At 36.5% G+C, this 288,358-nt stretch overlaps 2 long non-coding RNA genes across 2 annotated transcripts; both read left to right on the top strand.

Moving 5' to 3' along the window:
- The first annotated feature begins 62,813 nt into the window (after nucleotides 1–62,813).
- On the top strand, nucleotides 62,814–287,490 carry LOC128084291 (uncharacterized). Its single transcript, XR_008208440.1, has 6 exons — nucleotides 62,814–62,956; nucleotides 68,337–68,419; nucleotides 84,565–84,689; nucleotides 282,434–282,498; nucleotides 283,375–283,433; nucleotides 287,264–287,490. It is a non-coding gene; the product is annotated as an uncharacterized LOC128084291 (long non-coding RNA).
- On the top strand, nucleotides 123,013–225,606 carry LOC128084289 (uncharacterized). Its single transcript, XR_008208438.1, has 3 exons — nucleotides 123,013–123,100; nucleotides 224,400–224,564; nucleotides 225,428–225,606. It is a non-coding gene; the product is annotated as an uncharacterized LOC128084289 (long non-coding RNA).
- Nucleotides 287,491–288,358: the final 868 nt, after the last annotated feature.

Raw genomic sequence — 288,358 nt, 5'->3', positions numbered from 1 at the left:
TTTCAGCATGACATTCTGTACTAGACATTTGCACTCTGAAATTAGAAATAATTGATATCATACTTTCTGTTGGTATTGTAATGTTTATAACTTAGGTAGTTTTAGAATGCTGATCTAGTGCTTTCCCTGACTTGCAAATCCTATTTAAGTTCACAAAAGGCCAGCTTCTGCTTCTGAAAAACATCTCATTAGGCGTGTGGAAATTAAGTGCTTAAGGAGCAAGCAACCTTGGCCACTGCTTGGAAGCTCCTCGAAGATGCTGTGTGGTGTAGAATAAAGTCTAACACTAGAACTTTGTCTTAGAGTGAAATGCCACAGTAGAAGTTATGTTTCTTTGTTTGCTGCTGCCTCAAAACTATTTAGAAAAGATTGTCCTACTCTGCTATTAAACACCTGCAATCATTATTCTTAATGACTCTAGAAGAATGATAAAGAAGGAGCATGAAGGGAAATGTAGGCATTTGAGGAAAACAACTTTGGGTGTATGAATGGTCTTTAAGTTGCATTAGTCCCTGGTGTTCTGCATTGAGATTTGCTATCTCCTTGGTGTTGTTCTGAAAAGCATCCAAAGGTCTGGCAGCATTTTGTGACAGAGTTCAGGAGATTTTCAAGGAGTGAAGCCCTCCTCTGGAGGAGTTGGTTTGCTTCCCGATTGCACAGTGAGCAGAACAGGAGCCTGCTGTTCTCTTACTCTGATTTTGGGGGCAGATGAAGTCCAAGTACGGCCCTGTGATTCAATTTTGCATTTTAAGTATTTTACTTTTTCAATCAATTTGAAGTTTAATATCGACTCTGGTTAAGCAACAGTAAGTATCACCTAATTAAGCCCAGCTAAGAAGTAAGCAGAAAGTAAGATCAGACTCAAGTTTCCCTTAAATTTTCTTTTAAATTTCTTTTTTTAACTAGTTTAGATATAGATATACAACAGTTCTGGCTAACTTCCATTTTTCCTCTCCTAAAAGGCAGAATGTGTGTAACATTGACACTGTATTTCTGATGAACAGGCCACTATAACTGCTAGAGACTTAAAAAACAATGACTGAAAAATTGTGGGTTGGTGACTGATTTTTAACATGAGTAATTGTGTGAAGTATATTTATAGATTGTATGTGTAAAATCATAAATTCAGCCTTTTCTGTACAATGGATGCTATCAAAACATTATTTGGAATACTTTGTAAATTAAAGCAGCAGTAGTTACTTTTCAGGTCTTGCTGAAAAGCAGGAAGCAGCTGAGAAAAAAAATTAAAGAAACTAATGATTACTTCATTTAATAGAATCTTAGGACAACTTGAAAGTCACTGTGGGAAAACAATAAGGTGATCTGAGCTTATTATAGTTAGTAATATGGAACCATGAATTGGAAAAGAATAATTAAGAGTGAAACTACTAATATGTCAGCATTTTCCATCATCCTAAACTTTAAATAGTGCTTGTTGTTTTGCTGGAAGGAAACCAATAACAATCCCTGTGATAAATATTGCTAAAAAGAGAATTTGAATTAAGATGCATTTGTATTTTATATTTTTTTCTGATGTACAAGTATTATATAGAAGAAAAGAATATTGGCTGTTAAAGCATCCTGACAATTATGAAATGATCCTTGTAGAATGAGCTTTAGGTTACAGTAATTACTTTGTTGTAAAAGAACTACTTTATTTTAAGAGAAATGCTAAAACCAAATAAAACCACAGCTAAATCTGGAGTGCATATTGGCAAGGAAGTACTAGGTGAATTAAAACATCAGATTTTTTTTTATTTTTATTTTTTTTTTAAATCCAAAATGCTCGCAAATTCCTTCCTATTCCACATTTTTGGGAGGAAGAGAAATATTTCATAACTGCCCAATTCAAGTTTGGTAGTTCTGTGGTGTAGTTCTTCTGGAAGAGAGAGCTTAGTCCTACAAGATAATCCTCCTGCTTTATGGAAACTAAGGAGGTTTTTTTTTTTTTTTTACAAAGGAGAAGGTCTCAATAAGTTTAAAGTTAATTGATGAAAACCAGCAGCAAAACTGGGTAAGAGCACTGAAACTTTGGGTGTGGATCTCTGCTGAATTTTCTGCATCAGTTAGGTGTTGTTCTTCTCTCTTTTCCATAGAACATCTCTTCCCAGCAGATTACTGAGATGAGTAATCTGAGTAATCAGCTGTTGTCTTTCTGTCCTGGGAACTGGAAACTTCCAGCAGTAATAATCAGTTCTACCTCAAACATCCCGATTTTCCTGAGGTGCTTAAATCATTTGGAACTGTTTTCTACAGTCTTTTTTTATCTTAAGTATCTGCAAAAAAAAAGCAAATTCTTAATTTAGGTACTTACAGCAAGAAATACGCTACACTGTGACAAGGATACATGGTAGTATTTCTACCCGTTTGCTCTGTTTTTCTAGTTAAAAGGATCAGTAGGTTATGTGCTTGGGGAAACCTTGGCTATCCTGTCTGCTTTTTCTGCTCTTCTTCATCCCACAGTGTGACTTGTGGTTCTCCAAAGATTGCTTTGGCTCCCTCCAAACAATCATAGAGGATAGGAATTGCCAAGTCAGACATGGTTGAAAAGAGGCAGCTGTAGGAATGGATAGCAGGAACACAGGAAAGGAGAGAAGTACGCTGTTAAAAACAAGGCCAGCTTCAGTTTAGACATGTATAATGCCATGCCTTTCTTTCACTCTAGGTTTTTTAATGATAATCACTATCAAAGTCTAAAATCTATGCTTGCTGTGGTAGTGCCGGAGTAATTTTAACAACTTGTAATGCCTTGACCTGTTATGTGTGGATACAACCATTCCCTCATGTAATAAAATTAAGAAATAGGACCTAATTTCTTACTGTGACTTAGCTGTTGCAAAGAGAAACATAGTACTATTTCCAAAGTTTCTAGATAAATTCTTTTATTTTGAATTTCAGTAGAATCTGCTGCTTTCTTGGCTTTAACTTATGACTCCGTGTCCTAGTTTAAATTCGGGTTTCTGCTTGTAGCGTTTGCTCATATGTTTATGGGTATGTACAGGTTGAGTCTGTAATTGCCTTAGATAGCTGTTGTTGGCTGTTTGGAAATACTTAAAAGCAGACAGAGTCATGCTTTGTTCAAAATTACACTGGGAGAAAGTGGCATCTTTCTGTTAATTTTATGCTGACTTCAGGCTCTGGATTCGGGCCTAAATTTGCATGCAAAATGTAAGTGCACAAATCGTATCTCTGTTTAAAAATTAAACCTTGGATATATAATAAAAAATTTAGATGTTTAGTAGCTAGATCACCAGTAATTAGAAATGTCAGTTACGATAATTTCAGATTTATTCATAGGGATTTTACATCCATAGACAACTCTGAAGGGACACGCTTCCAATAAGAAGACCCTTGCAGGCCAGCTTCCCATTGTGTTTCATTAATACACACTTATTCTTTACATAACTTGACACATACTGGCCTGATTATGCTTTTGCCCTAGCTTGATAAAAACTTGTTCTGACTTGATGGGATAAAATGAGAAGAAATTCTGATTTGCCTTCAAAGTTCTAAATGAAATGTGCTGCATATTCCCCAGCAAATTAGGTATTTTCTTGCATCTGTTGAGTTCTGGCAGTCTTACGTTGTGGATGAATTCTCTTCTTTCCTTTGTGATCATAGCTTTTAATATTTGAGATTAGCAAACTCATTGAGTAGCAGTGGAATAGGCCAGTTGCCGCCTTCATTGACCAAAGACTTAGGCTAAGTGGGAGCAGGAGTGAACATCAGCAACTGCATTCATTAAGCCAAGTTCAATAGGGTCAGAAAAACTAGGGAAAGCTGTTTCAGAACCTCTTCCAGATCTATGGAACTTTTTTGAGAGCTGTGATGCTAGTTGATGTGCCTAGCAGGAGTCACATTAGATCCCCTAGTCTTTATGGGCTTAGCCTTCATACAGGCTAAGTGAGCGTGTCTTGCTTTCCAGATCATTTTCCTGTAATCTTTACTCCTACTCATATACCTGAGGGAGAAATGATAATGAAAGAACAGGAAAATTGTTCTATTCCCTCCTTTAAATAAAAAAAAAAACAAGGGAGGAAGGGCTTTTTTTTCCTTTTTCTTTTCTTTTTCCTTTTTTCCTGTCAATAATGAGATGAAGCATCTTTAAAGGGATATTAAGCTGAATGAAGGTAAGTAACAGGCTCTGTTTTTCGAAACCTCATGAATTTGCAGCTGGAAGGAATTTTTTCCCTGTATGTTCTTTTATTTAATCTTTTTTCCTACCTACACATTTTAAAGTACAAGACATAGTTCTGCACGTGGGCATGTGACGAAAAGATTGAGACTTTCAGCATGTCATCCATCCTTTCAATTCACAGACAAACATACTCTGCAAGGTAAATGACAATTACTGCTTGCAGGCAATGTAAAAAAATAGTCATATTTTCACATGCAACACATGTATCTATGCAACTTCCGTGTGTGTGTAATCTGAGCAAAGAAAACGATAAATAAACTTCGGGAGAGAGAACAAATGCTTTACTAATAATCACAGGCCACTTTCCATCCAAAAGGGGTGAAAAAAGCCAATTAGTTGCCTCTGTCTTATAAGACATAATTTGGGCCATTGAGCTCTGTAAAATGCTGATCTTTGAGCATGACAATATGTTTCCAGAAGATAAACTAGTTTCCAGATCTGCCGCAGTTAACTGTTTTAAGGTGCCTTGCACTAAATGCAAGGGAAGAAAGATTCAAGTAACTTGAAAACGAAGTAACTTTCCTTCCTATTCTGATAAATACACAAGAACAGTGTTAAATGGAATTTTACTCTTGAGCTGGAAGTGTCACCAGAAGTAAATCGTATGTTTTGTAATCTTTGCATGAAGAATGCGTATTTTAATAGATGTTGTGCTTAAAACTCAAACAGAAATTATAGGCATACTGCAGAAGTTGGTGTTAGAGTGTTTTGCAGCCTCTGTCGCTGCTGAATGAATTAGAAACTGGTCAGAGGTTGCCTGATCTCCAGGCAGACTGAGGTGATTTGACCATCCTAATTTATACTCTCGCTTCCAGGTTTTCTAATGTGGGGTCAGTGCAATGTTGGTTTATTATCAAAATAAATTTGTGCTTATTTCAGGCTTTTGAATACAGCCAAAATTATATTCTTTGGACTTGAGTTTTTTTGGTTTCTTAATCCATGGAACTTAACAACTTTTGATTTTTCTGTGTGCAATACACGAGATGAAGCAAGATAATTTGTATAAGCTTATTGTGACTCCCTAATTGTTTTCCTAAATTGAGTAATCCAATGCATTTAAGAATTCCTGCTTATCTGAGTGCTCAGAGAAGTCAGATGTGCCCGTTTCCAGGAACCAGGTGATTTTTAGCTCATGGACTGCAAGCTTGTATGTGCCTCAGGTTAAACAAAAAATGCATACGTATATACATCTCATGGGGGACTCTGCTCTGTAGATTGTTTCTATTTGCTGAATGCTCTAGAAAGAATATTGTTGTTAAGTATAAAGCAAAAAAAGATCGTGTTTACTGATTACCTTTGCATCTACTTCTTGAAAATATTTGTTTTAAGCACTAAAAAAAAAAAATCTTTAATGTGTGAGTGAGCCTCAGGGAGTTGTTTTCAGCTAATGGCATAGCTGGAAAAGAGCTGAAACAGCAGAATTCTGTTTCTAAAGTTCAGATTGATTGTCACTATATAAGGCTGGTTTATAGCCTCTCTGGATCAAAGAAAATATTGCCTTTTAATATATGGTGAAAATTAATATTCCAAGCTGGGAATAAAGAATACAAATTTAACATTCCTCCCTATTTCCAAAACTGACTTTATGAAATAGAGGAATTTTTAAATTTAAATTCCATTTCAGCTGCCTTTTGTGTCCAAAGCCTAACTTGTGGGTTAAGATTCAGTTGAGAGCAATAAATTGTCATTTACTTTTGGCTTATAACAATCAAACTATGATGAAAAAGAGGAAATAAATAAGTAAAATGTTGGACCTCTCTCATTGTAAGCTGGACTATTCCATCAGAAATATAAGGCCTTGAAAAAGTCTTATTCTCAATTTGTATAGTTGGCATAGGTGAGAAATAAGTAGCAGCCACAATTTAAGTAAGAATTGAGCTTGTTCAGATTGATCCAGCTAAGAACCCTTGCAGTTTGGATCCTATCTCTTTGGATAAGAGCAAAGAAATGCTCTTGTGGCATTATCTTAGGGAAGACCTAAGTCTGCTGTTGTACTTGGAAATCAGACTCTGCTTGGGTGTAGCTGGAAGGTCCACGTACAAGGCAGGTCAGGTCAGTGCCGTAGCCACACTGCAGGCCACTGGATGCATCCTTGGATTGGCTGCAGGACGTCCCACTAATCCTACGGATGGTGGTAGAATTTGATGGGAAGCACATCACAGTCCAGTCTGTTCCTTCAGAGCAATTTAAAAATGGCCACAGTGCCTTCAGTATAGTGGTAAATATGTGAACAACTCCTAGTAATATTCTTTCAGCTTGCTACTTCAGTGAAATGCTGAAATTAAACATTAATTTAATCTGTAATGGCTTTTGCTTCAAACTGGGGTAATTTTAACTTCTGCTTACAAAACAAAATATTTTATGCCAAAGCTTATGCACATGAGTACCCTTAAAATGAAAGCCTTTTCACACTTAGGACTTGAAAAGTCACAATTTCAAGTCTTAAATTATAGTTAACAGTCAAGAAATATTCATTTTCCACTGTGCAGTGAGCTGGAATGCATGAGAAATGCACCCTACAGAGCATGTTTTCTTTCTTGCTTACACTGGGATGAATAAGGAATAGCTCAATTCAAATCAATTAACATTGCCTGGCACATACACATGGTGCATTTGGTTGACAGGAACACAGAAAATACTTGTAGTACTGGAAGAATTGGTGAGATGTAAGGAGTTTGGAACAGGACCCATCACAATGTTGGGAAAAAAAAAAAACACACAAGACAACACTGATGTTTAAACAGTAAGTTTGAAGTAAATTATGCATGAACTCTACAACAGAAGCAGTTACTTTCCTTCTTTTATCTACTTGTCCTTTGCCCGGAGATCAGGTAGAGTTATAGGGTCTAATAGTAAATCTACGTCAGACAGAAATTCAAGAATGTTTTTCTTTCAATCACATAATAATTGACATCTGACTTTCCATACAAATAAACTCTCTGTTAGCAAGGACACCCTGCTAGAAAAGAGAACACTGAGCACAGACTGATTCATATGTAGAGAAAAGTATTTCCAAACAGTGGATAATTTATAGCCACACTAACTTTCCTTACTGCATTGCAATTCCTAGTATAGAGTAGCAGAGTAGATAAGAGCTACAGGTTTTAGTTAAAGGAAAAAGAACATTTTTATTTGCTTTGTGTTCAGTGATTTTAGATTAAAATAGTTTTTTCTATGTGTGTGTATTTTATTTTATTTTTTCTCCTTAAAAGAAAATGGGGGGTGGGGAGGTTGGGGGGATACAGAGAAGTAATTTTTATGTATTCCACAACCCTTCTATTTCCTACCAACCTCTCTTCTTCTACGATAGGGTCAATTATCATCCTCTCTTACCTGTAACAGGAAAAGGTCAAAAGTGAAATAAGAAAATACCATCTTTCCTAAGGGAACAGATTCATAATGTGGAAGGGAGCCTGTAATTTGGCAGCTGTAGCTTTGGGAGGCTAAAGTTTAGTACAGGAAGAAATTGGAATGTCTCTCGGTTGGGGAAATAGTGGTCATCAGAGAATGCAGCTGACACGATTTCTCTGTGTAGAGCTGACATCAGGATGCTTGGTGCTGTCACTGAAAGAAGGCAAAGAAAGGCTCCGTTTTATATTATTGTCAGTTCTGCTTTTTTATCTCACATATCATGCTCAGAACTAATTGTGTTTACTGTGTTCCTGCAAGGCAGGTAGTGAGCATTTTATAATTAACTGGGAACTCCACTTTCCTACTTCTTCCCAACAGCATATAGGCAAGGGATTCCTTTTCTCTTTCTCAGTGCTTTAACCAGATTTTGTATTTGTGAGCACATAGTTGTGTAATTTCTTTTCTTCTTCCTTCTTTTTTTTTTTTCTTCACTAATTTGTCATTTGTATCTTTGATTTGTCTTCAGTTAATTTTAAGTGTAAATGAATTTCTAAGCTTTAGAGTTTGAGGCTGAAGCGATTCTGGACTCACAGATGTGTAACTGTTTTGTAACTTGAATTAACATTATTACAGAATTTGGCTTAAAATCAGTTCTCTTATTGCCATTAATTCATTTACTCAACTCAAGTGTACATAAGGCATGAGAACTGAAGATAGGTAAAGGCAGAAGAAATTAGGATTGAAGGAAGAAAAAAAGATAAATCCAGACTAGAATGAGACAGAAGACATAGGAAAGAAAGCCAAAGAGAAGATACACTGTTTCCCTGAAGGGACACATTGTTTATACAGCACTCTCTTGCCTTTGGTGAATGTATGAGTGCCAGGATGAGGCATGGCTTAATTGTTGAGCTTCATTATGCCCAGAGAAATTAGTTGACTCTTCCCCAGACTGACTGTTTTGCTGCTGTCCTTAACCACACACAAATAGCTATCAATTAGACCAGGCTTCCATTTACGCTGTTGATTTTATTTAAAACACAGTCAGGACAATTCACAGTTGTGTACTTTCTGTTGCCTGGTTTGTTTGGGTTTTTTGTCCTCCTCCCACCTCCCTCCCCATTTTCTGCCATTCCTGCTGTCATTGTCCCTGTAGTTCTTCTGAACATTGTTTAGCATGATTTTACCTGTGTTTGTAGGGTGTTCTCTTCAGCTGTTTGTGTTCCTTAAAGGTGAGAAAAAAGATGAGCTTGTTTTTCTTGTAACAAATAGCCTAATGTGACATTTACCTATGCTTGAAAGTTACTCTCAGGAGGGAAAAAAAAAAAAAAGAAAAAGAAGAAAGAGGGAAAAAAAAAGTTATTTTATGTCCTTAAACAAAAGTGTGGGAATTTTATTATTTTTATTTTATTTTATTTAGAGTAGAGAAAATACAGTCATAATGCAAATGATAGTTGCTGGTATTCCAACTAATCATCTGCAGGTAGAGCAGAATCTTTTGTTTCTGATGTATGATTCTCCTCCGACTCTTCAATTTATGTGGGCTTTCCATTCTTTGTCTGCTTGCACCAATGAGGAAATTTCCCTAGAATGCGTAAACTAACAAGACAAAGTGGTGAAGCTGGAGTTCTCCTTTGTGACCTTTCTAATTCGTAATTCTCACCTAAAAGAATGAATAAGAGTTGGTCTTTTCTATGCAGTATGCAGTATGGATGTGTATGTTTACTAATACACAGTAATGATAGATTTAAGGAAAGAGGAGAGGCTCTGAAATGTGGCAGACTTAAAATAATTAGAATATTTACCCTTCATTTGTTCTTCCTAATTTGTCTTGCCACATTTAATAATTAGAGGGGAGATTAAAGTCTTGCTTGTTCTCAGCTGGTCTCCCTTTCATACTTGATCCCTACAGTGAAGTTGCAGTGCTAAATTTGTGGTATCAAATTTATTTCCATAGCGGCACAGATTTTCATTGTGACATCACAAAAGTAAATGATTTTTACATCACTTGGGGTTAAGCTGCTCTAGAGGAAGAAGGAAAATAAAAATCATCTCTTTATATTAGAAAAAAAAAAAAGTATAAAAGCAATGCACGTGGTGGATCAATCCAGCAACTGCAAATCCTGGGAGTATTCTCCTTACTCTCGAGTCAGTAGGGCTGCTCAGTAGGGATTTCTTTTGTATTGAGGACTGAAGGCTAAGCCCCACAGCACAATCAAGTTTTTTTTTTTTGTTTGTTTGTTTGTTTGTTTTTGTTTTTTTCTTCCTTCGTGCTGTCTCTTCCAGCATTTAGTTTAGCAGGGAAATTCCTTAAAGTGTATGTAAGAAACTTGGATGATTTCACATAGAAATACAGCACTCAAAGGCATACGTGTGCTTTATTATCATGTCCTAGAAAAAAACCCACCACAGGATACAGTATCTGGTAACCTAGTTGTAAATGAGTGCTAGACATATCCATGCAGAAATAACACAAGTGATGTTGTCTTCTCTGGCTGATATCATCTAGAGGTGATGACAAGTGTGTGTTCAGAGAGATCTAACAAGCACTAGTAAGTAAAAGGAACAGGCAATTGAATGTTCCAACAGGTGCTGATGCCTGCTGGCCTGATAGGAAATGAAGGACATCTTGGTGGTGGGGCAGTAGTCTAACGTGAGTTGATCTCCTGGAAATCAGTTACTCATAGCTAGTAAACTGATAAAAGACCAGAGTTGTTCAGTGACAGGCAAATATCAGTTGTGTTTTGAAGATTAGCAGGCTCAATTTTAAACATCGAGGGAGACTATGGTTTTTAAAAACTGCTATGTTTAAAACCTCCTACAGCTGTTTCCAAACGTGCTAGTTTAACAGTGCCTTAGTATTCTTTTTTTTGAAGGAAGGACCATGCATCCAGTCTTCCTAGTCAAAATCTCATTCCTTTTCCTACTCCAAAATCATTGTAATTATTACACTTCTAGCCCTTAAAAAAATATATTCAATCTGAAATAGAAAACTTGTTTGTTGTTATTATTTTTGAACCATGATATTGATTTCCATATTAGGAATGGGTTCTCAGAACAGTCAGAAAGATGAGTCTGATAAGGGCAGATAACAGCTAAGAAATAAAATTGCCCTTTCCTGTTCCGTGCTTCCCTTCTAAAAAATCCTATTTGTAATTGGTGCAGGAACATATTCTCCAGTGGTAATGGATGAGGCAGTCAGGGCACCTAGAACTGTTTTGTAATAAACCATTTTTTTTTTTCTATTTGTAAAGTAATATTTTTGAGCAAGGTTTCAGTGTCTGGGTTAAAATACAGTGTGCCTGTGCTGAATGTGAGTCTGCTTCTCAAAAGTGGCCTTCAGAAAGGATTGCTTTGCCTTTAAAGCAAAAATGCTTTATTTATTTGGTTTAGGTAAATAGAAACGTAAATGTAAAGAAGAATCTTTTCTGATTTTGTCCTGGTCTAGTGGGAGGTGTCCCTGCCTGTAGCACGGGAATCGGAACTAGATGATCTTAAACATCCCTTCCAACCCAAACCATTGTATGGTTTCTATGATACTTCATACAGAGCCATATTCTAAAGCGAAAAGCCATTCTGTCTTGTGAAATGTGGATGGAAACCATACCAGCAAACTTTAGAAGGCAATCTGTTGAAATCTCCCTTCTGAGGCACTTGGAGCCACACAGCTGCAACCTGCTCTCAGAGGAGACAAGTGCTCCATCCTGGGCTGCCCTGGGCACTGCTGGTATCCACAGGTGGGGCAGAGGCATGGTCAGGGCTGTGTGCCCCTCACACTGCTGCCTTAGTAATTTATTTTTCCTCTCCATTCCATTCCCATACTCCCTGTGGAGCGTTCACTGTGTGTGTGAAAGGGTGAAATCCAGGCTATGTGGATAGCAGAAAGTGCAATATTTTCAGTAATCTGTCTTTGTTATGAAACCACAAATAGAAATAAATGGAGTGAAATTCACGTAGGTAACGAAAGTTAGTTCAACAATGTTATCACAATGGATCATTTACTAGGGAAGACAAATTCATCTCTCTTATACCCTCAGATTACCCATTTTAGAAACCCTTCATTGTATTTCTCAATTGCTGTTTACTCATACAAAGATCACGTATCTGTGATGATTTAGGTTCTGCAGTCACTAAGCGTAAACGGTGTTGCCAACTCTGCAGAGCAAAGAGAACAAAGTTCTTAACAGACCTGATACTGCACTCTGTGATCTAATCACAGTCATTTTATCAGGGTCAAGTGTGAAAATGGATATTCACATGCTGTGTTTTGTTTCACTTCATTTTGTCTGCTAGAAATCATCACCCAGCATAAAAATGGAGAGTTTGAGTATTTCTAAAGGACCACAATTCCAGGTGAAACAATCAGATTACTGTTGGGACTAACCTGTCTCATTGTACAATTGGAGTTTAACCAAGAAAGCTGGAAGGTGGTTCTGAACCAGGCAGAGGCTCGGGAACAGCCAAGCAGCTGATGCTGATGTCTCAAATAAGGTGGTCAGGAGTGAGCTTACTTCTGCTTCAGAAAGCACCAGGTTCATGCCCTTTCTTAATTTCACAATTTGTTCCTTTCATTTTTACCATGTTCAAATTGTAGCTCTGTTTGTGTGGACATGTTGCTATCGTGTTAGGAAGCCTTAATGAAATGAGAAGTTGTTATGAATTAGGATAGAAGGTTAGATATTACACTCAGAAAGAAGAGTAGCAGTAGATAAACAAGTAAAGGTGGGATAGAGGAAAAGGCCAACAAAATAGAATTGTGTTTATGCCCCATGGTTTCTGGAAACAGCCTTACTAGTTTAACTGTTCCCTTTGCTTTTACTGCAGGTGTTTTCTGACTGCAGTTCATGTCATAACCCAGCTACATAAGAATGTTTGTGATTATGCAAACCCTGTGGTATAGTTACAAGTTTCAGTCTGTGTTTTCTATTCTTGGTGCTTTTTTTGTCAAGTTTCAGGTTTCTATAAGGAAGTTAATACCCATCACAGAGGTAGTGCTTTACATATGAATTATGTGTAGCATTCTTGTCACCCATAGCAGTATTTCAAGCAGCATATATCTCCTTATATCTTTCATGTAGCTATTCCCCAGGTGCTGATTTCTGGTGGAAGGTGTCTCTATGCATATCAGATGATCTTTGAGGTTCCTTCCGACCCAAGCTCCATTCTGCGATTATTACATTTTCCCCCCCATTTATATCTTAAGGACAAAACAAAAAACAACAAGAAAAAACCCTAACGTAGAGTGATTAAATTCAGTCTGAAGTTTCTTCCAGGATTCTTTGCATTCCAGCCTTGCTTTTAACACGTTTCTGTTTCCTAGACAGCAGGGTTTACGTAGATAGTGGTCTGTGTACCCCACATGATGCTTAGTGTGTTTGAAACTATAAGATGCATGACTCACGTACTGGTTTGTAGTGATCTCTGTTTTGCTTTTCTTGTCTTCAGTATTCTTTCTTTCTTTTCCATTACAAAACATACAAGGATGTGTTCAACTGACTTTGTCTGATGATCTGCCCAAAGAAGTTGAAGAAGTGCATACTTTCTGAGTGTAGCCTTATTGCAGAAACAGTTCATCATTCTAGAAGTGTGTCTTAGTTGAAATGAAAATATCAGGGCAAGAAATTAATACAGGCTGAAATCAAACTGCAGATTTTAATCTATATTTAACCTGCAAAGAATGAACTCTCATGTTCACAAATGCAGAAGGATTCCCAGAGAGGTCAGTGTTTACTGTTAGTATTGTACTGTAGAGCAGCCCGAGCCAGGATATAGTAAATATTTTACAAACTTTTGAAAATAAAAGTTTGTGCCAATCACTCAGCAGGAATATAGATTATCTTTCATTTTGCAGTTCTCTCCTATAGGGCCAACCTCAGAGTACTAAGCTATTCATTTCTGTAAAAAGTAATTGAATCTATTCAGATTTATGTGCAAGAATGCCTTATATTCATTTAAAAATTCATGTAAAAATTTATATTCAGTAGGGACATGCAGTTGAGCTACAAGGCAGAATTGAGAATCAAAGTATGTGTGTTAGAATGGATTGTGATGATGCTTTTACAAGGACTGTCTAACTCTGACTTCAAAAACAAGATGTGATTTAAAGGAATCAAGTGTCTTGGAGAAGAAGATGTGACTGTCTGCTTTAAAGACATAAATAAGCACTGTAGAGCTTTCACCTGCCTGTTAGCAGGAAAGGAAAATGAATAAAAACAAACACATAGAAAAAGAAAGAATCCTAAAATGAGATCCAATGTTCATTCCCATTATGCTTCCTAATGATGCTCATTACAATCCTAACTACATTTTAATGCTGAAATCTAATGCCTCCATTCATCATTGGAAATGCTGACAATTGACAAACTTAATAATAACAAAAAACTTGACAGGACTCAAAACTCTATGAGCATATTTATCAGGAGAAAGCTCCTGAGTACCTCCTTGGGCAAAAATGGAAGACAAAATGAAAATCCCAACACAAAGGAAAAGAAAATCAAAGAAAAAGACACAACCAATCGAGTCAACTATCAGTATTTATAGTCTTCTTATTAATGGTTTCTTGGTCACATTTTTTGTTGTTGTTGCTAATAAAGTTCTCCTTTTCAAGGAAATACTAAATATAGAGAAAGAAGGTACAAAAGAGGAAAGCAAAACATTCCTGAGTCATTTTGATAAATTAGCTTAAGAGATGATAAATGATGCCAGCAATTACTTAAATTATGATCTTTCTAATTTAACTCTGTCCTATTCAGAAGCATCTGAAAAGAATTAATATGCCTATCTAGTTAGCTTCACAAAATTATCACTCGCCCATGTACACCTACACCTTATGATACACCATCCATCTATAAAACTAATTCTGTAAAATGATCTTTTTAAAGGGAGTAAAGTTGGTAATTATTTTCTTTTCTCTTATTTCTTGGTTCCAAAGTTTGAAATGCAAACATCCCAAGTGTTTTATTTTATGTTATTATTATACTTTCCTGCTTTCTTTTTTCTTAATAAAATCTCAGTAGATGCGAAGGTCTGTGATATTACTGAATTATAGATCTCAATAAGTTATTTGATATACAGGGAATTTTATTCTGGTAGCAACACAGCTGAATTTATCTATTCCAGAAGTCCAATTCTCAGTTGTCTTCTGTAATGCAACTCTGAAGTCAAAATGATAAGGATAAATTTACTAAAACTTCCATTACACTGGGTATAAATTCTGTGCTTGTAAAGGCAAGTGCTAATATAAATCTCCTATTAGGTAACTAAGTTAATACATTTCATACATTTAATTTTTGTGTTTGTGTATCACTGACAGTAGATCTGTTTGTTTTTTTTTTGTTTGTTTTGTTCCTTTTGTTTGTTTGTTTGTTTTTTAAATTATTATTATTAAAGCACTTCTGAACTAAGTCCTTCACTTGGTAGTAAGGTGGTAAAAGCAAAGCATTTATTTCTAGGAGATTTTACAGGCTCTCTCCTATGATGTACAACTCTCTTAATTCTTTACTCTGATCTGAATTCTGCATTTTTACATTTACTGTACCGGAAACATTTTCAGCCTTTCTATTGTTCTCTACTTCCAATGTTTTTCCATTTTATTTTGTCTGTTTCTCTTTTTATGTTTTGATTTTCGTTTACTCTACTTTTTTTCTTTGCTTTATTTATTTATTTTTCCTTACATTCTCCACTCAGTTATCTCCTTCACCTATTTTGGCTTCTTTTGAATGAAGCTCTCAGGTCTAAATTGCCATCACTTCAAAATCCAAAGATAAGCCCCATCAAACCTTACATACTTCTCTCCGCAAGACAATATTCTCAGTGAGAGATTGGTGGTGGTGCTGCTGTGCACTTCCAATTTCTATATTTTAGCAAAAACATAGATCCATAACTTTTAACCAAATCTTATCTATCATTAAATCTGTCTATCTAACTATCTATGTCATATACATAGGACACTCTGAAAGTCATGCTTTCTATTTATTTCCATGGAACCTCCAGTGGATACGTAGAGCACATTATCAGGTACAAAACACCAGTTTTCGACATATTCTTGACTGTTAGCTGTGTGTTTTCAGCAGCAGTGGACAGAAGCCTGTAAGCTACACTCATAAAATGTGCATCAGTGGAGGTAACCCACTGTCACTACTGCTGAAACACAGCACACACTGCCTCACATACATCTACTGTTTGGTCTCCAGAAATGTTCAGCAAGCATCCATGAGTTTCAGTGGATGCAATTTTTTTCTGCACGGAGAAATTCAGTTCACACCTTTGCTTTGTATGCACTTCTATGTCAGATGCCATGTTGTCAGACTGCCCTCTGCTGCCATCTGTCTCACGGCAACAACATGTAATGGGATATTGCTAGGGAGGTTTAAACTCTTGTACCGTACTAGCAATGTCCACTTATTATGCCAACATAATAAATAATAAAAAAAAAAAATAGTAATAGGAGGCATTATTTTCAGAGCAGCCCTATAGGTTAGAGTTCTTTTTTCCTTTTCTGTCTGATACAACATCATTGCATATTATCATAAGATAGCAAATGGCTGTGCAGAAATAAAGCTGTAAGACATCTCTTCTGAAGAAGGGTTGAGGGAGCCAGGTTTGGGTAGCTTGGAGAAAGCTTTGGGCAGAATTCATTGTGCCAGCACTGGAAGAGGCATTCAAGGCCGGATTGGATGAGATCCTGAGCAACCTGATCTAGTGGTAGGCATCCTTGCCCTGCCCTGCACCCTACAAGGGGAATGGAACTAGATATTCTTCAAACTCCCTTGTAAACCAAGATGTTCTGTGATTCAATGCAGTAAAGTTTTAGGACTTCTAGCCCAATCGTATTTTATGCCTAAGCAGGGAAGTCCCCATAGGTAAGACAAAAATCAATAAAGTAAATGGATTAAATCCTTCTACCCAAGTTTATTCAAACATAACACATGCAGAAAACCATAGGTTTTTTGTTTTTTTTTTTTCCCTGCTAATATAAATCTCTGTCATATTTACTTCCTTCTACGTAACTGCTGAGAAATTCTACATTTAACTATGGATATATGACTATATGGATATATGCCTCTTATATGCCTGATTTATTAAATTCCTCAGTTACTTGCAAAATCTTGGTTGAAAGGTCATAATCCGTTTATCTAGACACATTTGGTGAAGTGATACACTTGGACTTCAGATTAACGTACCAAATATGTTTGTATGATCTTGCCTTATAGCAGTGTTCTGCAGACTGGTAAAAATTTTTCTGTGCAACTAGAAAGCAGCTCTGTAACTTTGGATTTTTTGGTAGTAACAGCAACTCTTGAGGACACGTTCCATTAGATAACCCTGCTCATGTCCAAAAATCCTGCCTGAGTAGATCAGTATTTCACATACAAAGAATTTCACCTAAAATTAGCCTTGTTTCCTTATGAACATAAAACACTGAGAAAACTAATAAGAGAATTATGATCTTGGTAAAAATGGAAGTGAGCAATGCTTTGGTTTTTTTTTGTTTTTTTTTTCTTTTGCTGGTTATCCAAATAGTTGGAATGTGGTAGATGTGACTCAGTTTTCCTCCCTAATAAGACTTGATATGCCTGCTTACTCCATTGTACTTCAGCAGAATTTACACTGTTGCTGTGTATGAATCCTGCCATTTGTGGGGAAGACTCTTCTAATCAGAGCCTTGTTACTATTTTAAAAGAATAATCACAGAAAATACTGAAGGGCTTGCAGAAATAGCAAGAGCCAACTGGCTCATAAAAGCTAGTACTATTAAAGACATATATATGTGATGCACCTCTGTGGAAGACTTCAGTAAAGTTACATAGAGATAAGGAAAAGTACATAATCAAGATTCAAACAAAAATTATTTCTACAGTTCACATATTGAAAACGAAACTTTGCACAGCAAACCAGTCTTTCAAACTGCTTCTGATTTCAAGAAAATAAATGTCAAGATCTTTAAAAATGAACTCCTAATAATAAAACAACTTTTAGATTCATCTTGATCCTTCTTATGTGCTCTTTCTTGTGAGTCAGAGTGATTGATACTCAAATTATTTCCTGAAATGTAAATGATTCAGGTAATCCCATTAGGAAAGATATGAAACTGTAAATTTCTTATGAAGTAAAAATTACTGTGCAGCCTGATGTCTTGAGAGCAGTTTCACAGTCTTAAAAAAGAAGAGAAAAAATTATAAAGACAAGCACGAATATGGAGCTCCAAGCTGAAATGTGGTCTTGCTCAAGTGATGCCAATTACAATTGATTGAAAACTGATGTTTCACATTTGTTATAATTCTGGGTTATGTACTTCTCCAAATTAGAAGAGCTTTCTTTTTTTACCTTGCAGTGGATTGATACAAAACCTTTCAGTCCTACTCACATCTGGAAGGCTTAGGATAAGCACAACTGTCTAATTTTCATTTGGTTTGTTTTCTGTTAGAGCGCTTCAGCCCAGAATTCCTGGTACTTTGATGACAGTGAATATTGTGCTCCATAGAATTACAACTGGAAGATAACACTGTTATTTCAACTCTACTTTATTTGATTTCTTTTCACTTTTATTTTTTTCAGTGACAGCCAAGCTTTTATAATTTATCTTTTTAAGATGCAATTACAGAAATCCACTTTGTTGTTCCATAGTCTGGAACCAGATTGTGTAATGGTGTAGCTGACCTTTTTGTATTATAACTTCTGCCAGTCAGAGAGCAAGAGAGGAAGAGATGCAAGGTAGTGGAAGGCTGTAATGGTTTTCATCTGACTTAATATGGTGATGATGAGTGAAAAAAACTAAATATCAGAGGGGAGAAAAATGGTTGAAAGGATCCACTTAACATTTATCAGTTACTTAACTGCAGTTGATTATTGGATACTGTTTCATGTCTACTATGTTCACAAAAAAGTTGTCAGGCATGATGGTATCTTTGGTTGCTCCACACAGCAGCAATGGCATTATAATCTTTGTGCCTTTCCTCTGCATTTTACCAAAGGATGGTATATGTGATTCAGAAGGATATGATGTCTCCCTGGGACAAGCCATGCCATAATGCTCTTCAGAATATGTGAGAACGGTGCTTCCAGTGGGATGTCAAAAACATCATAATGAATGAAGACAGCAATTTAATTTACATTGCTTATCCAGGAAAGCCTGCATGTTTTCTTTCTAACATAATATTGTAACAAAATAGAGGTGATCCTGATATCATAAAGAATGTTTGCTCTACTGTAAAGAATTAGCTGGTTTGTTACTACAAACTTCCTCTTTTATTCCCTGGATGATTTGTTATTGTGGTTTTAATGTTCAGTTTGTTAGCAAGTTTTTATTGTAGTGGGATGTTTAAGATTGTCTATACCTTTTTCCTAATTTCCTAGAGATGTCTGTAAATTTACCATAGATACATACTCAAGATGTGCCCTCCCATAGAACTATTTCTGTTTTATTCTTGCTTGCTACGTTCATTTGTTGTTGGTTTTTGGTTTTTTTTTATTGTTTGTTTGTTTTGCTTGGGTCTTGCTCTTAAAATATACAGATTGCTGAGATAAACTGTTCTTTTCATAAATGCTGTTCAGCTGAACTTAGTGGATGCTGTACTTAGAGCAGGAAGGGATTTAGCCATATAACTGTATTTATACATTTATTTATTTACAAAAGTGTGGTGGAAGCTTTCCTATTAATTGGATATCTGCAAATTCAATAAAGATCAATCAGGGTTCCATCACGTTTTTTTTTTTTTTTTTCTCAAACCTGCTTTTAAGCACTTAAGTGTGGCTATTGAGTCCAGCCTTGTGTTATCCTATGCAAGTACACTTCCCATTCTCTCAAATCACAGTGTTAAGCTCAGCTTTTGAGCAAGTTGTTTTATTTCGTATCTACTGCTGCCAGGTAAAATTTTCAGAAGCTCAGTTGGCAGAAAGTTAATGATCACCTTACAATCTGTATTTTAAAAGCTGTAATCTAGGCATTATTAAATACGTATTTTACTATCACTGTTTTCTGCTTATATAGGGTTTTCTTTTCCTTTGTGGTGTTCGTTCATCTGTTCCAAGTATAGAAAATGGTCATGTTTTTTCTTTCTTCTAGGGACACTGAACAAATAAAGCTCATGCTTGGTTATTTTCATGTCTTCTGTAAGCAGCAATGCAGTTCTATTTAGGAGACTGAACTGAATTTTGGTAGCATTTTGGCCCTGTCACAGAGGGCACAGTCGAGTGTAATTGTATCCTAAAGCCTGTAGGAAAAGGGCACCACTGATAAATTAACAATTACTTTGAGAATTGTTTAAGGCACAGTTAACGCTGCAATTCCTTTGTGTCTCTTTAGCTTGTGATACATTTCATGATGCATAGAATAAAAAAATAAAATTAAAAAGATGTTAAGACATAATTGAAGCTGTGAAGACTAGAAAGTTAGTGTAAAATACTACCAGTAAAATATTTTTCACTTCTAGGGAAAGAAACATAGGAAAACTAAACACGTAGAAAAGCTTAGTGGTTAACAAAGGTTCCTTTTTATTTGCAGTGGTTCACCATGCAGCATTCTTTTTGTCAATCAAAAATAAGGCTATATTACCCATGGTCAGCAGTACTGTATCTAGAGATTTATAATGTGGATACTTTCTATCTTCATCTTTATTTTATACTTTCAAAGTTTGAGTTGAAACAAAAACATAAATGTAATCTCTCTGCTGTTTTACTGACTGAAGTTATAAATGTGCTGTGACAGCCTGCCATTGAGATGTGAGATATTTAGTAGGATTTATCTGTCTGGCAGTGCAAGCAGCAATTCTTCAGAATTCTTCAAAAAGCATATTTTTTTCATATGTTTTGTTGATAATGATGATAGGTTGGCTATTTTATTATATCTTTTAACAATATTTTCTGACAACATAAGTTCTGGTATAGTCCCTAAACAATACATCATAATAGTCTGCTAAGCTGTTGCCTAATTAAAAAAAAATGTGATTGCAAATTCCTCTTTTAGATAATGACTATCAAAAAATTGGTCTAAGAAGTAGTCCCAGACATTGAAAATTGATCTTTAGTAAACATAGGAGAGCAAGGCATAGAGCTTTTCCTGCTGAATTACGTACTTCAGTGTTTCTCTTCTTAGAAAATAAAATTCATTCGGTGAGTAGAGATCACAGAATCACAGAATTGTAGGGGTTGGATGCTTTAGCAGCATATCAAGCAAATTCTGCACATATGGACAGTGCATATAGATATATGTGTCCTTAAATATAGGGAGAAAAATATCCATTTGTGGTCATTCTTATGCATTAGCCTGCTTCTTGTGTATAAATAGATGGTTTTTAGTTTTCTGATGTTATTTCTTCTGAGAATATTAAACTTTGGCCCAGTGCTGCTGTAGCTGAGTTTTAATAAATTACACACATTAATAAAAAGGAATGGCATGTTAATGAAAATATGTCATGTCTTATGAACACATTTGAAAACAATATGAAGATCTATCATCTTATCTTTTGACTACAGGCAGTACATTATTGAGTACAAAAACTGTCTTTGTTCCTAGTTGAAAAAAATTTGAGTATGTTCATACTCACTGTGACATCAAAAAATCAACTTCTAACCATGTTACATTGTTGATGTCCTCTGGGTAATGAATGTTTGGAATTAGGAACATAGCAAATGTTCAAGACAAACCCTGTCATCCAGTGTGTAGGCATGTGCTACATTTTCTTGTTCACTGTTTTATGTAACAGTAGGACAGATCATTTTGCTGAGTATATTGTTCTGAGCTTGCTCTATATATTGGACATATGAGATTCAGAGTAACGTTGGAAGAGCTTTGACAAAATTGACAAAATTAATTTGCTTTAAATAAATTTTTGTCAGGTCCGAAAGGAGATAATCTCTCCATATGTTTTTGAACAAGTCTTTAGCTTGCAGAAGAGAAAGCTCTGGGGAGACCTCATTGTGGCCTTCCAATATATCAAAGGAGTGTATAAACAGGAGGGAGAATGACTGTTTACAAGGGCGATAGTGATAGGACAAGTGGAAATGGTTTTGAACTAGGACGGGAGGTTTATGTTAGATATTAGTAGGAAGTTTTTCATATAGGGGTTGGTGACACACTGGAACAGGTTGCCCAGAGAGGTTGAGGATGCTCCATACCTGGAGGCATTCAAGGCCAAGCTGGATGTGGCACTGGGCAGCTTGGTCTGGTGATTGGTGACCCTCACACAGCAGGGGGTTAAAACTTGATGACCTTTGAGGTCCTTTATCAACCTAGGCCATTCTATGATTCTTTGATTCTATGATTCTTCCATGCTCCACGGCAGAGCAAGTCAGCAACTGCCTCATGAGACTGAATGTTTACAACTCTTGAAAGAACCTGTTGATGTGGCTTCCAGGATGCTCTTCATCATATTTGAAAAGTCGTGGCAGTCAGATAAAGTCCGTGGTGACTGAAAAAAGGGAAGCATTACTCCCACTTTCAAGAAAAAGATGAAAGTATGACCTGGGTAACTACAGGCCAGTAAGCCTTACCTCTGAGGAAGATCATGGAATAGATGCTCCTGGAAGAGATGTTAAAGGATATACAAGACAAGTAATGTTGTCAGTGACATTATGTTCAAGTGGAGGCTGTCCTAACTGGTGCCCCTCAGGGGTCTGTCTTGGGACTGATATCAGTGGCATAAATAGTAGGATTGAGTGTACTCTCAGCAAATTTGCTGACGGCACCAAGCTGAATGGTACAGTTGAAATATTAGGAGGAAGGGATGCCATCCAGAGGGACCTGGGCAGGCTTGAAAAATGGGCCTAGAAGAACTTAATGAGATTCAACATGACCAAGTGCAAGGTGTTGCACTTGGCTTGGGGCAATCCCAGATGTATGTACACGGGGAGAACAGCCCATTGAACTCTTTGAGATGAGCCTTGCAGAGGAGACCTCAGGGAGTCCTGGTGGACAAAGCTGTATGTAAACCAGTAGTGTGTGCTTGCTGACTGGAAGACAAGCTATGTCCCTGGCAGCATCAAAAGAATGGTGAGAGGCAGGGAGGAGGTGATTATTCCTTCTCTACTTTGCCTTTCTGACATCCCATCTGCAGTACTGCATTGAGAACTAGGGACCTCAACACAAGAAAGCTGCAGTGCCAGAAATAAGTGTCACGAAGGTTATCGAACAGCTGGAGCACCTCTCTTGTTGAGGGTGCCAGGTTTGTTTAACTTGGAGAAGAGAAGGCTTTGGGGAGACCTCATTGCAGCCTTCCAGTTCTTGAGTGGTCATAAACAGGAGAGACACAGACCCTTGTAGATGGGCAGATAGTGGTAGGACGAGGGAGATTTAGGTCAGACTTCAGGGAGAATTTTTTTACTCAGAGCATGGTGAGGCACTGGAACAGGTTATCAGAGAAGTTGTGAGTGTCACATCTAGGAGGAGGTGTTCAGGAACAGATTGGATGGGGCCCCTGGACAGCCTGATAATACAGATTCCATAACTACCAGTACTCAGGTTGCATTTTATTAAAGGTGCAGAACACTTCAGAAAAAAGCACTTTAGTTATTTGTTCTGTTATCTAGGTCTCACTGAGATTTTTGGCTTCTTAATTAGTTTCTAACAATCTTCTTTTATTTGTTGGGGAGTTCCTGAAGAGAAACAATTTAATCTTTTAGGGCTTATGAGAGTTTTGTCCTGGTTTAAAAGATAACGGTGTGCAAGAGAAAATGTAGCCCTTATTTATGGCTACATTTAGAGAATGAGGATGTCTAAATTTGAGAATTCAATTAAAAAATTATAAATATTGAAACTGAATTAAAGAAAAAAATTAGCCTGTTTGTGGTATGACTATTCCTCTTACAGCAATTTACAATCATCTATATAGACCTGGAACCTTGTTTTATTGTCTTCAGCATTCTGTTGACATACTATGAAGATCATTCAAAACTGATCTGCAAAGGATAGATTATATATCACTCAGTTTCCTTTGTATTCCTTCTTACTGAAAAGGAAACAAAACCCTCAGCCTATCAGTATCATAAATTGACCTGTTCTTACTCAGTATTTTTTAAGCAGTAGTTTAGCTATGCTATGGAAAACAAATCTCAAAATGTGGATGGAATGTGGATGCATTTGGTGTGAGGATTCTAAATAATTAATCAATTAGTTATCAGTTGATATTTGATTGTGTCAAGGCCCCTTTGTTGTGCGTTCCTAATTGCCCTCCATGTGTGAATGAACGTCCATTCACTCCCAAATTTTGCTGCATGCAAGTGTCAGAAGATGGAGAATAGGCAACTTAAAACAAAAAAAATGAAAAAAAATATTTCTTAGTCAGCTTCCTTTTATTTTCTCTAAATCATCATCTATTACGGACTTTAAGTATTTGTTTTCAGGGTTGCTCTGTGTTTCCTTCTTGTGAAGACTTTAAATTATAGATTAGTAAATATGGATTTGTGGGGTTTTTTACATTTGAAGTAAATAAGCCAACATTTCTTTGTTACATGCTTTTGCTACTTTGATTATATTCATTTATATTCATTTATATTATATTCATTTATATTCATTGCCATAAACTTAATGCAGATTTTTTTTTCCCTTTAAATAAAGAAAATGCATCCTTACTTTACAAGTTATCCATAATTTTGTGGTACTTGATCTTTCCTGGTTTTAGCAGATATGCATATCACGTTTCCTTAAAAGTCTTTCTTCAAATCCTTGTATTTGATAAGCAGAATATTTATGCACTCTATGTAATGTTCTTTTATTACTTATCTGCCTCTTTTTCTGCCACCCCCCATAAAACAGTGTCCTTTGATTCCTGGACAACATATATAGAAAGAAAATGAAGGAAAAACTTAATATTTTGCTACTTCCATTTGTTCCACTGCTCATATTATTTATGTTCATGATTTTTCTGGATGGTTGTTGGGTTAATACCTAATCATTTTTTAAGGAGAAATCTTCATGTCTTGAACTTTCAGAAATCCATTTAATATTTTAAAGTTCAATTTGTAAGTCAACTCACTGTTTGTAAGGCAGTTCCATTTTGAAATTGGTTCAACGTTTGAACCTCTGCACATTGGTTCCACTTCAGTATGCCACAGAGACCTAATCCTCACAGAAATGCTATTTGATCCCAGGAAGAAAAAAAAAGATAATGGATTGACCCTCTGCATGAAACCATAAAACAGAGTTCTGGGTTGCTGCCATTCAAATGAATAGAAGCCGGCAGCAATTTTAACACCTTTCCAGTTTCAATTTTATTGCATTTGCAGGCACATGCTGAAATGGTAAACATTTTAATGGTCAGGCTCTGTCCACTTATACCATTACTATATCCCTATTATCTCCTGGTTTGTGTGAAACAGAAATGAAAAGGTGGCAGATTGCTGTGAATGAAAAGAATGAAGATGCCATTTGCATTCATTCCAGTTGAAGCAAATCCCATTCTTTCCTATTTCTTTGTTGTCCTTCAGAGAGATCTCTCACAGCTTCTGAAATCTGTGAGCCAAGCACTACGTTTCAGTCATGTAGCTGAAACCCTATGCGTCAGTCTACCATCACTTTCATAACACTAAACCTTTCTTATAGAAGTTCATCAATTATTTCATTTCTTTTTAAATCTAATTGATTCAATTTAATAGAAAACTTCAGCCACACATGTTCTTTTCAATTTTAATTTTAATTTTATTTTTTACTGTTAATAAGTATGATTCTGTAAAGGGCCCAGAGCACAGAAAACGTGTTTAAAATGCAAGCAGCTTATATCTTTCTACCTTCTTGATTTAAAATAAGCTTAGCTGAGACACTCCCCTGCATGACCCTTTTTCAGGGATGAACTTGCACATTTCCATTTCCTTGGCTAAATTGTGGGAATGGCATAATCTTTAAACTTAAACATACAGTATGCATTCCTAACGTGTTCCTTCATAACAATGAATCATTTTAGAATCATTCCCTTTGTTGTCCCCCTTGCCTATGAGGATTTTGAAAATAAGCAGTTTCTTTAAAACCAGTCATCAGTTAAAAGAACAAGGGTTTGGAGTACATTGTTTTATTTCCTATCCACAGATATCTTCTTGAACTCTGTGAAGGAGACCCCAGCCACATCTGGCACTTTCTAAAGGGGAAGCAGAACGAACAAAAGCAGGCGGCAGTGGGTGCATTGTAGCATAAACTGCATAATTTGAAGAGCCAGTCAATTAAACCGAGGAATTAGTTTTTGCATTTAGAGTCAGCACTTCTCGGCTCGGATGGTTATTGGAAAAAAAATGTTTTTCAGCTCAATACTGCTCATTGCCTCAAATAGGTACATCTGAAATGTCTCGTTGCCAAAGGATATGGAGTGTGTGTGTGTATATGAGTGGGTGGGGATGTGCAGTCCATGGCCATAGTACTATAACCACAACTGTTTTGCCCCACTGAGTTAGCCATGCAATCGAGCATGCTAATTGTGACACTGAAGGAGTAAGCAGGGAAGAATTCTGATGTACTCACTTTCATCTTGTGTTCTTACAGAGATGGCTAGGGTTAATAGGTGTGTTCTTCTGTATCATACAAGTTAGTAGTCCCTGAAAAATATACTGGTAAGAAAAAGTTATGAAGAAGCATAAAACTAATGTGCTTGGACTCAGTGATCCTTATTGGCCTCTTCCAGTTCAGGATAGTCTTTTTGATTCTATGAGGAATACGTTTCCTAGTTCCTGTAAAAGTAATCCCAGAGGAAGTCATCTGAATTGTCAGCAGAGCAGTAGTTCCTGCATTTCACATTACGTGTTTTTTTAAACGTTTTGTGCCAAAAATTTTATAAAATCACTAGGCAGCTTCATGAGACAGCAGTGTGTGCTCTTCTCCAGGCATATCTTTATTCCTACATCCCTGATCTCAGAAGGGCTAACAACCATGAAGGGGCTGAGACGGGGTGACATCTTTCTCTGATCTCGCAGAGAGACCAGCAGTCCTCCAGAACAAGGATTTAATCATAAAAATGTAATCATCAAAATGAGTTGCAGAGAGGCCGAACTGTAGTTTTCTAATCCTTACTACATTTCATTAAAAAAAAAAAAAAGACAAGTTGTTCAGAGGTGTATATCTTGATTAGAAATGTCTGCATCAAAAATGCTTGTGCAACCTCAAGCACATATGCAGTCTGTTCTGGACAGTCACTTGATCCAAGGAACTGGAGTCTGTAGGTGTACCTCAAGTGACCTCTGCTGTGAGCTACAACACTATATGTAGTGCGCAGGATTAAAACAAAATGCTTGTGATAATCCCTTATCTATAAACTAGTAACTGTAGCTATGTGTCCTTAACTGATAGTACAGATCACCTTTTTTACTATAAATTAACTCCCATGAATGTAACGTGCATTAGTATAAGACACAATTTTCCAACCTTGACGTAGTCTGTGACCATGCAACCAAAATGAAAGCATGGATCCAAGCAAAAATTCTTCATTTCTATAAGCTACATTTAAACCCCAACGGTAAGTGCTCAGCATTTCCTTGTGGTATCTGTGTTAAGCTTTCTGGGAAAGAGAAGCTTTAAAAAATGGCATAGCACCCCAGAAAGCAACATTTATTGTCTCAAAGGCATGGAAAAGTCCCAATCCACAGCAAATTTCATACCATTCGAAAACTAACCATAGTCTCAAGCCTGTGAAAGCTCTCTTTGAATATCCTCCAAGGTTTTTATAACTCTGATATGAATTTCAGATGTTGTGACTGGCTCATCTGAAATGAAGCACAAACACAGATCCAAGCATTCCAAACTTTGCCAAGCTATCCAGATTTGGTTTGACTTTACTGATTTCTTCTTCATTCTTAAGCTAACTCTTTTTCTTAAACAAAAGTGTTTTTTTCGCTTACGACAATAGTGTTAAAATAATGTGCTAGAAAAGAATTTTTCCCACACACTTTCCATTAAATGTACTATGAGCCTTTGTTTGCCACTTTCAAATTACATGAATAATTTCTTGCCGTTTTATGCAATTAGTCACACTTTGAATCAGTCAGCTTTCAGAGGGAGAGCCTTTTTTATGTCTATGTGCATGAACATGAGTGGATTGGTTACTAAACCTGGTTATTTTTTTTAACTTATCACTAAATATAAGTAGAAATTAATGTTCACGATATAAAATATATAGGGTTTTTCTTCTTCATCTTTTAAAGGAGGAACATCCGAAAGAGCATAGTGGAGTGTACCCATGTATGTGTGGAGGAAAAAACTGGATGACTTCAAAAATTGTTACTTGTCATGTATGGAAGTGGAAGTGTCATGTATGGTCACAGTGTAAGGAAGGGATGCTATTCAGAGGGACCTCAACAGACTAGAAAGGTGGGCCCGGATGAATCTAATGAGGTTCAACACAGCAAAGTGCAAGGTTTTGCACTTGGGCCGGAGGCATCCCAGGCATATATACAGACTGGGAGGAGCAGTCCTTCAGAATAGCCCTGCAGAGAAAGATCTGAAGGTCCTCGTGAAAAAAAACTGAACGTGAGCCAGCAGTGTGCTCTTGCAGCTCAGAAAGCAGATGGTATCTTGGGCTCCATCAGAAGAGGGGTGGCCAGCAGGAACAGGGAAGTGATTGTCCTTCTCTACTCTGTCCTCATGAGGCCCCATCTGGAGAACTGTGTCCAGGTCTGGAGCCCCCAGTACAAGAAAGATGGAGAGCTGTTGGAAAGGGTCTGGAAGAGGGCCACAAAGATGATCAGGGGGCTGGAACACCTCCCCTACAAAGACAAGCTGAGGGAGCTGGGCTTGTTCAGCCTGGAGAAAAGAAGTCTGTGGGGTGACCTCATTGCAGCCTTTCAGTACCTATAGGGAACCTACAGACAGGAGGGGAGTCAATTCTTTGAAAGGGTAGATGACAGCAGGACCAGGGGAAATGATATTAAGGAGGGCCGATTTAGGTTGGAAGTCAGGGAGAAGTTCTTCAGTGTGAGAGTGGAGCAGGCTGCCCAGAGAGGTTGTCGATCCCCGTCCCTGGCGGTGTTCAAGGCCAGGTTGGATGTGGGTCTGGGCAGCCGGGTCTGGTATTAAAAGTTGGCAGCCTTGCCTGCAGCAGAGTTGTTGGAACTTGGTGATCCTTGAGGTCCTTGAAGGAGGGAAGATTTAGGTTGGATATTAGGGGGAAGTTCTTTACAAGGAGAGTGGTTAGGCCCTGGAACGGGCTGCCCAGGGAGGTTGTGGATGCCCCGTCCTTGGACGTGTTCAAGGCCAGGTTGGACGGGGTCCTGGGCAACCTGATCTGAATGTGTACGTTTGGTGGCCCTGCTAGGCAGGGGGGTTGGAACTACATGATCCTTGAGGTCCCTTCCAACCCGGGTGATTCTGTGATTCTGTGATCTGTCCTTTCCAATCTAGGCCATTCTATAATTCTCTGTCTTTGAGAATGTTCCCTATAGAACCAAATGGTATCTTCACTCACAGGGGCCGTTAAGGCTTACAAAGTAAAGTTGAGGCAATCCAGTTCAGTAATTTTTGGAATAATGAGCCCTGGCACTTTAACATCTGGGCAACTGTGTCTGTAAGATGTTTTTGTTGTTGATTCCTTCAAATCATCTAAGAGTGAGTTTCATTATTTCGAGTCATGCAGTATTTCAGTAGAGAGAGTGGTGAGGCTCTGGACAGGCTGCCCAGAGAGGTTGTGGATGCCCCGTCCCTGGAGGTGTTCAAGGCCAGATTGGATGGGGCCCTGGGCAGCCTGCTCTAGTATTAAATATGGAGGTTGGTGGCCCTGCCTATGGCAGGGGGTTGGAGATTCATAATCCTTGAGGTCTCTTCGAACCCTGGCCATTTTGTGATTCTGTGCATGGGTCTGAGTGTGCCTTTTTTCTGTGATTGCAGAGCATTTGCTATGTCCAAATCCTAGTTCCAGTGCATATCTACGTTCAGATGACATCTCAAGTCATAGTAAATCTTCACTAAATTTCCCTTGAGTTCATAGAGATGTTTTAGTATTCCTTTTCCAATTGCCAAACTTTTTCTGTCCTTTTGGCAGTGAGAAATGCTTGCTGTCCAAGTTAAATAAGTTGAGTAGCTGTGGAGTAAGACTCAAGCTGTCTCATAGCTAAATATCCTTAAACTGAAGGTTAATAAATAATTTTTATCCATTCTAATATCTCATCATTTATTTACTTATTTTAATTTTGATGAAACGAAAGATAGATCTCGTGTTGATTAGAAGTCAGGAAACTGAAAATGTAGTTATACTACATAGGAAATTGCTATTGCAAGATGTCCTGCAGGCATCAATTGCGGAAGAGTGCAGAAAAATTCAGAGGGGTTAAGTCCATCTTAAGCCACCAAATGCAACTGTTTGAAAGCAATGCCTTGCTCTCACAATTAGCATTTTCTGCAGTTACAGGGGCTTATGATACCGCTGTATGCACCCCAGTATGTCTTTTAACTCCCAAGCAAGTGAAAGCTGCCTTGTCTTTCCCTGCTGCGTTTTGTCTGCTTGTGCTGTATTCCCCCCATGCTCCTTGGAAACTTCTGCTTTTAACAGAAGCACTGAACCTTGTTCCATATAGCCAGCCTTGGCCTGCTAGTTTGTTTCAATAGTCAGCCACGTGATCCCTGCAAGCATGAATTTTCTCTTTTCCTTAAGTGTTCGTTCAATACATCCTTTGACAGAATCTCTTGATTCCCATTCATATTTTGTAGGGGTAGTTCACAACAGATCACATTTTTGAGATACTCATCATTGGTTCCTCAATATCTTGTGACTCTGCAAACACAATATTTGTTTTAGATGGTATCCCATCTAAGGTTTATTATAAAGGAGCTCCTTGTAAACATGTACAAGGCTTCCACATGCTCCTTCTCCAAGTCCTTCTTGAAACAGGAGATAAGATTTGAAGTCCTGTGTTTGCTACCTTTTTTCCTAATAGTTTTTTTTTTTAATTCTTTGCACTTGGTCTGCATTCATCTGTTAGCTTTCAATTTACTTAAATCGCAAGACGTTTATGATTCCACTCACTTTTTTATATTCACTGCTTTTATAGAACAGAAATATAAGCCATGCCTAAAACTCTAGTATGTGTCATGATAACAGTAATTAAACAGCATCAAAATATGTACTGTAGGAAAAAGCAGATGTGTCAAATACAGACAGGAAAGAGCTGTTTCAGTTTTATGATGCTCCTGATAGAGAGGCTTAACATGCAGTGCAGTTGTTTTGTTTTGGCTTTATTGAGTGTGAGAAATGCAGTTTTTATTTGTTTCTCTATTTGTTACCTCAGAGGATGTGTCTGCAGTGAACAAAGAGGAGGTTTTAGAGGGAGTTAAACCGGCTGTATGGGTAAACTTTAGAAGTAGCACAGGGACTTTTTTTTTCCTAGAGATCTCCAGGCAATTGTGTGGATGTCATTACAGTCCATGAATGTAAAGCTGCAATCCATTAAAAGTCTCTTCACAAACTGAAGGGAAAAGCCAGCAAGAATTGTTTTAAACCCTCTGATATCAGGAAATCTGAATTTATCCATATAAGACCATTTTCTTGGTCTCGTATGTTAATAATTTCTAATTTAAATTACCAGCAAAAATATAACAGAGGCTACTGTTCTCGTGTTCACATATTGTATATGTTGCCTTCTGTAGAAAATAAGGAACTGCAGGGTTTGTGTACAATTTCTTCTTCTGTTTGCTGCATGATTTAGAAGAACCTAGTAATCCAAAACCTAAGCACATTTATGGACCATGCTTCCTTTAGAGAAACATATTCTGTGTTTCAGTAATAGGCAGAAACTAATTTTAGAACATAACTGAAGATACAATCACAATTTAATAGAAAATCTCAACAAAGGTCCTGATCAGAACATTCTATGTTCTCCAGAGTGATTGCCATTTTCCTTTTTCTATTGTTCACACTTACATGACAGTAAGACTCTCAATTGAAAGTGGATGGCAAGACAAGCATGCCCAATAACACTTCACCACTTTACCAATACTTTAATAAAGTTGAAAGATCAATTCAGTTTCTAGCTTTTCTTGGAGAGGTGTTGCCTAACAAGATACAGAATGATAAATGCTGATCTCTGAAAACCACTAACATATAAAGTGCTACAGATTTTTTTTTTTAATGTAACTTTGTGATAAAGCAAGCTTCTACAGAAGAATCAATGATGCAGCTGTCCTAAGTCATCTAGAAAAGTAAAAAATGAAGTCATTAGTAAAGAATAAAATGCAAACATTACTGAATACTGGAACATTTTTCTTCCCATATTTCACCTTGAATTTTTACTTGTTTGTGTCAGATGCAGCAAGGTGAGAATAAGATGTGTAAGCTTAGTTTCTGCTTGTACCACAGTAGAAGCGGGTTAGTGAACCAAGAGAACTGAAATGCCTTCTGCTTTTAAAACTAAGTATACTTTGCCAGATAAAAGCCTATGCTGAGTATCATGTATGAAGTATGAAAAGAACATTGTGGTTATAATTCATTCCTTGCTGTCTTTTAACATGTAAGGATGGAACAAAGAAAGAGGAAGGGAGAAGTATTGCTGCTCTGTTGCCAACCTAATACTAATATGATAGGTCCTTGAAGACTTTGAAGTCAGACTGTTCATGTATGGCACACTAATTCTATGTATTATAACCAGGTCACCCTGTACTCAATTTCTTCTTACGCTTAATTTGTCCCTAGCACTGTCTGTTCATTTCGGAATTACTCTAGGGGTGCAAGTTTTGTTCTGGACTAACAGGCTATAAATTTTCCATGTCTACTGGCAAAAGAGAAGTCCACACCCTTCTCTTTACTTCTCTTCCTCTTATTCCTCTTTTCTTTGCTACTCTGATGTAGGTTCACTACTCAGGTGCATGATATTGCTGTTCGCTGTCTTCTCTGAGAAGATGCTACAAATCAGAATAGAAAGAGTAAGACTTCTGCACCAGTTTATCATTGGCTGAAGACACATGAGCCTACAATTGATCAACATAGTCTGTTTTTAAGAATAGTCTTATATTTCTTGTTAGTATTGGTCTAGTAATATCTTGATGTTTTTTGATCTTATCTAAGCCAACACAAATGCCTTCTTGCCTCCAGCTTGAATAAAGTATCCAACTGGTGTGAAACTCTGAAAGGTAGTTGCCATCAGCGATTACGGTCTTATCTTTTTTGTCCTTTGTTTTCCATGCTATGTTCTTGTAAGGTAATAAATTGAAGTGACTTATTGTCCACAAATTACCTTTTGGTGTTCTGAGTTATCAAAAGTTGGTTTACCAAAAGCCTTAAAAGAACAGCCCCCAACTTCTCTTAATGACCAAAGCACTACTTTCCTTTGAGGATATACATCACCTGTATAAGTCTTGATAACTGTCTGGGTATATCCAATAAATTTTTCTCAGGAACTTGGACCCATTCAACCTCTTCATCTTGCAACTGACAGAAGCAATAATTCTTTAATCTGACATACCCAACTACTTAGGTAATGTGTGTTCAAACAACTTCAGTGCAGACTACCAAAATAAGACACTTTATTGTGCGTGTTTCTTTGTTCTGAAACAGCATAAAAGAAAAATATATGTCATGAAGTTCACGCTTTTATATGTTGCAGGGGGAGAGGCTCAAGTGAAAGTGTTCATAAGCACAATATTAAGTGCATAGAATTATTCTCTGCTGTGAGTCTGGAGGGAAAAACATGAAATGGTTATGGATATTAGAATTCTTTGATCCTTACAAGTTAAGTAATTGAGATTTGTCACTGCTAATAACAGAACATACTGGTTCTAAACAACACCTTGGTGGAGAGTCCAAAGTACATAATTTCCCAGTATTGGAAGTCAATGCAGCATGAACATGGCTAGCTATGGCACACAGAAGTGAGTACATCCAAGAACTCTGTGTGTTTCTATGTAGCACCATAGGGTATGGTCAGCATTGCCAGTTCTCAGCACAAAACCAGATGTCTGAGATGCTGGTGGGTTTGTTTGGAATTGTTCTTAACTCTGTGGAAGGCTAATGCAATTGTATTAGATGAATGCCTAAGATGAATGGATAATTCATGTTGGAAAGGATCTCAGTGGGTCTCTAGTCCTCACTCAGAGCAGGATCATCTTTGAAATCAAACCAGGTAGCTCAGGGTGTGAAGAGACGAGGTCTTGAAAGCTCCAAAGATTGAGACATAAATCTCTCCATGCAACCAGCTAATACTATCCTGAAAGGGAAATTTGGTTTTCAAATTTGGTCCACCTGTGCAATCTTAAATTTAACCTTTATTTCAGAGTATGTATTTTACAGATCTGTTTGTGTGTGTGTGTGTGTTTGTGAAAAAGTTGCAATAGCTGTATTTGTAAGCGATGATCCTTCTTCCATAACACTTCTTAGCTAGAACAGCTTGCTAAGAACAAAACTGACACAGAGGTTGGAAAATCTGTGTATTAGAGATAGATGTAATTCCCTCTCCCCAGATGTTTTCCCATAGACATCATCTTTCTGGCCTTGGATGATTCTCTGAGACCTGTCTGCTATCTGCTGAAATTAAGGGCTCTTTATCCTGAATGAAGATATTCCAAGGATATCATTTCACTTAATTTGTTAGAAAATAGATTGAATTTGACATCAAATACTATTTGACTCCATGGAAACAAGAAGCCTCTTCTCCATTCATGTTGTGTCTCTGAAGTATCATCAGTACTGTATTCCTTATCCTGCTATTAATAATTACGAGCTTAATCCAGGATTAAATGTTAATTTAATACTGCTTCATCAAATATTCACAGTAGTCTGTTTACCTCTCCAAAGCATTAAAATAAAGAAATTAGGTAAGTTTAAGGAAAGATCATAAAAGTAGATCTTCTTTGTAAAATCTTCGCTAGTAATAGCTCTCAAACATAAATGGTAAAAGACAGAACTCTTGCAGTACCTAATGATTAGAAAGAATTAATTGAAAAGCTACTGTTTTAACTACATTTAAAAGCTACTTCAGAATAAATATATGTTAATGTAACACATGTAGAAAGATTTCACCAACAAAAAATACTGCATGCAATTATTCTGTTTTCTTCTGAGAGAAAAAAAGATACTATTCTCCCTTCTTTGGTTCATTAATCATTCTTGGATTTCTGAGAGATGTACAGCCTTATTCCCACAATTATCTTTGTCTAAAATATACATACACTATCAGAGTAAGGAATGGTACCAGTTTGTCATCCAAAATCACATTTCTGATGGAAGGATTTATACCTGTCATTTCCTTCCCTGCACCCATGTGCTGAAATTGACTTACAGTCTACATCACAACCTTCTCACTGTATTTTCTTCCTAAAGTGAGGAGATGGATTATTAGCATGCATATCATACTCTGGTCATCAGAGCTACAACAAGATAAGAGAAAAAATGTTGTCAAACATGGCAGAATCTGCAAACTTGCATCCAGTTGTATGTTTAAACGCAGACAAACTGCTGTAAGAAATGCAATTCACACGTTTCAAACATTGGCTTTTGACTTCTACCAGCAAGAAGAGACATTCAACTTTAACAGTTAATACAACATATTTGTGTGCCTGGTGAATACATAAAGTTAATTAGAACAAAATTGTTTGGCTTTCCTCGTATCATTTGTTCAGCTCAACATTTCTGTATGCATAGGAGGGAGGTGGTTTTAATACAGGGGCAATGCTGGTTATAAGCTTTTCTCCTGGAGAATTTATCCTGTGCTTGGTATGCATTGTTTTTACAAGGCTGAACTTGTTATTTGTGGCACAGAGCACAGTTTGCTTAGCACAGAGGTCTTGTTTCTGCTATCATGCAGGGGAGATTTGGGCAGAGATAAAACCAAGTCACTGTGAAATGTCCCATCTCGATATAATGCATCTCGGTTAACAGCAGGGAGTCACAGTAGTTGAAATAATTAGATAAGACTTTGTTCCTTTCACCTAAAGGAGAAGCCATGTGGTGGCAAAATACAAAGGAAAATTGCTAGGCCATATGTATTGCAGTTCTCTGTTTCCACAGAGTTATTTTCTTCTACAAAATGCTTACCATAAAATATTGATATCTATACCAAGGAATGTTTATACTTTATTGGGTCAAAACTATAGGCACACATTTCATCTTATGCCTACATCATGACTGTCAGTATGTAAAGTGCTTCAAAATGGACTTTAAGAAAACACACAGCAGTATGCCACTTCTTATAGGCAGATTCTGCCACAGTTTTCAAAGCAAAAGTCAAAATGCAACATTTCTTGATGTATTTCCCAGTAGACTGAGGATTGATTTCTTCCAAGATATTCTGAAGCAAACCTGTATTTATGAGTTCATGAAAAGTTCATGTAAACCAAAGCAAACATTTTGAAACTATGCTAATTATAAATCGAATAGAACTTCTTACAACTCAGTTACATGAAAAAGAAAAGGAATAAAAGCAGAAAAAAAAAAAATAAATCAAGAGAATTGGATGATGTTTTCTTTTGTATTTCAGCTTCATCAGTGAAAGGATTCTGTCTCCCAAGCTAGCTGCTTTAAGTGGAGCTTCGCTCACAGATAGGTTCAGACCCGGAGGAGCAAAAGTCTTTAAGTCAAGGAATTAAAAAGAAACTTAACAAGGTCTAAAGAGAATACAATAAACATTGCTTGAAATGAAGAAGAAAGGGCAAAAACGTTTTATGTGCACTCTGTCAAGTAGACAAATTGAAAATGACCAAAATGACAGAAACAATAATTAAGGCAGCAATAATTATTTTATATTTATAAATGTATGTATTTATTTATATATGAAAATTCTCAGACTTAAAAGGAAAGCAGTAAGGCAAAGTGGTGACAGCTAGGAAAGTCAAAGTCATGATGTTTCTCATATGATAGCATCAGCTCTGTGCAGCTGCTTGAAAAATTTGCATGTAATATCAAGAGAAGAACATCTGTTGCTCAGTATGCAGCAGGCCACCAAAGCTGCTGTAGAGAAGAGGTGGGAGGAAGAGATAGATAGGAACTAGACCATGATAAGCAGAACACGAAGTGGCATCCCACTGAATGGCATGACCTCTATTATCACTTTTGAAGTCATTTACTCCCACTTCTCCTTCAGTGGCGAGCAGTCACTGTGATGGAGGTAGCTGCCATAGGCAAGTTAACATGGTAGTCAATCTCCCAACGTGGGATGATTTTCATTGAACAAGTGTTTTCTGCAACATGAAATACACATTTTCAAAGTGACAAAATCCTTTCTATGAACTCAGGAACAAATTACCTATCCCCTCCTTCCAGCCAGTACACAGCTAATATGGAGAGGCAGCATGGCAAAAGACTCCATCAGATACAAAAACGATGGCACAGAGTAAATACACAAGGATCTATTTGTGAGCAGTCATGCATAATAAGAGAGATGAGCGTTTTTTATATATACATACATATATATGTATATATTAATACTGATTCAGGCATATGTTTAAAACTATCTTAAAGGGCTTTAAAAAAAAATAAATCTGTTTCTCCCAGTAAATTCTTTAATGGTTCATTACGCCGAGCAGTGAGTTTTGAAATGAAGTTGCAACCTGTACAGTTCAAAGAAAAATACATGTGTTTTTTTTTTTCCTTTCTAAGTATCTCAGTAATTCAGAAATTGAGTCTTAAGAGTATATCAATTATTATTTACAGGTCGTGTGTTTTACTTCACTGTACACATACACATGCATAAACCATTAGAAACCATTTTGTTTAAAGAGTAGTATGCTACTTTTCTTTTTATTTCCTTTATTTTCACACACTGATAGTTCTTGTCTCCCTTAAATAATTGTTCTGTCAATATTAAAGCCAAAGTAGTACTAGTGGTCATTTCAGGAACACATTTATAATACAGCAGTGCTTAAAAGATGTTGTCAGATCAGCTATATTTGGTTTGAGAGCAACGCAATTGTCTAATAATCTAATAATAATTTAAAAATCTGTGACACCATCTGTGCAAATGCCTGACAGAGGCTGTGCTTTCGCACAGTATGGCTTGCCTACAAAATGATTTGATGTCTATGGTGGGCAGCTGTTTTTACAAGTTTTGCTATCAGAATTATCATTCTTTGTCCTCCATATTATGTGCACAGAGGTCCCTATCTGGGAAAATGCTAATGAAGACAGTATGGCAGTTACAAAAAGACCTTGTACTGACTTCGTGCAAGAATTCTGATTAATGGATTCAGTGGAAATGGTATGAGCCAACTTTTAAATTACAGTTTGGATAATTTTGTCAAGTCTAACATTATGAAATGCCGAACATGGTTATTAGGAATAGCAGAATCTAAGACTTTTCCTTATTTAATCAGTAAACAAGAATATTTAGAAAAAGAATTGCAGATTTGTATTACTGCCACTGAACTGTTTGTTGTTTTGTTTTTCTTTTGAGAATATTTTCTAATTTTGAGCAACGAACAAAAACCTGTTCAAAACCTGTTCCCTGTTCTGCTACAGACCTGTAAACCTGTGAGTATGAGTTTGTGTGAAGTGAGGTGCTAGCTACTGTATTCACGCAGTCAGAAATCATTCAGAATTTCAGCTTATTCTAGAAAGTACAGTGGATTGCTACTAAGGATTTTTACAAATACTCTCATCTTTCTAGTTAAGTTCACTTTATCTGCAGGGGTTGAGGAATAAATAGTAATGTGAACAGAAGTGGAAGAGTGAGATCCCAGGGATGCTGCTTGGGATGTATAGCTGAATAGCTTATATAGTTGTACGAACTGAATATTCACAAAAGCAAAACAAAACAAAAAAGTTGTTTGACCAGCTAGAGGGCAGGAATCTGCTATAAAGCACTATTCTTCTTTTACTCATATTTCATTGGTATGTCAGCACTCCATAGGAGAACCTGAAAGATGGTGATTCTTGGTTCTCTGTCTGGACCCAGACAGCAAGGAAGACTCAGAACAGATATGTGCCATAGAAACAGAATGAAATAAAAACATTTACAAATTGTGTTTATTGTTTCCTTCGTATCATGTGCTTTGTTCTAAGCCCTAACCTGAAATCTAAAATGCTCGGTTATGGCCACAAATACACACATGTAAAAGGAAGACTTTCTAGAAATTAATACTTTCAGAGCATTCTGTGGTGTAGTGACTTATGCATGTGTATATAAAAAACACTTTGAAAAAAGAGTTTATATATAAACCACTTTTCAAAGATGTGTCATGTAAGAGACTTTCTGATAGAGAACTTCTCTAATATTAATATTTGCCTCTTGTGAGTCATAATTCATTTTGTCACAGACTGCAGTGGCAGTGCTTTGCTTTTATTAAGATAATAGCTTTGTTGACTAGCAGTGTTTGGAGCTATTTCATAACAAGGGGTCACCATGTGCTTCCTTTGTCACCACGACCTTCGTATTATGTCTGTACTTTCTACTTCAGTCTAACACACTGCTTTCATTTACTTGATGGTTCCATGGTTCAACAGCACTTAGAGAGTTGTTGACGGCAAATGGGAAAGTTTCAAAACACTGCTCTTTAAAATAATGCCTTCTGTTACATTGTGTTCTAAATTTATTTGCTTTCTCTTTTCTTTTTAAAAAGAAGACAATTGCATAAAAAGTAGTTTTTTTGGTTTTTGTTTTTTTGTTTTGTTTTTCCTTTGATTCAGCAATTTTATTTGATTTCATTTCATTTTCACAAAATCACAGAATCACAGAATAGCCAGGGTTGGAAGGGACCTCGAAGATCATGAATCTCCAACCCCCTGCCACAGGCAGGGCCGCCAACCTCTGCATTTAATACTAGATCAGGTCGCCCAAGGCCCCATCCAACCTTGAGCATCTCTACAGACGAGGCATCCATAACCTCTCTGGGCAGCCTGTTCCAGCACCTCACCACTCTCATAGTGAAGAATTTATTTTACTTTTTTCTTTCATTTCTTTTAACCACAAAATTCACCTCTTAGGTCATAGGTGGCCAATGTTTTGGTTTGTCTGGGTCTCTGTGACTGAAGAGGAATTGTCTTGGACTGCATGTACATAAGTTACATCAAAAGTAATGGCTTGTATTTGTTTCCATGACTTTCCCTGGCTTTTTTTTTTTTTTTTTTTTTTTTTTTTTGTTAAACTAAAACATCAGTGTTTTTCAGTGAAAGTAGCTACAATTCCTAGCAATTTCTCAAGGTGTTTGTCAGAGACTTCTCATGAAAGTTTACTCTTCCTATCTTTCATCCTTGAAAATAGTTGGCTGCAAATGTACCTACTGCCAGAAGGCACTGACATAAATGAGGTCTGATTGTGAAGCAAGGGATATTTCTCTCTGTAAGATAGGGCTTATAGAAGTCTGGTAGAGATCATGATCAAATTTTTCTTCAACTTGCGTATCTGATTGCAACTCAGTACATTTAATTTGAAAATTCTCAGGCAATTTATGTCAACTGAAAATGGAATCATAAATATATTTAAACAAAAAAAGTGATTATTTTTTCAGCAGTCTTGAAACCTGTTCTCAGATTGATTTATCTGAACAAAAATCAATGCTGCATTATTTGTTGCTGTTCACAGAGCTGTGTTGAACCAGTGTATCAAAATGAGTAAAATTATTTGCAGTAACTTAACACTGCACTGTGCTATACTGAGGTCAGATAGTTACCTTCTAACTGCAAGTTAGTGCATCCAGCTTTGGGATGCTGTAAGTGCAGTCTGCTCATTGTCATCCATGTGAGAGCACAGTCTGGAAAATGACCACTGTGAGGTTATCTGTGTGCCCTGGTTGTCCCTGATACTGTTTTGTCCTGTAGGAGCTGTATCTTCTGAACTGTCTGTGGCAGCCTTTGCCACAAGTGGCAACATGTAAATACGTCAGGATGCAATGAAAAAAAATTATCTTGCAGATGGAATGTTGACTTGTGAAAATGATCTCATGTACAGACTCATGGGATAATAGGGGCACAGAAATCCACATCTGTGGACTGTGCAATTTAACAGAAATGTGGAAACCTTCCAGAATTGAGTGCAGTACTATATTTTTTAATTGAATTAAATTATTTTAACTCAAGATTAGCCCTTCAGTATTACTTCTGCAACCAAAGGACCTGTTTTTCACCATTCATTCTGAATCATGAATGCATGCCAGAATTTCATGATTTGTCTTTTTAATAAACTGCAAGTGTTTGTGGTGTCATCTCCCTTGACAGATTTGATACAACATGAAACATCTTTTACACCTTTGGGAATGTTTCATTATTTTTCCTGTTTCATTTGATGACAGTCTGGTCTGTTTTGGACAGAATAACTATTCAGCCTTCACACCACCCTAAGGCACAATAAAGCACTGTAGTATTAAATCTAATTCTAATATTACTTGCTGTCCTATTTACTTGTGACTGTTTTCTTAAAAACCTTGGGATTCTCTATGCCATCTCTTCTTGCATTTTTAAGCTGTTTTTCAACCCATTTCAAGCAGGGATCAAAGCAGTTGAATTTACTTTATTAAAGTGAATTTACTTTATTAAAAGTTTAAAATCACCCTCATGTAGTTAATGTAAGTGACTTTTATATGTTCTACCTTTACTTGGTCTGTCACTAGCATTCAACTCGTTGGATCAGCTATAGAAAATGGTCTTACAGTGCCTGGCTGTCATCAAGTAGTTCATGTCCAGGGCAGTGCGTTCTCTTGTTGTATCCTATCCTTTTGAACATTTGTTTCAGGTGATTTGCTCAAGTAGGAGGAGACAGTTGGATGTAACATTTGTTGTTTCAGTGTTTGTTTTAACGCTTCTTCATTTCAGCAGCCTTTTCATGCATCGCTTCGTTACTATAGCTTATGTTATCACTTATGCACAGATGACACATGGATCTATAATTCTGGATGGTCTACTCAGATTTTGCCTTTGTATTTCTCTGCCTGCAACATCTCCATAACTGGATGAATGGTAATCCTTTATTACAAACAAATAAGTCAAAAAGGATTCTTTTTAATCCTTTTGTTTAGTTTTTCTGTTGTAGTTTTTTTTTTCTTTTTTGCTCGTGAGTACTTCTTGTCCCAAATGCTGCATCTCTTTTCCTACTTCCTACTATGGTGTAGGAATTTTAAAGTGTTGAATATAGTTCATTATATAATCAATGCCTTGCAGTTCAAAATGGGATTTTTTTTTCTTCCCTTTTTTTCCCCTTCTTCCATTGCAAGAACTTAGAAAAGAAATCCCAGAAATATCTGATCCAAGTTGTCTGAAAGTCAAGCAGAACACCAGTTTTTTTATAAGAGTACCACTTCTCAGGCCAGTGACCTAAATTTTAGGTTACAGCAAATACAAAAGCCACAGTCCTTTACTCCACGTGCAATCCCATTTTTATTATTTGATTTCTTTTTTTTTTTTTTTTACTTGCCCTGAATATCAGTTTATTTATACTTTTTTTTTTCCTAAACTGTAGAAGGCATAAAAATTGTAGAAAATATTTTTGAATTGAGCTTTCTCTGTAGTATCTTCTATGCAATTAAAAGTCATCAACATGTAATGCAGTTTGTCAACTTTTAATGTACTTTTCATTTTGATTTAGACTTGCTCTTCAGTTAATTTTTGCAGAATATTTACTCTTCCATTGTACACTCTTTTATTTAATTTTTGGCTCAGTCCATGTTCTGTTCATTCAGTGCACACTTTATGTTAAAAATGTTTAAATTACTTAATGAGGCATAGTCACAGGTTGCTGACATTGCTGTAATTACTGCTTTACTTTCTTGGCAGTAGCGTGAATAGATGTTTTAATTCTCAACCAAAGCTATTCTCTCACCCTTATAAAATATCAGTTGTTTTTTTTTTTTTTTTTTTGTTTGTTTGTTTGTTTTTTGTTCAGGAAGTTCCCAGTGTGATAACCATAAATATATTTGTACAGTGGCATTAATAGAATCCTGTTTAGAAGGAATTATCCCCTCTGAATTTTTTTTAAGTGGTGTGTAGGCGTGCAGTAAATTGACTAATCTTGTGCTAGAGTTATGGTGAAGACAACATCAGAGTGATTCTTGAACTGAGCTTGCCATACAGCTTCAGGACGAGAGACGCAAATCCTGCAGAGAAAGCAGTAAATGGTTAAATTTGGACATAGGTGCCTGGAATTTCTGTGCATCCACAATCCAGACATGCAGTTAGAGTTCTGGCTGCATGTCAATGTCTGTGGAGCAGTTGGCAACCGGTGTGGGAAGCAGGCAAGATAAGGCTGCCAGAAGGAGGAGGTTACTGGTACCTGAAATAAGCAGCACTGTAGTTCTATCCACAGGGCCAGCAAGTCATGAAGGATGGGACTGTTGTAAATTGACAGGTGCTGTGTGCCAGTACTCTCAGTGAGTCCACAGTGCAAGAATTCTGTAGTCACCAGGAAATTCAGACAGAGAGACAATGTTCTTAAATGACTGGAATGACACATGATGGAATTGTGACACAGAGCCTTATCACCATTTTGGTAGAAGTCCTTGAAAATGAGAATTGAATTCTCATTGCTTTGGTTTTGGGCTTCTGACAATAATAACGCCAGTAGATACTAATTTCTAATCCATCTCTACAAATGCTGCTAGTTCTATAAAGTTGTTGAAATGCTAGATACCAGATGCAAGAAAAGTTTTTTTAACGGTCCTTGTAGATGATGAGAATTTCTGTCATCTCAATGGCCAATGGCCAAGGTATGATGTGAAGGTATTCCTGGAGTTGTGAGCAGACAAAAAAATAAGAGGATTATATACGGCTCTTATTTTAAGTAGAAGATAGCAGGAAAAAAAAAGAAAAAAAAAGAAAAAGAAAAAGAAAAAGAAGTGGTGAATGACAGCAGGAGAAACCTGTTTTCTAGAGACACTAGCAGGCTGCAGCTGGTGGTTCAGGAAGTGAGTGCTGGAAACTGACCTGTGGCATACCTGTGCCCATTGACTCCACGAACAGCCTTACCCAAAGCCAGACCTCAATGACACCAGTTGTATCAGATACTACACCCAATGCTAATATTTTATCATGTTGACTCATTCTAGCAGACAAATGTGCTAGTGTGCAAGTAAACCTAATTTATGAATTTGTAAATTAAATTCATTGTGTATTGATTGGCCTGCAATACCATACATTATGTGTCATATTTGTACCTTCTTCTCTATTGATAATAATTCTAAGCTTCATACCCCTAACAAAAGCATGTAAATATTAACATGCAAGATTATTAGCAAGAGGAAAACAGATATTCAAAACACAGAGATAGAGAACTTCACTATCCACAAATTTCCAACACACTCAGTTTTTTTTGGTGGTAAAGTTCACTGTGGTCCCAGTGCTCATCTTTAATCAGTCATCTTGATTCCCATTAAAACAATTCTTTTGAAAGTTCTTTTGAAGCTGATAATAACAATTACATTCAGACTAGCATGTTTTTATGTGTTCTCATTTCATTTTCCCCTTTCTTAAATGCAGATACAATGTTGTTTTTTCTGTATTCATAAATGCAATCTTGCTTTGATAGCAGTTGTAGTCTTTTTCCCATGTGCCATTTTTCTTTATATTGCATCTGCACTGACAGTTGTTTGAATTTCCCAGCCGAAGGCCTTTATGAACTTGATAGTTTTGCTTTCCATTAGCTGTTAAAATCTCCTTTTATACTTCTTAATCCTAATATTATTTTTAATATTTTTCATATATTAAATCTTTTCTTATTTCGTTCTTTTGTTAAGAACTAATGTTCTTAATAAACACAGAAACAGTGTTTTTAATTTGGGGAGTATAAATAAGTTGACTTTGGCTGAACTTCACTGAAAATCAGATTTCTTTTTTCATCCTTCATCTTTTACAGCTTAGGGAACTTTTCCTGTTTGTTAAATCTCCCTCCAGAGTTACAGCTCAGCTTCAATTCAGATAATTCTCAGTTGATCTCTATACTTTGAGATTTCCAAAATGCAAGCTTGTTTTTGAAATTTTTTATCCTTCTGCAGTTGATGTCTTTCCATTCATATTTTGTCCTGTAACTCATGCTGCAAGTTCCTAGCAAGATTTTAATCTTTGCCTTGGAAAACTTTTGCCTTCTGCTGTATTTGGGAACTTGAACTCTTATCATTATCCTTTCCAGCTGGTTACCCGAGTTTTTCCTTTTGAAACTTAAAAATTCCTCAAGCCCTGTATTACTTAACCAAATCAATTTGCTCCATAATTACGTTTTTATTTTATCCATTAGATAAATTAAAATTCATTCTTGTTTTATCATACAGTACTGAAAATATGCTAAAATCAAATTAAAACAAAACCTCTTCTGGATTTCTGACTTCTTTGTCTCTGCCAACTATCTCATTAGCAGTGTTTCATTATTAGTAGCTATTATTAATAACTTAGAGTTGCCAGTCTTTATTTGCAGAAGTGAGGTCACCAGTAACTGCATATTTCTCACATTTTCTTTACTGTATGTCATTACACGAAGATCTTCTTTATCATAATCTGAACCTTTGCATCTCAACCTATTGATACCTATCTGTCATACATGAGAATTTCTCGAGTTAGTCTTTTAAACAAAACTGAAAATAATCTTTTAAGGAGAAAAGAATAACTGGGTACAAAATTTCATCTTGGAAGCGTACAGTGATGAGAAAGTCTTTTGAGCTGGTTTCATTTAACTGACATTATGGAAAAGAACTAAAACATCTGAAGGAATACCCAGGTCAAGTTCAATATTCCAGTGTGCTCTAAAGTGTTTGAAATTCTACAAAAAACTTTTTGAAGACATAGATAAATAGACTGAAAATCACAACATTTGATACTGGATAGATTAGAAGGCAAAAAGGACAAGCAGTTTGATAGAGGTATCGCTATGGAATCTCAACCTGTTCTTCAGAGTAAAAGCAGTTGAATTAATAAAAGTGGGACCAAAAACTGGTACACTGCAACTAAACTGTAACAGTGACACTTGCTCTTTCTCAAGTGTTGTTTTGCAATAGAAATTCATTAGCAATGTAAAATGGAACAGAGAGTGTTTTTATTAAGAAATTGCAGCCCTTAAAAAACTGCATTTTTATTGGAAAATTCTGACTAAACTGGTTAGAAATGCCAAAGTGGACACTCCTTGTAGTCACCATCTTATCCTGTTCTTACTGTGACTTCTATGTTTTGGAAGCCAGCGTCCTCCCTGAGCTCTCTCACCCAGTGCTCCTGCAAAAGCTCTGCTGTCTTGCTAATATCTGAGGTATCTTTATGGCAGTGCAGCTGTTGGGAGTGCAAACACCATCTGACTGATTGTGGGAGTGAGGCTGAAGTTGTAAAGCTGGTACAGTTTACCAAAAGTGCTCATTTTGTCTTCCTCTTGAGCTTAGCTAGCTTTTGGATTTTCAACTGTTTTATTTTTGCTCTTGTTTGATCTCATGCATGCAAAACTGTGAGTGCTGGTTCTTATCTTCTGTCATGCAGTTGTCCTGTACTACACACATTCAGAAAAGGACACATTAAACAAAAGGGTATACTTACAGAAGGAAATAGGGGAAAAAAAGGAATCATTGAAGAGTTCCCTTGAGGAATGCAGTGACATGAGAAAAAGCTTGAACTGCCAGGGACACATAATCACTGGCTGAGCTGAGCAACAGCCCTGAGGAGTGGAAGTGTGGACTATCACAAGGCCCTGCTGAGAGAGGAAGATGTCAATCTCATCTGAAGAGAAGAGGCTAATAGTGAAAAATAGCAGCAAGGGTTTTGATGTCCCAGAAGAGCAACCAAGGGCAGTAGCTTTCTGAGTCATGATTTGTAGAATCATAGAATGAGTAAACTTGGAAAAAAAATCCAAGATCATCTAGTCCAACCATCTACCTGCTACCAATATTTCCCCACTAAACCATGTCCCTTAGTACAACATCTTAACAATTCTTGAACACCTCCAGGCCGATGACTCTACTACCTCCCTGGCAGCCCATTCCACTGCCTGACACTCTTTCACAGAGAAGAGATTTTTCCTAATATCCAACCTGAGCCTTCCCTTGCGCAGCTCGAGGCCATTCCCTTTCATCCTATCTCTGGTTATGTGGAAGAAGGGGCCAACTCCCACCTTGCCACAAGCTCCTTTCAGGCAGCTGTAGAGATTGATAAGGTCACTCTATATTAAATTATCCCAGTTCCCTCAGCTGCTTCTCCTAAGACTTGTGCTCCATGTCCCTCATCAGCTTCGTTGCCCTTCTCTGAACACACTCCACGCCCTTGATGTCTTTCTTGGAATGATGGGCCCAAAAGTGAACACAGTACTTAGGGTGCAATCTCACCAGAGTTGAGTACAGGGGGACTGTTACCTCCCTGCTTCTGCTGGTGATGCTATCTCTGATACAAGCCAGGATGCTATTGGCCTTGGCCATCTGGGCACACTGCTGACTCATGTTCAGCTGAGCATCAGTCAATACCCCAGGCCATTTCCTCTACACAGTCTTCCAGCCACACTGCCCCTAGCCTGTAGCATTGCCTGGGGTTGTTGTGACCTAATTGTAGGACCCAGCACTTGGTCTTGTTGAACTTCATCCCATTGGTCTCAGCCCTGCTATCTAGCCATCCAGGTCCCTCTGTAGGGCCTTCCTACCCTCAGGCAGAATTCTTTTATTCAGTGACCATATTAAAGAGAGAATTTGTGGGAGGAGAGAGAGAAGTATACCATCACAGTAAATTGTTTCTAAGTCATTTAGTCCATTCCTTTGCACAGCTTTCTCTTGCCCTCTCTTTTTAATAATGGTTGAATGAATTTAAAATATATTTCAATATTTTGAAATGCAAAGTGTGTATATTTTTCTAAGCAATCTCGGAATGGAATATTTTCAGTTTTGTGGAAAGAAATCCTATTTTTAATCATTGAGTGATTACTGAATTCATCCAGGGTTCACAAAAATTTTGACAGAACTGACTGGTACTACAGCGAATGGGCTAGCCCTTGGAAAAAAAAATCTAAACATTATTAGCTTTTAATACTTGATGCCCAATGGGCACCTAGTGTGTTGTGAAAGATAAGTAAAATTTAAGTGGATTATTTATGCAGTAAAAAAACCCCATATTTCATTATCGTGATATGTGGCATATATTCCATTCCAGAGAAGGCTTCATATGTCAAATGTGTCACACAGCTTGTACCTTTTTCTGCAGCATGCGCATACTACATGACAGAAGACATAATTTGAGTTACAGTTGGTATATTAAAGCCCTCCTGTGCATGGAGGTATTGTTTATAAAGGTAACATACAATTGTAATTTTTCAACAGGGACTACTTTCATTCTTTTGTTTTAAGCAGAAGAATAGGAAATAATGTAAAATCTCGATTAAGAGGCAAGGATTATATTTTCAAAGTTATCCTTCTCGTACTTTTATCTAGTTAAATGCTCGTACTGATGTTCACTCTTTCTATCCAGAACTGACACTCAGCACATCTTAGAAAGATGGAGAGAAACTTGACCTCTTTTGCAGCTTGTATCCACAAGTTAGTGAGGGATCATCCTATACTGTGCTGTAAGATTTGAGAGGCCATGTAATTGCCAGTGCGCTTGGCTGGCTACTGCAAAGGTATTGCATGGTCATATTGTGTCAGGATGAGTGCTCAAAGATTTCTGATACCTGACTACACCACTCAAGCCTGGATTTGTACACAGTTTCAGTGTTTACGCAGTTTCATCTACAGAGTCGGAAGTATAATCTTAGTGACATGGCTGGCCTCGAACATCAAATCTTGTCTTGAAGAAAATCAATTAAAATAAGAGTAAAGGGTTTACTGAAAAATGTATTTTAAAGAAAATATCTGATACTTGGAAGAATCCAAACAGTACTAAACAGTCATAGATTATCACATGGTTTGCCTGAGGCTTTAGATGCTTTGGAAGCCTAAATTTACACACAAAGATGGAGCTTTATTTGCATGCATTTTTCATTTAGTCTCAAACTGTCAAGAAAGTATATGTACACAAAGTGTTGCAGAGATATCTATTAAATCATTTATAGGTGAAGTTGACAAATTTACATACTTAATTGCACACAACCGAGCACCAGTGCACAAAATCAAAACTTACTCTCACATGAGAAAAGAAGCATGGATTTGTAACGTTGTGTGTGTGTAAAGAATTGATTGATATTTATTTTGAGCATTATTTGTATTGTTTTCTTTGTGACAATGCATGAAAAAGGACAAAAAAATCTTACATTACACTTTGTTAGAGACAACTGAGGAGATAGCGGATAATTAGTTTTAAATATTTTTTGTCACCTTCAAATAGCAATTACGTATTTCATAAATATTTTATCTGTACAAATATTATCATAAGTTAACTATAGATCTTCCTCTGTAAGAACAAACTTATACTGAAATCCTGGGTGTATTATAGTCACAGGGAGAATTTGCAAGACTTCAGCAGGACGAGGATTTCATCTCTAGTCACACTCCTGCAAAGAAAGAGTAGATACTATAAATCACTCTTCCGTATCAAATACGATATTAAATGTAGATATGCTTCTAGCACCATCCTATTCTCTTCAAAATCTGCTATTGTAAAAGTAACCATTCTGAGATATGGTTCAAAATGATGATAAAATTAGCGCATCAAATTTGAATTCTGACTTTGCTCTGAAATATAGCAGGATGTTAATTTCAGTGAAACTAATTTGATAAATGTTTGCAAAGAGATAAACTAAAACCAGAATAATTTTTTATTTTTTTTTCATTTTTTGGTGTGTTGTTTATTTATTAACTTCTAGTGAAAAGATGATTTGTATTTTTTGCCTTGGGGCAGGAGATAAAAAACTGCATCTAAAATTCCCTATTTATTTCTAAGTAATACAGTACTGTATTGAAAATCATAAAAACAGAGACTGCAAATTGAATTCCAATAACTCTATTCTGTGAAAAACAAAAACTCCATCTAGTAAATCGGAAAGCATTATTGACAATTATATGCAAATTACCAGTCTTTTGGCAGACTCTTCAGAATTATTATCTTATGGCAACTCTGTAAATTACACAGTTATGCCAGTAATGTCAGATTGTTCATTATACTTTATTGATACATTTACATTCCATTATATTGGAATATTTTTGATGGGTCTTATGAGACTTTCTTACTTGCTTAGTTTTTTTCAGCTATATTTCCCTTGCATTTGTACTTACCCTCAGAGTCATAACTTCTTGTAAAGCTGAAGTGACGGAGCAAGTGAACTGGTTGAAGGACCATCACCATTCAGTGTTTTTTATATCCTGAAGGCCACCAGATAATGCAGGCAAAAAATGAGTGTTGTATTGTCGTTGTAAGACTTCATGGAGTCCTGTGAATACCTTCTCTTTTCAAACCTGGTCACTCTTGAGCTCGGGCCACGTATTCCTCTCCCTGCCCCAAATTCAGTAGCCTATTTTTCTTCCTGAGCTGAGAACAAATTTACTATTGCTTCTCTGCTACGAAGTATGTGCTCACTCTCTCTATTACAGCTTATATTTAATAAACGAGGAACAGGCACCCTGTTTATGTTTATTCATAACAAGTTTAGGTGTTACTTTTGAAGATAAAGAAACGAGTTTGATGATACACAATATCAGCTACACGCTCTGCACTGATAGCAAACTTTAGCAATCAAGGAAAGATAAAAAGGTTTTGCAGAATTTAATCACATACTTCAAAGTAGGCTTAAGAACATATATTTCAGAAATTGAGATAAAGTATGAATGTTTAATTTATCTTCCTTCTTTTTTACCATGAGTGTTTCTGATTCTGTTGCTAATAACCACGTTGCTTGTCAGCCAACACCTCTTTCATTTTATTTTTTTTTAATGGAGTTATTTTTTACTTCTTTTCTGAAGTAACGTCTGTTGAAAAAAAAAACCCTCTCTTAATTAGCTTTTAGTTTTCCAAAGGATGTGACTAATGCTTAATTTTGCTTGTGTAGATGACATATGTTTTTTGGGGTGTCTTGATATATTTTACACAATTGTTGGAAAGAAGAAAGTTGATGTAAAAATAAGTAATTTGTGAGCAATGTCACAAGCTGAGGTTCAGCTCTGGTAACTCCATTTCTAGAGTAATCTGTGACCATATCTCTATGTGATGCTGAAGACAGACAGTGTAGTGTTCCATTTTGGCTGGTTGTTGCAATAAAGTGAGAAATACGCTTCTCTGCTATGACTAGAGTCATAGAGGTAACTGTGAACTTGTTTGGGCAAGGTTTCTAACCAGTTAAGAAGCATCACCTTGCATAATATTTTCCTGTTTTTCTTTTGGATATTTTTAATTGAATCTTGGTAATAGGGATACTGTTTAAGCAAAACTCAAAACACATCTGTGCCCTTTTTTATAAAATCAAATTAAATATGACCGTGATGTTGTGAACAAATACTTAATATTTATGTAGGGGCAATGTTTTGTCTAGAATGAGTATACTTCTCCAGATTGTATCAGCTAACTTCCATGCCTCATGTGATGTAGTGTGTTTGGAGAAGACCAGCTCTTTTTTTTCCTTATTCAGGTCCGCCTGCTAATCTTCGAAGTGGAAAAGTCAGGATGAAGGGCAGCTGTCACAGACTGAAATACAAGTTTTTGGAAGACTTAAATTAATATATTTTTTACAAGTCTTACTGAAATGAAATTCTGGTACATCTTGATAGTATTGTCAGAGACCCCCTTCTCTTTTCATTCCGTAGCTATAAAAGTGTCAAACTGAGAATAAGAGCTGACCGATGTTTGTATATTTCAGAATCCCAAAACTCCTTCTCCAGCGTGAGGACTGACAGCAGACTCTGCCTGGTCACAAAGTAGTCTATTTTTGAAGGGACAAACTTTGAGGAAACCTCTTGATTTATATTAGCTTTTGTTTAGCTTTTCTCTCTGCTGGTTCCAAAAACGTGATCATGATAGAACAAAGAAAAATCAAAGAACAAAGGATTAATATCTCAGTGGCAAACAGTGCTGACAGCCAAGCTGCTAGTTAGTGCAGAAAGCTGTTAGCTTGTGGTAAAAGGCTCTGTGGGCCTCCAACATTGGTACCATGGGTTTGTGTGAAGAAGGTGCTACATCTATTTTAGGTCTTGCAGTTCTGAGACTTGTTCTTTCTTTGGGGTTCAAAACTAAGTGATGTAAACACAGAAGGAAATATTGCACATCTGTACAGCATACATCTCACTTGCTACTTTCCAGAGACTGAAGAACTCAGGCTAAGGACTGTGCTATAGAAGCTGCAGAGAGCCAAGGTCTTCATGAGGGACTGGGGGTGGACCTGCTGGCTCAAGTGCCGGCCAAAGAGTAGAGCAGATTCAGTTTGTGGGGAGAACATGAGAACCATCTGAAAATTCATTGCAGATTAACATTATTATTTAACATCCAGCCTGTGGCCAGTTTAAAGTAGTCATGGTAAGATATTTCTTTACATGTTAGCAGGCATTGTTCAGATAAACAAACACTAGCATTCTGAGTGACTGAAGGAGTTGGACCATGTAAAGAATACCAGTCTAAAGGTCAGCCTTAGAACTTGAAATTCAAGCGCAGTTTTAAAAACAGAAGGCTCAGAAATTGTAACATTGCACATAGATATTAGGCCTGAAGAGCAGGCCTGCTATTTTGGCATATTAGTAGCGCTAAGTGAACTCCTGCTGTGTTTTGGGTCTGTGTAATGCCAGCTCTTCAGTATATCTGGCTTCTTTCCTAACACTGTCTCATTATACTTTCTGAAAAGGAAAACATACTTCCTAGAAGCTACCTACAAGGTGGTTTGGCTTAGCCTTCATTTTTTTTCCAGTTTTTTACGTTTTCCTTTCTTTCATGGCAGCAGAAAGCACAGGCTCCCATGAGAATTCCTCTGGGCTACAGTTACAGCTGATTTTAGAGACAGTGCAAGAAGAGTACTTTGATTCTGAGCATGTCTGCTGTCTTCCTGACTGAAACAGGGAAGTGCATAAATCCAGATATTAAAATAAATAGACAAAAAACCAGATGTTTTACGAAAGCTCTAGAACCTTAAAACCTTTGTTTGTTCTGTATTTTACTTGATTATCTGAACATGTTCTCACTTTCCTAGCAAACAACTGCAAAGAGAAGTGCAAACAGACAAAGGGAACGGCAAAGAGGATTTTAAAAATGCATGCAATTACAGAGGAGTTTAGACAGAGAAAATCCTTCCCTTTGGCTTCTGTGTTTAAAGTGAATTGCTGCAAATACTGTACAGTGTAAGTAGTGGCTTACCTCTGCACACTGTTTTGTGAGAGATGTGAGGCTGGTTGGATAGGTTAATTGTTTTATTTTGTTGCAATAAGATTGGGGGGTGCATGGAGTCCTTTCCTTCATTGCTTTCCATTTCCATGAGAGACCAATGGCGGTAAAACAGAAAAATGTGACTTGATAAAGCTGGAAATAGCTGTTTCTTCCAGTTCCCTTCTGAGATTGTGTGTGGTCTTTGTAGCACTTGGAATTCTGTATGATTAGAAGAAAAAGCTAAATAATTTGACACAACAAAGCAGTGCACAACTTCAGCTGCTAACAATGACTTAGTAGCTTGCCTGTCTTTCCAGAATCTGACAAGTGCCTGAGGAAAGACAAACAACTCCTATTGTGAGAAGGAAGGAAGAAGTATTAAATGCGGCTGATTTTGAAAGGAAAAAAGAAAGTCTTTGCATGACAAATGAAAATAGAAATGCAAATCAGCTCCAAATACTTAACATATCTGATAAACAATTGCATAAAAATAGCAAGTGGAGACTTTAAAGACCTTCAGACATTCTGTATTCATATTAACTGTTAGAGTAGCCTTACTTAATTTAGGAATAAATGTTTACACTGCTGGACACAAACATATTCTCCCTGATCGGGTAGACATTTCTGTGGCACATGCAAGCATCAGCTCCTGAACTTCAGGATTTTAGTCACACAAATGATTAAAATTATATCACAAGAGCTGAAAATATGCTCATAGGCTAAGATATTGCTCAACATTTCCTGAAGCACAAGAAAAAAAGTGTGACATGGAGAATGTGGGGGAAAAAAGAGAGAAAGAAGAACATTGTCTAATCATAGTGTGTTGTTCAGAGGTGTCTGCACAGATCATCTATTTGAGCTGATTGTGCCCATCTACTTAAAGGGTTGTTTTCTGATAGCTATATTTCAGCTATTCTGCAATCTAGAAAAGCATCTCTGCTCTATCACCTCTACAGGTACCGACTCCAAAATAATTTATATAGTGTAACCTGTAAGAAAGCCTAACAAAAGCAAACAATATTTTATCTGCTGGGCCTAAGGTGGATCGCCTATTTTGAAATGTTTATTTTAAAAGAAAGGAGGCACCACTCCCGCGTGCAGAGTCTCTACTTCATTAGGATAACTAACCCATAGGTCAATGATACGTTGTTTTTTTTATTTTTTTTTCTCCCATTGTGCTTTTTCTCTGTAACATGCACATTTTTGAAAATACAAGCACCTTCTTCTCCGCATTTATCCATGCCTCTTACAGTAGTTCTACTGTTTCAGAATACTCCATGGAAACAGAAGCAATAATACACAGTGTGACTTGAATTTCAATTTCCAGACAAGGCATTGGAAGTGTTAAAATTTCAGCTTAACCTGTTGTGCAAACAGATGTCATAACAACACATAAATTCTTTTCCAGCTATGGTTTGCCTAAGGAAAAAAGAAATTCTAAAGGGAAATCATAAAATAAGCTTTAGCATGAGATCAGATCTGGTTAAACATTTTTTGTTTGCAAGTATATGTTATTTATGATCATTCATAATGTTCTCCAGCCTTCTTAAACTCCAGTCACCAAACATAATCCAATGACAATGAATTCCCTGGATGTCTTACAGCTGCAAAATAAAAATGGATGTTAAGATCTTGGAACGACCTTCTAGTTCACCATCATTAGCTAAAATAGTGTTTTCTCTTGAGAAAATATAATATAAACTTATTTTAGTAGGGTGGCTTTGGGACTCGAATGGTAAACTTGTCTAGTAAATATTGAACTATTGTTCTTTCCCTTTAATAAAAAGTGTTTTATTACTACTTACATCTTTCGAGCTTAATGCTTTCATTAATCAGCATATCAAGTAACGGCATTAAACATTAATAAGACATAGAAACAGGTGATTTTCTTTCAGATAGCTGAACTATAACACAGAAATGCTGTGGCTGATGTTAGCCCCACTTTCCTGTTGCAGACTGAGGAGATGGATTATATACCTGTACTTTTATTCCTCCATCGGCTTGCTCATTTGTGCCCCAAACCAAACTGAACAAGACTTTCAAGATTGTCTTTAAGGAGTCATCCTCTGCTGTGTCTAGTGGCTACCTGGTGTTTGCAAAAGCTTTATGCACTTTGCCTCACAGTTTACATAGCAGAGCTATGATATTTTGGTGGAAATGGCAGCATTCTGCACTAAAGGAAAATGAACAAAGAAAATTTCAAATAGTTGGTGTTATAACAGGGTGCAAGACTTAGAAGCAATAGAACTGTTTTTTTTTTTTTCTTTTTTTTTTTTTTTCCTCTTCAAGTAGACTTGAAACTTTGGTGAGAAATAGAAATCTGATTCCTTCCCTCTGCATACAAGTATGGTGGCCCTGAAGAGCTCCCATCACAGCTGCAAGTGGTTAGGAAGCACTCATTCATGCTCACTGCTCCCTCCAGCCTCTGTGAGCAAACTACAGCTTTGAATTCCCATCTGCTTTCCTTGACACCTCCCACAATGCACATTTTTTTCTTATTGAAAGGCAACACATGATAGGTTATCCTGATATCCTCATTTTTTTTAATGTGTAAAACAATAGTTCTATGAAAGTCCTCATTTTCAAGGGATGAGACATGATTTGTGAGGCTTTTTACTCTCAGAAACTTAATTTGTCCTCTTTTTCTTTTGACAGCCTATTTATCTCACCTTGGCTAAATCATCTATATAGATAATAATTCATATTCCAGTTGTCAGGAGGTTCTGCTATTTTATGTTTCCTTAGCATAGGTTAGAAATAAGTAAATTAATATTCTTCCAGGCTGAAATTATCATTTATTACAGTCTGTTATGTTGTATTTCATTCTCTGTGTAGCCAAGAATACAAAGCCAGCACTTTTCTCCCAGAACTTCAATATGATTTTTACAGTTTTGCCTCTCACTACGTTTCTCTCTCTCTTTTTTTCCTCAGTCTAATTCCAGTTCTGCATATGTCCTGCCCCAGTCATAACAAACCTGCATCAAGTAGCCATCTGGGCAGCCCACACTGTGCTTTCAGTTATGAAGGACAATTCTCCTTCTCTTTCTCAGTCCAATGAGAAGAGTATTAAGGATTTCCTCTAGGAATCTTCCTAGCACAGTCCTGGTTTGGAGTGTCTGTGGAACTGGAACTACATTCCAGTTAGCTAGAAAGTATTTGCCTATTTGCTCCTAAATTGCAAGAGCAGGAGTCGAGATAAATATTTCCTTGCAGAATGAAAACAGTAGGTTTTTCCACAACTCCGTTTCTGTCCTTTTCCATTAAAATTTAAAATACTCCTTGAAGAGAAAATCTAGGTATTTTTGCATACTTAGAAACTAGCGAACAAAAAGCACTCATTTTACATTCTAGTCATAGGTGGTATCTCACTCTGTGTACCTAAGAAAAGCCCTTAAAGACTGGTGAAATATGTCTGAGCTGATTAAAGAAGAATTGTATTGCCTTTTAAGGTACTGTTATGACCTGAGTGTTATTTTGTCTGATCCTAATATTAATTTAGAATTTTATGCAAAAAAAAGTTTACTTACAGTTTAGCCTTTTGTATTATAATCAGTGGTGTGTTTTTCAGCATGCCAGTTTGTATGTTCCTGGGACATGTCTTCAGACAGTTGTGTTTCTATAACTCAGCAGCTCAAAATTCCCTCTCATGACTCAGTCTCCATTTATTTGTAGTGTTCTCCTAATAGTTATCTGAGACCAGTGAAAAACCTAGAACACGGTGTACTATTTAGTGAAATTTGTCAAAACTGTGTCACTTGGTATAATTTTGTGAATCGTTCCATCTTAGTAGTAGCAACTGAAACATTTGCTTAAAATCATATCTCCTATTTTGAAAATTGGAAGCTAAGGAGCAGCTAGGCTTTCAGGGCAAACATTCAGCTTGTGCACATTTCATATAAGGAGGTGAGCTTAGTTTTTAAAAGTGCAGTCTGTCAGAGCTTGGTCATGCACCATGGGCAGACCAAAATACAAGCAATCTGAAAATCACATTTCTGTCCATGTTGTTTGTTTGTTTTTCTCTCATCCAGCACTCTAAAGGATTGCTAAGGCTTCTGTAAATGTCAGAAGTTTATGTCATAGTGTTCAGCACTCCATAAAGCCTTGCACATCTTCTGTGTTCACATGGTACTTAATTATTATTCAAAGTCAGTTAGAAATTTCCTACCTGAAGCAGCAGCAGCTCTTCTAGGTAAAAATAAATACATTTATGCACTTGAGATGTTCATTAAGGCAATAGCTTGGGTATTTTTTTCAGTATTTAGACATTATTTTGCTTCTATTAGTTCTGATAGTAGCTTTTCCACTCAAAATAATGGAGCTTGTTACATTAAAATCAATTACACTTAAAGATATCCTGGATGAACTATACTGTCCTTGCTCTGCAGGTCTCATTTCCAACTTTGAAGGCTACAATATGAATTCAGTACGTGTAGGCATTAAGAATTAACACAAGATACAAAGTCTTTCTGGTCGTGTTCATAAAATGTCAGCCATGTAGTAGCCTAGAGTTCTGTTAGCACGGTAAACTAGGATGCAATGAGAAATGTTTCAGGGGGACTTATTTTGGTATTTTGGAAATCTTAGTAGTATTATGACCTTGGATTGTCCAGATTTGTTATTAACCTTAGGTGTGTCCTATATCCTGTTGAGCCTGCATACATGGAATACATATGAGGAGTGGCTGAAATCCCTTAGTTCTTTTCAAAGAAGAGAACACTGAGGGGATACCTCATTCCCTGTGGTTTCTTCACGAGGGAGAGCAGAGGAGCAGGCACTGATCTCCTTTGTCTGGTGACAGTGATACGATCATGGAAATGACAGAGCTGCAATAAGGGAGGGTCAGGCTGGATATCAGCAAAGGTTCTTCCCTGAGAGTGTGGTCAGGCACTGGAGCACGGTCCCTAAGGTCGTGGTCATGGCACTGACCTTGCTGGAGTTCAGAAAGCATCTGGACAATACTTTCAGACATCTAGTTTGTTTTTTTGGGTAATTTTGTGTTGAGTTAGGAGTTGGGATATTCCATTATGTGTATGCACATATGTATGCATTTCACTTGAAGTTTTTGCTGTACTAAAGCTACTCATGCAGTCTGGACTGGAAATTCTGAGCTCTTAGATGCTGTTTTGCTGTAATCATGATGGCCCAACTCAATTTCAGCCCTTACCTGCCTGGATCAGCATGGAGCTGGATCAGCCTATGCCATTCTTTACTGTGGGACAAAACTGAGAACATTACAACAAATATTGTTGCTACCTCCTAAAGCGTTGCATGAGGTGTCATTCTAAGAGGGGACTTTGAAATAGGTGTGACAAGTTAGAACAGTGAAGAGCACAAGGGTGAGATGCTTTTGCCAGTGAAGGAGGATGGAAGTGTAGAACTGGGGAAAACTCCACTGCCCAAACAAGAAATTCACTCACTCCTAAGATTAAAACTCAGAGTGTTTAGGGATTGCAGCATTAGATCTAATTTTGAGAGGTCTTTTTCTCCCTGAAAATCAGATAATTTTAAAGTGCCAATTTATTTTCTGAAATAGGGGATTCTGCTTTTTCTTTCGCCGTTTTTCCCCCATTGATCTCTTTGACCTGAAATTGAGAGGTTTGTAAAATGTCAGATGATTTCATTTGATTTTGATCAGATTGCAGGCTAAAAATTAAAAGTGGGACCAAAAAAGTTAATTTTTTTTTCTTTTTTTTTTCTTTTTTTTTTTTTTTTTTTCTGGTAAACTGCTTTCTTTCTTTCATGCTTGAGTTATTATAAGATGATTTTAATTTAATATTGTGTAGCTATATTTGCTTCAAAATTACATAAAACTTATATGACTCATATTATGGAGGAACAAGGTACATTATAAAGTGTGTTCAAAAGAATTGTCTTCAGATACTAATCAGCTTTTGAAGGAGGAGGAGAATTTGTGAATGTACAACTCCAGCAACTTTCACCCTGGGAGTCAGCACTGATTCTTCTGTTGATACATTCCTTTTGGTAAAGCAAAATATAAATAACAGCATATAATATCCACAAGCACAAAGAAATACCCAATTCCTATTTTTTACCCTTTCTTAATATTCTTATTTCTTTGCTGTTTATACTTGCTAGTGAAGTACAGCTCAATCTTTTTCGAAGGGTAAACAAACGCCACAGTATCAAACTGTTTTGGTTTAAGGACATGCAAAGGCAGTGCGATAAAGGGGAGACATTTTCTTATTACTGGTACTTCTCCAAGAAGGGTTGTTGTTTTTATTGAGTGGAAAAATGTCACATTTATCCAGTATTCTCTACAGCATTGATCCAGTCTATTGCATATTTGGAAAGTCAGTTCAGTTCAGCCACAACAAATTGTAAAGCTTCGTATAAAGCTATCTAGTCCCTAAAGATTCTCATTTGGCACTTTTGCTTTGAGAAGTCCATGGAGGCAATAGACTTGCAGAAGTTTAAGGTGTTTACAGACTGTACATCAACTACTACAGCGTTTCCTGGAATACTGCTTATTACTTTTGGCTAAGTTTTCCATACCTAAACTTCATCAGGGCAGTCTTCTGACTGCATTAACAGATGATGGAGAAAGAAGCTCTTTCTCTGCTTCTGTTCTTGATTGTTTTTTTTTGTTTGTTTGTTTTGGCTTGGTTTAGTTTTGGTTTTGTGTTGCTTTTTTTTAATCTATTTTATGAAACTTTGTGTTGTTTTTGTTTTTTGTGTTTTTGTTTTTTGCTTAAACTCTTTCCCTGTTCTCCTAGCATAACAAATAAACCTAATCCCAAACCCAGTTGTTTTAGACTATGCCAGCCTACTTGCCTTAATTTACTGTAAAAAGGCTGGGTGGTCAGTGGAGTAACTGTATGTGCTTGAATTTGAGGAAGTTCAGAAAGAAAATCACTCACACTGCTTAGGGCTCAGAATATGAGCAGTTAAGCTTCCTTTTTGTCTTCAGGAGGAATATAATGACCATAGCTTTTCTAAGAGCTAGACTCACAGCTCGGTGAACTCCACAACTTGAACTAGAATCTTGCCACTTGAAAAAGCCAAGTTTTGCACTTTGCTTCCAAAGAATTGTGGACTGTTTCTTAACACACTGTTAGGGATGTATTCTACTTTGCAGGTAAGAGTGCACTTGTTTGGATATGGCACAGTGAACATATATACAGTGTATACTAACATAAACCACTAGCTTATACCCTGAAATAGAGAGGGTGTGACATGATTTAGTAATACTTCAGTATACATCAGTGTACTTATTTTGCATCTTTGGAAAATTTGCATGATGGTTGTAAGTGCCTACGCAAGCTGAAGCTGTCTTCACTGCTAGTCTTATGTTAACAAGATTATGCTAAAAGGAATTCGCCTGATGCTGCTATCTCACTGTCATTCTGCCATGCAGACAAGCTTTTTTGCTCTACTGGACTGAATATGATGGAGTGGTTCCTTCCTTCCTTCCTTCCTTCCTTCCTTCCTTCCTTCCTTCCTTCCTTCCTTCCTTCCTTCCTTCCTTCCTTCCTTCCTTCCTTCCTTCCTTCCTTCCTTCCTTCCTTCCTTCCTTCCTTCCTTCCTTCCTTCCTTCCTTCTTGCCTGCCTGCCTGCCTGCCTGCCTGCCTGCCTGCCTGCCTTCTTCCCTCCCTCTCTCTTTTTCTCTTTCTGACATGCCTTGCCTTCCTTTCCTCTTTCGGTCTCTCTCTGTCTCTGTCTCTCTCTCTTTCTGTCCCTTCTTCCCTTCCTCTCTTCCTCTCTTTATTTCTTTCTAAGCATGAAAAGAGTCCTCGCATCAGAAAAAAGCCTTCCAGCCTGATGTTTAGGTCATAGTTCTCCAGTGTCTGTAATTATTTATAACATGTGGAATGGTTTCTACAGCAGAGAGTGGGAGCTTTACAAAAATAATCAAACAGACTTACTCCAAAATACCTCTTATGTGTTTGAATTCGCTCAGATAAAAGTGGGAACAAAGCCTGTGTCTCACAAATTTGGGGTAATGGCAATGATTACTGGACTGGGTATTTATTATAAGGTGGCATCACATCATTCTTGGTAAATCTGTCCTTCAGAATCATTAGTTATGGAAAATTATTTCATTGAATTTCTGCATTTCTTTTTTGATAACCCACACAGTCTTTTTACTGCAAATGCTGTATTCATTTGGGAATGTGCAGCTCTAGTTTCAGTATAAGAACTTGATTTCCTAGGGACCGACACTCTGTGGGTACCAACTGTTTTTTGTATACATTGTTGACTATATGAGTAAACATAATTTTTACAGTAAACATGCCACGTTAAAATATTTATCTGATGATTTCATAAATCACTTTATATGTAATTAAAATGCTTTCCATTTGATGGAGGCCCACAGAAATATAAACTCATTTTAATTATCTTTGAGGCTTTGCCACTAACTTAAAAATAAAGTGTCTTGTTTGAATGAAAATAATATTTTTTTCAATGACACTATCGACTATGGGTATAAACTGGCTTTTCACCATGACTTTACTAATTACAGTAGAAAAGCTAATAGAACTTAAGGTCTGGTTTTACATAAGCTTTGATTAGAGAAAGTTAGAGGAAGTTTGTGTAACAAAATCCTTCAGTACATAATAATAATAATAATAATAATTACTAATTAATAATAATAATAATAACTACTACTACTATTACTACTACTACTATTACTACTATGACATCAATTAATACTCGGTTTCCCTTTCCTCTAGGTGGAGTCAGCCTTTTTTCCTTTGGGCAAATTTTGTATATACATTTGCTTTCCTTTTTGTGTATGTGCTAAGATTGAATGATTAAAGGAAAGTGGGCTTTCATCTCTGTAATTAACATTTGCATGAAGCATAAAATGTGAAAATTAGAATTGAGGATGCAGTCGAGGGGGAAGCTGAACCCGTCTGATCTTTCCTGATTTAAAACCATTTGACAGACCAACTCTTTGAGATTCCAGCCCTGTTGAATGAAATGCCAGTGGGGAACTGCAATTGGGAGGGATGCATCCATTCATCCCTCTCAGGCAGCTCAGTATTGTGTGGCAAGGAGAGACAACAACCTCCACTTTTCAGGGTCTTTGTGTATGTGTTCTGCCAGGGTTAGAGGGAGGCAGACATTGTTTCCTGGTCTCAAACAGAGGCTTCCAAGCACTTCAGGAGCCTCTCATAAGCATAAGAATCTAATGTTTACTCCCTATCTCTGCCTCCTTACTTCTGTTTACACTAAAGGAAAGAAGCAAATGTCTGCACTGAAATGAGATGGAGGAAGAGGAAGCATTGCTTAACATAAGTGTATTTCACTGTTTGTGTTCAATTCCACACACATTAAATGAAACAACACTGAGTTGGAAACCAGGTTTGCTTTTGAACAGTATATATAACCATTTTGTAACTTTTAGACTATAAATAGCATAAGACTGGATAGCAAGATGAGGAATCCTGTGTTGAGTTGTCTGAGGTAGTGATGCCTAAGAATTAAAAAAGGATTCTTAAATATATATGGTCTTCCTTGGTACAACAAAGGCTTTGAAGTGCGGTGCTGCCAAAAAAGAGCTCACTTGCAGGCTCCAGGCTTCCCAGTGCAAATTAGGAAAAGGAAAGGCCTGAACAACACAGCATTTATATCTCTTAATCAGAACTGGCAAGCTCTCAGCATCCTGTGGCAGAGGCACTGCAAGAGCAGGTGTTGCTGACCTACTCTGGGGCCTGAGTAGAAGTCAGCCTCCTTCTGGGTGAAGTACTGCAGGCAGACTTAGTGTTAGTGCAGCTCTTCTCAAGACCTGTGAAATCCTCTGAAAAGCCCCAAGACATCTCTTTCTGACTGGCACTCATAGCTCAGCTGTCTTGATGTGGAAGGCAGAGCAGAACTGTTGGTCTTTCAAAGGCGTGTGACTGGCAGTAATTCATAGACACTTTTAGGACTGCACAACATTTTCTGAAGATTTGCACACTGTTCCTCAGGCTCCCATTTCAAGCTTCCAAATAGTGGCATGGATCTCAACTGGGTTTGTATGTTAAGAACTGGAATATTCTTTGAGGAAGCAAGTCCAGAATGTAGCAGAGAAAGATGAAAATGATTAGGAAAAAGCAAACTGCTTTTTTTTTTTTCCCCCCCTAAGAAAACAAGAAAGCTATGGAACTAACCCTAGTTAGAGCCTGCAAGCTGTTACATAATTTTAGCTATATCTAAATCTGCAGAAGAGAAATTGTGCAGACCCACTTGCAGAGTCTGTACTGCTCTACTGCTTCTGCTCCAGTGCTGAGCTCTGTTGTCCCTGCAGGGCTCTGCTCTTGGGAACCTGAGCCTACTCTGGGTTAAGTTTCTTCTTCTTTCCATCCCTGCCATACTTCACAGCTGATCACTGTCCAGAGATGACTGTCCTTTTCCTTGTGATTTCTTGCTTATGGTATGTCTGTAAGGTAATGCATAGAAAATACTTAACTGGCATGCTGTATGTTGATTGCAGATTATCAAAATTAATAAGCCTTATCTTACAGTGGTAATATATTAATAAAAATTATAAGTAGCTTTGATGAGTGTAGATTAAGGCTTTTTTTTTTTTTTTCCTAACATCTGTGAGTGCACTTCTTTCATTGTCTACTGTGCACATGTTGGATTAAAATAGTGTTTTAGAAAAAAACGTCAGATTAGAAAGCTAACAATTGTAATAATTAAAAACAAATCAGTTTTTTTTTTTGTTTTGTTTTTTGTTTTTAGAAATGCACTTATGCACTTTAGTACCTTTGATGAAGATATATATTATAATTTCTAATTGCTGTGATAGAAGTAGAATAGATTTGTGGGGGCTAAGATAAGTCCCTTGATGAGAAGAAGTACAGGGAACAGATGACAGTAATGATGTACGTAGGTAATAAGTGAATGTGAATGTGAATCTCCCACACATCTAGAAGAACAAAGAAACAAACAAACAATTCAAACAGCATCATAAACAGAAATGTACATTTTAAAGCAGACATTTTAAACTCTTTTTTGGAACCACCTTTTTTGGAATTTGAATTTACTTCTTATGTAATTAGTATCAGACAGAATTTAATGTTAATGTGTGAGCATGCATGAATTCATCCAGATACATATGAAGACATATAAAATATATTTAGTACTTGAGCACAGCTAGCAGAACGATGTCATCATGCAAAGAGATGTTCACACTGCATAATTACCTTATGACAAACACATACATCGGGATTATAAAGAATCTTCAATCAAAGAGCTGTGCCATTCTGCATACGGTATAATTTTAAGTAGAAATGTTCCAGCTGTTGCCAGTACTGCTGTCAAGCTTGTATCTAATCACTCCTGGTAGCAAAAAGCCTGATTTAATGCTGCTTCTGTGGTCTGAATTTTTAAGAGTTGGGGTTCCAATCCCCAGTATTTGTGCTGTGCAAGACCAGCTCTTTAGAAGTATGAAAAACCTAAAAAATTGAGATTGCTTCAGTGATGTTTCCAAAAATACCATTATTTTTACCCTGGCCCTTTGCACTGCCAGAGTAACTTTAAAAAATGTCTGGTAGTTATTATAGCTCGTGAAAAGAATAAAATAGCCTGTATTAATGAAAAAAAGTGGGAGGTGACAATAATTCTTGTGGAATAAATACATATTTTATCCTATAAAAACTGAGATTCTGGAGCTGTCAGTTGAGCGGAAGCCACTGAGGCAAACCCAATGTTCTCCAAGTGTGTGACAGGTCAGGGTTTGTCTTGCCATTCCTACTGTGAAAGGAAAGATTGTCAGGGCTAAGGCTGTCCAGCCTCTCCACAGCTGACAATGGGAGTCTGAGATATAAGAGTCTTACCTGCTTTGTTTGTAAGTCTTGTTTTCCATCACCTAAATCCCTCTGTGACTAGCCACTGTGAGATGCATTAGAAGAAGAAATATAGACAGCTACCCACCTTTGTCAAGACTGGTATAAATCAACATCTGTGCATGTCTGTGTACATACAAAGTTGTGTATATATTCAAGTCAGTATTATCAAATATGCTCTTTCCTACTTTCTGACAACCAACTGAGTAAGATAAAAAGAATGACGTGTACCTTTGGGACTGACTCTTTGTTTGCCTTTGCCTTTAAGATTTAACTAATCCCAATTAGTGTTCCATATTTAATGTACATGAACCTGTATTTAGAGGGTGCCAATCTCTTCATTTTTAGATCTTTTAGAATAGCATAGTAAGCATGATATGATGCCTTTCAAGATGTCCCCAAGTAGAATCAGGAATATAAAACTATGATTTCGGTCTTTTGTAATGTTAAAAATGAAATGCCTGTGGAAACAAAGTGAAAATGGAAAAAATAAAAATAAAAAAACCCAACAACCTCAAAAAAACACACAACAAGAAGGCCAAATGTACTATGGCTTAATGTATTTATGTACCACAAATACACAAAAAAGTCCAAACGTCTAAAAATGTTAATGATTCTTGATAAATTACCTGTTTAAACCCATATTTATAACAGAAAAATCTGTTTTGCTTGGCCCACATAAATGCAAAAGGTCAGGGGATGGGTTTGAAAAAAACAAAGTTCTTTAACCCTCCACCATTACCATCCTGCAGGGCAACAAACATTTTGTGGAGAGCACCAAAATATTTCAAACAGCTCATCTGTAATGTTCAGCACAAAGCTGGCAATAAGATTCCCTATGAAGAGCAGGCAGGCTATTAAACAGGCTTACAGTTATGTGCTGCCAGATTCGTGTGACTGAGTCCTGAAAGCAAATCCCCAAGGTTTAGAAGAAATCCCTAAAGAAGAGCAGTGAGGATACGTTTCCTATCTTGCAACCCTGGCTTCATGTCACTTTGTCATAACCAAAACCTGAAAACTGCTGACCTGGCAACTAGTATTTTAAAACAAGCTTTGCATGCCAAAGTTCATTTAACTGTGATCTAGTGGGATCTGCTGTCAGAAATTCACATCATGTTCCAGGACTCTGAGGGCAAACAGCAAGTATCCTCTCCCAAAGTAGTGCTGCTGCAATTTTGACAAGCATGTACTGAAAAGAAGGCAGGGAATACAGGTAAACTATGCAGCCTGAAAAATCCTGCTGAAAAAGACACAAGAAGTGCAGTTCATCTTATGGGAGTTCTTCAAGTTAAATTGAGGCTAAGGCTTTCATTACCACCTTTAACCACCTATAATTTTGCTCTTTCTGTTCTCAGCAAAGAGAGATAGACATCTCTGAAAAGCAATTCTTTTAAAAGAGGTAGGTAAATCAATCTCTCTGTCTACTCACCCCGAGTAACATCATACCTTTCCTGAATGAAAGGACAAATTCACAATGGCATTAAAGTCAAGACTCCCTAGTTTCTTTATGGAGTTTGGAGTCCTTACTTCAGTTAGTGAGCTCGTAGGGGAGCACCAAGGCATTCTATTTAGGAAGTTTTTTTAAAGTTCATGTTTTTATTCAAGAGATCAAAATCTGGTGAATGTAATGGCTTCATTTTAGCTTAATTACCAAACAAACTATTAAAATTTGGTACCCTTCAGATTTCTGGGTGCTGAAATCCAAAGGGAACCAGAATTTTCCAGATGGTACTACTTTTTAAATGCTCTTCATACTTCCTCTTTGTTACATGCCTTATAATCATCCAAGTGAACAACCATTTTTAAAAATTAAATATTTTAATATCACCTGAGTGAACCACTACTCTGTTTGTGAGTGTTTTCTCATTAGGAGTGAAGATGTGTTTCGATTTTTGATTATTTAGATGTGGTTTCATTCCGTCCTGGATTAAAAACAAACAAAACAAAACAGCAATGAAAAGCAGGAAGTTTTTTTTCTTGTTTTTCTTCCACCCACAATCGTTGCCAAGAGCATTCCACACTGCCTGCAATAGGCAGTGCTTCACATGTCAGAAACCTAACAAGTCCCCAGCCTTCACCCTTAAGCTCTTTCTACTGCTCACCTGAGCTTGCTGCAGATGTTTACTCTGCACAAATCCCAATACATAGGGGAAATTGTTTCTGAATGTTGGTGTACTGGCATTCCTGGTCCGAAAGTATGGCATTCGTTTACATTTCTTTTATTGTCTCTTGTTATCTAATGTAGCTCTAAAATGTTCAGTTGAGTATATTATTGATAATCATTCTGCTATATAACCACATTATGTTGTTGCAGAGTTGTTCTTGGTGCACATCTGTGCTTCTCCAGATGTGGGTATTAGCTATTTTTTCCATGTAACTAGGTGCATGTATGCAGTATGTATATTTTATATATATCTACCTGTACAGATAGATACCTATAAAACAGAGCAGCCCAGCTTTCATGACTGTAAAAGCTGTTTTTTTCTCTAGCAGCCTTTACCTCCTTCTTTTGCTGTTTTTCTTTCCATTAAGTATTCTTGATTTGGTGATCTAATGCTGGATTCAATTTTTGTTCATGATTTAGTGAAGCCAAGAAAGAAAGGAAATGAGAGGCTTAACGTATTTCTGAGGATCTCTCAGCAACTTTGTAAATTCATATTGTAGTTCCTTTTCTCAGTAGAAATTCTGTTTTACTTCAGTAGCAGAAACCTCCTCAGTGCCCTCTTTTGCCTCGTGCTCTGAGTGAGAAAGCTGTAAAATGATGTCCATTTATGTTATCAAATTATTTTTATTGATAGGAGTATATTTCTGTGGAATTCGCCTTCAGACGAGTTGTTTTTTTTTTCTCATATTTTAAAGCTCTTTTCTTCAAAATTTGTATGTGCTGTATGAAATGTGACAACTATAGTGACTGTAGTGTAGTTCCTGCAAGGATAAGTACATGTTCCATATTTACTTCTCTTTCATGCCCTACATGCCATAATCTTTTACTGATTATATTGGTTTGAACGTTTATTACATTTGTATTTTCTTGAAGTGAACAAATACAGAAAGTTTTTTTTCTTTTTTTTTTTTTCTGAATTTTAAAAATGTTAAATGTGAAAGCACTTCAGAAGGATGGCTAGCCTAATAGCCAGACAATATTAAGAAAAAATTGCAAGTGTCAGACTGAAGAAGGTAACACCATACATTGTCATATACAAAATGCGTGTCAGACTTTTTTATGTATACTATGGCGTCAGATCAGAGGTATCTCCTACAGATTTTAGCTTAGGAATCTCGTCTTATGGTAGTTTGTATCAACTAACTTCAAAGCATTATGGAAATATGCAGCCAGCGAGTCTTTAATATGCCTCTAACTCTAGTAATGTGTAACTACTAGTCTACCCATTTCTCCTGAGTGATGTCTCTCGTGAAAAATAATGATACCATCCTCAAACCAGGCTTCTTTTTTATTTTCTTTTTCCTTTTTCTGTTTGGAAAATGTCTTCCTAACTCATTTTCAAAATCATATCTCCTACTAGTACTTCAGTTTGTATGTGTCCTCCAGTACTTTTATTTCTGGGATCATTGGTTTACATAGAGAGCCGTTATGCATCCGTATTGTCAGAATTTAAGTGTAGGCAACAGTTATGAAAGTTAAGATAAGCCACATTTATCCTTCCCTAAGAGAATATGCGAGACCTTGATGTTCCTCAGCAGAAAAATGGGAATTAGTGGAGATTTTAAACTTCTGGTACTAGAACCACCAAATATGCTGACATGGGAAGCTGTCATTTTCTAAATTAACCAGGCCAGTCACCAGTGACAGGGAAGAGCAGAATGCTTTTTGTAAACAGAAGAAAGAGGAATTTACCTTTTCTTGTTTTACTATTTGAAAAAAATAATAAATAGGGAGAGGTGTATGTTCAGGCTTAATTTCTGTGAATTTAACAGAACTTGTCTTTTTGTTTATTTTGCCAGCACCTCTTGAGGCTGTAAATGTGATATATTGGAGTTGATCTGGAATATAATCTGCTATTCAGAAGTGTGCTTATCCAGTCCAGGTAATTATTTTCTTAAACATTTCTGACATAATATTTCTGAATTGAAAATAAAAGCAAATGACAAACAGATACGTAGAAATCACCTATCGTAAAAATCCAATCTGTATTTCTAAATCTCAAGGGTTTATGCTGTTCAGTCCTAATACAAGAGCACTAAAATCTAATAGAAATGAGCAGCAAGTAATAGGAAACAGGAAATGAGAAAAATATGTAGAAATGACTTGCGTTGCTTTGGATCAGGTTGCAATTCAGACTGCTTGATTATAGAACTTAGAAACTTATGCATCTGTCTACAAGATGTACGTTATCAAGTGGAGGCAGTAAATTTGCCAGTGAATTTTGTTGATGAGAATGTAGAAAAGCTATTCCATGTTGAACATTTAACAATATAATTTGCTGAAGATTTAAGAGCACACACATTTTTGGATGAATACCCCATTGAAATGCTTACATACCATTATTCTTACGAACTTTAGTAATTTATAGCTAAAAAAGTACCAGCTGTGATCTCAAGAGTAAATTACTTCTAGGAGTGAAAAGTAAGATGTTTGAAAAGTAAACGTGTTTGGAGAACAGTAAAGATAAATTGGTGAGAATGTTCAGCATTACAAATTAGGAATTACAGCAAGAATTCTGAACAGATAGTGAAGCATTTCAATGTTCCCCATAATCTGTTATTTTTTGTTCCCCATTATCTATTTATTTATTATTCCATTATGTTCCAACATAATGGAAAGTTGTCAATTCAAAACTTACAAAAATACTCATATGTACTTTGGGAACAACTTTATTTTGGATTATGCTCTAAAGATCTAAATCTGTCTTGTCTGAAGGCATTCATTAAAATGCCTGTTTTCTCTATCGTCTTTATATGGAGGTTTAAAGCATGGGGAGAAAATGGGGTTCAAATTTATTTTGAACAATGTCTACTCCAGAAATCTATTTATTTATTTTTTCAAGCTGTAACAGAATAAGTTGAAAAACTGCCTAAGTATTTCCTTCCAATTATGTCAGCAGCCACTAAATCCTCTGGTTTGTGTTAGTCATATGTAAGAAGTACCTCCTCTGACAACCATTCGTAGATATCATATATTAGTTAAAAATATTAGAAATTTGGAATTTTAAAAACTGTATGATGAAAAGTAGAATTTTTTTTTTTTTTTCCCCCAAAAAAGAGGTTATAATAAATCAGAGGATAGCCATTGCTGTGTTTTCAGTTTGGCTGTGTGTACAGAAGCAGGTGAAAGTAACTAAATCCTAATAGTGATAACAGGGAGGAGAAGGTTTAACAGGCAGGGCTCCAGAACACTACAGTTGGCTTCAGGTACTGGCTGTAATTATGCCTTGGCAAAGCAGTGGCTGAGAAATATGTGGCAGCTGTATAACCGTGAATCCAACACTGCCGTTTAGGTACAAAGGGTTCAAAAAACCAATGGTTGCTTTAGTATGTGGAAAGATAGAACAGAGGTGGATGGTGCACAGTGTTACACATTTAAGAACATATTTCCAAGTGGACTGTGTATGTTGATGCCTAGGTAAATATTTAAATTATGTGTTTCAGAAATTAAATATTTCACATGCACTTTCATTAATACATTTAAGAACTTGTTTTTGTGTTGTGAAATCTGTTTACTTCGAAGCCGGTTGAAGAATAACTGGTAGTTTTTTATAGTTTGTAAAGAAAAACATTGTTTTCTGACAGGTTTAAAATGCTTATTGTGGGCGTAATTTCAATAGTAAGTAAATAAATAAGAAATAATTGCTTTGTTAGCTGCCTACTGCTGTATGAAGAATTTGGAAATTTGTCCAATAGCATGTAAGTCAATGCCATGGAAATGTACTTGACTCTATAATCTTATCTATAATATTTTGCATATGGTAATTATGGGGAATTCAGTGTTCTTCTTAGATGTTTTACTTGGTAATTCAGATTTTTATTTTTGTTTTCTCATGACCTAAGTAGTTATAAAATAATATTCACTTACTGTAAAATAAAGCCACATTTTGGTTTTAATTGGCATCCCCTCTTATTATTTGGCCGTATTGTCACTAATGAAGTAACCATGTAAGAACAAGGCTTCATCTATTAGGTCTTTATCTCATCACCCACAGCAGCCTCCTACACAGGTTCCCAAGTCATCACTAATAATTAAAACAACTAATAAATATTAAAGTAGTAAAAAAAAAAGCAGTACCGAGAAGGATTTTACTGCAGTTTAGGGAATTGGTTGTTCAGATCCTTAAGCAATCAAAATCCTTTAGCTGTCTCAGTGAAGGAATGGATATCAGTGTATAGATTACAGACTGTGATAACAGTCTTAAAATTCACCTAGGATTTGAACGTGCATATTAGCTTTTGTCAATGAGGAGTGCAAGCCACTATTCACTTTTTGTTAAACTTGCAGTGAAATCATTTTACAAGCATTTATTACTCTACTGAAGCAGAAGTCTGTCATGTAAGGATAGAGAAACAAGTGCGTATTTGAATATTGTTGAAATCTACATCTGACAATCTTCATAGTTGCTTTTGCAGAATGATTGCTGTGTGCCATGGGGATGACCTGGTGCACTGGATGCAGCCAGCAACCCCCTGCATACCTCCTGCAACCTTCCTTGCATTATGGAGAAGAAACCTAGATTTTCCCAGTCCTTCCTGTGGCACCTTCTAAAGCAACAGTTTCTGTGTCTTTCTAGGAAGAGCAACAGTTTCCCGCCCTGCCCTCCTGATAACAGCAGCTCTCTTTCTCCATTTGTTTTGTCTTTTAGGCTTTCTGGTTTTCATTCTTTTGTGGAGCTTGGGAGAGCCACATGGGCTGCATTAGCAGTTAGTTTAGAGAAAGAGGTGTTACATAAAGTTAAGAAAAATGCTTGACTGAAAAAAGAGTTCTTCATGTTCAGAAGGCTTCGCATTATTAAATCTTCATAGCCTGAGATCAATAATGAGGCATATATTGCTACCACTCCAATAATAATCCTGCTTCTCAAAAGCAACGCTGCCAAAATTCTCACTCTTAACTCCCTCCATTAAATAAGCAAATAAAAACTTGGCAACGTTTTTAAAAAATAAGCATAAAGAATATTAAGCTAAAGGGAAAAAGCATTGAAAAGAAGAAATGTCCCTTTGGAGTGTTAATGTGGTTTGCATTCAAAGAGGAAGTCATTTTTGATTAACTAGGAGGTAATGTTTTCCCACAAGGGCGGGTCATAATGATGAATAAATAATGTAATCAAATATTAAATTAACTTTATTTTAAAACCTTATTTGCATGTTACTTTGAAAAAACCTTATTGATATAGCATTTTGTTTACAATTATTATTCTTAGGCAATTTTATGATAAATGAAGAGAAAGGCCAACAGTAGCACCTTGTCTTTCAGTGCAAACGTTTGTGTATTGATTATTTTTTTCATTAACAAAATCATGACCTTTTGTGGCTTAGAATTTCCTCAGGAATAACTTTTCTTATCATTATCAAATATTTCTGAGAGGGTATTCTCCACTTCTGTACATAAATTGTCTTTTGAATTTTGCATCCTGTCGGAGGGAAGCAATGAAGCCCTGATGCTGGCACAGCTGTGCTGGATGAAAGGGGCGTGCGGTGTCAAGGGAGAAGAGAGACCAAAGATGTGAGCTGCACTTACCTTGTGTAGCCCAGCATTCTAGGGGTTTGGATAAATTACAGCAAACCTTAGACAAGGCCAAGGAAGGGTCAAAAAATCAGATGGATATAAATGGCCGTGCTCCGTGTTGCATTCCTGCAGGCAGCATTTAGCCTTGAGGTTGTCCATTCATAGAAAGGGAATTCAGTGTAGTTTGCTAATACAGTTGGTCACATTCTTGCCTTATCTCCTGTAAAAGTTGTATGTTCTGTAACAGTTTTTCAGCTGAGAGAGAAAAGGGTCCCTGTCCTTTCTATTCTGCGTCTCATAGAGAGCAGTATAATATCATGGCATTCTTCTAAGATTTAACTTGAATGCTTGCCTGATATTTTAAAATTGCTTAACTTCATAGAGTGTCTCCTGAAGGCTTGGTCCTGTGTAATTCCAAGAAAGATTCATTGATAAAACTTGAAGCTTCTCCAAAGGAGCTCGTTGTTTCTTATTAACATGAATTGATTTGATGGAAGTGTTTCTCTAGCTCACTGGCAGATCACTTGTGTAGTAAATTAAAGGCTGGGATTGCAGACCCAACAATAATTGAATTTATTTACTAGCTTGTGTTTCTGTTTATGAAGGTGAGCAATGGTTTCCATTACAATGTGTTTGTGTGGCAATATAGCACACCTGCTTTTCAGTAGACAGTATCATAAAGTACTCACTTGGATTGTCTAGTCTTGCATTGCAGAGGTCATTGTATCCTGTACTGTATAAATAATAGAGCAGGTTGTAACTTCTGCTTAAAGAAAGCGATGAAAACTAGTAGTCATAAAAACATGCTGTTAAAGACAATATCTCTTGAATATTTGTGGAAATGCTAAACAATTTAAAGTGGTAGATGTATCTGAATATATATATGGATAGATAAAGTGAATACATTCCATTCCTTATAGTTATTGAAAGCCCTTATGCACACAGAAGGCCTCATCTAAAATGTTCTCTATCAGTGAAATAAATGATATTATATTAAGCAGTGTAGTATTTGAAGAAGTTGTATTAACATTTTAAAATAGGCAGCTTATGTTACTTATACAAGAAATAGAATGCTAAGGAAGTTGAATAAATCAGTGAAATAGTACTTGTTCTGCTTTATGGTAATGTTTGAAATTGTCACTGCAGTGATAGTGGTGTGTGATTATCGCAAGATAACAGAACTGTCATGGTTTGCAAAGTGTGGTGAAACTTTCAGTGTTTATTCTTTACTCTCATTAGATGAATCTGTGTAGATGAGGAAATGATATTTGATTTTGTGCTAGAGAATGTCTGCAATGCCCTTATTTCAAACCTGAAGATTTTTACCTTGCTGTCAGAAGATAAACACACACTCTGTTTTTCCCACCAAAGCGTGAAATGACATTGTGAGGTGGACATCTTGTCTTTGCATGTTCTGTGAGCTAGTACTTGACTTTGCTGAATGCTACATGCTTAATGAACCTGTGCTCAGGTGCTAATAGGTGAGCTTCAGGTGTGGAATTCTTATGCAAGGATACTAGTTGAGGATGCTGAAAAGAGGATAGAAAAGGGAAGCATCTCAAAGTAAAAGTCCAACATATGAGACTGAGAGCCCACCAGGTAACTCCATCTGTGGGTGAAACATGGCAAGTAGAGAAAGACAATTTTGCTTCTGCAGAGAGCAGATAGGAGAATGTGGGAACTAGGGGAAACTAATGGAAAAACACTGAGAAAACTCAACAAACTATCCTGAAGATGTACTGAGAAGCAGAAGTTGGGAGCGCTGCTATGACTTTCAGTTTTTCATACTATGGGAAAGCTTTCTTGAGTAACTTTGGGATCTAAAGCACACTGTATCCTCAAGCAGGTAGCTTGCAGTATGTGGTCCATGTAGCCCCCACACTGATAACAGCTGCATCTAATTAATGTCCTTATGACAGGCATATCACCATGGAAACAAGGATAGTTGCAGACTACTTGATGTATAGAAATAATAGCTTTAATAAAACATTTCTTGCTCTTTCAAGTTCTGATTTAATTAGAAAGAAAAGTGATCTGTACAGTGTAGATGCTATCTCCAGCAGTTATTGGAAGTGTATATCAATGCATCTGGTGCAGTTTTTCATCTTACACTGTCTATATTTTGAATGCTAGGTGGATACAGGCATGCCTGCCATGTTACTTCAAGGGTGATCAAAAGTTTACACGGTGGTTTTTGGTTATGTTATACAGCAATATCAGGACATCCTCTCCATAAGCATGACTATGATAGTGTTAAAAGGAATCTGAGATAGAGTATTTAAGTTCATGGCTGAACATAATTTTCACTCTTTGACGCAATTGTGGCCACAAGTTGATTTTTTCCAACAAACTTACTTACTTTTGGAGTGAGTGATTGAATTTGTTGTTGCTTGTTAGTTAAGGCCGTATTGGAAATAGACCATTGAGTCCTTTATCTTCTTCTGAAGCGGTTTCTCAGACCTAAATGTATCTGAAGAGTGTGGCCACAAGTATCGCTGTACCTTCCCCTTCTCTCTTACAGTGATGCAGTGGGTGACAAGGACTGGAATTCTTGTTGCAATAGCATCTTAAAATAAACAAAAATTGTTGCAACACATGCTTATGTATCTGGTGGCACTAAAATCTGTTGTGCTGATTCATAAGCCAAAGTGCCAAGGCTTTTTTGCAGATGTTAAAAGGGGGAATACAAAATCACCAAGTACGTTTATACACAAAGTATGAAATGATAAATACATGAATATATACACATAAAAAATAAAGAACAGTTGCAAATGGTAATATCTAATTTGAAAACATTTCTCAATGTGAAACACAAAGCTCAACTATAGAAATGATTTTGATGAAAGAGATTAAATAAATAAGTCTCTGGAAAGAAAGTTACTGATACAGTGGAAGTAAAGAGATTCTGCATGATACGCTGTCCTATATGTTATCCTAGGAAGCCAAAAGTTCGAACTTAGTCAACCAGATGATCATTGCCAGACTTCTGTGTCAGCGTGTTTCTGCTTAGAAGGTTAAACACCATTTTAGAAATTATCAGATTTGCCAGCTGCTGTGTTCTGAGGTTCACCAGTGATTGCCATTCCCTTCTTTCTCCCTCGTGCAGTATGCTGTGAATGTTTCAGTACAGAAATAGTTGCTAAACTGATCCTAAATAATGAATGCACACTCCCACAAACGTTTCAGAAAAAATAAAAAATAAAAAATAATCCCTCTCCAGTGCCATCTGTGAAAAAGGCTGGAATAAATCTAATAATGAACGGTTTTAAGAAATGAAAGGAGGAATCAGTGCTATAGGCTTAAGTATTAGGCTATTACAAGTAGTAATAATAATAATAATAATAAAAATTCTTAGTGTTTACCCCCTCTTTACCTGAGTAACTGGAGCCTCCTACAATCATGTTTTCTATGAAGTTTACATCAATCGTCTTCATGTCATATGTATACAGTACAGCCATTTATATGGTGCTTAGTGACTAGCCTAATAAATAGTATGTATATAGGTATGTCTGATGAATTCTTATTTTCTCAAGTGTATACTTCAGATGTATTATTTTCTTTAGTGCAAAGCAGAAAAAAGAAGAAAATTATTATTGATGATGAGTCAAGCATTATAAGTGCAGATTTAATTTACTGAGAGTGTACTCTCACTACTCAATCTGATACTAATGGAATACGTATAACAAACCTGAGGAATCCATGCTGCATAAGTGTCCTTGTATTGTAGCCCAACTGAAAACCTGTCAAGTTTAGTCCTTTTCCTTTTTAATGAAATTAATGGAAGGAGTGATAATGACTGTAAGCCAGAGTGGATGAGCAGAAGTGCTCGGGTATATCTTCTACCTTGGAAAGAGTATTTTTGGCACTCTAACAAGTCAGAGTAGGTGATAGATGAAGAGAAATCTGCTGAAAGACTGTACTTCTGTAAGTATAACAGTATTGATGGCAAGACCACTACCCTGATGAATGAAGCTTTACTGGAGTGGATTCCAAGTATGGCTGAAGGAGTGCTACTCAGCATTTTAAAGGTGGTGTGACATCCCAGTGAACAAATCAATAGTATCATGCTTCAGAACAAGCACTGACCCAGTGGGTCGTTTCCTGGAGACATGGTTAAGACTGAAACTTCACCTGATTTCAAGCAGGCTTTGATTCAGCGTTAGGATTCTTATAATCCTAACTTTATGTAGGGGCATGTATTGTTTCTTGCTAGCTGGCATTTTTGCAGGTATGTCCTCAAGTTTTCACATGCATTATGAATTGATAATTGGGAGAATAGAAGCATTTCAGTTTTGTCATAGACATACACAATGTGATTTACACTTTCACATTTGGATTTTCTTGATTTTGGTCCTTATTAAAACACTCTTCCAAGTAAGAAACTGCAGAAGGTTATAAAAATGGAAGCAGAAGAGGCAATCTAACTGTTAACATTTTGAGATATGTGCTTTAGCGCAAGGACTTGGGAAAGGTCTCAGGACTAAATGGACTGTTGGTGTGTCTATTATACCCATAATATATGGTTAAAATATGGCTAAAGGTCACTTTCTTGAACTTAAACTAAGCACAGCAGGCTCAGTATCTTATTTTTACTCTATTAAGTAGTTAAGATGCTTTTGTACTGGAGCTTGTTATCTGGTTTCTACTTAACATTTTTTCTGGTGACGTCAGAACCTGTATAATCAAAGAATATTAGGATATTATTATTAGTATTATTAGTAGTATATATTATATATATACTAATATATAATATAATATATATATAATATATATATATAATATATAATATATATATATATATAATAATATAGTATATTATTATAATAGTAGATACCTGATTTTAAGTGGGATTTTTGATTTAGCAGAGCAGTATTGAATATACTGAAAATACAGATGTAAGTTGTATTGAACACAATACAATTGCAATACACAGTGTAATCTCCAGCGCTGGTCTCTCTGCTCCCTGTCACCATGTTGTCTTCCCCACTTGCTGGAAAGGATCACTTGGGACAGCTCAGTCTCAGTGTTCTCATTAAAATCCTGCTAGTTACTCAGGCTGTATGTTCTATGTATCTATATATTTAAAAACCTTGAATCTTTTCTAGTCATGTATATCATCCTGTTTTGTTTTCATCACAGTATGACTGAAGTGGTGTTCCTATTCTAACCAGTATTGTGTACTTTGTTTGGAGAATACTTTTATCCAAATACTGTTAGAGATATTCCTCCCTGAACACTGGAATACGTCCAAACATATCTATACTTGTTCTATCCCACACTGGAACAAAAGATTCCTATTGCAGAAAAGAGCCCCAGTTCAAAAATGTAAAATTTTAATCAAAGCAAAAAACAAGTTAAATCAAATAGACCTGAAAAACAGAAAGCATTGTTTCAGATTTGAAGTCTTTCTTGTATTTCTTTCTTGTATTTTTTTATTCCCTGAGACTAGAAATGATCTATTCCCATGAAAATTTTTATTTTCTTGAATGAAGATTTTAAAGAAATAGGATTTTATTTCCAAAATACACTTTCAGTGCAACTGTTTAATGTACCTTCAAGTTGTAAATAAATTTCTAAAGCACTTCCATCTTTCAGGAATCTCATCTCAAATGCCATTGCTGCTCAAGTATCTAACTAGGAGAGAAAAATTCTGTCTCTTTTTTATGAGATTGAAGCAGAAAAAAGATGCTGGGTCCTTGCCACACCTTACTTAAAAGTAACTTTGGTATCAGAAGTAGTGTTGCCAGCAGGAGCAGGGAAGTGATCATCCCTCTGTACTCAGCTCTGGTGAGGCTGTACCTCAAGTATTGTGCGTTTTTTGGCTCCTTAATACAAAAAAGACCTTGAGGCCCTGGAGCATGTACACAGAAGGGCAATTAAGCTGGTGAGTGGTCTGGAGCACAAGTATTATAAGGAATGGCTGAGGAAACTGGGATTGTCTGTAGGGAAGGAGACTCAAGAGTGACCTCATCGCTCTATTTAACTACCTGAAGGGAGGCTGTGGGCAGGAGAGGGTCGACCTCTTCTCCCAGGTGACTAGCAATAGGATTAGAGGAAATGGCTTCAAGTTGCACCGGGGGAGATTCAGGTTGGATGTAGGAAAAATTTCATCTTAGAGAGGATTGTCAGGCACTGGAACAGACTGCCCAGGAAGGTGGCGGAATCACTGTCCCTGAAGGTGTTCAAGAAATGTTTAAATGTTGTACTGAGGGACATGGTTTAGTCAAAAATACTACTGTTATGTGGATGGTTGAACTGGATAATCTTGGAGGTCTTTTCCATCTTTGGTGATTCTGTGATTCTATGAGTCTATGAACTTGTAACCCACCACAAAAAAACAGCTATACAATTATAACTTGTACAATGTTATCTCAAGTGTTTTTTTCATAGGTATCATAATGTGTCATATTAATCAGGTCAAAGGTCTCAAGCAGATGAAAGTCACATTGATTTATCAGATAATAGTTCAACTCTGCTCAAGAGTTGAAAAGCTCATTTAGGACCTCTCTCACAGTGGTGACCCACATATATGCAGTGACCAACGGTGTAGCCAGGAAATGTAAGACCTGAACAGAAAGTTAGCAGTTTAATGTGCCATGCATAGGTATCTGCAAATGCAACTGGCTTAAATTAATCAGATAAGTAACTTAGTTATAAGGAAAAATGTTCCCTTTCCCTTTCTAAATTCATAGGTAGTGAGATTTTAGAAGAACACAGATTTGTTTGATATATTGACGATATATCACAAATAAACCGTATGTCATCTGGACCTAGCAATTTACTGATCGAAGTCTTTGAGCACAGAGTTTGTATGTAAAATAGCACAATGTGTGACCTCATTCTGATCACATTTCATTAAATTTTAACATAACATTTAGGAAGTAGCAACATGTCAGAAATAAAAGTGTGAAAATCATTTATTCCCATGAATAGATGAAATAATAGAAAATAATCTCATGGTCAGTGAACCTCAACTGTGAAAGCAGATGAAAGATGGTAACAATAAGGTCGATGAATATTAAATGAAAGAAATTATAGGGAAGAAAAAAATGAAATTAGGAAATTATTTTTTAAAGGGTATCTAATAAGTTCCGTTTAATCGCCAGCTCTTCCTAAGTAGCATTCCAGTCTTCTCAGCTTGCTCACTTCCTAATGCAACTCAGCCTTATCCATTTTAATCAGCCCTTTAATTCATGTTCAACTACTATGGCCATCATGATAAAATAAACATAAATGTAAATAATATTTAAATTTAAGCTGGAACGGAGATTATTACTAATGATAAATGTAATAATCTGAATATTTATTGCATCAGTGGTTTAGGAAATGGATACCCTCAACTTCTTTTGCAATAAAAATCTCTCCACTCTGTCTTTAGACAAAGTATTGTGAAGTCGGTACACCCAGATATTACAGCAGCATTTCTTGTCAAGTTTACAAAGAGCAGATGTGCTGTGATTCAACTGGTGAATGATGACAGGAGATTGTAAATTAAGAAAAATAAAGTCAATGCAGAACTGAAACCTAGTCTGAAGAATACAGTAAATTATCCTGACATATTAAAAAAAAAAACACCACCACAAATGTCTACTAAGTCTGAGGAATAATTGGCACTTCAGAAACATTTGCAGTGTTCTCTTAGTGTATTAGCAGAGACCAAAGAGATACAGGGTCATTATGTAAAAATTGGTAATTAAGAGGAAGCAATTTTCCAGTTAATTTACATGTTCATTATATATTGAATATTATTTAGTTTTGTGTGTCCTTTTTGTGTCTCATAAACTTGACCCAAGGGATCTAAAAGTGTTAAAAGATATGTAAATTATAAAATAAGATGTATATTTAACTGACTCATTGAAACTTTATTGTGGCTAATGATTCTTCCAGCAATAATTGCATAAGGGAAAACATTTCTTTTTAAGTAAATAGTGTTCAGTACCTTTTAGAGTTGCTGTCACTGGGAAAAAGAAACAGCAATGTACTGAAATGTCTACATTCTTTGATGAGCTCTCTGAGGGAATCTTGTAGCTTCAAATTAAACTGATAAATAGAAAGCGATATATCCTTCAAAATACGTTAACTGACTTGACTACAAAATAAAATAAAGACATTCCATATAGTTATGGAAAAACTGTTGGCAGGCTAAGTTTCAAGAAGAAAAGGTTGAGTTATTAGCGAATTTGAAGTGAAATTTTCCTCACACAATGCACCAATATGTAGGACTGTTAATGAAAGATGCCCAACTTAGCAAAGAGAACTGCTGTATTAGTAAACACTCAACCATTAATCACTTAGATGTAGCATAAATTAAGATTGAAAACTGTATGTACTCAAACACGAGGTGTGGTTTCTCTTGATAATCTCTCCGGGTTGCCCATTGAGATTGATAAAGTTCTGGTTGAAGCTGATGGGAGAATTGCCACTGAATGAAACGATATACATACCTGTATATTTTGCAAATGAACTTCTATATTCTGATTAGATGATATTTTAATAATTGAGGGATCATCTTTATCTTTCAAAAGCTTCAAAGGTTTATTCCATATACCCAACTGTGTATCCTTGTATGAATCATTACTATCTGCTGCTTTTAATTAATGTGATGATAAAGTTTTAATATTTTTTTCTCTACTAACTGCTTCATTTACTAGCACAATTCAACCACTTCCAGACTTGGCATTTTGCACAGTCTTATAGGTAATGTTAGTGAAAGGTTTGAGAAAGGAATGATTTAGGAAGTTTCATATGCAAACAATATGTCTTTCCATGTATCCTAAATTCTTACAGAGATGAATTTCAAGCAATCTTGCAAAGAGAGGTTTAGTTAGAAAAATACCACAATTTTCATTTGTGCATTTTGACTCCATATATTTTTTTTTTCCATAAGCAGAGAAAAGAAAGAAAAATTACTAACTTTCAGTTGTATATTCAGTTGGTAGTTATATAATACAGAAAATACATACCAACTTCAAGAAATACATTTTTTTAACAATTTAGACATTCTTCTACAAGTACATACTAGTGCCAGAATACCTAGACTGCAAGATACATTGGTGTATCATGCACTGAAAATCTGAATGTGTGTTGACATGGATTTGTAGGGTTTCTTCAGGACCCATGCAGATAGGTTCGTTTGCTTCATTTTTAGAGAATAATGTGCAAAGCATTCTAATTCTTAAATTTCTCTGATATATAACTAGGTAATTTTTTTTTTTCTTTCTTCATTTGTTTGAGTACATAATGCATACAGTGGATATACAGCACTATCAGCTTAGTAATCAAATAGACTTTTTATTGCTAAGGTAATTGCTTCCTGAGTGATGTTCGTAAACCATCTTACTAGCCCTATATCCCTCCATTTACGTTTCATTTCATTTCTTAGGAAGAATTACATGATATGAAGTGTTCTCATAAGTCCAGCAAATCTAAGCTGAGTGAAATTAAGAAGGAGTGCTTTAGATCTTAAGTGTGATATCCAGACCTCATTTGAAGTCAGTGGCAGCATTTCAGTGGAAGACAGTATTTCAAAAAGAGCCTTTTGAGCAGAAATTATCCTACTAACACTTCCCTCTCATGTAAATTAGCAGAGTTACAGCTCTTAGATCTCTCCTGAGTTCTCTGCAAGGAAGTATGAAGTTTGTCAGGCAAACAGATATCAAAATTTATAGGATATTTTAAAAATTTAAGCCAGTGCCCCAGATTGCATTTCAACGCTTTGAGTACTTGCAGAGCAACTTGGTGTTCAGTTTAAAATTCTTATTCTGTGAATACAGGCTTGGGAAGGAGGGAGTTGGTACCTGAATTCGGCTCAGTTTCAGTGATCTCCATCCAACATGTTGCATTAATTTTGTTTAAATATAGAAAAAAGTAGCACACTATCTGAATCAGAACATATCGTCCCCATATTCTTAAAAGCTGGTAGAAAAGCAAATCTCCTTGCAGAGAGTTGCTTTAATAGTGCAGTCTTAGCATGGGTATGAAAAAAGCCTTAACCCTCTCATAAGAAGATATTGCAGTAACTTATAAGAAATGAAAGGAGTTTAGTTTCTTGAATTCAGTTAATTTAGCATATGGATATTTGATGTATCAGACAAAATTAACTTAAAACTATGGTACCTACAGAGTATGAATTTTACTCATTATAATTGACCAGTGAGAAGTACACTACTGAAAAATTAAACCTATTCCATTTAAATTTGATATGAGTTAAATAGATAGGAGTCTTGTCACTTCAGCAGAACCTTCCCAGAGGTCCTTATTTGCTTTCTGTAAGTCTATTATTTGAACTATTCAAAATTCCAGAGCTCAAAGAAAGATCTAGTGACACATCAACATACCATAACTGCCTTCAGTCAAAGACACGGTGGAAGAATAAATAATATGAGCAAAAATCTTGTCTGATAAGTCCAGCAAAATCCATACACCAGTTGAGATACTATCTGATGTCAGAGCATTCTAGTGAATGTAGGAGAAGCCAAAAAGCAGAAAGAAAAAGATTAAGTAATTTGTAGTAGTACATAATATAATTGCAAGAGCAGCTCTAATTTTGCCAGTTGCTTACATCTAGTAAAAGTACACAGCTCTTTTAAGAAAATAGATGGCAGAGGCTCAGTTAACCATATTTCTGGGTATCTGTATTATTTCCTCACATGGGAACATGCAAGCAGATTTGCAGATACATAGTTTCCAAAACGTTGTGTTCTAAGAAGTATATGCTTAAATTGAGAGCTGGATTTTTTTATTTTTATTTTTATTTTTTTTTAATACTTCAGTCTACAAATACATTTTTTTTTAGGAAGACTTGTTCTTGGTTCTTATTTTGTATTGAAAATCTTTTGAAAAATTGAACACAGTAAATTTTGAGAGTTCCAAAGTCAGAGGAGCATGATCCTTGCCTAGAAGATTTGGGATTTTACAAAATACAAAGGAAATCACATATATTGAAGTTGTAAAGAATCTCTTCTCTGTGTGACCAAGTATAGAAAATCTTTAAGCCTTGGAGTTTTACTATAGTAATGATGTTTTGCTTTCTGTAATAGAGAGTGTAAATCACCCTGATGATTGTTTTGTGTAGTAATTTATATCTGTGTAAGACAGTTGCAAAGTGGATGTAAAATTTGATTGTAGCAAACTACCACATTTCCATAGACCAGTAGCTGTGTTATGTTCTCAGTTTGGATGTTACAAGCACAACATAATGAAAAAGAGAGCTGTGACAGTCTTTAATGTCACTTACTTTGCAGGACAAGCTCAGGAAAATAAGGCTGATATATTTGCCTGATGTGTCATAGCATGGGTCAGGCATAACTTCCAGCAGTTTGAAGTTAATTAGTCAATAGATTTAAAACATTAAAAAAAAGAAGAAAAAAAAAATGATTAAATAACCACCTTATCCATCCAAAACTTAAAATGACCCATGAAGCTTAGGAATCTTCAGAAATGCTCAGAATTGAGGTAAAGTATTCTGAGATGTGCCTGTAAATATATTGAAGTACTGTTACAAGGTCCTTGGCCTGAATGGACTGAAATATCAGTAGGTGATTTCTGAAGAAGTTAAAAAATATCAGTGTAAAACCTGCAGCTGTGTTGCCTTTAGCTGAAGCTTTGGCTGAGCTTCTTTTGTTTAAGTGTATTACTTTGATCAGGAGAGACTGAGTTTTTGTTTGTTTGTTTATTTGCTAGTTTTCCAATCACTGTTAAAAAAAAGTTCCTTCTTGAAGAAGTAAGGACTGGCAATGTGTCAAAATCTCTGTATATTGTTATGCAGCTGGCATATGTACTAGGAAAAAGGATACAAATAAAAACTGTGATGTGCTACTGCTTTCAGATAAGCTTTTCAGAGATAAGAGAATCCTGTTGCAAATAGCGTTATTTCAAAATTATTATAAATCATGACCAATATTCACTCGATGCTAAGAATTCAATAACATCATATACTATTTCAATGGTACTGCCTTCAAAATTCTTGTGATGCTGAGTTACTGCCTGTCAGCCCTTCAGACTAAGGATATTTTTTAGTATCTCAGGTCATGTAAAGCTAAGCAGGTTAACCTAACACCATGTTGCAACATTCCCACAGAGTTAATGTAAAGCTTTAGGTCTTTTAAATTTCAACAGCATCGACTCACAAAGAGACAGTAAGAGAGAGAAACAAAGGCAGACCTTTAAACATGTCTTGGTGCTTCTAGTATTTGTCAGTATGTTTTCTATTTTAATGATGTACATATTTCCTAGGATATACCGTCAAATAGATTAAGGAACGTTGCATAGATAAATATTAGAAATTTCAGTGTCGGAATTAAGCTCCCTGTGGTATTTTAAGGCTTGTAGAAATACCCATTTGTTAAGTTATCACATTTTCAAATTACATAATTGTAACGATCATTTACTAGCAATGCGCACATAACTATATCCACAGCTTTGCAGGAAGAGATATTACTCAAAGTAATGCATTATAGGCATTTTCTTATTGTTAGAAGAGGCATTCTTTGTTCACAAATATTTAAATTTTTGCAGAGTGATGAAGTTGAGAGAGTGGTGGGATGTGGATTACAGCTGCGTAAGAACAAATCAGGAATCGTGTCCAAGATTATTCCTAGCAACTGCCCCTCTCTGATCACCAGCCATGAAGATCCAATCTGGTAAGAAACAAAGCCTTTGGGAAGCATGCAGGGTGTCAGTCTAAACTCTGACTCACCTGAATTGTGAATGTATTTCATCAGGGAAGGAAAAAAATTCACATGATCCCTTGAGCCACTGAAAATATTTCTTAAGATTGTCTGAACATACTCATATGTTTCCAGTGATAAGATACCTGTCTTCACATAGTGGCTGCAGAAGTCGGAATTAAGTCAAGCCTGTGTATCCAGCACTGATTCAGATCGTGTCTTACTTAATCTAATCTCTTGCCTAAACAAACATGAACAAGTGGTTCCTCAGGAGTCTGAGTCTGTTATGGCTGGAGGTGAGTCAGGGCTAACATGCCATGTTTGAGATGGGATGATCCTTACTGAGGGGTGTCTCGCTTCAATGTATAGGAGGGAGAGGAGGTTCTTTTAATATCTGTATACCCAGCGTGAGATTAAGAAGCAATGGTTCTTAATAGATATGAATGAGATATGAGTATTACTCTTCTGAGCTCCCTGATACACTGTGTCTTAGGGCTTTCATTTTTTACTTCCTTACTGTCCCATGGAATTGCAGTCTGTCTAATGCCTGTTCTTTTCTGAATGTGGAATAGCAGAAGTTTGGTTTCTCAGGTATTCAACTGAAAGATTTTTTTCTCAAAGTAACATTTGTTGTCATTTATTTTGAATACTCAGTTTTAAACTTACGAATCCATCACTTAGCAATTGCACCTCTGGTATGAAATGTAAGTATGCAAGCTGCGGGGAAAAAAGTCATTAGAGGTCTCAGCTAAGATCTCTTCATGTACCCCTCCTTTTCAGCTGGAATTGGATATGACCATTGTTTACCAAAATCAGAAATGAAAGGAAAGCTTATGAAATGCCAATTTGTGCAATGAGCCTGCAGTTCTGTTAGACTTCAATTTTATCGTGAAATTAGAGACTGAGTTCCTTTTATTCATTTCTTTCCTTTATTCAGTGAACTTCACTTACATTTTCCTAGAATCTGTGAAAAAGTAGAATTCCTTTAGTGTCATATATTCTTTTTCATGCACTTTTCACCTTCTTTCTGTATGTGACAATTCATACAAAATCTTCTTTTCTGGTCATTTTTAAATGTCCATGAATCAGGTAGAAAATTGACCTGAAGTTTTAGCTGAGAGTTCCTCTTGAACAAATGATTTTCTAGGTGATATAATCCATCAGAGTCTTTTTTCCTTGTACCTTCATGTTAAGTAAGATGGACATTCATGCTAAGAAAGACTTAGTGAAAGCAAAAGTCAGGAGCATAAATCAAAACTGTCTCTTGTGGACTGGAGACTTGGACCTCAGTAAAATTTTCTATCGGTTTTAAGGGAAATATGACAAAAAAAAACCATTTCTGTTTTGAATTCTGTATGCTGGGAGTAGTCTGCTCTATATTTATTGTTCCCACAATGAGGGATATTTTGGGCTTGAGATTTCAGAAATATTGGAAAGCTGACGTTGGTTTAGTGTCTCTCTCTGCAAATATTTTATTCCATTAATGTGATCCAAAAATAATTTTGAAAATAGAAGTTTGACAACTAGAAATGTATGAGGTTGCAATATTTGACTTCATTTTTATTGCCTTTTTTTTTTGGTTGGTTGGTTGAATTATGTATCTAAGACATTTTTATGAGTATATTCACACAGTAACTTCCATGGAAAACATCAAAACTTTCAGAGCCTGTGGTAATTCATATGGATTTAATTTACTAGATTTATTTTTTTTTAGGATAGAGTAAATTTTCTATCTCTCACCCTTTCTAAGAGTAAATATCAATGCAGTAGAACGCAGAGAACTGGAAATAGAGTACAGCATTCTGATCTAAAGTTTTAATAATTCCAACAGTTTTTCTATTTCAAATTTAATGATTATTTGATGATATCTCACAACTTCCCAACGTACATTTCCATGCGCAGTTACTCCCTACAACTTTTTATATTACCACTACTGGGATAAAGAACTGTCAGTGAAAAATGACCTTAGTATCTAGATCTCATCTGTGGAAAGAATGTGATTTTGTGAGCTATCGTTACATCCTGTTTGTTTCTTTATCAGCTTTCATTGAGTTTCTCCTATCTCTGCTTGCTTTGCATCTTAGTGCAGTTTGTAATACTGAGTTGTGATAACAGTAAACTAATTAAGATGTTCTTGAACAGTGTAAGGCTCCGCATTCTCTCTTTGGAGTTTTTGGTAATGTGAAAGGAGTTGGATCCTGATCATCTGTGATTTGGACAAACATCCAATTAAAAACAGCCTCCCATTATAAAATTGAACACTAAAATGCAACTAGTATTTTAATTAATTTTAATTAATTTTATTAATTATTTATACATTTGCTTTGGATGTTACTAGAGATTTTTCCAATAACTGGTAAATTTAGTACAATTTTTAATGCATTTACGGAACGTGATATACAAGTATTCAAGAATTATATAAATTTTTCATTTTTAAGCATTCTATAGAAACTGTAGAAGTCAAGCTATTTGAAACTCCTAGGTTTTAATTCTTTCTGGGATGCATGTCTTTGTAACATGCAATAGAAGTCTCCATCTTGAATAGCTTTCTTACAATTCAGGACATTCTGGATTGATTGACACCGAGAAGTGAGATCCCTTATTTAACTTACTCCAGTTTAAGTTATCAGAAGCTTTTTGCTACAGATGGTTGGAGTTGCTTTAGAATATATAAATCAGCACTTTCTCCTCCTGTTTCATCTCCTTCCTCTCTCTGTTTTTCCTTCCACTTCCAGTACATCACTTTTATCCGTCCATTAGTGACAAATTCTCATTAGCACTTTGATACTGAATTAAGTTCAAGTGTGTCCAAATGTTGTTTTAAATTGCATTTAATATTATCTGGAAATCCCAATGTAGATGAATTATCATCTTTTTATTTCTTGACAAGTCACGTGAGGAAGTTTATAAGGATATGCCAGAAATCAATAGCTTCTATAGACTGCTTTTCTGAAAGGGGTTGATGAAAAAGTTGTCTGAAACTCTGCAGTATCCTTTCAGAAGTTTTGTCTAGATAATGTGTTAACATAGATTCAGAGCTGAGATCATCTTACCAGATTCCTCAACTAGGGGTAACTGTAGCAATTAGATCAATACAATGGGAAAGGTGTTGCAACAAAAGTGTGATGATGGAAAGGCCAGCGCAATAAAAAAGATGCTGTGAAGGAAGGAAAGAAGATTCCTCATCCATATCAGTAGATTCTAGGTTTGCAGGGGAAAGCTTCTCTAAGAGAGGTGCAGCCAGGCTTCACCCCTTCAGGTCACAGAGGTGAATTGCCTTCACCTTTGCTACCAGGGTTGACCAAGTGCTTTTCCCAGGTGCTTAATCAGTGGTTTAGGCTGTGATTCAACAGCTCCCATACCATAACTGAAGTGTAAGAGTTCTCCTTCAAATAATCTGTCTTGTGGCAATACAGCTCCCACATTCCCTGTGCTGCCAGTTGCTGCTTTGTTGGACCCTCTTGGCTTTATCTCATTGTGAGAATAGCAGCAAGGCTGTATTAAGTTCCACATGACATTCTCACTATGTCTTTACTTTGCCATGCTGCAAATCTTGCAAAAAATATTCCTTCTTCTGGAATTCTCCTTTTGAAAAGCAGATGGCTCAGTAAATTGATTCAAACTAGACTGAATCTTAATGAAGGCTGACATTTAAAAGCAATTTATACAGACCAGTTAGTAACTTTTTGTTTGTAATAATAAAATAAATAATAAACTGTAAGTTCATGAAGCTGTTTACAGTGTTATCAATACTACTGTAAATTCTAACAACGTTTTTCCCATCTCATTTGCATCCTTCTTGCACAGTTTTTAAGGTATTATGGGGCTCGATATGTAGATCTCGTTTCTGATAAGAAATCTGTATGTAACTTGGTGTAAGATGAGAACGTTTGCCATTTGGCATCACTAAGCCATTGATGTTAAGTAGTGAAAAAAGAGACCTTAAGAAAAATTTCTCCTATGTCTATTTGTTGTAACGCATTCTATTCACTCTGTGGAAGAACAAAAAATTAATAAGGAGGAAAAATCTCAGTAATTTGGAATAACTGCATGTTCTGTAATGATTTTCTGGCTAAGGTTTCTTTTCCTTTCTGCAATGAATTTTTAGAGAAATATCTAGACCGTTAAGCATGCATTTGATGAATAGCCTTTCTTAACTTATAAACATGGACACAACAATATCAAAAGATGTTTCAGATTAAGCAGAGTAATTTTCCATGTGTGCTGGATAACTGCACTGCTACAGCCTGATTGATCACTTGAGGCAACAGCTGAGTCAGCCCTGGGAATACAGGTGAAGGCAATTTAGTTGTGTGACCGGAAGGGGTGGAGCCTGATGCCACCTCTCCTAGTCCCAGTTTAAGAGTTGACTGTCAGGGCGAAAGATTTCTTTCTGGGGATTGCTCCTTCTGGAGTTTTCTGCTGTGAGCTTAGGACTCGTGTTAGCATTTCATTTTTAATTGCCTCTTTCCACCATGGTAATCTTTATTGTTATAAATCTGTAAGATATCATTCTAACCACACCACTCTTCTAAGTGTACATTTGTTAATTGTACGTGCAGGAATATATATTAGTCACTCCATCCTCTTTTTCCTTCTGCAGTGAATTTCTGTTGTTTGCATCATTAAGGCTTGCTTATGGATTATAGCTGTAAGAACTGATTTTGAAAGCAAAAACCAAATCGTATTTATTCATTACTATGTTATGACTTTACACATCTCATCTCTATCCTTCTGTCCACCATGTTACCTTTTCTTTGATCTACCCCAGTTCAGATATCTGAAACAGCTGTCTGTGAATGAAGTAGTGATTTGGTGTTAATGGCTTCCAAAAGTCTGTATTTCCAAAAAGATGAGGCTGAGCTCACAGAGATGCTAGTTCTCAAATGGATCCATCAGCAGTTTTGTATTCCTTGTGTGAAGCCAAGGAGGACTCTAGTATGTAGAGATTAAACCCTTTGTAGAAGAGTTGCTGTGATATGGAGAAATGATTTGCTGTTTTATAGTAGATGGGAGTGGAGGAGGATCAAAATTCTTTGCAGTTAATTTATAAGGTCTTATGCAGTTCACCTAGCAATGACTTAAAAAAAGAGTCTTTTACAGTGTAGATATTGCTAGATAGCTATGATTTTTTTGTTGATGTGATCTTGTAATGCAGCCTTGTAAATGAGCTCTCCTTCATTCCTAAAGAGGTTATTTCAGAGCAGAATTTACATTTATGGTATTGATTAAAGAAATAGTTGCCAAATATATCTGGATAATAGTTTTATGAAAAACAGCTACTTTATAATTTATAATGCTTTATAATTCCCACATAATACAAAGTGTGTACTTGGCCCTTCAGAGGGAAGTCGTTGTGGGGAGAAATGGATTGCCAATGTAGGTGAACAAAGCTTCTAATAATTACAGTGTAAAAGAATGCAGTGTAACACAGTAAGGTCTCTGGCCCTTTGTTAGTGCTCTTCAAAGCTGAGATTTTCTGAGACTTCTGTGGCCATTATTGCTTCAATCTTAACATGAAGGGCTCAACAACATTTACCAAATCCTGCTTTTTGAATATTACAAGATGACATAATATCTGTAGAGACAGATTTCAAATTGTCATGTAAATTTCAGGAGCATTAGCTTTCGAAGTTTATTACCACTTTCTAATATTCATTGCTCTTAAGCTTCTTATTTACAGAGGCAGTCTATCTATTTTGAATGACTGTGGTAAATGCAGAGATTAATATAACATTTCCTACAAAATCTCTTTACTTGGAGCCAATGACAAGCTAGGATTTGTTATTTATTTTATGTTCTTACTTTTGTGTGTGTGTGTGTATGTGTTTTATTTTCAGTAAGTAAAAGCACTTGCAAGGCAGAATTGTTACACTTGTCCCAGGCCATAAGGAATCCTTTTAAAGTAATCTCAAAAATACACAGAAGATACTACAGAGGACAATCTATATAGCACACAAAAATAGTTTGTCCTTGAGAGCGTTGAATAAATATCTTCTTTTGTTCCTTGCAATTTCTCAACAGAATGAATATGTTTTTATTAAGAAACACATCAGTCACCCACTTGAAAATATGATGTTTGCTATTTTATTGAGTATATTTCCATGACATTAGTATATAATATGTCAGGTTCTGAACTGAACTTGCAGGACATTTATTAAAATTAAACTTTAAATATTTGTGTTATCGTCAGTACAAAAATCTTCTTCTTTCTTGGTGTTATGAATGATTATCATTTCATGTAATTTCATGCTTATTTATTTCCATGATTTGAAAAGTATATTGTATTGTTTTTTTTCTCTTGACTAATGCATACTATGCACTCTAGGAAATACGGTGAGGAAAAAAAGGTTTTCTAAGTGATCTATTGTGTTTTATTGTGATACAGAAAAGGCAAGCATGGAAGCTGTAATCATATTTATAGCACCATATATCATTATTGACAATTTTGAAGATGGTTTACAAACATTAAATATCAACATTTGAATTAAAGATGCATTTTTATACTCTTCTGTAACTTACAGCTGTGATCTCAAGTAGTAATACACAGTGCATGTTCACCAGATTCTGTAGATAAGGCATTGATCACATGACATAGCATATGATTTTATTGAAGCTCAGGTACTAGTCAGAAAAACTGTTGTCGTGAGCCTGATCTAAGAGGTCTTGCTGATGGGAAAACAAGATTAAGTCACCTTGTAAGAAAGCTTTCTGATAATGACACATTCCTGGATCTGGAAGATACAAACCATAAATAGGTATTTACTTCATTATTTTTCAGTATTTCATCTTAAGTCTTTACCAATATTATATTGGTGAGACTCCGGTCCACTTTTCTAATTCTTCTGCCTCTCCTTCCTCCACCTAATCCCCTGTTCTTCTCCCTTTCTTTCATTCCCATCCTTCTCCTTTCTTCCTTCCTTTCTCCTTCCTTGCTTTCCTTCTTTTCTCCTTCCTGCCTTAGGAACGTGTCAAATGTCATCAGAGAACTGGGCCTTTAAGGATTCACGCTTCCAAAACTGCAGAGAATTCTGCTAGCACTGTGCTTCAAAGTCTTACTGCTTTAAACATACTCTGTCCTGACATTTAAGTGAATTTTTCTTTTTTTAATCTTTAGCCTGTAAATGATTCTGTGATGCTATCTTTTGAGTAATGTATGAGAGGGATGCTCTAATGTTCTATTCAAATGTAAGTTTATTCTAAGTCAGAGGAACTACTGTTCAGGAAATAGATATTTTTATACAACACAAATGCTGCAACAATGGTTGTACAGATAAAAATGTTCATACTAGCTGACCAAGAAGGACAAGTATTCTATTATTAAGTAACTGTGACAAAGAATAATAAATACCACAAAGCATGCAGCATAGTGAGGAAATTACATGAAAGTGAGATAAGAAAAAGAGCATATTTTCCTGTTAGTTCATATTTACTTAAATTTTTATCTCTGACCCCTCCATAAAGCAGGATTTTTGCTGTTTATTGTCCCTGAAGAGATGTATTCTACTCTTTCAAATAAGAACAGAAGCAATGAAGCAAACATGAATTCAGCCACAACAAATCTAGTGACAGTGAGCTGACTCAACCAACAGAAGACATTTTGCTGTGATCTGCAGAACTTGAATACCAAGCAGCTAGGAAGTGCAATAGGCTGACCTTCACCGGCAACACCAATAGTATTTTTCATACCCTGTAAGAAAGTTAGGGTTGTGTTTAATCTGCCTTCAGGAAGCTTCAAAAGCAGAAGGAATTCTGTGATCCAGATATTTACACTTAGATTGTTTGCATTCATGGTAAATATTTTGGTCATCTACGTTAGGAATCTCGTGACATTGAAAAATTGAAAATAATACTGCCTTGGAAGAATGGTTCCTGCATGTCAATCACATACTCAACTTTTCCCTCCATAAATTTGTCTTTTAATATCTAGTCTCAGGTTATCTGTAATATCTTATACAATTGTCAAACAAGAAGTTGCAGTGTCAAAAAAAGAGTAAGGAGACCCAAAGCAAATGCTGAAAATGTCATATTGAAGCTATTTTGCCTTGCTTTTCAGTTAGCAAGCATTTCACTCAGTTTCTTGTGGGAGGCCTGCTAAAGTTTGAGGCTCTGTTGAAACTGTTCCTTTAGAAAATCATGAGGAAGGCCAGCTCTGGAATTCCCCAGTTTTGATTGCTAATGAAGATTTAGTTAGCAAAAGCAGAGTGGGAGTCTTTCAGAGAAGTCACACAAACATTTTTGATCAAGATAGAATTGTACCACATACATGCTTCCTCTATTACTGCGAAGTGCAGTAAGCAGTGTAGGGAATCAGAGAAGCTCTAAAATAGAATGTAATTAGGCAAAACAGTTGTATTTTTTATTAACTTTCTGTAGCTTCTGATAGATTGGTTTGAGTACTTCCTACTCCAAGATGCTTGTGCTGAGCACACTGCCCGCTTTCAGGCTGGCACAGGATACTTTCCTGCTCCTTACAGGGACACCATCTACAGTGCTTGGTAACCATCTGAGAAACATCTTACATTATTTCCAAGACTGGGAGGAATCCACTTGGATGTCCTGGATTTTAATATGTGTCCATGAATTAGGTAGCCAAAATGAAAATTTCCGTTTTGCTTCACTAGAAACTGTGAAGTCAGTCCTGATGATTTAAGACAGGTTGATAGGGATGGGAAAAGTTTGTTTTCCAAAGTATTAGTAAAAGCTTGTTTCTCCAGAATAGTGGAGGCCGGATAGCTGGCAGACTTTTTCAAGCTGATCCACAGTTTCCATTCAATAATTATTTTCATTCTCACAGTGTAGCTCCTCAGCAGCAAGTAGAGCATCCAAACTGTACTCCATGTCTGGAATAGCATTAAAAGGGAAGGTGAGAGAACTCTTTACCTACACTGATTTTCTTCCTGCTGTGAAGTTCCACATTCACATTGCTGTAAATAATTAGGAGATCAAGTTGAGGGCCCCTATTGCCTTTTGATTGAGTACCTTACTGAAATAATAATCGTAACAATACAATGCAATAATTTGCCTCATGCAATGAAGTTTCAAGTTCTTGATCTGTGGCCATGATTTGGTAGAATTAAAAAACAGTGCAGTGTTCCACTGTGTTTGTGTGCAGTGATGTGTACTGACAAGGCATCTCTAACAAGTGCTTTTGGTTTCGTTTACAGATCTGCCAGTAGTGGCTAGCAGTTGCCTATGAAAAGCCATTATGTACTGGTCCATAAAGCAACACAAAATTTTCATTATGTTTCACTTAAAAAGTGCTTGTTTTGCAGGATAGAGGCCATGTCAATAAAATGGATTGGGTGTCACTTAAACCAAGTGACGTGCTAATCTCCTGGAGCTCTTGTGTCCATAATCTCTCCAGGACACAAGTCAGTTTAGAAGCATGAGCTGTTCTCACAGGTAGTGACTATTGAGCTCTTTAATGTAAATTCAAAGGCAAAGCTTATCAGTGTGTTTCAGAAATTGCTTCAGTGTGGTTGCTGTCTATAGGAAAAAAATCCCCACACTTCCCCCAAAATCCCTGGGCAACTTCCAAGCTTTCACTGTGCCTGCAAGCACCTTTTAATTATAAAGAAATTGGTTTTGGTGATATGTGCCCTGTGACCAATTGGATTAGAGGCATTTCTTCTGGCTATTATTAAGCTAACTTGACTATTGCCCTTGTGTAGCTAAGCATGATCAAAATATAAAGTATGGGGAAGCATCTCAATTATGAGCCATAGTGCGGTGCTCCTGCAGACTAAATTCTTCTGTTCATTAGGAAAAAAAGCTTCAATGACTAGTAATGCTATCAAGAAAAGGCAGAATAATAGGCACAGGATCAAGGATACCGTAGTTCATCCACACAAGTTACAAAGGCTACTGAATGACTCAGACTGGCTTTTTAACATTTCTGTAGGCTGCTTATTATTAGACAATTGGTAGGGCCGTTGAAATCCGTGGTCAGTCTCTGATTCCTTGTAAAGATCTGAAGACTAAAAGTAAGGTCTCTTTGGGTGACTGTAATTATCTGGTAAACATTATTATGAGATACTGAAATTTTCCATTGTACGTTTGTTCTGTATTTAGGTTTATTCTCTTCCTCTGCTAAATAACAACGCATCTCATACAAGCTATAAATTAAAGCCAGTTAATTTTTGATTCATTTGAGCTGTAGCAAGATTTTCACTGGAGAGGTGATCTGTGAATCAAAACTGATATGTCGGATTTTGTAAGCAGTAGTAAAAAAAAACAAAACAAAAAAAAACTGGGGGCAGAACACTCGTCTGCATTTCTGACATTTTGTTCTATCTCACTCTGAAGTCATGAACTGAAACCAAAATAAATGGATGGTCTCCTTTTGCTGTCATTGTTTACTGAGAGTAATGCAAAATGCAGCCTTTCTGACTGTCTGTGGCTATATTTAGTGTGAATTAATTGAAAACAGGGAGCCGACTCTTCAAAATACTTACACTTCTTATACATAGCATGAGGAGGGGTGAAAGGGGAAACAAAGGAGTTTTAAGAGATCTCAAATGTTATCATGGATGTAGCTTTTTTGTTTGTTAGAAGTAGGAGTTAATCATAACAACATGAGAACGTGCTCCAGCTAAAATAATTTATTATTAAAATGGAGTATCGGAGGTAGTAGAATAAAGAACCAGAGTTAATCTTCATCAGACTGACTGATAGATCTCCACATAATGACTGAAAAGGTTTATTGATCTGTAAAACAGACAATATCACTGCTTCTGTTATACTTTACACTTCTTTGAATGGTGTGGATATTTTATTAATTATTTTGAGGCATTGAAGTTTGTAGGATTTTTGCTGTGCTCTCTCTCTCTCAAAGAAAAAAAAAGTCTGTGCAGTTATTGAGTGCTGCAGATACATAGCCATCATTTCTTCATTTCCTAGAAATTGATACCTGTGTTCTAATTCCTATCTTAGAATTGATCACAGTCAGTTTGTACTCATCTGCTTGGAGCATATTTTATTTCTTTATTATGTATAAGCACTCCACTCACTATCCCTTCTCTGCTAAGACAACAGTGAGCAAACTTAATTCCTTTATTAGCCTTTTTTTTACAGTGAAACACCATGGTTAAGGAGACTCTTGTTTTGAGATGTGCTCTGTGTTCCTTTGGTCACTTTGACAGGCCTTCTTCTCGTTTGATCTAAGATAAACTCTTTTAAGTTGTGAAAATGGTTTTTATTAAAAGTATGAACAAAATTAAGATTCAAGGTCTCATCAGTTAAGTGGCTGTATTACCATTTGTCAGGTTTGTTTTTTGTTTTTCTAGAAATACCTCATGATACGTTTGCATTTGTTTTTTGCATGAGTACAAACTATCTAATAATCAGTCCTATGCATAGGATCTTAAATTTTTCTGTGATACACTATGAGACTTACATTTTTTTTCTATTCCTTTAGAAGTGAGAACAGAAACAAATTATTGTTAGTAGCTTGTAAAATCTTGCACTTTGTGTTATCTCATTTCATCTATACCTGTGCCCCATCCTCAATGCCGTCTGTTTTCCTCCGTTATATTTCCATATCTCCTGCTGTTATTGATTCAGTTCAATATTTTATTATGAAGAAATGCAATTAGTATTCAACACTTTTGTGCCAAGTTCAGCTGTAAAATTATTAAATAAGATTGATCCTAAAAGAAAATTTGGAGAACTCTGCTATTGATCTTGTTCCAGTACAGCTGTTTGTTCAGGATGACCTGTCATCATCTGTTCTCTAGTGAGGTCCTTTGGCATTTGGTATTTCCTGTACTAATCCCCATCTTTTCCATTTATAGAACGAGTTCTTGTTATATTAAATATTTTACTATAATTAAATAGTTTACCTCATGACATTCCGTTTGTTCTAAGGGGCTGCAGATTTCAAATCTGGCAGTGCATTATGGGATGCTCCAGGTAATTACATATGAACTAATTTTTAGATCCTCCTTTTTGTCATTTCCTGTTAATTGCCATGTCTTTAGTTATTCTTGCATTCAAAATAGTGTTCCAACATTTTCTGTTACGACTTTGCCGAGCGCTCACTGGGAAGTCTTTTCCATGTGATTTTTACACAAAGTGGGTTCAAACCCTTTTTTTTTTTTCCCCCTTTATTGTGCTATAGAAGAACACGTGAGCAGAGCATCAGTTACATCATCAAGAGAAGGGGTGTGGATTTCTGTTGAAAATCCTATGCCTTGAGCACAAGACCATCAGCAATAGACAAATGGCTGCATTTCTTAGAACATGAGTTCATCCGCTTAATGTATAGAACCATGAATTAAAGTAATTGTACCATTAGTGACATCCTTTCACTTAAGTCGAACGTGCTTTCCTTGTCTTGCTGATAGAAAGTGAATAATTCCTACAGAGATACAAGTCAGAGTTTCTTCTCAACTTCAATTAAGTAGGACTTAGTAAGTGTTCACTTGGAGAACAAGTAGAGTGCTCTATGCACTTTTTTTAGCCACATCTCCTTTTTGAGAATAGTTGATGAATATCCTTTTTGCATGTATGACTAAGAGAGTGAGGAGTTAATGGCTCAGCGTAACAAGGTGCTCTGTGCCAGCTGTAATGAATTGGCTTAAATATTAGCAGTATAAAGTAATTTAAGATTGAATTTTACAGCTCATATTTTTACTGTTAGCATTACCCACTATTACAAGATATCTCTATCTCATATTTCACACCATTTAGGACTAACTGATTGTCACTGAAATCTCCTCCTCTTGGCCCGAAGAGATGTCATATGAGAGAAGCTAAAAGTAAGGATAAATACGTTTAGAAACTTGAACTAGAAATGTCTTCAGATGAATATATTTTTAATCATCTTATTTGGCAACTGTTAAATTATCCAACTCATATCCTGTTTCTAACATTCTCCTATTGCAACATGAAACAGTTCTTTCTTGAGATGTCTCAATGTTTCATCATTCTTTTGGGGTGTCAGGAGAAATATATCTTAAAATAGTAATACTGCTGCTTTATAATCTTTGCCTTTTACTTCTGTCTGAGTTAGTGAAGTAGAAAGTAGCAAATGATAATGTTGATCCACGTGAACTCTACAAAAAGTATATATTGACCATAAGTCAACTTGTATTGAGATAATTTTACTCCTTTTGTCATTTGTTTTCTTTGAGGCACACAAAAGTACACATCATGTTAATCAAATAATTTTATATAGTAGTATTTTTAATGCATTATTATAATTGAAAAAAATTGCAAAATCTGCGTTTATCTGAATATCTCATTTAGTGGGAAGAAAGACTCAAAAAATGTTTTCACCAGTGACTTTTTTGAAATCCCACATTTCTTCTTCACATCCACAATTTCTACTTAAGGGTCTAGTTTTGAAAATGGAGTGAAGAACTGAAGAACTGATCCAGATTAAAATTAGGCTCAAAAAAAGGCTTTCTTCACTATAGCTTGGATCTGCAGATGGTTGCATAGCATGGAAGTGTGGGAGCTGGAGAGACTGTGAGATAAAAAAGAAAGGCTATTTAAGGAAGAACTGCTCCTGTTTTGCTTTGTTTTCATAATGGACTATAAAACAAATGCAAGATGCTGCCAGAAGAGCAACAAAATAATGCATTTTCTTACAAAAGTTTGTTTTTTTGTTTTTTTGTTTTTGTTTTTGTTTTTTTACTGCAGAGGAAAAGCAGTGCTTGGAAATAGAATTTAACGGAAAAGTGAAAAGAAGTCAATTTTTTTTTTTCAGAAGATTTAAAAGTGCCTGTTTGTTTTTGCGTAGGAGAGGAGTGCTGGCACTGACATTTGTCTCTAGAGTGTTCAGATTTTAACATATTCCTGCAGCCTTCAAACTGATGTTCAACAATTGAAAAATATGTTTTGCCTTTGAATGAAAATTAGTCCTGACTGTTGCTGTTGGCTTGAATTTACTATTCTTCTACACCTGTTTTTAGGCAGTGAAAACCACAGCCAGATTGGGAAGCCCTTAGTGTATTTGGACAGAGGGACAAATAGACAGAAATACCTTGAGGCGCAAATAATGAAAAGCAAAAGCCTGCTTGGAAGAGAAAAATCTAAAGGAAAGTTGGTTTACAAAGTGGCATCATAATCTTTTAATGGCTGTGCAAAGTTTAAAGTGATACAGGGTCAATATGCTATGAAGATGAATTAGTACCAGGTACGCGAAGCAATTATACAAATAATCATGCTATAGAAACAGCCAACACTTAAACACTGAAATAAAAGCATTTATTTATACTCTGAAGCTTTTCAGTGTCACCTTTGTGAGGACGACTCTGAAACTTTTTGTCTATATTTTACTGTTGTCTTTCTGCATGCAACAGTTCTTTCATTTAGACTTTCTCTTCCGGTGGTGTGTTATCCAGCAGAGGCCAAACTGTCACCATCTGAGGGATGATCCTACTCTGATTGCTTGCTCATGTGAAATCTTACTCTATCCTTCCAGTGGCTTTGTGGCCTCTCATAAACCACTTTTTCCTTCTGATATTCGATGATATAATTGCATAACTGTGCTCCTGAAATTGTCCTTTCATTCCCCCCATCCTTTCTACCCCCCTTCTCACCTCCCCCTCCCCCCACCTTTTTCTTAACAAAAATATAAAAGGAATGGGCTTTTATGGGCTTCACTATAAATCAAAGTCTTAAAATACTCTAAAAGCAATAAAAAAAAAAAAAACCAGCAGTATTTTTTGTGGGTTGAGACTAAACTGAGTGAACTATTCTTTTTTCAGATGGTACCAAATGCTTTTTTCAAGATAGACTACTGCAGGCTATATTTTTTGCATGCATATACTAGGTCATGGAGCCGGAGTTGTATTCTTTAAAGCCTAAATGGAAAATATCTGTTATTTATTTGGTTTGGTTTATTTGTTACAATCATATTTGCAAATCATTTTATCTTAAATACATTTATTTGCTTCACATATAAGCAAAAGATGGAGTAACTGGTTTTTTAGACACTCAGATGTTTACTCTGGAGACACAGAAAACCTTTTTTCCAGATTACTAAGAAGGCAGCTATGAGGCAAAACATTAGCACTTGTGTATTGTTGAGTCTTTATAGAATGTGGAACAACTAAGGTGAAAATAAAACAACCTACAATCCTTTTACAGTGATCTGAGGGCAAATGTGCAGTCATGCAAACCTTATGTGCCACCTCAAAGGGTAATCCATTGTTTGCATTTACTGTGCATAAGGAACTGGCTGTAAGGTTTTTAAGTTAGCTGTTAAGTTAATGTTTATTATTTTTGTCTTTAAGTTTAGATAGCAGTGAAACTGGTGAAATGTATCTCTAAGCATGTCTGGCCTGAGCCAGCTGAAGTCATTGTGGTCTGCTAACTACTATCTTGAGATAAGGGAGCAGGATCCTGCTGACATTCTGGCTCTGAAGGGTCTTTGAACAGTGCTCATGTGCATGAACTCTATCAAAGTAAGTTCTCGTTGAGAAAACATCAGTGTTTCATTCAAATGTCATGGAATCCATTCTGAATTGACTAGTGGATTGGTTTGGTGAATTCAGTCACCTCTCTTCATCTAGCACACTTGCGGTAGCTTATCACACTCCTTGAAGAAACAAGGAATTGTGCATCACAGTGCTTGAAATCTAGGCTCAATTCTTCTTCCAAGGAGCACGTGTGTATGAGAGGGGCAGTCTAGACAAAGATGTACTTTTCAAAGCAGCCAAAAGATTTCCTGTCCCCTGTCTGCATCTACTGAAAGGAGGATATCCTTTTCCATCTCCTAACTAGCTGTTCTAGGAGTTGCCTCAGTTTCTTAGAGCAGTAATGGATACCTGCATGTCTGCAGGCGCAGGATGGGTCATGATTTTTCACTGCATGACACAGCTGATAGCAGATTTCTTAGCAAGGATACCACACAAAAAGGATTGAGGGCTCAGTAATCTGTTCTCTCTCAATTTATGTATCATAAAGTAGTGGACTGATGGTTGTCTGTGTTTATTTGGAGGGTATGTGTAGATAATACTGTCACTGTCAGAGTAATCATTGTCACTTACTTAAACCCTGAACTTAGGGAGTTTTAGAGATGAATATGAATTCTTGGTTTGCTAATCTTCTATTCAATAAGACCATTGTGCCAGCAGTCCAGCCTTTTTGTCTTCAGCTCACATGTTGTAGACACACCATCTTCCAGACTGCTTTGGGTAATTGCATGTTACAGCTACTTCTTAATACACTGTGAAACACACTGGTAACTTCATTCTCAGCTTGTACCTCCCGCTTCTTACATCACAGTTTCCCAATTTATCTAAGCTAGTAATCTACTAGCATAAATGTGTAAATCTTTATTTCTGTCAATCACGTCAGTGCAGATAGATAACAGTGGATGTATTCACATTGTGAAGAGTTTAATTGTAGTTTTCCTTTTATTACCTGACAGGACCAGAGAGCATGAAAAGCACAGAATAGTTCGAAGTAGAAAAGTTTGCATATATCTTAAAAATTTAAATACAGCATTTAAATGAATTTATTTCCCCCAAAAGATGTACTATTACTAAAAGCAGTTATTCCCCTTCCATCCCCTCACCAATTGATGAAATCATTATATGGTAAAAACCTGCTATGGAGAGCTTTTTTAAAGTACAGTCTTAGTAGCCATAAAAGGTTGTGCAGAGTACTGATAATCATGTTTTGATTTAAACACAACAGCTCATGGTATCTGAGGACTAATAAAGCTTTTTGGAGTCTTCGTAATCAAAAATTCTTGACTGATCTTGAAATGTGGTGGCAAACAGAGCTGTGGCTGGAGAACACTAAGCACAGAAGAATGAAGCTATAAACAGAGCCATTACTAATTTTTACAGTTTTCCTAATATGGATTGTTGCTTAGAATATTTCTTCAGCTGCCAAGATGATATAACCACACACAGCCGCAGTTTCAAAGAGTACATTTTGAGGGCTCAGTATGGTGCATGTTCCTTCTTACGTGGTGTCTGTTCCTTTTTCACTTTGTAAATATCTTGTAACAGCTCTTCTTTCCTCCTACCCTTCCAACAGTGACCTTCGTAATGTGAAAACAGGCATAAGCCTGTTTTGATGAAGCTAAAATAACCCACCTCAAACTTGAACATCTGCAACCTAACCCTGGGATTGAAATTCATGTCAGATGTGCAGTGAATTTTAATTGCTCATATTCTGTGTGCTTTCTTTTGTTCTGTTTTACTGCTGTTAGGGCAGGCACTCGACTTTTTATATGCAAATGGCAACCAAGATGGCAAGGAGAAGAAGCCTTATTCTTCTTGCCTTTCTCAGTGTGCAGCTGCATTTACTGCACAAGTTTCTTCAGGTGAATAACACCAGGAATTAGGTGTTGAGGCAGAAGCAGTAGGGAACAAGGCAAGCACTTTTTCACAAAGCCTCTCAGCTGTGTTGACTGTAAGGTCTGCAATGCTCTGTTTGAGTTCAGTACCTGTAAACTTCTGCTGCCCTTTGCAGAGGCATTTTGATGCATAACGCCTGTAATAATAGCACATTTGTAGTGCATTTAATCTGCTTTATTTGTTCTCAGACACTTAGAGTTGTTCTTTGCAGGTTAAAAGAGACTTTTTCAGGTCTGCTACTTGTAGGTAGATGCAAAGAATCAGAGTGAATTCACAGAACACAGAATTACAGGGTAGTTTGTATATAGTAATGCAAAAGAAACAGAGGCTTACAAAAAAAAAAAAAAAAACAAAAAAACAAAAAAAACTGTTGCCGAAGCCCTTTGTGTATATGAGCTACAGTGCATTATTCACGTGCGTTCTGCTTTGTTCTCAATCTTCTTCCTTTCCATGGAAGGATAAATTTTACATTGGGTATGTGGTCTATATTGTGCTGTATGCTCTTCTTGCCTGCAGATCACCTCTTGCTTAGTTCCAGACAACTACAGCCACCGCGTTTTTCAAGAACCCCAATCAAGCTCCTTGTGCAAGCATCTGATCTTCAGTTTTATTTTCTCAAAGAGGTCATTATGTATAATTGGAAGAAACTGACATAGTTGAAATCAGAGTAAGTCTTAAGGTTAAACCATGCACTAAAAGGTTCTGTGCTATGTATATACTAAGTAGTAATTTGGACAGGCTTAGATAAAACAGTATTTCTAGAGCTCACATAGACTGAAAGTGAACTTACTAGTGGCTGACCATCCCCTCTCATACCTAAAGACGTTAGAAGATTTGTGTGTGATGATAGCATTAGATGGGTAGTGCATCATTTTAACGCAGGCCAATATATCACGTTTGTCTCCAGACACGTTTGTGATCATTAGCATCTGAGCAGAATTGCTATTTAATCTTTAACCCGTCCTTGCACACCCTCCCCTGGCTGACACGGGACAGTGGCAATATTAAGAGAAACAGGCAGCCACAGTATGAAGGTGGACCTTTGTCATTATTGTTTTGCTGCAGGGTCACCCTGGGGAATAGAAAAGGATGAGCTGCTGCTGTCTGTCTCCACTTTTGAACCTCACCTCCTTGCAGGAGCTGCAGGCTGTTTGGATCCCAATGGGGAACTATAGAATGATGCTTTGAATGTGAGCAATCGCTGCCTTCCAGTGGCGAGGGTCCACAGCATGCATTGAGTTCCTCCTGGGCATGGCTTCAAGCAATCACAGTTCGGAAAAGATCTTTTGTCGAAGATCCTACCTCAGATTTATTATTTCTGCTGAATTTTGGTCAATGAGTTGAAATTCCCACTAGGAGGTGGGAGGGAAATAGGTGGAAAGATATAGAAAACAGAAAGGATAAAGGACAGAATTAAAGCAACAACCAGTGTATTCAGAACTAAAAAATGAAAAAGCAATCATCCATGCCTAAAACTTAACAGGATTGTTTTAAGCTGTGGCTGACTGTGCATATTAGACAGTCAAAAAGCACAATAGCAGTCTCTTCAGTACCAATTAGTGAGCAATGGAAAGTGCAGGCCCAGTGAGGTGAAAAATCGTGTATTATTTTTGTGTGTGTGACACAGGTGTTTCTCTTTTGGAAACAAATCCATTTTGTAGGGAACGGGCAAAATATACAGGATGTAACAGGAAGCTGGAGGTCCACAGTGATGTCGACAAACTTGTTTGTCTTAAAAAGAGACTGTTTCTGCAGAATGTCTTATTTCAGAGTTTTCTGGGAGGTGGAAAAGCACATATTAACTGCTTTAAAGTTGTGATGCTTTTAGGTTTGGAAATGATTCCTTCACAAAATGTAAATACCCCAACTTTCAGCAAAGCAGCTCTCTGTAATTCAAATGTGCAGTACAATCCTAAAATTTCTGTTGACCATTTATTAGGAAGAGTGTGTACTGTGAGATCTGAGACAGTTGTCCTATGACCACGCACATTTACACATTCAAGGAGGCTATTACATTTCTTCCTTGAGAGAAGCTTGCAAAAATGCAGAAGGGTGCTTTCATTCAGAAGTATACTGTCACATACTAGGTGAGTTCTTTTTTTTTATGTTTCTTTTCCTTTTAGCTAAGAACTGCAGTCCCAAGTCCTACTTGCACAGAGTATATAGATAAAGCCACTGTCATAGACTCCACTTAAGAAATTGGACTTGCATTTCAGAGATTAAAAATATGAAGAAGAGATGCTCATTTGTCAACTGAGCACTGATAGGGCCTGTACATAATGCTGTCCTCAGGCTGTTCCTTTCTGACCTGGCTCAGCTGGGGGAGTTCTCACACATCTTTATGTTGTCCTGAGATCTGACTCAATACTCTTGTCTTTCCTAGGCACTTCCTCAGTTCAAATAATAACATATAGTAAATTAGGTGTCAGGATATTTGGCAGAGCATTTTTAAAGAGGGGAAAATAATGGTTTGCTGCAGGATGGGTAAATGGTGATTAGGTCATGCAAGGAATATCACAAAGCTGGGGGATTCATTCCACAGCAAAAAAAGTAGCAGGAGCTGCGTTGCTGTCTGCAGTCTGCACAGAATCATGAGCAGAAGATCCAGTAAGTGCAGATCCAAAACCAGGCGCCTTAAAATGTACTGCCTTATATGGATGTAATGTTATTTTGTTCTACAAGTACGTAGTATTTTTTTTTGTTGAGCTTTTTATTTTTTGTAATTATTGCAGAGTGCAAATTAAACATATGCACACTATGTGAGCATATATGGATACATTTTTTCTGTTCGAAATTTTCTGGAAATGTTGAGCAAGAATGCGAAGACAAAGTTGAAAACAAAGTTGTACTGCAAACTGCTGTTTGATGACTGACTAGCAAAAGAAATTCACAGAAATGCTGTGGATAAACACAGTGCTACATTTGTGTAGTTTAAAACCATGCTCAAAAACAACAGCAGTGATCAGGCCATAAGTGGCTTATAGGAAAGGAAGTAGGTGCAAGGCAAGAAAAAGTTAAGGATTAGGAGACTGTTGCTAGTATGATGGGCATTCAATTCTTATTTTAATCTTTGTCAGTGGAAACATCCATTTTGATAAACTGTTTTGAGAGAATTCTGAGGTGTCTTCATATAGTTCATTGTTAAAACAGACAAGAGAGGAGGCTATCTGTAACTTAATATTTCTGTGATAGTAGAGGGAAAGGGACAGGTTCCTGGATTATTCTTTTTTCAAGACTATATGTATATATAAATATGTGAAATACTTCATAAGTTTTATTATGAAAACGAAAAATCAAAGACAAATCACTTTCCTCTTCTTAAAGAATAGGCTAGAGAAGCAAAATCATAGTTAGTGGTTGCCCTCATTTTAGGCTTGAAGCAGACTGATAGAAACTACATCGTGAAATAAATTATTCCTTTTTAATTACTTGCAATAGAAGTTATACCTTTATCTATAAAATCAAAGTAACTGATAGATAAGAGGAATGTTGACGTATTTAGTGGCTAAATTGACTTACACCTTCAATTCATGAAACATAGAAAAGGATTTGATCATCTGTTACCACAGTGTAGGAGTATGAAAAGCCCCGACACACTGACAGATTGCATGCAACATCATGCTTCTTCTCCAGGGAAAACACTGGTTCTTATTTTGAAAGGTTCAGACACTACTCAAATATGAGTATCTATAAAATGCTCATTAGGGACAATAAAAATCATTCTCAATGACAGCAGTGTTATTAGGTATCATTGGAACTTTGATTAATTTTCATTCTTGTTTGGGAATTTGTCTCTTGAAGAGATGCTGTAGTCAGAGTTCACTTAGCTTTTGGGCTTTTGCTCTTATTTTGAGCAAAAGAGATTTTTGGACAGGGCTATCTGGAACTTGTAATTGTTCAAGCTTGCATTATGCATAGCACTGGGAACAAGAAAACAACCACACCATCCCAAAATGGACCCAGGCAGCCATCGAAGCCAGACCCTGGGCTTTAAGAGCGGCCAGGAGCTGAATGCTGGAGAGAACAGGACAAATGTAGAGAGATACTACTGTGGTTATGGTTTCCAGCCCCTGGTAATTCCCTTTATAAAACTCACCAGTTAAAGAGATATTGTTATTTGATGGTGGTATGTGACCCATTATTTTAGGGCAAGAAGAGATCAGAAAGAAAACTGTTAGGGTATGATTTTTTCCCCCTCTGATGAATGTTTATCATTTGTAGGATACTCGTGCATGTTATTTTGAAAAAGCATGTCTCTAGACATGCAGATGTCTCTAGAAAATGGTAGAAAAATATCCCTGAGAGTCTTAATATATCGTGAATCTCTCAGCTTTTTGGATGATCACCTAAAGTAAATGGAAATAAAAAGAATTACTGTCTTAATTCTTAATTATACGCTGCTTCACAGGAGTTTTCTGCAGAATTGGTGTAACTTCATCACCCCTCCACCGCCACGCCCAGTCATAATTGCATTCATTACTTAGTCTGTTAAGGTCAGATTATATGGCTTCTATTTCTTCCAAATATTTAACATATAGTTCTACTGAATGAAGTGGAAACATCTAACATTTTCAATATAACACTAAACAGAAAAAAAGTTATCCAGATTTTTTTTTAAGTACCATCATTTTAGGAAAAAAAAAAAAAAAAACAATTGTACGTAGAGAATTTTAATAAAAAAAGATACTACTTTTGCCCAAGCTCTCTCATTCTTCTTACCCTAGTCTCCATCCTACAGGGATTTTATAGATCTACTGTTTATAAGTAAATGCAGGCGTAAATAATAATAAGGAAACAAATTAAATAAATCATGTCTGCAAGATGAAGTTAAATAAGACAATGCTAGTCAAACTGAATACCAACTAATAAAACATATACAATACTTATTTAATTAGATTGAAATATTGGTTAAAATCTTCATGAATTATTTAATGTATTGATTTAGTTATAAGCAAAGAGAAATGTGTATGTCTTGGCTGAATGCATATTTAATTTCAGTCAGATAGGATATCTAGCGAAGAGACAATTCAGAAATTGGTGAGGATTAAGAAACAGAGCAAATGAAGGCTTTTGCTACTAAATAAATTTAGATAGAATTAGGTGGAATATAAGTACATCCAAAATTCCAAAAAGGGGAAGCGAGGAGGTAAAGGGAAGAAGAGAGTCTTCTGACAGAACATTTGCAAGAATGTAGCCAGAGAGCTCCGATGTATTTGGTACAGATCTCACCTGAACCTAGTGATAAGCATATGAGGGTTTCTTATTAAGTTAATGGACAAGATAGTGGCGGTCAGACTTTCAGTTTCAGCTGTATCTTTAAGCAATTTTTACTGAAAAAATAGAATCTAGCTACATAATGAGTTTAATTACAGAAATTCAAGAGTAGCTACAATGGAACACTAGCCTTCAGTAATTACTCTGATGTATTTCAATTTCTACATATGTAGATGCTAACATATATGTATATATAAGATATGTAACACGTTGTGGTTTTTTAACAGCTTTGTAAATCGTGACTATATTTTGAAACCAATTTTTTATTTTTTATTTTATTTATTTATTTATTTATTTATTTTGCAATAAGATTGGATTTAAAATTGTACAGCGTGAGCAAGGACTTACGTTTGGGAAGACAAATGTCATCAAGCTCTTTCTGGAAATTTAGTATAACTTACATGGTGTGTAAAGCTTTCAGTCTTTTTCCTTCCTTTCCTAAGATTTAAAGTAACATTGTTGAATTTAGGTTTTCTTAAAGGTGAACAAAATAGATACTAAATCTTTGTGTTGTTACTAATGACTAAGGTTTGACCGAGACCAGTTCAGTCAGGTCTTTCATAAAATTATGACAGCAGTTTGAGATGACATGAAACTTTGAGATTTTTTCATTAGAAGACCAAAAAACCTGCATATTTTGCATGATCCTCTTTTCATGCTATGGTTAGTTCTTTCAGATTTCTTGTCTGTTTTTCTGAAAACAGAGAATTTGCCAAGATTTTTAAGTTTTTCTTGAGAACCAACGAATGTCAAAAGTTTCTGGAGTCTCCTGTCTATAGTACAACCTTACTAATATTAAGGAACTAGTGGGAGATATATGTATTCTGCTTTCATGTGTTGTTGTTTGTTGTTTTCTTAAACTGTTTTCAAATGTGTGTTCAGACACTTTATTCAGATAAATAAATTGATTCTAAATTTCATAAGATTTGGATCATACAGAGCCATTAGACCTTTTAAACTGTCTTTTTGCAAGACTCATGTCCTTTCTCAGCTTCTGATAAAAAGGAAGATATCCTGAAGAACCTGACAAAATTGTGTTGGCCAAGAGGTACATACACTAGTAATTTCACTAGAGACTACTACAAATATTTGTACCTACACTGGTAATTCATTTTCTTTAATTTGTTCTTTGAAGTTCTGGATAAATCTTTGTTTATTATTAATTACACATGGGGTTAACCTTTTCTGTAAACCACTTTGTAAACAGTGAATCAAATGTACTGTACCAGTTTGCTACTCAGATCCATAGTCCCATCTGTCAAAGAGAACAGAATGACAATATCTACTTTATTTGAAACTGAGCTTATGGGCAGTACTTCTACCTGTAATCTCTGATCCATAATGATTTTTACCTACGAAGAAGGATTAGACTGACCATTCTATTGTTCCTAGCCATTCTTCAAGTTCCTTTTAAATGTTCAAAGGCTGGTAACTCTTAAATCTCTGGAATGGCCCCAGTTTTTTGAAGGTGTTGGATATTAATGCTTGGGGAAATAAATCTTTTGTCAGTTTCTTTATGGCATTTGTCTGTGGTTGTTGGCTTTTTTTTCTTCAAAAATTCTAACTTCATCAAGATAATGACTCATATCCACTCTTACATCAGATAGCAACATTTTTATTGCAGTGAATATATGCCATTTATGCAAATTTGTCCACCCACTGAATCTGTGGATGCAATTTTTCCAGCCTTGAATCTTTAGAAACAGTTCTGGCTTTTTAGCTACATAACAGATAATATATTGTGCATGAAGGATTCTTTTTAAAAAACAATCTGTATTAAATGTCTTTTTTTTCCTGTAGTCCCAAGACAATTCTTTCTGCATTAATCCAGAAATACTGAAAAATAGCTGTGATAGAGGAACTCACATAATAAAGTGTTCTCCTGAATGTTATGTGCATTATGTCCGTTTCTTCCACACCTTGTTTCAGCCGTTCTGCCCCAAGTCTGTATTGTTGCCTGGGGTTGTTGTGACAAAAGTGCATGACTTCACACTTGGTCTAGTTGAACTTCATCCCACTGCCCTCAGCCAATTTGTCTAGCTTATCCAGATTCCTCTGTAGGACCATCCTACTTCCTTCCTCCCAGTTTGTTGTCATTTGCAAACTTACTGAGAGTGCACTCGGTCCCCTTGTCCTGGTCATTAAAAAAAATATTAAACAGGTCAGGTCCCAGTACCGTCTGTTGGGGAATACCATTTGTGACTGGAATGGTTACAGGGAGTAATAGTATTTTTTCTTCATTTTCTCTTATGCACCTTGGAATAAATGACTAGGATGTATTAGAAGAGGTTGTGGTGAAATCTGTCTGTGATTTTGGTGCTTGAATGGAATATTATTTGTCATCAAACTGTTGTTTTGAAATCTAGTTCGCTTCTCTATAAAGGCTGATCCCTTTTTCAAATCTAGGTTTAAATATGAAACATTACTCTGAAGCATCCCAGGATCTTGTTGAGCACAAAGCAACCAGAAGGGAGATAAATCATGCTTTCAGCTGAGTTTTTAACACCCATGGTCAAGAGTACTTAGCAGGTAGCTCAGCTTCAAAGAAAAGCTCCAGGTTTCATCTCCAGTATAGCTGTAGCGTTCCAAAGATAATTTGGCAGTCTTCAAGTTTTTTCATTCAGCTAACATGCTAAATTGGGTATGTTAAAGTGAAACTGAAACCTTTTTGTACTTGGCTTTTTTGAAGTGTTGCTGGGCAAGGTAGTAGGGTGTAAATGTTTTCAGAGGGCAGCAAAGGAAATACTCTAAGCTGTGTAGGCTTTATTTTGACAAATGTACACACACAGTCATAAAGCAAAAATCTTAACAAAAGCAAACCCCTGATAACAGTCATTAACATGCTTATTCACGTTGTACTGAAACTTACTAAGGGAACCAGAGTAGTAAGAGCTGCAGTATGATTTATCACTTTGCGATAAACTACTTAGGGATCGTTTTATGCTCTTGTAAAAATAAATGTCTGCAAATGACACTCTGGAATGGCAGAACAAGTGAGTATTTGCATGATAACTGACTCTACACATTTTGTTGCTTATAAATTGATGTAGTTAAATTAATCTCAGTTTATAATGGGGGACAAGAATCTAAGTAGGAGAGATAAAACTCCTAATTGCAAAAATCAGATTCGATAACATCCTAATGAATATGAAGCCATATACCCATTTGATGAGTCTGCATATTTCTGGTCATTCACTGATACCAAAGGTTCTTTTATTTTTTTTTGACGTATGAATTCAAAACTTTATTAAAACTACTTTGAAACAATTTCCTCTGCATGAATGCTAATATTGAATCTTTCCAAAGAAGGCCCAAAGAAATATAAACTAAAAGCTCATCCATTTATTTTTAAACATTTTTATCCAAACTGGAAAACATGGCTCTTGTAGTTACATACAGACATTCACACTCACACATCCATAAATGAAGGTTTGTTTGTTTGTTTGTTTTCATACTGTCATCTTAGTTGTTACTTGACATTTAGGGCAAGAGATGGTCGGTCTTTTACCTGAGTCTTACAGCTCATTTTTGGTGATGTAATACTACTTTCTGTAGTTTGCATAAAAGAAATTATTGCAATTTGCTCCTCTTTCTGAGTTCTGCCAAGCATAATCTTCATCACATCTGCAGATAATCTTTCATATAAACTCATGATATTATTTATGTCACCATAGACAGCAGTTTTGATTGTACTTACAAACCCCCACTACAATTGGCTTTGAGTGTGATTGTTTTCATAATTAGCGTCAGTGTTTATGTTACAAGTATTATGTCAATTTTAAGTTTATCATATGCAATTGGTCACTAAGGCAATCTGTGCTAGGTAGTTTTATTATGTCTCTAATACTGCTTATACGTTGAGCATTGAAGTAATTGATACCCCAAGTAAAAAGGTTTGTCCCTGTATGTATGGTGGATTGGTTCATCTAGAGTCCATCTCAACCCTTTCTATTTCAAACTGAACAGCGAGGGAAAAATCAATAAAACCTTACAGATTTTGCACACTTGAGGAAACACAGTGGCAAAGAGGAGGCAGAGAAGAGAGATCTCTCCTGTGTATCCAAATTTAAGGATCAGATGCATCCTAAATAAAGTTCAGTGCTGAAACTTTCCAAAGAATTACAAGGAGGCTTTTCATATTTCTTGCTCACCAAGGTTTATTAAGGGAGCAACCACAGTGTTGTGTAAACGTTAGAAAGATAGAGCTGCCTCTGCTCTCTTTTCTTCCAGCCCCCAAAGCTGCAAGATTTAGGAGTATCTCCCAGAGTAATTGCAGCTTCTTACAATTCTTTATTCAAGGTGTTGCATTATTCAGAGAAGGAGTTTGGATTTTCCACTGCAGTGGAGATCCAATGAACATTTTTCCTTTTTAAGATGTCTTTACGATCAGCACCACTTGGTCTTCTGTCTGTGTATTTGTTTCTCCTTGCAGACATTCTGGTATGTTTGAGAGGGTTCTATGGGATTAAAGATGTTCCTTTTATTTGTTTCTGGCATAGAGCACTCTCCTCGTGAACTATACAGAGTTGAGTTTCAAATTTGAGGATTTTAACAGGGAAGCAGGAGGGTGGACCTGATATGTGAGCAGATGCTGTCAGAGGAGGATATGGCTCTGAAGCCACACTAGCACTGCCAGCATTCGTGTGCTGCACTGCCTTGTTCAGATGCAGGTTCAAGGCTGAGTCAGGAAGTGATACGCTTCTGGTCATCTTGCATGTAGAAAGGTGACTGGACTTGTAAAATAACCGCAACTGTCAAATCAATTATTGATTGCAGCACGATCTTTAAATAAACGCAAAATTAAACATTTATTCTGATCAATAAATGATGTGACAGTTGTGGTTATTCTCTATGTTGAGTTGGATTTCCTCATATGTGTGTGCCGCTTAGGCTTTTTGAGTGCAAAGACACGGAAGACATAAGATACGTAGAACAGGAGGACAGGAGGATGGCCTGCCTGTCTTGCTGTCCTCCTTCCTTTCCTCTTTCTTTTCCCAGTGTGTCACACTAAGACCTGCGAGTTCACACCCATTTGGTAACATGAGGGACACAGCTCCTAGAGAGGCTTCAGAGGTGTCTCGATGTGGCTTCCTCCAGCCTTTGGGGACACTGCCACTGAGAAAGCATGAGAGAGCACTGTAGATGATGCTTGCCATCCTCACCTTCTGCACTGAATTCTCTCCCTCAGAAGAAAAGAGAACCTTTCAGTTTTGTATTTATTGTGGCCCTTCTTGAGTGTTTTACTCACCGTATCTTTCCATTTCATCATGGCAGCATTTAGAAGCATTACTCTTAGCTTGAGATAATTGAAGAAGAGGAGAGGTGAGGAAATTGCACTTGTTTTCCTCAAGAAACCAAATAAAATGAAGGAATCTGCTTTACTTCCTCAATGCCACAATCAAGCATAGAACCCATGAATTTGCAGTTGAAAATTGTGTTCACACTGCCCGTGTGAGGTATGGAATCCAAAGGAAGAAAGTGGGTTTTGGATCAGGCTTTAATACCCCATTTTTGAAATCTGTGTGTTTTGTACAGTGTATGGCATACCTGCCTTACTGCAATGGGAAAAGATAAAGTTTTCTGATAAACAGTCAACTGGTTTTGAATTCTATTATGAAGATAATTTATAGGGTTGTAAGTGTTTTGCAGCTGCCTCCAGGAATGAAATGCATATGATTTATGCATCTGGAAGTGGGGGGGGGAAGGAAAAAAAAGGGAACTGTCTGATCCTTCCCACCATGACAGCATATCGTTCTGAGAAGTAACTGTTTGAGGTTAATTTAGATCACATCAATCTGTATTACTTGACCTTTTCAGAATAAACAGAACCAAAAAGTGACTACACAAAAAAGTCAATCTTAAAGCCAATTACACTAATAGCATCTGATGTGTAAATGTGTGTTTATTATTAAAAAAAAATAATAATAATAAAATCACTGCAGTAAAGCTGAGGGGCATTTAAAGACAGGAGATGTCTAATTGTAGCATATCCAGTAATGAAATCACAGTCAGCCTCGTCGCTGATTAAGGTTAATTTGAATCACATCAATGTGGATTAACTTGGCCTTTGCAGAATGAACAACACCTTTGTGCCAACATGATCAATTAGTCCCCTTAACTTCATACGTCTGCTTGGAAAGGTTAGATTTATTAGTTATCAAGATAACCACTTGGAGATTAAAATCTCAGTTTTCTTTGCTTTTTTTTTTTTCAGCACAGCCTAAGGAGAAAGAAAATATGAAACTTTAAAAATCACACTTCAGCTTAATGTTTTATCTAATAGGCTTGAAAAGTCATGTTTATTCTAACATTAGATAAAAGGCCAGAAACTGGACATAAAATTGAATTGTTACTGTATCTAGAAAATACTGTGTGTGCTTACACTTCTTCACTGGTTTTCAAAAAGTCTGCTCCCAAATTAATTGCTGCTGCAAATTCTTTTCACAAAAAGAATTTCTCCAGAAATGAGCACGCCAGGTCAAATCTGTTTTTTGCATTTAGTTTTCTTCTTGTAATCCTCCCAGTATTTTAGGATGTGAAATGAGGGGAGGCTGCGTGCAGAAATGAATGCTGGTGCAGACTCCGGTATGGCCACAGTGGAACCCCAAGCGCAGGCTGTGGTCAGCCAGGACCATTACTGTGGTGATGTTTATCCCAAAATACCGTAAGGCCTGATTGTTTCACATCTCTCTCTACCTGTTCCCCAGCCACAGAACAGAACTGTGGACTGGAGGAAAGATGTGTTATATGTCTTGCAAAATTCTCCAGAAAAGGATTTTGAACGTCATATAGGTGACTTTTCCAGCTCAGACTGTGAGACTAAGCAATCCCTTCTCCACCTTCTAATATAATGATACCACCTTTTGACCTGCCAATAGAAAACACTCAAAAAATCCTCAGATTCCAGTTGCTCAGGCTCACTGACAAGCACCCCTTACCCCATAAACTGTTATTCAAGTCTGAACACATTTGAAGAGTTAATGGTAACAGTACTGATGAATTTGACAAATATGCTCAGGACTTTATAGTATATACTGGATTGAAGTTCCTGCAAGAATATTGTATTTTCAGGGTGTAAAAGATAGAGACAAACAGTTCAATTTAGCAAATCATAGAATCACAGAATGGCTCAGGTTAGAAGGGACCTTAGAGATCATCTGCTTCAACCTCCCTGCCATAGACAGGTTTGCCAATTCCCCAGGGCCCCATCCAACCTGGACTTAATACCTCCAGGGATGGCACATCCACAACTCCTCTGGGCAGCTTGTTCCAGTGCCTCATCGTCCTCTGAATAAAGATTTTTTTCTTAACATCTAACCTAAATTTCTCCTCTTTTAGTTTAAAGCCACTCTTCCTTGTCCTCTATCACTATTAGATTGTGTAAAAAGTCACTTTCCTTCCTGCTTATAAGCTCACTTGAAGTACTGGAAGGCTACTATGTGGTCTCCCTGGAGTCTTCTCGAAGCTAAGCTGCTCCCTCAATCTTTCTTCATAGGAGAGGTACCATTTCCCTTCTTTCTTGGTACAGTACAGTGTAGTGTAGTGTTGCTGGGCAGTTGGTCTAATGCAAACAAAGGCACCAGCTATTTGATTGTGCTGGAGTATGCTTTAATTATTTATTCATTTTTCCTTTTTGCCTGTTTGTTTTAATAGTAAGATAGTTGTAAGATATCATGTGAAACCAAACTGTTTTCAGTATAAGTGAGAGAAAATAGTGTTACTGCATCTTCGTCATTTTCCCAGTGCATTCCAGAAAAGCCAGTTTGTCTAGTAGCCACAGTGATTGCTCTTAGCTTATGCTTGCACTTAGCTAATGCTAAGTGACATTAAACATTTCCCTCACACGGATGTCGTCAGTTACACTTCATAGTGCCTACCTTTGTGAGTCTGTGTCGGAACTCCATTGTACATTTGTGTTGGTGGCTACAAACAAGCCGGCTGACAAATCTTGAAAGGATGAGCCTATCATTGGTGCCATATTATCTAAATGCAGCTGTACTTGTTTTCAAGCCAAAGTAATATCTGTACAACAGTAATCTGTAACAGTGATGATCTTCTGCTCCCACATAGCCAAAAAGACAGTAGTGTGCAGCCCTGTGGTGGTCAGGGAAACTGCCAGTGTGTCTCCATCCAGGTCAGCGGTCATAGAAAGTGTGCATCTTCATTTTCTGTAGTAAAACCAAGCCAATTAGAAATTTACGAAGTTGTACAGCAGGAATAGAGAAAGTAAATATTTTCTGGCATGTCTAAAATAGTATGTGATGGAAATCTTTGGAAAACTTCTTCATTTAGATAGATGAGCAAACCAGATAAATGGAAGCAGTAGGGTCTCAGAGGTGAGATACTTAACAGGGAACACTTCTCATCATAATCATGTCAATCACTGTCTCAGGCATTCTTCTGCTCATTTACAATCACAGAATAATCCACTTGTAATTAAAACATTACTTACGTGGAAATGGAAAGGACATGGTTGATTTTATTTTCTCTGGTGCCTTGTGAGTGGTATTTCATATATTTTTAAGGTATATTTATTATTACCGTCATATCTAGAAGACCAGAATAAAGCATGAATCCTGATCTGCTGGCCTGATGTGCCCATTCAGTCCAAGGAAATCGGTTGTTACCCTACAGATATTTACTCTTCACCCTGTCCCTTCCCAGCCATCTGCTCTGCTTCTCTCAGTTGTAAGCCAGGCAAACAGCGAGTGCCGCTTGTGCCATCAGCTCTCCTCCTACAGGCTGAGAGTGCTTGGCTGCCCACTCCTGGTTCAGGCATTACAGGGGTCTTTTGGAAGTGTTAAATCACAGCCTGAACCTCAGACAGATCACCTGAGGCAAGGACTGAGTCACGTGAGAGCAGAGGTGAAGCTAATTCACCTGTGTGACGGGAAGGGATCGAGCCTAGCTCCACCTCTTCTAGACCCCATTCAAGGGCTGACTGCCACAAAGGAAGGGCATTTCTTTGGAGATTGCTCCTTGTGGAGTTTCTTGTGAGCCTATAACACTGGTGAGCATTTTCCATTTATCTCTGATTATCTTTTTCAACGTGATAATCTTCCCAGCCTAACTGCTGCATACTTATTGATCATCCAATACTTTACAACATCTGTATACTTATTGATCTTACACGGGAGGTTGCCAGCAGCTGAGCACAAGCAGTCATGTTTTCCACATGCAGGTAGTCACTACAGCCTTCTCAGAAAGCTGATATATTCTGGCCTGGTCAGAACTGTCAGCTCACACTGTATCAGAAGCAGTCTGAACTGGAGATGTGACTTGTTAACTTAAAGGCATCTAGAAGAGGCTCATCAAACAGCAATATGCACCTTGAGAATGAATGTGTTCCATGCGTAAACACACATGAAACTGCCTTAAAACATCAGTGGCTAAATACTCATTCTGCACCTTGTGGCTGAGATTGTTTTATTTTTTATAAATGGTATTAAAATCTGTTGTATATTCTTAACAGAATCAAAATGTTTGTCTTTTTAGTATGTGCATTAACTATTTTTGTAGATACATTTGTCACATACAGCCTAACAGTTGCATATATGCATAGTCCAGATTCTATAAGTCCTGCATACTTCAAGGATGCATTAATTATGTCACTATTGTGCAGCAAAAGAGAACCATATATTTTGTAGTGGCTTCACAACAGGTTTTAGCACCTCCTCTTCTCATACCATTGTTTTTCTATTGTGAGCAATCTAAGCTGACTTTCAGCAGGGGCCTCACGTGACTAAAGAAGATCCTGAAATGTTAACAAAAGGGAGATTAATATGGAACAACTCTGAATCCTCTGATTTTTTCTTTGTATGTTACAGTGGTTAGGCTGTATTTTTAAATGAGGCAAGCAGTGGCTGATAAATAAGATACCCTGAAGGCTTTCTACCTCTTTTGCATACCAGCTTTTTTCTTAGGAAAACAAACAAACAAAAACAATTTCCCAAACAACAACAACAAAAAAACTGAAGTTATTTTTAATAAGAATAGGCTCAGGTCTTATAAAGCTTCATACTTAAAATTTGTTTTTTTTTTGTTTTTTTCCTTTGTGAATGGAAGTTTTTGCAGCTTCTTGGAAAGAGAAGCAATACTCAAAAGGGAAAAGAGTGAAAATGTAATGGATAAACACTTGCAGTTGTCAGCAGATGATAATAAAAGTTAGACCACGCTGCTCCAATCTGGTACCAAAGCTTGGGCAGAGAACAATGCAGCGAGGGGTTTCCATGGCAACATGCATCTCCTGCCCCATCCCACATGTGGATCTGAGCTCTATGATTATTAGCTCCTACATTGAGAGGGAAACTACAAAACGCAGGAATTTATCACAAGGATGGGGAAAATGCCTGAGAGGTATAAAATTACATGGAAGAAGAATCGTGGCAGTCGGATAATGCTGCATAGTCATGCTCACCCTCATGCCCAGCACTCCTCTCAAACGCGGTGTTCAGAGCAGCAGTGTCATGGGCATCTTGTGGCCACCACTGCTCCTTTGGAGCAGCTCCTAGGCAGCTGGGGCTATTATTCACCACGGTTCAGAGTTTCATACAGTGTGCAACACAGCATGGCCTTACACTGCGACGGCCGATGGGCTCCAGAGCTGTAATGAAGCCATGTCACCTCCTCCCCTATTTCACAGCACTGTAATCTGCAGCAACTTCGAGTTACGGTTGTACTGCACTTCATCCTCTGCTATTCTCTCTCATTAAAATAAGATTTCCATCGCTGTTCTTATTATAGTTGAAGCAATGAATAAAAATACTGTAGTATATTTCATATGTGTATGTGTCTACACATTGCTGATGTGGTTTATGATTTTTATTAAATACACAGGTTTTCACCTTTAGTGAAGTGAACACCAAAGACAACCACCCTAAAATCTCTTGTCTGCATGGCATTAAAATTCTTAGTCAGCTATTTTCCTTTGATTTTTTCTGCATGACCAATGGATTAATACCTAACAGCCACCATTATCACACAATTTGGACAACACTGCTTATGACACTTCGCAGCAGTGTCTTTCCATCCCTCTGAACTCCCTGTGACCCACATATGTCTCCTTCCTCTTCACTGGTTGAATCAACAATTATACTATGTTGATGAACACCAAGAATAGGGAAACACACATATGCATTTGCTTTTAAGTCTCAGAGTTGTCTGAATACAGAAGAAGCCTGTGGCAATTTATGCCCTGCTGAAATACCGTTATCTTAACTGATATATGGGGATTACCATAATATTTCCTATTAAGCCTATGTGATTTTCCTTTCATTTCCATAGATAAAAAATGGTAATACATTATCACTAGTGACATTGCAGACACTGACTTTAGCTATAAAAGTAAAAATCTAGCTGTATACATAAATAACGATAAGATCATTGCTGTTAGGTGCAGCGGATGGAGGTGTTCAGTCTTGGCAGTCCAAGGTTATGCTGAGCATATTAAAACTTCTAGAAATTTACTCTAAGGATGCTCCTAGTTGAAAATACTCTAATTAGCACTACCAATTCAAAAGTTCACCAGATATCATCATTAATAATTCTAACTCAACTAACACCATGAATCAAAATACAGAGATAGCAAATACTACACGGTGTCCCTGTTGCTTTTTAAATCATGCAGAGTGACAAATACATGACATTAAGATGGTGCTTAGTCACTGTGCATTTTCCTCTGTTCCTCACCACCTAACAGAATGAATGCGTTATGCATTAAATTCGTTACCACTCACCTGGGTTGCTCATAGGAAACTTCTTTTTACAGTACAAAAATACAACATCAGAGATGTTATTTGACTTAAACAAAGTGTTTTTCTAGTACACATGAAATTGATTATTTTTCTTCCCAAATTGTCACTTAGTTGTTTGTCCCTGGAACTGCATTGCAACTTTTCTTCTGCTTTCTTCTTCCATCCCCTTTCCTTGCCTTAGTACAACAAAGTCTTCCCACCTCTGCAGCTGAATTACTTTGTTCACTGAAGAATGAAGATTATAGCCCTCTGATATGATTTATTTATTTTTTTCCAGTCAAATTATGTAAATCCCTTCTTGCATAAACCCAGTCTATTTCCCTGGAATATGAAACAGTCAAAATTGAGAAAGAAGAAAATAAATAAATGAATAAGTAAATGAATAAATAAATAAATCTCTCTCTTATGGACTCTGAAGGAAGGTAGCCTTTTAAAATTTCTTGAAGATTAATTTCTGTAAGGAACAAACCATTCTTCCAAGGAATGCTTCCTGTTTTCCTTACAAACATTTTGAAGTCAATCTGAACATGTCGGGAGACCTGCCATGCTGTGGTGGGGGCATTTTGCCTGTACAAGCCTTTCTTGTGTATCATATTGGACCAGATATTTTTCCTACTGAAATAGAAACCTTCCTTTTCAGCCAGAGTAATAGATTTTATGCTAAAATGGAACTTGAAGAAATTACTCGGAAGAAAGAAATTGGCAAGCAAGAAAATCAGGTGTTTGTATGATACTTGGACTTAAGCAGCAACTTGTGGAGCCAGGATTTGAGAGGTGTTATTAGAGTTTGGTGAAGAATCTGAAATGCAGCCAGTGAAAATTGAACAGAATTTCTGTAGAGTCAGACATCTTCCTTGTGTCTGTGTATGCTGGTTAACTTTCATTGTATTAGGTTTTACATACTATGTACTGCATTGTGTCAAAATGATGTTACGTGTTGAATGAAGATAGTGTCAAGGACAGAAACAAAGGAATGAAAGTCCTGTTTTCTAAATGCAACTTCCACATCTGCAGAGCAAATTTGAGCACAAGGACTCGTTTTGATATGAAGTAGCATATTTAAAGCATAGAACTGGACATGAAATAACTAGAGAGCTGGATTACCCTAGTTTAATGATAGAATGGAAGAGCATTACCTGGAATTCAGGAATTCCTCAGCCAGACTACTTTGCTGAAGTAATACGACATTATTATCATTCCACTGCTTATCACTGGAACGGCTGATGGAAAGTGTTTAAAGGTGACAGTATAAAGGAACCCAGTATTTGATACAGATACTGCCCAGTATTGCATAGAAAATACCTGAGGATATTCTAATAGATGCTGAAACTGAAATATTTAATTTCAAATTACTGGATTTAAAAAAGATGTCAAAGATATATTTAGGATGAAATAGACTGCTCGTATCTTGTGGTATTATAATAATATAAAATATATAATTGCATATAATTATAATAATATATATAATATAAAAATAAAAATAATATAAATAATAATATATATAATTGCATTTGTTTATCTAAAAGATGATAGTTATATTATTCCTTCATCAGCAGTCTAGCTACCATGAATTTTCTGATGCTTCCAAAGAAGAGCAAGTGATGAGTATTTGGCTTAAATTACACAAACAACTATTATTTACCCCAATTTTGTTTTCTTCCATTCACTTGCTCACATGTTCACTTACCTTTTGTGCTTATTTGTAAAAGAATGGTGATGTAATCATGTACCATTTAACAAGAACATCATACAGCTGCCTGACCGTATTTTAAATATGCTACTTCAAATTATATGTTTCATTACTGTTTTCTTCCTTTCGTGAATAGAGCTAGGCAAAGAGCTAAGGAAAAACCTTCAAATTGTGTGAAAACAAACTTATGTCAACACAAAACTAAAAAAGAAAAGAATTTGTGTGCCTGAGCATTTCTGAATGACCAGTGTGGAGCTTCTTCTGGCTCCAGGAGTGGATATCCCAGGGCATGCCATGCAGCCATCTGCTGGCATCTCTACGTCCTTTTGGTGAGCACTGTAGCCCTGCTCAATAAGAACAGCAAGCTGTGCTATGGCAGGGTCTGTTACTTCTGTAGAAATGCCTGTTGTGCCCTGTGGGTGCATCTGCTTGAGTCCTGGCCTAGGCAGCAGTATTCCAGTTTGGAGCAGAAACACTTTTCACAGAACAGATGCTGTGCTGGTTCTGCTCAGTAGCATGGTCACTCTATTTCTAGAGAGCTCTTTTGTTGCTACCCACATCTCTTCCCTGATTTTTTCCCCCACAGAAATGTAGTGTAGGAGCAATTCCTTTCTAGCATAACATTTATGGAAACGTGTATGCTTTTTCTTTGTTTTGTTTATCCTCCTTGACCCATCCAGTAAATAAACCAGAGATAGAATGTGAAATAAAATCAGCCTTTTTCTGTGATAGTTTTATGGAAACCAAAATTTTTTTTGTGAATATGGGCAACAGTTATTTGATTAAAACTTTTCAGTGCTTTTATTGTATATGAACGAAGGTACACTTCTATCTAATCAAACCATACTAAGTGCACTGTTTTAAATGTGATCATTTTACCGAGCTGAATGCAACTTTGAACAAAAATACTGGGATGGGTGCTGAGTCACGGCCTGAACCTCTGATTGATCACCTGAGGCAAGCAATGAGTCAACCAGAGGTGCACAGGTGAAGGCAATTCATCTCTGCTGCCTGGCTCCACCCCTCCTAGACCTATTTAAGAGCTGGCTGCCAGTTGGGAAGGGTTTCTTCAGGAGATCACTTCTACTGGTGTTTTGTGAGTGAGACCAGGATTAGGGTAAGCCTTGTATTTATTTTCTTTTGTTATCTTAGTTTGCATTGCTTAGTTCTCTTGTTTATTTTTTGATTATAACATCCTAACGTTATTCTTTGATTATGCAGATGAGAAATAGACTGTTCTTGTGTAACAATATATAAAAAATGTGTAAGACTAATACACGTATTTTGAATGCGAAAGAGTATTTAATCACATTGAGCCAAGCCTTGCATTTGAGTAAATAAATCTTGTTTAAGGAAAGATATCCTATAGTATGGTAATAATAAGTTGTGCAGATCAGAAAATAAGCAAAGGTGGTGATTGATAAACAACCAAACTAGCCAGAGTGGGTTTCCAAGTGACTGATGAATCATTTTGTTGAGGGGGGTTGCACGGGCACAGCATAGCTCTGGTGCAGAGCAGTTGTTCTCCTGCACAGTTCTTTTCCACAGGTGACCCAATGATGACCTTAGCATGGCCTCAGCAGGGAATGCATGGTGACATGTTAGTAAAGTGATGCAAGCCTGTAATAGTGTGGAACTGCCTAGAGAATATCACCAGGCTGATTTTGAGAGCTGTGGTTACTATAGCTTCTTACAAAATGGCTGCTAATACAAGGCATGAAGGCCTAAAATTAGCAGTGGACTTCACCTCTATCATTTAGATTTTATGGAAAATAAGCCACACCAAACAAGCTCTGTGGCTTTTTGCTCTTACGGAAACTGTAAATTTATTGAAAATAATTGCATTGGCTTATGTAATTTGTTGTGTGACTTAATTTAGAAACTAAGAAACCCACCATACTTACTCAGTTATTGTAAAACACTTTCAGGTGCAATTTAGATACCTACACCTGCTCACAGGGGAGCACCACTAGTTCTGTGAGTAATTACATGAAACACTTCAGAGCTGGGGAGGATTTTTATGTCAGAAAAAATGTAAGTGGAAAGGCAACTGCTAAAGGGGAAATGGGCCATGGGATTTTATACTTTTGTTTGTTTATCTATTTTTTGTTTCCCTTTTTTGCAAGCTTTACTTAAATTGAGATGAAGGGAAAGTGAGAAGATGAGCACAGCTGGTCTCTAATGAGAGCCCAGAGATGTTTCATTTTGGTTGGGTCACTTAGTGAGATGATGACTTACACCTGCTCTCTGTTGCAGGGTTGCTGATGTATGGTGCACCTGGTGTGGATATGAAGGCAGTGTCTGGTGCTACATAAGAAGGCATGACCGAGCCAAAAATTGAAGGTATGCTTGATAGATGCATCTTTGAACTCAGCTTAGAAATAACGTTCAAGTTATGCTAGATAATTTGTTTTATGGCTCCTAAATGCAGGTAGAAGTGCTCTTTGGTGTAGCTGAGGTAGTGTCTATTGTAGAGTTCTGTGGGTTTGATTGAGTGTAGCTTCTCAAGTAAGAAGTAAAGCTAAGAACTGTCTTGTAAGTCTGCAAGTATCTTTGCTATGTTTTAGTTATGGCCTCTTCCTGACCTCATGTTGCTCTGTATTTTCACTGGGTGAAATAGTGGCTGTGAGCACTTCGTGGGAGAACTGAGGTGATGTGTTGCAATGAATGATAATCTAAGTGAATTTCATATGATTTTTTTAAGATGGACTCATTTGAAATTCCATTCAAATACTGCTGTGTGTTGTGCTTGTAGTGTAGAAATAAAGAAAGTAGGCCATGTTTATGAGAGGGAGTTGCCTGATCTGAAATAAATGTGTTTTGAGGAGATCTGGATGGACGTGCTTGGCGAATAATAGAACTTATGGGTACCTGATGAGGTACTTTGGAAAGGTGGTGTTTATAGTTGATTACTGAAAAGCTGAGAAATGAAGTATTAAAAAATGTGGAACTTACAATGGAGTTACATAAAGTGATATGCTGATAAAAGGCAAGGATGTTGGAAAATAAGGAAGAACTTCAGAGAAATTGCTAAGATTCTCTGTGATCTAGAGTAGAAATGTAACTATTATCTGAATTATTTTTATTCAAAAGAAAATTAACATGTAATTTGATGACTTTCTGATATCTATTTTTCTGCCTGATATTACAAATGCGTTTGTTTGCTTGTTTGTTTCTGTCTCCAAAAACTGCTTGAATGTTTTTTGTTTCTTTCTTAAGTCTCTTATACAATTCGTACTTTGTAGCCTTTTATGCACTTCATCCTTTTGCTAGATGAGACTAGATTTGAAAATAATCAAGGAATAGCACTTAACAGAGTAGCAGACCATGTGGAGGCTTGCTCAATATCTGATCAACTTTGGTTATTATTAATTTTATATTGCAGAAAGAGAAAGAGAGGACATCTGAATTTTAGTTGATTGTTCAAAATTGTAGCTAATTTAATGTGGAGTTTTGGATAGAGTAAATTCTAGACTGTAGGAGCTTAATTACAGATTGCATCCTCTTTAAGTGTTGAGAGGTGGTACCTCATAACTGAAAAGGTGCAACAAAGTTTCAGTGAACAATTGGTATCCCATGGTTTAAGAATTACAGTTGCAAGAATGAAATTGTAGCTTTAGAAAAAAGCTGTTATGAAGTGAACTTACTGACTTCGTAGAGCTGATTTCCTGAATGTAATACAAATTGGAAATGCATGGAGTTCTGTATTCTATCTAGTATGTTTTCAGTACTATAGTAAGTAAGTTTTGAAATGCATCTGTAATATTGCAGTTCTAAAAAGTACAACTAGCAACTTTGCTTGTTTGGTTGTTTTGGTTTATTCCCCTCCCCCTCCCCCCTTACATTATGTTTGGTAGCATATGGCATGTTTTCTCCATTGGTATTTGTCAAGGGAGGTTTCAAGAGCCTTAATGTCAAGCAACTGTGTATCTGCTTGAAAGCAAGCAACAATTCAAGTGCTTATGGCTGATGCTCTGTTTGTTCCCACTCGGCCTGCTGTTATATAGTATGACTATGTATTGTTAGCTTTGTAACATCTGATCTGCAGCCCAGACTGAAGTTCAGGTGAGAATGATCTGGGATGATTACAGGCAATGTCTGCTGTGTCCTCATCCCAGTGCAGAAGGTATGAGTTCTTGGATGCTTTGTAGAAAAGCATCCTAGGAAAGACTCGAAGTGCTAGTATCAAAAGGCTGGAAAACTTGTGCTAAACTTCATTTGCAATGCTGAGTAATCTGGTTTAAAGAGGCTGAGTATTATCCACAAACCTATGTGTGGGTATATTTATGTATCGCAAGTATTGTATGTATGTATTGATTGGCCTTATGTTTATCGGATGGAAGTAACAGGCTGACTTGAGAGATCTTGTTCTTGTGCTGTTTTTCTGAACTTTCTCTATGTTCAACCCAGTTGCAAATGAAGACTTGAGGGTTTTTTAGTGTTACGCATAGTTTTTGCTTCTTGAATAATTGACTTCTGTGGCTTAAAACCTATAAATCAGTTCTTCATGGAAATTAGACTTAAGTCTGCAACCAAATTAATGTTACATATTATTGTAATTCTTTGTCATAAACGTGAGATTTCCAACATCCACCTCAGGAGTTCAGCCGTATTACTGTAAAATTTATGCGAGAAATGTGAAAGATCTCTCTGAAGTTTTCATTCTTTGTTTTTTGTTCACTGACTGTAATCGGAGGTGACTAGGGATGAAAGAAGGGGAGTCTTAAGGCCACAATGCAATGAGAAGTGAGTGCAGTAGGTGTGTAGCCAACCCTTTTCTATGTATTAGTACAGGAAGCTCTTCTAAAAGGAGCACCACAACTTGTGAAAATAGTGGAATGTAGTAAGTGCAATATTTTACTTTCTCCACAGTGAAGATAAAAAAGTAGGAGACAAAGCCAAGTGTGAGGTTCATGTGGTTTATAATTGGTTAGAAAGCAGAAGGCACTTCATTAACATGATCTGGTTTGTGATAAGGATTCTTTGGACCTTCTTAACCTAAAAGAAGGAAATGCTACAGGTTAAAGCTATTTTCAGTACAGTTTTTTTACTATCAAAGTTGGTGTTGGTAATATAAACTCTCTGCACACTTCTGTAAAGATCCTAAACAAAAGGGTATCTTAACTGCTGTTTAGCTAGTTTCTTATAGAAGTAGAATCTTATCCATTCAATAACAAATTCAAATGTATGATTTCAAAGTTTCTTATGAGTATTTTTGCACGTTCTCAGTAAGTTGTCTTCTGTGTGCTTCAGAAAGCAGGACCTTAAAATGTATGTCTTGTACTACTTTAGTTTAATGGGCTGTCAGCTGTCCAGGCAGATCCAGTACAAAGTCAGACATGTCTTTAATCTTCAAAGAACATAACAAAAAAAGTGAATATATTTAGTTATTGGCTAGGAGGTACAAAACAACTGAGGAGCAAAACAGTACTTTTTTTCTGACTTGAATTAGGTAATTGAAATTGTAGCTGTCCCTGTGTGTAAAACATCCTCATAGTTAGGGGTTTACTGAAGAGTAAGTGCTCATTTGTCTCTATTTAGTAAACAGCCATAAACTCAACACTTGCTCAGTTTTTTATATTCCGTTCATTTAAATGTGGTGTGTATGTAGCTCTTGATGCCTTGTAACATAAATGTGTGGAGGGGAGGGGAAAGGGAGGAAATACTTCATCTGAACTGAATAGAATTCGAGTTTTTGAGAGTAAGATTAGGTTTCCTCTTTCTGTAAAGAATTAAAACAATAGGAGATGCGTATGCACAAATGGGTTGTGTGTATGAATTGTCTGTTATTTTAAACAAATATCTTTTATGCTTGCAATTAAAAATACTTGACCTTTACTTTCCTCTAAGTTCACAAGCTGCTCAGTAGTCTCAAAGCCCAGATCTCTGAAGTTATTAAAGGTTATTACATCCATAGAAAAAAGAACTGCATTAGTATAGGAGCTAAAAATCCTTACTGCTTGGTTTTCAGAACAACTATATATCACTAGCAGTGATCCTCAGGAACAGGATAGTCTTAAGTCATTATTACAGGACAATTAGTCAAGTACGTGACGTGCTTTGCTCCTCCTGGACACAGGGTAATAGCTGAAGGAGAAGAAGGAAGGAGAAGATCAAATTTGTACTCTAACATGTTCTAGAAGCAAAGTACATGTTAATATAAAAATCATTTTTGTCACTTCACCCAGACTAGCTCTTTATTTCCTCTAGAGGTTCTCAGGAGTTAGACTTGAAGAGTAGCTGCTCTGAGCACTGGTGGAGTTGGCATATGTATGACGAATGAATTCGGTTTCATGGCCAAATTGCTTATCCAGACATGAAGGAAATCAAGCTTGTTTATTCTCCTTTCCCCTCTCTGTTCTAGCCTATTTCTGCTATTCAAACTTTAATTTACCCTTTGCATTAAATTATTCACTTGGAGCCTTTTTGTATGTTGTTATTTTTAAGTTCTTAAGATTTTGCAAAAAATAAAGCTCTAAAGGAGGGAGAGTATCATGCCATGTTCTGTTTTAGCTGGAACTGTGTGTTGTACTTATAACACCAATATATTCATATCTAAATTAAAACCACTCTTAAAAGATAAAGTTAGCTGAGTAAACTCGAAATTCAGACTGTTGGAGGAAGAGGAAGACTGAGACATAATTTAAACTGGAATCATGAGTTTTCATCATGAAAATGTTTACCACCCAGTATGTCATACCTATAATAATGCTAGACTTCTGAAGTTTACTTGGTCTAAAGTAGTAGCAGTACTCTTTTCGTTGAGGAACTAATTACATTCTCAGAGAGCTACCAATGTTGTCTGTAACTACCACAAGCTTGGTAAACATCAATCTGTTGTGTGATAGTCTTACATGATATGGGTAGTTGGTGTAGTTTGGGGTCTATAGAATTATGATAGGGCTCCTATCAAGAGCCCTGAAAGCGTAGTGCTGTATTTTCACATTGTTTTATAAGTAAATAATTACAACATGTTCCCTCCTTTGGATTTGAAGGTTGGATTTTTTTGGTGGATCAAGAATTGTTCTAAAGGACACAGCCAATTTTGGTCAATGACTTCATGTCCAGGTGCCAGATGGTAATGAGCAGCGTCCCCTGGGGTCTGTCTTGGAACTGATATTCTTAAAAATCTTTATTAGTGACATGCATAATGGGATTGAGTGCAACCTCAGCTACTTTGCTGATTACACCAACCTGAGCAGTGCAGTTGATGAAGCAGGAAGAAGGAATGCTTTTCAGAAGGACCTTGATAAAGTTTAAAGGTGACCTTTGTGAACCTAATGAGGTTCAACCAAGCCATGTGCAAGATCTTGCACTTGAGTTAAGGTAATCAGAATATTTATACAAACTGGGTGAAGTCCTTGAGAGTAGCCCTTATGAGAAGGACTCAAGAGTCCTGGTTGATGAAAAACGTACTGTGAGTTAGCGGTCTACACCTGCAGTCCAGAAGGCCAGTGGTGTCTGGGACCCCATCAGAAGAAGGGCGGCCAGTAAGGCAAGAAAGGTGATTGTTTCTGTCTATTCTGCCCTTGTAAGGCCCTGACTGGAGTTCTGCATTCAAGTCTGGTGTCCCCAACACAAGAAAGGTGTGGAGCTTTTGGAGAGGCTCCAAAGGAGGGCCAGGAACATGATCTAAGTGGTGTAGCTACTTTGGTATGAAGACAGGCCAAATGAACTGGGCTTCTTTGGCTTGAAGAAGAGAAGGCTATGAGGAGACCTCATTGCAGCCTTCCAGTATTTAAAGGGAGTTTATAAACATGAGGGAATTCAATTTTTCATGTGGATAGATAGTTCCTCATAGACAAAGGGAAATGATTTTAAAGGAAGGTTGAGGTTAGATGTCAGAGGGTTCTTTTTTACTGAGAGAATGGCGAGGTTCTGGAGAAGTTTGCCTGAAGAGATTGTGGATGCCCCATCTCTGGAGTTGTTTAACACCAGGTTGTATGGGGCCCTTTGCAGCCTGATCTATTACTTGATCTAGCAGCTGGCAACCCTGTCAATGGCACAAGGGTTGGAAGTTGATTATCCTTGAGATCCCTTCCAACCCAAGACGTTCTCTGGTGGTCATAGAACATCACATTAGATTAAAAAAAAAAAAAGTTAGTAGAAGAACTGCTGAAGATTTTTTAATGCTTGGATGCTTTCTGGCTCTCTTTAAATTGAGTATCCCTGTGTGTTTGAACAGAGGACTTCGAACTGCAGTAAAATCACCTTCAACTTCTCAAGAAATATTGAAAGAGTTTAAGCATTAAGAAGATAAGATGTTGTTGCTGAGATCAAATTATGCCAAGTCAATCTGATTTCCTTCTGTGCTTGAGTAATGAGCCCTGCAGCCCAAAGAGAAGCTGTAAAGTTTCGAATAGTTGTGTGATATTCTCATAAACAAATTAGGGAAACTAATTCTAGGTGAGCGAAAAACTAATTAAGAAAAACACTGGGAGTATTTATCTGTCAAACTTGAAGCTGCATTGGTTGTGATCTTCATTGGTTCCTTCTGCATTTGGTTCTGTTCATTTTTATTTTTTTTAGCAACTTGTATAATAGAAAAAGCATTAAGCCTGCAAGTTACTAGATAATACTATTGTAAGAAAAATGACAGATACAGATGGGAATAGGTGAAGTGGAAGTGTCTTAAAACAACTGGCATGTGAATTAACAGCACGCCTGAAGTTTAGTTCGAGCTGAATTTTCTGCTGTACAAATGGGAAGAAGGTAACAGTTAGTGAGGTGGAAATCTTGCACAAAAGAACAACAGGCAACAAGCTGAGCATGAGGTCTTTCATAAATGTCCTTGACAAATGGATGGGTGCCATCCGTCTTTCAAGTAATCCTTCTCTGTTTAGCACTGACGAGCCTTTATACAGAACAGTTTATGCAGATTTGGATAACAAATGTTGGGTTAATTTATTTAAGCCACTCATTGCTAACTCTCTCTCTTCTCTTCTCTTTTTCTCTTACCTACCGAAATTGGTAAGTCTAATGAATCTATAGAAAGTGAGATGCAGGTGACAAAAGATGTGAGAAATATTTGCTTCTGAAGAATTGTGGATAGGATAAGTGTTATGGGCAAGCTTAGTGGTACAAGTTGGTTGGTTGGCTCTTTGTGTTTGGGCTTTTTTTGTGGTTGTTTTTGTTTTAATGAAGTAGGTAGCAGAATGCTGTCTTACTGGAATGTTATTTGTACAAAAATACTTGGTAAGAAAACAAGCAGTGGCTTAGATTTGTCTTCATTTGTTTTTTTTCCTCTTGATTTTGAGCATTTCCTATTCCCCTTGGCTCTGTTTTCTGTAATCTAATGATGTGCTTTTGAGTTTTCATTTAGCTGCTGTCCTTGAAAGTCCCTGAGATTGAAGCCATGCTGCACAAGCTAATTGGTGGGCTGATCCTTGATCAGCCTGAAGTACATCATGATCTTATGAACACAGAAAAATGTTGTTAGAATACTTGCTATTAAGAATGCCTTTTACACTAAAGATTTTTTTAAAGGGCAAAGACAGACTATACTGTAATATAGTCTTTCTGTATGCTTGGCTACTGCTGTAACAGTTGATATTCGTCTTTATTCAGTCTTAAGTGTTTCAGTAAGTGTTCAAAGCAAGCTATGTACATATATATATATTTCTGTAAGCTTTTCAGCAAGCCTTTGAGCAACTATATTCCCCAGTGAACATTGACTGTATTAGATCAGGTGTCAAACGAAGCATTACCTGTCTGGATCTGCTGTTCAGCTCATTCAGCTCCTCTCCTGGTCTCTATGTCTGTGATGCTTTATATCTAATATCTATGCCCCATCTAATGTTAGGTTCATAATTGCACAACCTCTGGTGTTTAGGGTCCTGTAGAAACTGAGGCAGAAATAACTGAAAGACGAAAACTGGGTCTTGCATCTCCGTTGGGAGGCTTCCTAGAAAACCAGAATTGCAAGAAATGAGGTGATGAATGAGAGGATTTTTCTGTGAGTGTAAAGAAAGGCTTAAAGTCTGTTTTCCTTTTTAGACTTCTGTTTGATGCATCTCTGCTTTCTTTTGCTTATGTTCAGTGTCAGTGGTTTTTCCCTGTAAATTAGTGGTTTTCAGTATATAAAACAGTGGTTTTCAGTAAATTAATATAATGTATCTGGATTTGTGATAGCAGATCTTAAGTTTTCCAAGTGTAAAGTTTAGGGCAGAATAGGCTAGATCATCACTGGAAACTAGTACAGCTCCATTAGTATCAGAGACAACACTAATTTACATAAGCTGTGCTTCTGACCTTTTGTTCTTGTGAAACTTCAGAACAATTTGCAGTTTAACGTGGAGTTGTTTTTCAAACCAATTTAATTTTAAATGTTTCTGTGATACAGGTAACTTTGCTTTTAACTGTCATGAAAGTCCAAACTAAAGCAAAGTGTAACATAATCAAAATGCATCAAGAATGCAGCTCGTTTATTAGGTAAATTTTGACTTACCGAGTGTCCTTGAGTTTCTGAGTTCCCTCTGATCTTACATTAAAAATTCTCCTTGTGTCTTCTCCAACACTCATTATCACTCATTAAGAGTTGAGATTTAAAAATTAGAAGTAAACGTAAGATTTTTTTTTGAAAAGCAGCTGAGTTTTCCTTTTACAAATCATCCTTTCCAGACATCAAACTCGATTCAAGCTTTGAAAGAGGGCAGCTATGAATGGACTCTGTGGGTACAGGCAAGTTGGTTGCACATTCAAAAACATGGACAAGAAAGCTGACTTGATTAAATTGTTCTTGTAGCATCCTCCAATCTTGACTAAAACAGATCTTTTGAGCTGTTATTTAAGAATAAACACACTAAGTCTGAAAACCCTGTGTAAACAAAAGCCAAACAGAGTGGTTTTACTTTTTTAGTGAAACACATTTTACTGAAAGTATATGTAAAAAGATATTTAAGTTACCTTACTGAAAATCCCTAGTTAGAAATTGGTAAATGAGCCGGGGTTTAAAAAAAACCAACTGAATAACAACTGAGCCCAGAAATGAAGAGAAATTCCAGGCTATCATTTCAGTTGATAGTACAACATCTTTGCACGTGCTGCTGATAGCCATATGCAGAAGAGCGCAGGTTTCTTTCACTCCTTCAGTTAGGTGTCATTAGTAGTAATAATCACTTGGTATTTGCCTAAAGATAATTCCAGAGTTGGATTTCCATTTGGGGATGAAATGTATTTCTGGCACTGTGATAAAGATGTGTAGTTAAAATAACTGACCATGTAACTGTTTTTATTACAGAGCTGTGGGTAGTACCTTGCTTGTCTCTCCCCTCAGAATGGGCTTGTTCATGTTATTGTTCAGTAGGCTCTGCAGTATCAGTATACTATGTAGTCCTTCCCTGAAGTACTATACTAGCCTTGCTGCTGCTGCTGTGGAACAGGGTACTGGTAGGTGCTGGGGAGTTGGCTCTGCAGCTCAGTCTGATGTCTGGAGACAGCATCTGAATTCAATTTCTGTGTCTGTATTCATCTTTGTTATATTAAGCATATTTTCATGTGTCTGTTTTCAGTAAGTCTGCTGTGTACTTCATATTCCCTAACGAATATGTTTCAATAAGCAGGATTCAATGTATAAAATGTAATTATTTATTGAGAATTATATTAATGAGATAGGGCAGAATTTTATATAAGAAACAGAATTTCCCAGGCATGTGTCCATTTGATTATGTGTTGTGACAATTTGAGTGTTTTCTACATGATGTGTTTTTGCTGACATGATTATCCAGGATATGTTTCTGTTTGCAGTTGGTGCCACTGTACTACTCACAAACATTAATATTGCTCAAATCGGGAATGGAATGGGGGATTACACTGATGAAAATGCCATTGAGTACATAATACTTGTAGAGCTTAGAGGGATTTAAAAATAAGAAAAAAAAAAATCAAAGATAAAAGAAAAAAATATCCTGTATCCCATCAGTGACCTGGAAAAGAAATTATTTAGGACAAATTGAAACTAAATGGATATTGTTATACGGAGAATGAAGAGAAAATGGGAGAGATACAAAGTAACTAGTATCTGAAAAACCTGAAGACTTACATCTCCTTTAGAGAGGATGCCATCTTTTTCTCAGGCAAGTCAAAGTAAATATTTCTTGTAGTAGAAATAAACAAAATTGACTGAGACTTGTTCTAATGTACTTTAAGATTCTTATCTCTCCCTCTAAAAATTAAGATAATGCAGACTTGCCTCTGTGCCCACCCCCCCCTTTCAACATCAGAACTCATTCAAGAAACAAATAAGCAAACCTTTTTGGTGTGGACATCTACTCTTGGGGTGGGATCAGTAGTTTAGAATGAGCTGGATGTGTTTGGCTTGTTAGGAAAACTGACAGACCAGGCCATCTTGTTTAAATGGCAGCTGTGCTTGGCAAAGCAAGAAAATGTAGTCTAGATGGAGAGCTCTTTTTTTTTGTTGTCACCTTCCATAATTAGAGATCAAATTGTGGATGAGCATCTGTGTAGGCTACTTCATTCCGTCTCCTAGGATATCAGCCCCTGGTGCTGACTTGATAATTTGTGCTCTCTGCTGATTGGCTGGGCTGATGAAGAAGAAAACTATTACTTCCATCTATCGGCACTTCGTGTGCTTGTGTCAAATAGTTTGTCTTATGGCTTGATTCTAAGCTGCCTCCTTCTTAAGAACTTGGATAAAACTTAACTGTGCCCTGTTCTTTCTTACCTTTTTACAATTGCAGCCTATTTTAAATGACCAAGTACTTTGCTTTTTTTCCTAATTACTTGGAAGGAAAAAAGCCTCAAGTCTCAAAAAACCCTGAAGTCTTCCAATCCAACTCTGTGATTGTTCTACAAACAGCCTTTGTTGCTTTTCTACATCTTTATAGCTTCCTAGTAAATATTTGTACTTTTAATATGGTATCACAGAATAGCTGTTTCCAAGGCATGCTAGCTTATCTTGCTGCCATTTTTTTTGGGTAGGGGTAGGCAACCCGAGTTTTCTGATAATATACCACGTGATGGAGTATCCTGTTTGTTCTAAAGGTGTTGTCCTTCATATTCAGGTTCTGACAAAGGAACTTCTCTTTTTGTAGGAAGCTTAGCAGGAGTGATGGTTGGGGGCACTCGTATTCTCTCCCTACAGGAATGTGCCTGTCTAGCTCCTTCTGTTCAACATCTGCAGTTGGGTATGCAGGTGGCATTCTGCAAAGTGGACCCTGTATATGGCTAAAATTATTACTGCCTGAAGACAAGTTCTTTGATTGTACAGCTGCACAGAAGGAGCTGGAAGCTTCATGAAATACTTCTGGTGGTCCTTCCTTGAGGTTTTTAAATCATAATAATGAATAGGTGGTAATTTCTAATAGTACATGCAACTGTGATAAAATAGGGTCATTGACAGATTTAGTTGGTAATAGGCTATAAGCTGTCAATGTGCAACTACATCCTGGCTCAATAATTTCACTGCAGGGCTCTCATTCAGACCATTAAGCAAAAATGCATCCTCTCCATCTATCTTTTTGGTAGAAACACTGCAAGTATCAACTTCGGGTAGAGACTGAGTTGTCTAGGAGCAGTACCTACCCTCTCCTGGTGTAGATTTTTACTTGTGTTGGAGGCTTGAATCTCTTTTAATCTTAGCATGTTTCACCCTTTTTTGTTAAGAGTTAGTAGTCTCCTAATGGCCATATGCTCAACCAAGAATTAATGCAGTCGCTAACAACAAGCTGCTAGTTTCCTTCTAAAATGAGTGTCTCTTATAATGGCCTGCTCTGAAAATGAGACACAGATAAGTAACAGCTCTGAACTGCATGTGGCCTCTTATCTGTGTCTCCTAGCCTGCTGTTGGTTGATTTTTAAAACTAAATTCAGTCTCCGGTAAATTTAAAAGTGAAATTAAAGAGTAAGGACTCTCCATTTTGAAACTTTTGGAATCTATGACAGGGTTGTCTTTTTACTTCTGAGCATTATGTGTGCTGTTTTGCCCTAAGGGATTGTTTTTGGTAGGATGATGCTCGGAAAGAGGAGTGTTTTTAAACTGGGGTAAACTTAATAAGAGCTGTCATCCTGAAGTGGTGGAAAAAAATTCATAATACAGAAATGTGTGTACGTATGTTTTTAAAGAAGACTTTTCCTTCTCTGATTTTAAAAAAATGAAGTCTTAATCGTGAAAACTAGTATCTACAATTTAATCTTAATCTTTGATTTCAGGCAAGTTATTCATTTTGCTTGACAAAAGTCACTTTTTCAGGAAGTTCCAAGCTAGTCCCAGAATTATATCTTGAATATAATTGAACATAACATTCCTTTTCATTTTTCCTGCTCTTCGCTGATAGGTACTTTCTGTATGTTTTAAATGTTAGACTTGTCTCAAATGTCATTCAAGATATTTTTCTCATTTATAACTGTTTTCTGCATCTTCTTCAGTAATTCCAGTCTATTGCCTTTTACCACATACTGCCTGCTGGCACCTGCAACATATTCAGGTCACATAAGTTCATCCGATACAGAGATTGAGTGAGAATGCTCAAGTGAGTAGCTCAATTTTACCTTGCACTACAGCAACAGTAGAAAATAAGTTTCTCAGTGAATGCTTTATTTCTTCGCTATGGAAATCTTTCTAGTTTTAGATGAGCACTACGACTAAGATAATCAGTCTCGTTATATGACTAAACTTCAAAAATGTTGTCTACGTTTTAGCTTTAAAGTGACATTTCTTGTGCTTTCTTTTCTATGTAAATTAGTGGTAGCATTTTATCTGATCAGAGAACATCTAGAAGATTGTTCTGTCAGGATGTGGACGCACAACTCAACAGCAGATGCATTGACCAGCTAAACTGAACTAATTCATCGAAGCAGTGTTACAGATGACATACTTGAGCTTCAGAAAAGATACAATCTTTCAGTATGGTTATCTTTTGTGGGTTTTTTTTCTTTCTTTTTATCACCTGAGGATGTCCACAAGTAAATTGTTGATAATGTACCTGCTGGGATGTGGTGCCACTCAATTTTCCCATTCAGAGATCTTCAGGGAGAGATGAGCCTTGTATGCTGTGTAGGGTGGGGAAAACTCAAACTCTACAAAAATGCTTCTGCAGCAAAGATTTCCTTTCTTATGTCAGAGAAATCTCTATCAGGAGATCTATAAAACAGAGATGTGTGAACCCAATATTCTCTATTCACAGCTCTGGAGTTAGCTTCTTTACTACTTTTTTTTTTTGTTGTTTGTGTGTCTGGTTTTCTTGATGATGTGGGTTTCTTTAGTTAGTTTGCTTTTAATAGACATGAAAAGTGTACTTGTGGACTTCCTTTCAAGAAAAAAGATTAAATTCCCTTATCCCATTAAATGACTACTTTTGTCGTCATCCTCTGAAACAAATGACCAAGATGTAAATGGAGGTGGTAGCATTCAGTGTTAAACTGTCTAATGGCTGTTAGCCCAATTATTTCAGCTGCTGTTCTGCAGACTAACAGCATCTATTTCAGTTCAAACCCGATAGCATTTTCCCTACTGTTTTGTGTGTTGTGTTGTTTTTTTAGCCTTTTCTACTAAATTATAGGCAGAAGATATTTCTAAAAACAAACCTGAGTAGGTATACTTTACTCTGTTTGAAAACTCTTTGGATCTCCTGCGTTTTTCTGGCTGTTGTGATTTGTACTGAGGCATAGACTCCTCAGTTCAAGAAAGACAGGGAACTTCTAGGGATAGTCAAGTGGAAGGCTACAAAGAAAAAGGCATGGAGAATCTTCCTTACAAGAAAAGGCTGAGAGACCTGGGGCTGTTCAGCCTGGAGAAGACCTGAACAGCCCTTCAACCTGCTAACCACAGTTCTTCAGGTGCAGCCCAGGATATGGTTTGTTTTCTGGGCTTCAAGGGCACAGTGCTGGCTTATGTCTAGCTTATCATTCATTCACCAGTATCCCCAAACCCTTTTTGACAGGGCTGTATCATTATTTTACAGCATGCTCCAGAGTAGTGTTTATTCTTTTATACTAGAGCTGGAATGCTGACTTCAAGAAGAAGCAGGCTAAACTTCATTTTCTATTTAAAAAAAAAAAAAAGAGCTGTACTGTTTGGATGATTTAAATTTCTATATGCAGCTATCAAGTGCCTTAATAATGGATGTAATAGAAACTTAATTCATAGTAGTTTACCCTAACATGGATTTCAAATTAAATTCTTCAACTGACTTGCTTTAGGTTTGTTGCCTAGCCTTTCTTCATTTATTCAGTTATTACTAGTGTGCTCATCCAAATGTGGGAGATGTAGCAAAATGCAAGTACTGCAGAAATACTACTAGTATAATGTGTTGTCTTGTTTCAAGTGAACTCCGTGCTAAGTTTGGGGTAGATCCAGAGGTCTGGGAAACTGCTTTGTGTGTATAATAAATGAAACAATTATTTAAAAGCAAATCGAAATGACACCTGTAGCTTTCTCTCCCTAATGTTTTTATAACATGTGAGAAACTATGTTTAAATTGTGCTCTGCATGGGAACTGCTGAATCATGACCTGAAACTGATTGATCACTGATGGCGATCAATGAGTCAGCCATGGGAGTGAAGGCAAATAACCTGTGTTGCCTGAAGGGGTGGAGCCTGGCTCCACCTCTCTTAAGACCCATTTAAGAGCTGACTAGCAGTGGGTCTCTTCTGGAGACCCCTCCTCTGCAGTTTCATAGTGAGCCCAGGATAAGGGTAAGCATTTTATCTAGTCTCTTTTGGTAAAATAACTGCATAGCCAAACCATCTGGTATATTTTGTAACTATAATGTCTACATGTTCACTGATTGTACATGCTCTTTTCTTCAGAGGAAGTATCAATTTATAATTACATTTGATATGGTTTTAGAGGTCAGAATGTGGCGGACTGAGATATCTCTGTAAAATGTGTGAAGCTGGAGTTGCTCGAACACAGACTATCCAACATTGCATTCTGCACCTCAAGTGTCAACAGAAACTTCTATCCAAGTTCTTAATTCATTATGAAAAAATGTAATGGTTGTGATGGAAATAGTAAAGTACAAGGTTTCCAAGTATGTCCCCATGCTGCCTTTCAAAATGGGGCTTGTACTGCCATAAGAAAAGATATTCTACTAGAAAGAATTTTTGTCTTTTGCTGATGCCAATTAGCAGTCTTTGGAGTTACATGGATGTAAGAGTTTGTAGTACAGACTAGAAGAAAAGAGGAGTATGTGGGAAATAAACAATTCATGTCCATAATTTACAAGTTCGTTTTTTCTTCACCACAATCAGCTGAATGCTGAGCAGGAGTTGGAAAGGGGGAAAAAAAAAAAAAAAAAAAAAAAAAAAAAAACACAAAAAACCTTCCAGATATCGCATGACACTTGAGGAAGAACTTGTTCTTATGAATCTTGCCATAGAGTAGCTCCTGGCAATTACAGTTAAGTAAGTTCGGATAGCAAATGCGTTTCCTAATTTATCAGGCAGATCTTGTTAATATTATAGTCAGCATCTGATTGCTCCCTGCGTTAAGGCTGTTCCTATAATAGGTGCAAATGTTACCTCATTCATGAAACCACAGCATAGTTTGAAAAAAAATGAATATCCCTCCTGAGTAATCTCTTGAAAATAATACATGGTTTCTTTCTTTTTCAGTTCTTCCTTCTCTAAAACAAATTTTGCTTTGGTCTTTCAGGAGGCATAATGAATTTTATAGTCTACAATCCAGGGAGTAATGAAATAAGTTGGCTCTTTCACTCTTCAAAAATTACGTAACTGTTGGTAAGATTCAGTTGCAGCAACAATTGAACAGTGAAAAGTTGTTTTTTCTCTCTCTCAGAACTGTAGGGTTGTGGTAGTTCTTGCTTCCATTCTCTCCAGCATCCTGTTTCGTTTATTTTAGAGTACTTTTAAGTAGAAACCCTGAAGAACTGCCAATTTGGCTCCAATTGTAAGTGATGACTACAGTTAGCTGGGCTATGATCTTGGCTGAACTGGAAATTGTACTAGCGTCTTATGCCTACCCACTGTTTAGTGGCTTATGAGTTATGCAAAACACAGCTTTATTTTGAATGCAAGCAGATGAGTAAGATGGGAATGTAGTGCAATTTAACTCCACAAGCTATTCTTATTCAAAAATATGAAGACCATTATTAGGGGAAAAAAAGGCCTCTGTTTTTTTACTGTTAATAATAACTCAGAAATTAATGTAGGAAAAGTGAATTTTAGAAAGCATCATGTATTGAAAATTAAGTTGTTCTTAGCAAGTAATTCTTAATACAATATTTCCAATTTTCTCATATGCAATTGGTAATGCACTAGTGAGCTCTATAACATGAGAATAAGGATGAACTTTCAAGCTCTTTCAAGTAGCATCAAAGTTACCTAGAAGGTTATAGCTTCATTAGGCTGCTCCAGCAGTCCTAGGTGGATCTGTCAAAAGGGGGTGGAGTAACTTGAACACTAAAGTGGTTACTAGAAAGTATGAGGGCTGCTTTGAAAGTAATACCTCCGATTTCATTGTGTTGGTCCGTGATGTCTGAGGTCAATGTTGGTGATACAGTAGTAGGGGTTGAACCTTTCCATCAACATTCTATTGAATTTTGTTGCTATGTGAAGGGTAGCAACAGAGGGGCAGTCTGAGAAATTGTCTGAGATGGCAGTGCAAATGAACTAGAGGTGTGATATTGAATTCCTCTGCACAGGAGAACTTACACGCATTGACATTCATGGTGCCTGCCATGCAAGTGGTGGATATTAGAACAGTGAAGGAGTAGGTGGTGTGTTTCAGCAGCAGTAACGGTAATATTAAAAAAAAAGGTGTTCTTTCTGACCATGCGCAGCTGTCACACTATGAAATGAGGAGCGTCTTGGTGAGTTCATCTATGCGAGTCAGTGGATTATGACCAGGCAGCTATGTATGGAGCTGTATATTTTATTCAGTGCCTTGGAGGTGATGGTGACAATGTTGCAATATCACAAAACTTGCCTCAGGTGGATCCCACAAATTCTTACAAAGAGCGGAAAGGACCCTGCAATGTAAGTTTTTCAGGACCTACCAAATAAATATGAGGCTGGAGTTTCCTGGGCTATGTGGTGACATCTGATTTCACCTCTACAAGCTGAAGTCAAAATGGCAGTCCATGGTGGTTATGTGTGAATTCGCCATGCAAGTTCCAGATGCAGCCCTCAGTGAGTAAAGCAATGTGCATTGTCCTTTGGGGTAGGAAATGAATGGTTGTTTTGGATTGCCTGGAACCTGAACAGAGCATTGATTCTGACAGTCAGCATTGCAGTGTTGCAAAGCTGAAGGCTCTGGCTGCTTCCAGAGGCAGTCTAGAAAAAAACAATTTTTGTATTACAGTGTGATAAATATCAGGCAACGTACCACTTTGAAGATCTTGGGACAGATTACCAAACTTGTCTGGATTGTCTTACCACACCCACAGCGTAATCTGGATTCAGTACCTTCCAACTTCAATTTGTTCAGGCCAATGAAAGATGGACTGTGTGGTCAACATTATCCTATCAGCGGAGCTGTCATAGCAGCTGTGTAACAATTGGTCACCTCCACTGGTGCAGATTATTAAAGATGTAGCATGTGTGCTCTTGTTGATAGCTAGTGAAAATGTACAAGTAATAGTGGTGACTTTGTTGAAAAGCAATGTTTTGTAGCTGAGAACTTTCTCTATGAGATAGTGTTATTGTGCTCTTTGTATTTGTAGTTTTCATGAAAATAAATAGGAAGCATTACTTCAGGAGTAACATCATAGAATCACCAAGATTGGAGAAGACATCTATGATCATCCAGTCCAACCATTAACCTACCACCAGCTTTTTCTCACTAAACCATATCCCTTAGTACAACATTTAAACATTTCTTAGATGCTGCCGGAAATAGTGACCACCTCCCTGGGCAGCCCATTCCAGTGCCTGACTTCACAGAAAACTAAGCTACGTGCTATTCTGTCGCTTCCAGTACAAATGTTTCTGGTGCAGAGGTATAATGAGGATGGACATGATAATGGGTAATTGTTCTCTGTATAGGCTTCACAAGGAGAGCTGGCTAGCAGTGACTGTGCTTTTCTTTAAGAGAATTGGGAAATAGCTTCCTCCCATCCAAGCATTCATGCAGTTTCAGGAAAAATAGGAAAATATTATACAAAATCCTTTTTGGTTTCTAGGAAAGCTGGTAAAATACTTCAGTATACTCAGGGTGTGGTGCTGATGAAGTGATCCTTTTCTCTCCTGGAGGCTTAAAAAAGAAGCAGCAGTGAAATGCACATTCACCTGAAGTGCTGTGGTTTGGGATGTACTTATGTCTTTATCCTGAATCAACGTATAGTTAGAAGACCAAACTTTGATTAAGTTGGCCTGATTGCAGTCTCCCAGCACTCTAGACATTTTGTGCCCTAGACTACATAAGTTTATTCCTTTCAAGAAAAAGATAGTCCCACATCAATGTATCATGATTGTGTCCTTCAGTCAACGTATCATCGTACTCCCTACCTTTTCCTTCATTAACTCTACCAGTCAAAACTTTTCTCACTCCTTTATCTCTGGATTTCTCCTGGGTAGTGTGACTAAGCTCTGCTTGCTTGCTCTGCTTACCACCTGCTAGAATAGCTCTGCTCTGTCTTATCTTCCATCTGCTCTCTCTTCCCACCATCTGCTGGATAATAGGATCCTCTTTCTTGATCCTAACCTTCAATTTTGAAGCAGTGCGTGTGTCCCCATGGGTCCGTGAGCTGAGGAGAGAAAATGCACAATGTGGGTGTTTGTTCACTAGGATAAAATGTCCATGATAAATGGACAGCTAAGCATTCAAGCTCATTTCTCTCTCCAGGGAGCTACTGTGACTAATAACTTCAAGCGTATTATATAGTCAGTGCCTTGGAATTTTAGTGATTGTAGACAGGGTACTTTTTCTTTACTTCTCTGCTGTATCTTCTTTTTGTGATGCAAGTGTTGTCATCCGTCCCGGTATATTAGAACACGTGCACTTATACTGCACACTTGTCTTCTGCAGAGTGGCTGAGGTTGGAATGTACTTCTGAAGATGACCTAATCCAGCCTCCTGCTCAGGGTGGGGTTAGCTCAAGTGTAGGTGATTCTGAGCTATGTCTTCTCACCTTTTGGTTTGGGTAACCTACTCTGGCATTTGAGCATCCCAGTAGCTCAAGAAAATATGTTGTTTAAATGAAACTTTCTATTATTCGGCATTTGCTTCTTGCTCTGTCACTGGGCACTGCTAAGAAGAGTCTAACTCAGTTGTCTTTGCTCAACTTCACTGAGCATTTCAGCACACTGGTAAGATTTCCTTGTCCCACCCCGTTCTCTGGTTTGCTTCATCCAGCATGAAACAGTGGTTATAGCACATTTCACAGGCGACAAATTAGGTGCACCAAAAACAATCTATAATCATGTATATTCTAAGCAAACAATGTATTAGCCTATGACTAATGAGTATTTGGCAGGAGGGAGAGGGATGTTGGGTAAGATTTTGAGTACCAGGGAAGGTACATAGGGCAGGAAAAGTTGTGTGACCAATCTCATTGGAGCGGGATGTAATCTGCAGGGGATGGTCTTGCAAGCTGAGGAGTCTCAGGGTAGTTGAGAGGGGCTCTGAAAGCTGTCTTGCAGCATTTTGATTTTGTATTCCTTTTACGTGTGGTTTGCCATGATAAATGAAGAGATTTGAACTGCTACAAGGTATGCAAGCTGAGATAGAGATGATGGCTTGAGAAGCACAGCTTTGCAGAAGAGCGAAAAAAATAACGGTTCTATTGGTTCCTTTAGATCTCATTTTCAGTTACCAAAACCTTGAGGGATTGTTCTTTAAAACAATCTTCTTACAAACCTTTTTTCATAGGTTTTTATGGTCTCTTTGTTTTTGCCAAAGGCGATTCTTCCTCATTTCCTTGGTGACTTCTGGTTATAGCTCAGACCCTTGGCATGAGTACTAGGCTGCAAGTTCTTAGGTATAGGTAATGTGGGTGGAGGAAAATGAGTGACAAAGGTAGAGCTTCAGCCTTATCCAACCTACCCAGCTAGGGGCAGTGCTTGTTACGGTCCAAAGAATAGCTAGTGGGCCTAATCCTCATCTTCTTCAGCTGGCTGTGCTTGGGCCATATTCTACACCCTTGAATCTGCTCTTTAGACCAGGTAGTCCTAAGTCTCTTATCGCATCAGATGCTTGAAGTCTACAATTGTGATGGTGGCCCATTTTGCTGGTTGCTTATCAGTATGCCTATTTCTGTCCCATGCCCCTGTCCATCCATGCCCATCAGTGCAGCAAATTCTCTGTCCACATCACCATCCATTTATCTTTTTCCTCAGTTTGTCTTTTATGATGTTCTGTATACATTTGAAACAGACTGATCTGGGTAAGGGCACTGGATTGCAGAGTAAGATAAAGCTTTGTTTTGGGTTTGGAAGGATGGGGTAAGGAGAGAGGCAAGAGAAGCACTGTTCTGGCTCTCGCAGTTGGGCTTCAGGGAAAATACAGTCTGTTCCCTAGGTTTATGAAAGTTAGTCATACCACTGAATATTTTTTTCCTAATATTTAATAGAAACCCAATAAAAAAGGGAAATGAGAAATTTTGTTTAAACCTTAGTAATCTAGAAAGTGTAAATTGAATATCTGGTGTTTTATGACTACATTAAATACAATTATATACCATTGTGCAACAAAAATACAGTCATAAAAATCGTTTCTAGTATCTTAATATGGGTATACTTTGAGCTCAGATAATGTTTCTGGACAAATTTATTGAAGTTAGATTTATTTAGACCTACCTAAAATGCTGTCCTCAGAAGTTTATCCTTTATGACTGAGAGTGGAAGCAAATTTCCTTGCTTGTGTTATGGGTTGCTGAACAGTTACTGTCCATACAACTTGAGTCTTAAGTGGAGTGAGGATTCCTGCAGCTCAAAATGAGTAGTAGTTACTTTTCCTCGGTTCTGTGTGAAGTCAGAGGAATATAAATTCTTTTTTTATTTAAAAGCAAATAGTTTAGAGCTGCCTGCAAAGTAAAACACTTTCTATTCAACAAATACTTTGGACAGGATGTAGTCAAATTCAGCTCTTAGAAACAGAATGACAGCTTCTGGTAACTGAAGTATCTGCTTCTGCTCTCATGCTGTGAGACATTAAGTGTAACTCTTTGGGAATTTCCAATCTATGTGCAGTCTTTTTGCTTAATCCTGCTTAATTAATACTGTTGAACTTTCTACACTTAAAATGTTCCAAGCTGCAATTTGAATGCATCCTTATTTTCATATACATTTAATATCACTTTTCTTCACATGCAACCAAGTGCAACATTACATAGATCATGAAGTTCTGTATTTCACTTACTTACTGCTCATGGTTACGTCTTACACTCAAAATCCACTCCCTTAAAAAAAAAAAAAAAAAAAAAAAAACCTGCCAATTTTTTTTTTTCTGAATAAACCAAACAATATTTGACCTAAATGTTTGCATCAGCAGGTCTCTCTCCTCTCTTGCTTGTTCTATGTTGTGCTTGGTAGCATTCACTGTCACGTTTAAGAAGAAAGCCTAAGCTTCAATGAGACAGCCCAGTTCTTCACACAGACAATGACGGCTTTCAGTGACTCAGTCTTTGCCCTGTGCAGCCTTCTCTGCTGCTTTACTAATGCTTTACTCATTACCCAAACAATATACTTAACTGACTAGTTTTTCAGCAAAATTATTTTTCTTAAACACTTAATAATTTTTTTGGTCAATTGAGGTTTTTGTTCCTTTTAATTTTAACTTTTTTTCTCTTGCTGAGTAATTTAAGCAGAGATAGGCTGGAGGAAGGAAGAGATTTCTTACCTTCATCTCCTCAAATACTGATTTATTTATTCTCCATGTTGCATGCTTTATAGTGTTATCATAGTGCACCCTGGACATGATTTTGCTCTTATAAAAGTCTTATTTCAGCCAGCTGGATTTACTATAAAGAAAAGGTCAGAATTGCAGCAGATAACGTATTGGGGTTTTTTGGGTATTTTTTTTTTTTTTGTTTCCAGTACTATGCAGTAGGAAATTTTTCCCAGTGTATTGTCACTTGTTTTGGAGCCTGGAATGTATGAGCAAATGCTGCCTACCCACTGTATGAGTCTGCAGAAAGCCTCAAACAACTGTCGTGTGAAATAACTGCAAATTGGCTTTCTGAAGTCTTTATAGTGCAGTTGTGTTATTTAAAAATCAGGATGGTATTACATGATTTATTCAGGGGAGTAAGCACTTGAATTTTCTTTCAGTTATACTTGATGAAGTACAAGTCGTATAACAATTAGGTTCATAAACCAAGGACATAGCTGTATTAATTTGAAGGAAAAAAAAATGCAGTGGTTATAATAGAGCAGACTGCCTTTTAGCTGCATGTCTATTTTGAGTTTCTGTTTCTTGGAGACAAATATTATATATAAAGTAGTCAGATAATAGTCATAGCACACAGTATTATTTGTGTAGACAGTAAGGTATCATTTAAGTATCTGTTTTCATTGCAGAAATATGAGATACTGTAAATTTCATGTTGGGAAGGGCATGAAAACAAAAACAACATAGTAAAGTTGATGAGGCTTGAAGCTAACATAAAATCAGACTTTTTGATGTCTCTATTTCTGGAACTTCCACAAATAGATAGTAGAATGGGCTGTTAATGTACTCTGTTTTAAAACAAAGACAAAGCCACACAACTGGTGTTATGCAAACATCTGGATGAGCACCTTTCAGTGTGATTCTTGATTTTCACTCTTCATTCTATGATGGCACTGACCAGAGGCAAGGCAAATGTTTTATGAATTTCCAGTCATAATCTTTTTCGTGATTGGATTCCTGACATGTTTTGTTTCATAAGCTGGCCAAACTCCAAAATGAATTTGATGACAAACCTTATTGCTCTTCTGTTTATTTCTTGGCTACTTCTTGAAATTTGTTCAACAGCGTTGTTTTATTCAAGTGTTGTTTGTATTCATCTGTGATTGTTGCACCTTTTCATTAAAAGTGAGTGATTAGGTTGTATCCCTGATACTAGACTCCAATAATATCTTCTTTCTGATTGATTGACTTTATTGCAAGTGATTAGAGGTAGGATGTCCATTTACCACATGAAGAAAGACAGTTTATAGCTCAATCACTCTCTAAAACATATCTTAATTTGGAACTGGCTATTTCTGCTTTTAATTAATACAACTTTGTTGGCTATTTCATGTGTTAGTGTTTTTTTTTAAATAGGCAATAGGACTATCAGTGTGCAAGATAAAGTAACCTAAGATGGAAAAAAATAAAATACAGGTGTCAAACTTTGAGGTGTCGAACTTTGTCTACCAAACTAAGATTCACAGCACTAGTATGAAATAATCTAAGCTATTAAAGGAGGATGCAAATAAAGGCTTTTTCTTTTAAACTTGCAAGTGTGTAACCTTACTCCTTAGTGTCTTAAAGAGCTTAAAGATTTTTTTTTTTCTGTAAGCGTACTTAACAGAAATTACGACTTAGGTAACACTTGCACCTGAATGAAGTTACATTCAGGTTAAAAGTCAGGTGTCTAACAAACTACAGAAGCAGTGCTGGACAGGAAGCCAGTCTTGAAGTGTGTGAGGGTTGAAATGGAAATTGGGGGCTGTACAATTCCTTCCTCCTATGCCTATATCCATAGGAAAATTATATGTGTCTGAGCCTATCAATGCTTGCTGAGGGAGAAACAAGAAGGTAAGTTAGAAGGTAAGCAGCTGTGATAGATAACCGAACAGACGGTAAGAGTGTGTTTGTAATGGGTAAGATTGCTGCTGAAAGGTTTTGATTTTTGGTACCAGAGAAAAACAATTACTGGAAGTCAAATGTATGCATATAATAATCGTCACTGACTGACTAGACACTAATGACAGTAGCTGACATTAGGGAAGCTTATCATTTAATGATACTGATTTTATTTGTGACTTTTTTTCATTTATTATTTTTATCCTAGCAATCTTCCCATAGGGGAACATTCTCTATTTGGGGCTTACGTTTGGGGATACTTGGGAGAACTTATGTGATATCATGTTGTCAAAAGTTAGGGTGTCAAAGCTTTTCTTCAACATGAGTGTTTTCTGCTAGGGTATTGCTTTACTATTAGCTTACAGCCTTTATTCCTGTAAAACTAAAGAAATATTCTGCCCAGTGACATTTCTTTCCTGTAATTTTAAGATTACTAGCATATGTTATCTTTCCTAAGGCTAAGTAAGCGTACAAAGAAGATAAGAGGCTTTAGTTTTAGGTCTAGAAAAATCAGGAAACAAAACCCCCTCTCAGTGGGGGAGTAAGGTATAAAGCTGGCCTTATGTAATATACCTTAAGGTAAGATTGAAAGGTTTTTGTTAGGTGGCTGTCTTTCCTTCATACTGCTTTTTTTCTACGTTTCCTTGATTTATCTTATCTCTTCGTTATCCTGAGGTGAAAATGGTGAACTTCTCTTCTTCTGATGGCAACTCTTTAAAGTCTGAATCACTAAGGCCAAGCCCAGAAGCAACTGGAGGCAATTAGGAACACTTTCTTTAAAATTTGGACCCAACCTGTACGTGCTTAACTTGGGAGATCAGAAAGAAATTTAGCTAGAGGACAGTGGTACTAATAGCTACCAGATCTAACAAACCATAAAGGTGTGCACCAGAGAACTGTGGCAATATTGACTGTGTGTTCATTAAGGACATGAGCTCCGGATGATGAAAGTATTGCTCTGCTGGGAGGCATTTTGCTACTTAAAATGGCAGACAAAGTTGCTTTCTGTTTTATTCTTTTGGCTAAAAAAGAAAATAAAAGGAAGTGCAGAACTTGTTGCCCTGAAACTGTTCCTGGAATTAAGTTTTCTGCGATGATCTTCCACTGTCTCTGAAGAGGCTTAATCACCAGTTCTTGAGTTTGAAACCCACAGAAACATAAAGATTAATAAGCACTAATGTCACTTCTTTCCTGATGAGTAACAGTCTTGTATATTTAATGTATCTAAAGCAGAATTTGGTATAATCACAGCGATGAAAAGTAAATCTCGCCTCTTCATGAGGCTAATCTTCTGAAATTTCAATCACTCTTTTAGTCTTCTACTTTTTCACTCTTTTACTTTTCTGCTTGCTTCCATTTCAATTATATTCTCAACAAAGAAATCGTGTTTCTTTACCCTTTAATCTTTACACTGTAGTCTATTTTCTTCCATTTTTTTCTCTCCACTTAATTGTGCTAATTGCAGTTTAATGTCTGTGTGCTTCCATTCTGGCACACTTTACAACCAAGTGCGTCGAATCAATCATTGACCAAATAATTTACCAATAAATCAGGTGGCTTTGAAGTTTGAGTTAATTGATTTTAATGTCTTCAGTGTTCTTTGTGTCTTTGATCTAAGCTATTCTGTGGAGTAAGGAAGTAGAGTTTTTAGGCTTGAGTGTTAAAGGGCACTGTGAGCGATGGGATTAAGCAAGAACACCATCCTTCCACTTGATATTATTATTTTTGTTGTGGTGTTTTTTTTTTTGTTTTTTTTTTTCTTGGCAACGTTGTGATGTGGAGCCTGCTTAAAGCTCCATAAGGTAAATCAGGGAGCACAAGGGTTTCCTACTGCTGTTTAGATCTGTGTAAGCTTTCCATACGGCTGCCCCAGTTGCAGCTTTGCCTGCTGCAAGCTCTTGACTCTGCAGTGGTGGCAGCAGGAACTTGTGTTCCCTTCCCTGGGTGGCACTGTGGTTCTCTCCAGTATGGAGCAGTAGTACCTCAGGGAGCTCATGGGTGCCCTGCTGGTTGCATGTCAAGCCATGACAGATATACCTTGACCTTCACACAGTTCTGTTTACTTAAGCATGCTGGAATATTCACCTGCAAAGGTATTGGTATTGCTAATGCTTACGGTTCACACAGTAACCAAAATTTTAACCAATATTCTTATTTATGTCTAATCACTGAAGGCAGAACTCAGAAGTATTAGTCAAATAATCATAGAATGCTGTGGTTTGGAAGGGGCATTTGAGAACATCTAGTTCCAACCCCCTGGACAGGGTTGCCAACAACCAGATCAGACTGCCCATCCAACCTGGCCTTGAACACCTTCAGAGATGAGGCATCCATAGCTTCTCTGGCAAAATTGTTCAGTGCCTCACCGTTGTCTGAGTAAAGAATTTTCCTGTAGCATCTAAATTCAAGCCCCCCCCCCCTTTTTTTTTTTTTTTCCAAAGCAAAGGAAAAAAACCAAATGCTGTATTTTTGGGTTGGTTTCTACCACCACCACTTCCAATCCCAAAGAGAAGCAGAAAAATCTATTGTTTCTATTCCCTGTTTGGCCAGCCAGTTAAGTTATAGCGCAGTATTAATAAAGGTATATGTTATGGCATTGTGACCTGGGGCTGAAGGTAGGTAAATGTGAGAGCCCAGCACAAGGAGAAGGTAACAAACAACTGTTTTTCTTCAGTAACGGTGTGTATACTTAGGCTGGAAATGAGGCTAAAGATTTTTTTCTTGAAGAGGCTCATCTAAGTCATGTTTTTAGTTAATTGTTCTTCCCTGTCAGATCTCCCCCCTAAAAGCCAAATGATTTGAACAAATTATTAACTAAGTCAGTCTTTATAGCCTTATTTTTTTTTTTTTCCCAGCACTCATAATAGTGCCTTATTTGTCCACTATGATTCTTTTTACAAGAGCAAGGTTTTGTTAGTTTGTGCTTGAGATTTTTTTTTTAACTGCCCCTAACAGTTTTTCATCTTGGACAGCTGTCTGATTCGATATCTAAAACTAGTCCTTCTACAAATGCTACAATAACACTAAAAGAGGGGAAAAAAAAACTGAGAAGCAAAGGTATAACTGAGAGCTGCCAGCGGCACGCGTTGTGCATGCTGTGTGCTTGAGAGGGCCTGAGAGACTTGTGAAAAGCAGAATGGAGATGAGGAAAAACCGAACTTGCTAGCCAGTAGTGCAATTAAGTGCCATTTATCCTTTTTTCAATATTTACATTGGCAGGGCTTCATTAGGGATTTATGACCATCTGTCTTACACATTTATTGTATACATTGCAGATTTTGCAAATTAAAATTGCTGTGAAAATAGAATATATTCTTCTGCTGAGTGTATTCCAACACCTGACTTTCCTGAGGATATCCGAGTTCCATGCAACTGCTTACTGCACTTAACAAAATACTGCCTTGGCTTGATGCCACATCAGTGGATGGTCAGCAGAGCTAACAGTGTGGTAGCACTCAATGTCATTCCCGTGTGTCTATTTTAGCGCTATGGATACGGCAGGTAGTCTTCAACTGTTACATAGTCTGACACTTTTAATGTGTTTTTTTTTTTTCTTAGCTTTCAAACATTGTTATTAACCTTCTTTCAACTTATCTCTCTTAGTTTTTGTTTTATAGTGAGTACGTATTATTAAATCATGTTAGATGTACTCGAGCTTTTTTGTGTTGTCGTCCTTAAAGTGCAAGCAAAGGCACAGCAACATTGGCTTTCCTGCTGCCTTCCCTGTTGCTCAGTTCCATCTGTGGGCTGAGTAATGCAGAATGCCACGTAAAGCATGAAATCCTGCTCTGGCCATCAGTAACTTCTGAGAAGTGTACTCTGAAAAAGAGATGAAAGCTTGCCCAGGGAGGGTAAATCAGCATTTTGTGGTGGAAGCACAGCTGCTGTTTTGCTCCTTGGCAGTAGTGTGCAAAGACACTGAGCTCCTTTGACTGGAGTTGTGCTATCTCTGAGCAGTTTGAATATCTATCTACGAACCCCCAGGCATCTGGTGTTTGCCTAGGGCAATATCCCCCAGTACAAGGAAAAGATAGTAACAGTTATTGTAGACATAGCCTCATAAAATGAAGCCCACATAAAAACTTTAGTTTTCCAAAGTCTTTGAAACAAAGAGAAAACGATTCATTTTTACAGAAATTGTGAAAAAAGTCAGGGGCATCCAGGACCACAGGGCCAGGCCTGGCGCTGGCTTCCTGAATGAAGCTGGCTGCCACCGTGGCACACAATATAGGGTTCCGATTTGAAGAATAGCCTTGAGAAAGTAAGCTGAAGCTTTGGACACACCTTAATTCCTGATTACTGTCTCCTCCAGTGAATTTTTTGTTTTTTTTTTTGACTAGTTGTAGCAATGAGATACTTATCTGATACAGCATTTCAAGAATAGGACAGATCAACAGTGTGGACTAACAAGTCCATCTTGATAGCAGTAACTTTTGCATTAAAGATCTGTATTGTATGGCAAAAAAAAAAAAAAAAAAAAAAAAAAAACACCTGCAGATGTTTGAAAGAGATGAATTGAACCATCCTTTGATGCAAATCTCATGATAAGTTACAAGTATTGGGATGACCCTGCTGTATGATAGTTGCCTTTCTGCTCACTCTAAAACTTAACTGCGGTGTTAACTTGTCTCTGCTTTAATGAATTTAAGTCCATGTACTACTACTAGTTATACAGCGTATGTAAATTTAGTTCTAGCCATTTCACAGAAAATTCGAAGTGCTGCTGTTTTGGCTGCAAGTCTTCACTCCTCCCTGAAATGACTGATACCACCACCAGCAACTGCTTTTATTCTTGGCAATGAATTACCAAGTACTCTCTTCTGGTAAATCTTGCCCTTGTACCTGAATCTTTGCTTCCCACACTGTAACCACTTCAGTTTGTTTCCTCATAGACTGAAAGCTTGGCGGTTGGAGAGCTGCTGCACTGCTTTGCAGTGTTTTTCAGCAGTGGATTAGATGGGGGACTGGCCTGCTGGGGAACGAGACCAAAATCTTCCATGGTTGAAATATGTCCTTCCATCTCCTTTCGGGGAAAAAAACCAAAAGCCTGTGGAATAAATGTTGGATGTTAAGTTGGCTTTCCTTCAGTCAGGAGCTACCTCTTGTAGTGCTCTGTGAGAAAATTCTTTGCTCTTCTGTATCTGGGTGCTCTGTAATCTGTTACTCATGTTAACTTGAAAAAAGTGAGGGCTAATTTGCTAACCTAATGTTTGAGCAAACTGTGGCTGTGTTGATGAAATCTGTGAGAGCCACTTGTTTGTGTCGGACTGCTATGCCATATAGTTCTTAGGCTCAGCAATGCTAGTTTTTTCAGACCTTTTTTTTTCTTTCAGCTTGTATCAAGCATATGTTGATTCATTGCACACTGGCATCTCAGAGAATTTCTTAGCTGCCTTTCTGTCATTCCTGAGTCCAAATTAAAACTGTCGATTATACATGAAAGATTGGTGAGATCAAAGTCTTCCCTTAGTCCTGCTACTTGTGCATCTCTTTTAAATGGCAAAACTAAACTTCTCTATCAGAATGCTATTTTTTAGTTTAATCCTGTTACAGTTATTCAAAATTATCGTATCTGTAGTTTCATACTATTGTACAGGGGATGATGAGGTTTGTTGATGCTTGTAAATGCAGAAAGAATTTAAAGAATGTGGAAAAAGATAGCTTCCACAGGGTAACTTCATGATTCCTTTCAGTGTTCAACAACATTATTTAGAGTCAGAATTATAAATCGGATATGTTCAGAGTAAGAAAGCAAGAGAGGTTTGGGTTTGTTTTTTTTTTTTTTTTTTAAACTTAAAATTGTGTTATAAATGAAAAATAGGAATGTGGATGAGAGATGAAATTCTGTCCCATAGGTTACAATGGAAGTGTCACTGGGTCCTCCTTCATACTTCTGATATATCTGTTACAAAAACATATATTCCTTTCCAAAGTTTCCTTCTTTTTCCTCAGGAATCCATGTATCCAAGTATTTTGTTTAAGCTAAAGATCTCCAAACACCATTTTAATAAATTATAAATATTCTTTTTAGAACCGGGTACTGGTGAAGTAAATAAGCTCACGTGTACTTTTCCTTTGCAACATGACTTTGATGAAACATAAGCATAAACAATTGTGGGTATTGGAGTGCTCCAACTCCTTAAAGGCCATATTGACACAAGTTTATAAACAGTAGAAAAATATCCTCTGGCTACCTGCTCTTTTTAGTGTTGGAAAAGCTCAGTTGTGATGAAGGTCTTGTGAAGAAATACGAGGAATGTTATACTTCTCAAAACATTTCAAGAATTTTAGAGTTAGTTTCATAGGTAGAGTAATATGAGCTTCTTTGGTCTTCAGCTAAAGCTTCTCTGTACAGAGATTTCCTCAATGTAGTGAATTTTTTCATTTCTTTCCTTTTTTTTTTGTTTGTTCCCTATGGATTTTGTCATTAAGCATGACAGTTCAGATTGTGTCAGCTAGCGCTCTAATAAAGGGAACTTCTGGTGTTTTTAGTTCTCTGCTTATTTGAGCTGTTGGGGGTAGAGTCAAAAGAGAAGAAAATTTATACAAAGTGTTCTATTTGTCTGTTGCTCAGCTGGATGTTTGTTGTGAAGATGTTAAAACAATGCACAGCAATAAATCTCATGTAGGGTACAGAAAGGATTCACTCTGCTGGCTTTTCTATCAGTGCTATAGACGTGCAAGGCATTTGTCACCCAGTTGCAGTGAGCTTGGAGTCATCATCATCAGTTATTCCTTTCTGAGACAATGAAATTGCTTAACAATTGCAAACTATTTGAGGCCTAGTGCTTTGTGTTTGGTCTGATTCTGAGAGGTCACTCTAATATCCTTGACATCTTATGTTCTCTTTCAAATAAGCTGATCCATGTCAGTGCTTAAAAAATAATATAAAAAAAAAAAAAAAAAAAAAAAAACGAAAACAAAAAAAAATGCAACAACTTAAGCCGTATATAGATACAAAAAACCCAGGCTAATTAGTTCACTGTGTTAGGTTTAATGTGATAGTGGCTATAGAAATGACAGCTTTGTACACATCGTGCTTCATTTCGGAAATGCTTTTAATCTTGTTTTTTTTTTTTTTTTTGTGTATGTGCTAATGTAGAGAAGAAAGAAGGTTTATGTAACATCATTTCAAAGCAGAGGCATATCTGTTCTTGTTTCACAGATCTGTGAAGTATAATTGTACATCTGAAACGTTTTCAAGAAGAGTGTAATGCACCTCAGCACATACTTTTTCAAAATGTACTTTCCAAATTGAATTCTATACTCTAATTAGACTAGTTAAAGAAGTAGGCCAATATTCTGAATTCAGCTTAGCCTGTTTGAATTCATAGCATTTCTGCTTGTTATGCTGATGTTACTCCACTTGCCTTTGCCAATGTAGTCACAGCAATAGCATGACTTTTAGCAGTCTGCCCATTACAGATGGGAAAAATGAAATTGAGACTAATGTTTTCAAGCATTTCAATGTTCTGTCTGTTTCAATTAGAGGAAAACATACAAACACCTGAGGGTTGAATTATTTCTTGAACTTTTTTGTTTTGTCCCTTCAAATGTTTGTCTTGGATTCAGGAGGGAAAAACATTTGGGTGCATGAGAGAGTCATCCCTTGAGCAGTGACTGTGTATAGTTTCTTATATTAGCACCTCAGCCCCAGCCTGCAGGGCCCTCTCGCGCTCTTAGAGAACAACATTGGTAGGAAACAAGCCTTAAATTCTACAGCCTCATCAACTGTGCGGTACAAATTGTGAAAATGTTTCACAGGACTTCTGCTATTGCTAGTCTGGTTGGCCTTGTACTGGGTATTCATAGCAGAGACTGAAGGAGTGGGTTTTTCCTCTCCATTTTTTTAATACACTGATGACACCTGCAACTATTCACTAAAACCAGGAGATTAGGTGAGCTGCTACCTGATTCTAGTAGGGTGCACACAGTGAATAGGTGCACTGTAGCCCTCATTCTTCACTTGGAAAGGGAACGTGATGACCAGCGAGCTGTTGGTTTTTTGTTTTTTGTTTTTTTTTTTTTAAGATGAATGTCAGTTTCGTCTTTGCTCTTTATTTTTATTTGTTGCAACCCCACAATAAACAATCAACCTTACTTTGCAGCTTAGTGGCTAGAATAAATTTCTGGGATGAAGTTGAGTTGTCCTGTGTTCCAGTTAAGTGCTCTAATTTTTAAAGCTTTTGCTTATTTAAAGGCAAAAGGAAATGGGCTTTTTCTCCCCCTTTCCTTCATTTAGCCAGAGATGGTCTTCTCATCTAAACTGGTTCATACATTCCTTCAGGCAATCCAATTTTTATGGGGGAAAAGAAAAAAACAGCTAACTTTCATCAGAAAACCCTTGACTACTTGTGCTCCCAGGAGACTCTCATCTACTGGATTTCAGTTTCTTTGCCTTTGACACATTGGCTCAAAAAAAAAAAAAGTTAAAAAAGCAGCAGAAGCAAGACCACCGTTTATCTTTCTCTGCTTCTTTCTGACTTGTAAATGAGTGAAGTTTTTCTTAAGCACTTCTGTGGTAATTATTCCGTAATGATTAAAAATACTATAGCTCACAGTGTTTCTAGCTCTGAATCTCTTCCTGTTGATTGTTAGGAGATGATAAATGCTAATGATAACTATTAGTCACTTTTGGAATTTTAAATCTTGCCACCTAATAAAATACTTCATGTTATTCTTTTTAATGCTGTTTTCCAAACACTTTTCTTTTTTCAGGCTCAGCAGGAAAGCTTAGTAATTGTAGTCGATATATTTACATTCCAGTATGGCTAGGAGAAACATCAGGAAAAAAAAAAATTAAATTGTAGGAAACAACTAGGGAGTTGATTGCTTAACTGCAGGGATTATTGTCAACAACTTGAACTTAATTTTTATATAAAAAAAAAACTTTGAGACTATCTTGTGAGATTAGTTTTATTTATTTTTATTTTTCTATTGAGTTTGAAATGGTGAACATCTGCACCCACTAGAGAATTTGTTTAGAGTGTATGAGTGGAAATAGGAGAGCCAGTGAGCACAGGAGGAAAGGATAGGTGAGCTGTGATGATTTCAGGTAACATAATTGCTAGGAAAACTTAAAGCTGTTTGAGGTGGCTTCCACTTATCCAAGATTCCTGGACAGCATTATTGTTGAGCATATACTCTTGAGAGTTTTGTAAGGGTTGGTTCATACTTAATTTCTCGTTTTCAGTAATGTGGGTTGGGGCTGACCCACAGTTCATCTGCCTTCAGGAAGTAGTGTGCCTGTGTAGTCTGAGGTGGACCCTGTGTCAGTGCTTGATCAGTGACTGATGTAGTACTGGTCTGGCAATGAAACGCTGCAGGTTTTCTTTGGCTAAGTGGAAAAATGATTAAAATACAGTTTGTAAAGCAAATTTTTATTTTTGTATGCAGTATTATGCAGCCAATATTATTTCTCCTTATATGATGGCAAACTAATCTTAAATTTAACTTAGTATAAATCCTGCTTGGCTTTGAAATCAGTTGCAGCAACAAAATAACGGGGAAAGTTTGGATTTCTGTGTGTTGGTAAAGAACAACGGTTTCTGAGAAATGAAAGTCTTGAGCTTCATAGATAAACTGTAAATACTTCAAGAAATGTGTGCTAAGAGTGGAAATTCTTTCAGAGTGACATTAATGACACTGGCACAAACTGCAGCACATTTTAAATTAACTTTCCTGAATTTACAATGCATGCAAAATGCTGATAGAGTTCAGAGAGCTGCCTGTGCATTGCAGTGGAGGTAAGTATAGCACTGTTTGTCCTGGCATAAGAGATGTGAGAGGCGGGGAAGCTGTTTACCCTCTGCTTCCACAGCCCTGGCTTGAAGATAACAGGGCAGGTGTAAATCAGAATTATGGAGGGAGAGCATTACCCTGTTGTGCAGGGACCGCAGTCTGGCTCTGGCCCTCTTTGTGGCTTCGTATGTCAGCTCACGTGCTGCTCTGTTCTCACACTGGTTGCTCTGGAGGTAAGGCAGTGGGCTGCTGATGATCCCATGCCTATTGTGCCCCAGCACCAGGACAGCTGTCGATGCAGATAGCTGTGCTGGCCATGAGGATCAATACACACCACTCTGTTTGTGGAAGGCAGTAAAATGAGGAAAACGTAAAAGCAGAAAACCTCCACCAACCAGGCTTGAAGATTTAGGAATTAGCCAAGTCATCAAGCTGTTCGTGAGATAGCACTATGCAAATGAAGATGGTCTGACTTAACTCCTATAAAAACATTTGCATATATTGAAATGATGGGTTTGAAATGATTGAGGAATAAGACGTAGACGTACTGACTTAATATGGTGTAAAATAACATAGTAATGCAGGGAGAGTTTATCTAATATTAAACATTACTTAATCTAACTGCACTGACTTTATACTTTTACCTTATGTGTAGTATCTGCTTTATGGATAGAGAAATAAATTTGACATTAGTGTGTGGGTAAGGACTGGGTCTCTACGTGTTATTTTCATGTTAATAATTTTCCCAAAAGACTATTTTTAACTATGCATGTTACACTGATTTCTTGTAAGAGAGCATTTATTGTTTCAGACTGCGCTGTGCTTTGTCCCGTGCTTCTTCCTTTTCTTCTACATCCTTCCAGCACTTGAGTGATAAGGATATAAGCAACACTTTACCCTTCTCCTCTCTCCTGCAATGTTTTGTACGAGAATATGGTGTCTTTTTCTTTGCTTTTCCTCCAACAATAATCATACTGGTGTATTGCTCACCACTTAATCCAGAAAAATGGTGTTTTGTTTTTTTTTTTTTATTTCCTTGAATATATCAGAGGCTATCAGTGGAGTGGTCTGGAGGAACACAAAGGCATAAGCGAGTGCCTACGTTGCTCTACCCATTGAAGATTTCCACCCATGTGCTTTTCACTTGCTATCTTTCTTCTTCATATGTTGCCTGTGCCGCTTCTGGTATCTCTGTCCGTCTCTAATCTTCGCAAGGCAAGGTTTTACCAGGGTTTCTTTTTTTCTTTTTGCCCCCAGACAACTATAATCAGTTATGCTTGAGGGACTTCATTGTCTTTTTGAAGTGGTATGGTAAAATAAAACAAGGGGCAATAGGCTGTTTTGTTCCTCGCAGTAGACACAAATGATTTAATCTGTCTTCTTTTAATAGTATTACAGTTTAATTAGTTTTCAAAAACATTGCCTGTACAAAATCTGGAAGGCTAAAAAGAACTGCAAGAAATACAGAATGGCAGTTAACATATTCTGATTCCCATTAGAAGTAATCTGCTAATGTGAATTGATCTGTCATCTGAGGCAGGCACTCGGAAGGAGAGTGGCAGCCAAAATACTATTTTCTAACATGACTTTAATTTCATTCGCAGGAAGATATAGATGAGATATCTATAGATCTTAGGTTTCAGCTGTTCTCTGCCTCTTTTCATATTTGGCATATCCCACAATTACGAAATAAAGTATGAAATAAAATCACATTTGAACTCATCGAAGTACTCTTTATTACATTTGTGAGGTTCTTAAGTGAAATCCTTTGCTGACACCTGGAACCTTTTAGTTGCTCAGTAAGGTTAAATCAGTACACCTAACAAGAAATCCTCCCAGAACGCTTTAACTGTCATGATCCTCTACAGTTATTTCAAATCGAATGTTCACTGTGCTTAAACAGCCAACTTGCTTAATTACACAGCCAGTTGTTTCCTGCTCAAGTTAGCAGCAGTTTGTAATGTGTAAGAGTAGGGGTTGGTAGGATATTCAAATTCAGCTGGGATGACCTGCTTTTCAAAAGGCGTACCTAGCATAGAGCTGTTATCACAAGTGATTTCCTATTCCTTGTTGCTTGTGGTCCTTGGGCAGTAACGTGGTTACAGGATAGTCACTAAAATGGCATATGAATAATATAGGCAGACCTAGTTTGTACAGTTACTGTTTATGAACATACATTAAAAATACTGCAATAATATCAGCTATGGACAAAAATTAGATTGACAGTTATCAGTCATGAATTTACAATTATGTATAGCTGCATATGTCTGTGCAACTATGTACAGCTGTACATAGGAACTGGCTGACATCAAGGATTATTTTTCCAGTAATTGCTATTTAATGGTTAAGATATTTGTTGAACTTTCTGTTGTCAGATAGGAGGAAAAATATCAAAACACAAATTAAATCCAGGTTACATCTGAAACTTTCCTTGATTCTATATCTACCTTGGTTTCCCTTTATGAACTGTAAAATGTAAGAGATTTTTCTTGTCACTTGCATGAAACACTTTCTTACTCATCTTTACTCCAGTGTTTATGTGTTATTTAAGGAAATAGTTTCATTATTTGTCTAATCACAATTACAGCTGTGTTGCACGAGCAAAAATCAGTGAAATGTATTTCTTAGAATTGCTTACGTTTTGTTATCCAATAATGCGTAAGTAAGTGGTATTTATCTAGCAAAGCTCTTGTCTTGGTTCCATCCAACAAATTAGTTTAGAGTTTGTTAAGATGGTATCAGTATTGGTTTTTTTTTTGTTTGTTTTTTTTTTTAAATGCTTAGCCTTAAACAGTGTTCTCCCACAAGTTGAAATGGTTGACATTTTGTGAAAGAATTGCAGACTTTCCAAAAGTGCTTCTCGGGATACCGTCAGGAAGATTAGAATTGTAAAAATGACATATACTTTTCAAATAACTCTGTAACTTAGGCTCAGTGATGAAGCTGTGTGATAACTGGGCAATATTTTGTTAACTCTTCAGTAACAACAAAATGTGATCAAAACATTGATATGCACATGCTCCCAATAGAAAAGACTATATAATAAGATCCATGCACAGAGAAGCAGAATCATAGTAGTGATTTATTTTCAGTAAACATCAAAAATTTACTGAGGCATTCTACACATTTATGTTATGTTAGTGTTTATTTCTCATCGAAATGTGAGTCTTCTGTGTGCCCAGGTAGCCAAGAAGGTCACTGCCATCCTGGCTTGTCTTGGGAATACTTTTGCCAGTAGGAGCAGAGAAGTAATTGTCCCCCCGTACTCAGCACTGGTGAGGCCACTCCTTGAGTACTGTGTACAGCTATGCACCCATCTCTACAAGAAAGACAGTGAGACCCTGGAAATGTTCAGAGAAGGGCAGGAAAGCTCATGAGGAGACAGGAGCACAGGCCTTATGGGCAGGAGCTGAGGGAACTGGGATTGCTCAGTCTGAAGAAGAGGAGGTTGATAGGAGACAACTACCTGGGGTGGTGAGGTGGGAGTCAGCCTCTTCTCCTTGATAACTAGCATCAGGATGAGAGGGAATGGCCTCAAGTTGCATCAGGGGAGGTTTAGGTTGGATGTTAGGAAAAACGTCTCCAGAAGCACAGTCAGATACTGGAACAGACTGTCCATGGAGGGCGTTAAAGAAATGTTTAGATTGGTATTTAGAGGCATGGTTTATTGATGCAATCTTGGTAACAAGTGGGATGGTTGGACTGGGTGATCTTAGAGGTCTTTTCCAATATTGGTGACTCTATGATTCTCAGAAATAACTTAAATATTGTGGAATCTAGTATTCCTTACCTATATTCTATGTTGAGCAAATGCAGATTGATAATGTTCCCAGCAAAACAAGATACCTAAAATCTTAAGCTCTCATTCTTAAGATGCATTAGAGACATACATAGATGCTTCCAACAACAACCACACATTAGTATGAAAAGAAAAGGTAGGGCTAAAAGATGCTGTCTTCACAGACACTATGATTTGTTCTAATTACTTCAGTATGTTTCAGGTAAGCAAGTAGGGCAGCTTATACAAACCATCCAGTTCTTACTGGGGAAAAACATATAAGAATGTGAAGCTGGGTGAATGAAAAACAGTAAGGGCTTGTAATTCTTTAATTTGGAGGACTGAAAGCCAGTTGTAATTTAGAGATAAAGAAATCTGTTCTCCCATCCTCTCTCCCCACCTTTATCTTTTGGCAGAGGGGAGAAGGAGTGGTGACATTTGTAGGTTATGTGGTTTGACATGCATACAGCGAAGCACCACACGGCCTGTGGTTCATATCTATACAATGGGATGAGAGAGAGTTCGGGAGGGGGGGAAAGCAAAGGGAAAATAATAAAATACAGAACAAAACATGCACGAGGCAGTTGCTTGTTAGCCCATGGAATTGCATCCAAGCTTCAGCCAACCCCTGGCCAACTCCTTCAGTTTTGGATCCTACATCCAAAGTATAGCAGCATACCAGCTACTAGGAAGAAAATTAACCAGGACAATAGATAATTTCTTTTAGGACAACATCCCAAGTGGAATATTGTGTAGTCAAGCTTTCAAATTGATTCCTGAACGATTGCAGAGATAAACCATCTTTGTCAGTAAAACTACTAGAAATGTATCGGCAGACAGATATGGCAGTGTCAGTAAGTCTTTAAGCAGGACTGATCTTCTCTGGTAGCTCATGGAGCCCTTAAATGGAGATCTGTAAGATCATTTGGATGAATATTCCTGTGGTGTTTTCTGCAAATGCAAATAAACTGAACTGCATTAGTCTTTCTACCCTACATTTCAATAGTGTTTTGAAGTTGATGCATACCAATTTGAACAAAGGTCTTTCTTAACTCTGCAGTGTTGCAAAGTAACCATCTTGTACTACAAGTATATCTTACCTTGTAGTTAATTATCTCTTAATTAAGTCATTCTCCTTCACAAAACACATATCAACAGTGGTTTTAATTTTTTCTTTTGTGGATTGTTTTTTTTTTCGTTATTTAGTGTTTTGCTTTTGTAAACTGACCAACATCCAACCCAGCTTTCACAGATGACACAAATTTAATGTATGCCTGACAAGCAGTCCTCAGAGTCACCAAGTTACCCTGTTCTTAACAGCAGAGAACAAGCTCCCTCTGAAGAAAGCCAGTCTTCTAACTCTTAAGAAATTTTGGCTGTATAACTTGAGTACAAGTGGGAAAGAAATAGCCTCAGGTACTTGACTGAGAAAAGCTTAGAAGATATTCTTCTGATCCCTTTGTAAATATAAATGGTTAGAGCTAAACAGAACTGTCAACGTGTGAGAATAGACAAAGGTATACAGTTGAAACCTGCTCTATTTACCAGTGTACACATTCATTTGCAGAGATGGTACTAGTCTTTTCTTTTTTCCTAGCCTCTATTGATGCTGTAAATATATAATGAGAAGCTAAGGTGGGTGACGCAATTTCAACATGGTGAGAAGATAAAAAGCATTTAAATGTATATACTTCTAACACAGTTTGCTGTAGCATTACTTAATAAAGAAACAACCAAAAAAATGATTGCTTATTCTGAAACTCAACTGAGGTGAGTTGTGTATCTTGCTTGTTGTGTTTTGCTGCTTGAGTTGTGTGTTTGCTACAGCAGTTGTGGAGCATGATGAATGTTGTTTTGAAGAGGCTGGGATGTCAAGTCTTCACAGTAGATATACACGATGAAGCAGTCTGTGCCATCGTACATCGATCATTTTCAGCATTTCTGCATTCTGTCATTGTTTCATCATCCATGTATGGGTAAGAGTATGTTTGTTCCCAGGATGAATCGTTACGAGGAGCTGAAACAGAGCCAGCATGTCTTCTAGAGCTGTAGAGTACTGCTCTGCCCTGAAGCACGGCTGTGGTGGCCTATAGCACATTCTTTAAGTCAGTGAAACAACTGCTGTTGGTTTCCTAAGATGCTACTGTTGTCTCATCTGTTTAAAATTATCTCTGGAAGTAAGCTAATGCTTACTGGGACACAGATCAGAAGGCTGGTTAAAAAAAAAAGCAGCATTGCCAGTCCTTTGAGTGTGCTTGCGTATATAAAAGAATAGGGAAGAAAGTAACAGTAGTTGAAATGACAGAAATGAGAGGATTTATGGGGGATTTGTGTGCTTCTAGAAGGAAAAGAAGAACCAGAGTGCGATATTTTAATACACTTTTTAAAGTGCGCATTTGAGCTTGCAAGTAAAATGGGAACAGATGCACCAATTGGATTGAGGCTATTTATCTGTGAAGTTCGCCATTTACAGATAATAGCAAGCCATATTTGCATAATGGAGAGGGGTAGAACGGGTGTCAGTGCCCACCGTTGGGTTTACAGTCAGCAACTCCAAGAGCGTGGAGTGTAAATAGGCAGCCTCTGTGAGGAGAGGTGTAACCAGACAATATAGACTGCTGCAGGAGCAGCCCCCCTTGGCAGGGCTGCCAGGGTAACCAGAGGGTCAGTATGTCACATCGATTTTGTTTTAAAAACAAATCCAGTTCCCCTCCTTATAATTTTTTCCACTGGGCTTTGCTGTTGCCTATGCTGTGGCACTGGCCTGCGCTCTTAAGGGAATGAAGTGCAATGAATGAACTTTTACCTTTGTATAAACTGCGTGGTATTTTGAAATCATATTTAAAGTATTTAGAAGTTAAAAATGCAGCTACCAGAGTGATGCAATGTAAACTAGTTTGCCTGATGTGTTGTATCTACCTGATTTTGCAAATACTATGTCTTTCCTAGTCTGCAGTTAAGAAAATAACTGAATATTTAGCTTGCTTTTCATTCTGAGAAGATAAGCACCTCTCTCTGCTTGGCATCCTTTTGGATGCACTGTTTGAAATGCTGGCACCAACAGAGTCAATTAAAAAGTATCACTGGCTTCAAGACTTTGCCTAAGTTGTGTTTCTTCTTCTATTTCTTGGCCAGTTGCAGATACGTTCATAATTATTTGAGAAGATGCAAGAGAAATCCTTGCACGTCTAAACTTAATGATGGATCTTCTCTAAAGCTTTATTTTGACATATGGTATTTCTTTATGTTTCAGCACTCAATTTCTTTGCACAAGTGGAAATAAAGACTTGCAGTGACCAGCATTTTTTAAAAGATAAATGAAGAGCATCTTGATTTCTAGCTTTTTAGGTACCTAGCATATGTTGCAGCTTACTTCTTGTAAGTATTGAAGTATTTGGGAAAGAGAGCAAATAATTATTTGAAACTTTTTTTTTCCTGTTACTTTTTGTCTGCCACATCCTAGTGAGACTTTTTAGGAAACTTTAAAAGAATAAAAATCTTAAGGACTTCCTGTGTACTCAGGACTTTGCTAAGAATGAGATTAAAAATGATAGAAAAAAAATATATGCACTCCATCTGTCAAGTAATGTCACTTTCACATACAAATAATCCTTCTCGTTTATGGGTGGTTACAAACTTTGATAACTTAAATTGCGGTGTGGGTTTACTTACACACATGCAATATGAACTTTTTGGAGTGTTCAGTGCATAACCATGCTTCTGAATGCATTAAATGCTTACAGAGCAGTTGAAGCTGTAAGGAAATATGATTCTTAGTACTGAACACAATTTTTTTTTTTTTGTTTTGTAGTAGTGAGCATTCCCAGGTGCAGTTTTCCTATCTAATAAACTGACTGCTATGTGATAATTTATCGATGTGATGCTCTGTGCTGAAAGCGCCAATGCAGTTGCAAAGTACTGGTATTTTTACCTGAACCATCACGTCTTTTAAAGTTGGCTAATCACTACTTCAAAGAGGATGTGGAAATTTCTTTTGCATCACCTCACCATGGCAACCCACCTCCCCAAACAGGAAGGTGATTAAAAGAGTTCTTCTCCAAAGTCTCTGCCTAAAGACATCGGTATTGTAATGTGATTAAAGGTACCTAGAATTACTTCCTTCTGTTTACTTTTTAATCAGTTATCTAAACGTGATTTCATTAAAACTACATTAAACAAAATACATTAAGAAGCCATAGATGAATTCCAGGCTTAGATTTTAAGTTATAGGTAAGGGTTTTCTTAAAACTCCTTCTTAGGTAAGGGAAAACATGTCTTCTAGATGAAATATGAATTTATGATCTTTCTTGCTTGACTTCTGATTGATAAAGTTATTGTTTTGTTAAATTTCTTAAGAGACTGTACATTCAACACACTGGTAACTGATTGCTTGCCCTGCAAGAACAAAGAGCTTGTGGAATTTGTTATTCTCAAACTGCAATCTGATGGAATTTGTGCAGGCTGGTGTTCTGAAGAAAGTGCTTTGTGCTAGTATGTAAGAAGGTAATCTAATATTAGATGAGAATTTTCAATTTCTACAGGTTTTAAATTCTGTTTACTTGGTAATTTGGCTCAGAGTGTTTTAAAACATTTGAGGGATCCTTGCCAATGGACTGCTGCTGGCTGCTGCAATTTTTTGCTTTTATACTATATATCAAGCATGGTAAATTTAGTCCAGATTTTGCTATGATAACTAAATTTTTCTTTTGTTATGGAGACCTTATCAAATTTAGTATTTCAGTAAATGACTGCTGCCTTCCATGTTCTTGGTCTTGCTGTGCTGATACTTAGGTCTATATTCTTCCTAATGCTGTAAAACAGACTCTGCTGAACAATAATTTTGCACAGTGAGTTCTTGGTGAAGTTTATATAAAAAAAAAAACTGTGAAGAAATACTAAGCTGCTGTTCATCCTGATAATTATCTCTGCTATCTCAGTGATTCCTGTGCATAGGTCTTGGCATCATTACGAGGGCTCTTTAAGTCCTCTGTACTTCAGCATGAGCTGGAAATATTCATCACCGGTGATGGATTGGATTTCATCCAGCAAGGTGTCAGCACAGCATAGTTGGGTGTTGTACAAGCTGGACCCTCTTCATCATTTGTTCAAAACATGCTGTGTTGAATGTAGATGTGACTTTTTACCAATTACTCTTATTTCGCAAGTTTGCAATATGCGAAAATCAGTATGTTTAAGGGAGACAGCTGCAGATGCAATGGGGGAAAGTGAATTTCCCCCCCTAAATTACCGTGGAAGCAGTGAGGTTGTAGGTGTTCCTCTCCTGGAAGCATTCAAGGCCACACTGGATGGGGCTGTGAGCAAACTGGTAAGTGAAAGGTTTCCCTGCTTGTAGCAGGGGGTTGGAACTAGGTTATCTTAAAGGTTTCCTCCAACCTATGATTCTATGACCTGAGAGAATGCATGGAATGGAGTGATATTTTTTCTTCTCTATAACCTAGGTAGGATCAGGGAGATACGGAGTAAAATTCTCAGGTTTTAATCCAAGGCCATAGTTGATGTTACGTTTCAGGCATTGGAAAAGTGATCATCAAGGTTTCTGCGAGAGTTCTGTTTGCCATCTGCGCTGCAGTGGTTGCATGCCCAGGTCTGTTAGGCTGGATGTAATGCTGTGTGTTGGATGGAATTGTTTAAGAGGTATTTTTTCCAAGTTACTGCTATGTTGCTTTTTAAGCCTTTCACTGAAATTACTAGCTCCAATGTTTCCTTATTATTTAATTTTAAAGCAATTGGCGAGTACGTACGTATCTGTGCATCTGGTGACTTGTCTGCGGCAATCAATCCTATTTAGAGAAACAGATGTAGGTTCACCTAGTCTCATGATATTCTTTGGGATATATTTAAGCCTCATAATGTTTTCCTAACACCTAAGGCAGTGAGTTTGTTCATATTATGTTCAATATCAATGTAGACGTGGTTGGTTTTCATGTCTGGATAGAAACAAATGGGCGACATGCTCTACACTTGGGAATAATGTTTGCTTTTGAAGATGTGGGGTAGACTGTCCATGGCTGGGGGAGAGATCAAATACCATGAGACTGCACTAGTATATGTTCATGATGTGCAGAAATGATCTGGCTCCCCATTTTTCTCTGACCAAATGGAGTTTTTCTGTAGTCTGAGGAAAGGCAGCTACCCATGGATATGTGCTTCTGGGTTCACCTGTGGTGTAATAAAGTCCCATGGAATAAACTTAGACCAACTTCAGGAAATGCTCCCAGTTGGGTTTGAAGTAGTCTCAAGAAACCAAGCTAGTTAATGTAGATAGATTTCCAGATGAGAAAAGAGCAGGGGAAAAATAATAATAGTAATAACTTCCTCCCAACTTCTTTATCCTGGAAGACTCTAACCGATCAACCAGAAATGCCTTCTAAAGCCACCTTCAAAATATAACCAAGATGATTTTTGATGCCTAAATTTGTAATCGCAAAAAAGAAGTCCTCAGTTCAGTGTGTGCATCTACTTTCTGTTCACGGGTGGGAATTCAGAAATAGGCAGAGTAACACCTATATCTCTCTCAGGGACCCAAGATAATGGACTGCTTTCAAAGCATGGCTACAATAAAAGTCTGATCTTTTGTCTTACAAAATTGAATTGTAGGGTGGTGTTAAGGACCTCACCTACTCAGAATACCCCAGAGCAGAGGTTTGAGGGCTTTGGGAAGGTTCAAGCAGAAAGGGCTTAAATGTGCGTCTTCTGGGGGATTCCCAATAACCATGAGGTTCTTGAGTAAAGAAAGAAAATAAGGATGTTTTTCCTCTGTTCCTGCTGAAGTTCTGCTACTCAGTAGAAGAGGATAAAAGATGGATGTGACCACTTGGGAAAAATGAGAGAATAAGTATGATTATGGCTTCATACATGGGGTTTTAAAAGGTGAAGTTAGTGGCTTTTCTCCCTTTTGTCTGAATGCCTTATGCACTTCAATATTAAACAGTCGCTGGAATAAAAAGAACTTCCTACTTCTTAAAAATCCATTTATTTATTTTTTTGTACTTCCTCTGCTAAATCTATAGAGATAATACTGTATCAGTTCTTCCTGGTGATTTGTTAGTCACTTTCTCTGTTTCATGCAAGAGACTTGATTTTTACATATGGCTTATGTGTTCTCAGAGAACAATTGTTTGTTTTGCTTCAGGGTGTTTTCAATCAATCTTTTGATTATTCTTATTTATATAAGTATGTTGTGTATATGCAGTAGGTATGCTATTTGTTATGCCAAGTCAAACAAAGGTGCCTTTTTAGAAAAAATGTGTTGAGGTGAGATTTTTCTCATTCTCTAGGTTCAGTTTTGTTGCTTTTACTGTCTTTGGAAGCTAAGTATTGATGCACAAAATATATATGTATATATATATATTTCTGTAGTACAGAATACAGAAAATTGTGTAAATATAAGGTTTTTTTTTCTCTTGATTGTGATAAATGCTTAACAGATGCTAAATATATTGAGAATAAGAGACAAAAAAAAATGTGTAAGAGGATCTGGTTTCATCCTGATGCCAGCTTTTGGAATCTCAAATGTATACTGCTTTTTATTTCTTTTTCCGAAGGCCATCAGTTTCACTCAGTGCCAGTGGAGCTCTTGATTCATTTTGCTGTCAGTTATAGGTCCCAATTTTAAGCTTCTGAAATGTGATGGTCTTAGAAATTTTCAGTAGTCAAATTAGTGAATTGAAAATCCTTTCTTAGGGTAAATTGATTGAAGGTAGAGTTTTTAACGGTAACATTGCTTTGCTTGCTGCAGTGTAGAAAATTGCTGTATTATATGTACACTTGTCAAAAAGAGGACATGGAGGGCAAGACAGTCTGAACTGGGTTTATTTTTTGTATCCATGCCACTTGTCTGTCTTGATCTGGAGTCCCTGCTGGCATGGCATACAGCAACAGGTGACTGGGACTGAGGTGCTTACCTGGCTGTGGCTCTTCCACTAGTAAGTTAAGAGAAGCAAAATTGTGTGCGAACTGCTGGCGACTTGGTCTAAAAGGAAGTTTTCAACTTACCCTGAAGAAAAACAGTTCGTAAGGAACCGCGTTAAGTCTGAGAGCTTTCTCCTTCACAAGTGTCACTTCTAATGAGATTTGGCATTGAAAGGAGCTCTTACATTGTACAGAGAAGGTGCTATGAAATGCTGAACAACAGTTGTCTCCTGAGGGAGAAAAAAATGGCATTTGGGAAGCATAGCTCTAAAGAAAACAAGACTTGGTTTGGAAAAAAAAAAAAAAACACACAAAAAACAAACAAACAAACAAAAAAAAAAAACAAACACAAGAGCAAAACTTTCCCTGAAAAGAGCAGCATGACAACAACTTTACTCAGCACTCCTGGGATCTGGGTGTGTGATCTGCTGCTGCTGAGCCATTGCCAGGCAGTTGCTGTGCATGGGAAGAGACCTGTTTGTTTCAGTGGGAGCATTCCCTGTGAGCCTCAGATGACTAGGGAGCAATTGCTAAAGTATTTTAGGTACAATCTATGGAGTTACGGGGGAAAGAGTTGGAAGCATGATTTTTTTTAAAACTTTTTTCTTTTTTTTTTTTTTTTTTAGATGTTACTGAGGATCAATATAAATGAATCACTTGCCTTTAAATCACTTGTAACCATACTAAATTTAAACCCTAAGGAAATTGTTGAATTATTATAATGATTTTCTAGTAGTTATGAAATGCTCATAAGAATTTTTAAGTAGGAGGGAGAGCGGGACACATCTGAATGTAACATTTAATTTGCTTTCTTGCCCCTGAACTCAATGATTTGCTGTGGCTTTTTGATACCCTTCTAAGGTATCAGCCTGCTAAGAACATTGCTGACCAATGTTTCTTTCTCAGGGCCTTCTTCTTGGTGACATGCAGCTTTTGTAACAAATCTCGTTCTTTAAATTCTCCTCCAAACACTTAATCTGTTTTTGTTTTGTTTTGTTTTGTTTTTTTACCTCCCCCTCTAATACTGATTCAAGTTGTTAAAGCTCAGGTACTTCTTAGTATGCTTGCTTGAGCATAATGTAATGCTGGGATTCTCAGTTATAAGCACACAGGGTGTTTTTCCCTCCTGTGGCTAAAGGATGCTTATATGCTTGCCTAATAGAGTTGCAACCTTGAACTTGGTGAAAAGTATCTAAGTGGTATGAGGATAGAATTTTGTATGATGCTAATTAGTTGGCTGCTTATGAACAGATGCAGTGTTTGAACAGGTCTGTGGAAAGAAGATCTGTTTTGCACAGTGAACTGATAACTTTAATTCTGAGAGAAGTAATATGATTCTACTGTTCAGAGTATAGGTATACTGATAAAATATACTGAAGTTAATTTTAAGTTAATGTGTTTCATTATTAACAATGATAAAAAAAAAATCGGCTGTTTTATCTAGTAGTTAGGATTTAGGTAAAAGCATTCTTTAACAAGCTTTTTCTTTAAATTTCACACTGGTACAAGTGTGAAAATGCTTTTATTTGCTAATTAGGTAAGACTAAAGCTAAAGAGTACAGGCAGCTGCTAAATTTGCACCACAGAAATGATTTCTGTTCATGATAACACCTCTTGTTACTGTTACATTGAAGGCATGTGTTCACAGTACACCAGAGTAAGTTCACAAAAATGGCCATGGAAAATAAAAAAAGGCGTAAGTAAAAAGGAAGTCTATAAATCAAGACACTATAATCCTGAAACAGTTGCTCACCCGTTGCCCAAAGCCTGGAGCTCCTGAGCCCAGGGAGCAGCCCTCATGGCTTTCAGAGCCCCCAGCTATTCCCTAGATCATCTTCACATCTGAGCCTCTCAGAGACAGGCCTTTCTGGAGGTACACTCCAAGATGTGCCTAGCACATTTGGTTAAGATCAACCCTAGCCTCCAAGTGCAGCAGCAGCATCTGCTTTCTGCTAAATGCAGCTGTCTTGAGAAGCAGCTTTCCTTCCTGTGATGCTCCAGCAGGAAGAGCACTCATCCGGGTGCTGGTGTGGGAACACAATGATTCCCTCTGCCTGCAGGGCCTGAGCACCCGCTCAGGAGCTTTTCTGGGGGCTTCCTTTTATGCTGGCAATTGAAGCTGTGCTTAACTCAGCCCTTCCACTAAACAAAGTGCAGAGATGCTCATTCAGGGCTTGGGATTGCTTTCCAGGAGACTGAGCTCGTCACTGAGATGCTGCAAGCACTCGGTCCTAGGAGATGGAGCTACGTTAATCGAAGCTGACAGTCGCTGGTTGTGCTCTACGGTTGCTGAATGATAAAATGTATTCAAATGTGCTGCCAGTGGAACATTTGGTATGACTGTTTATTTCTCATACCGTGCCTGATGCGCTCATTAAAAATAAGAGATCCGTCTGGACAGATTAATTCTGTGCTCCGATTGGCTGTGCTAGTTGAAACAAGTCATAAATAGAAGTCAAATATTTTGCAACAGAATATGTTCATTTTGCTGCTAGCTGGATTACGAGAAGGTTATTTTTCTGCTTTCAGGAATTTGTTAGCTCGTTCAAAAATAAATCTGCTGGTAACGTAGCTATAATTTTGTTTTGGAAACAATAGATTATAAGCTTATTACTTAAGCGATGAACATGCATCTATTTCAAGTCTTCAAAGCTTATACTGAAGGAAGCCTAGCTTGAATACAGAAGCAGCAGAAGGAACTTATTAGTAAACCCCTCCACTTAAACCCTCTAAATGAACCCTGAGAAAGAAGGCAGACCTAGCCTATTTGTCAGTCTTTGCTGATACTGCAGTCTCACAGTTAGAAGCTGAACTAACACTGACTACCAGTTATATGTATAAAATAATGTCAATGTTGAATGTACAGAACCAGGGCTGTTTTTTGTACATATATGAGTAACTGATCACTCCTGTCGCAAGTGCTAGGAAAAGGCAAGGAAGCCAGCTTAACCCTAACTAACCCAATTCAAACTACATGACTATACTCCAATTTTTACCGGCTTGTTTCCCCTTCAGGATTTCTCAAATGTAAACTCGCTAATGCTAGCAGTTCTGTACACAAAGCTGTATTTTTAGTGGAAATAAGATCAGCGTGTAGTTGCTTATGTGTTTGTAAAATGCTGCAAAGAATACAATCAAAATGCTAATATGGTTCTTCTCTTGTACTAGGATAAATGTCTCTGTAAACATCAAATCAGAGAGGTTAGAGATAGGAAACGTATGTATTTTTGCTTGCTTGTCAGTATATTTTAGCAGAGATGTGGGCAGGAGCATATGGGAAATGATTAGATTTATGGATGCTGAAAGAAATAAAGGGAGGCTATTTTTCCCCCAAAGAAAGAACAAATGACTGTGTCAGTGACTACACAGTATTAAAAGGTGTTTAGCAAGTCATGTTTTGTGCATTTTGAAGATGGGTGAAGTAGTGTTTCTGTAGAAATTAACCAGAATGCTGAGTAGGATGGAAGCAGTTTCTCTATTTGGGGGCATCTTGGACACAGAAGCAGAAAATCTGGTGTGTGAAGTGTTTTATGTGGTTCAAGGTTTTGCAACCACAATGCTATAGTCGGTGCTACTCTGGGGAACCAGAAATGTGCCTGCAGGGGGCAGAGCGAAAGAAAAGGACTTAATTGTTGCTCTCCCTCCCTCTGTGCACACTGCACATATGCAGTACGTGGAGAAAACTTCTAGCAGTCCGATGGCTTTCAGTACATGTATAATACATGCTTTTGCTGACAACATGATGGAAGATAGCTTGGTGGGCGCTATTATATTCAACGTGAGAGGTGGGGAGTGCAGATGCATGTGTTTGCTTTCTTCTATCTACTTCTGTGTTACTGGAGATATACTTTGCTTAGAGTTTCTGACTGTATTTGTCTCACTTTCATATTGGCTGCATCTTTGTATGTGTACTGGACATAGGTGCCATCTTAACTAATCTTGTAATCTCTATTTTGAACACACACAATGAAGCATTACAGCATTTGAGGTAATGCAGCATAGGTCAGTGTGATGTAGTGGTAAGTAGTGGCTGGGAAGCACTTGCTTTCTTCAAAGTCTTTTTGCTTCTGATACACTGTGCCTTTTTCTAAGTGAATACGTGCACACAGATGCACACATAAATATTATACAGCAACTGCTGTGCATACCAATTACTATTCCACTGAACTTCTGCAAAGTCAGAATGTGACGCGAGGCTATCAGTTGTGTTTGGTTTGGGGAATCATACACCTTGGTTTTAAAATGTGCTTGGATGAATGAGATGGAGAGCATGCAGGGGCTTGGAAGATGACAGGACCATAATAGAATCTTTTCAGTTGGAAGGAACTTGGAAGGTCATCTAGCCCAACTCCTCTTCAATAAACAGGAACATCTACAGCTAGATCAGGCTGCATGGGGCTCTTAGCTACCTGACCTTGAATGTCTCCAGGGTCAGGTCAAGATGAACACCCAGGTACATTTTGACTTTGGATTTCCAGGTATAAGACAGGGTGGGACGGTGGGACTTGCGATGAAAGGGGAGCCTTGTTGTTTAGCAGTGCACATGTCATAGGGTATTGAAGAACAACTAAAGGAAAAGAGTAGAAAGATCTGGAGGTTTTGGTACATTAACCAGGTGAAGCACAAAGGAATCCTAATAAAGCAGTGAGACTTGAAACCTGACTTGATGTTTCCATTGAGACGTAAGCACCAAGAACCCCTTCTAGAATAGTGATCTGTTTTACAGGCACACGTTCAGGGTAGTTTGCCTCTAGAAGAGGCACAGATAGTACCTGTGGCCCTCACCTTTATCTGCAGGAAGAAAGCAAAACAACAAACATGCATATGTTTGGGCAACTTGATCTAGTTGTAGATGTCTCTGTTCATTGCAGTGGAGTTGGACCAGGCTACCTTTAAAGGTCTCATAATACTTCAAAGATTCTATGATAGGCAACGCAGAACAGCAGTAATAAAGTAACAGTCTTAAATGAAGACCCTGAAGATAAGTCATACCTCAACTCCAATCAAGAGTTTCAGATCTGTGTTACCAAAATCTGATTCGATGTGAAGCAATGTCACAGAATGAATTCTGCTTATCCTGTTTGTTTTCTTTCCCCAGGAAAATGAGACAATATTAACGACAGGTTGATCAATACTTCAATGCTTTGGTTACAATGCATAATGGTTATTATATATTTTCATGGAAAGTAGGTTTTCATAGGAGGCCAAATGCCAGCAAATCTCAATGATTTTTCCGTTTCATTTTGTATTCTCTGCTGCACCCGCTCATACCTTAGCTTGCCAAAAGAGTAACTTGATAATTAGGTATGTTAGCACAATTAAGCATTTTTATAACCTATGTAAAATAACACTCTAAATAGTATGATAAATAATCTTTTCTCCCAAAGCTTTTTAAAGCTATTTTCTAAACCAGTACTCCTATTATAACTTTATCAGTGTAATACTGCAGTATGCAAGCATTATAAAAGGGGAATGGTTTCTCATGCTTCAGACAATAAGCAGTCCCTTCTGTCCTAAAGAGGTTTGTTATAGTTGTTCATTGCTATGGTGTCTAGGGCGTTCCAAGTCTGTCCAACATCTGTTGCTGTTCTCTTATTTTCTTTTCAGAAAGCAAGTGCATGCTGCAGAGTATCTTGTTTCAGACTTGAGAATTGGTCTGTCTCCTTGCTTATATTTGTTAGAAAAAAACATGACCAAAAAAGAATCTTTGCTAAGAATGGTGTTCTTCTTTACTGAAGACATTTATCCCACTGTCTTGGTCCCCAGCCCTCCTCAAAATTCTGTCTCTGCCAAAGGATAAGCCTAGTTTTATTGGGGAGGGGAGATTTACAGCACCACGGCAGGTTAACTTTTTATCACAGTGTTTATTCTTGTTCTTTGGGTAATTTAGCCCTGGGACCCTGTGTGTGTACCTTGTAGACAGAAACCAGGAGGTTGAATTTCTTTTCAAGTTCTAAGTAAAGTCAACCAAAACATCTATGCTTTAACATTTGGTGCTCTTCCCTCACTGCTGTGCCTTTCAGCTTGAGTGCACAAGCTGGTGATGTTCAGTGACTGTAGACCGAACTGAAATGTAAAATACAGTTTCTCTTCCCTTTCATTTCATTTCCCCGTTGACTGTGTTTGGCTGCATTTAGTATCCTAGTTACAGTCACTTTTATCATCATTACCTTCAAATCCTCATCTTCTGCATTTCCTGCTTTGTATTCAGGTCATCTTGCTGATTTCTTAAAAAGAGAAAATCAGGAACAAGATTTCTCCTGGGCTCTTTAGAGCACCAACTTTGCTTTAGGAGTCCTGGAAGATGTTTACTTCAATATGCATTTCTTCTATGTGATGAGAGCTTCTTGAATGGCTCGTGAGGATCACTCTGTTAGCCTTATTCAAAGTGCTGAGCAGTGTAAGGCAGTTCCCATGTCTTGGTTTCAAAATCACCGAAGTTATGGATTTCTTGTTATCCATGAAATGAGCCCTAATGCAAGTAGGTAAATGTAAAATATTGGAAAGTTTCTAGACAAAGGTATGTGGAAGCAAAGAAAACTGAATACCAATCTGTGTAGAGATATTTTTGGTCATAGGCTGGGCATGTACGAAGCCTGTGCAAGCAGAAGTCCTTGTGCAGGCAGAAATCCTCGGGCAAGCTTCTCTTTCCACTAGATGACCTGCCCGGTGCCCATTTGCACCTGGAGGGGTCTGTGCTTTCATGAACTGCTGCTGTGAGACAATGAGCAGTATGGAAGCCACAGCAGGCTGGACTTCAACTTCTTCCACCAGCTTCCGTAGTGCCATGCATCTCTTTCTTCTTACACACATCTTCAGTGCTCCTTTTTTAATAAAAGACTGTTGTTCTGGAAAATATTTGAAGTTCTTAGTTGGTATTATGTGTATTTAATGGAATGAGTAATCTGTAGCAATTGAGGATATCATATCTTGTTTACTATGACAGAGTAATCTGTCATGTATTTTGTACATCGATTTAACATTTTTCTATGTTTGTTTTCCACCCCATCTTTCTGGGATTGTCATACTGCCTCAAGCTTTGCAGGCAGTAATTCAAAATTATTTTAGCTTTTTATTCATTTCTCTCAAAAACATGTTTCCTACTACTTTGTTTGGTACTTGATTTCCGTTAGAAAATTTCTATTTCAATTCTTAGTTCTTGAAGTAGACAAGTAAAATACTTTCTAGACTTGAATGAATTAACTTAAATTACTTTCTACTTGAATGAATATAACAGTAGGAAAAATAATAAAAACCAAAATAGTAGTTTTCTACCCTTCCCATTCTGTGTGTCTTAATGGACAACTAGGTCTTTCCAGCCAGATGTCTCCCCTTCTTCCCTGACAGAGACACTGACTTGTTCAGTTAGGAAAGTGTGCAAACCTGTCTCCTGTAGCATTGCTGAGCATAGAACAGTGCAATGCGGACTGGCAAGGATCTAAAAATCACTTCTTCCATTTCCCTCCCCTGCTGAAAAAGGGCTCAGGGTTCAAACCTGTGGCCCAGATCTCTGCAATGGCTGTCCCTCTGCTTTCTTTCTGGCATCTGTTTATGTGCAACATATGTAAATAATTTTCCAGTGTGATACCTGTGCTTTGCCACCATGAAGCTTTGCAGCTGCTCAGGTGCATAGTTATTTCTAAGATGATCTCTGCTAAATGTGACTGTCTGGTAGCTTTACTTTCTTTGCCCTCTCTCAAGCCGTACACTTTCTCTTAGTCCTTTCAATGTTTAAATTATTATTTGAAATTCTGCAGCTTCTCTTGACAGAGTTGGATTTGGTTTTATTTCTTTATTATTTTATGTTTGAAAAGCTTCCCCAGACATACCAGTGGTTTCAGAGCCAATACTCAGTCCTGCATACAAGTTAAACGCACACAGCATGTAATGCATCCCTTAAAAACTGTGTAACTCTGGAGAAAGATCTGGTGATAATGACTGCAAGCTGAAGCTTATCAGAGCAAAACTGTGACGATGGGTTACTTCGGTGCAGCTGTAGCTGATGGAAAGCATATTTATTTCTAGGGATTTTTTGTTGGAATATAGTGTTAGTGGCTGAAATACTGGAGTAGGGAGCTGAGACCTCTAGGCCTGCACAGTCTCACTGGACCCAGAGATGCCTTCTCTTGGTGTGCTCCTTGTGCGTTGCTAGCACAAAGTGTGTTGTGATTGCTTTGTGTGCAGTTGATAGGCAGTTAGATGTACAATGGGAAAAAAAGTTCTTCTTTCAGTAATGCTGATCACTTCCGAAAGTAGGACTTGTAGGAACACTGCTGTTGGACAGACATTTGAAATTTTGACTCTATTATTTTATGTGGTAAGAAAGCAAAAGGCAGAAAGGGAGCTGGCTGTTTCTGGCCAATTTTTATCTCCTTGGTAAGAGACTACCAGAACTGAAACTAGTAGAGATAATGTGAGCAATATGATCATAGTTTTTTTCAAGCCATTATGTTAAGTGTCTAAGACTTAAAAAATTTACACCAGCTGTGTGACTTTTCTGAGGTAGACTATGGAGAAATGTTTCAGCTAATGCTAAATTTGTAGTACATCTTTAAATTAGCACTAAGGTGTTGTGAAAGCTTTTGTTGTTGCAGGAAGTGGCATCTTCTAAATTGACGAGTACATCCACATTAAATTTCCAAGTCCTGTTCTTTGGTATGTGAGAGTACTGATCATCAAATATTACATCTCCACTCAAAAGGCTGATTGGAGAAATTGTTATGGGTGAGTTGCATTATAGGTAGGCACCTGCTCTTAAATTAAATCATACCTTAGCCTTTCTATTCATTTTGACTCATTGGTACCACCAGACACTCACATAACCTTGACAACAACGAAAAATACTTTTCCATCTGGAGCCAGAGATGATTACACACTATCCAACCATATTACAGAGAAACGACAGGATCACAGTGAGGCACGGTTCTATGATCTTATGTTCAATTATTAAAGGATACAGTGGTGGGGGTAGAGAAACAAGGGAGAGAAATAACTGAAAGAGTGCCATCTGCTACAAAGCATGTTTCCACATAACATAAAAATGCCAGTAATATGGATCAATTTTTGTATTATTTTCACGCATCCTTTCTGGTCCAAGTGGAGGATATAGTGTAGAAACCTGCAAAATGGCACTAAGGAAACACAGGAAAATGGAATCTGTGTGTTGTATTGCTACATAGGAAGAAGCTGACTAGCAGTTACTTTTTCTTCAGTGTCAGATGATCATTTTTACGGAACACTATGTTGTGAGATAAGGGAGCTGTGTTGGTAATAATCTGGACCAGCATGTCAATACTTAGCTACTCTTATGGCTGCATTACTTGAGAGTGGGATTTGGGCTGAAAGAAAGTGAGGCCCTGAGCAGATGTCTAGAGGGTATTTATTTTCCTGAGATTTAGAAACTCTGACAAGAACATACTTAGTTAAGGGCACTGAAAACAAACTTCAGCCTGCCAGCTAGTAGCAGTCCCTCAAACTGAGCTGTCTTTATGAAAAAGAAATGAGAAAAACAACAACAACAAAAATCAAAGTAAATAAATAGACAAAAAATAAAAACCAAAAAACCATCAACCTTCAAAACAGAAAGCTAACAAACAAAAACTCACCTGCCTTTACCATAGAGACAAAAATAGAAACAATTGAAATGCCTTCGGTTTATGCATAATTTTTAATCTAAAATGAAGCACAGAAACTCTTAATACTCTTTTTGCCTCCATGTATTTGGACACATTGACTAAAAAAAAAAATATTAGTTAAAGTAGGCACTTCATGTTGTGTTTCTGTAGCTGGAAGCAGCATGTTTGATTTGATTTAAAGTAATTTCTTTAAAATGTATACATTTATTGAAAATGAGATGAAATAATAACATTATTTTCATTCATGCAAAATAATTAGATCTGTTAAAAACATACTTATCCTTTCCAAACATTTTTTTCTAATTGCTTAGGTGCTATTTGAATTAACATGCATCTGTAAAGGGTGGATACAGAACTTGATATGATCTCATGATAACTTGATATCCAAAAGCAGCTATGTGGTCCAGGGCATGGTTTATGGGACTATTAATGCATACTCTGTAGATACTGCCAAGTGCCCTCTTCTATCCAAGCAATACTTTAATGGCCTCATAAAATGTGCCCTCAAGTCTCTTTGGAGTATTGAATATATTTTTTCAGTGGAGAATTTCTGGTGAATACAAATTCACTCAATACAGTTTTTGTAGTGGAAGAATGAGACTAATTAGCTTAATAGGTGGTGAAATGCATTATTTAAATTGAAAGGATTTGTTGTGCTTTCTTGTTTTGAAGCTACTTCCGATTCTTTTTTTTTTTTTCTTTTAATATAGCTTATTGCAGTTTATGGGTCAGCCCAGTGCTTTTACTTGTATGCTTCATTTTTTAAGACACTCTGAAAATGCGTTGTTTGCCTGAGTTTTTTCATCCTTTTAGTTTAGCTGAATCCAACAGTTTTTCACTAGTGTGGATGCTTCTCGCAGATTTTATATTGGATTACCAAAATTGTACCCCTCAAAAAAAGGCTGATGGGGATAGGGATTCAGAACTAAGCGTGTCTTTCTTCATTGCAACTTTTGCTTTAAAATGGCACAGGTACTTGAAGACCCAGTTTAAGTCAGGTGCAAAGGACTGAAATTTTATAAAATTCTCCTATGCAGGCCATATTGGTCACCATATCTGTGTCCAAATTTTTATTTTCAGTTGTACATAAAAAAACCAAAAACTAGGAACATCAGAACTCTTTAACTTTTTTTTTTCGTAAAAGTCATCCTGTTACAAAATGAATTAACTTGAAATATTCTTGGTTTGAATTAAGGGAGGCTGTTTAATTTGTTCTTCCTTCCCCATTCAGTCTTAGATTCCCTTTTTTTTCCCATTGTTCCATGTTAAAGAGAAAGGTTAAGGCTGTTCAAAACTTCGTTTTCACCCCTACGAGTCCTGGAATTTGTTATGAATGTCTTTACAAGTAAGAGTGAAGAAGTTAGGACTATGTTCCTCTCTATCCTTTACTATGTTTCTGGTTATCCTTTGTTTTTCCTTGGGCATGAGGTATGCATATAATGTAGAACTATATTACTCACATAATAAAATAGATCAATGATTAAGAACAAGGATTAAAACAGCTTGCTAAAGTACAGACTCTATTGTGTGAGGAGCTGCTAATAAAAAATCAAGATTCAGTTTTGTTTTGTTTTATTTTTTAAAGGCAAAAAGTGAAGAAAGAGCATCTAAAATTTAGTCTTCAACCTTGAAACATGACGAGGTAGGTCAGCAATTAGGACCACTGAAGATTTGATACTTTTTCATTTTATCAGTGTATCAAGAGTTGGAGGAATAAATGTTTTTCAGAATGTGGCTTAAGTGGTGGCAGACAAGACAAGTTTGGGTGAATAGTTTGCTGGTATAAACGTGTAGATCCCTGCTAAAATCAATGGGATCGTGGCAACCTCTACCAAGTGGAGGTCTGCCACAGTGTCTGCAGAAAGATGGCAGAGGTACTGTGCAGAGAAACAAAACCCACTGACGTTCCTGGGAGTACAGATAGTGAGACGTTGCTTGAACTGATCTAATAATGGGTAAGAAAGTGAAACTCAAAGTAAGACAATTGAGTGTGAAATCTTTCCAATGCTGAGAATTATTGGGAAAAAGTCTATAAATAGAATTGTATCCTCTGATTGTCAGTTTGAATGGATTAATAGCAGAAAGTAACACAAGGGACCATGAATTAGAGTGTTCTTAGGTATCCTTACTTTTTGTTACAAAACTAGTTTGTGATTCTTTGTGGCTTGTGCTGTTTCAAAAAATAAATATCTGTCTTAAAAGCTAGGGAAGGTCTTTCAAAATACAGGAATACTGAGAGCTATGCTGATACTCTTACCATGAGGAGGGGGAAATAAATTACATACTAAACTCTGATTCTGTAGGAGTATTTCAATTGAAGAAGTGGTGAATGTTTTAATTTTGATTTGACTACTTCTACAAAAAAAAAAAGAATGGTTTCTATATACATTGTGTAAATGAATGCTGCTTAACTCTGTATTTGAAAGTTATGTTCACTTTAAAAGTAATCACTGTTGCATGTATGTCTTAGGGTTTTACTGTAAGCGACAGAGGAATTTTCATTAAGAGATGTGTGCAAAATTGCACTAAAAACATGCAAATGAATTTCTCATTCTTTTTAGCATAATCTTGACATGTAAAGAAAAAAAATCACTTGGGCTGGTATGATATTACTTTTCCTACGTGCCCCCTTAATTAAGCCTTCACTGAATCAAACCTAATATCTTTGTCAAATTAGGTCAGACTTCCATGCATCAATGTCAAAGCTACTAAAATAGTTCACTGCTCAGAGGAGAGGGGGGAAGAAAAGCTTTCTAAGGCTGTGAGGTATTAGAGCTGTTTGCTTAAGAAATTATGGAACAAAAAGTGTGTTTGTAATTAGAAAAAAAATACATACTTTTTTCTGTACTTATGCAAATACTATTTTAGGCAGAAAAAGACTGAACAGTGCAGAAGTGTCTTGTTTTGCAGCTGTCCTCAAGGTGGAAGGTTTCTGATATTTTGTTGAAACTGCAGTTGGCATCAAACACATAAGGAATTGAAACCAAGAGCCACAGTGTTGTTTCTGACAGGTACTGGCAGTGAGTACAAGGGGAAAAAATACTTGAACCATAAGCATGCAGGGATATTCTCGCCATGTAGGCTAATACAGGGATACCTTCATGTTTGAGAAAATGAAAACATTTATTAGAATAGATATTTTGTGAAAGAATTGGCAGTTAAATGGAATTGCAGAGAGGTGCCATGTTGCAAAATTACTGACAAGTAAATTGGATGTGATTTTAGTTAATCTTAATTTTACGGCTAACTATTATCAGTGTCTTACAATTACCTGCTTTCCCCACATTTCTGAGCTTGTTGAGGAGTCCAGGTCGTTCTGGACCCTACTGTTAGTCTGTCCTCCACAGAAACTCACTGTTGACTCCTGTCTTAATTTCTGTCTCTCAACTGTGTGCAAAATATGGATGAAAATAACAGTCTAATGTTAAATGGCAACTGGAGGGAGCACAGATATGTTTCATCAGAAGGCATTCAGACTGTATTAACTTCTGCCTGGAAGTCCTCAGCATTCAGCTTTTTCCTTTCAAGAGTCCCAGAGGGAATAATGCCCCCTGGGCTCTGCAAAGACTGCATGGCTTCTGAGGGGCAGTGACACAGGAAAGTAGGGTTGCTGCTTCCATTTCTTTTCAGAAGACCTTCAAGCAGATGTGTTTTGCTGAGACTCAGGTTACTGTTATAGTAGCCTGCCTTCTCTTTCACAGTACTCCTCCCATAGTCCTGACTGATGACACTGAGCTATCTGGCCTGCGGATGCAATATCAGAGTTTTGAGATATATATATATGTCAATACTATATTTAATACTATATTCTGAGTGTTTCAGTCTGGATCACATGAATAGATAATTTTTGGATCTCAGACATCAATTATTTTCAGTTCCTGCTCTTTCTATAAGGTCCTTTAGATAAATATTTGACAATGGATAATTAGTTGGCATTTGAATTCAGTGAGAACTCAATAATGCTTTGGATGAAATAACTCTGCAGATCTGCTTAACTCTGTGATTTTGTAGATCTACAATTAGCAAATGATTTCTGAGGGGAAACTCCCTGGCTTCTGCAAGTCGGGCGCCTGGCTGGCGACATTCCTGAGTCTGGAAGCATTTCCAACTTCCTTGTTCATGTCTTGGAGTAGTTATGGGAAGCAGCAGAGATTAGTTCTTATGTTAGATGTAGTTTGTCATCTCTAGCAGCCTTTTGGTAGCCTTTCACTCATGCTACATTAACAGTACCCTCTGGCTGATTTTGGAATGTGCATGGGTGACTGTATGTGCTTGTTTATATATAGTGAAAAATGACATCTCTGAGAGAAATGGAGTGGAAATCCCTTAATTAGTGTAACTTTGAAATCAGCAGTGATTTGCGATGTACAACAGCAAACTTGCTTAGCAGTGTTTTTGACAACTGCGTTGCAGTTGAAAAGGGCTTAAGAGTCATAGATTGTTGCGACTGAGAGCTGGCAAGTTTTTGCACTGATTTTGCTGCTAGCACCGTAAGACTGTACTATGTTTTTTGCTCGTTGTTCCACATCATAACATACCTCATCAGTAGTATTTTCACTTAGTCTAGGTATTTCTCTACAGAATTATTCCAAAAGTGCAAAATATTTTGAACAGCCACTACTTCACTCACCTTTTCCTCTTATGAAAGAGAAAAAGAAAGTATCTTCAGAGTGTTTCACAGCCTTTCCTTCAGAGGTGAAGCTCAGAGCTGTTTTACACAAATGTCAGCAAATGCTGAGGGATTAAAGCTATGTTTTCTTCATATTTTTCATTTTATGTTCTGTTCGGATTTGGTTTTTTTTTTTTTTTTTAGAGATAAACTGAAAAAACTGGTCTCAGCTTTGTGAAATAACGTAAATAATTCACAATGTCATTTTCCCATCTATTATGTAGCCTAAGTTTTAGCATATTAATTGCCTAGACTTTCTGCTTGCTTATGCTGTGAATGTATTTCTGAATAAATATATATCGGATCATAAATCTTGTATCACAAACAGAAGAACAGTTAGGACAACTAAAGGAAAAAGTAGATTCTGAAGAATGAATAACAGGAAAAAAAAATACCCACACAAAAAAAACACCCTACCCTTGTTTTGATGTCATCAACGCTTCCTGCAATATTGATCTCATCAATAGCATTTCCTCCAGTGTTTTCTTTTCCTTTTAATTTTTCTTCAACACATTTTAACTTAGGAGATCCTTAAACACCTTTTTGTATAATAAAATAGTAGGATAAACAGTTTTTAGGGAATCTTGTTTTATTTTAGGCTTGTTTTAAGCTTTTTTTATATGAGAATTATCAAATGAGACAGAATATTTATTATTTTTTTTTTTACATGATATAGTTAAGCTCTTGCAGAAAGTTCTAATGTGAAAGTGCTAAAAGATGTCCAAATTCCATCAGAGCTGCATTTTCAGTTTGCTATGATGTCAGTTTTTATTTGTGCTCTTGCAAACATTAGGAGACTTGTTGACATTTCTGAGATGGAAAGATTTTATTTCACCTCCACTTAGCTATCCATGACTCAGATCCGTTTTTATTGCCTGAAATAGTCTTTTTCCATGCCATTCCGTGCAACGTAGCTTCTGTATGAATAAAACTTGGTCATGCTGCTTTTGTAAGAAAATACAAGGGCCAATTTACATCCATCATATCTACAGTGAAGAAAATCCTATTCCTGAATGATGGTACAGAATAAGACTATAGTACACAAGGCCCTGGGATCTTCACAGGACATGTTGCTTAAGATGAAATTCTTTAGAGACTGGATTGAGTTAACTCCTTAAAAAGCAATAACAGCGGTGTTGGCAATAAGTAAAAAGAAAGGACTTGGTATCACCTATTTTTCTACCCAAATTCCAGATGTCAAATAAGAGACCACACTTTATTAAGTTTTCCAGTGTTTAAGTTTTTCCAGTATCAGGTTAAGTTAGGAATGGTTTTTTCACGTAACAATACAAATATAATTGTTTCAGTTATAGGAATTGGGATACTTAGAAAACAATTTTCTTAATAGCAATGTACAAGTAAATCAAAACTGTTAATTAAGTTCAGACAGCGATAGTATAGAACAACTATCCTTATGGCAGTCTTTCAAAAAATGAAATTTTGCAATTAGATATGTGATTTGACTTATCTTTTCAGATCTACTTTCCTTAACTTTTACTACTTAACATTCTTAATATGTATCTTTCCTACTAATGATTTGTATGCTGAGATACCTGCTATCTGTAGAGATAATAAAGGTAAATGGTAGACTAGAATGCTATTTTTCCTCCTGTAGTTAGTTGAGTCTCATTAGTTATCTACACCATTGCTGTAAACATACATTATTTTATTTTTTTTTAATAAAAATGATCATTGCTTAAACTTCAGTCATGTATAATAAGTAAAGCACTTTTTCAGTTATATGTGTTTGTCTTGTTGTTCTTTAATGGGAGGAATTAAGAAGAGCTACAAGATCAAACTATCCGTTGAGATAGATATCTCAACTGTAACTGTAAATCATTATCCAAAATAATGACTGTAATTTTAAGGTCAAAAGCAGCATCCTTACTATAATATATCATGTCAATGATTATGGATTACAAATTAATGGACAAATGGAAGTAGAAATAGGGAGAATAGAAGGAAGTGTTAAAAAAAATAATTTGGTAAGCAATACTGTGTATCAGTAAAACAGAAGATAGCCTAGTTTAAAAACTGTTGTTTGAATTAATACTGTTCTGCTATCTGCAAATGGTGGTGTTGTGGTAACATGAACTTTTAATGTATTTGTGTTTAAGAATTGTGGCTATGGCAAATAAAGATTTGTATTTCTAGATTAATTTTGTTCACCGCTATCTTATCTACTGTCCCCCTCTCTGTTTCTTGCAAGGGGCATGTGCTGAAAATGTTGCAGGCAGTGAGCTCTGTGGAAGAGCTCTCTTCACTGCCTACTTTTGGTGGTGCTAAACAAGTGAGGTGTGAATTTCTGTTTAGTACTTTTAAATACCAATACATAAAAAAAAGCTTTTTATTATTCTGCAACACTGTTGCATGTTCTGCTTTGGGGGAAAAAAAAAAAAAAAAAACAAAAACAAAACAGAACAAAAAAAAACCAACAAGATGTGAATTTTAAATAAATGCCACGAAGCATTATGCATCATAGCGGAGTATTCTGTGTAGAAATTTACTGATGAAGGAAAATGCGAGATCATAGAATCCTTAGAGTTGGCAGGGACTTTTAAAGGTCAACTAGTTCTACTCCCTTGCATGAACAGAGGCACCTACAGCTAGATCTGCCTGGGACCTGATCCAGTTTTTCCTTGAAAGTCTTCAGGGATGAGGGATTCACTGCATCTCTAAGCAACCTGTTCCAGTGCCTCACCAGCCTTTCTTTAAAATACTTTTTCCTTATATCCAACCTAAATCTTCCCACTTTAAGCTTGAAGCCATTTCCCCTTGTTCTCCAGCTAGAGAGTCTGTCTCTTTCCTGGAGTTCCTCTTTAGATACTGAAAGGCCACAATCAAATCACTTCATAGCCTTCTCTTCTCCAGGCTGAACAGTCCCAACTCTCTCAGCCTGTCCTCGTAGGAGAATTGTTACATCCTTTGGAGCTTCTTTGTGGCCCTCCTCAGGACATACTCCAACAGGTCCATGTCTCTCATGTGCTAAGTTTTCCACGTCTGACTGCAGGTGACGGCTCACCAAAGCAGAGCAGGATCACCTCCCTCACCCTCCTGGCCATGCTTCTTTTGATGCAACCCAGGATATGGTAGATTTTCTGAGCTGCAAGGACGCATTGCTGGCTCAAGTCCAGCTTCCCATCCACAAGCACCTCTAGATCTTTTTCAGCAGGGATGTGCACAATGCTTTCAACCCCTAGCTTATATTGGTAGTGAGGGTTGCCTTGGACTAAGTGCGAGATCTTCCATTTGGATCTGTTGAACCTCATGAGGGTCACCTGGGCTCACTGCTGAAGCCTGTCCTGGTCTCTCTTTATGGCATGTTGTCCCTGTGGTATGTCAACCATACCCCACAGCTTGATGTCGTCAGCAAACTTACTGAGGGTGTCAGTGTCATTGATGAAGATATTAAAAAGTATTGATCCCAGCACTGACCCTTGTGGGGCACCACTCATCGTTGATCTCTGTTTGGGCGTGGAGCCATTGACCATTACTCTCTGGATTCAGTCCTGCAAACAGTTTTCTGTCCATTTAATAGTCCATCTATCAAATCTATATCTTTCCAATGTGGGGAGAAGGATGTTGTGGGGTCTGTGCTGAAGGGCTTACTGAAGAGATAGATGTTAACAGTAGCTCTTCCTTTTTTCATTGATGCAGTGACCAGATCATAAAAGGCTACAAGGTTGGTCAAAGTTGGTCAGACAGGATTTGCCCTTGTTGAAGCCATGCTGGTTCTCTTGTATCATCTCCCTGTCTTCTGTGTGCCATAGCGTAGCTTCTGGTAACATCTATTCCACGATTTTCTCCAGCGTAGAGGTGAGACTGATGGGTTGGTAGTTCCCAGGATCCTCCTTTTTACCTTTATTAAATATGGGTGTGATGTTGTCTTTTTTCCAGTCACCAGGGACTTTACCTGATTGCCACAACTTTTCAGGTGTCACTGAGAGCGTCTTGGTGACTGTATCAGCCAGTTCCTTCAGCATTCTGGGATGCATGTCATTGAGACCCATAGATTTGTGGATGTTCAGGTTTCTCAGGTGGTCACAAAACTGGTCTTTGCTTACAGTGGTAAGATCCTCTCTCTGGTCCCTTTTTGGAAACCAAACATTTGAGGGCTGTGTGGCAAGCAATTATCAGAGAAGATGGAGGCAAAAAAGTTAATTACTTCATCCTCTTCATTGTCTGTTGTTACCAGCCTGCCTCTGTCACTCATTAGGGGGAAAACACCCTTTTGAATTTTGCTTTTCTGGGTGAGGTACCTTTAGAAGCCTTTCTTGTTCTTCTTGGCATCGTTGCCAAGTTTAGTTCAGGCTGGGCCTTGGCTTTCCTAACCCAATCGCTGCACAGCCTAGCATTTTCTTTGTACTCTTCCCACGATATCTGTCCCTGTTTCCACTGCTTGTGCATTTTCTTCTCACTCTTTTGCTATAGCCTGGGCAGGCTCCAATCCTGATGTCACCAATTAGTTAATTTGTATTGATGAGCAATAGGTCCAGTATTGCATCCTCCCTAGCGGAGTCTTCTATTATTTGATGCAGGAAGTTATCTTCTAGGAACCTTTTGGATTATCTACTGCTCCCCATGCTACTTTTCCAGCAGTTGTCCAGGTGGTTGAAATCCCCCAGCAGGACATACACTTGCAATTGCGATGCTTCCTTTAGTTGGAGGTAAAAGGCCTCATTGACAGACTCCACTTGATTGGATGGCTTGTAGTAGGCACTAATCACAAGTTTTCCTTTGCTGCCTCACTCTCTGTCATCGGGCTTTCAAGTTGCTCATGACTATTCTTTAGGGACTGTTCTTCATGTTCTATTCCTTTCCTGATGCAGATAGAAACACTCCCCTCTTTATTCACCATTGCCATCTGAACAGCTTGTAGCTGTCAATAACTACACCCTAGTCATGGGAATGATCACACCAGGAAGATATGCATGTGGAATATGTGGTAAACCAAACAAAATATCTATGGCAGTGCATTAAAATGATCCTTCAAAACTGATGGCTTAGGAACTGCTTCCTTCAAAACCGGTGGGTTAGGGACTTCACAGAGAAGTGATTTGGTCCTCAGTATTTTTCTATTCCATGCATTTTGTCACTCAGTCTTTTACTCTTTGTAACATAAAGCATTTATAATGCTTTGGATCAAGAGCTCTGTAGAAAAAAGTTCCTTATTTGAACTACTTGTGTGAAAAAATATCTGCTGTTTCTTTTTTTCTTCTTTCCTTTAAGATGTATGATTGTGTGTAACATACAGTAACAATCTTTACTTTTATTTTTCACACTGAGACTGATAGAAGAAAGTCTCTTTACCAGAGCTGCATACTGGGAATTGGTAGATTGAAAAGTAGAAACAATAGGCATTACTGCCCCTGGCTCACAAGATGTGAAAATACCAATGAAAAGCCTGTCGAACTGCCCAGCTAGACGTTATTTGTTGCTTTGTACTAAAATCGTCTCTTTGAGAATTTAGGCATAGAAAAGATGCTGTGATAATTTTCAACGCACTGGTTAGCAAGCGGTCAGTGATATAGTGTACTTAAGGGAATAATTTGAGAAATACTGGTTTGGGTTTTTTTGCATTTCTTATGCTATTTCTTTTTCATTGTTTCAGCTGGATTGAAGTAATGTGGAAACCAGGACAGCAAATGCTGAATGTTTAAAGAGATTGGCACAGAAAGGAAGCCTGATGAAGCAGATTTAGTGGTAGTGTTTCCAAGCTCACTGGCATTTTGCATTGTGGTGTGGATTGAATCTCTTTTGCCAGATTGTCTCATATGAACAGTGGTATTTAAAAAAATAAATATCAGAGGAGGGAAAATTTGTTTCACATAGCATTACTAACTTAAAATATACCTGTTCTCCCGTTAGTGATTCAGTATTTGCTTTGTAGGGCAGCAGGGTCGGGCAGTGCTGAAGCAAGTGCCGTGATTTTTATGCTTCTCAGAAACAGAAGCCTGAAAATAATAGTTCTGCAAGAGGATTTATATGATTTGAGTTAAAGGCTTTCTTAAGAGATTGAAATGGGTTAGAATACAATCACAGATTATGTTTTTAAAAAAGTATTTATACGTAAATACAGAAAATCCTTTTACAGAAGCTATGATTTACTTGGGAATGGAAATCTGGTAACTAGTGCTTATCCTATGAAGGAGTTCCTCATTACTTGAATTTCATCTCATGTTTCCTTCTGCGCTGGTTCAGAAGGATGGCTTCTCTTGAGTCTGAAACATCTTTCCAATGAAAGGCACTCATGCAGCAATGGGAAATAAATATATTATTTTAAAAATCATGAAAGACTGTTTTGCAACCAGGAGCACTACAGGAGGTAGCCTTGTGCTTGGTAGTCTTGATCTTGGTGTTCAATTCATAGAACTCTAGGAGGAGCTTTGTTTTAGCGGAGGTTGAATGGATGCGCAGTTTTGCTCACTCTCAAAAATGTGAGAGTACCCACTTAAAGTTTTTTAGTGATTCTTAACATACGAGGTGTTTGGAAAATGAGTAACAGAGAGTGCAGTTCGTTATTATGCTTTTGTCATGTCAGATGGTAGTAGGAGAAACGAGGCTGTGCATACATGTGACATAATATGTATGCTCAGCGTGTGACCAGGCTTGGAGAGTGTTATGCAGGAGGGAGAAACAAGATACTAAAATGCTTTAATAGTCAAAGGAGGGCAAGACAATGAAAAATTTAACCTGCTTATTTCAGTTAAACTCATTATTCCAGGAAACTTATACAGAACTATTATGAACTATAATAGTTTCTTTCCATTTTACTTCAGTCTTTACTTCTTCATCCGACCTCTCTTTTGTTTATGAAGGCACATGAAGAATTTTTTCTTCCCCTTTTATGTTTCTCTAATTTGAAATTCAATTGAAAGCATTAATTTTCTCTGCTGGTAATATTTTGTTTTCTTATGATGTTAACCACTTTGTTCAGTTATCAGTTTAATTAATGTATTCTCTAATTACTAGTGGCAAAACCTTAAATAGTGCGTATTTTGAAACTATTTACAAAATTTCAGCATAATCCTAAGCCTTATTGTAGTGTGTTAAACTTAAATAATGTATTTATGCAAATACTGTCTAAAATGCTAGTGGACTTCCTTGTGTATATCTTACAGGAGAGAAGTAGCTTCTAGGGTGTGGACTTGTCTGTGGAATCCAAACCAGAAGGATTTAACGTTCTTAGGTTCCAGTATCTGGAACAATTATCTTGATAGAATAGAAATTGATTGATGTCTGCAGAACTTTTAAAATAAAAAAGTTTTGTAAGGATACCTTCTTTAATTAAAAAATATTTTGGTAGGAGATGATTTTTGCTACAGTCTCTGAAAAAAAAAATCCAGTAACCACCTGTTTGGGGTATTTGTCAACTCTATTAAATTTCTTCATAATGAAAACAGTCGTATCTGAATATTTTCTTCTCATTTAATATAGTATCATATAATATCCACAGTTTGTAAAATACCAGGCATGTTTGTGAAATGTTGAATTTCAGTGGGAAATTTCTGCAGTTGATGGTGATAAAGATTGAACATGAGTTTCCCAAGGTATAAGCCTTCGTTCTATTTTGTCCCAAAACCCTGCAGGAATAAGAAAGGAATGACATAATGATTGGTAGTAAGAAAACATATTGGCACAAAACTAGAGTTTTCGTGAATGAATGAGGCATAAATTGGGCATTTCAGTGGTGTATTTGGAATTCATTGCTCTTAGATTTAATTCATTTCTGGTAATGTGAAGTGGAGCTAGGGAGTTGCAAGAAAGAAGGAGAAAGGAGCTCTTCGAACAGTGCTTTATTGAGGCTACTTCAAGGCATCAGAAGTATTGCTTTATAATAATGTACGAAAAGGAACTAATGGTTGTGAAATTGGATCTCTCCTGGGATCCTGCTATTACCTGTCATTCTGACATCTAACTCCTCTAAATAACCTTATGTCAGCCTTACCAAAGAGTAACCTACCATGGAAAAGAAGTCAGGAAAACATTACACTGTGGGGCCAAATAATGTTGTAAATCCAAGCAGCCAATCTGGGAGTCGGTGAAAGCTCTCTGCAGAAGGCAGGTTTCTAACAATCAGTATAACTAAGGGCAGGAATGGAATGAAAGTTTAAAGCAGTTTTGTGGCAGCCTGGAATAATCTTCAATGCCAGTGTAAGGAAAGTAAAAGTCTAAGCCAGACTTCAGTTCTGCGCAGCTGCATCAGTTTTGCTGAATTTGCCAAGAACTCCATGTCCAGTTTATCAAAGAATTAAATAAAATGTTACAATTCTTCTGGATTAGAACTATGAAGAAAAGTCCATAGAGGGATATAGAAAGTGAATTTAAATAACCTTCCTGAAGACGTGAATAAAGAAGAGCACTTGAGAACAGCTTTTCTTCATCTCCCTGTAGTTAAAAAATGAGTAAATAAAAATAAAACTAAAAATGAAACTTCTCCTAAATTTTTTAGAAGATTTTCAACAGTTATTTCCCAGAGTTAGAAGGATCTGATTCTGAGAAACTTTTCTGAATAATAGAATCTTGTGTTACTGCTCAAGAGTTTATAAAGTGAGGTGCCCATGTGATCAGTGAATTTAAGCAACTGTCTTAATGACTTCAAAGACCAAGAAAAATAAATGTCTTTCCTTCCTTTTTCCACATTGAATAGCACAGGACAACTCAGGAGTGTGTTGGTGTCATCACGCTCTGTTCTTGGTGTCAACAGCTCTTCAACATCTTTGCTTTCCAGCTAGTGAAAATGAATTATTCTCTTCTGTCTTCATGTTCCTAATGCCGGTTTTCTTTTTCTTTAATGATCACTTTGCCTGAGACAGTTAAATCCTTAGATGAGATTTAGGCTAACTGACCAGAAGGCATGTTTTGTCATCATTTGCTTGAAATAGTCTTTAGGACTTGTTTTAGGAATATTTGGATATATAAGAGATTGTAAATTTTTGTCTTCTAAAGTCTTTTTGTTTTAACTCTAAACTGTAAGAGTTGACAAAAGTCAGTGAGAGAGCAGACTTCTAAGCACGCTGTCTAAATACATTAGATTTAATGTAGAACTTGTTTTTATGTGGATTAAGTTTGGGTCAGTGTGAATGTGGTAAAAGTTAGCAAGGCCTTGACTAATGTCACTTTAATTTAATGTGTAGTTTTCAATTGAAGCAATGCTTTCTTTAGTTTGTTTTTGTCCCTCCACCCTGACCCTTTTCTCCCATTATAATACCCCTGATCTACACAGATGGCATTTCTTCCAATTTCTTTGTGATTCTCTATCTTTCAGTGACAATTAAAACCTGAGATTCTGAATATGTATGATCATTAAAAATCCCATTGCAATTTTTCATCTTCTGGAAGTCGATAAGTTATCCTTGGAGTCCAGTTTTAATTCCATTTTAAGTAATTACTGTTGTCTTCCTAGATTTTATCTACTTTCTTAGATAATTAATTCTTAATTTCTTATCCTAACCATCGATTCCTCGGTTTCACGGACTGTAAACTCATTGTTTCATGAAATGATTTCTGTGTCAGCTCTAGTCTGAGCTTTGCTTTGCCTGTTTGTGAATATGCATATGATTTCACTCATTTATTAATATATTTTGCATAAAAATTGGATTACGTACAGAGACCTATGAAAGAAGTAGATAACATGAAGCATAATTGAGGTGGAAACTAAGTACACAAATAAAAAAAAATGCTTATTTTAAACAATGTTGATTATTCTAGTACTGAAAATATATTTTGTTATAATGATTAAAGGAAAGCAATTTTAAGTTCCTTTGGAACATTACACTAAAGATCTGTTTTAACCACATTTATCTTGAATTAGCTAAGTTGGATGTGTGATTTTAGAAGTTCAGCAGTGCTTAAAAGATCTGTATAAGCTTGTGTATCTTTCTTGCATCTATTCAGGTCTGCTTTTAGCTAAATTCAATTTTATACACTAGAATTATATGATTATTTTAATAAACTGCAAAATTATGAAGTGGAATTATATTATTTAATTCACTTTAGTTTATTATTCTGTACAAAGTGTTTTTTGTGAGTTGCAAGCATTTTTATCCGTAGCAGCTGAATATAGCATCTCTGAAAGACAGAAGATGCTGCTTCCAGAGTTAATAACAAACTAATAATGTATATATTCAAATTCTACTCAGTGGCAGAGGCTAAAGAAAATTCAGAACACCTACAATTACAGCAAAGAGGATCTTAGTGATTTTCCCTGAGGAGATCTGCAAAAAATGACATATTTTTATTTTGGTCACTTTGTCAAGCTGTATTTCTGAAAAACTCTAGAGAAGTACATTTTCATTTATGATTTGAACTTGATCTTGGCTGCCTTATTATAAACATCTTAGTCATGGTGCTTTGATCTCTTGAGAATGGAATTGCCTGAGAAACTGTGCATTTCATGCTGATGGACACAATTTTGGAGCTGGCATTATTGAAATTAATCTGTGAAATCTGACTATCACCCTATCACATCAGTCTTATTGTTCATAAGAATATTTTGATTTGTGTGTTATGTGTATTTCTAAATAAGCAATTGGTATGATTAAAAATTGCAAAACATTCAGGAGTTTTTCATAATACATAATAATCTTGATGGTGATAATTTAAACAGAGATCTACAGACAAATTAGTTCTTCCTGATTTTATCGCTTATGCTAGTTCTGTTGAAGTTTGCAAATATGATAATTGTCCAAAGCAATGAATGTGGAGTACTAATTTATGTTTCATTTAGGGAGTGTTGTTATCAGATTCTTTGTACATTAGCTTCAGCCGAGTTAGATCCTCTGGCGAAGTGCGAAATTCACCTTTTAAGCAAGTAAAGCTTTGTCTGAAAGAACTGCTAAAAGTGTGCACAGCCATGGTGCAGCTCTTCTTGATCAGTCTATGTAATAAAATAGAAAGAGACTGAGTGGCATAATAACATGTATATTTTTCTGAAGATTTGTTACTAAAATTGCTAGTTAAGTTCAGAATTAAATTATTAATTTTAAGGGAAATCTGGCATATGGAGGTTTGGAGAGAAAGCAGTAATATTGCATTGCAGAAGCTTACAGGACCTACCAGCACGTGTTATTTACAACTTTTTTGAGAAAGGTTGAATCCAGGGGTGAAGAGTTTTCCTTTCAGCTGGCCTTGAATGAGTGCTGATATAGGTTGGTGATTTTTGGTTCGAGTTCCATCCGGGTTGCCAAATTGTCATCTGAAATCCAGGAAGAAAACTCTCTAACTTCAGTGTGGTGTTAGAAAGTGGCATTTGTTTATTCCTCACACTAAGCACCGAATGACTTGACAAGCAAACATGCACTCTCAGATTTCAGGTTCTACATTAAGACTGCTAAGATATACGTATGCAGTATTTTGGCATACATGTTCACTCTATTTCTCACAGATATGTGCGTATGTCCCTTTGGGCATGCTCAGTTGTAGTCAGGATGATCGAGTGCCCACCTACTTCTTCAACTTTTTCACCATCAGCTTCATCAATGAACCCTTAAATCCACTTTCATTCATTTTTCCCCAGTTTGTAAGATTTCCATTGCTTATTAGGCCACAGAACCACTTTTTAAAAACAATGTATGTGGAATCTGAGGAGAACATCCTTGCGTATCTTGAGGCAAAAGATAAAAGTATTCTGTTGTGACTAGTACTTCTCGTGAGGCAAAATCATTGAGGCGGAAGATTAAAATATTCTATTATGTTCCCAGTGCAAAATTATTGAAGAAGAATGACTGTTCGCCCACTAATGCTGAAATGGAAAATTTTAGAACTATCAGTTATAGATTCCTTTTGCTAAACTAATATATTGGTTCTTAAACTGATGTACTAATCGCTATTGCGAAGCAAACCAACCTATATCAGTACAGACGCTTTCTGTGGACTTTAGACACTGTATTCTCTGGTTTGTCTGATTGAGGCAGTTGACATATTTTGGCTGGTACTGTAGGAGAGGTGTTAAAAGAATTCAGTAAGTCGGATACTCTAGAATAAACTCTCTGGTTTTTTAACGTATTGTTAAAGGGCACCTGGTATTAAATTGCATGGCAGAAACCAACTAAAATGAGTTTATTGGCAATTATTTGAGTGAATTTCATTATTATTGTGTCTTTATCACAACTTGATGTGTACAGCTCTGGAGGGAAAACTACTACTGAGCTCCATGCTAATATTTGTCAATAGCCTATGTATTTTTCTACCTATTCTATCTGCTTTTCCTTGAAATAAAATCAGCAGATTAGGAAAATTGTTTACTTCCCTCTTCCCTAAAACGATATGGCCTGTTACCAGTCTCCGTGGAAGATGTGGGCTTTGGAAATTGGACGGAGCCTTTAGTCTGAGCTGCTGCCACCACTACCTCTGCAGATCAGCTTGTCTCTTCTTTACCAAGCTGGGAAGAGAGCCTGCACTGTGCTTAGCTTCCACTCACAGCCAGGATTCATCCTGAGGCAGCAGACAAAGGGGCGGGTGTGATGGTAATGGGGACTCTAGCCATTGGACTCGAGTCACTGATTAGCTCATTTCACGTCAACCATGTGGCTTTTAGACAGAAGCCTGGAGCCAAATGTCTCCCAATTACCTGAAGTAAATTGCTTCAGAGCTTGTTACCAAAATTCTGAGCACTGTTTTGGCTTCTGCCTGATATTTAATTAAACTCCATGCATCTGATAACTTCTCTGCATGATATGGCAAATGGTAAATGCTTAGATCAATGTTCATTTCAAAATATAGAGAGAAAAAAGACCAGTATCTTGCAAGAGTGTTGTCTTACTGTGAAGGAAAAGAGGTTTTTGCTCTTTAAATCCTAAATACGAGCTGAGTCTAAATTACATTTCTTTCAGTTAGAGAACAAAAGACAGAGATAGTGACATGACTCCAGGTTTGATTCAAACACATTTTAACTTCATACAAGTAAGCTTCCCAGTCTGACATCTTACACATTGGTGTCTCACTCAGCAGACTTAAGAATTGTTTCTTAGGCATTATCCTGACATCTAATAGTTAACTATCTGCTGCACATAATACTGAACAAAGAAACAATTTCCTTTTGTAAAAGTTGATGGATGGTCTTGCTGTAAGATGAAAGATAATAATTAGAGGAAGGAATGCGGAGAATATAATAAGCTGTTGGTCAGCAAATGTAGCAGTAAAGTTAATGGCCCACATCCCAGAAAGGGAGTCAAGAAATATTTTTGAAGATTTTTATGGGGAAATTGTGTTCCATGCAGGTCTAACACCAAAGTCGACATCAATATTTATGTGAGAAAATCTTAAAAGTGGATGAGAGGCTGACACTGTAGGGATGAGACAGGTTAATGAGATCTCATCTGTGAGTGTGAGATAATCACATGTGTGGGAGGGTAGTGCAAGGTAAAGACTGACTGAAAATAGGGTTTTTCAGAAGAGGAATTTCTTATTTTTCTTACAAGATAGAAAGGGAAAGTTGGTGGTATCTCCAAGGAGAGGGTTCATAATAAAATGTACTACTTTGCTGTGACTAATAAGCAGAAATTATTACCAACTAGTATTTCATGCAAAGATAAAATGCCATGTGACTTGTTATCTCAGCCTTCTCACTCTGTAGTCTGCAATCTGTAGAGGTTTATTGGATGATTAAGACTGGAGACTCTGTTGTAGGGCTCTGAAGTTGATTATTCTGCTGTTGAATGATCTAATTACTAAGATCTTCCTGAACATTTGGATTTACTATCAAAAATTAAAAATAAAAAAAAAAAAAAAAAAATGTCATTGCATAGAATACTTTGTCTTTGAAGTACTGCAAATATCAAAAATTAAAACATAATTGCATATCACAGTGACAATCTGGAACATTTATTTGTATTGTTTATCCTAAAATACAAACTCACAAACATTAATAAATAAAATAAATTCCCCTTGGTTACTTACGGAAGTTGAAATATGTTCCCTGAAGAGGGTCACAGAAAAACAATCTGTCAGGATTGCATGTGTTGTTGATGATCTCAAACCTTTACTTAAAGTAGAAATGCAAATTTGTCATTCACTGACTGTTATACAGTATGACAGGTTACATAAAGTGTATTTTGTCTAAAATGGGAAAAAAAAAAAAGAGAATATGTGTTTGAGAGATCAGTATTATTGACTTGTCATAAATCTGAATTAGAAACTTTCAAGGAACAGAATGTGTGGAGTTGATTATACGAGATCTGTTGGACATTTGATGTGTACACTTGAATGAAGCTGAGTCATAGCTGATTTTCTTAAAGGCAAATACAGAAAAAATTGCTTACAGAGCAGGTAAGCTCCAGAGGTAATGCTTTGTGTCACCTGAAATATTACCAAGAGTTGCATTGTAAATTTCTTTTCCAGCATGCTGTATAAACAGTGTATTAGTGAAATACACAACATTATTTTTTCTACTGAGATGGTATGTAGTCACAAGTAAGCAAGAGAGAGTTCATATCTTAATGCAAAAAAACAAATATTTTGCCATTACTCATTTTGGTTTTGATTGCCTGTGGCTGTACTTCACTGTGTTTACCCCCAAATTGTCAGACTTTTATACAGTGTACAAGAATGTTCTTCATTTCTCTAAAACTTCTCTAGCTATTCTTTAAATCAACTTTGTTCCCCAGTAAATTTCCTAATTCAGAGTACATTTCTACAATCCAAGTCTGGGGTTGTTCTGGGATGCAACAGAAACATAAACAAATGAAACAAATGTTGTTCTATGATGGTACTAGCCAGAAGTTGGTTAACAAAACTATGCTGTCAATGTCTCTTAAAAGGTTAATGTGAATTTCTTAGACTTTTCTAGAAAGTACATTCATTTATGCGGAGAGATGCACAGTGATAAGGATCTCAGGTATTTGAAAGTCTTTCTTTGAATTTTCAACACCATGTATGTACATGGAGCTTTTAACTAAACTCTTATTTAGAAACTAAGCCATTCAGGAGAGTAATAGGATAGTGTATTGGCAAAGAAAGGTAGGGTCTGTAATTTTCTACTGGTTTAGCGTAAACTTCATTGATCTTTAAAAAATTGAGCATAATAACTCTTTGCTATGCTCTTTTTCCTGAAATAGAAAATATTTCCCTGGATTAGAGAGTATTTGATTCCAAAGAAACTTCTCATTTTAATTTTCTTTTCAAAAAAGTCATGCATAAATTGTCAGTGGAAAGGGGAAGATTACATAAGAACATTTTTAAAAAGCAATCTTATCTTCTGAAGTATTAAGCTCATAACAGCCTCCCAGTTTTGATCTGTATTCATACATGTGTATATGTATATAGAAAAAGTGTGAGAATTTGGGGCCCTAGGGAGATTGATCTCTGTATTATTAGTACACTGATCACTATTTAAAAAAAAAAAGTCTTAAACACACTCTTAACTCTTACTTTCTAATATTCATGTGGTGCTTTAGCAGGTTGGGATACCGTATCTAATTTTCTTTGAAATTCCATAAACTTCAAAATATCTTACATTGTAGATTAAATCATAATCATTTCTCCTCAACAGATAAGAAAAACAAGGGAAACATAAAAATTAATTGAATATCTATAAGTTGCCAAGAAGTTCAGTAATGGATTAAATGCTCTTTGTGTTTTATGCTGAGATTTATGGTTGATATTTTCTTTAAAATAGAGCATTAAGATACAGAATATGCCTTTTAAACTCAATATCGAAAGGAAGAATGATTTTTCCAATACATAGTTTTGACTCTTCAGCTCAAGATTGGTCCATCTGCATAGCATGCCCTGTGTCAAGTTTCTTTACTTTGGATGGATAATAATTAGCATGTTTCTCTCCATTTGCCCTTTCTTCCTTTTGGATCAGTACAGCATTTATTAATTCTAATTAACCTTGCACTAGGATGACAAGTGTAATGAGGATCTTGAATAACACTTAACGATAACAGAAACATGAAAATGAACTTTTGCTTGCTTGCCAGATGGAGTTTTACCACTGTCTTACTGCTCTGACTCAAAAAAACAAATATATAATTTCTGCAACTCCTGTGTATGCATGAAGAAGTGCTGTTGGTGATAAATATATCTGAAAAAAACAAGGCTAAAGAAATACCGCTTTTTGGGTTTGGCTTTTTTTTTTTTTTCCTAAATATTTAAATGTACTTTACTACAGATGAGCAAAATAAACTCAGAAAAGCAAACTGTATAGAGCTTAGGAAAAATTAGTATTGTAATAGGTAGTAGGATTTTTTTCTTTTTCTTTTTCTTTTTTTTTTTTTTTTTCCTCCTGGTAATACTTATATAAGCTATTGAGTCAGTGCTGTATTAAAATGGAATGTCTCACTGCTTTTGAATAACTATTTCATTACAAAAAGAATCAACTTTGAGTGTGATCTTCCTAGCTAAGTTTCTAGATGAGGGAAAAAAAAAAAAGGAACTAGGCAGATTTTTAGAGAAAAGTCCTATCTCAATCGGAGTTAAGAGTACAATGATTATTCCCTTATAACTTTCAGGGAGAACAGCATTATCTGAGAAGAAATACTTTCATGAAAGTAAACATCTGAACTTGAATATTAGCAACAATCAACTTTTCTGTCCCTGTATATGTAAAGAAAATGTTCAGTAAATTCAGAAGGTTTTTTTGTTTTTTTTTTGTTCTTTTTTTTAAACGGAATGATACAGCTGCAATTCTGGTAGAGTCCATCACCCTTTGAAACAACAGTTCATAACACCCAGTCCCCTTACCGTGCTGAAGGGATTGGTTGCTGAAGGGGTTGGTTACTGCAGGGTTGCCACTCTGCTGCAAATGCCATGTTATTAGTCTGAGATGCCACAAAGCAACAAGATCTTCAACTGCTCTTTTGGGACATGTTACCAATTACTCTTTAGGTTGGCCATTATTGTCAGTTTACAAAAATAACTCAGAATATATAAAGAAAATGAGACATTAATCTTTTGTATGTTGATCATAAAATGTAATATTCTGTGTGTGAATGTGAAGTTGTTCAAATGCTCACTGATCTGTGGTTTTGCTTATGGGTGCCTCCACCTTCAAAAGTTAGTAACTCAAAAATGTACTTTTGGGTAAGACAGTGATTGTTTTTTTGAACTTACTGTCTAGTTACAGTTCAGGGGTGCATATTCTTCTCCTACTGTCTGGACTATAGCTTATTTCCTTCTCATACTGTAAAATACAGTTCTTGGCAAATTACTGAAAAGATTTTGGTCGCAAAGGATTAAAACTCATATAAACCTGTTCATGACAGGGAAGTTGGAAGCCCTTCCAACCCAAGCCCCTCTGTGGTTATATTCTATTATGATTCTCTATCTCTACAAACAACTGAGACAAAGAAATCCTTCTATATGTCTTGAGTTGCTGGTTGTACATGTTATTTTTTCCTACTAATATTCAGCTACTCTTTCCTACTCTTCCCTGTCATCACTGTTATCTTAATTTAACAAAATGGAGGTGCATACAGAAGATAGCTGTGAGCAAGTCTTAGTCACTATTGAAGATGAAGACAGTCATAGAACCATAGAAAAGACCTCTAAGATCATCCAGACCAAGTGCATCCAATTTAATTAAATTTAAATTTAATTTAATTTGCTGCAAAGCTCGTCTTTGTAGATTATACTCTACTACAGAGAGGCAGAAACACTGTTTTTCTCGGCTTTTCTCCTCTGAAGGTCGGAGTTCATGATTTTAGACAACATAATCACTTCTTGGAGTAGGTAGTAAAAAATAACCTATGATATTAGTTTTTTTTAATAAAGACTTTGTCTTTTTTTTTTTTTTTTTTTTAATCAGATCAGAAATGTGTTAAACTACAATGAAAGAATTCAGATTGACAGTAGTGTTTATGCTGCCATTACAAATAATGTACAAGTAATGTAACAGTAGGATCTCCCTTGGGGGTTGCTTTCCAACCAGATTGTCTTTCCTGAGCTGTTAGCTCATTACGAGGTTACCTTCATAGACAGTACAAACAAAACTTACCACGTCCTTGTATTAAAGGGAGACTGATGTTTCTTCACTAGTTGATACCAGTGTTGATATACTCGCTCCTCAAGGAGGTCTGTTCTGTGCGTGCTGTCTGCAGAGGCTTCAGTGCCTTTAATGTTGATGAAGGTTACGTACCTGAAGAGAAAAAATAATGGTGTTCTTTTTCTTAATACATTGCATTTTTATGTGGAGAATTAACTACTAAGAAGGACATATTAACAAAAACAGAAGTTTTAACAAAGAGGGAGTTTTCTTGGTGAAAATGAACTTGAATGATGCGACATTTGGCTGCAAAGTAGGCACTTAAACATAGGCTTCTATTGATGGATTAGATTTCCCCGTGGTATAGAAAACTTCAGGATATTCTGATAGATACAACATTAGGACCTTTTTCTTCAGAGCTGAAGCAGGAGACAATATAGAAGGCTTTAGGACATTTAAAATGACAATAGATGCTTACAATTAGGTATCCAATTGCTCACAACATTGCATACTAGCTATTTATACTGTGTCCATGACTAGGATCTCCACTTTGTATCTAGCAATGTTAATAGCTAGACCTTTTTTTCTGAAATGGTCTTGGAGCAGATTTGCATGGGAGGCATTTTATTATATTTGTTTTAAATACGGGGAAATGTAGTACAAGGTCTCTATGTAGAGTCAAAAATAAAATGTGCTTATTAAGTACCAGGTCAATGCTTTCATCATCCTGTTCCTTGGTATACCTTGGGATATAGATTATGTCTTCAGGAAATGGACTTCAAACTCCACACCATCAGGACAGTGTCTGCCCATATGGGAAACTTGTTTGTCTCTCTTGCTGTTAATGATGCTGTCACATTATGCTAGAGAAATCTTTTCATATTGGAAGGTGCGGTGTGGACAATGAATAACATGAGTTTGGCATTCTGTATCAGGAGATTATTTTTCTGCCCTAGGAAGGAAGGGAGTAGTAGTCACTGAAATAACAGATCCTATCTCTGTTCTATCACTCAAATAAATTATTTTGCTTTTCTCTCTTCCCATAAGAGCTGTATCTTCAGCAATGTACCAAGTGTCTTGAAATGTATGTGAAGAGCTAACACTACATATGATTACACTGAACCTATATAAAGGCTGTAATTCAGACTCTATCCTCACTTGTGCCTTCCTGCACTTGCTTTGCAAGGAAAATACTGAAATCTTAGGAAGTAACAATATTGATCTTGATGTTGAATTCAATTCGAACATACTATTTGTGTCTATAAAAAATCATTTTTAAGAGCTGGGATTTTTGAAGAAGTTCTGTCTTTGTTTAGATTTTCTTGTGTGTTGTGCTTTTTGTGGAAGGGAGACTAAAATTTCATTGCTGTATCAAATGATAAGTCCTGAAAGGTAGGAAATTTGTCACTGCTTTTAAATCTGTTTGCTTATGGATGTGCAAACATTTACTGTACTCATGATAACCTCTTAATGTCATCATATAAGTGTTCCAGAATTTAGAAATTAATAAAATTTTACAAAATCTGATTTAGGAACTTTGATGTTTAACACTGTAATGGAAGATCTTTGATTTGCATTTACTTTACACAAATGGATTAACTACAGATGGTGCAAGGCATTGATGAATTGGTCTCATATTTTCTAGTACTACAAAATATAGCCAGATGCTGTATATAAACATAAAGAAGCAGCATAGTGGCAAAAACAAACAAAAAAACCCAGCAGTATCAGCCCTATATAATGTGCAATAGAATGAATGTGAAGTTGATGCTTGGGAGTATTTGTTAATTGGAATATCTATTTTTATATATGTGTCACCAGATTCCTAGGTATATTTAAATGCAGGATGCAGAGAATGCAAAGGTATAGAGAACTACCAAAACTGCCTTTTTTTTTATGCTTCTTACGATTTCTATTGACACAGTGCTTCTGGATATCACTTAATTTGGTGTTCAGAAGCACTGGCACTTAATTTTTACTACTATTAAAGCACCGTACTGAACTTTTCCCAGATTCAGCAACACCTCAGTAGCAGTTTCTCTCTTGTTAAATGCTTTGTAGTGGAAAGAATTGGGTGAGAATAAACCACCTCTTCAGGAACAAGAAAAAGGGAAAGGTGAGGAAAAGAAATTCCCCCACTAGTGTGAAGTAGTCATAAAGGAGAGGCAAAGTTTGTGCCTGAAGCCCAGAGCTGAAAAATGATTGTACCTGATCTGAAGCTGACTGGATCCTCTGTCTTTAATGAGTGAGTGACTAACTCCAAAGGTTTAAGTCAGGCAGTTGTGCAGATGCTTCTTAAGTTTTGTTGTGTGAGAGAGTGAAGGTAGAATATATAAACATGAAGAAGCTTTCCTGTGAATATGGAAGGGCAGTATAAGCACAATCTCGAGCAAGCTATTGAAACAGTACAGCGTAAATACAGGAGAGTACAGCTTCTGTCCCAGGTCAGTAGGAAAGTGCTCCGTGCTGTTTCTTTTCATATTATGAGCATGCCAAAATTGCACATGTGTGTTTAGTGTGGTAGTTTAAGCCTCATTTTGGTCCATGGAAACTGGATCAGGCATCTGGCAGACAAGTCACAGAGTATTCAGGAGCAGACACACTTAGTCATTTCCAGAAAGAAAACGACATGAAAAAATGTGTGCTTTTATATTAAAGCTGTCTGAAAATGGAAACTAATATGTTATAAGATGTCTGTTTTTGGAAGGAAAAAATATACATGTTATTATAGATGTGAAATACAGCCAAACTGTATTTCATCCAATCATAACATGAAAGAATTGTCATTGACAATCTTCCCAAAACCAAAAAGAGTCCCTGTTTGCTAACACCTCTGTATTTCTTTGATCAGGAAGCAAATTCTCTCTAATAACTGTTGGCCGCAGATGAAAAAGGAGTGAGGTTTTAATTTATTTAGCTTATTTTAAAACTGCTTGAAATGCTTAAATGCCACAAAAGTTGTAATGTTGCTTTAGCTGTTGGCATAGATCCATGTACTTGGGCAATGTTAACTTGCAAATGCAAAGCCAACATGTAGATTACGATTTGGATTTTCATTAAAAAACGAACAGGTTTCAGTTATGTTCTTTGCTTTCAAGTTTTGTTTTATTTAGGATAATGTTAGATGATACAGTAGTCACCTACTTGAGAGCTGTATGTAGGTTGTCACAGGCAAAAATAAATACAAATAAAATAATAATTAAAAAACCACAGTAACAAAGCCAGGCATCTAATTGCAGCTCTCACCTGAGCTGTGCTGCTCCTCACATGAATCCAAGGAGAGAGCAGCAATCTCCGTACATGTGCTGTCTCTTGAGTGATGTCAGGGAGCGTTAGGAATCAGTGGTGCCTCTCCCGCCTCCTTCCTCTCAAGGAGAGCAAGAGGATGTGATTGGAGGTGCTTGGATCTTTGATCCTTCAAATTTGGGAGAAACAAAAAGAACTTTAAAGGTGATTTTGTATGATTTCATGTCTGCAGATGAAAAAAAAAATTCCAAAGAATATTGGAGAAAAAAAAGCTGTTTTCGTTCTTCTTGCTTTCTTTTATAAAATACAAATATAAAGTTTTTCATCCACCTAAAAATACCTTAGTTCCACCTTTGCAGCAATTTCTTTCTTCTCTTATGGCAAATGTATTACTCACTATAATCATTCATACTTGGTCACAGACTCTCTTTACCACCCGCTTTATTTCTAAGAAGTCAGCCTACTCAGCAATGATATTACTTTCATACATCAGAAATGGTAACACAGAGTAGAAACAATATGTTTCCACTAAGCAATCTCCATTGGTCAGCTGCATCTCTGTAATCTGAACAGGCTGGGTAGCTGGGCTGAGGCCAGGGAGATGAAGTTCAACATGACCAAGTGCCAGGTTCTGCAGTTTGGCCACAACAACCCCAGGTGACACTACAAGGTTAGGGCACAATAGCTAGAAGACAGTAGGGGAAATGTACCTGAGGGTATCGGTCAGCACTCAGCTGAACATGAGCCGGCAATGTGCCCAGGTGGCCAAGAGTACCAATGGCATCCTGGTTTGTCAGAAATAGTGTTATAGCTGGACCAGGGAAGTGATAGTCTCTGTGTACTCAGTCCTGGTGAAAGCTGCACTTTGAGTACTGTGTTCAGTTTTGTGCCTCTCACTAGAAGAAAGACACTGGGACCCTGGAGCATGTCCATAGAAAGTTTCAAAGCTGGTGAGGGATCTAGTGCTCAGGCTTTAAAAGGAGAAGCTGAGGAAACTGGGATTGTTCAGCCTGAAGAAGAGAAGGCTTTGGAGAGACTTTAATTGCTTTCTACAAGGACCTGAAAGGAGGTTGTGGCGAGGTGGAGATTGGCCTCTTCTCCCACATATCAAGTGGTGGGATGAGAGGGAATGGCCTCAAATTGCGCCAGGGGAAGTTCGAATTGAACTCTAGAAAAACCTTTTCTGAAAGAGTGGTCAAGTACTGGAATAAGCTGTCCGGGGAGGTAGTGGAATGACTGACTCCAGAGGTGTTCAAGAAATGTTTAGATGTTGTATTGAGGGACATGGTTTTGTGTAAAATATTGGTGATAGGTAGATGGTTGGACTGGATGATCTTGGAAGTCTTTTCTGACCTTAGTGATTCTATGATCTCCCCATCTCTTTGATTTTCTCTGGCAAAGAAGTAGGTAGACACCAAATTCTGCATAAGATTGCTCTGAAGTGTTTAGAACTGAATATAAAGAATTATGTTAAATGGCTTAACACAACAGCAAGATGTTTAGAGAGGACTAAGTATTGGACTGGGAACCTCAGTTCTTTCATAATTAGTGTTCTCAAGGTGACAAATTTTGAATTTATATATTAAAAAAAATTCTACTAACACTTATTCTGTTTTATGAGTCCCTTACTTTGATTAAATTTTTAAGCCTGTTTTAGAACTGCCTGCCCTCTAAACGTAAGAGGTGTGATCATATTGAGTTCAGAGAGTCAGGAAAATATTTTACTTGATTCCACAATTGTTTTCCCTGAGTATGAAATTATTTCTGGACTGTGTACAGCAGTCTCCTTGTTTAAAGGCAAAGCACCTCAATGTAGAGCTTTTGTACCTATGAAGTGATGTGTTGTGATTGTTTTATGAAGAATAAATTAATCTCACAAACTCAGATCTACTATAAGATCTAATGACAACAAACATGTCCCCTGTGAGAGGTTACGCTCCAGGCACAATTTCCATCGTGTTTACAGCAGTCATTCTGAACTGGTACTATACAAAAAGATGACGACAGCAGTTGTGCATTATCATGTGAAAATGGTAACAGTAAATTTTTCTGTCTAGTCTCATAAGAGGGACTTGGATGCTTTCTCTGGACCTAATTATTTCAGGAGATCAGTCAGAATAGCCTGTCCTAAAGATAACTCAATGTCAATGGCTCTTATTTGAAATAAAAGAACATTACCTGAGAAGTGCCTAGGGCATCACGTACCTACATCAGTGAATCAGTGTTGTTCCTTGTTCAGTGCATGTGATTACACTCAAGCTGTAGAGTATAAAAAAGTAGTAAGAAAAAAAAAAATGTCATTCCCTATATTCAGTAAGATCCACAGATATTGAGAAATATGTTCAAAGGTTTTTACTAGGAACAGTGCACATAGCATAAAATGTACTGTAGTTGTGACTTCCAGCTTGGAAACCCAAGCAGTTCTGAGTCCCTTTTAGTCAGTGAGTAGTAATGGTTAAAGAAAACATCTAGGGCTAGGATTTTTAATAAATTGATATTGATGGTATTATAATGCTACTTGTAAATTAGGTGGCTGCTGCAATCTTGTTTTCAGCTCTGTTTATTTTATTTTGAAAAAAAAACCTACAGGAAAAATAGCAGGAGGTCAGAAAATAGCAATAAAAGTGCCTAGAGAAGTGGAAAAACAGCCATATGAAGTAAGATTGAAAAGACAGGAGCAGTTTACTTTAGAATAGAGATGAACAAGATAGGACTTGAAAAATAACTTAGTAAAAACATGGTGAGTAGCAATGACTATAGAGAAGTCAGAGCAGGCTCTCTACTTAGCTGCTGACATAATATTAGAGGAAAGTAGTAGTCAGAGAAATTGAGAGACACCCAATCTAAAATTGATATGAAGATCTGTTGGGGATTTTTTTAGCCCACACTAAGCTAACAGAAGTCATTGCCACAACATGTTGTTGAAGTCAAGAGCTCAGTCAAATTAGAAAAGGAAATGGATGTTCACATAGGTTATAACACCCAGAGTTATTAGGGCTTTAAAAATAATAAGAAATAGGGCAGAACACAATGATAGTAGCTACGAATATAATTTTCCCTTGAACATCATCGTTTAACATACAGTAGGTGAGTCCTTGCTTTTCCCCTGAAGCATCAGAAACTGGCTGTTCTGAGATAAGTGGTCAATAGCATCTCTGATTTTCTATGAAGAACTTCAATGTTGACTTTCAAAAGGCTGTGACTTAAAATATTTGTTGTGTTGCATGAACTACTTGTCTAGAAGGCTCAAAAATATTATTTTGTAGGCACAGGCTCAGTATGTATATATGAATAAACTGGGAAATCTGTAAGGGTCTGATATATACATTGAGGATGACAGGTTAATGGTAATAGCTATGTCATACTTCAGAGGCCAGGAAGAAGAATTTTTTTTTTTTTTTTTCTCTTTTATATCTGGCATATTCTCAGTTAATAGGTGCTCACTGTCTGCTAGTGATGCAGTGTCCTAGTGTTTTCTTCAGTGTCCTGAAAGGAAGAAAAATGTGCTATTTCTGATTTTCTACCATAGAGATCTTCACGGTTGTAAAGGTCCCAGTTTCCCAATAGACATGGAAATGGTGTTCTACCAACTAAAAGGTGTGCAAATTTATTTTAATGAAATAAATAAATTAAAATAAAAAAACAAAAACCTCAAATAGTCCTTACTTTAATAAGGTAGGTTTTACTCTGTCAGGTGAAAACCTCTTATAATTAATTCCATAGACTCAATAATTATCATGACTCGGTGTAGCTTGGTTGAGATTTGGAGGTAAAAGTTACATGGGGCAAGCTTGTAAAAATACAGGAGCATACTTAATAAAGACCTGTCTTTATAATTGTGTGTCTGTGTGAATGAGTTTATGATGTTTGAATAACTTGTAATTGGAATTTCTTGGCATGGTTTTTTTGTTTTGTTTTGTTTCTGTTTTCTTCTTCACAAGCATTTAATTTCTCCTGTAATGGATTATAATTTTATCTGTGATTCTAGAACAATGCCTCTTCTCTCGCTCAAAAAAAACAAAAAACAAAAAACAAAAAACTTTCATGAAGGAATCAAAATGACAATTTAATTCAGTGAATAAAATAAATAATCTGAGTATCCAAAATACTGTATCTGATAACCTAAACTTTCTCTTAGCATTCTCCCAGTTACTTAGTTTACATACAAGATTAGAAGCAGTGCTCTATTTAACCCTGAATCTTCATGAAACCTCTCTCCCAGAGGACTGCTTTTTAAGACAAAATATCCTCAAATTTGAGAGTCTTTTGATAACTATTAAAACACTGCTAGCTGACTAAATAAGATCTGCCTTTGATCCTGCGTCCACAGATGAGCAGTTATGGCTTTTACCATCCTTAAAGACAAGGAAATTGCATGCTGAATACCTGTTTCTACTGAATAATCTTCCATGATTTGGTACTAATTAGTGTGTTAAATTAAGTTTCTGCATCCTGCCTTTAATAACACTACTTACTGAATCACCTACTAGGAATCTTAACCTAGCAAATAAATGTTGAAAATCTTATTAATCATGTAACTGTCTAGCTGATTTTCGTTAATTACAGGGAAAAGACTTTGTTTTTACTATACCAGGTAGGGCCTCATAGTTTATAAGATTATTTTTCATCTAAATATGCATCTTTGATTAATGAAAAATAGTTCTTCACCACAGAGACTTGTTTTGTTTGCACTTAAATGAAACTTTTCAGTCACATGTGTTTAAGTGTGTTCAGTAGTGGTGAGTTTATTTCAAATCAGCTGCTTTTGTTTATCTGAGTCAAGCTGTTGACTCTTGAGAAGTTACTGCATCTAAGAAGAATTAATTTCTGATTGTTAAAGTCCTTAGTTCTGTATTTCCTCTTAGAAATCCAAAAATGCTCCTGAATTGTTTTCCCACTTCGCTCAGGATAGGAGACTAAAAATTCTTGAGGTTAGAAATACTTCACCCTAAGAGCAGCGGACTTAAATTAAAAATGAAATTTCTGAGTGTAATAGCTTTTGTGATGTATTGAAAGTGGGACCTTTGAAGAGAAAAATTGAAGGAGAATGAGCTATTTATATTTTTATTATTGAAAAATGTGAACAATACAGATACTATTCTGGAAGAAATCATGCAAAATTTAGCATAGCCCGCCCAGTATGTCTGCATTTGGAGTTCTGATAAGGGCCTGGTCCAAGCTCTCTTCCGCCTAGCAAATCAAAAATTGCATCTGCTGCTGAGCTTCTTTGTGTACTTCCATAATCTGAGATCTTACTAGGGGACTTGAAAAATAAAAATAAAAATAAAAAAAATGTAACCTAGATCTGTTGTTTTACTTTGTTACTGTTCATTTGGATACAGATTTTTGAGAGCTGTTCAGGCATAACAAAGTGTACGAACCACAATTTTAATATTGTATATTCTATTCATTTGTAGCTTTTCCTTTTTCTAAATCCAATTGTAATCTATATCTCAAACCTCTTTGTCATGAATTACCATTTTCTGAATGTTGTTTTGAAATTCTGTTGCCAATCTGTCCCTGATGGTAAATTATTATCAGTTGGAAAATGATTAGCAATGTGCTTAAACATCACCTGCCTTCCTAGCTAATTAAATAGCTTAGTTCTGACCTGCTTCTCATTTGGTGAGAACAGCAGGATGGCTTCAGAACAAAAAAATAATGAACATCAAACCATTGTAATTCAACAGTATAGACTGCTAAAGCCACTGTTTGAGACCGAAATGCCATGCTTCTGATGTTGGTACATCTTAGGAAAAATAAATACATATAAGAAAGTAAATTGAACTATTTTTTATTTTCGATTTTTTTTTTTAAAAAGAAGAGTCCCTGGATTGTGGTCTCAGAATGGAAAAGCAGTGTTTTAAGTGAAAAAATAAAGATGAATATAGTGTTGAATAACACAGCGATTATTGAAGAGAATGCCCCTATGAAGCAACAACGTGCTTGAGATCTGTGATCTTTTGTGACTTTTTTAATGAGTCTCTGATGTTCACCTTTCCTAGCAATCCAATAAGAAATTTGGAGTAACTCCTTGAGCCACTGTTGTCACTCACTCGTATGCACTAGATGGCTATCACAAAATAAATTGGGCTAGCTGTATTTGTGTCCAAAGGTGATTTTAGTCAATGCATTTTGTTCCTGCTTTTAGATTCCATAAAGTATTCTCCTTACTTACAGAGTGTGCATGCTTTGCTATCTATCCTGAGGTGAAGAAGTCCTGTTCATTGGAAGAATTAATTTTATTTTTTATTTTTATTTTTATTATTATTTTTTTTAATTTTTCTTCTTTGGTCCAGTTTGTTATTATGCTTCACGCAGATGCTTTGACATTTTAATTACTTATATCTAAACATGTTTATTTACATTCCCGTCTGTTAAATGCAAGTCAATAAATATTATTATTAATTTACTAAGTGAACCTAAAAATGGACCTTTCTAAGATGTCTGAAATCCCCTTTCCAGCCCTCAATGCACCTATGGACTGTACTATTTCTGCCACTGAATTTCTACAAGTCTTTCGAAGTTTTTCATAATGCAGTGCATACTTGCAAGATGAAAGAAGATGAAAAATAGTAGTGTGTGATATATTCCAAACAGCAGTTGTTAAAGAATAAATGAGACTTTAGATAGCAAGATCTTAGAGAAAGTATTTCAGTGTTAGTGCTATAGTAAAGGTTGTTGTATACTTTCTCTTAATTGGAAAGTGGGCCTAGTGAACATGTATGTCAATGGAAAACTGAGGTTTCCAAGTTGGGCTAGAATGGATGCAAAAATCCAAGGAACCTGAGCAATCTCTCTCCTTAGAGCTGCATCAAACTCTCTGTTTTTGTGACTTTTTTTATGGTCAAACCTTTTCTATTGAGGGTTGGTGGGGCAGAATTCTGTTTTGTTGGAAAAATTCTATGCCTAGAACTCAGTTAAGCATAAATATACATAAGCCTCAGTTAAAGTAGATGATTTAATATATTCCACATCTAAAGCATCCCATAAACATCTAATTAATCAGCTGAACAGTTCTTCAAAGTAGGTAAGAATTATGCTTGTTTTAGAAATGGAGAAACAGTAGCAGAGGGATTATACAATTTGTTCAAGGTCGAACTCCAAGCCTGCGTAGAAGCCAATTGCTCAAAGCTTTGTTTCTTAATCCATTATAACCATCATAAAACCAGCTTCTCTTCATCACCCGCAAAGACATGGAAAAGTATGCTATAGAAAAATCTTATTTTCTGAGCCTATTTTTTTTTTTTTTCTGTATATAAAGAAGTTAATGAATCACTTGGATTATGCAGTTCCATAAATGAGTTTTATGAAAGATTCGAAGTCTTTCCTATGCCTTTTGTCAAAAAGTGCCTTAAGAACTCTGCCCTACCATGCCCTACCCGTCATTTGTGATGTGCTCTCCTCAGCTTAAAAGCATGGCTGTTGCTAATTACAAAAACCTGTTTTAAATTTTAAGCCCCCTTCACTCCGTTTTGCCTTAACAGCTAGCTAAGAGATGATACTGTTACAAACCAGTAACCCTGAAAATCACTTTATGTTTAAATATTCATGTACAACTGGCTGGAAATGGGAAAACGTGTTAGACTACATACCTATATTAATTCTACATCATAGAGTTAAAAATATTACGTGAAAAATAAGGTTTTACCCTTCCCATTGCTCTGTCTTGTGAAGATATCAATAACTGTTCTGGTTTCATTGAGAGAATACATGCGCTTGACTTGGCTTTCTGTGGTAAATTTTCCTGAGAGTTAAATATAGAAAAATAAATTTAAAAAGCTAATATTAAGATGAATTTCAGGCTTAGTTTTATTCTTTAAAAGAAATTATTTAAAATCCTTTTAGTTCCACTGGATTCAAGTCTTACACAACTGACAACTTTGGAGCCTAATTAAGTTTCAGTCAGAGGCTATTTTACCTTGTCTTAATGTCTCTGATTACACGGAACATATTTGTGGAGTAAAGTGTATTTCTGATTTAAAGGGTGTAATGGAACAAATAGGTATTATATAGTATTCCTCTTCAAGGTAAACTGGGATGGATAATTTAATTTCCAAGGCAACAAATTATCTTATCATGAGCGAACAGGCAATTTCTTCCCTGCAATAAACTAAGTAGGGACAGACAGCTCTAACCAGATGAAATCATTATTCTTTTTAAAGCAGAAGCATTGAATAAAAGTAATTTTCTCAGTCTTAGTTTTACAGTAAAATGTAGCTCGTGAAATGTAGCTAAGACACTGTGGTGTTAGGTAGGAGCAACAAGTTTAACCCTTTTGATGGGAAAAGATAAAGAGTGTTATATTATATAGATGATCAAAGGAAAACTAAGCACACATATACATAAAGAACGTGTATGTGTGTGTATATGTGTATGTATAAATAAATGTGCATGTGTGTGTGAGCACGCTCCAAAAGTAATGCCTCCCATTTTATTATGTTGGCCCATGATATCAGAGACAGTTGGTGGTGGTGGGAATAGAAGATAAACCTTCCCACCGGTATTTCGTTGCACTTTGTTTCTGAATGAGAGATGGCAGCAGAGAGGCAGTCTGAAAAATGATGTTTGGCATGGAAATGCACAGTGCAAAGGTGCATAATAATATAATAAATAATAACGTTTGGTAGTCGAGAATGTTCTTTATCAAATAATGTTATTGTGCTTTCTTTATCTGTTGTATGGAAATAATTAGGAAACACTATTTTTGGAGAGTGTGTGTGTATTTATATATGACATATTTAATTAAGAGAGCAAGGATAATACTACTTCTTTGCTATATATTTTATACTAATTATGTGTACTTGTACATATATGTGTAAATATATATTATTTAGTCTACAAATCCTTACACAGAGGTCAGGTTTCTACCAAGATAGGTGAAAAAACTGTACTACCAAAGGATTATAAGATTTGGGAATGCAAACAAAATTATATTGCCACCCATTTTTATTTCTTTTTCTGGCAAAATCAAGTTCAGTAGCACCCTTGCTTAGAGCCTTGTTACTTTCCTCCCGCAGAACTTTATTATTGCCTAGGTATGCATTGACTTTGAAGGGCTGATGATTGCATAAAGCAGAGGTTTTTTTAAAGCCTTTAGTGCTTTTATTTTTCGTTTCATGACTAAAAATGCATCTCTTGTAGATTTGTGATGGTTTTCTTCAAGAAAGATGACAAATTGTTTATGGATAGTGATTTACATAAAAATGCAAAAAAGTGCAGCGTATAGCCAGAACGAGGGTAAGGTTTTTTCTGCCTTGTTTGCCTCTAAGCAGGAAACTGTGGCATTGATTGATGCCATACTCTGAGCATTCTTCATAATTCTTTTTCCTTTAAAATAGACAAACACACACAAAAACAAAAAGCAAAAACAACAACAACAAAAGACCTTGTAAGAATCCTCAGTATTTGCACAATGCAAAAATGCATTGATGAATTGGCACTCCTAATCAAAGAACAAAAATTAATTATCCTCAAGTGATACAATGCATCCTGTATTTCTATGAATTTAATAATTTTATTTCTTTCTTATTATGATTGACAAAAAAAAAAAAAAATCATGCTTATTGAAGTGCTAGTTATAATGTTCTTATCTGAGCTGGGACAGGATGCTTGCTCTTAATCACTAATACTATAGAAAAGCATTGTGTGGAAGCTGGCTTTTTATTTGTTTGGATCAACAGCAATAAAAGCCAGCACTGATCACTGCTGGTACTCATTTTCATATTAGGTTTTAGCCATAAGTTAGCAACATTTAAATTATCTTGGCTTAAAAACTGAGCTGTTTAACTTAAATCTGCAACATTTAGGAAATGCCACAAATAAGATTGCCTGTGTAACCATAATTTTAACTGCTGTGCATATGTCCATTTCAGTAAATTTTTAAAGTGGACATACTATTCCTTGAAACAGTGGAAACTTCAGTCTTTAAAATGTCTGCTTTGTTGGTTGTAAAGTAGAAAGACACACAGAAAGACTGGAATCCATGAAAACAAAGTAGTGTCTGTGGGTTATTGGAAATGAGTAAAGAAAAAAAGAGATGCTTTGGAGGGAAAAAAAAAAAAAAAAAAAAAAAAAAAAAAGCCAGGTAGGCAGGTAAAGGAAATGTGTGAAATTATTGATGGAAAAATTTATTATGATTGTAAAATAAATCAAAAAATGTAATTTTAAAAATCCAAGTGGCTGATGGGACATTTTGAAGGCTACTGAATCTGTTTTTAATAATCTTAAGGGCTGAAAATCACCACCTTTAAAAATCATGGATGTATTTATCGCGTATTTTTACCTCAATCTCTTTGTCCAACAGTTCTTCATTTTAAAGTTGATGATAGTGATTGCTTTCTCCACTCCCTGCTTTCCCTTGAGACACACTGGGGCTGCCGAGGTTTTCTATGTTCTCTGGTGCCATGTCCAGCACTGCACCTGTGTCTTGGCTATCTGACAAGTGGGCAGCCATTCCAGTGAGTCATAGCTGTCTGTGGGTCCCCCTGGCCTACACTTCACATTATTTAAAAATAAATTAATCAGCAAACCTCTTCAGATTTTCTTGGGGTAGGTGAGAAATCTTCTGGAGCTATCGGCTATTCCAGAAGCTGGCTAAATGGTCTGCTGTAGTCTGAGAATAGCTGTTATAATCTGAGAATTTGTGTGAGAACAGGATGTGCATCATCCTTCTCTTGGCAGTCTGAAACTGGCGTTGTCAGACACATCTACAAGCTTGCATTGTCTGGTTGCTTCCCTGTGTTGAGAATGTCCAAGTTTGACTGTTTTTTGAGGAATAACTACTTTTTCCCAGATACATTAATTACTTATCAGACTGAAATTTCAGTTCCCCAGTAGCATGAAAAAATTTCTGGACAAAGTACATGAATTTTTATGGAAATCAAGATCTAATATCACCATCCTCCTATCTGTAATAATGCAAGCAGTCATAAGCAATAGTAGAGAAGGCAAGAAAATGAAAAAAACTTCTCTAGGGTGTCTACCATCCATCCTCTATTGACTTAATGGGCACCCATGAGAGAACGCCTGAACCTGCAGCCACACACATGTTTTAGTAGAGAGATGTGTATGTTTATTTGCAATATTAAATCTGATGTTTCCTGTCTGAAGAAGGTATTGTTGTTGTGTTTTGTTTCGTTTTCTTTTCTTTTTACAATAATGAAATGCTTACTTAATGTATTTATGTCTGTAATTGCGTTTAGAGTAAGTACTTGCTAATGTGAATATGTGATGAAGAAAGGCTGTGCTCCTGAAATAGGTATGCAGAGAATCCAGTCTAGATAATTATATGTCCACATAATTTAAGGTTAATAATTATCATTTACTCACTGAGGTTTCGATTAAATTTTAACAAAGGTCGTTGATGCTCGGTTTATCAAGTGGATTAGTCGTGATCCCACCAAAAGGGTGAAGATCATAAGTAGCTCTATCGCTGATCACCAGGACCTTGAGGCTCCGTTTGTCTACTTTACTTGATAGGTTTTCTGTTAACAGTGCAACCTGAGACTTCATTATCATTGAATTTTCTGACAACTTCAATTTTGGTAGTCTTTATTAATTTATATTATTCCACTAATGAAATTTCACCAAGAGCAACTGAAATGTTCTAATTATTTTGCACCAGATTTTGATCATATTTTGAGCCTATGTAATTGCCTCAGATTTACTCTATAATTGAGATCATAATTTGACCCAATATGTTAATGACTTCAAATTGTTTCATCCTTTTTTATGTTTTAATGAAGATTTGTAAATGGGGTCACCTACTTGCTCATACACTCATACGGAAGGGTGTTTCGTTTGTTTGATACAAGCAGTCTAGGGAGTGTCTGTGGACAAAGACCAACTTGAATGTCACTAACTGCTGTCACAAAGGATGTTTAATAGAGAGATAATATATGAGAAAGAGGAATAAGCAAGCTGTTGGCAACAATGAAATCAAAATTCAGCCAAGACATGTATTTTGGCAGCAGGAATTTATTTCAAGTGGAATAAGGCTTCAGGATCTCAACAGTTCCTAGTAAATGACAGCAATAGTAAGAAGCAGGAGAGATTGCCGTTAGGGGTGAAGAGTACATGAAGCACACACTCCTGAGATGTACAGGTAGTGACATAGCTGCTATCTGTTTAAGGTATTAAAAATGATCCCTTTCTAATGGGGAATCATAACCGCCAGTGACACCAGCGCTAGCCACAGGTGTATTTTGTAACCTGCCATTAGAGGGGTGGAATAGCGTTTGCATTCTGGGTTATTTCCTTTGCTTTTTATTATTATTTGCTTTTTCCAATGGCAAATTGGAAATCACAATAAAAATACATAGCTACTCTGGAAAAGAAGAGGCAGAATCTGAAGTTCCCTTTCTAGCTGAATAAACGTGTATTGTCTGGAGTTATATCCATTTGTGCTATTCTCCTTTTGTACTAAGAATCTTCCACTCGAGAGAAGAGATGTAGGGAAAGAAAATCACAATTAGTGATGAGCAGTGTGTGCTTGCAGCCCAGCAGGCCAACAGTATCCTGGGTTCCATCAGAAAAGTGGTGGTCAGCAGGGTGAGGAAGGCAATTATTGACTTCTATTCTGCCCTTGTGAAGCCCCAGTACCGTATCCAAGTCTGCGGCCCACAACACAGGAAAGATGTGGAGCTTTTGGAAAAGCTCCAAAGGAAGGCCATGAAGTTGATCCAAGGGCTGAAGCACCTCTACTATGGAGATAGGGTGAAAGAATTGGGATTGTTCAGCCTGGAAAAGACAAGGCTGCGGGGAGACATCATTGCCGCCATCCATTATTTAAAAGGAGTTTATAAACATGAGGAAAATCAACTTCTTACATGGGTAGTTAGTGATAGGACGAGGGGAATGATTTTAAATGAAAGGAAGGGAGTTTTAGATTAGATGCCAGGGGGAAAATTTTTACTGAGAAATTGGTGAGGTGCTGGAACAGGCTGCCCAGAGAGGTTGTGGATGTTCTGTTCCTGGTGGTGTTTAAGGTGAGGTTATACAGGACTCTCTGCAGCCTGATCTACTACTCAGTCAAGCAGCTGGCAACCCTGCCTGTGGCAGGGGAAAGTTGAAGTCAATAGTCCTTGAGTTCCCTTCTAACCCTAGCCATTCTATGGTTCTTTGATTCTATGATTAGTGTGACATCTACTGCATTTTGTGTAGAACCCAATTCTAACATAACTACCATCTGGGGACCTTTAAAGGACATAGTTTTAAGAAAGCTTAATTACATGAGAAAATACTGGAATTGTGATGTACCTGAGTTGCGTTCTCAGTAAACAGAATAATTGTAATGATTTTAGATTAAGAAAGAGGTACCTAGAAAGTTTAGAATCTGTACAGTGAAGTGTATTTATTCAGGGGGAAGATCTTATGCTATAAATTTGGACTTCGGCTCTTATCATCACGCTCAAGATACCAGGGCAGTGTGTGAATTCTGCAGTGACTTGCCAAGAGTTACGCAGGAGAATAACCTTTGTAGATCCTGATCCATGCCTTTTGCAAAGGTTTGTAAATTCTGTAGACTTTATGCTCTTGTGTGCTTTCTTATGTCCCCAGAGAAAACAGGATTGTGTTTTAATTTTTTTTCATCCTCTATCATTGTTTTGTGTTTGAATGTTTTGAACTAGATTCAATGTGACTTCAGAAGCTGATAGGCCTCAATAAGACCATCTAGTTTATCCAGACATGTTTTTTTTTCCACATTTTTTACTGTCTTTTACCCTATAGCAACAGCTATAGGGTAGAAGCTACAGCTCTGCATTAATTACTACTTACGATACCTCAAGAAACCAAATAAGTTATTTTCTTTAAAATAAAAAAAAAGAAAAGAAAGGAAATGTAGCTTATTTTATGTTTCTTAGATTCTCAGTCACCAGGGCAAAGTGTTGAAGATATGTCCAGTTACTTCAACAATCCTCTGATTTAATTGATTTCAAATTACTGAATAATAATATAATATATATATATTATCTATACATATGTATGTGTGTATATATATATATATATATATATGGATCAATCTTTGCTAAGATTGGGGCTGAATATCTGCTACTCCAGTAAACCTACAGAACTATTTCGCAAGGAGTCAGTAGTTGAAATGATCTATTTTCTGGAACAGCAGTACTTCACCCTTAACTGTAACAATTCAATGAAGTCAAAATGGAGTCTGCAGTGGGATCAACATTATCCTCACTGAGCTGAAGAGAGTGAACTGTTTTTTTCATCTTACTTACGTCTCTCATTCTGCTTATGTGAATATGTGAGGCTTTATGATTAAACAACAGGCCTGGGAGTTTGAAAGTTTGTGTTGTATTCCCCATTCTGCCACAAAGTTGACAGCAGGATGTATAGCCTAGCTTACAGAGTTTATGCTTATAAGATCATTATGATGTGTGCAATTGAATACTTAATTTATGCACATAGACGTAACAGTGACCATACACGTTAATAAGATATTTGCAGATGCAAATAGCTAGTTATGCATATAATAGACCAACAGAAACTTACAGTTGTTGCAATTATGCCCACAAACTACTTGAATGCATGAACAGGCACGTTATGAAAAACAGAATGCTGGTAATTCTTTTCCTTTTTAGCATTTTTTAGATCAGAATAACACTATTATTATTCTTATACATAATGATGCTTGGCTTACTAACATTTGTAATGAGCCTTAAGGCTATTAAATAGAAGGTGCTAGAGATCAACAATCTTTTATTTGTCTATATCATGGCCAATTTATTTCATAAATTTCTTCCTATGTATAATCTTGAAAGTTTACTTATTGTTTGATTCACGCTTGTAGTACTGAGTATCACAGAGCCTGTGTTTGTTGGATTGTACTTCTCTAATCCCTGAAAAGAAAAGAAGAAAGTGTGAAGATAAAATGAAGCTACTCCTTCAGTGCTTTAAAAATCTTTACTTAGCTGAGCTATACTGTGGTGGGCAGGATGCAACTGAGTGTGGAGGACATTTGTTTGCTTTGTAACTTCACTGTGATCCCTCAGGCACTTCATGTACAGCCTAGCCTGCATGATAGAGTAGCAGCAGGGGAGAAAGTGAAGGCAAACACAGGATGTCAGAAAGAAGTCTTTAAAGTAGATGTTCAGATAGCTGAAATATTGAATATCCTGTTTGGGGATTGTCTTTCAGGGAAGAATCAAAACCAGAATGCTCTGCCCAAGAAATCACAAAGTAGTGCCAAGTATTAAGTCTAGCCAGCTGCATATGAGAGATCTTTGTACCTAAGGAGGGTGTTGATTCAGGAGATTTAAAGCCACAGATTTTTCATTCTGTGTGTTCTGAACAATAGCGATTTGTGAAGCAGTACTTCCATGCCTTCTTTGAGATGGCCTAAGTGTTATTATATCCTACCAGAGAGAATGATTTTGAATTAGTTACAACTCAGTAATTTCCACCCAGGTCATTCCCTTCAATTGTTGCAATTGAGAGCTAGATGTGTTTTCATCAAACATTCGTTCAGTGATGTCAAATTACAAGCAAATGTTAAAGTAATTTTCCTGAAGAAAATAAGATAGCTCAAACAAAACTGTTTGCTTAATGGCATGAATTTTTAATTATGTATTCTGAATTATTTCCAATTAGGGCTATATTTCAGGACAGATGACCTTCCAATATTTTCTGTGTATCTGGAATACAAACTAGCTAGGCTGGAGGATGTGGCACATCTTTGAGGCACTTGTTATAGAAATGGTGAGACAGAGGGATCTGTGCTTGGAACTCTTCCAGTGGTAAAGGGCATTTATACAGATTCCAACAGCCAGACCAGGTACTGTCATACAGCCATAGCTGTACTAATTTCTCAATTACTAAGACCGATGGTAATTAATTTTACACTGAAATTTTCAGAATATGTATCTTCTAGTTTGAATTTGTTAAGTTTGTAGCTAAGTTTGTAGCTGGAACTCTGCAAGAGGTAATAGTCAATTAGTCAATTCTTTTTTTTTTTTTTTTTTTTTTTTACTAACTACTTGTAATTGGGCTCAAAGTGAATAAACATAGACTTCCAAAAGTAAGAATTAAATATTTTGATAATTTTGAAGTGGATATTTTGTCTAGTTTTCTAAACATTCATTTATAGGAAAGCTAACCTGAAAGCTTGTACAATAATAAGTTTTTTTTTGTTTTTTGTTTTTTGGTTTTTTTTTCATATCTGAAGAATTTGGATATCACTGTTTCGTAGCCTCAAAATTGGCCTTAATATGTGGATCTTATTCAGAATGTAACCTTTTTTCAGTAGTTTCTATACTGAAATAAGTCATTTATACTATATTTTCAGTAACATAGACAATTTCAGTTCCAGAGAAGTCACTGTGTTTCCTGTGTTTTATTTAGGAGGTTCTGCATACTTGAATGTTTTGTGAGGGTTACAGCGGTAACAGTGGGGATGCAGTCAGCAATAGCAGGTTAGAAAGTATCAGCTTTGTGCTGTGTTTTCTTTTATTTCAGTTTTAAATTATTAAAAAACAAACAAACAAAGAAATTTAGTAAGTAATTAAGCATAACTGGATTTTTTAACATTATTGTTGAGGCAATTTATAGGATTCACTTTGTGCTCAATCCATGTGCTCTCAAGTTCTTAGGCTGTAAAAATCTATGTATGTTCATCTTAGATAAAACCAACTAATCAAAAAGGAAATGAATTTTATTTTTTAACTATCTCTTGTTGACAAAAATACTTATTGGAATACTTGGTAATGTAGAAATTGGATAGGCAATATATATCAATTTTTTATTTTATTTATTTTTTATGTCAGGAATCACGATAAAAGTTTGTACACGGGCAAGAAATAAATGACAAGACCTGAATCCAAGAAGAAAAATTAATGACAGGAATCTCAGACTTTACGACTTTTGTCTATTTTTCACAAAATAAAAATACAAATAAAATGAACCGAAACTGTGGATCCTAACCCCTCTGACAGCACACCATAGAATTCATGAGCAAGTGCAAGATCTGCAGCTTGAGAGAATCTCTTGCACAAATACAGAAGCCTTGTTTATGTAATTTTGTGAGGTGATGCAATTAAGTTGAAATGTACTTAGTCTAAATATTACAAATATGCTTTTCTGTGTACATGACACTTTTTAGAGGACTGTAACAAGACGGTTTAAGTAGCAGACAGCACCTGTTTGTATTACAGTAATAATTGGCTTAAGAGGCAGGCAATATTAGTGAACATTTGTCTGTGCTCTTTAAAAAATGTCTTCAGTCCCAGGAAATGTGCTTGCTCCTGCGTTCATTTTTGTAGTTATTATGCACACTGCCATTTGCCTACCAAAGGAAGATCTCTTTAGAAAGATTATTGCTCAAAAACATGAGCATTTGAAGAGGAAGGAACATTTCCATGGCAGGCGCTGGTGACGTCATCTCAGCAGGTAGTGACATTTTGAATGCTTGATGACATTTCCTCTTGTAAATAGACAAGGGAAGTCAGTAGGTGCAGCATTGCTTTACCTTTCATAAAATGTCACTGCACTGAGGACAGTGAAAGAGCTCCTGTATATTATTTTATTGTTTTTTGGAAGCAGAAGGAAATTACACCAAGAGGCTTGTAGCATCCTATATTTTTCTTTCACTATTTGCCAAGATTGCTCTAAAGAAATACCAATGAACTTCAAGTGCACGCATTGTTAGTTTTTATAACAAATAGTTCTGTTACTTAAATTCATGCCTCTTTACACTTTAATACTTCTAACTTGAGCTCATAAAAAATACGTATTTTACAATCTTACCATCTGTCCTCCATGATTTACTTAAAAGAAAAAAAAAAAAAAACACCTGTTATTAGCACCTACAATTTCTTTTTATCTCTTTTGTGCACTTTTTTGCATCTGAACTTCTGTATCACTGATAATTAAAATAATGCTTTTAGTTTTGGTCCCTGCTCTTTTTGGCCGTCACTTGCCTTCATTCCTCTTGCACCCTGATATTCCCTGTGAAGAGAAATATTGTTGTGGTGCTCAGATCTTGCATTTTTTCCTGTACTGTAAACATCTTGGGATTTCTGTGATTATAGATCACAGAAAAGAAAATGGAATTATTCTGAGTGTAGTTATCCACAAGAGAAAACATACAAGATCTGCCATGTTGTTTTTTTTTCTTAGAAAGCTGACCCCAGCGTAGGTTTATGCATTCCACTGAACTCTGAGTCTAATGGAAAAACATTTCAGAAACAGTTCTGTGCAATGTTTTGTTTGTAAAATGCATCTCCTGTATGACATCTGTCTTTCCAGTCTGAGATGTAACCAGCTGGTTTTCATCCAGTTCTGTGTTTCTGCCAGCTACTCAAAGCAGTTGGCACAATCTCTGTCTATGTCTTATGAAAAAAACAGAGTAGAAAAAAATATAATCAGCATGTTAATAATATTTGTAGTACAGAGTCATTAAATGATCATTCCCAGCGGTTTTCCATCAAAACTGAATTGAACCCATGGATTATTATAAACTCAGAGGACATTTTCGATGTGATTATTTAAGAAAGCCTTAACAAATTTTGTCTTGTAAGATTTGTCTAAAGACAAGCTAATGCAAGATAGAAATATCCTATTTCACCATATCAATACCAGAGAATTACTAGTGTTGGAAAAGACCTCTAAGATCACCCAGTCTGACCACCGACCTACCACCAGTATTTCCCACTAATCCCTGTTCATCAGTACAACATCTAAACGTTTCTTAAACACCTCCAGGGGCAATGACTCCACCACCTCCCTGGACAAGCCCGTTCCAGCACCTGACCACTGTTTTGGAGAATGTTTTTCCAAATGTCCTACCTGAATTTCCCTTGATGCAACTTGAGGCCATTCCTTCTGGTCCTATCACTAGTTATGTGGGAGAAGAGGACTGGTGCTCCCTTAGGGTGTCCTTAGCCTCCTCTTACATATGTAAACACTTCCTGATCACCTGCTGCACAGGCTTTCATGTTTTGAACTGTTTCATCACTGTGATGCCGTTAAACAGCAGCTGGAAAGGGCAGAAATGAGATGCTACTGTGGCCATCTCTGTGTTTCTCGCCACTTGCAGATATGCCCTGTGTCTTTCCCATTGTTGCTTATGATTTCATTGCTTTCTTTTCCAATCCGAGCTTTTCTTCTGTGCTATTAATCAAACGGCTGACAGCACTCTTTCCTGCTGTCCATCCTTTGCCTCATATTTATGCCTCTAAGTTTTCTTTTACCAGCTGATGATCTATGAAGTTTTATTTTCTGGTCTTCGTAGGCCAGCAAAAAGCTCTTCCAGTTCTCTTTTTGATTCTGTAACAAGGACCAGGTGTGATGAATTTGATTGACAAGGTACTATCTTGGTTTTTCCTTTCTCAGCTCACTCCAGAAAATAATCTGTGTACCCGCAGACTAGATTTCTATGACCTTCTTTTCTGATTTTTTGATTATTTTATGAAAAGGGCTGTTTGAGTCATCTGTATAAATGAAATTTTCTATGCAAAAAATAGACCTTTGGCAAATAGATGTGTGTGAATGGGGAGAAACTGTGGTCAAAAATAGAACCAGGTGTTTGGCACACATCAAGTCTAGATGAATAGCCAGAAGTTTGAGATATTTTTTTCTGGGTGATTGTCATATGTGTGGTTAAATAAATAGATGAATAAATAAATATGCAAGAGATTTTTCAACAAGAAATTGTTCATCACCACTTAGAGAAGATAGAAGAGATAAATGTCTGAATTGTCATATTGCATAGCTTGGAAGACTCGCTGTGATTAGCACAATTTATCCTCATCATGTTAGAGCGAGTCTGACATCAATATTTAAAAGGGCACAAATCATCTTCCAAAGATATGACTCTGTGAGTAAATTTTGCACCCACTCATTCTAAGTGGGCTACAAATCTATTCACATGTTCTTCATCACAACTGAGCAACAGCATATACTGCTGTTAAAGGAAGCTGAGTTGAAAATAGCTCCCAAAAAAAAAAGGTAGATTAATCTCCTGGAAACTCCCCACTGAAACATTCTAACATTAACTGACAGTTTCCCGTGATCCAGGTAATTTATTCATGAAACTTATGGAGGTTAATCAAAAGTTCATATAATTGTAATAAACAGAATACATAATGGACTAATCATGCAATTCAAGGCATTTTTTAATTTATTTGAAATATCAGATAAAAATAACTAAGAGGTGTGCCAGGAAGCCAGCAAATAATTTGGAAACTGATGAGCATGGCATACCTGCTGAACTATGAATAGATAATGTAATGTCTAAAATATATAGATAAATATAATAGCATTACAAGTGTTCTGCATGCCTATACTTTTTTGAAGGCTTGAAAATTGATTCTGAAACTCACATTGCCACCTCTTGTACAATCCAATTTCCAATTTAGCACTCAGAGCACAATTGTGAGGTATCAGTAAATGGGCCCAATTTGCCCTCTTCTAATGTTTGAGTGAATCTATTAATCAAAGTGTGTTGCTATAACGAATTTGTTCTTGCTTTTAACATGAAGTTAGAGAATGTAAACTTCTGAACATGGGTGCACTTCTATTTTGTTCAAGAAGTAGTCTGACTTTGACACTTCCTGGGGAAGTAAAAAGATCCATATGTTGCTGCTTGCTTATTATGACCCTTTAGTATGTGCACATGAGGATCTAGGACTGTACAATCTTACTAAGTGCATTAGACTGACCAGATGTGGGTGTAAATCGCTTTACCAGCATTAAAAAATGTGAACACAAAATAGGTATTTGTTTTCATTAGTTGTTTTCTTCCAAAGAATAATTTGCTAAAGATAGTAACAACAGAGGCTCAGAGTTCAGTGTAACGTGTGAATTGTTGATGACTGTTGTTGTTTTCTTTTCTTTTAAATGAGATGGTAGAAAAAATAAATGTTTATGTGCAAACACTTAGACACACAAAGACTGCATTTTCTCGTAAGTCCCTAGATAAAATAGATATGCATAGATATATAAAATTTATAAACTAAATACACACATCTATTGATGTATTGATCTATGTATGTGTGGGTATATATACAGGCGCATACTGAGTACTGATGAATGGCCAAGCACTGAAACAAATTGCCCAGAAGAGTTGTGGAGTCTTTTCCTTAAAAATCCTCTGAAGACAACTGGCTGTTGTCCTGGGCACCCTGATCTGGATTATCCCACTGAAGCCAGAGAGTGGACCAGGTAGACCCAGAGGTCTCTTTTAATGTCAATCATTTTGTGAATTTCTCATGTATGAGTAAAATATATGACCATTCATATGGGAAATACATTTTTTAATGCCTTATGTATTTTCCTTATACTGAAAATGTAATGTTTTACTTTGTTTCTAGGCAGTGAAAAATAAGGACACATGCAAAAATGTAGTAGACTGGCATGCTGCAGAAGAAACAACCTTTCTAGAAACATTAAAAGATCTGAAACAAAAACTTCCATTTTTAGAAGAAAAAATTGTTTTCGGCTCACACACAGCATGTGAGCAGATGTAATCCAATTTCCTGAAAAATCATGTTTTTGCAGGATAGGAAGTTAAACAGCCTAATAAGGAGCTCATTCATAAAGAAATATTAAACGTTTCATGGGGAGACATTTTTAAGACCTTGGCTGGAAGACTTTCAGCTCAACTCTTGCTTTAATCAATTTCAATCAAATTCAGTTATGTTTGGGGGAATCACTTCAAAAGCGCAAGAAATTTTTGTCTTTTGGCTTAAAAGTGATGAATGGCTTTTGGGTGTTTCCTTCTTAAAAAAAAAAGAGATTATCACCTCCGGTAACACCTTCACTTTCCAAGATTGCCTTGAAAGCAGTGTGTGAAGAAGCAGGGTGATTTTTTTTTCAAGTTAGAGGCCGTTGTGCCACAATTAATGGCTGGCTCTGTTTTGCTTGTGTGATACTAGCTGAAGTAGTGGTGGAGACCTTGTTTCAGCATTTTTTTCTCCAGCACTTGGCAGAAAATTTGGTAAGCTGAATCCTGGCAGGTAAAATCTTTTTTTAGAAGCTGACAGGACTTTTGAAGCAAGAGGATCAGCTCCTCTCTGACGTTCTTTTTTTTCTAATAGGCACTTTTACTTGAAGGCAATCAAATCTTTTCCACTCTGTACACAAGCTCCTTCCTTTCAGGCAAGTAAACTTTTTCCTCCCTCTTTATTTCCCCCTGGTAAGCAAACATAACCTAAAAGAAAAGGACAGATTAAAGCTGCTTGCTCATAAAACTCGTCTTCTTCCTATACTAGGAATTTGTCTTGTGACCTACTTCCTTAACACTGTTTGCTATTGAGCAAGGACAAAACCCAAATGTCATTTCACGACATAATCCACTGTCAAAATTGGCACTAGCCAGCAGGCCTGCTGGTGGTTGCTCACAGCTAACAACTGTGGAGTAGGCATAGAAAATGCATTTTTTCCACAGAATATGGTAAGTCAAGGTTGAAGAGTATTGGGAAGGAAGGGTGGGAGAACTAGTGCTGCCTCTGTCATGTCTCATATATTCTTGAGACTTACGTTTCCAGTACTTGTCAATGACTTGTCAAGCTAACATTCTTCAAAAACCTGCTGTTAATTGGTGTCACATGCACTTGCTATGTGTTTGTTTTGTGTTGTTTTTTTTTGTTTGTTTGTTTGGTTGGTTGGTTGTTGTTTTTTTTTTTTTGCAAAGCCAGTAGTGGTTTTATTACTTACCTGCTACTCTATTGGCTATGTCAATAAACAAGAATATACCTCCTTTAGAAGGTGATATTTTCCAGTTCATCTAAGTATCTGAGGAGAAACTGATGCTCTAGAGACTTTATATTGAGAAACAAAAAAAATCAAGTGTAAAAGTCTGGAATTATGAAATTAACAATCCTTTTGTTGACTAATTACTACCCTTTCACTGAGGCTTCAGATTGGAAGATTATTCCCTGTGAAGTCCAAAGTACATACAGCACAGTGCATCCTTTTTTTTATAAAATACATTGTGCAATAACAGTTAAAGAAATAAATAAATACAGTTCTCCCCCAGATATACCAAGTGAGAGCTCCTTGTAATATCAAAAGCTTTACAACTGAATTTTGCAGGACTTTGTTCTAAATCACACTGGGATAATGTGTAAAGCTGTCTGTGTGTTAGGATCACTGAAAGAGGGCTATGTTAACATGCTTGAGTTGACATCTGTTGCAAGGGTTTAAAAAATTAAATGCAAATGTCTGAAGTCAATTTTGAAATTAATATAACTTGAGGTGAAATTCTCTATGCATTTTTTTGTATTTTAATGGGAGAAAGAAAGCAAGGTTGTTTTTTTTTTTCACTCATCAGCATTGTTTCCTAGGCATTTCAAGTATTCTTGAGGTTATTGATTAACATTCATTGCTGAAAGCTCCTTTTTCTGCAGATCATGTAAATACTTCTGATTTTGTAGGCACAACCAGCTAAACAAAGATATTCCTTTGATAGGAGATGCATGTCCTATCTCATCTGAGGATGTTGATAGATGTCACTTAGTATCATGTCTCCATTTTCACATTCACGTAAAGAGCATAAAAATTATTATTATTTTTTTTCTTTTTTTAACATTCTTTTTGCTGGTATCTTCTTGGTAGTGATGAATCTGATCTTAAAAATTAATTGATTAAAAATACTGAGGCATGCCTGATTTAACATGCAAGGTATCTGTAGGATACCAAAGTGTGCTGAGCAGATGGGAGAGGAGCCAGGACTGATGGACGTGATTGGGTTTGTGTAGAATGTCATGATTATTATCAGTGCAGTGTGTCAGAGGACAGCAAGGCAGCTGTGTAAGGGCCTTGGGTAACTTCTTGGTTGTCAGGCACATAGCAGAATATTTTCACTGTACCTCTGAGCGCATATAAGATGTAGTACATTTCTTGAAGAATACCATGCATATTTAATTGGACTCCTTGCCTAGTGAGTCTAACATGTCATATCAGCTTTTATTCAGTGTCCTACACAAATCTCATATGTTGTTTTATTTTATTTTTCCTTTATTCTTGTGCAATAACCGGATATTGCTTTTTGTTTTCTTGCGATATTTGCTACAAATGCAACAGGTGAAAACAGACAATGTTATAGCTTTTTGCAGATGTTAGATAATGTCTCATGTGGGCCTGGTACCTAGAGATAATTACACCTTTTAGTAGATCTACACTGCCCGTTTTATTTCCTGTCACCAGGGGAATAATTATATGCTACTACCTGCCATTTCATGCTGTTTTATCAACTATTTCTTTTTTTTTTTTTTATGTACAATGAAACTGTTGGGACCAGTAACTTTTATTTCTTCCATTTATCAAAATATTTAACTAGCATACTCTAAGGTAAGTCATCATTAAATAATAGTTCAGGGCACCGCTGAGGTTAAGCCTAAATCATTATAGTTGTTTCTCTTGCTCCAAACTCCCCAGATCTCCCTCCTGGCAGTGCAAAAACCTTGACAGCTATGGGCTTAGGTCACACCATTTAGTATCAAGGAACTGTCAGATCTCATTTTCTTTTTGCTATTCTGCTCATTAGTCAAAGCAGATTCTTTGCTGCAGCAAGCCTGCATGCTGCATCCTAACCCAGTACATCCTTAGGAATCAGATCCCAGATGATCTGCCATACAGGGTGAAAATCTCAGTGCTCTGTCACAATAACCCAACTGTAACATCTTCCTGTATTTACTTTACACAGCTTGACAGTTTCAGAAGCTGCCATATTTAAAATGCCTTCAATTTCTCTTGCAGCTTTTTTTTTTTTTTTTTATAATTCCCTGAGGAATTAGGGGTTTTTCCCAAACCAGATATACACACATAGCAGTACTCTCAGTGGATGGCCAGTAGTTGAGTATGCAGTTGGTTCATGTCTTAAATAAATCGAAGACTCATCTATAATTATAAGATAAACAGAGAGATGTTCAGCTACAGAAAAATATTTTTCTATTTTCTTCATAATCTCTTTGTAAAATATGAGGAATTGAATTATAGTGCTTTATTGTAAAATGCAGTATTGCCAGATATGAAAAACACTGCATTAAATTCCTGAAATTTGTTAGTCTTTCACAGAGAAAAGTACACACCTGCTATATTTTTTTATTTTTTAGTATAACAAACTGAACAGATTAGTTTAGATGTAGATAGGTATATATATTTTGCATACAGAACTATTGCTAAAACACCAAGTCAAGCACAGATACGTTAGAAAATATGAGAACTAATATCTGCTATTATAAGTAGATTCAAAATCAGTCCCTTAGAAGTATTAATTATGGGAGTATGAATGCAGCATAGCTTTTTTCTTCTTGACCTTTTATTATTCCAAAATACTGAGTAGACTGTAAAAAGCTGAATCTCACCTGTTTAATAATATGTTTCGTTGTGATTTATCCCAGTCTTGCTCTACTACAATTTTTAGTCTCTGAGCAATCCTAGTGCAACCCTGCTACCTAAGGCTCACCTAGGACAAGCTTGCTTTTGACTTTCTGATGCTATGCGAGTGTTCAAGATACTATGGTGGAGGTTTGGCTTGTGCATTACTTGGGAGGACTTCAGCAGGATAGTCTTGTAGTTGGTACGCATCGTCAACAGTGTTGGTTTGCCTTTTGTTCCTTCTGCAATATCTTGTATCAAACCACTCCAAAGCCATCACTCATTTTTGTCTTCATAGTTCTCTGATAAGGAAGGACCTTCCCATTTTATGAGTAAAGGAACTTAAACTAGCAACTCTAATGGCAACAGTGCTCATTTTAGGGTGGCAACTTGAAAAGCCTGAATTATTTCTGTGATGTTATGTTCTTAGATTTTGTTAATTTTTAGAATATTTGAATCTGTTAATTATTTCTGATAGTGAATATCCAGGATCAGTTAAATACCTTAATAATATTGAGAAGATGGCTGGTATTCAAGGGGAAATGAAGGAGTCTGCTTAGAGAGCAGTAGTTTCTCTTTTTGCAATGCACTTGTTCTTAAATATGTTAGGACACACAGGCATTGCTATAAAGGCTGGAGTTCAAGAACTAAGTCAGTGCTGACTTCTACGCTGTGCCCTGACCACCAAAACAGTGGAGGAAAATGATGGCTGAAAGATTTACTACCTAAGAGCATTTCCCAGGTGTAAGGAAGTATCGTCTCTGAATGCAGTTATACAGGCTGTGTTTCTGTATCCTTTCTTGTATTTTGTCATACAAGATTCATTTTACAACTTCAGAATCAAAACCAAACCAAAACAAAAACAGCACAAAATATGCTTACATTTGTTTTGTTTATACTTTCCAGTGTTCTTTTAAGAGTCATTTTAGGATGATAATAGCCTTCATCAGAAGTAGCGGAAAGAATAGTTAAATCTATAGTTTTCCAATGAAACAGTTAAATCCTCCTCCCACTGAAGGAGTTTGTTATGTCATGAGTCTATGGATGTACCAGTTCCCAAAAAGACCAGCTATGCTCACTTCCTTCTTCCAGTACTTGTGGCACCACTTGAAACACGTGAGCTCACTATTTAACGTTTATGTAATGTTATGAAGAGTCTGTCATCCAAATCCATAATGACTTTTAATTATAGGAAAAGTAACTGCAAATTTGCATCTCTTATGTGATGTTGCATTTGAAATGTTGTTTGTGGTAGGTAAAGATTTACTGTTATTGTAATTCAAATAATCAGAATCTAATCACTGTTATTCTAGACCTAATTGTTATGGAATTGTTATAGAAAATATGGAATAATAATGCAGTTCATTTTTTTGCACGTGTTTCTTGGTTTCTGCCCAGTTTCATTGTACTGTGCTCCTCCCTTCCAAAGCTGATGCTGGGCCATCACAAGTCAACAGCATCCAGAATCCTTCACAGGGAGGAATAGCAGGTTGTTCATGTCAGTGGCATCCCTTTCTTCCCTCTTGATCCATGCGCTGAGAGTCATAGAATCATAGAATCATGGAATGGCCTAGGTTGAAAAGAAGTGATAATCCAGTCACCCTCCTCTTTCACTGATCTGCAGTTCCATGTGACAGCTGAATTTGCTTTACATGTTGCCTTGTATATATGTTAGATGCCATTTCTTTGTTTTCTCTGTTGTTTCCAAAACCAGATTTGCCCTGCTCCAGGTTTACGTCTCTTTTGCTGACCATGTATAGGTTGTCTACAGTTGCAGTTCCTCCCTGTCCTATCTCTGCTCTCTGATACCTACAGTGTCCTGGGCTGAGTCTTCTGTCTCTAGGTCCTAAAGCCACTGTATTCATACCTGACTTGGGTTCCTCTGCTCTGCCTTGTTTTGTTAGAGCCTCAAGAGTCTCATGCTCCATGAAATAACTTCTTTTAGTTGGTATCTTTATCAACGTGTCGTCGTAGCTCATGAAGATGCACAGAAATAAAATAAATTAGCCATTGACACCAGAGCTGCAGGAGGTTGAGAGGAGTTCAGGAAAAGCCGATCTGGCAGGCATCAGTCCTGAGGCTGTGCAAATTCCGTATGAAGCTTATTGCCTGTTTGGCTACAGCAATACTGTACTGCAGGGCTGCATGGTTACAGCACTTGATACTTTATTTTCTATTGTTAAAATATTTGTTTTTAAAGTTTCATTTTTTAAAATTAATTTTATCATAGAACTGTATCTAAGATACTATAAAGTATATGTACTATAAAAAGTATTCAACGTGCCATTTAATTTTGCTACAACAGCCGTAATCACTGGAATATCTTCAGTTGGGAGATAGCTGCAATTCAGTAAAAAATCTGGGCATGCATGCCTTGGTGTTCCTATAGTAAGAAAGAGTGTAAAAGGGCTGCTCCAAAAGCAATCCCTCCTGTTTTATTATGTTGGCCCGTGATGTCAAGGGCAGATATTGGTGCTTTAGCAGTAGTTTAGCTGAACCTACCTGTCAACATTCTATTACACATTGTTGCCATGTAACAAATGGCAACAGAGGGGCACGCTGACAGAATGTCATCTGGCATGGAAGTGTGGATGGAGAAAATATGTGTCACTGAATTTCTCCATGTGGAAAAAAATGGCACTTACTGTATTCATCAGTGGTTTCCTAGTTTGTGGAAACCAAATAGTGGGTGTGAGCACAGTGCAGTGGAGGGTGGTGCATTTCAGCAGTGACAGCAGCGACAGTGGTCACTTCCTCTGATGCTGATGTTTATGAGTGTGACATGCAGGCTCTTGATCAAAGGTGGTGAAAGTGCATAGCTCAGGGTGGTTCCTAAGTTGAAAACTAGTGCTTTGCAGCTGAGTGTGAGCTCTATCAAATAGTGTGATTGTACTCTTTGTATCTGTGGCAACAAACAAGAAGCGTTACTTTTGGAGCAAAATACATATATAAAAGCTCAATCAATCCTGAATTTGGATTTACAGTTAAGCACCTGTTGTAATTTAACCTGATCAGCAGCTAAATGCCACACTTCATTTGCTCGCTCTCCCCTCCCAGAGTGATGAGGGAGAGAATCAGAAAAGGAAAAGGTTGAACTTTGAGTCTAAGAAAGGACTATTTACTAAGAAAGAAAAGGAAGAGAGAAATTATAATAATAACAGCATGTTTGTGTGTGTATACATCGTTAAAACAAGTGATCCACAAAGCAATTGCTCACCACTGCTGACCAATTTCGTAACCTAGAACTGGCAGCCCCCCCAGCCAATTTTCCTCAGTTCTATAGTTTTTCACTATGATATCACTTGTCGTGGAATATCCCTTTGGTCAGTTTAGGTCAGCTGTCCTTGTTCTGTTCCCTAATAGCTCCTTGTGTCCCATAGCGCCATTGCTGGCAGGACAGTACGAAAGCTGAAAAGCTGAAAGGTCCTTGGCTCTGTACAGCACTGCTCAGCAAGAAGTGAACCATTGTTGTGTTGCTTTGGCTTTAAGCCAGGGTCTGTCTAGCAAATCAGCTCTGTCCTGGCTGAAACAAGGACAGTACCCAAATAAAAGTGGCATGATCTTCAGAACTTGAGTACAATCTGCTTCTATAGCATCCTAATTCAATATGTTAGGACTTGTTTTCTGTTGTGGCTGATAACTACTTGTGGGTCATGACTTAGCCGCTTACTGGTAGTTCTCACATTCATGGTTATGCAAACATTGAAATAATTGCTTTTGCTGTTTCTCTGTGAAATTAAAATGATTTGAGGCTGTTCTATGACTATTAATACTGCTTTCCAAGAAGAAAAAAATAAGACATAGTGAAGCAGGCAGTAGATTTGAGACTAAAGTTAAACATCTGCTTAAACTAGTCAATGACGATGAGTTTTCATTTGGGATTTTTGCAAGAATGTAATTTTAAAAACTGGAGAACTGCGTAGATTGGTGTAGTTTTGCACTGCAATGTATCTCACAGGTGCAAGGCTGTTATTATTTACACTTTTTCAATCCACTTTCCTTCTGTAAGGTGACATATGTTTTATAAAATCATTTGCATTTTACTGCTGACTGGAGTTACCTGTGTCTGCTGGTGTTCCTGTGTGTGGATCATTTAGTCTGCTTACTTGACGTGGACAAGCACTGCTCTGTATCTTCGAAAGGTAGTCTTAGAAATTGTGGTAACCTTATCATCAGTGCAAAAGGAGGAGATTATGGCCCAACTGTCATGTACCCACATAAATTCTGTCTCACTCTTTCTGTGTCAAGAGTCTTTTGGCAGGAACATAACATTTTCTTCAAAAACAGTTTGTTCCTTTTTTTTTTTCTTTCTTTTTTTTTTTTTTTTTCTTTCTTTTCCCCCTCATACATTCCATTTATCTGATTCTACTTCTTGGAAACAGTCCTCAGCCCTGCAGACTGATTAGATCCTAATTCTGTTGGCATGCTGTCAACTTGTCCTAGTCAGAATGACTATTAGGACTTTGCTTTTGCTTCTCCTCTGCAATTTTGTTTCCCTTTCGGTGCCTCATGTCTTTTCTTTGTGATTTTCACCTATTTTGCCTGAAGCTGTCTTCTGACAATATGTTACCACCTCTCTCTGTGGATTTGTTCTTTGCCTGCCCAAGTAATTTATTTATGGGTTAGCTTCCTCTTCAGCATTATCCAGGCTGTTTGACTTTGTGTGTATTGCTTTTCATAGTGCCTCAAATCTTTGTACGTTATTAACAGTTTGAAAGGCTTTTGTTGCTTTTAATGCAACAACTTAATCATGCTGACTGGGGGTTTTTAAATGACTGAAATTCCTTGTGCACACACACTGAGATAACACCTTGTGCATGCCTGTAACAGCTGTAAAACTGAACATAGGCTCCATTAAGAATGTGGTTTTTTTTCTCTTGGCAGTTAAATGACATAATAAGATTGCATGCCAAAACAAATAAAAATCAGTCCTTAGATTGTGACGTGCTGCTATATCTATATATTCATTATATATATTAATGGGGGAAAATATAGAGAAAAAGTGAGAAATTCTGTTCAATTTAAACAGCCCTTCAAAGTCTGGTACTTGAATGTGACAGAAATCTCCTCTGATATTTCGTCCCTTAATTCAAAAAGAAAAAAAGAAAAAAAGAAAAAAAAAGAGAATAATAGCCAACTCAGGATAGGGCTTCTGTTCCTTTTCATTAGTTCCTCTGTAGGAAGGATGATGTAGACAGACATCAGAAATTCAACAGCAGAGATCAAAAGAAACCCTATCTTTGTTCCCCTTACACTGAAAGTGCTAACATGGTGGATGGAATTGCTTACTCTGATATGCGTAAAATTTTGAAGGCACATTAATCAATTTTTTACTGCAAAACTCACTTTCCTCAAACTTCTTGTTGCCATAAATTCTGTTTTTTAGTTATTCTAGGCAATCCTTTATTTTTCTTTATTTTAAGAGTTAAATGTCATTTCATGTATGTTACCTTTCTAGTAAAAACCATCCAAGTAGCCTCATAGGGGACTATAAGTTCAAACTAAATTTGTGAGTTTTGTATGGGCTTCTTCTTACTTACCCATTACTTACCCATAAAGTGATTCCTTTGGGCAAGATGCTGTGTTTCCAATATTGGCAAAGAAAATGAGCAAAAAGCAATTTTGTCTTGCTGTATTTTGTTTTCTCTCTGTGGAATAGATCTGGAAAGATGGTGGAATTTTGACCCTGAGGCAGAGGCTGGCCCAAAGTTGCAGGTCTTAAGATCAAGCTCCCTAGGAGATGACTATCTTGAGTAGACAATAAATGTTTCATGCATTTTTTTGAAAGACATTTTAAAGAATACTCTGAATATTTTTCTGACACAATGATTTTACTGATCAAAGCTTGAAAGATTATGTCCATGGTTGTGTAAAAGGAAGGAAGTAACTTTTAGCTTAGAAGAATCTTTGTAGCTATCTCAATCGCAGAAGTAGTGGCCAAGTGCCCAGCCTTTTATCTTTGAGTCTCTAGAGGGTCTTGACAATTTGTCTTGAATATAGACTTCACTAAAATCAACTCTATCTTTGTCACCTCCACATTGGGCACTAATGTACTTTCTGAAGAGCTTATTGCGTAGTGAACATTAAATTAGAACTCCATAAACTTAATTTGCTTCCACTGCTTCATTTGCTTCCAAGTGTAATACTTGGTATTGATTTTAACTTATATTTAACTTTTATGGTGGTAGTTGCACGTACTTAAGAGGCTGCTATTTTGTGCTGTGAAACCTGACTTGAGTATAAGATTTTAGCCATTGCGGACAGCAGCGTTTGTTTTCTCTGCAAGATCTGCAAAGTTTTAACCTAGTAGAAACCAAGGTTTCAAGATATTTTCTGTAGAATATATATGCTTGTATAGTGGGATTGAAGAATAGCTGTGAAATGGCTACCATCCCTGGCTTGATCTAACATTTGTCTTCTCTTAAAATATATTGTTTCTTTTTCAAAATTATATTTTATTCTTGAGAATTTCTTCTAATATGTTTGTGATCAATTAATGTGTATTTTGTCATACGCTGGAGACGTCAGTCTAAATCCAGCCCTGTTTTCTATTCATGCTCATTTATTGTACTTCTTGTTGACAGTGTCAAGAGAATAAATGTAGTGAAGTCAGCACAAACTCTGTAAGAACTGTTTTTCATGTGCTTTAAGTTTTCTGGAAAATTTTGGACTTTTCTCCATAGAACAAATGCTTACACTTTGCTTTCTTTTTTTTTTTTTTTTTAATAATGCAACAAATTATTCACACATTTTGCAGACAGATTGCTTTTGGTAAGATGTCTTAATGTTAGTTTGTATGTGGATGATATCACTCAATGAGTTTTTTTGGTTTTTTTCAAGATAAAATTTAATTTTCTATTTTTGTATGCATACCACTGTATGACCTTGAGCTGCCATTTGGAGTTGAGTTTCAATTTGAGGAAAAGAGTACAGTGCATAAAGGGCAGACATTCCCTTTGATCTTTTGGTCCAGAAGAAAGGACCTAACATCCCTCAAATATGGTAGAATGCACCAGTGTGGCAAGTATGTGGTATTCTCATGCAGGCAGTAAGAGTTGTCATTCTCCATGCAGTATGTGCTATCAGTAAGAAATTCTCATGCTGCTTTTGAACTTTCCAACTGTTTTGTGGGATGCGTGACTCCCAAGAGAACAATCAGTCTTTTAAAGTCTTTGCTAGCTGAATTTTTAAATGGTGCACTTCTGATGAAGTTCTTACAAACTTGGTGAATATTTAATTTTCTTCAGTAATTTTCAATGTCAGTGCTAGATCTGTTATATCCATACAAAGCAGTGCAACATGATTTGTCTTAAAGTGACATAAAGAAACTGAACATGGAAAAGAGCTGAAATATAGTTGGGATTTACAATTTAAAAATTAATATATAAATCCCTATTGATCTTTTCAAGACAGAACAGCTGAAAACTATTTCCACTACAGGAAGTAGATATTGAACAAATGTGGATAAATGTAGAAATTGTGGAAGATGTCCAACTTGGAGAATTGCCAAAGCACTAAAATTAATACATGTTATATAAATTGTGAAATTGATGTAGCCATACATTGTTGAACTAGATGATTTTAGTGATCTTTTCCAACCTTTGTGATTCTGTGTTCATCAAGAAAGTGATGTTGTGTTTCCTTCAGAGCATTAAATATCCCAATTTTAATTGAATATAAGATATGAAATCCAGTGAACACTTGAAAAGCATGTTAAGAAATATCTTTTCTGATATGTACCCTTTTATTTCAAAGAAGACAAAATGTCTGGAAGGTCATTTATATGCAGTTTAGAATTCTAGTTGAACAATTCCTTTCTCTTTCCTGAAATGTATAGAGACTGCAAACGAGCATCTCCATCCTTAGCAGTGACCTTTCTTAATTTACCTCAACTGGTAAGATTTTTAACCTGTGATTGTGTTGAACTTAGTAATTACAAATGAAAAGCATACTCAGTACTTAATTATATTAAAACAGATAAAACTTCTTTGGAAAAAAATATTAAGCTCTCACAAGAAGTTGGAAGCCATTCCAGAGCAAAAACAAAACAAAACAGAAAACCAAATCAAAACAAAACAAAAAAACGCTCTGAGAGCTTCTTTTTCTGGTAACCTTTTCAATTTTCCTTTAACTGTCATATTCTATCTTTGTTCTCTTCTCAAAATTACTGTTTTATTATGGTAAGCATTAAGTAATGATAGTTAATTGAAATTCATTAGTAAAGCAGAATAGAATGAGCAGAATAATGGTAAAACTAGAGAATAATGGAAAAATAGAGAAGTATCTAAAATACTGTAGCTTTGCGTTTGTGTGTGTGTGTGTTTTTCTCCTTGTGTTTTGCTTGAAATGTTCTTGTGACCACTATTTCACTTCTTTCCAAATGACTGGACAGGTTTTCAATTGCTTCTAATCAACATAATCAACATTTTTTTTTTTTTACTGTTACAAGACCTATTTTTAGAAAATAAATGTTACACACAGATTAGAAAACTAAATTGCTAAGTCTGTACTGAAGTAGCAACATCTGTGTTGCCACCTACCCAGCAGACAAAGATTTTTTTAAATTTGTGTTTTCTCTGCAAAATGGTATGTTGTGATTCCTATCCAAATAATAAAGCCAAGCAAATAAATTCTACAAAACAAGACTCCTGAAATACAGCAGGGTAAATTTTTTTGAACATGCCTCTCATTGACTGATCAAGAGATGGTTGGAGCAGTGCAAACTATTACATGGGGGCAAATGGCTTATAAATCAAGACAACTTTTTATGGATTCAAGTCTTGCCCGAAAAACTAAATATTTCAAGAAAAGCATTTGCCAGAACATTAGCTGAAGGAGTAACTTCCAGCTCATTGTTACTGTTCAGTGAGGAGTGATGATAGGAGAGCCTCAAGCTAGGTGAGGCTTACTACAGGTATACAAATCAAATAAAATGAAGTGAAAATGAACGCATATTGATAAAATATACAAGAATTCTCTGTTTGTAGTTGCAATTATACCTTAATGATGGCCTTTAATGAAGTAGCTTTAAAGTCGATTGGGTTAAATCTGGAGTGAGAATGCACCAGCACTGGATGTGCTTGGCTGAGGAGACCATCATATCAGGTTAGATTTCTGCCTTGCTTTCTAGCTGCCATCTTTCTTTAAACTACCTTTTCTATTTTGTCAGATTGCTTTAGCTGGTAGTATGCACCAAATGCCAGATAGATAGATGTTCTGTGACTGAAGAGTCTTAATATTCCTACTGACAACTATTCTCTTGAGAGAGAAATCATGCTTAGAAGTGTTAGGATTTCTGCTTTGTTGTTTGCATTGTGGCGTGAGATTATATTTAACCTTTAGATTACATTTTAAAAGAAAACAGATATTGTTTTACTTTGTATCACACAAAGTTATGTAAATCTGAGTAAACACATGGAAAATTCATTTGCATTACCTCACTTACAATGGCATGTAAGTGGGTATTTGTGAAGCACCTGCTGGAAAATTAAAGATGAAATTGCTAGGTCTTTCATATTGATGTTACAGTTGTATCTGCTTGTTTGTATTTTTTCAGCATAAGTAGAAATATGGATGATAACATGTTCATTATTGGCTTTTCCACAAATGATGTATTGAACTTAGTACCTGGCAGCAACAAATCAAAGTATTGGAAGCCCATACAGTTCTTACAGTCCGGTGAGACAGAAAAACATTAGATGGAATGAAGAACTGTGAGCAAATAAAGCACATAGGGTGTAAGTATGATAAAAACTAATATAAAGTGTATGTTATAAGCAGAGGATTTAAGGGAGACGTGGAAGATTAGACCTCAGCTATGCTAACAGTTGTGCAGAGGAAGTACTTCACTCATACCTACTGAGAAGACATTTTTAAATCGCCTTTGAAACAATACCTAACGTTAAGGTCAATGAAACCTAAAGAAGAAAAAAAAAAACTCATGTACAAAATGTGAAATAATTGAAAAGCAAAGAAATAGGCAATTATGCCAACTAAAATGAATATCTTCAGTTAAAAGTAAGGAAATTTAGTGTATTTCTTTTTAAGTAGAGAATATAAAAGATATTTCGGTCTTCAAAATTCTTACTGAAGAAAATAAGTCTCATCAAGGGAATTAAAGCTGCTAATCCAAAAGTATTACTTTATTCACTTGCAAACATTTAAATTAAAAAGATAAAACAAAACTCAAACTCCAAGTTACTCAGCATGGTAACTTAACTGGAAAAAGCTCAAATATGAATTTACAAGGAAAATTTTCCCCTCATTTCCAACCTTAAGTTGAAGTGGTTTTACATGACTCATTTACTAATACTACTTGTTATGGGAGGTGCTGAGAGCAAAGGTTGTGTAAACAATTTGCTCTTGATTGTTTTCAATGCTGAAGTACTTCTCTAAGAGCCATTTAAGTCTTCCAGCTTTGTGTGCCCCTCCATTTTCTCATTTTTCAGAAGTATGAATGGATTATGAAACTATATAATGAAAAAAAAATCCACCACGTTAACAGTTAAAAATGCTTAGTGAAAATGCAAACTGGAAACATGTCCAATTGATTTATGGTTGTAAATGTATGCAGTGGGAAGCCTAAGTGTTTCTACTAAGTAAATTATCTTCTTCCTATGAGGTTTTCTTTTGTGGTGCTACCCCTGATATATCGCTATGCATTCAAGCCACCAGCTCTGTTGAAGTTCATTAGAAATTCCACTTCATATAATACATTTCACTATTACAGCAAAAGTCTTTACTCCCAAGAGTGAGCACTGTAATACATTTTTATGATGTAATTGTCCACAGCCTGGAGAGCACCTGTTAGCTAAATCTGATTTAGCACATTCCTGCTACCACTTTTAAAGTACAGTACTGTACAGAAAAGTAGTTAGGAAGCAAAATAAGAGCTTGATTTTTGTTAGTGTGTGTGGATGTGCGCATGAGATTTAACGGCAGTATATTTTCATGATATAATTTTTCTCCTATTAAAAATCTCATTTTGTATGTAAAAAGGACACAAAGATAAGTTTTGTTTAGTGTGCAGTTTGCAGCATGTAACTTTCTATGAGAAGGACATGATAGAAAATATTAGTTTGCAGTTATGGCTAATAGATGCATACTATTACTGCTAAAATGCATTTTGAATTAATGTATCTAGTGATAGACTAGACTGTGAAAGTTTTACTACGTATTGCTGAAGATTGCTGTGTGCATATGTATTGTATATGAAGGTCATTCTTGGTATAGCTTTATAAAATATAATGACTTTGAAATAGCAGATTGTTTAAGGTCTGTTTGTTACATTCCTCTGAACTGGCATGCTCAAATGAAAAATTTAATGTTGAGCGTTCTGAATTCTCTCATATTTAAGATAGCACAGGCTTGTGGGTTTTTTTTTGTTTGTTTGTTTGCTTTTTTTTTTTTTTTTACATTTGAGTACAGAGATGTCAGAATAATTATTAATAAGGATGGAATTCAGCGTGCCTTAATAGGAAAACGATTTTCTGGTGGGAAGTCCATCAGATAACATATTACCAGATCTACTGTTAGACAGAATAGGGCATTCCTATTTGTGTTTTTCCCCCGCAAAAACAGAGTTACTTTGACTCCCAGTTTGAGTTTAAAAAAAAAAAAAAAGTGTTAACAAGCACCAAGCAAGTTCTGATTGGACAATTGTATGTCATAATTTTGGCAAGTTCCTAACTAAAAGGAATTAAGTTTAGATATTTGGAAACTTAAATTACCATTTTTTTTTCAAGCCTGTTGATCCTTATGACCTTGTTTGTTCTAAATATGGGTCTATCTGCAAGGGAAGGCATAATTTTATACTCTATAGGCTTAAATTAAGTGCCAAAGAGCTTCAAAAGCTGTTTTAATTGCTAAAATGAAAAGATGACACACATCAAAGAATCTTTATTTTTCATGCCAATGCCTACATAGCTTTTTTATATCCATTTAAAGCTGTTAGTTAGACTCCATCCTTATTACGAATTCCCTATATTGTCTTATTTTTTAAAGGATGCACCATCACAGTTTCAGAAGGAATGAGAAATCAAGAATGCAATTGCCATATTGTGATCAAGAAGCATGGTAAAATGAGGGTTTACGTGATGCTTTTCGTTTTACCGTTTTTACCCCCGTTTGCCTCTAAAACTGAAAACCAGCAGCTGTCTATGGTCCAGCCCTCTAAGCCAAGGTGGACCTTAAAACACTTCTAATTACTCAACTCCTATACAGTCCCACTGTTTACTACTCATGCTATCATGGGTAATTTGCTTTGCAAGAGTAGGCAGAAGAAGAATTTTTAAAGAATTATGTAAACAATAGACAATCTACACTAAAGCCTCTTGAAACAATGCTGTTAACCAGTAAGTACTGCTGTATTTGAACTTCTAGCAGTACTACGGTTATGAGGGAAATCTTTCTCAGATTTAAGAAGTAATGCTCAAGCTCTTCATAAATGATAATATTAGCAATACAATAGCAATACAAAATATACCAAATTTTCTTTTGAAAGCTTTTCAGTTATCTTCCAAATATTTTCATAATATTTATGTATGTGTGTATACTCAGAACCCCACAGATGATTTCATTTTCATGCTGATCCAGTTTCCCACCATTTTTAACAGGATTTCTTGGTCCTGAAAAAAAAAAAAAAAAAAAAAAAAGACACATGCACACACAAACAAACAAACCAAAAAACCTAATACTTCTTGAGTTTGGTTTCTCCTTGTACTATTCATTTCTGAAACAAATTTTGTAAATGTTGCGTGTGATTTTATTTCTTAGGAAGAGAAACTGCTGTTTTGTGGAAACTTAGGGTGGATTCCATTTGTTAGACAAACCAAATGGCTTTACTTAAAAGAAGGGGAAAGCATGCTCCAGGCAGTCTCTTTTTGTATCCATAACCTCAAAAGAATGCAAAGTTTTGCTTTTTCTTCCAGTAAAAGAAAAGTAAGAAAATTCTGCATCAGTATAGAAATGTTTGTGTCTCCCCCACATTTGAGATCTTTCTTTAACAGAGACTGGTCTACTAAATAAATAAATGCTGTAGATCTTACTTATTCTCACCTTAGCATAGTTTCTTATTTGATAACTATATGATAAATTATCAGCTAACTTTGAGAAAGAATTCATGGTGAAACGTTTATTATAGGTATAAAGTTTGAGAACACAGTAACTTGTGTTAAAATTATTGGAGTGGAGATCTCCCTAATATCATTGATTATATTTTTGCAGGAATTATTTTAAGGCTTTAAAATCAGTTGATCAATCAGTAATTTGCAGCACAAAAGTCAGTAACTTTCTCCAGTCACATATATAATATACTGTGAGATATTTGTATAGTTTACTGAGGAGATTGAGAAGAGTTTAAGTGGTTGCTTATTTAATCAGTTTCTTTTAGTATTTTTCTCTAAAACTTTAAGAAATTAGAGGAAGAAAACTGAGAATAGTGCAACTGAGGCAATCATTTCTAGAGCCTCTTGGATCACTAGAGTAAGGTTTAGTGATATTATTTGCTTTAAAAATATTTCTTCCTAAAGTTTGAAATGTATGAGGAGATAATTTCAGGTGTCAGTAATAGTATTTTACTGTCCTACTTGACTTACAATTTAACCTAGTTAATACACTTGAGATAGCATGATTTTTTAATGTTTCAACATTTGTACATAGTGCATTGTACAGCTGTTAATACATAAAGAAATTGTTGAGGAGGTTGAAGTGACGAGTAATGGGAAACAAGGATGACAAAGAGAGTATAGTAATAGCAAGACTACAGGGCTGTTCCTGAGGGCAGATAGAGGTCAAAATAAACTCTACCTAGGAGCATTAAAACACGTTGCCAGCAGTAATACCTATAGCGTCTGCCTATAAAGTAATTAATTTTCTGGGCAAATTATTTACAAATGACTGATTTCCATTTCACCTCTAATTATGATTGCTTAAGAACGTTATGAAAACAAAGAATAATGAGTAAAGAAGATATTTTGCCTGGTGCCTTTGGGTAGTGGTAAGGATTCAGATCATTAACTTTTGCATTGGATTTTGCTTTCTCATGCATAGAGTTTCTTATTCTATTCCAATGGCTTTTTGACAAGTTACAGTCTGTATACTGGCATACATGCAAGTATGCAACCTCTTTTCTTTCTATATTATTTTAAATCAATACTGAGGTGTTTCTCACATGGAGTGCTATATGAAGAAAGTAGATCCCATTTGCTTCTGAAATGTGCCAGGAAGACAGTGCACAGGATGTTTTACTAGGGGAAAGTCCTTACTGTCGTAGCTTTTATGCCAAAAGAATTGAGGGGGAAAAGAAATTGCACGTATTTAGTCTCTAGGAGGCAGAGTGCTCTTTCCTGCAGATGGTAGGCTGGCATTACGCACACTTAAGAGAAAATTATGGCTGGTGAAGTAGAGCTTTTGACGAAGAAAACATTGAATCTGAAATTCTCTATTCTTCAGAGTTAAAGTGGCTGAATTGTGGCTTCATGTAACAGTACTGTACAGGAAATAGTGCTGATTCAAATTATCACAAGAAAAGCACTCATAAAAACCTGTTTTCTAAGTGCCTTTTCAGCGTGCCTCAAGGTGGCAGCTCCATTATGCTCACTCCCCATGTGAACTATGGCCTTGTCCCTTTTTCAACTAATTTGCTCCTGGGGAAAACTGCTATTAAGTCATCTTTGTGCAGGAGTATAGAAAGGATCATTTGTTGTTCTCTCTTCCACTGCATGAACACAGATACCTGGAAATCTACTCCAAAATGTGCATGGAAAGATTCTATTTGCTTTTGCTCTTCTGTATCAATTTAAGCATGTTATGGGGGAAAATTAATCAGAATCTTCTTAAAGGAAACTATCAGCTGAGATTGAATATGAACTCTATTTTGGTGGTCTCTTTCTGGTACAAAAGAAAAATTCCTAAATAAAATTACTTAGCTTGAGGACAAATGTGTCAACAACTATTTAGCTTCTGCTTATTACTCCTGACTTATGTATCTTAGTTAAAAAAGCGTGAAGCTATGTGTAAGCACTGTTCAAAATAATCCTTGAATGCATTTGTATGCATGATAAAAGATTTTCATCATCGGGATGATGACACTTCATTGTCAATTATGTATCCATTTGCTTAGCTGCATTGCTGCTGATTTATTTTTTTTTTAATACAGAAATGAGTTGTAATCAATAACTTGTCATGTTATTCATTCCTAATGGACTAGCCAAAGGATTTTGACATTACTATCTGAATAAATTATCTGAAATATATATTTTCATTATTTGACCAGCTCTGTAGATTGTTAAATAATGTTCTGTGAATAATTTATTCAACATTTTTCTGTCAATCCTTGAATAATTTACTCAAGAATACATTATTTTTGTTATTCAGTGAGCTGTATTTCCAGCATCTGTGGAAATGTCTTTGTTGTGTGGAAGCATAGAGATCTCTGGAAGGGGAGAGAAACTTTTAACTAGCATAACTTTGCTTCTTTGTAATAAGTGTTCAGGACCTTTTTTTATATACCCAAGTGCATAATTAAATGAATCCATTTTCATCTCTCTCTTAATTTAACAAGTAGTTTTCTATAGCAGTCTTTAACTCAATGACCCCTGCTATTCTTATTGGAAGTCTTGCACTGTTGCTATCCTGCCTTGCCTCTGCTTGTCTCTCAAGTCTTCCACAGCATTCAGAAAACTTCAATTATTTTAATTTGTCTGCTGAAGATATACGATGAGGAAAAGATTTACATTCCTTTTCTGTAGCTGTTAACCCAGTCATTTAGAAGATTATACTTACATAAATATGTACTGAATAATACAGGTCGGTGGTACACAAGCATAAGTTAAAAGAATAAGCTTTTAAAAATGCAGTCTCACAGAAAGACTGAAAAGGCAGCCTAGCAAAAAGGTATGTTGTGAAATATCCATATCTGTTTAAAGGGTTGTTTTTCATTCAAGCGGCAGAAAATGCCCCAAGCAGCTGTGCTGGAGCAATGATGAAATGAAATGATTTGAAGATAAATAACCCCGTCTCCTCCTTATAGCATCCATTTTGCAGCTTCAGTCCTGACAGTGGGATTGTGAGGTGAAGCCAGTGGCCTCTTGACTGCACCAGAATTGGCGTGTGCACCAATTCCTCTGTTCCCCTTAGTGTTAGTGGGAACGATGTAATTGAATATGTAATTAAGAATTTCCAGCATGGAATACAGCTAGAAAAACAAACTGGAGGGCAGGGGACAGTATCAGAAACCATAATCTAGTGATGTTCCTGGACAAGCCTAGCAGGGAAGAAACTAATCCAAAGGCCAGTACCAGCACAACTTATTGGAAAATCATAGAGTGGCTTGGTTGGAAAGAACCTTAAAGCCTATTGAGTTCCATTCCCTCTGCTGTTAGCACGGTTGCCACCCACCAGATTGGGCTGCCCAGGATGCCATCCAACTTGGCCTTGAGCGTCTTCAGAGACAGAGCATCTTCAGCTTCTCTAGGCATCATGTGCCACTGCCTCACTCCCCTCTGAGTGAAAAACTTCTGCCTAACATCTAATCTAGATCTCCTCTCCTGTAGTTCATAACTATTTCACCTTGTCCTATCACTATCTGCCTGTATAAAAAGCCAGCCTGCTTTCTGAATATAGGCTCTTTTAAGTTCTGGAAGGCTGGAAGGAATAGAGGGTAAAGAAATTAGATCATATGTTTCTGTAGTACTGTAGGAGAAAATGTAGACTGTGCTTAAAACAGGCCCATAAAAATTGTAAAATAACTAAAAAAAAAAAAAAAAAAAAAAAAAAAAAAGCAAGTAGCAACAAATAATAGTTTAACTGTATCACCCACTTTTAAAACAAAACATTTCAGTGTAGGAATAGAGTCTACAGTAACTGCAGTCTCTGTCCAGTGTTCCCATTAAATAAAATGACGTAATTCAGGAAGAGGACTGTGACATCAGATTGAAAATGGAACTCTTCTTACAGACATAACAAATGCAAGGAACAAACTAGTGACTTTGCTAGCTCTCGAGGAATCACCAAAAAAGGTGATTCTGGAAAGCCAAGATTCTGGGATGGCAAAGTTGAGGCAATATTTATTATATCTGATGGAACTAACAAAGCAGACAAAAGTCTTGATGTCTCTAGAGAATGTCTGTAACAAAACAAGCAATAAGATTCAGCCAAGACTACCTGACATAGTATGTAGTCTTGTCACCATCCCCCTATAGACAGAAAATATTGGTTGCTTTCAATTTCAACTTTTTTATTTAATATTATTTTTTGTGTATAAAAGTTATTTCAGTGTGCACTGCTGTGTACTGTTATGCTTGTGTGTTTCTATCTTCTGAAACTAGTCTTCTGAATATGGTGGTTTTGGAGAGCAGAAGGCTGTGTGGTTTTTCTTATTTGAAGAACAGAAAAGATAGGTTGGAAGGATAAGCACAGGCTGTAGGAAGGGAGGGCGAAAAGAGCGCTGTAAAAATCTTCTGAAAATGTTATTTTTGTCATAAAGACAAAAGCTGGAATTTGTTCATCATTAACCTGAGTGCAATAACTGAAAGGAACACACATAATCACATTTATATTGACTGCATGGGATTTGCTTTAATATTCTGTCTTGCCGTGCTATGGTTGTTTTTGTACTATTCTTGTAGGTGGTTTTTTTTTTTTTTTTTTTTTTCCCTTTATTTAATTAAATACTAACTTTTCTCATACTAAAAATGCTTATATACTAACTTTTCTCATATTAAAAATGCTTATATCTTATTTGGGTCTTGATTTGTTTGCGTTCCTAGTGCCCTAAAAGTCATAAGAGCCATTTATTCAACTATTCATGCAGCCAATGAATAGAGGAGCTTCCTATCTCATTTTTGTTCCAATTTCTTTCAAATTAACAGTTAAGAACTGCTATAAAGTTCAGTGAGCTCAGGACTGCCTGCCCTTATAGTACAAAGTCTATGTACTTGCCCTTTTGCAAGTAGTTAAGGAGTTGTAACTAATTGAAAAAAGTACTCTTCCAAAATGAAGTAAATGAACAAATTATTTTTGCTAGTGACTGTGGTCCTGCTCTAAATTACATTACCAAAAGACAGCATTCTGTTTTTTACTATTACTGTTAGGCTTTTAGCTTCTGTGAGTTTGTTTATCTTCCTTTAAAGGAAGACTATGAAAGCTAACCTTAATGCTGGATTTTACAATGTTTACTGAGCTGCTTTTTAAAAATTTTCTGAGCTTGTAAAAGTATAATTATCGTATCCTAATAATTATAACAGACGACATTTCTTTTCCTCTTCACACTGTTTGATCTAAACTGCAAATTTCTGATCTTCTTGTCAAAGACAGAGCTGTTTTCTTGGGAATATTTTGAACTTTGATGAAAGTTTTATGACACTTCCAACAAAACATGCTGCTCATTAAAGTTTCATAGAGAGAGAGTTCTGTCTGAATTGTTTTCGAATTGTAAATACCTCATAATTGTCATCAGTGAGTAGCTGATGAAATACCTGTTCCCAGAAGCTTGTATCTGCACACGGGAGCTTAGTGTCTCAAATAAATACGTGCTTTTGCTGTCCCAGAGTACCAAGAGTTGGCTCCTTTCATTCTGTTGTGGCTATGGTCCCAAAACTTGAGCACTGATGAAACTAATGATTTATTTATAACATTTTTCAAGGCATTTGCAGAGGAAACAAGTTTTTGTTGTCTCTAAATATCTTATTCAAATCTTTTTTTTGTTGTTGTTGTAAGAGGTACCAGGAGATAAGTGTCCCATTAGTTTCCTAATGTTTTTTGTGAGCTGAAACTTATACATCTGTCTTCTGATAGTGACGGCTAACTATGGTTCCTCAGCTACATGAGCATAAGTGGCAGTGTTTAATCAAGGGACATCACATTCGGACAACTGACAGTTGACACAACTGCTAGCGCTCCTTAAGTCTTCAGACTCAGGTAATCTTCCGAAAACAATTGAATATGTGTTGTTTGTGTGTGTATGTATAGAATCATAGAGTCATAGAATGACCTGGACTATAATGGTCATCTAATATCAACCCCCCTGCTATGTGCAGGGTCACCAACCACAGACCAGGCTGCCCAGAGCCACATCCAACCTGGCTTGAATGTCTCCAGGTATGGGCCATACGCATCCTCTCTGGGCAACCTGTTCCAGTGTTTCACCACCCTCTGTGTGAAAAAACTTGCAACTAATATCTAACCTAAAGCTCCCCTGTCTCAGTCTAAAAGCATTCCTTCTTGTCCTATCACTATCCACCCTCATAAACAGCCATTCCCCCTCCTTTTTATATGCTTCCTTCAAGTAGTGGAAAGCCACGGTGTGGTCTCCCTCATATATAGAGATAGCTATTTCAAAAGCTTATTTGACATAGGTTAGTTTCAAATCATTGGATATATATAAATCATTGTAGTATCTCTGATAATTATAGAGAGAAAATGCCCTATTTAATGAAATGCTGTTCCATTTTGAAAGCACTTGGGTAACGACTCCCAGACAGCATGAGGTTTTATCTTGTTATGAAGATGCAAAGACATTATTTAGACAAATTGTTTTTTTTTAAAGAGACAGTCTAATTAAAAATTAGAACATTATTATTTAATAGGTATCTAATTAGAACAGATGACATTTTTCTTCCCTTCTAACTGCCTGAGAAATACCTGACTACTTCCCTTCCGTGAGATGTTCACACACTCAGAAGAAGCACATCGTGACTCTCAAAGGCTATGTACACTCTGCAAAGATGAAAGTAGTTAACTAGGTGAGTTGAATGGAGACTGAAATAATTTTCCTCAGTTCAGATATATGGTTTGCATATTGGCAAGAGGTAGTTTTCCTGAATCACCTCCTGAAGGTAAATTTTTGTTTTTAATGACGATGCAGGGAACCTGAGGAGATTGTATCTGAATTTATCTGGGTTAAGTGATGTGAATACCTCTTTCAATCATAAAAGTAGAACATAGATGTTCATTTAAATTGTAGTGCTACCAGAGCAACAAAACAATGGTAATCACAATATAATTAGAGTCTGTATTGTGAGAAAGTTATGTATATTAAAGTGTGAGAATGACAATAAACTTCAGAAAGACAAATTTAATAAAATGAGGGAGCTCATCAAAAATGCCCTGAGGAAAAGTAAACTCCTTATATATAGCGTTTATTCCACTTAAGGAAACAGTAATGGTGTCTCAGGAGGTACTGTGCTGCCGAACAAAATGAGAAATAGGAAGACAAAGAAGAAATTTACATAGCTAAACAGCAATTTTAAGTGATTGAATGAAGAAGAAATCCTTCAAAATCTGACCCCCGCTTGCCAATTACCAGGAGTGTAAACTAAATAACAGTAAATATGTTTGAGGAGCATAGGAATGGCCAAAACAAATGTCCAAAAGAACTAATGAAATATACAAGAAAAAGGAAAGCCTCTCTTTAAATACATACATTAAAATGGAAATGCTAGATTTGATAGATAAAAGCCTATTTTGTTAATGCACGTGACATGTTGTTAGTGATTCTGTCAGGAAAATGCAGGGAAACAGAACTGATAGATCAGTCGGTATAGATACTTATCAAGAATTCTTCTGAGTGAACTCAACAAAATGTTGGAACATCCAGCAAAATAATCAGTCTCTTGCCAATCCAGAAGGCTAAAGATGTTTGGTTGGGTCTGTATTTAAAAAGGGTTTTAACCTAAGCCTAATCATCACTAGAACAGAATCATAGAATATCTGCAAAATCATGTTGGAAAAACATCTAAGCAAAACAGTGTTCTAGAACTGGAAATTATGTTTCAGTAACTATTCAGTATTTCTTTGAATTTGCTGTGGATATAGAATAACTAAATGAATTGTACTCAAATCAACTGAGAAAGTTAAGCAGGCACAGATAATTTAAATATTGATAAAAGCTGTTTAATTAACAGAATATGGAATCATGCAGAATTATAAAATGGCTTAGGCTGGAAGGGGTCTTAAAGATCCCTTCTGCAGTGTTCAGGATGACTAATCACTGGATCAGGCTGCCCATGATCCTATATCTAACCTTGAATGCCTGGCCTTGAATGCCTTCAGGGATGGGGCATCCACAGTCTCTCTGAGCAACCTGTTCCAGTGCATCACCACTTTGTGAATCAACAGTTTCTGCCTAACATCTCATCTAGATCTCCCGTCTTTTGGTTTTAAACCTTTCCCTCTTGTCATCCTATCACTACTTGCTTGTGCAAAGCATCAGTTTCCCTCCTGTTTATGAGCTCTGCTCAAATGCAGGAAAGCTTCATGAGGTCTGTCTAGAGCCTTCTCTTCTCCAAACCAAACAAGCTCAACTCCCTCTGCCATTCTGAACAGGAGAGGTGCTCCAGCCCTGTAATCATCTTTGTGGTCCTTGTCTGGATCCACACAAACAGCTCCATGTCTTTCTTGTGCTGAGGGCCTCAGACCTGGATGCAGTACTCCAGATGATGCTTCACAATGTCAGACTAGAGGGGGACGGTCACCTTCCTCTCCTTGTTGGCAGCTCTTCTTTTGATGCAGCCCAGGATACAGTTGGCCTTCCAGGCTGCAAGTGCACACTGCTGGCTCATGCCCAGCTTTTCATCCATTGAGCCAGCCAAGTCCTTCTCCTCAGGACTGCTCTTAGTCATAATGCTCATGTATATCTGGGATTGGTCCTAGCCAAGTGCAACTCCTTGCACTTGACCTTGTTGGACCTCATTAGGTTCTTGTGGGCATGCTTCTCAAGCCTGCCTAGGTTCCTTTGGATGTGTGCCTTCCTTCTGTTGTATCAGCTGCACCACTCAGCTTGATGTCATCCACAAACTTGCTGAGAGTGCACTGAATTCCACTGTCAAATAGATAAAATTGATGAAGAGCACCAGTCCCGAGACAGACCCGGAAGGGATATCACTCTTGACCAGCCTCCACCTGAACATGGAACTGCTAACCACAACCCTCTGGCTGCGGCCACCTAACCAATTATTTTTATCCATTGAATAGTCCAGCCTTCAAATCCATCTCTCCAATTTAGAGATAAGGATGTAGTGCGGTACCATATCAGAGCCTTGCACAATTCTGGGTAGATGACATCAGTGACTTTTCTTTTGTTCACTGATGCTCTCACTCGCCTGCTTGACCACTCTTTCCATGAGGAAATTATCTCAAATGTCAAGTCCGAGGCTATCCTAGCACAGCTTGAGGCTATTTCCATGTGTCCTGTTATTTGCCACCTGAGAAGAGAGACTCATATGCACCTAGCTACAGCCTCCTTTCAGGTAGTTTTATCAAGTGGTGAGGTAACCTCAGTCTCTTTTTTTCCAGACTAACCAGCCACAATTCCATCAGCTACTCCTTCTCTTTATTTTCTTGTCCCTTCACTGGCCTCATTGGTCTTCCTGAGCAATGCTTCTCTTAGTGAGGGGCCCAAAATTGAACACAAGATGCTGGCTATAAGAAAACTTGCAGACTTTTCTAGCTTATTACTAATTAAACTGAGATGTGAATGTCAGGGGAACAGAGGCGGGTGAGATGAATGAGGATTTGCCATGGATGGTGCAGTGTAAAGAGTGGACCAGTGAACTTACCTAGCTAAATGAAGCCTGGGGAATATGGAAATGTAGTTCAGAAGAGCTGATTTAACAATTAGAGCTGGTTACAAAATTAAAAATATAACCTGAATGCAAAGTAGAGCACAAAAGATAGAAAGATTACAGAACAAGTTCCAGACTTCAAAACTGTTTCAGAGCAGTTAAATTATTGCCATTGTAGAAACCTCAGAAAAATCATTTGCTGAATGCAGCTTCAGGAAAAAAAAAAACAATCAAAAAAAAAAAAAAAAACCTACCAAGATATCCAAGATATTAGAATGCATAAGGCAGAGGCAGAATGGAAGAAAATCATAAAGAAAAATGTTATAATATATGTCTGTAAATAAGTGGTGAAGGCTTATCTGAGTTGTTATATTCATCTCCTTTCTAAATATTGAAAATTATTTGACTCATTGAAATTTTCTGTTATATGAAAAGAGTTTGAAAAAACTAGTAGTACTATTTTAGGGAAGAAACAAACAGTTCAGTTGGCAGAAATTTGACTTAGATTTCATTTATTTATGTAAGTATTTAAATACTGAGGTAGTATACAAGATACTTACACATAGCAGAAATAGTTTTTGTGGTAGATACTGAAAAGGTAATTTTAGTAACGCAAATGTCTTTCAAATATGACAAATGCTCCTTGGGGTTGACAGCTGTCCTTATAATGGTCTGTAACATAAATAAAGAAACTGTTCCCTGCTCTTTTTCTTAAATTCAGTGTAGCAAAAGTAGACACCTTCTGAAAAAAGAGTTGAGACCCAGGAAGACCGAAAAATTCCTGTGGTTGCAATACTACGGTCCTGAGTAACTAAGGCCATTTTGTATTTGATAAATTTGAGGTCTTAAAAATATAAAGTGCCCATTTTTATCCTTCAGTTATAAGACATAAAAACTATTAATGAACATTGTACAAGTGTCTCCTTGAAGCATGATTATCTTCTGAATAGATTATTTAGTCATTGCTATTTGTAATTATTATACATGTCTAATTCTAAAGATAAAAACAAAACAAAAAGAATCAAATTCAAATCTAAGGATGCACCATCATTTGAAGATTATAATACCTAAACACGTTTTTTTAAGTCATTCTCTCTGTACTATAGCGTGATGGGGAAAAAAAAAGATAAATACAGTTTATTTAGAGGAGAAAACATCACACTGCACATTAAAATACTTCAAAGAAAATACTTTAAAGCATAAGTTAAAAGTTCCTAAAGTATAATTTTAATATAAAATTTTAACTATATAGGTACTCACATCTGTGAACATTTGCATTTGTAGATACACAAATAATTTATAATATAAATGCACTTAGAGGACAAAAATAAGAAAAAAAAGAATTTCCTCAATTGTGTTGATAAGTTTAAGTGCTTTGTTATACACATCCTTCATTTTGTTGTTACGTTTTTCTCCAAAGTATACTTGGAGCCATCATGCAGTCCTTCCCTTCCCAGAAGTCCCATCAATGGGAGCTAGGGATAGGTAGCTAATTTAGGCACAGCTTTGCTGCAAACTCTGTTCTGCCGCAGGCTTAAGAAGGCTTTTCCTCTCAGTCTGAAGGGCTTATTGAAAAAGGAAATCAGGAGCTACTTAACTCATCCAGTTCACTGTTGTAATTAAAAAAATATGATGCTGCAAAAAGTCAACTTGAAGTACTGTGAACTATGTTTTCTTGCCAAATGAAGCTAGAATAAACACTGTTTATTTTAAAAGCCTGACACAACCTTTATATGTAGGCTATGACCTTTTCTGATCTCCTAGTGATCTTTGGCAAGCAACTCTCATGTGTTACACTGCTCTGTGTCTACTACTTTGGATATGATTGGCTGAAAAGTAAAGAAGCAAATATGTTACTTCAGTGAATATGCCCTTCTGCAGATACAGAGGTATATCCCAGATGACTAAAGTTTCAATTGCAAGAAAATGCAAAATGTAGAAGAGGATAAAGTAGCACATCACAGCTTCTTACCCTAGTTATAGCTTGAGCAGTAATGTTTTAATCCTTCCAAAATATTTTCTGAAGGAAATCCATGTATGGGAGTGGTGCAGAATGGAATGCTGATATAGAATGAAATTTGGTGCTCAAAAAATGGCTCAAGTCTACGTGGAATCATATATATATAGACTCAGAGATGCTAAACCATCTCTTTGTCTAAACTGAAATAAGACTCTATACCTCTGAAATCAAAACAACGTTATGCTTGCAAGTTTAGATACTGGTGAACCACTTCAGCTATGTAAAGAACTCTGTTCTCTAAGGTGTGAAGGAGGAAACAACCTATATTAACGAGCTCAGCATCCAGTATAGCCAGTGTATTTATTTTCTTGTCAATGTCTAATGCTTGACATCTAGAAGGATACTCATCTGTAGTCCGTGTGACATTCCCTTTTATATGTAGATATTATGGATCCCAAGACACTTTATATTTTAGTTCAACATAGAATCATAGAATTATAAGAGCCTTAGAATTGGAAGGGACCTTTAAATATCATCTAGTCCAACTCCCCTGCAATGAACTGGGACACCCCAGCTACATCAGGTTGCCCAAGGCCTGATCCAGCCTGGCCTTGAAAATCTCCAGGGATGGAGCATCCACCACATCACTTTTAATTTTTTTAGGAGACTTAAAGGTCAAGACTAAATGTTGTCTCAGGATGGAAAGTGAGGTCACAAAGTCACCTCACTGGAGTCTGGAAATGCTCATATCTGTGGAACATTTATGCCATGCATTTGAATTTCATATTAATTGTTTCCCAAGTAGGCATATTCACATGATGTAGTGCTATGCAAAGGTAATCCTAGAGGCAGGGTAGATACGTTAGTTAATTATCTCAGCAAAATTGAGTGCAATGCTGTGCTCTTACGACCAGAAAACGTTTACCAGTGCTAGCACAGTGAGAATCAGATCATGTCTCTTTGTCTTGTCCTCCTCAGCCTTGCATAAGCATGCTCAGGGAGGTCATAACTCCAATCATCTTTAGAGGATCTGTGGAACCATTTGTGGATACGATCAGCGGTAATATTGTGGTAATCTGCTGCATGATTGCTTTCAAATGCCTCATGAAAGGCAGAACTGTACTTACAATCACAAATAAGAGGATAAATTTATTATAACTTCAGTATAGATGCTAGCACTTGAACAGTTTTTAGTGCAATTCAAAATGAATAAAACTTTTGAATATCTACTTCTGTGATCTTGGGACTAAGCTCCACGTAATTCAGCTTACAATTCTGCTAATAAAACTCTTTAGAACTCTCACTCTTCTGGTGAATTGCTGAAGGAAATTTGAATATTTGATCTAAAACAATTGTAAGTCATTTAATGCTTAGAATGACCACATAGACTTAATCACTTCATTTTCTTCCTTTTTTTTCTCCAGCAATTTGATTAGTATAGATGACTTCACACCACGGGGGCACACAGATTTGGAATCACTCAGTTCTATACTGAGAATTGCCCAATTTCTAGCATACTTTAAATGCAAAGACCATGCTGAGAAATATATCATGCCTAATGTGATTAAAGTAAATATGTTTTTCTTTGTGGCTCTTGAAACTATTTTTCTTAAAATATCAGGACTTCTTGTCACTGTTCTCTGCTATGTACTTAATGTACTGGAAAGATATTTAATGATTCTTAGAATAGAAAAATGGTGGTGTAAAGCTGGCTGACTCATGATGGATTCATAGATGTTAAAATTGCCGAGGCAATTAATAGTAATTTCAAATAATTTGACTTGAATTTGCATGTGCCCATATAACAGGATTCTGATTTTTGAAGTAGACCAGATGAGGTAGCACATTATATCAGCCTGTAGTGAAATTAGCCAAACTCTAGCTATGTTGAAGAATGCCACAGTTCCCACATGAAACATCCACTATTTCCCTTTCAACGGAAGCCAGAACTTAAAGGTTAGGAAATGATGAGTGCCCCAGTCCTGTCCAATTACGGAGTCAGTGTGATCAGAAGATGGAAAGAGACTATGAATTTTCCACACACATACTTTTTGGATATTGCTGCTAACTGCAGTGTACACAAAGCTTTTTTTTTTTTTTTTTTTTTTTTTTTTATATATATATATGAAAACCATCTCTGGCTGAGAGATTCGCAGGAAAATGAACTAATGAATTTTGGAACTGCTAATTTGTCCTGCTCAAGGAGGTTCTTACCTGGATTTTCTCACCTCTCCACTATCAGGCAGAAGTCCACTGAGCTAGATGATCATTCAGAGGGGTCCAAGAGGATCGTTCTTGTGTCATGATCTTGCAGCAAAATTGTTACACTAAGACTGAAAATCTACACATATATTTCTTCACTTTTGGTATCCCGAATGTTCCTATGGAATTGGCTATTAAATTTTTTCAGAATCACAGTAGCAAAAAAACTTATGCAGTTGTCTCTCTGAATGGTAACTGAAAAGATTTAGAAGGCTAAAAGAAAAGATACCCCTTAAATCAAACCTATGTGTTTCAGGAAACAGAAGGGTTCACAAATTCCTGATTTTTACTATCCTGCTTATCCAACATGTTCATCTTAAACTTGATATCCCTATGACATTGGGATGAAAAGACTGAGCACAGCTCTACCCAAAAAAGACCTGGGATACTGATGGATGGGAAGCTAGACATGAACCAGCAATTGTGCCCTCACAGCCCAGAAAGCCAGCCGTATCGTGGAATATATCAAAAGAAAAAAAGAAGCCAGCAGATTGAGGGATGTGTGGATGTTGTACTGGGGAACATAGTTTAGTAGGAAATGTTGGAGACAGGTGGAAGGTTGGACTGGATGGTCTTATAGGTCTTTTCCAACTTTGGTGATTCTGTAATTCTATGATCCTGCCCCACCACTGTGTGCTAGTGAGGACTCACCTGGAATGCTGCATCTATGTGTGGAGTCCTCAGTACATGAGTGGCATGGGCCTGTTGATGCATGTCCAGAGGAGGGCCAGAGAAATGATCCAAGGGATGGAACACCTCTCCTCTAAGAACAGCTTGAAAGAGCTGGGGCTCTGAGATGACTGATAGCAACATTTCAATATCTAAAGGGGAGCAACAGGAAAGAAGGGGCCTATGATGGCAGAACAAGGGGAAATGGTTTCCAGCTCAGATTGCTCAGAGATATGGATGCCCTGTCCTTGGAGACTTTCATAATGAAGCTGGATCAGGTTCTGGACAACCTGATCTAGCTGTGCATGTCCCTATTCATTGCTCTAAATGTCCCTTCCAACTGTTAAGATTCTATGATCCCAAACCGTATTATTTATGTTTATCTTCCTGATTTTAAAACTCTGATCATCTTATCAGGGGAAAAAAAAAGATACACCAGAAATTGTATGTGCAATCTTATAAGTGGCCAAGACAGTTTGGAAATGTAAACGCTCCTGAATTTGTTGTCCTGATCGTTAAAAATATGACAGAGTTCAAATAAAATACCTTCCTGGAAATTACAGTCCATTGTCAGAAGGAAAAGTGCAGCTGGTGTATTATCTGTCAGCTGCTCACTTATCTCAAAGATAAATACGTAAGTATTGCAATAATATGTTCCAGACTTTGCTAAAATAAGCTTGTGGTTCTTTAAGAGCTTTCCGGTATATTGTATACCTCTGTATATAAACCTTATTTCTCAGAGATTAGGGTGGTTGGCAGAATGTAATACTAGCTGCATGTACACAAGAAGTAAGTACCTTCCTTCTCATGGATAAATCTTGTGCTTAGGTGCTTGACCATGTCACAACAGCTAAAAACCAGTACAGTTGGCACTCAATTTGAAAGTGCCAGGTGTAGGAAGAATCGTATTGTATTGCATTTATTATCATTACATTAAAACCTCTATCATCTACATTTGTCAGCAAAATTGTTCAATCAGATTTGGACCTAAGTATCAGTTTGTCATAATAACTTGTAGATTATACTTTCTGCATAACACAGTGAGCTTTAATGAGTGAGGATTATGTTTCAGAAAGCATGTTTTAATACTCCACTTTATTCTTACGTATTCTGTTTACTTTTGATTAATTTCTGACTTTCTATAAATCCTGCTCCCGATAAAAATCACTTGATTCTCTATGAATTGATAGGGAAAGACATTTGCCCTTAGCTACAAAAGGAAATTAAAAAATATCTCATGGAATGAGGAGTGAGAAGGAGAGGGAACTCCTCCCTCTTTTTGAAATTTGATGCTCTGAATTTCATAGCAGTTCTGAAAAGGAAAGACTCAGCCCTGGGAAAATATACTTTGGGTATACTGAAATGAAGAAGGAAGAGTTCAGAAAAAGGGTCTGTTTCTGCTCTTTCTCTGAAAACAGAACTTTGTTTAAATTTGTACTGCCACAGCATCAGACCTGCATTGTTACAGAGCAGTACAAAATATTGGTGAAGGTGGATAAATGTGAGAGTTATTTCATTAAAAAGATGTTGTGTATTATTTGGTTGAATTGCAGTGAAATTAAATGTTATTTCTATTTTGAGGTATTATGTTGTATTAAACTAAAAGCATCTCAGAATAATTTGTAGATTTGAATGAGGCGGAGAAAGATCATTGCTACACCATTTTACATAGGCATGTTTTTATGTGCTAAGTAAATTACGGTTTGTTCCTCAGTTAAGCCCTATAAAAATAGAAATAAAAATCAAAAATCAAAATAAAATCGAAGATTCCAAAACCTGATAATTAAGAGTCACCCCAGAAGAAGTATTTAAGAGAATGGGACATTTGGAGGCTTGCTTGAATGTAGTGAGGTTTCAAGGAGCATGTTCTTTATGTGCTGGAGATGTTTTTGCAGCTTTTTATTTTATAGGAATAGGCTAGCTGGTATCTACATAGTCTCCATAGGACTGTTACAGTATTTGAGGAATGACCTGTTCCTTGAAGGTAATCTTGTGGGGTGTGAAGTGGCTGTTGGTTAACAACCCTACCAAACTCTGTTTTTGAGACTTGAGCATGTGAATGTTTCTTGGTTACACATCCGCCTCACTTCAACAGTGCAATGGTCTGATGTAGAGGCGAGTAGTAAAAGCTTTATCAGCGTAGAAGATTGTACAGTATTATGAAGCTGGAACCTGGGATCTGATCAATAATTTGTAGGAACTTACAGCCGTCGAAGTTATTTTAACGTCTTTTTAATGATATTGTCTTCACTTAAGAGAATGTTGAAAATGATTCAAAGTGTGGTCATGGTCTTTTTGATACATATACTTGATACTGTTCTATTTCTTGTGTTGCATGCATAAAGAACTGAAAGTGCCAGGAATAAGAGTAAGTATATTGCTGATAGACTCTGCAGCAATGAAGTGTGAGTTAGAACCTTTGTGATTACTAGCTGCTGATCCATGACTGGAATGAGGAATATTCTGAAATTTTCCTGATGTATGAAAATAACTTCCAGTACACGCAGCACAAGACTCCTTACCGTAAGTAAGCATTCTAACGGTTAAAAATGGTGCTCCTCTTCAATATGTGCCTCACAAGCTCAGCTCAGGGATGTCCTCTTCAGCTCTGTGTTGCTGTGGAAAAATGCAGAAACAGCAGCTTGGTTGGAGGAAGAGAGGTGTGTGCTGCTTCAGGTTTTATACATTACTTGTTTAGTACTGCCAGCTTGAAAAGCTGCCTTTTTTGTGTGTTTGTTTTTCTATAAACTGAAAAATAATCGTGTTCATGAGATCTGTTTCTAGTTCTTTCACTGACTGTAGATACTGATCTTGCCGTTAGGAGTACACTAGAAAACGGTGGCTGGGTTGCTTATTAGTGGTTTGTGATGTTTCTTTTTATTGTTTTTTTTAGTCTATTGGCAAAGAGAATAACTTGTATGCTGTTCTGAAATTTGGCAAGGACTTTATAAAATTCATCATTACAGGCCTAGCTACATGTTTTTATGGGAGCTCTAACTCTTTTTGAGCCTTGTGTAAGGTTGAGCTGCATAGTTGGATGTTTATAAACCATTAACTACAGTTAAAGGGAAAACAACCATAACTTAGCTGACTTGTGATGGTATTGGGTGATCTCATGTCACTACCTCATATAAGTAGGGAGACTGCTGGTAGAAAAAGTGCTGCAAGGAACTCACTGTTACCAGAATTTGGGATACTGTCTTCAAAGAGAATTTCATTAGAGAGCTATTAAAATAAATGTGTTCCTGGCATATGTGGAGCATCAGTTCTGCTGCCAACTCAGGCAGTAAGCAGTCAGTCAGTGGAGAGTGCAGGGTTTGAAACGTATCTTAGAAATAAGTCTTAATACTTCAGTGAAAATAATATCTTTAAGAGACTGGGTTATCTTGTCTCTTGGACTGTGTAAGAAATGGATAGTAATTTGCTTTTTTTCCTTCATGTGGTCTCTCAAGACCATAAACTATAATTCACAAATCAAATGTCAAGAGTCCCTTTTAAGTTTTTGTTTTGTTTTGTTTTGTTTTTCCTTCTTTCTTTTCTTCCCTTCCTATTTTAAGGTTGTTTATACAATGAATTTCAGATGCTGGCTGCTCTTTGAAAATTATTAAAACCAGATCTGTTAAATGTTACTTGTCAAATTGCTAGCAATTCCCTGTGACACTGGTGATCATATTACCTCATATCTACAACATACCAGGTCTGAGACAGTCATAGTTACAAAGTCTTACATCCCTTTTTTTAAGCCTAAGAATTAGATACAGGTTTTGCTATTCTGAGACAAAGTATTTCTGGATGGTGAACTCCAATGCTTATTCTTTCATAATTAGTACTTGTGACTACACAGACATCTGGTTTATTTCTGAAAATAATGAATATGTATGAAATGGAAATCTCTCTGAAAATTCGATTAGGTTTAGGGTAAGTGGATACTTACTAACTTAGTTATTTTAGTGTTCAACCTCTTAACTTTTACCAGAATATTTAGACTGTTATCACAATTATATATACTATTTAAAATATGCAAACTTCTGCATTACTCTGATTATTTTCATCTGCTGACAAGGAATAACTGACCAGTTCTCCTTTCTTACTTTATATTTTGCAACCACAAACAAGACTTTCAAATGTTAGAAATCCACTGATGTAGAGCTTGTGTACAAGGACCTCATCATTTTGAGAGACTGATGTATTGATTTTGAGTCGTCCCATGTCTGAAAAAATAGTCTTGGATAATTCAGTAGAATTCTGGAAGAAAAAAAAAAAAAAAAGCCGATGGACACAGGTATTTCTAGGGCAAATAAGGCATGAGTGTTTCAGTAAACATGGCTCCAAATGGAAAAGAGAATAACCACTTTCTTACTGTGTGTAGTGACATCAGCCAGATTACTTCCAAAATAGAAGTTTTCATGTTGACTTACAATACCAAGTAAATTTAACAGATTCAGCCACTGAGTTTAATTCATCTAAAGTTATGAAAAGTCGTGTTAAAAGTCCGTCAGTTGCACCATTGTAGTTTATCTCCATTCTCTGAAAGTGAGAAGTTTTGATATCCTGAGAATTTTAAGTCCAAACCTCAGAGCCTTTGATGTAGCATGCTTCTTTCTCATATACTCAAAATATGCAAAGAAATCTTGTGTTCCTGTAACCAGGAGGCACTTTGAGGATAGTCTCTCGGGTTTTGGGATACGACAGTGAATTTCATTTTTACTTTCATGTTTCATTTCATGACAGCCACAACAAATAACCAAAGGTAGCTTTCCTCTTCAAAGAGGAGATCCAATTCCCAACAACAGATGTGGTTTTAATACTACTCTTGCCAGGTATGATTTAGAAGGCACTTTCATTAGCTTTTCAGAATTTTTCTGTTTTCTGAATCATCTTTGGTATTGCATTCTATAATCTTAGCTCAGTATGTCTTTTGCCTTGTACTCAAACCTCTTGCTCCCCTTGATTGTGGCTATTATTATTTTAAATATTTAATTAGTTATGGAGAAGCTTAGTTTCATTATTACTTCCTCCTACAGTTGAAAATTTCTGATGAAATCCAGACTTTAATCTGGCATGGATAAGTGTAGTTCTATAAAAGTCAGTGTTGATTTATACTGATTTTTATCCTTCTATGACTGAACACGCTGTAATCACTGCAGCCAGCGTAGAAGAGTGATTCTGTAAGTTTTTGTTAACATTAGGTTTATAAATACGAAATGTGTTAAATAAAAACAGCATTGTTTAGGATGGGAAGTAAAATGCAAGTAATCTTCTCTGTTTCTACATGAGTCAATGACTTCATGTTGTGCACCAGGTGTCTGTATTACTGAAGTTGTAACTTTTGGCAGGAGAGTAGTTGTGATGATATTCTTGGAACAATTCTTATACCAGGGTAGGTTAACATCTCTAAATCAAAATACATGTGGTTGAAGCATAGTATTCACCATGTAATTTTCAAAAGAACTTCATTTTCACTCAATTATGTTGTTAAATGGAGGAAAAAACAGAGAAGTACAGACAAAATGTTCAAAATTTCATTTTATGTGATGGCTCTAATTTTTATTGATCTATTTATTTTGGCAAAACTTAATTAATTACTTTAGAATATAGCATTGTAAAATCATAGAATGGTTTGGGTTGGAAGAGATCTTTAAGATCAACTAGCTCCAACCCTTCTGCTATAGGTAGGGACACCTCCCTCTGGACCAGGTTGCTCAAAGCTCCGTCCAGCCTGGACTTGAATGCTTCCAGAGAGGGGGGGCATTCACAACCTCACTGAGCAATCTGTTCAGCGTCTCACCACTTTCAAGGAATTTCTTTGTAACATCTAGTTTGAGTCTGGCCTCTTCCAGTGTAAAGCCTTTTCCCTTATCCTGTCATTACTTGCCCTTATAAAAAGTCACCCCCCCTGACTTTCCTGTAAGCCCTCTTCAGGTACTGGAAGGCCACTATAAGGTCTCCTCGGAGTCTTCTCTTCTTCGGGTTTGAAAGGCTCCAGCTTTCTCAGACTGTCCTCCTGGGGGAGGTGCTCCAGATATCTGATCATCTTTATAGCCCTGCTCAGGACCTACTCCAATAGCTCGATCTCCTTGTGTTGGTGACTTTGGAATTAGAAGCAGTACTCCAGGTGGAGTCTCATGAGAGCAAGATAGAGGGACAGAATCACCTCCCTCAACCTGCTGGTTACACTTCTCTTTATACAACCTAGGATACAGGATATAGATGGCCTTCTGGGCTGCAAGCGCACATTGCTGGATCATGTTGAATCAATCAGTGCTCCCAAATCCTAATCCTCAGGGCTGCTCTTTATCCATTTGTGCTTGGGACTGCCTCAACCCAGATGCAGGAACTTGCTGAACTTCATGAGGTTGGCATGGGCCCACTTCTCAAGCCTGTCTAGGTCCCTCTGGATAGCATTCCTTTCTTCTAGTGTCATCAGCTGTATTGCTCAGCTTGATGTTGTCTGCAAACTTGTTGAGGGCGCAGTCAATCCCATTGTCCATTTGCCTACAAAGATATTAAATAACGCTGGTCCTAGAATCGATCCCTGAGTAATGCCATTCATTACCAGAGTCCACTCATACACTGTGTCATTGATTGCAAAGTGTGACCATCCAGACAGTTCCTCATCCAGCGAGTGTCTGTCCATCAAATCCATTTTTCTTCAGTTTGGTGACATGTCGGACAGTGTCAAATGCTTTGTGCAAGTCCACATAGGTGACGTTAGTTGCTCTTCCGTTATCCACTGATGCTGTACTTCATAAAAAAGACTTCCAAGTTTGTCAGGCACGATTTGCCTTTGGTGAGGCCGTGTTGATTACCACCAATTACCTTGTCTTTATTTTCCATGTGCTTTAGTAGGGCCTTCAGGAGCTGCTCCATGATCTTGCAAGACAGAGAGGTGATATCTTATTTAATCCATTTGATTAAATGCTAATCATTTATTCCTTTTCTCCCTTTTTTTCTTACTATGTTCCTTCTCATTATGCTTTCAAACATTTAAGCATTTTGAAAGTCAAGTGTAGTTGTAGCTTCCGTATTTGGGTAGGATATTGTAAAATTTCTTTTGAATAACCTATAACCATTCATTTATTAAAATATGTTTTTTTCATATTTTTATAAATAAAATTGTCCTTTACATTTTTTAATCTACTCAAAGTAACTAAGTAATTCAAGATTGTGTAAGTGTGCTGTAGCAAGTTGGCTTAGCTAATGCAAGAAGAAATATAGCAGTATTATGGTGATAGCAAAAATAGAACTTCAATACAACATTAACTTTTTATTAATATTTTACTTGCTAAAGCATGTTTCAGTAGAAGTGAGTTTAGCTTCTAAAGCTTATAACAGAATTGCAGGGTCTGTATATCAGAGAATTTCTGTACTGAAATGGCATTTCATTAAAAATAAATTATATTAATATCTAGACATACTTAATGCTAACCGTTACAGAAATTCAACAATTATCACCATAAATATTACTCGTATTTTGAAGATAGATAAATAACAAATAGAAATATAATTTCTCCCTTTGATTAAAACTCAATGAAGCATTTAATACAGCCTCTTGCACTTTATTTTACACTTTAGCAAATGGCTTTAAGAAGTATAATCAAAGTTCATGTGCTTGCAGTAATGACAGCATCTTTCTTTTCTATGCACTGGAACATTACAACAGTAAATACAAACTTTTGATCATTTTTTTCTGTATGGGGCTCCTACAATACCATTGGAAGCCACTCAACCTGGAATGAAAGTAAGATTTGTAATAAAGATCTGCACATTTTAAATGATACTTTTTTTCCCCTAAGTGGCTTAACCTTCAGGAAACCCTGTAATTCAGAGATGTCACTTTTGAGTTGACTTTATTTCAAAAGGAAGAAAAAATATGGGCAGTGCTGCACTATCTATCAATCATACATTAATCTCTCTAATATATTGCAGCTCAGACCATGATTCCTTTCTTCTAAGCAATTAATTTGTATGAAAGTCTAGATGTAAATCAGCTTATACTGGCTGCTTTAATGTTTATATTCAGAATTCTGATATCCATTGACAGGAAGGGGAAGGAAATAAAAATGCAAAATCTTTCTTTGCCCAAGTAAAAACATGTAATCTGCAACCTCTGTAGATTCCACAGCTCCCAGCAGTTTTGTGCCTCAACTGACTTGATTTAAATTGAAGAAGATTATTGGCACTATCGGAGTGTGTCTGACACTCATTTGAGAAGTAGAGAAACCAAAATAGACTTAAGTGAATAAGAGACTCAATGGCATTATGGATCTTGAATGATTTTGGAGATGGTGGCAGCCAAGAAGGAAGGATTTCTCTTGTGATCTAGGCATTTTCTTTCCGAATGTTCACTGCCTGGTGCATCACTGTCACTGACATTAGACCCAAGTATGAGGTTTTTGACTCTTCATTTTATTTTATTGCTTTTCCCCTTCTCACTCCAGCTGAGACCTGTGACTTTAATTATGCTGATGATATGGAAATGATTGATCTGTGTAGCCTCTGCAAGCTTGTCTATTGCATCTTATCTCTACCACTCTTTAAATATTTTAATCACTTTACTTAGGGGAGTAGAAAACAGGAGGACTGGATTTCCTCCTGTTTCGTAATTTCACTGGTCATAATTATATATGGTCTATCTGTTCTGACACGGTGCTTTTTCCACTGGGCTAAATAAGAAAACAGAGCATCTATCTTTAGAAGTTTATGAATATGAAGCTGAAAATTATATCTTAATAGAAAATATCGAGGATGAACAGCTTCAACATAGGAACAATTAAAAAAATCTCCTAGTTACAAATTGGCCAGGAATATATTTAAACTGGAAATTAGAAGGACAAGCAAAAGATCAACTTATTTTGGTTACAGTAGGGAGATCAAAAAGCATAAATTTTTATATGCTTATTATCGTTATACGAGTAACAGTTACTAATAATTGCTCTTATAGCAATCTATCAAGTTCTTTTTTCACAGACTTTATTTTTTATTAATTTCCAACTACTGACTAAACCACAATGTAGACAAAATGGTGCATGCTGCAGTCACAATATTATATGTATTCCTTAAGCTGGTAGCAAAAAATAACCAGAACTTTAAGCTCTCTAAACTAAAAAAAAATTGTACTTTGGGTAAGAGACTCACAGAAGAAGGAAACAAACAAAAAAAAAAAGGTGTTGAGAAAAAGGAAGGTGGTAGAACTTCATAGAAAGAGATGGAAAAAAATGCTGAATGATTGAATTTGGCTCTTGAAAAAGTGGGAGGAAAACAATGCAACAAGACAACCCTTGCTCTCCTGAAATCAAAATTTGAGAAAGTCTGAAAAATCACTGAAAAAGAAGAGCAGTTACCTGTGAAACAGTGAATGTGATTGATATATTTTTATTTTTGCCTTCCCCACAGCTTGTTGTAATTGCTAGGATAGCAATTTCGGTTGCAGGAGGCTGCAGGGCTTCAGCCTACGCTAGATATACTGGCCCAGCATATGCTGTGCAAATCAAAATCATTTTGCATTTTGTTGGGAGGGGGATGGGGCAATTGGTACTTTTCTTTTGGAGGAGTGGGATTGTGTGTGTGTGATTTTTTTTGAGTTTTGTGTTTTTTTTTCATTTTCCCTGAATTGATGCGTTTAAATGTTCAAGTTTAAAATTCTCCTAAATTGTTTATAAACATTAACCACCATGTCATAAAGCATTTTTAAGGATCTCTTCTTGATGGTTTTCAACTGTGTTATGAGCAATTGATATTCAAATTTGTCTATAAAATAGAATTCTAATTATGGAATAAGTTGTGTAATTATGGTTGAAATTTTCATTTAAACATTTTATTCTATAAATATTCTTTAAAACAAGCTTTCTGTGACACTGTATCAGTTTTCATTGATGGATTCTTGATACAAATTCATGTTAAAATGAAGGAAACTGACTGATTCCCTTTTCATAGAAAATCAAATAGAGTGGACTTGGCTTGAGGCTAGACTGGCAGAGACCCAAGTCCCATTATCTGTGCCTAATTACCTGCTTCAGGTCTTCCAACTTCCAGACAAATATCAGTCATTTGCTGTTATTGAGTAGTATTACTTTTCTCCATTTTTTGTTGTTTTCATTTTCTTATTATGTACGATGCATCGAGAGAAATAAATAGAGGAAAACAGCAGTAAGTGATGTGAAATGGAAAACATGCTTGTGTTCACATCCATAGTAAGTGCAATAATACATACATACACCCGTGGTAAGTGAAAATAATGTTTTCATTTTCACACAGCTTCCAGGTCTGAAAAGTGTGGAAATATAAAAGAGAGAAGAACAGAGAAAGAGCCATATGGACAGTTCATCTTCTATAATCCTTGAAGAGCTTCAGAGAGAATTTATTTGGTAGACTTAGAGTGATTTTTTTTTTAACTATAAAACAGCAAATGTGTTTGCAAAAAAGCACTGTTGGTTCTTTTCGTATGAGTGCATCTGAATGGTACTAACATAACACAGTGCTTAGGGAGATACCGATTAATATAACTTTTCCTTTTTAAAAATTGAATTAATTACATAGGCAAGGAGTATTTCTAGTTAAAAGTATTTTTATTCACTGGCAAAATGCTTTAAAAAAAGTGGTAAAATTATTCTACTCTGTGGGAGCGTACAGGCAACGTGAGTCTAAGCAGACACAGTGTCAGTTTTGATTTTGCTGTTCTTCATTATGTTTCACTATTAAAGTCAAGAGCTTATTGCTGATGAAAGTGAACAACGTGCACTGAAATGTCAAGTTTATAAACTGCTGCCTCCCACTGAAGTTTTCTCCCTTTTTGTCTGTCTTGAAGAAAAGAGCGTCAGTAGGTAGACGACTGTTGTGCTGTCAGTTACAAAGAGGAGGCTGAGCTCCACGTAGGGCTTCTGCTAGTTTGCTGCTATTAGGATGCTCTTGCTAGTCACATAAGGGAGGTAGAGTTGACATCAAGAAAACAGTCTTTCAGATATGAAGGATTGTTAAAATTTGTAAGATATTTAGACGTATAGTTCTTTAAGGGAAAGGCAAGTGGCCAGTAGGTGCTAGACTACATGAGGTTTAGAGTGATGAGGGTGGTAAATGTAAAGAATGTAACTACTTTTAAAATAGTTGTGAGACCTCTGAAATAACTTCCTTCCTAATCACCATCAGTTTATTATTTTCTCTCCCCACACTCTACAGTAAAGAATCCTAAAAGTAAATTTGCAGGGGCCGTGTTAATGTGTTACACTCTGAAGTTTGTACTGGGCTGAGGTACAGAAGATCTAGTTTGCTAGATATTGAAAGTTTGCCTTCCTTTCTGAATTTATTTTTTTTCTTGGAGAGAAAAGTAAGGATTTTTTTGTTTAGGAAAGTATTTTTTAAATAGTCAGATTAAGAACCCTTACAAGGTAAAATACTCTGTATTGAAAGATTTTCCGTCACTGTGATCTGTGATTTTGTATCTTACTGTTACTAGCCAATCAGCAGTAAGTTAAAGGTGAAATTTTCTGGCTTAGGTCGTAACAGTATTAGAATAGAGAAACAGTATATAAATCAAGTTACAGTTGATTGAAAATTTACGTTTACTGATGCCAGACTGATAAATCTTTGCCCAGTATTGATGGACATTTTTCAGATACTTAAAAAAAGAAAATTGCATTTGCTCGTACATGATGGTGTGTTGACTGACCGATCTGGTGGCCTTCTATGATGGTGTTATGGCATCAGTGGACGAAGGGAAGAAAATTGATGCCATCTATCTGGATTGTTGCACGGTCTTTGATGTGGTGCCACACTACATCCTAATCTCTAAACTGGAGAGATATGGACTTGAAATGTAGATTATTCAGTGAATGGGGAACTGATTTGAAGGTCACAGCCAGTAGGTTGTTATCAATGGCTTTGTATTTGAGTAGAAGCCAGTGATGTGTGGTGTTCCCCTGGGATCTGTCTCAGTACTCTTTAACGTCTTTATCAGTGACACAGATGATGGGATCAAGTGCACCCTCAGTAATTTTGCTTATGACACATTCTGAATAATGCAGATGATACAGCAGAAGGAAAGGGTGCCATCCACAGGGACCTTAATAGGTCGAAAGGTGGGCCCTTGTTAACCTAATGAGGTTCAACAAAGCAAAATGCAAGGTTTTTCATTTGGGCCAAGGTAATCTCAGATACCTATACAGACTGGGAGAAGAACTCCTTGAGAATAACCATGCCAAGAATGATTTAGGAGTCTTGGTAGATGAAGAAATGAACATGAGCCAGCAGCGTGCGCTTGCAGCCCAGGAGGCCAACATATTCTGTGTTGCATCAGAAGAGGAGTGGCCAGCAGGGAGACAATTGTCCTGCTCTACTCTGTCCTTGTGAAGCCCCAGCTGCACAGCTGAGTACTGTGTCCAGATCTGGGGCCTCCAACAAAGGAAAGATTGTGATGATCCAAGGGCTGAAGCACCTTTCCTATAAAGATAGACTAAAGTACATGGGCTCATTCAGCCTGGAGAAGAGAAGGCTGTGGGGAGACCTTATTGCGGCTTTCCAATATTCAAAGGGAGTTTATAAACATGAAGAAAATCAACTATTCACGTGAGTTGATAGTGATAGGACAAGGGGGAATGGTTTGAAGTGAAAGGAGGGAAGATTTATTTTGATGTAAGAGGGAGATTTTTCAGATTTTTCACTGAGAGGGTGGTAGGGTGCTGGAATAGGCTGCCCAGAGACACTGTGGTTACCGTCCCTGGAGGCGTTCAAGGCCAGGTTGAATGGGGCCCTATGCAGCCTGATCTGGTACTTGATCTAGCAGCTGGCAACCTTTCCTGTGGCAAAGGTTTGGAACAACATGATGACCTTTGAGGTCCTTTCCAATCCAACTCATTCTATGATTAATAGGAAGGAAAACGGTTGCTTGAGATTAGATATTTTTGAAACAAAAATGTATGATGTATGTAGAGGTATAATCTTGGAAAATAATTCCAAGTCTTTAAATACATTGCTTAAATCGTATGCTAACATATCTGTTAAATATTTCTTCGTTTTGGGAAAAAGGACAATGAAGTTGGCTGGATGTAAAGGGAGGAAGTGTAAAAAATACTTCATTTTTCAAAGGTTCATAAAGAAACTCTAACTAGTACTTAAAAAGGGTAGGTCACAGTTTTGCTTGCCTGGTTAGTTGTGTTACTTTTTTTCTTACTTTGAACTGTATTTTCCTATGCATTTCTTGCACTCTAGTAACAGATGTTGAATTAGACAATCTGCTGCTGCTGTCTGGAGTACAATTCATTACGACCAGAGTCTGAATAATCAATGAATTTTATGAATTTTGATATGTGTATTGAAGCAGAAGATATTAATCAGAAAGTAATATTCTATGATTAAGATAACATTTCTTCAGTCATCTTATGGTCCATGTACAATTAGATGATGGCAGAGCAGAGATAGAACAGCCATCTTAACGACAGTAATACACAGAATAATTCTTGTTATGTAACTCATAAGAGATATAAATGTTAGTAAGGTATTTCAAATCTTTTTTGTAAAAGCTAACATCACGGTTACACATAGCTAGTAGATAACTTTACGTAAACTTCCAACTATTTTGTTTGTATTTAAAATGGAACAAATCCATGAGTTTGATCAGCTTTTGTCCTTTTCTATTAGTTATTGCTATATCGTAATTTGCTTCAGGATGATATTGTGTCCACACCTGAATGTGGACACATCCTAACTCTTGTTTGTTTTATAACCTGCATCTTGTTTTCCATTGAAGAAAAAAGTGTGTTTCAGTCTGATTATCTGCAAGACAGACATATCTAAATTTTGTAGATATGTGATGATGCTGAATTTTAATCTTGACGACATCTTGTTTTCAGTAAACTATGAGTTACATTAGTCTTAAGTGAGATAAATGTGTTAATTACTTCTTTAAGTATTTGAATGTATTTTAAGAGTTTCCATGAGGCTTATCACCATAATAGAAAATACCTATTTTATTGCTAAGAGAGTAAGGTATAGATTAATCCAGTAGAACACCCAGATTATATCCCTATTAAAATATTTTCTTATGTCAAATATAAATTGAGTGCCTTTTTTAGTGTATTTTTATGCACTAAAGATACTACTATAGTTACACGATATAAACGTAGATGTTTGTGGTATCCTAAACAATCTGCATTGTTACATATCATTCTGACATTTAAAAAACTAAAACATGACTATCATTAAAACTGTGTGTTTGGACAGAGTAAGACTTCCGTTACCTTAAAATGTTTATGATCTAGATAAACTTGAAGTAATACTGTGGCATAGTAGTTCTGACTCCTCCTGTGTGAAGATAAATCAAGAAGTCTGGAATAATTTACTTACAGGCATTGCTGAATTGTTTGAATGACTCCCTGAAGATGTGTAGAAAATACTATAAAAAGGGAATGACTTAAATGCCTTAGCTCTTCTGGGATTTCATACAACAGAAAATGTATTTCTTTTTACCTGTTTTGTTTTGTTTTTCCAGTTTATTTTTAATAATATACATTATCTAATCTTCAATGATTTATCCACCAATATTGGTGGTAAATTTATTCCACAGAGAATTAATTATTTCACTATTGTAACACTTGACCAAGTTAGGAAGAGAATGCAAAACACTTAATTTTCCCTTGTTCTACTACTAAAAATGTTAAAGACTTTGTATTGGTTATTGATTTTTTTTTTTCTCTTCTCTTGCTTTCATTTAAGTATTGATTTCTGTTTTATTTTTCATCTGCTTTCATCTTCAGATAAGTAATATTTATTTTTATAAGATTTATTAAAAGAGGAATAAGGAAATGCTGGCCGTCTGGAATCTTTATGTAAGCTAGAATTTGAACAATAAAAACTCTATTTGCCATATAGACTAAAATTACATTCCATGTAATTAAGTTCATTTTTATGCAGAAGGATTTTCTTACCTAAAAAGCCTGCTCTCTATTTAAATAAATCTACTATGTAACATGATCATTAATGTGAAGGCATACTGTTTAACCACTATGGAATATCTGAGCTTCTGAGATACTAATCCAAGGGAGCGTTCTCCTTTTCTAGACAAGACATAAATGTTATGTGGTGGTTATTTTCATCTGATTCTGAAAGAGTTCAGTACAAAATGGTACTGGTAGGTTGCAAACTCAAATGTACCTCAGTGGTGTCAAAGATGCTAAAACCAGCAAAATGTAGGAAGAGTGACTTACAAGAGAGGAAACAGATAATCTCCATTGTCTGCAATTATTATATTAAATAGAACATGAATAGTTTGTGATATTCTGCATTGGAAGAAATAACGAACAGGAGGACCAAAGCTGAAGTCTACACATACTAAAGAGTTCTTTATTTTTCAGAGGGTTATCATTTTAAAGAAGTTAGCAGAAATAACACATTTTTCTTAAAATACAAACAAGAATCCTCAAACTACACAAATATTATTAATAATTTTAATAATTATTTAATTATTATTTATTTAATTATTAATAGTATTATTAATAATTTTGTCAGGAGATAAATTTAGAGTTGATATTTTTATTTAAATGTTATTCCGTCTTGAAGACTCCTTGTTAGCAATAAAAACATGATAAATTGTTAACTAATTGTAATAACTAATTACATTAATACCTACCAACTCAAATGTTTTTATCTTATTATCTTTACTGTCCACGTAAATAAAAAAAATACCTTGCAACAAAATCCAGAGATTCAAAATGGTTCTCAAAAGAGAACTATAGACGTGTTTGGTCTTTCTTGTGCATTTTTCACAGACAGTGGATTAGCATTCCACATACATGAGTCACAGTTGCAATTACCATGAAAAGTTTGTCACTCAGACTCCACAATGTACAGAGTTGCATGACACAGCTCGGAAAAAGGGGAGTTAAAGTTTTTTTACTATTGCTGATAAATGCCTAATTTCAGACCTATAGTAATTCAAAGCAGTATATGATTTTTGGACTTATTGCAGAATCTCGCTGTGTTTAATTTATTTATTAATTTGTTTGTTCAATCTAAATGATATCCAGAATGTAGTGCTCTATCTGAAAATGTTAAAATGTATCTGAGCTGTATTTATGACTTCATGCTCCAGAGCACATGCTTTATACATCCCCTTTTCTGAAGAACTCTGGTTTAAGCTCACTGTACTGTTTCCAGACTTCCAGGCTTCTTATAATTGTGCCTCTGGTTAAAGACGTTTTCCTGCACTGTGAACACTTCACTATAATGTGGAAGTGAAAACTGTGGTCCAGTGCTTGAAGTATTCTCTACGGTGTTTAAATTTTCCTGCCAAGTTCAGCTGGCAGGTATTTATTTTTATTCTGAGTAATAAAAAGATGTCATTTGATAGGAATATACAGACTTACTTGGTAAAACTACCAATTTCTTTTCCCCTGGTGCTTTTTTTCTTTCCAAATAGGAACTTAACTGAGTAGGAGAAGCTCTGCAGTAAGAAATGCCGTTGAAGTAAATTGAGTAACTCAAGATTTAGCAGGCATAATGAAGGTGAAAGTCCTTCAAACTATACTTAAGATATTAAAAGACACTGTGCTTTTATGATAAAATATCAATGATGACTCAGAATCAGTGATGGATTTCAGGGACTGATGTTTGGCTGGCCTGTCATGTTCCCAGCTTGATTCTAAGTACCATTTTTCTAGCAGTGAAATAGAAAGAGAGGGGTTGTGGGACCCAAAGCAGCTCTTACTACAAACTTTTTATGATCCTGTCCTTGTGAGTGGTGAAGTACAATGTTAATGCTTTTTCTGCTCTGAGGCTTCTTGGGTTCCTTTGAGGTAGGGGTGAATCCCATTCTTTAGTGCAAGGACAGGTGAGGGACAAGCACTGGAAGAGGAAGCTTCCTTACCCTACCTCATTACTGAGTTCGGATTTTGAGCTTGAGACATTGCCTCTTCAGAAACTCCCAGGCTCACAAGGTACTTCGTTACCCTCTGTACTGACATTGCCAAGAGTGCCAATTAGTTCCAGGAGGTATTTGTGGCTGTAATAGAAATTCCTTCTCTGAGAGAAATAGTAATGATGGCAGGAGCACACTGTCAGGGCTACGCTCACTAGGTCTCAGGTATATTACCTTAGCTGAATGCTTAGTAGTTTTGTTAATCACAGTAAGTTACACTACTTGGACTACATGTGAGTCTGTTTCACCTGTCAGCTTTCTGTAACCTATAAGTACTTCCTGAACAAGTTTAGTCCTTTGATTTCTGAGCTCATCAATTTGCCTATTATCCCGTTGCAGTTATACTGAACGACTAGTCTATTTTCAGATTTATGTCCTTTTCAATCTGAAAAAAATATATATTTCTAAATGTGTTTGTTTTATATTGAATTTTAATCCATTTTTTTATATTAATGGATATTTTCTGACTCTTATTTTTTCATTTCTTTCTGCCATTCCATTAGACGTTTCTTTCATAGTACATACTTTTTCATTGAAAACTAATGCAAATTACCAGTAAGATGTCAACACTGTGTTACTTTATTGTTCAGCTTTATCTTTTTTGCAGTTAGGAAAGATATTTCTTGAATTTGTGTCCATTCCAATCATTATTCTCCTTAGTCCATTGTAAGAAAATAACTTACGTTTTTTTTTCATGTGCATCATTTATTCTTTGTCTGATACTCTGACATCATTGCCACTGCAGATTCTGCTTGTTTTCCTTACTTTTCCTGGTAATAGGCATTTAGTAGAGATATGGAATATACGGAAATGAATGGTCTTTATTTACTGATGTGAGTGCAAATTCATTTTCCCATGCATTGTAAAAGGAAGAGAGACTACCTTTTCTGCCACAGTTGTGGTTATGTCACATTGCCCAAACACTTGTGTGTTGGTTGTTTTGTGTTTTTTTTTTTCTCTTTTGTCATGATATGGGAGCATTCTGACTAGGGGCATTACTGAAGGTATAATCTGTCCTCGTCTCTCTCAGGATGGTTGTGGGTTTTGCATATTTATTTATTCTTTCCAAGGTCTGTTTTGTTTTACCATTTTAATGAAGCTAATCTCACTGCTCACAAGTTTCAGAAAGCCCGGGTCTGTGATAATTCATCCTTAGCTTATATTTCTAAACAAGTCAAAGGCTAACAGGTTTGTAATTTGGAAATTGCCTAGTTTACTTAGGCTAGATAAATGTAAATGTATACAGAAAAGGTGAAAAATAAGAGAAAAAAACCATGAATCTCTGAACATATGAAGGTTTTCCTTTAGTTCTGAGAAATAATGTTTTGGAAACTGGAAGTGAAAAATTTGGAGTTTTTTCTTGTGTGATTGGAAGACTCTTTTCCTCCTTAATAAAAAGTGAGAGGCTATGGGAAAAAAGGCCAATCTGATGTGCACACTAAATATCTGTTTCATTTTATTAGTTTCTTCACATCCAGTACGTGCATGTTGTTGCTCCAAATTTAATTTTCCTTACTTTTATTTTCTTGCTTACTCTGTAATTCAGGCATAAGTTATTAATTCCATTTAGTGGTGCTTTGAGATTCTACAACTTTGTTTGTTGTATAACTATACTTTCAGATTTAATTTCAAGTTAAAAATGAGATGCATCAACTTTCACTGGGCTTGTTTCAAAACCAAAGCAAGACATATACTGTTTGTTCCAGTGTGCCTTTGAAGGTCACCTACCATAGCAGTTCTGTACAGTAGGTAGCACTTGTTTTATTTGCATTCACACCTCAGGTGTAGAACTGAGGGTTAGATTCTGTAGCTTGGGCTGGGAGACTTGCAATATGTATGGATGCTATTCCACGTAGTTGTAGTCTAGTTGTTAAACTAACAGCTCTTGGTCTAGCATTTCACAATATGTGATCTGTTTCCCAGATGCTTATTTTCATGTGATTAATTTCAAGGATTTTTCTGGTGATTTTTAAGGTTACTAGTGACGTCTGCATTACCTTCCTAATGCCTTGAGTCAAACTAATATTGAGTATAGACTTACCTTCCGTAATGTGTTTGTTGGGGTCTGTTCATTTTGCAGAAAATTGTTACAGCCTTCAAGCTGCAAAAGGTTAAAACCCACTGAACTTGTGTACATTTCCACATTTTACACATTAATTCCAGTTATGCAGGACCCAGCATGCACTAAGTGTAAACACAGTTGCTGCTTATATTTTGCTGTTGTCATTTCCCGTGGTAGGCTTCTTAATATTGCAGTTCTAAATATGTGTATTTATAGTATGGTAGATAAATATTATCTATATTGTAGTATGATAGATATATACTACAGGTAAGTATTCAGAAAAAAATCCAAACCTCAAATATCATCATAAACATAAAGGGCAAAAAGCAAACCAAAAATTTATGTCCTCTTTTCAACTTGCATGTGCCCATTAAATATTGAAAATTGTCTACACTAAGAAGCAGTTTAGGAATTCATTTCAGTTTGCTCCCTTAGAGTTTTGCAGAAATTTCTCCTGACGGACAGATACTTATAGACATTAATTTCTCGGGATAATTTGCTCTCCAACATCAAGAGAAGATTTCCCTAATCACTAGATAGACCTAAATACATAGGCATCCTTCATCATTAATGTATTTCATCACTAATGAATTAATTAGCAGTGTTCTCTAGAGGGGAAGCATTTTTCCAGGTTTTAAAGTGAATTTCTTTGAAATTCTTCTATTCAATAAACAGCACAATGTCACTAGACGTAGAAGGGGTAAGAGAAGGTGTGGGGCTACTTTTTCCCTCCTTTGGTTTTTAATAGTACATATCACATAAACTCTGAACCTATTTCCTCATTAGATTCAGGAAAATGCTCAGCATGATCAGCGACGCATGAAATTTAAATGACTTAAATATTAAGTTTTATATTTATATAAATATTTTTATATATACAAAAGTATATTTATTTATATTATAAAAAATGTGAAGTTTTTCTCATGTTTTTTATTATTTGCCAAAGGAATTAAGCATTTCTATTTAACCAACAATGCCGTTTTGCATTTGAATGCCTTTTTTTTTCTGAATTTTTTATATTAATCAAGATCTCTTATAATGAAGACTACAACAGTTACTGAGAACAACAGTTATAAGTTATTGTTATGAAATAGAATTTGGTATAGGATCAATGTAGAGAATTGATACATAGCAGATATAACTGATTTTACATGGGACTTAAAATAAATTTGAATAATATAAAGAGCAGTAAGGATGGACATCACAGAATACATGTTAATCTGTCCGAGTTCAGTGTGTGCGTGTATCCGGTCCAATGAACTGAAATCTCATATTAGACTTTTGGAAGAGAGATCAAAAACTGCTGAACTTGGTTTCTTCATCTGACTCATTTCACTGAACACAGTCTTACTTTTAAACATGCATAGATGAAGAGAGTTTATACCCCTGATGACTCAAAAAAATAATGATTAAGTCTAACAGATGGCTTAACTATTACAGATTTAAAAATGCAAGTAATTTGAAATTACATTGTTATACTTAGTGATTATTCATTTGCTAAAGTAGTTTTACAAGGGTGTGAAAGTAGCTGGTTTATTTCCCTTAGTAGACAAATTTTCCCAACAACAACTCTGTAAAATAAAATTCCTCCTGGTGAAATAGTTCCAACATTGGGAAAAAAAAAAAAAAAAAAAAAAAAAAAAAAAAAAAAAAAAAAAAAAAAAGTGCTTTCCAAGGATTTGAGTTCATTTAGTAGACCAGGCAGATAATACAGCTTCTATAACATATTTCCCTGCATTTTCAGGACTAGATAATGCATTTCTAAATTATATGGGCTGATGATTCAAACAGAGCTGCGTTATTGATCCTTTTTTGGCCCTGTCTTATCGTTAAAGTTTCCATTTGTCTACAGCCTGATTCTGTTAATGGACGATGGTGATCTTGTTTGTAGTTATTGTAAGTTATATATGACTCTCCGATGACATCTAACCTTCTTTCACATGTCTTATTGTAAATTCACACCTTCCAGTCACTTTGAAAAAGAATATCCTGAGTTACTTTTTTTCGTGTACTTGTTCTTTGTCTTTTTTTCCTGCTTTATCGTGTTTTAGTTGAAAGAAAAATGAGAAATTTTAATCATAGTTGCTAAAGCTTGCTTTTCCCACTGCAGGACATAGTCAGTTAGTTAAGTTATTCACGTTTCAAGTAAGAAGAGTAAGGTCCCAGGAGTGCAGTATATGAGGGACAGACAGTAACAAACTGACTGATAGAGAGAGAGCTTTGTAGCCAAACTCCTCTTGGCAGTCGATTTTCTGCAGAGCTGTTAGGAGCAACTAACTGAGAGTCTGTGATGGGAAATCCGACATTAAGTAGGATGATGTGACTGGAACTTTGCAGAGAATAGCTTTGCAACTGTGAACTAAAATGTAGGCTACATCTGGTCAGAGGCATGTGTCACTGGTGGAATAAGAACCTCTGCTATTTCTTAAATGACATTAAAATTAATGCTGTACTTCCATCACTTTGCTTCTGCTACCCTGCCACATGGTTTTCCATATTTTACAGTGCACACATCATTTGAGTTCTGAAGAAAATTTGCTTAGTCAAAAAGTCAGCTGTATTCAAATTATTCATAAGGGAAATTGCATCTTAGGCAATTAAAGTATGTGCTGGGCAAAAGAAAATGTTGCTTCCTGAAAGCAAAAAGAGGATGCTTCATCTACTAGAAATTCTATTACAAATTCTTTTCTGTTACTAAGCACCTAATATTGAAAAGAAGCTTGTTCTAATCAGGAAGGAATTATACAAGGTCATGGGGGAAAAGGCTTATTTCAGTTTACATTGGTGCTTTTCTACTCTTGATATAGGCTTTCTTGCACTTCTATCAAATTCAAAAAATAAATCAAAATGTTCTGTACATTAGTTTTATTTTCCTTTGAAATGCTGAGGGAGATCAATCCTGAAAAACAAAAAAAAGTACTTGGAGGCAATGGGGCAATTATTTGAAGGTACAAGAGCGCAGGTGGTGTTTTTCTCGGTCCCTTCAGTGGCAGGGGAAAATACTGAGATGAATAGGAAAGCCTACCTGATCAATACATGGCAAAGAGGCTGGTGCCATCTATGGAATTCTGTGTTGATTGATTGATTGTTTTATCACAGGACAGTTTATATGGTAATGGTCATGCTGGAGACAGATAGGGTTTTCCTGCCTCGAAGGGGAAAAAATATTCTAGACAATGATTTTCCGGGGCTCATTGGGAAGGCTTTAAATTAGGTTTAGAAGGAATGAGGTAAAACCAGGCTTGCTAGAGATGAGCCTAAGGGCCCCTTTCCAAGATTGCCAAGGACACTGAGGTGTCGGAACATGTCCAGAGAAGGGCAGTGAGGCTAGTGAAGGGTGTGTAGCACAACACTGAGGGAACTGGTGTTGTTTAATCTGGAGAAGGAGAGGCTAAAGGTTGACCTTATTATTCTCTACAGCTACGTAAAAGGAACTTGTAGTGAGGTAGGGATTGGTCTCTTTTTCTATATATCTGGTGGTCGGATGAGAGGTGAAGTTAAGTTGAGCCAGGGGAGTTTCAAGCTGAGTATCTGGAAAATTTCCTCTCCAAGGGAGTGGTGAGGTGCTGGAACTGGCTGCCCAGGGAAGTGGTGGAGGTTTTTAAGAAACATATAGATTTAGCACTTAAGGATGTGGTTTAGTTGGCAACACTGGTGGTGACACGTTGACGGTTGGACTTAGATGATCTTAGAGGTCTTTTCCAACCTTAATGATTCTATGAATTGATTTCATTTTCAGCTTGGCTTGCAGTGGTATGGAAAATAGGAGAGCAAGAATGATGTGATCAGGCTTTGGATTCTGTAGTCATGCTCCTCATATGGAAGTAGGGTTAATTTAGCTGGAAAAATGTAAGTAGAGTAGTTCTGGAATAAACAGTGCACTTTCATCATCAGTCTTTGATAATTTACTAGGAAGGGAAAAGAGCTAGGCCATATTTAAAATTAGCCTGAGGGAATAAGGTAGTATACTATGTATCTTTTGCCCCCTTAGAATATAAATTACTCCATTTGAGCCATTAAAAAAATTGGTTTTCTGCTACATGTATGTCTAGTTGCAAATCAGGATTTTTATGACCCTTACAGCAAAACTGTATTATTTGGGCTGTCACATTATTTGGGCTTATAAATTAATAATTCCTGTCAGCATTCTCCTCGATGTATTTATTTTTCTTTTTTTTTAATTGAATTTTTTGTAAACTTGCCCTGAAAAAGTGAATGAACTGAAAATAACCGAAGATCCTACAGTTCTCACCCCAACAATCTTTTTGATGGTCAGCTGCATTCACTACCTGTAGAAGGAGAAGCCACTCTGTTCATTTCTAGTCTTCTCTGTTTAGAGTGGGTAAAATCTGACTGAGTCCTGTTAATTCTGTACCAGTCTATCTCTCTTATTCAAAGATTTGTGAAATTCCTGTGTCTCTTTGTTCTGTGCAAACCTTTGGAAGTACTTAGCGGAAAAGGAATATACCATTTCAAATTGTTGCGTGTATTTCCAGATTATGCGGAAATTTATAGAACCTAGACCTTGGCATCTCTTATTAGCTGGCTGAAGGGGCTGAGGTGATGCAGTAGAACCCAGTCCTTGTCTTGGAAGATTGTACCCAGGAAAGTGGGGTGCAGGACCACCTATGGGCAATGGGGGGACAAGATTTCTGTTCCTTCTTACTCTAGCCAATCAACAGAGCTGGAGATCTGTGAGAGAAACTACTACATTTTCTGCTACCAGAAATCAACTGTGTAAGGAGTTGATTCTGAAATGATATTATTCTTTTTCTGGTCTGTTTGCAGCCTACTTGCTGAGGTAGTTTTTACCTTTCTTAACCTCTCTGGTCCATCTCTGTTGCTGCATCAGATGGAGTGCTTAGGGCCATATCATACATTGATTTCCAGGCAGAACCCCACTGGATTCTGTGGGAATTCTGTTTTAAAAATCAATGGCATAATGTGATTCAAAATAATAAAAAGAGAGCAAAAGGACATAGAGGTTAGTGCATCTATGAGCTGTGATTTTGAAAAGTTGATTAGTTACTTGCATCACGTGGAGTGTATACTGAGCAGTGCTGTGCATGCCTTGTTCAGAGACTGAATGCTTTTATTTTACATAAAAGGTGGAGAACTGCATCTGAGGCATGGAGACCGTGACTTACCTTAGAGTTTATCCAAACTTTTGAATTAACTCTATGCACTATAGCTATGTTTGTCACTCAGGTGCAGTCTTTTAACACTGAAAACTATTATCTGGTATTTATATATTTCCCATCAAAAAAATATACACATTATCCTAAAATTTCAAAAAACTTGTACATTTCTGTGCTTGGCAGCATTGCTCTAATTTTATTTTATTTTTTTCCTCTAATCAAAGTTTTAAAAACCACAGAAGCAATGTCAGATTTATTGTACATTTTTGAAAGTTTTTATGAGACTCTAATGTTCTAAGCATGGCTTTATTAATTTTATAGTTTATTAGAAGAGTTCTATTATTCCTGAATGGCAGGTAGCTCTTAAGATATTTTGCACTTCCTATATCTCTGCCACTTTGTATTTGTCAGAACTGAAAGTCTCCATTTTGCTTTGAATTTGTGATCTTCCAAATTAACAATTCAATTATTCCTCTTCCCAGTAAGCAGACTCCTTTTGTTGGTTTTGATACTTAATGTATGAGATTTTTGTTGTTGTTTCTTTGTTTTTCTTTCTGCTTTTATGCCCACTTGTTCATATTTTCAAGAATTGTAACAAAAAGTCTGATTTTTTTGATGCTGGATGTCATGAAGTTCTGTGGCACTGATTACTTACTTGAAAAAAGACAAATTGTTATCTCTGATTGGGAAAAGAATGTCAATTTATTACATGTGAGCTAAATAGATATAAGCAAGAATAGGAATTGGACATTTTAAAAGTTCCTGGGAATATGATCTATCAAAATGTATATATCTATTTTACATGCTAGCATCTTAGATAAACCACATTGCAGCCAGTGACTGCTTATTAAAACACTGATAACCTACTTGTACATACAAGTAGATTTTTGACAATGTTAAGTAGTTCTTTGAGGGAAGATGCAAAAATAAAATAATGAAAAAGCATTGATTGATTGACACTAGTTTATTGTCCAAGTGGGCTATAAATCAGCCAAGCTCACGTGAAGTGCGGTCAATATGAGAGAAGGAGAGAAAGAAGGGGAAAAGACTTTATAAAAGACTTTATATGTTGGAAGATTTAACCACTTATTTAATGAGTGTGAGTTCCCTTTCTAAACTTTCTGTTAAAAGGCTACTTGGACAATGTTGTAGGAAACCTGTCCCCATGACTAGGGGGCAGATATCAAGTGTTTTCAGAATGTACACTTTTCTTCAAAAAGATCATTTGAAAGAACAGTATCCTTGCATTTACTTTTGTTTTTCTTAATCTAACTGGAAGCAGAATAGTATTTGGAGTACTTTCATTTATTTAATTGTCAATAATACAGGAAATTCTGTGTGAGTAAAATGTTCAGATGTTTTAAGAACCACTGTTGTGGTTTGAGGTTTGCAAACATATAGGATGTTATACTTGAAGAGGGGGATGCTAATAAAGGAAGGAGTGGCAGTACAATTCTTAGGAATTGCTTGAAAAACCTTCTGGGTATTAGCACAGAAACTTATTGGAGATCAACCAAGGGAGCTCCAAGAAATAGTTGCAGACTGAATCAAAGCTCAAAAAATGTGAGACTGTAGCTACTGATCTATGACCTTGCTAAGTGTGAGACCTTTTATAGCAGCTTACACGGTTCATGTTCAGGTGGATAAGAGTAAATGCTGAACAAATCTTTAGGTCTTTCCTCTCTTCTGTAAACAGTGCCTTGTTTGAACATACCTGGAACTTGTGGATCAGTGTGGGAGTCCAACTGTGGTTGCTCCTGCTTGAAGATAAATAGATATAAAATGAAAATCTATAATCTTGGGGAAAGTAAACTATATATAAAATAAATAAATTATATCTCTGAGAAGAGGTGGATGTTGCTGACTGAAGGCAGATTGATCTGACAGCAAGGAGTTGCTGGTTATGACTAGAGAAGAGAGAGCAGGAATGAGTCTAATGTGGGAGCCCAAGGGGGCTTTCTGGCATTTTTTTTCCAACTATTTACCAAGAAAATACTGGGGCACCTAAGCCTCAAGCTGCAAAAAGCAGGTACGTGCTTTTTGCACAGTTGATCTGTATCCTCAAGGAGAGGGACACTAAGTGCAGTTGCAAGCTTGATGTTCTGTGATATTTATAAAATATGTCTGAATTAAGCTCTACATCCTTCTACTCTTACATGAACAGGATTTAAAGAAGACAAGAATGACAACTTCAGATTGTGAGATGAGAAGCAGACAAAAAGAAGGAAGGTAAATTGATTGAGTTTGTTATTTTGTTGGCTTCCTATATAAAGCTAGAAAATGATCAAAGGCAGATGATGCATGTGTATGTTTAAATATCTTCTATCTCATCTATACTACTTGTTTGTTTATTTATTTTTGCAGCTTTAAAATTGAAAATTGTAATGTCCTACCTAGAAAATGGGCATGATTTTTTTTTTTAATTAATTTTTTTTTTTTAACTAATCAAACAAACCAAAATGTATCCAAGGAAAAGCAGACTTTGTTGAATTTGACTGAGCTAACAAATAGGAAATGAAAAAAAAAAAATCTATTTTCATAAAATAAGATTTGTCATGTATAATATTTGACTACAATTTACCATTTATTTCATTCAATCACTCATTTATATCAGAGCCTTTTTATGTATGTATCTAGCCACAACACACTTCTGTATATACTTCTGTCTATTTTTTTGGATTACATTTCCAGTGATCTTTAAGTTCTGCAAATACTCTATCACATAATATGTTTGCCACAACATAACAAGACACATAAACAGTTTTTACATTATTCAACCAATATTCGGTAATCCACTATTATCTGCATTCTATAAAATGCCCTAAAAATGTGGTGTCCACTTAGTACTTGCCACAGGATATTTCCTGTAGCAAAAAAGAGCCTGATAACCGTGATTTGGAAGTTTGCTGTAACTCCCACAGAAGCCAGTAACTGTATGTATCTTCCCTGTAGTGGATGTTGGATTCGGAACTGAATGAGAGAGAATGTATCATTTTTATTTTATTTTATTTAAGATATATACAGCGACAATGAAAACATGTATCTTCAAGTTTCAGCTCTTTAACTATTTAATTTCTTTTTTTTTTTTTTGTCCATGGGTTCTAGAAAGCACAAGAATGATTGGACTTTCAGCGTATCACCTTCCAAATGATCTCTGCACAAAGGTATGACAGGAGAAATTGATTTTCACTTTTCATCAATATTTCTAAATTGTAACACATATTTTACACACACACACACACAAAAAAAAGATGCATCACCCTGTTTTTTGTCAGCATTCCTGAATTAAAGAGCATTGAAAGCTACTAGCTTGGAAGTTTCAGATTAGTAATTTACAGCCTGCAAATGGATTTCTTTCTTTCAATGGTAAGTCAGTCAGTGAACCATTTATTGCACATGGATGATAGGCAATTCACTCAGTGGATGTTATTTCTTTTTTTCTTCTTGGCATTTCTCCTCAAAGCTTGAAGCAGAATGAATTTTGATTGAGATTTTCTGGACATTTCTGAAGTTTCATGCTTTATTTTGCTTTTACCAGATGGGGTTTGATAAACCACGATGTATGAACTGAGAGCGCCCTTCATAAGTTTGGTGGGTTTTTCTAATTATTGCTGGTATTAGAACTTGAAATACTGCTGTAAACTAGTTGAGTTGGAACTGCAGCTTCATCATCAATGCTTCATCATTTTTCTATATTTGTAACTGATTTCATTGGCAATGTGCAAAGCTTCTCTGATCCCTCATACATCCTCCTCTTATGGTTCTGGCTCAGGTAGGAGAACTTCTGGAACTTCTGGATCTCCAGGGAGACCACAGTTTCTAGTAAATGTTGACATTCTACATCTTTCCCATCTGAATTTGTTTATCTGTGTGTGTTTAGTTTTCTGCTTTGATGTTTACAGTCAGATAGATGTTACTATATATCATATTTATTTTCCTAGAATTAGATGTGAAAATTAGCCTAGAGAGGCAAGAATGAAGTGGCTCAGATTAGCTTAACAAAACAGCTCAACAAGACACATTTTCAATGCCATTTACCTATTAAACCCATTTCTTAGAACTCTGTAAGGGTTTGATGTAAAGCTTTATCTGAAGATGATTCCTAAAGACTGCTAGAAGACTTGTTACAGTGTAAATCCAACGTGTACTTACTTATTATGTTCCTAGTGCTTATTACGCACTTTTTGACTGAGCAGCATTACAATACATATTTGTTATATATTCACACGTATAATTATAAACATAACTGGGGTTGAATCTTACAGAGTACATAATCTATTCCCCAAAGATCTAATGATTTTCAGGAACTCTAATGACAGAGAACTTTGCCTTAGCATTTTTATTTATTTTTTAATTATTATTTCTTTTTTCTGTTGTTTGCTTTTTTTTGTTGTTGTTGTTTTTTTGTTTGTTTGTTTTGTTTTTGTTTTGTTTTTTGTTTTTTTGTTTTTTGTTTTTTACTACAAGGTAAAATCATTTCCAGCTAGGATTCACTGCAATTGTTTAGCTCCCTTATCTAAATACCACTCTATATTCAGATATGTAGCTTGAATAATTGACAATTATATACATAGTTATATGAACATTCATTGTGCTTGTTATCAATATTCTACAATACATGAATATGTGTCCTGCATGCCCAAATAATCTCTAGATCATCCTGAAAACATAAGAAGCTCTAGACAATACATCTGAGTATGTTTTCTTTTTGTAACACAATAAATCAAATCTTAAAAATATATTGCATGTATTAGTTGCACCTTTTCTTTTCTTACCTTTTCTTAGATGCATATGTATTTTCTAAAAGCGCTTGAACTGACTTAATTTTTTATATTCATACACTAGATAAAACGTACTTAAGATGTGAAGCTTACCTTAGAGGAATGACATTTTCTGCCCTGGAAACTGATTCTTGGCAACCTTCCTAAAATGAGTTTCCAAGTTACTCATTTTTGTGTTTCAAGTTACAGTGCCCATACTTTCACTTTTTGTTGTTGTAATGATTTGTCCCTATCCTATTAATGATTGCTGATTAATGATTCACACATCACGGAACCTAAATGTTGGATAAGCGCAGCCTGGAATAGATGGGTCATACTGAAGTTACAAAGGGTCTTGCGAGTCTGGAAGTGAAATTCAAATTCCAGAAAGAGATGAAAAAAATTATTTAAGGATGCAATAATTGGACCTTCAGACTTGGGTTTTCTCTTGTTTTGTTATACAAAGGCTCTGAACCCTGCACATGGTCAGACAAACACTGGCTTTATTCATAAATTTTAAAATTAGATTTAAATAATCACAACAGGTGACAGCAATGAAAATATATCACTATGCGTTCACTCATTATCTCCAAATACAATAATTGATAGATAGGTATGGCTTTAGTTAACAATGGAATGGAGGAAACTGTAAATCTTACAACCTAATCAAATTAGAAATCAATATTTCTTTTCCCTGCCTTTTTTTTTTTAAGGCAAAGCACTGAAAAAAATATAATAACATTTTAGTCATTTAGCAACACTAAATTAAATTAATGTCCGTGGGCTAGACTTTACCTATAAGCATAATAGCTCTCAGGAGGAATGTTTTTAAAGGAGAGAGACGGAAAGGGAAAAGGAGGAAGGAGAAAGAGCAGAGATGGTGGTTTGTTGGTATGCAGACAAATGAGACTGTAGTCAGTGTATGCTAATGTGAACAAAATGCTTCAGAGAAAGCCTTGAACAGGGCAATCCCCAGCACTCATTATTGTTTCTACTAAAAAAAGGGAATACACGTGTCTCTTGTGGTCTGTGTAAATACAGGGAAGGTTGTTTTTCCCTGGAGTAGTTGAGTACAGCCACTTTCAAGCATTCTTCTTCTGACAGACAGAAACCCTTTTCTTTCCATCTCTTCTTCCCCCAGCTGCTGGATTTTTGAATGAATTTGTATTTCCTAGGAAATGAAACTATTGATTTTCTTTCTAAATAAGAATGAAAAGTACATGTTGTTTTTATGTTGCTGTGTTTTTGTTGTTTGTTTGTTTCCTAGATAGTGGATATTCTGACTTAAATCCAGCCTTAGTCAAAATATCGGGGAGTATATTCTCACCTCTGCCGTTAACTTCAATAATGTTTCAAGTCTTTATACCTGCTATGACACAGCTTTCAGCATCCTTGTTTCTAACAGCCATTCAGAGGATCACTCAACAATTGATTGAGCTATAATTTCATGGCAGGTTCTTCTTTCTCTTCTTTTTCTCATTTGCTTCATTTGTCATTCAGTATTTTCTCCTCTCTCTCTTTTTCCTTTTGCTGTTACCCTGTGATCAGACTCTTTCTGAAGTGGAAACCTGAATCTACTGAATTACCTTCTTGAAAGAAAGAAGTCAGGATGCCTGTGTGTGTCTATTTATAATGAATGCGTACGGATGTGATACAGTGCATACTCATGGGATCCTCTTGGTATAAACTGTTAATATAGTCTATGCATATTTCCAGACCGTATGAACAGCTGTATTAAGTCTGTTGAAAATATTTGTATGATTTTTATTGAAGAGTTAGGGATAAGAAAGCTTACAAAGTCTTTGCATAATAAAAATTCATCTTGTTTTTTTTTTTTTCTGTTCCTTGTACTCTTTAAAGTACATTCATTCCACATTCAATGGATTTATGAAAGCAGATGTGTGAGTTCTCTTTGCTGAAACGTTGAACTGCAGGTGTATAAAAGAGAGAGAGAGAAATCCATGCAATAATACATTAAAGTGGAAATAGTAGAAACTTCTTCATTTAAATAAAATGTGTTTGTCACTTGAACTGTAACAAGAAATATTAAGTTTAATCATTTGTTGTATACAATTATATAAGCTTTGATCAGAAATGAGTTTTCAGTAATATGTGATGAAATAAGAATAGGTATGTGAAAGGTGTTTTCACCTGTAAAATTATTTGGTTTAATTTCAAAGATGTGAACCCACAGTGTTCATTCTATTAGATAAAATGTCTTTCTTCTATTCCAGGGACTTTATTCAATTCATTGTTCTCTGAAAATCAGATTGTATTGTATTTGCAGAACAATAGGTAAGCTCTTCTGTATTTAATACGTGTAGATGCTTATAGGTACATATAGGGAAAAAGATATTCTTATATACTGTGTTGCTCTTTAAAGATTAAAGTGTTGTTTTTGTTTTTGTTTTTTTCTTCAGTGTATACTGCATTGAGCTTACATTTTTATTGATACTCCTCTTTATTTGTTCCATCTGGTGTAAACTGAAAATTAATTCTTGTGGATTTTTTGGGCAGAAATAGAACATAAAGATACCTGAGCATAGGAAAGAGTGAGAGAAACAACCAAAATACAATAACGACATAAAATGAGTAGTAAGGATAAAAAAGTGTTATCCGTTCTGCAAAAAGATATTTCTTAGTCCCAGGTCTGCTCTTTCTTTTTGTGTGTGTGTGTGTGTGTGTATGCAAACATGTCTTAAACCTTTTGCATTCAGTTTGGTGTTCATTTTTCCCGTAGTGTAAGCAAGCAAACATCAAAACAGTATTATGCTCTTGGCCTTACTTGAATTCTAAAGACAAGTATGCCCAAAAGTCATTTTTTTCTTTAATATTTTATTCATGCAAAGTGGTAAGTAGGTTAGTAGGTATAACAAACACACTTAACTCTAAATATCCATATTCTTCTGTACTGCAATGCTACCTTCACATTTCATGTTTATTAGCCCTGTTACAAGAACCTCATCTGTGGCCAAAAAAAAAATACCCACAACAACAAAATGAAGAGTAAACTATCCCTTAGCTGATTTTAGCCATGCTGGAGTGAGGCAAAGGTCTGATTTTAAACTCTTAGCTCCATCCATATGTTCAAAAATGTTGTTAAAAATACCACACGCTGCATAATTACAAAATAACAAATCTGTTAGCTCTTTCTCTGCTTCTTTTAAATATACTTTTGATGTCTTTGGAATTAAAAAGCAGAATGAACGGTATTTTCAAATATTTCATCTCCTACCCAGTACCTACCTATGTTTTTTGTGAAGCTTTTTATCAGGCGAGTGCATTTTTTTTTCTTTAAATACACGCTGTTATGTGAAAGTATTATAAAT

Source organism: Tympanuchus pallidicinctus, unplaced genomic scaffold (genome assembly GCF_026119805.1).
Source record: "Tympanuchus pallidicinctus isolate F22 unplaced genomic scaffold, pur_lepc_1.0 scaffold26, whole genome shotgun sequence".
Taxonomy (NCBI): Eukaryota; Metazoa; Chordata; class Aves; order Galliformes; family Phasianidae; genus Tympanuchus; species Tympanuchus pallidicinctus.
The sequence above is the reverse complement of the archived record's forward strand: the minus strand, read 5'-3'. Positions and strand labels throughout refer to the sequence as shown.